This window comes from Pseudophryne corroboree (assembly GCF_028390025.1).
Source record: "Pseudophryne corroboree isolate aPseCor3 chromosome 3 unlocalized genomic scaffold, aPseCor3.hap2 SUPER_3_unloc_3, whole genome shotgun sequence".
In the NCBI taxonomy this organism is placed as follows: Eukaryota; Metazoa; Chordata; class Amphibia; order Anura; family Myobatrachidae; genus Pseudophryne; species Pseudophryne corroboree.
In genome coordinates, this window is record NW_026967519.1 from 1689389 (window position 1) to 1933181 (window position 243793).

The 243793-nt window shown below is 48.0% G+C and overlaps 4 protein-coding genes and 1 pseudogene across 15 annotated transcripts; 3 read left to right on the forward strand and 2 right to left on the reverse strand.

Annotated features, from left to right (window-relative positions):
* Positions 1-22280: 22280 nt before the first annotated feature.
* Positions 22281-229631, reverse strand: LOC134983951 (zinc finger protein 189-like). 5 transcript variants are annotated; one of them, XM_063949580.1, is made up of 13 exons: positions 228843-228930; positions 227755-227915; positions 227207-227398; positions 223160-223283; positions 222955-223043; positions 217183-217285; positions 216596-216714; positions 216005-216116; positions 206698-206795; positions 206113-206224; positions 194613-195486; positions 143708-143713; positions 22281-24095 (listed from the first exon to the last, which is right to left on the reverse strand). In XM_063949580.1, exons 1-13 carry the CDS (start codon positions 228910-228912, stop codon positions 23468-23470), a joined length of 2688 nt encoding a protein of 895 aa, XP_063805650.1. In that variant the 5' UTR covers positions 228913-228930; the 3' UTR covers positions 22281-23467. The 5 variants fall into 5 exon arrangements, with proteins under 5 accessions (XP_063805650.1, XP_063805646.1, XP_063805649.1 ...); XM_063949576.1 differs by lacking the exons at positions 22281-24095; positions 143708-143713; positions 228843-228930 and adding an exon at positions 229333-229631 and having other exon boundaries at positions 194184-195486; XM_063949579.1 differs by lacking the exons at positions 22281-24095; positions 143708-143713; positions 228843-228930 and adding an exon at positions 229298-229333 and having other exon boundaries at positions 194184-195486.
* Positions 48082-48200, reverse strand: LOC134984019 (5S ribosomal RNA; annotated as a pseudogene).
* Positions 96573-118694, forward strand: LOC134983996 (gastrula zinc finger protein XlCGF52.1-like). 2 transcript variants are annotated; one of them, XM_063949655.1, is made up of 6 exons: positions 96573-96692; positions 97501-97671; positions 98439-98517; positions 98622-98716; positions 98833-98932; positions 117455-118694. In XM_063949655.1, the coding sequence occupies exons 2-6, from the start codon at positions 97627-97629 to the stop codon at positions 118459-118461; spliced, it is 1326 nt and encodes a 441-aa protein (XP_063805725.1). In that variant the 5' UTR covers positions 96573-96692; positions 97501-97626; the 3' UTR covers positions 118462-118694. The 2 variants fall into 2 exon arrangements, with proteins under 2 accessions (XP_063805725.1, XP_063805726.1); XM_063949656.1 differs by lacking the exon at positions 97501-97671.
* Positions 127962-168204, forward strand: LOC134983956 (gastrula zinc finger protein XlCGF26.1-like). Of its 3 annotated transcripts, none has more exons than XM_063949591.1 (7): positions 127962-128129; positions 163591-163776; positions 164020-164211; positions 164357-164480; positions 164598-164695; positions 164832-164943; positions 166074-168204. In XM_063949591.1, exons 2-7 carry the CDS (start codon positions 163642-163644, stop codon positions 167396-167398), a joined length of 1986 nt encoding a protein of 661 aa, XP_063805661.1. In that variant the 5' UTR covers positions 127962-128129; positions 163591-163641; the 3' UTR covers positions 167399-168204. The 3 variants fall into 3 exon arrangements, with proteins under 3 accessions (XP_063805661.1, XP_063805659.1, XP_063805660.1); XM_063949589.1 differs by having other exon boundaries at positions 127964-128129; positions 166071-168204; XM_063949590.1 differs by lacking the exon at positions 127962-128129 and adding an exon at positions 128595-128788 and having other exon boundaries at positions 166071-168204.
* Positions 229501-242078, forward strand: LOC134983953 (zinc finger protein 883-like). 5 transcript variants are annotated; one of them, XM_063949584.1, is made up of 3 exons: positions 229501-229592; positions 232231-232697; positions 239462-242078. In XM_063949584.1, exon 3 carries the CDS (start codon positions 239503-239505, stop codon positions 241591-241593), a length of 2091 nt encoding a protein of 696 aa, XP_063805654.1. In that variant the 5' UTR covers positions 229501-229592; positions 232231-232697; positions 239462-239502; the 3' UTR covers positions 241594-242078. The 5 variants fall into 5 exon arrangements, with proteins under 5 accessions (XP_063805654.1, XP_063805653.1, XP_063805651.1 ...); XM_063949583.1 differs by lacking the exon at positions 229501-229592 and adding an exon at positions 230817-230985; XM_063949581.1 differs by lacking the exon at positions 229501-229592 and adding an exon at positions 230817-230974.
* The last annotated feature ends 1715 nt before the right edge of the window (positions 242079-243793 follow it).

Genomic DNA, 243793 nt, shown 5'->3' on the forward strand with positions numbered 1-243793 from the left:
AGTCCCATACCCGAATAACCATGCACATCGCTGAGGGTCCCGTATAAGTCTATTATAATACTGATTCCCTGCCCCCAAATCCCATGTAAGGTTATTGCACGCCAAATCAAAACCGGTTTCAACCTGACCGTTTCAGATTGTAATGACATTTGGTGTATGAATTGATACTTTAAGTGTGAAAATAACGTAAAAATCTGTTATATGCCTTTAATTTTACCTGCAATTATGTAACAAAAAATTTGCTATTAAAAACATTTTTTACATTACATTTGCAGCTCACCTATCATAATTCCATTATATAACTTTGAGGATTTATTAACAACCGTATGAACAATTTTTTTTTTTTTTTTTTATTTAAATTGTATAAAGTTTGATTTTGAAAATGTCTCATTTGTATTTTTTATTGAAACATGCTGCTGTGTTTATATATCATATCAAAGCCCATAAGAAAAAGGTTTAAATGAGACATTGCCAAACTCTGTTTCTCAATTAGGTGAGCTGCAAGTGCAATTAAAAAAAAAAAAGTTAATACCACATTTTTCCTTAACGAAAAATGTATTTGCATTTGCAGCTCGCCTAATTGCTAGAGTTGGGCAATGTCTAATTTTAAACCTCTTATATAATACAGCAGCATGTTTCAATAAAAATGTCAAATGATACATTTTCAAAATCAAACTTTTGATTTTCATAAAAAGCCAAGTTTTTAAAAAGATTACAAAAAAACTCAAAAATTGGTTACATTGTTGTTAATAAATCCACAAACTTGTATCTTGCAATCATGACCAGTGAGCTGCAAATACAATAAAAAAAAAATAGCATCTTTAAAGGCATATAACTTCAAAAGCAGTGTGTATATCAGCCTAAGATTTTGAAATCATCTTCACACCTAATATACCAAGTTTCACTACAATCTTTAACCCTGTGTTGATTTGGTGTGGAATAACCCTTTACACAGAAGACACATTTGCTGATTATATAAATCTGTTGTCAAATCAAACATTGGTTTGAACAAACAAAATTAAGTTTTCCTGTAGTTTAGTCTTTATATATGTGTATATAATAAGAATTTACTCACCGGTAATTCTATTTCTTGTAGTCCGTAGTGGATGCTGGGAACTCCGTAAGAAAGAATTAGGACTACCTGGTGTGCACTGGCTCCTCCCTCTATGCCCCTCCTCCAGACCTCAGTTAGGAAACTGTGCCCGGAAGAGCTGACACAATAAGGAAAGGATTTGAAATCCCGGGTAAGACTCATACCAGCCACACCAATCACACCGTACAACTCGTGATACTATACCCAGTTAACAGTATGAACAACAACTGAGCCTCTCGAACAGATGGCTCAACAATAACCCTTTAGTTAGGCAATAACTATATACAAGTATTGCAGACAATCCGCACTTGGGATGGGCGCCCAGCATCCACTACGGACTACGAGAAATAGAATTACCGGTGAGTAAATTCTTATTTTCTCTGACGTCCTAGTGGATGCTGGGAACTCCGTAAGGACCATGGGGATTATACCAAAGCTCCCAAACGGGCGGGAGAGTGCGGATGACTCTGCAGCACCGAATGAGCAAACTCAAGGTCCTCCTCAGCCAGGGTATCAAACTTGTAGAATTTTGCAAATGTGTTTGAACCCGACCAAGTAGCAGCTCGGCAAAGTTATAAAGCCGAGACCCCTCGGGCAGCCGCCCAAGAAGAACCCACCTTCCTCGCGTAATGGGCTTTTACCGATTTAGGATGCGGCAGTCCAGCCGCAGAATGCGCAAGCTGAATTGTGCTACAGATCCAGCAAGCAATAGTCTGCTTTGAAGCAGGTGCACCCAGCTTGTTGGGTGCATACAGTATAAATAGCGAGTCAGTTTTCCTGACTCTAGCCGTCCTGGAAACATATATTTTCAGGGCCCGGACTACGTCCAGCAACTTGGAATCCTCCAAGTCCCTAGTAGCCGCAGGCACCACAATAGGTTGGTTCAAATGAAAAGCTGATACCACCTTAGGAAGGAATTGGGAACGAGTCCTCAATTCCGCCCTATCCATATGAAAAATCAGATAAGGGCTTTTACATGACAAGGCCGCCAATTCTGATACACGCCTGGCCGACGCCAAGGCCAACAGCATTACCACTTTCCACGTGAGGTACTTTAGCTCCACGGTTTTAAGTGGCTCAAACCAATGCGACTTAAGGAAATCCAACACCACGTTGAGATCCCAAGGTGCCACTGGGGGCACAAAAGGGGGCTGAATATGCAGCACTCCCTTAACAAAAGTCTGAACTTCAGGCAACGAAGCCAGTTCCTTTTGGAAGAAAATTGACAGAGACGAAATCTGGACCTTAATGGAACCCAATTTTAGGCCCATAGTCACCCCTGACTGTAGGAAGTGCAGAAATCGACCTAGCTGAAATTCCTCCGTTGGGGCCTTCCTGGCCTCACACCACGCAACATATTTCCGCCATATGCGGTGTTAATGTTTTGCGGTCACATCTTTCCTAGCTTTAATCAGTGTAGGAATGACTTCCTCCGGAATGCCCTTTTCTTTTAGGATCCGGTGTTCAACCGCCATGCCGTCAAACGTAGTCGCTGTAAGTCTTGGAACAGACAGGGCCCCTGCAGCAGCAGGTCCTGTCTGAGCGGCAGAGGCCATGGGTCCTCTGAGATCATCTCTTGAAGTTCTGGGTACTAGGCTCTTCTTGGCCAATCCGGAACCACGAGTATAGTTCTTACTCCTCTCCTTATTATTCTCAGTACCTTGGGTATGAGAGGTAGAGGAGGGAACACATACACCGACTGGTACACCCATGGTGTCACTAGAGCGTCCACAGCAATCGCCTGAGGGTCCCTTGACCTGGCGCAATATCTTTTCAACTTTTTGTTGAGGCGGGACGCCATCATGTCCACCTGTGGTCTTTCCCAACGGTTTACCAGCATTTTGAAGACTTCTGGAGGAAGTCCCCACTCTCCCGGGTGGAGGTCGTGTCTGCTGAGGAAGTCTGTTTCCCAGTTGTCCACTCCCGGAATGAACACTGCTGCCAGTGCTAACACGTGATTTTCCGCCCATCGGAGAATCCTTGTGGCTTCTGCCATCGCCATCCTTCTTCTTGTGCCGCCCTGTCGGTTTACATGGGCGACCGCCGTGATGTTGTCTAACTGAATCAGTACCGGCTGGTGTTGAAGCAGGGGTCTTGCCTGACTTAGGGAATTGTAAATGGCCCTTAGTTCCAGAATATTTATGTGTAGGGAAGTCTCCTGACTCGACCATAGTCCTTGGAAGTTTCTTCCCTGTGTGACTGCCCCCCAGCCTCGAAGGCTGGCATCCGTGGTCACCAGGACCCAGTCCTGTATGCCGAATCTGCGGCCCTCTAGAAGATGAGCACTCTGCAGCCACCACAGTAGAGACACCCTGGCCCTTGGGGACAGGGTTATCAGCCGATGCATCTGAAGATGCGATCCGGACCACTTGTCCAACAGATCCCACTGAAAGAACCTTGCATGGAATCTGCCGAAGGGAATTGCTTCGTAAGAAGCTACCATCTTTCCCAGGACTCGCGTGCAGTGATGCACCGACACCTGTTTTGGTTTTAGGAGGTCTCTGACTAGAGATGACAACTCCTTGGCTTTCTCCTCCGGGAGAAACACTTTTTTCTGTTCTGTGTCCAGAACCATCCCCAGGAACAGGAGACGCGTCATAGGAACCAGCTGCGACTTTGGAATATTCAGAATCCAGCAGTGCTGTTGTAGCACTTCTCGAGATAGTGCTACTCCGACCAACAACTGCTCCCTGGACCTCGCCTTTATAAGGAGATCGTCCAAGTACGGGATAATTATAACTCCCTTTTTTCGAAGGAGTATCATCATTTCGGCCATTACCTTGGTAAATACCCTCGGTGCCGTGGACAGACCAAACGGCAATTGGTAATGACAGTCCAGTACCACAAATCTGAGGTACTCCTGGTGCGGAGGGTAAATGGGGACATGCAGGTAAGCATCCTTGATGTCCAGTGATACCATGTAATCCCCTTCGTCCAGGCTTGCAATAACCGCCCTGAGCGATTCCATTTTGAACTTGAACCTTCTTATATAAGTGTTCAAGGATTTCAGATTTAAAATGGGTCTCACCAAACCGTCCGGTTTTCGGTACCACAAACATTGTGGAATAGTAACCCCGTCCTTGTTGAAGGAGGGGTACCTTGATTATCACCTGCTGAGAGTACAGCTTGTGAACCGCCTCCCGCACTGCCTCCCTGTCTGAGGGAGTTGTTGGCAAGGCTCATTTGAGGAAACGGCGAGGGGGAGACGTCTCGAATTCCAGCTTGTACCCCTGAGATACCACTTGTAGAATCCAGGGATCCACCTGTGAGCGAGCCCACTGGTCGCTGAAGTTCCGGAGACGGGCCCCTACCGCACCTGGCTCCGCCTGTGGAGCCCCAGCGTTATGCGGTGGACTTAGAGGAAGCGGGAGAGGACTTTTGTTCCTGGGAACTGGCTGTATGGTGCAGCTTTTTCCCTCTACCGCTGCCTCTGGGCAGAAAGGATGCGCCTTTAACCCGCTTGCCTTTCTGGGGCCGAAAGGACTGCACCTGATAATACGGTGCTTTCTTTGGCTGTGAGGGAACATGGGGTAAAAATTTCGACCTCCCAGCTGTTGCTGTGGAAACAAGGTCTGAGAGACCGTCCCCAAACAATTCCTCACCCTTGTAAGGCAAAACCTCCATGTGCCTTTTAGAATCTGCATCACCTGTCCATTGCCGGGTCCACAATACCCTCCTGGCAGAAATGGACATTGCATTTATTCTAGATGCCAGCCGACAAATATCCCTCTGTGCATCTCTCATGTATAAGACTGCGTCTTTAATATGCTCTATGGTTAGCAATATAGTGTCCCTGTCGAGGGTATCAATATTATCAGACAGGGAATCTGACCACGCAGCTGCAGCACTGCACATCCATGCTGAAGCAATAGCCGGTCTCAGTATAATACCTGAGTGTGTATATACAGACTTCAGGATAGCCTCCTGCTTTCTATCTGCAGGCTCCTTTAGGGCGGCTGTATCCGGAGACGGTAGTGCCACCTTTTTTGACAAGCGTGTGAGCGCTTTATCCACCCTAGGGGATGTCTCCCAACGTATCCTGTCCTCTGGTGAGAAAGGGTACGCCATTAGTAATTTTTTTAAAATCACCAGTTTCTTATCAGGGGAAGCCCACGCTTCATCACACACTTCATTCAATTCATCAGATGGGGGAAAAACCACTGGTTGTTTTTTCTCCCCAAACATAATACCCTTTTTTTGTGGTACCTGGGTAAATGTCAGAAATGTGTAACACATTTTTCATAGCCGTAATCATGTAACGGATGTAACAGTAGTCTCATCGTCGTCGACACTGGAGTCAGTATCCGTGTCGACATCTGTGTCTGCCATCTGAGGTAGCGGGCGTTTTTGAGCCCCTGATGGCTTTTGAGACGCCTGGGCAGGCACGGACTGAGAAGCCGGCTGTCCCACATCTGCCATGTCGTCAAACCTTTTATGTAAGGAGTTGACACTGTCGCGTAATTCCTTCCACATATCCATCCACTCCGGTGTCGACCCCGCAGGGGGTGACATCACATTTATCGGCACCTGTTCCGCCTCCACATAAGCCTCCTCATCAAACATGTCAACATAGCCGTACCGACACACCGCACACACACAGGGAATGCTCTGACTGAGGACAGGACCCCACAAAGTCCTTTGGGGAGACAGAGAGAGAGTATGCCAGCACACACCAGAGCGCTATATAATACAGGGATTCACACTACACACAGTGATTTTTCCCCTATAGCTGCTAATATTATACAGTTTGCGCCTAAATTTAGTGCCCCCCTCTCTTTTTTACCCTATGGAGTCTGGAAACTGCAGGGGAGAGCCTGGGGAGCGTCTTTCCAGCGGAGCTGTGAGAGTAAATGGCGCCAGTGTGCTGAGGGAGATAGCCCCGCCCCTTTTTCGGCGGACTTCTCCCGCTTTTGTATGGATCGTTATGGCAGGGGATTTTACACATATATAGTCTTAATGACTATATTATGTGTTAATTTGCCAAGTAAGGTACTCTTATTGCAGCCCAGGGCGCCCCTCCCCCCCCCCCCAGCGCCCTGCACCCATCAGTGACCGGAGTGTGTGGTGTGCATGGGGAGCAATGGCACACAGCTGCAGTGCTGTGCGCTACCTTAATGAAGACCGGAGTCTTCTGCCGCCGATTTCTAGGAACGTTCTTCTTGCTTCTGGCTCTGCAAGGGGGACGGCGGCGCGGCTCCGGGACCGGATGACCGAGGCTGGGCCTGTGTTCGATCCCTCTGGAGCTAATGGTGTCCAGTAGCCTAGAAGCCCAAGCTAGCTGCAAGCAGGCAGGTTCGCTTCTCTCCCCTAAGTCCCTCGTAGCAGTGAGTCTGTTGCCAGCAGATCTCACTGAAAATAAAAAAACAAAATTAAATTTCTGCCTACCCCCCCCCCCCCCCCTCCCCTTCCCCTGTTGCTTGGACAGTGGAGTGATCACGTTATCTAGAGGCTGTGTTAACAGTATGTTGATCCTCCTGAAGCAGCCAAATAACAGCAAAAGAAAACCTGACAAATATTATATTAAATACACACAAGTTAAAAAGCATCCAGCCCCACATCCATATGTAGTATAATACCACAGTCTGTAGTTTTATACAGTATTATAGATAGGCACCAGGGTTGTAACTAGAACTTTGTGGCAGTGACGTGCGGTGACGTCATTGGCTGGGGAGGCACTGAGATTTTATATATATATATATATATATATATATATATATATATATATTATATACATATATACACGCATACATATACAGTGGTCGAAGTGGACATTTTGAAGTGGGGGTTTGGAAAAGTGAAGGTTGCACTCAAATGGGGGCGTGTCCTTCAGTGTAGTAGGACCCCTTGTACTATCTAGAAATTATTATACTATCTAGAAATTCACATTACAGCACACGTTATGATCCAAATTCACATTACAGAACACGGTATGAGCCAAAATTCACATTACAGCACACCGTATGATCCGAAATTCATATTTTACCACACAGTATGAGCCGAAATTCACATTACAGCACACCGTATGATCCGAAATTCATATTTTACCACACAGTATGAGCCGAAATTCACATTACAGCACATGGTATGACCCACAATTCAGGGACAGGGAGAGAAAGTGACAGCAGGGACTGAGAGAGTGACAGCAGGGACATAGGGTAACATTACCTGATATGTGCAGCGGAGGTGCGGAAGGGACTGTGGTTGTCGGTGGCGTATGAGCCCATGGTCTGCGGGAGATGCGGCGGTACTAAGCTGTCCTTCGTCGCTGTGGCGTTGATGTCCCTCTGACCACCGCCAGTTGTGGTCTGCGGTGGTCAGCTTGCAATGGCGGTGCAGCAGTGAGCGCTGGTCAGTGGTGGGCGGCGGGCAGCTGTGATACAAATATATAATTTTTTTTACATTTATTTTATTTATTTTTCCCTGTTCCTGCGTCCAAGTGATCTGAGGGTGAGCTGCAGGTCCCGCCGCTGCCCCCCCGCCGCGCTCCTGAAGTGGCAGGCAGCTCCACTGTAGCGTCGGGTCCCGCCGCAGCTTGACCTCAATGCCTATGGGTGATTGGACAGCGGATCCGCCGTCCAATCACATCTGCCTCGCTGACAGGGGCAGGTTTTCCCTGTCAATGACGCACTGGCATATGTGCCGCTTCCCCCGCAGTTTTTTAATGGGCTTTTACAACCCTGTGCCTGGCCCCGCCCCCCTTTCTCTCCCATTCCAATTGTTAACGGGAGGCACTGCTATCTGTGCCTCCCAAAGTGATTTAAAGATTTAAAATGCTTATCATAATATAAAGAGATTACTTATGACACAGAATATGTGTCATAAGTATCTTCTTTATATTATTTTAATCATTAATGGCAGGGGAGGCACTGCCTCCTACCTCCCCTGCCTCCCAACTACACGTCCCTGCTTTGTGGGCCCCCGTAGTAGAATCTTGAAAGGGCAGCATCGAGGGGATAGGGAGACGCGGAGCTGCAGGGAGGGGATAGGGAGACGCTGGGCGGCAGGGAGGGGATAGGGAGACGCGGGGCGGCAGGGAGGGGATAGGGAGACGCGGGGCTGCAGGGAGGGGATAGGGAGACGTGGGGCTGCAGGGAGGAGATAGGGAGACGCGGGGCTGCAGGGAGGAGATAGGGAGACGCAGGGCTGCAGAGAGTGGATAGGGAGACGCGGGGCTGCAGGAAGGGGATAGGGAGACGCGGGCGGCAGGGTGGGGATAGGGAGACGCGGAGCTGCAGGGAGGGGATAGGGAGACGCGGGCTGCAGGGAGGGGATAGGGAGACGCGGGGCTGCAGGGAGGGGATAGGGAGACGCGGAGCTGTAGGGAGGGGATAGGTAGACGCGGGGCGGCAGGGTGGGGATAGGGAGACGCGGAGCTGCAGGGAGGGGATAGGGAGCTGCGGGGTGGCAGGGAGGGGATAGGGAGACGCGGGGCGGCAGGGAGGAAGGGGATAGGGCGACGCGGGGTAGGAGGGAGGGGATAGGGAGACGCGGGGCGGCAGGGAGGGAGGGGATAGGGAGGCGCGGGACAGTAGGGAGGGAGGGGATAGGGAGACGCGGGGCGGCAGGGATGGAGGGGATAGGGAGGCGCGGGACGGCAGGGAGGGAGGGGATAGGGAGGCGCGGGACGGCAGGGAGTGAGGGGATAGGGAGACACGGGGCGGCAGAGAGGGAGGGGATAGGGAGGCGCGGGACGGCAGGGAGTGAGGGGATAGGGAGACACGGGGCGGCAGAGAGGAAGGGGATAGGGAGGCGTGGGACGGCAGGGAGCGAGGGGATAGGGAGACGCGGGGCGGCAGAGAGGGAGGGGATAGGGAGGCGTGGGGCGGCAGGGAGGGAGGGGATAGGGAGACTTCTCTTGCCTTTCAGATGCAGTAGACATCACCATCCGCAGCGTCTCCCCTCTGCCCATTCTTCCTGGGGCTTCCGGCTGCAGTACTGACGATAATGTTAGGGGGAGGGCTCGTCGATGGCAGTCAGAGGAGAGAACTTGAAGTGCTGTCTAGAGCAGAATCCTTCCCATTGACCGTCGCCTCTGACTCTCCTCCGCATAATGCGACAGCCCTGCCCCTGCTCCTCCTCTCTAAAAATTTAATTTTGCTAGTTAAATGGTAAACAAACGGGGCGGCCGCGGCGAGGGTCTAGCCTGCCACAGCCGTCAGTCACCTCACCAACGCTAGTGTATTGCTTTCCCTGCTCCACGTCTCTAACAGAAATTGACTTTGCTGCGCATATGAGAGAGCAGGTCAGGAGACGGGCGCCGCACAAGCGCACAGCATGTTGGCGCCTGGGACGAGTGTCAGGCTGTCAGTGGGCGGCGCCCGTCTCCTGACCTGCTCTCTCATACGCGCAGCAAAGTCAATTTCTGTTAGAGACGTGGAGCAGGGAAAGCAATACACTAGCGTTGGTGAGGTGACTGACGGCTGTGGCAGGCTAGACCCTCGCCGCGGCCGCCCCTGGTCTGGGCTTACTTAGCAAATGTTTTTGTTTTTTTTGTAAAATAGATTTAAGTGGAGCCTGCCGCCCTCCAGTGGCCGGCGCCCATAGGCAGCTGCCTAAAGCTGCCTAATGGTAGCGCCGGCCCTGGCCGGGCACAAAATTCTGAGGTCTGGAGGAGGGGCATAGAGGGAGGAGCCAGTGCACACCAGGTAGTCCTAATTCTTTCTTAGTTGTGCCCAGTCTCCTGCGGAGCCCGCTATTCCCCATGGTCTTTACGGAGATCCCAGCATCCACTAGGACGTCAGAGAAATATATATATATATATATATATATATATAATTTTATATTTATATATATATATATATATATAACCAGAAAATAAGAGGTGGCACTCGGAGACTTAAAAGTGCAAATCAAAATTGTATTCCCACAAAGAAGAACTAACGTTTCGGGGTCACAATACCCCTTTGTCAAAGTGAACAAGTGTGTATAGAAGCAAAAACGTACCTTAAATACCCAAGAATCCCGCTCAGGTGAGCCGACGCTGTCCGGGCCGCGCTGGCTGTGCGCTTCGTTTCGGGTCCTGCAGAGATGACGTCATTCACATCGCGTCTGGTTACCGAGGTAACTTGAGACGCCAGGCGGCCCGGGTGCAGCGCTGCATAAAAGAAAACAGTGCAACTTACAGTGTCCCACTACTGAAACAATAAGTAATAAAACTAGATGCAGGCATTACTGAGACTTGATGCTGCTAGTGGTGGAGGAAGCAGGCAGGGAGTTAGGGATCACCCGTGAGAAGATCGCCATTTTCGAGACCCTCCATAAACAGGAGTTGCAAAGTGAGACCAATCAGGATTGGATGCAGAAATTACAAGTCCAAGTTGACAAGTACAAGAGCGACTTGATTAAATTCAAGCGTAACAAATTGACCATCGTTAAAGAGGATTACGACACAAACAGAGTCTACAGATGGCTCATGGGTGACAACGCAACGCCTTCTAAACCGTATAATTTCCGGAGTAAACACAGCTGGCGCAAAAGGAGAGAGGTCCAACAGAATATAACAGGGACATCCAACAGCGACAGCGACTTCAGGCCAGTCGATTCGGAGGGACCTCATCAGCAACCAACGGCCCCATTAGGGGCAGCGGCGGCTATACCAGCAGAGAAAGGAAGAAGAGGGCGACCACCCGCAGGGGTGGCCAAAGCTCGAGGAACCAGAGGAGCCTCACTAAGCAAAAAACCCTAGTATATAATTTGTCACAGAGGGTCCTCACAGATGTGGAACAATCTGTGCTTGAGAAAGGACTCTCATTTGTCCCCACTAACCCCTTTAATGATTTCACGTGGAACATTGAGTTGCATCAGTTCTCGCGCAAATGAGATGCCAAGAATTTTTTCAGACTAGTGCTGCAAATACTTCTCCGGTTGATCCGCTTGATAGTAAACATCAAAAATTTTTGAACCAACGTTCCCAGTCCTCCTTTGATCCCACGTCCACGAATGCCTCTATAAAGTCTTTTTCCAGATTGATTGGAGACTCTGTAAAAAAATACAATGCGGCCCCAGACTCAGCGAAGGTACACCGTAACCTTTCTCGGGACAAGTGGTCCGCGCTACAACAGCTGGGGAAATACAAGGACATTGTGATCCGTCCGGCGGACAAAGGGGGTGGAGTGGTGGTTTTAGACTTGGACTATTATATTTCAGAAATTAACAGCCAGTTGAGCAACACGGACACATACGAAGAATTGCAACTGGATCCAACTGTTGAATACCAGAAGGCCTTACTGGTCATTTTAGATAATGCAAAACAGCAAGGCACTTTAACTCCAAAGATGTACAAAGCCTTGAAGCAGGAGCATCCTCTGGTACCTATCCTGTTCAGTGTCCCTAAAATCCATAAGAACCTCCAAGCACCTCCCGGAAGGCCCATAATAGCAGCACGTGATTCTATCTTTCAACCAGTGTCGATATTCTTGGATAACATTTTGCAGCCATTGATCCTTAAACATAAGAACTTTATCAAGGATACCACCTGCTTTATTAATCGACTGATGGAAATCAAGCAAGTCCCGGAAGGCACACTGATTTGTGTCGTGGATGTAGTCAGCTTGTACACAAGTATTCCCCATGAGGCTGGTTTGTCAGCCATGGAAGATTTCCTGAGAAACGAAAGAATGGAGTCCCTTGATCTCCCCCTTTTTCTGTCTCTTTTACGTATTACACTTGAGAAAAACTACTTCCTCTTCAATGGTAAATTGTACCGACAAAGAACGGGGTGTGCGATGGGGAGCAATGTCTCCCCATCATTTGCTAACATCTTTATGTTTCAGGAGGAGTTTGAGGCTTTCTTCAAAGATGAAACCGTAGCTGCCCAGATCCTCCTGTTCACACGGTTTATAGATGACTTGTTCATCCTATGGACAGGAGGTGAGGATCGTTTCAAAGCACTTATGTTGTCCATCAACTCAAGGGTTTCCAGTATTAAATACACATTTCAAACCAGTACAAGCACCCTGAATTATTTGGATGTTCAAATAACCATCACCAATGGGGCTTTGCATACCAGCCTGTACTGTAAACCCACGGATAAAAATACCCTTCTCAAGGCCAGCAGTCACCATCCAAGACCACTGAAGGAAGGCCTCCCACGGTCCCAAATGATCAGGGTTTCCCGCATCATCAATGATCGTAGCACTTTGGAGCAAGAACTGGATAAATTGGTGTTTAAATTTATGGAAAGAGGATACAGCAGACAACTCCTCCTTAAGCATAAGAAGGAAGTGATGAAGATTCCCAGAGAGTTACTTTTAACTTCTAAGCCTAAACAACAGGACTCTGTTATACCATTCCTTACAAAATACAACACCTCGAGTCCAGTAGTACAAAGGGCTACTAGAGCCCTATGGCCTATAGTGGCCTCTGATAAATCACTTTCCTCGTTGAATGGGAAAAGACCAATGATGTGCTATCAAAGGGGTAGGAATCTTAAGGACACAATAGTCCACTCTGATGTCACTGGTTTTCAGGCCGAGCTAGACTGACAGAGACGGCCAGAATCGACATTCTTGGAGAAGACACCAGGCTGCTACAAATGTATTAAATGCACGACATGCGAACACATGATCACTGGCTCGAGCTTTAAGCATCCCCACCGTGACCAAATCTATCACATCAAGCATGTTCTTACATGCACTACCACTCATATCATATACATCATTAAATGTCCATGCAACCTTCATTATGTAGGGAAGTCCATCAGAACGGGCCGGGAGAGGATGGCCCTCCATCGATCAGCTATTAAACAAGCACTGCAAGGTAAGATCTCTGAACAGCCGGTGGCCAGACACTTTGCTACTGCCGGCCACACCATGAAGGATTTGAAACACCCCATCATCGACCATGTCCCCAGACATATTAGAGGTGGTGACAGAGATGGAAGACTACTACGGCTCGAGACCAGATGGATTTTCGAGCTTGGAACTACTAGTCCCCATGGTCTCAATGAAAAATTGAGTCTCAATATCTTTAAATAGTGGCCTGTATTCTCTGGCTTCCTATACCTTTATTTATTGTATGCACGACTCTTTTTCCTCATATGCAGGGGTGACTTTTTCTGCTCCCTCACTGAAACCTCACCCAGATTCACGTTCCAGCACACGCAATAGGAACCATCCTTAATCGGTACCCTATGCATAACCTTAGTAATCACCCTTATTGAATAATGACCCCCGGATATTTTTAATATCCCGGGCTTAGGGAATAGTGCTGTAGCATCCTCAATTAATCTTTAGACGCTCCCAATATAGTGACTTTACTTGTATTATTACAACATCCCTGCGTGAGGTCTCAGTAATGCCTGCATCTAGTTTTATTACTTATTGTTTCAGTAGTGGGACACTGTAAGTTGCACTGTTTTCTTTTATGCAGCGCTGCACCCGGGCCGCCTGGCGTCTCAAGTTACCTCGGCAACCAGACGCGATGTGAATGACGTCATCTCTGCAGGACCCGAAACGAAGCGCAAAGCCAGCGCGGCCCGGACAGCGTCGGCTCACCTGAGCGGGATTCTTGGGTATTTAAGGTACGTTTTTGCTTCTATACACACTTGTTCACTTTGACAAAGGGGTATTGTGACCCCGAAACGTTAGTTCTTCTTTGTGGGAATACAATTTTGATTTGCACTTTTAAGTCTCCGAGTGCCGCCTCTTATTTTCTGGTTGTGGATTTTCCTGGAGGGCACCGGAGCCTGTGTACAGAAAATAGTGGGAGTGCCGGTCCGTTTGGAATGTATATATATATATATATATATATATATATATATATATTTATTTCTGTTGTGTGTATATAACTAGAAATTGTATTTGTCCATATCATGTGACCTTTTAATTGTTAAGCATGGTTTTGTTTCTCACTTGCTCTGATGTTTAGAGCTAGCTGACTTTAGGCTGATCCTGTATTTGTCTCGGTAGTCAGAAAGGGATGGAGGTGTTTTTTTCTTTTCTTTTTTTCTTTTAACCTGTATGCAATAAATATGTGTTCCAATCTTTTGTGAGTACAAGCCTTCCTTGTTAATTTGACAGTGCCTAAATAAGATGTACCCTGATCCCTGTTCTCTAAGGGACAAATTCACAGATGGACGCTAATGTTCAGCCTCGGAGTCTTGTACACTACCCCAGTTTTATCTAATACTGTCCGGCTCCCCCGTTTCCCTCTGTGACCCCATAGATCCATTGCATGCACAGATCTGAAAACATCGGAGAAGTGCGTAAACCATCGGGTTTGTTTACAATTTTAAATCTGGCCTTAAGTGCGAAACTGCAGAAAGATATCCCCTTCATTATATTTGTACCTTGCGTGCTACACTGTAAAAGGAGGACGTTCCCCCATTACCCCTCTAGTGATTGTCACAGAACTTCCTTATGGTGCTCATACACTAGTGCGATTTTTACCCGATTTTATTCGATTCCGACGTTTCAGGCTGATAAATCGGATAAAAACTGGCAAATCGCATGTGTTTTACCTCCAATTCGCGGTCGGAGCCCCAATATCAGAAATACTGCACTGTAGATATATCGCACCGGCAGCCTAGGCTGGGGTCGCATACGATACATCAAAGACTGTATACGATGTATCATATGCGATCCTGCCACCTGGAAGATGCCGGGCGGTTCAAGGGTGATCGTATGCGACTTCTCCCCTCCGAGAAGTCGTAAAAGTGTATGGCCACCCTTAGATACAAGCCTAATGTAAATCCAGGTGTTTGGCAGGAGTCCATATTATAGAGCTGTGACTTCAACACTGAATAAGCAGAGGCCGCAGACACTGAGATCTTACTAGGAGGCAACTGAAAATAGCATGGGATACAGACAAAACCAGAAACAAGCGGTGGCCAACCAGAAACAAGCGGTGGCCACAGTAGCCAGCCCAGGAGCACGTCAAGGCCAATTCAAACAAGAGATAAAACACAAGTAGAGGCTAGAGCAAGGGGCCGAGAAGTTCAGGAATAGGTAGCAACACCCCATCTAATAGATTAGGATTCATTACTAGACCCCAAGATGGTCACGTGGAGTTCTCATCCTGGACCGCATTCAACCATCATCCTCCATATAGACCTGTAAATACCTTAGTTCTTCATGATGACCTTACACAGCTACATCATCTTCCTGGATCCACCTGTGCCGCAAACGGCTATGACCTACGGAGAAGAGCTGGGTGTGTAGGGTTCTGTCCCCTACTAGCTCGGTGATCCTGATCAGTGTTGGGTAGTGTCCCATACCAGCTGTGTATGTGTCACAGATTCTACTGGTGGGAGATGTTGGGCTTCTCCTGGACTGGTGATCCCTTCACGCTTCTGTAGAACATTGCACCTAAGAGGGTTGTCCCTGCATGGGCATACTGTATGTGATTGCTGTGACTGACGTTGGTCAGGACTTGGGGTGTGGGATGCCTCCTCCTCCCCGGTACACTGTGTGGATAAGACTTGGGGGTTTTTCAGGATTGAGCCAGTGACTGCTTAAGTACCATTTAGTGCGCTCTTGGTGTATTGTATTTCTACCTGACCATGGGGGTAATTCAGAGTTGATCACAGCAGCAAATTTGTTAGCAGATGGGAAAAACCATGTGCACGGCAGGTGTGGCAGATGTAACGTGCAGAGAGAGTTTGATTTGGGTAGGTTATATTGTTTCTGTGCAGGGTAAATACTGGCTGCTTTATTTTTACACTGCAATTTAGATTTCAAGTTTGAACACACCCCACCCAAATCTGACTCTCTATGCACGTTACATCTGCCCCACCTGCAGTGCACATGGTTTTGCCCAACTGCTAACAAATTTGCTGCTGTGATCAACTCTGAATTAGGCCCCATATAATATAGGCGCAGTTGTATCTTCCCTTTTGTCTTGCTGATGCGATCCATGAACTATAATAATACGCTGGGTTACCTAGTGTGCTCAGGCTCTATACCCAGGTACATCACATAGACCATCAACACCTACAAGCATCTGGGATTTACGTGCTTAGTAATGCTTAATTCCTGCTCCAAATTCTGGTGATGGTGACTTGTTAGGGTCTCCAAGTTGTTATATATGTGCAGCTGCCTCTTCCTGTCTGCTGCTCTCGTGTGTCTCCTACTGTTCTGGGTTTGCTAGGCCTCCAACTGCCTCCCCCATGCTCCTCTAGCTGTGTCACCCTCTAAGCCTCTACACCACCTACAACTTGCCGCAATTCCAGCCTTTGCACCATTGTGGATCCCTCTCCACCAAGATCCCATCCCCAACAAGACTTGAGTCTTCTTGTAGCTCCTCCATTTAAGCCTAATACCGAAAACCTGCCCTGTTACCGTAAAGGCGACAACGTGAACTGATGCCACCAATCTGTCTTGTTTTCTCCTCATGGACCTTTTTTTGCAAACAGATAACTTTACTCAAAATAGATGTGATTGAGATTCTGGGGTGGGGTGATGGCAGGTATGTCCTATTGTCCTCATTTTACAGGTGCCCACGTAGGTACTATATTCTGGTGCCTGTGTGTGCTGACATTCCTCCGGTAAACCCGTCTTGACAAAGTCCCTTTGGGGCCGAAATGTCGACTTTGATGACTTGATAATAAAGTATTAAGGCATTAATCTTATAACAAGTTGGATTTATTACCAAAACGGATATTACTCACTTTAGCACATTGGTAACTAATGTATTTTCTCTGACGTCCTAGTGGATGCTGGGTACTCCGTAAGGACCATGGGGAATAGACGGGCTCCGCAGGAGACTGGGCACTCTTAAAAGAAAGATTAGGTACTACATCTGGTGTGCACTGGCTCCTCCCTCTATGCCCCTCCTCCTGCAGTTAGAATCTGTGCCCGGCCAGAGCTGGATGCACCCTAGGGGCTCTCCTGAGCTTCCTAGAAAAGAAAGTATTTGTTAGGTTTTTTATTTTCAGTGAGATCTGCTGGCAACAGACTCACTGCTACGAGGGACTGAGGGGAGAGAAGCAAACCTACCTGCTTGCAGCTAGCTTCTGCTTCTAAGGCTACTGGACACCAGTAGCTCCAGAGGGATCTAACACAGGGTCTGACCTCGATCGTCCGTTCCCGGAGCCGCGCCGCCGTCCCCCTTGCAGAGCCAGAAGACGGAAGAAGAGGAGAAAATCGGCGGCTGAAGACTCCGGTCTTCAATAAGGTAGCGCACAGCACTGCAGTTGTGCGCCATTGCTCCCACAGCACACCACACGCTCCGGGCACTGGTGGGTGCAGGGCGCTGGGGGGAGGCGCCCTGGGCTGCAATATCTATACCTTTGGCAAAATTGCACATAATACAGTGTATAACACTGTATATGTGCCTAATCCCCCGCCATTAACATTATTAAAAAAGTGGGAGAAGCCCGCCGTGGAGGGGGCGGGGCTATCTTACTCAGCACACCGGTGCCATTTTCTCTTCACAGCTCGACTGGAAGGACGCTCCCCAGGCTCTCCACTGCAGTATATACTACGAGAAGGGTAAAAAAGAGAGGGGGGGGCACATAAATTTAGGCGCAAATTGTGTATAATAGCAGCTATTGGGAAAAATCACTCAGTACAAAAGTGTTAATCCCTGTGATATATAGCGCTGTGCTGTGTGCTGGCATACTCTCTCTCTGTCTCCCCTAAGGACTTAGTGGGGTCCTGTCCCAGGCTTATGTGGAGGCGGAACAGGTGCCGATAAATGTGATGTCACCCCCTGCGGGGCCGACACCAGAGTGGGTGGATATGTGGAAGGTTTTAACCGACAGTGTCAACTCCTTGCATAAAAGGCTCGATGACGTAACAGCTGTGGGACAGCCGGCTTCTCAGCCCGTGCCTGCCCAGGCGTCTCAAAAGCCATCAGGGGCTCAAAAACGCCCGCTACCTCAGATGGCAGACACAGATGTCGACACGGAGTCTGACTCCAGTGTAGACGAGGATGAGACAAATGTACAATACACAAGGGCCATCCGTTGCATGATTACGGCAATGAAAAATGTGTTGCACATTTCTGACATTAACCGGGGTACCACTAAGAAGGGTATTATGTTTGGGGAGAAAAAGCAGCCAGTGACTTTTCCCCCATTTGATGAGTTGAATGAAGTGTGTGAAGAAGCGTGGGGTTCCCCCGATAAGAAACTAGTGATTTCTAAGAGGTTACTGATGGCGTACCCTTTCCCGCCAGAGGATAGGTTACGTTGGGAGACATCCCCTAGGGTGTACAAGGCGCTCACACGCTTATCAAAAAAGGTGGCACTGCCGTCTCAGGATACGGCCGCCTTAAAGGAGCCTGCGGATAGAAAGCAGGAAGCTATCCTGAGGTCTGTATATACACACTCAGGTACTATACTGAGACCTGCAATTGCCTCAGCATGGATGTGTAGTGCTGCAGCAGCTTGGTCTGATACCCTGTCAGATAATATTGATACTCTCGACAGGCATACTATTTTGCTAACCATAGAGCATATTAAAGACGTCGTCTTATATATGAGGGATGCACAGAGGAATATTTGCCGGCTGGCATCTAGAATTAATGCAATGTCCATTTCTGCCAGGAGAGTGTTATGGACTCGGCAGTGGACAGGTGATGCTGATTCTAAAAGGCACATGGAGGTTCTGCCTTATAAGGGTGAGGAATTGTTTGGGGATGGTCTCTCGGACTTCGTATCCACAGCAACAGCTGGGAAGTCAACATTTTTACCTCAGGTTTCCTCACAGCCTAAGAAAGCACCGTATTATCAGGTACAGTCCTTTCGGCCTCAGACCGGCAAGCGGATCAGAGGCGCTTCCTTCCTGCCCAGAGGCAAGGGGAGAGGGAAAAAGCTGCACCATACAGCCAGTTCCCAGGAACAAAAATCCTCCCCTGCTTCCTCTAAGTCCACCGCATGATGCTGGGGCTCGATGGGCGGAGCCAGGGGCGGTGGGGGCGCGTCTCCGGAACTTCAGCGACCAGTGGGTTCGCTCACAGGTGGATCTTTGGGTTCTGCAAGTGGTATCTCAGGGATACAAGCTGTTACCTCAAATCAGCCTTGCCAGCTGCTCCCAAAGAAAGGCAGGTAGTACTGGCAGCTATTAACAAGCTGTATCTTCGGCAGGTGATAATCAAGGTACCCCCCCTTCAACAGGGGCGGGGTTACTATTCCACAATGTTTGTGGTACCGAAACCAGACGGTTCGTTGAGACCCATCCTAAATTTAAAATCCTTGAACACTTATATAAGGAAGTTCAAGTTCAAGATGGAATCGCTCAGGGCGGTTATTGCAGGCCTGGAGGAGGGGGATTTTATGGTGTTGCTGGACATCAAGGATGCATACCTACATGTCCCCATTTACCCACCTCACCAGGAGTACCTCAGGTTTGTGGTACAGGACTGTCATTACCAATTCCAGACGTTGCCGTTTGGTCTGTCCACGGCACCGAGGGTATTTACCAAGGTAATGGCCGAAATGATGATACTCCTCCGAAAGAAGGGAGTTATAATTATCCCATACTTGGACGATCTCCTGATAAAGGCGAGGTCCAAAGAGCAGTTGCTAGTCAGCGTAGCACTATCTCAGGAAGTGCTGCATCAGCACGGCTGGATTCGGAATATTCCAAAGTCACAGCTGATTCCTGCGACGCGTCTGCTGTTCTTGGGCATGATTCTGGACACAGAACAGAAGAAGGTGTTTCTCCCGGAGGAGAAGGCCCAGGAATTATCATCTCTGGTCAGGGACCTCCTGAAACCAAAACAGGTGTCGGTGCATCACTGCACGTGAGTCCTGGGAAAGATGGTAGCTTCGTACGAAGCAATCCCCTTCGGCAGATTCCATGCAAGGATCTTCCAGTGGGATCTATTGGACAAGTGGTCCGGATCGCATCTTCAGATGCATCGGTTGATCACCCTGTCCCCGAGTGTCTCTGCTGTGGTGGCTGCAGAGTGCTCATCTTCTCGAAGGCCGCAGATTCGGCATACAGGACTGGGTCCTGGTGACCACGGATGCAAGCCTCCGAGGTTGGGGGGCAGTCACTCAGGGAAGAAACTTCCAAGGACAATGGTCGAGTCAGGAAACTTCCCTACACATAAATATTCTGGAACTAAGGGCCATTTACAATGCCCTGACTCAAGCAGAACCCCTGCTTCAAAACCAACCGGTGCTGATTCAGTCAGACAACATCACGGCGGTCGCCCATGTAAACCGACAGGGCGGCACAAGAAGCAGGATGGCGATGGCAGAAGCCACAAGGATTCTTTGATGGGTGGAGAATCACGTCTTAGCACTGTCAGCAGTGTTCATTCCGGGAGTCGACAACTGGGAGGCAGATTTCCTCAGCAGGCACGACCTCCACCAGGGAGAGTGGGGACTTCATCCAGAAGTCTTCAAGCTGATTGTAAACCGTTGGGAACGGCCACAGGTGGACATGATGGCGTCCCGCCTCAACAAAAAGCTAAAAAGATATTGCGCCAGGTCAAGGGACCCTCAGGCGATAGCTGTGGACGCGCTAGTGACACCGTGGGTATACCAGTCGGTTTATGTGTTCCCTCCTCTTCCTCTCATACCCAAGGTACTGAGGATAGTGAGAAAAAGAGGAGTAAGAACTATACTCATCGTTCCGGATTGGCCAAGAAGAACTTGGTAACCAGAACTACGAGAGATGATCTCAGAGGACTCATGGCCTCTGCCGCTCAGACAAGACCTGCTGCAGCAGGGGCCCTGTCTGTTCCAAGACTTACCGCGGCTGCGTTTGACGGCATGGCGGTTGAACGCCGGATCCTAACGGAAAAGGGCATTCCAGATGAAGTCATTCCTACGCTGATGAAGGCTAGGAAGGATGTGACAGCAAAACATTATCACCGCATATGGTGAAAATATGTTGCTTGGTGTGAGGCCAGAATGGCCCCAACGGAGGAATTCCAGCTGGGTCGATTTCTGCACTTCCTACAGTCAGGAGTGACTATGGGCCTAAAATTGGGTTCCATTAAGGTCCAGATTTCGGCCCTGTCTATTTTCTTTCAAAAAGAACTGGCTTCACTGCCTGAAGTTCAGATGTTTGTTAAGGGCGTGCTGCATATTCAGCTCCCTTTTGTGCCTCCAGTGGCACCTTGGGATCTCAACGTGGTGTTGGATTTCCTGAAATCACATTGGTTTGAACCACTTAAGACCGTGGAGTTAAAATTTCTCACGTGGAAGGTGGTCATGCTGTTGGCCTTGGCTTCGGCCAGGCGGGTGTCAGAATTGGCGGCTTTGTCGTGTAAAAGCCCTTATCTGATTTTCCATATGGATAGGGCAGAATTGAGGACTCGTCCCCAGTTTCTCCCTAAGGTGGTATCAGCGTTTCATTTGAACCAACCTATTGTGGTGTCTGCGGCTACTAAGGACTTGGAGGATTCCAAGTTACTGGACGTAGTCAGGGCCTTGAAAATATATGTTTCCAGGACAGCTAGAGTCAGAAAGACTGACTCGCTATTTATCCTGCATGCACCCAACAAGCTGGGTGCTCCTGCTTCAAAGCAGACAATTGCTCGCTGGATCTGTAGCAATATTCAACTTGCGCATTCTGCGGCTGGACTGCCGCATCCTAAATCTGTAAAAGCCCATTCCACAAGGAAGGTGGGCTCTTCTTGGGCGGCTGCCCGAGGGGTCTCGGCTTTACAACTTTGCCGAGCTGCTACTTGGTCGGGTTCAAACACATTTGCGAAATTCTACAAGTTTGATACCCTGGCTGAGGAGGACCTTGAGTTTGCTCATTCGGTGCTGCAGAGTAATCCGCACTCTCCCGCCCGTTTGGGAGCTTTGGTATAATCCCCATGGTCCTTACAGAGTACCCAGCATCCACTAGGACATCAGAGAAAATAAGAATTTACTCACCGGTAATTCTATTTCTCGTAGTCCGTAGTGGATGCTGGGAGCCCGTCCCACGTGCGGACTCTCTGCAATACATGTATATAGTTATTGCTTAACTAAAGGGTTATTGTTATGAGCCATTAGTTGAAAGAGGCTCAGTTATTGTTCATACTGTTAACTGGGTATAGTATCACGAGTTGTACGGTGTGATTGGTGTGGCTGGTATGAGTCTTACCCGGGATTCCAAATCCTTTCCTTATTGTGTCAGCTCTTCCGGGCACAGTTTCCCTAACTGAGGTCTGGAGGAGGGGCATAGAGGGAGGAGCCAGTGCACACCAGATGTAGTACCTAATATTTCTTTTAAGAGTGCCCAGTCTCCTGCGGAGCCCGTCTATTCCCCATGGTCCTTACGGAGTACCCAGCTTCCACTACGGACTACGAGAAATAGAATTACCGGTGGGTAAATTCTTATTTTTGTGGGTTTTAGTTCCAAGCATAAAGCTACAATGCACATAAAAAGTACACACATGCGACACGGTAAAGCACAATAATCAAATACAACATAAACTAAGACTCCAATACTGTATCGTACGAATCTAGGGATAATACTTAACGTGAGGCAGTCTCTGTCGCGCACATTAGGGGGAATGATGCAGGGCTGCCGCCACTGCGCACCAAAATGCAAACCCAGCTGCGGCAATATGCAAATTGGCAACCATACTTGTGCAGTATTGCAACAGTAGCTTATGAGCCCGGTTAACACCAGGCCGTTACAAACCCTTAGGGCATGATTTATTACCAGTTATTTATATAGCGCACACATATTCCGCAGCGCTTTACAGAGAATATTTTGCCCATTCACATCAGTCCCTGCCCCAGTGGAGCTTACAATCTAGATTCCCTATCACATATACACACATTCACTAGGGTTAATTTTGTTGGGAGCCAATTAACCTACCAGTATATTTTTGGATTGTGGAAGGAAACCGGAGAACCCAGAGGAAATCCACAAAAGTATGGGGAGAATATACAAACTCCGCACATTTAGGGCCATGGTGGGAATCGAACCCATGACGTCAGTGCTGCTAACCATTACACCATCCGTACTGCCCTAGAGGTGGACGTTATTGCAGTAGCGGCAAATACGTCTTTATGCTAATGCTGCATCAGATGGCCATCCTAGTGATGCCCCCACAGGCTGTGGCGCTAATCCGCTGCTGTGCACACAAAGACGCATTGTAAGTCGCACCATTGGACAGTGCACCTTGCACCCAGGTTACAGCTGAAACAAGTATACAGATTACACTAAAATATCACCAGTCAGATTTGAGTAGAGCATTTACACACACCTATTCACAAACGGTTCACTAGTGCTGGTGACTTTCAACACCATACACTATTAACCCCTGCAAATAATATAAGTCTTTGTCCTGGTATCCATCTGTTGGCACTGCCCTTACTGCCCACAGTATATGCTCCAACTTTTCTGAGTGTGCGCATAAGGATTTCCCAGAAGATAGGCTATGCCAACTGGCGGTAGATCTTGACGTCAGGCCCTGGGAGCTTAGAAAGAGTCATGGGAGAAAAACACAAGGAACGGGAAAACATTTCCCCACCTAAAACAACATTTTTAGAGGTGTGTGAACTTTCTGATGCGTGACAAGAGTTGATTTCTGCGTAAAGCGCCTCCCACAGTCGGAACAGGCAAACGGCTTCTCGCCTCTGTGAATCCTTTGATGTATAACCAGAGTCGATTTCTGTGTAAAACTCTTCCCACACTCGAAGCAGCAGAAGGGCTTCTCGCCCGTGTGGATTCGCCGGTGCACGACCAGGTCAGACTTCTGCGTAAAACATTTCCCACAGTCGGCGCATGAAAATGGCTTCTCCCCCGTATGACTTCTCTGGTGTATGAGGAGGATTGACCGCTGTATAAAAGACTTCCCGCACTGGAAGCAGGAAAACGGCTTCTCGCTTCTGTGAATCCTCTTGTGTTTCACCAGGTGGGACTTGTAGGCGAAGCACTTCCCGCACTCCGAGCAGGTAAACTGCTTCTCATCCGTTAGCGGCGTCACCTCGTGGATCATCAGATCCGATCTCGGTGTGACCTCAGAACCGGGAAGCGGCTGGTCTCCCACGTGGACCCTCTGGTGCTCCACAAGGGTCGTTTTGCGTGTAAAACACTTCCCACACTCAGAACAGGAAAACGGTTTCTCGCCAGTGTGAATCCGCTGGTGCCTGACCAGACTTGATTTCCGTGTAAAACATTTATCACATTCGGCACATGGAAATATTTTATCACTCTTGTGAGTTCTATTATCTCCGATAATGTCTGAGCTGTCGAGGAACCATTCCCTGTGTATGGAGGCATCAGATGATATATCTGCACTGTGCAGTACTGGATGTATGCGTGAGGCTATGAGATTCTCTTCCGGAGAATCCTGTGTCATGTTGTTATCTTCTGTGCCACAGTCTGTAGATAAGATGAGACGTCCTTCTGAGGTGTTCCGTCTGTTGTGTCCATCTGCTGGGAACAAGAGATATGTCATTAAGTCTTTCAGACACAGTGACCATTCATCCGGAGTTAAAGAAAAATAAGAATTTACTCACCGGTAATTCTATTTCTCGTAGTCCGTAGTGGATGCTGGGGACTCCGTAAGGACCATGGGGAATAGACGGGCTCCACAGGAGACTGGGCACACTATAAGAAAGATTTGGTACTACCTGGTGTGCACTGGCTCCTCCCTCTATGCCCCTCCTCCAGACCTCAGTTAGGATACTGTGCCCGGAAGAGCTGACACAATAAGGAAGGATTTTGAATCCCGGGTAAGACTCATACCAGCCACACCAATCACACCGTATAACTCGTGATATTAAACCCAGTTAACAGTATGAAATATAACTGAGCCTCTCAACAGATGGCTCAACAATAACCCTTTAGTTAGGCAATAACTATATACAAGTATTGCAGACAATCCGCACTTGGGATGGGCGCCCAGCATCCACTACGGACTACGAGAAATAGAATTATCGGTGAGTAAATTCTTATTTTCTCTGACGTCCTAGTGGATGCTGGGGACTCCGTAAGGACCATGGGGATTATACCAAAGCTCCCAAACGGGCGGGAGAGTGCGGATGACTCTGCAGCACCGAATGAGAGAACTCAAGGTCCTCCTCAGCCAGGGTATCAAATTTGTAGAATTTAGCAAACGTGTTTGCCCCTGACCAAGTTGCAGCTCGGCAAAGTTGTAAAGCCGAGACCCCTCGGGCAGCCGCCCAAGATGAGCCCACCTTCCTCGTGGAATGGGCTTTCACTGATTTAGGATGCGGCAATCCAGCCGCAGAATGCGCCAGCTGAATTGTGCTACAAATCCAGCGAGCAATAGTCTGCTTAGAAGCAGGAGCACCTATTTTGTTGGGTGCATACAGGATAAAAAGCGAGTCAGTTTTCCTGACTCCAGCCGTCCTGGAAACATAAATTTTCAAGGCCCTGACTACGTCCAGTAACTTGGAATCCTCCAAGTCTCTAGTAGCCGCAGGCACCACAATAGGTTGGTTCAAGTGAAAAGCTGATACCACCTTAGGGAGAAACTGGGGACGAGTCCTCAATTCTGCCCTATCCATATGGAAAATCAGATAAGGGCTTTTACATGACAAAGCCGCCAATTCTGACACACGCCTGGCCGAAGCCAAGGCCAATAACATGACCACTTTCCACGTGAGATATTTCAGATCCACGGTTTTAAGTGGTTCAAACCAATGTGATTTTAGGAAACTCAACACCACATTGAGATCCCAAGGTGCCACAGGAGGCACAAAAGGGGGCTGAATATGAAGCACTCCCTTTACAAAAGTCTGAACTTCAGGCAGTGAAGCCAGTTCTTTCTGGAAGAAAATCGACAGAGCCGAAATCTGGACCTTAATGGAACCCAATTTTAGGCCCATAGTCACTCCTGACTGTAGGAAGTGCAGAAAACGACCCAGCTGAAATTCCTCTGTAGGGGCCTTCCTGGCCTCACACCACGCAACATATTTCCGCCAAATGCGGTGATAATGGTTTGCGGTTACTTCTTTCCTGGCTTTTATCAGCGTAGGAATGACTTCCTCTGGAATGCCCTTTTCCTTTAGGATCCGGAATTCAACCGCCATGCCGTCAAACGCAGCCGCGGTAAGTCTTGGAACAGACAGGGCCCCTGCTGTAGCAGATCCTGTCTGAGCGGTAGAGGCCATGGGTCCTCTGTTAACATTTCTTGAAGTTCCGGGTACCAAGCTCTTCTTGGCCATTCCGGAAACACGAGTATCGTTCTTACTCCTCGCCTTCTTATTATTCTCAGTACCTTTGGTATGAGAGGCAGAGGAGGGAACACATAAACCGACTGGTACACCCACGGTGTCACTAGAGCGTCCACAGCTATCGCCTGAGGGTCCCTTGACCTGGCGCAATATCTCTTTAGCTTTTTGTTGAGGCGGGACGCCATCATGTCCACCTGTGGCCTTTCCCAACGGTTTACTAACAATAGGAAGACTTCTGGATGAAGTCCCCACTCTCCCGGGTGTAGGTCGTGTCTGCTGAGGAAGTCTGCTTCCCAGTTGTCCACTCCCGGAATGAACACTGCTGACAGTGCTAGTACGTGATTTTCCGCCCATCGGAGAATCCTTGTGGCTTCTGCCATCGCCACCCTGCTTCTTGTGCCGCCCTGTCGGTTTACATGGGCGACTGCCGTGATGTTGTCTGATTGGATCAGAACCGGCTGGTTTTGAAGCAGGGGCCTTGCCTGACTTAGGGCATTGTAAATGGCCCTCAGTTCCAGAATGTTTATGTGTAGGGACGACTCCTGACTTGACCAAAGTCCCTGGAAATTTCTTCCCTGTGTGACTGCGCCCCAGCCCCGAAGGCTGGCATCCGTGGTCACCAGGACCCAGTCCTGTATGCCGAATCTGCGGCCCTCTAGAAGATGAGCACTCTGCAGCCACCACAGTAGAGACACCCTGGTCCTTGGAGACAGGGTTATCAGTTGATGCATCTGAAGATGCGATCCCGACCACTTGTCCAAGAGGTCCCACTGGAAGGTCCTTGCATGGAACCTGCCGAATGGAATTGCTTCGTATGAAGCCACCATTTTTCCCAGGACTCGTGTGCAGTGATGCACCGATACCCGTTTTGGTTTTAGGAGGTCTCTGACTAGAGATGACAGCTCCTTGGCTTTCTCCTGCGGGAGAAACACTTTTTTCTGTTCTGTGTCCAGAATCATCCCCAGGAACAGTAAGCGTGTGGAAGGAACCAGTTGTGACTTTGGAATGTTTAGAATCCAGCCATGCTGTTGTAGCACTTCCCGAGATAGTGCTACTCCGACCAGTAACTGTTCCCTGGACCTCGCCTTTATTAGGAGATCGTCCAAGTATGGGATAATTAAAACTTCCTTTTTTCGAAGGAGTATCATCATTTCTGCCATTACCTTGGTAAACACCCTCGGTGCCGTGGACAGTCCAAATGGTAGTGTCTGGAATTGGTAATGGCAATCCTGTACCACAAATCTGAGGTACTCCTGGTGAGGAAGGTAAATAGGGACATGCAGGTAAGCATCCTTGATGTCCAGTGATACCATGTAATGCCCCTCGTCCAGGCTTGCAATAACCGCCCTGAGCGATTCCATCTTGAACTTGAATCTTTTTATGTATGTGTTCAAGGATTTCAAATTTAAAATGGGTCTCACCGAACCGTCCGGTTTCGGTACCACAAACAGTGTGGAATAGTAACCCCGGCCTTGTTGAAGTAGGGGTACTTTGACTATCACCTGCTGGGAATACAGCTTGTGAATTGCCTCTAGTACAGCCTCCCTGCCCGAGGGAGTTGTCGGTAAGGCCGATTTGAGGAAACGGCGGGGGGGAGGCGCCTCGAATTCCAGCTTGTACCCCTGAGATACTACTTGAAGGATCCAGGGATCCACCCGTGAGCGAACCCACTGATCACTGAAATTTTTGAGGCGGCCCCCCACCGTACCTGGCTCCGCCTGTGGAGCCCCACCGTCATGCGGCGGATTTGGAAGAAGCGGGGGAGGACTTTTGTTCCTGGGAACCTGCTGCATGGTGCAGCCTTTTTCCCCTTCCTCTGCCTCTAGACAGAAAGGACCCGCCTTTTCCCCGCCTGTTTTTCTGGGGTCGAAAGGACTGTACCTGATAATACGGTGCTTTCTTAGGCTGTGAGGGGACATGGGGCAAAAATGCTGACTTCCCAGCTGTTGCTGTGGAAACAAGGTCTGAGAGACCATCCCCGAATAACTCCTCACCCTTATAAGGCAAAACTTCCATGTGCCTTTTAGAATCTGCATCCCCTGTCCACTGCCGAGTCCATAAGCCTCTCCTAGCAGAAATGGACAATGCACTTATTCTAGATGCCAGCCGGCAGATCTCCCTCTGTGCATCTCTCATGTACAAGACTGAGTCTTTTATATGCTCTACGGTTAGCAATATAGTGTCCCTGTCCAGGGTGTCAATATTTTCTGACAGGGAATCTGACCAAGCAGCAGCAGCACTGCACATCCACGCTGAAGCAATAGCTGGTCTCAGTATAACACCAGTGTGTGTATATATAGACTTTAGGATAGCCTCCTGCTTTCTATCAGCAGGTTCCTTTAGGGCGGCCGTATCCGGAGACGGTAGTGCCACCTTTTTAGACAAACGTGTGAGCGCTTTATCCACCCTAGGGGGAGTTTCCCAACGTGACCTATCCTCTGGCGAGAAAGGGAACGCCATTAGTAATTTTTTTGAAATCACCAATTTTTTATCAGGAAAAGCCCACGCTTCTTCACACACTTCATTTAATTCTTCAGATGGGGGAAAAACTATTGGCAGTTTTTTCTCCCCAAACATAATACCCTTTTTTGAGGTACCTGGGTTTATATCAGAAATGTGTAAAACCTCTTTCATTGCCTCAATCATGCAACGAATGGCCCTAGTGGACATTAAATTTGACTCATCGTCGTCGACACTGGTATCAGTATCCGTGTCGACATCTGTGTCTGCCATCTGAGGTAGTGGGCGTTTTAGAGCCCCTGATGGCCTTTGAATTGCCTGGGCAGGCACGAGCTGAGAAGCCGGCTGTCCCGCATTTGGCATGTCGTCAAATTTTTTATGTAAGGAGTCGACACTTGCACGTAATTCCTTCCATAAGTCCATCCACTCAGGTGTCTGCCCGGCAGGGGGTGACATCACATTTATAGGCATCTGCTCCGCCTCCACATAAGTCTCTTCATCAAACATGTCGACACAGCCGTACCAACACACCGCACACACACACAGGGAATGCTCTTAAAGGAGACAGGACCCCACAAAAGCCCTTTGGGGAGACAGAGAGAGAGTATGCCAGCACACACCAGAGCGCTATATAATGCAGGGACTAACTGAATTATGTCCCCTATAGCTGCTATAATATTTACTGCGCCTCAAATTTGTGCCCCCCCCCTCTCTTTTTTACCCTTTTCTGTAGTGTAGACTGCAGGGGAGAGTCAGGGAGCTTCCTTCCAGCGGAACTGTGAGGGAGAAATGGCGCCAGTGTGCTGAGGGAGATGGCTCCGCCCCTTTTTCGGCTGACTTTTCTCCCGCTTTTTTCTGTATTCTGGCAGGGGTAATTACCACATATATAGCCTCTGGGGCTATATATTGTGGTTATTTTGCCAGCCAAGGTGATTTTATTGCTGCTCAGGGCGCCCCCCCCCAGCGCCCTGCACCCTCAGTGACCGGAGTGTGAAGTGTGTATAAGGAGCAATGGCGCACAGCTGCAGTGCTGTGCGCTACCTTGGTGAAGACTGAAGTCTTCTGCCGCCGATTTTCCGGACCATCTTCTTGCTTCTGGCTCTGTAAGGGGGACGGCGGCGCGGCTCCGGGAACGAACACCAAGGACGGGTCCTGCGGTCGATCCCTCTGGAGCTAATGGTGTCCAGTAGCCTAAGAAGCCCAAGCTAGCTGCAAGCAGGTAGGTTCGCTTCTTCTCCCCTTAGTCCCTCGTTGCAGTGAGCCTGTTGCCAGCAGGTCTCACTGTAAAATAAAAAACCTAACATATACTTTCTTTCTAGGAGCTCAGGAGAGCCCCTAGTGTGCATCCAGCTCGGCCGGGCACAGAAATCTAACTGAGGTCTGGAGGAGGGGCATAGAGGGAGGAGCCAGTGCACACCAGGTAGTACCAAATCTTTCTTATAGTGTGCCCAGTCTCCTGCGGAGCCCGTCTATTCCCCATGGTCCTTACGGAGTCCCCAGCATCCACTAGGACGTCAGAGAAATACTTTAACAGGGGTGCAGTTAGGTTACCGACATTCAGAATGGTGACAATGACAAGGAAGACAGCTGTATTAGGAACCCGGCATGCCAACACGGTAGTAATGCCTTGTAAAGCAACGTAACGACATCAGCATGAGAACTTCAAATATCACAATTTATCATCATGTTTAACGTTCTAAGCCGACACGGTTACGATGCTTTACATGGCATTACTACCGCGTCGGCATGCCGGGTTCCACATACTGCCGTCTCCCTAGTGCTTGTGACATTATGAATGTTGATCACTTATCCGCCATTATCGGAGACTGATTGGACCCGGATAATTGAGTACCCAACGGCAGTTTAAAAAGGAACACAGAGAGGGCAACTGGAGGAGGAGGGATCCGTTCAGATCCCTCTTCCGACTCCGGGACTCCTTCCAATAGGAAGGAGCAGGCCAGCGGGAATTAACGGCAGCTGAAGATGGCGTCCGTTCTCGCAAGCCAGCTCTGTGACCTTTTTCATATGTGTAACGGGCTCATAAAGGGTTAATAAACAGGCCCCTAAATAATCAAATGTGGGGAAGCCTAAAAAGGCAATTAGTAAAACTTAGAACAGAAGAGAGAAATGGAGTGAAATAAAAAAGAAAAGGGAGGACTATAAAGAGAGAGAGCGAAAAGGACGATTACCTCATTAAAGATTTAATTAGTGTTTGGGTGGCATTCAGTAAGTGATTATACAGTACATCATTCTATTTATCACTGGGTCAGAGTTCTGCCTCGATTCTGAAAGATTCCAACAACTTTGTATGTTACAGCCCTTTGAGGATGAACTCAACCCAAAAGTGCATGCTATCATCTGGATGCAGTTTCCCGTTAACATATGGGGATCCTATGAAAAATAAAGGGTAGAGAAAAAGAGGATTTGGGGGGTACGGAGTGAAGTTAAAGACGGTGATGGAACTAGTAATGAGAGGGCTAACAGTGTAATAAAAAAAATATGATAATGCACATATAACAATCAAAATGACAAAAAGAAAAACAAATTTTAAATGAAATAGGGAAACCTACTTTCCTCCATACAAAAGCCAGAAGGGATTACTCTCTCCGTAGCCGATCTAACAGTGCTTTATAGGAAAATCTATGGATGGGCTATGGGCAGCAGGCTGTCCCTTCAATCAAGATTAACACATGGGAAATCTCCTAGATGTTATATGTGAGGGGGCAGAATAAGATTTGGAAGGGCAACATACAAAACTACAATCCATTATAAAATAAGATTTTACTTACCGATAAATCTATTTCTCGTAGTCCGTAGTGGATGCTGGGGACTCCGTCAGGACCATGGGGATTAGCGGCTCCGCAGGAGACAGGGCACAAAACTAAAGCTTTAGGATCAGGTGGTGTGTACTGGCTCCTCCCCCTATGACCCTCCTCCAAGCCTCAGTTAGGATACTGTGCCCGGACGAGCGTACACAATAAGGAAGGATATTGAATCCCGGGTAAGACTCATACCAGCCACACCAATCACACCGTATAACTTGTGATCTAAACCCAGTTAACAGTATGACAAACGTAGGAGCCTCTGAACAGACGGCTCACAACAATAACAACCCGATTTTTTTTTTTTTGTAACAATAACTATGTACAAGTATTGCAGACAATCCGCACTTGGGATGGGCGCCCAGCATCCACTACGGACTACGAGAAATAGATTTATCGGTAAGTAAAATCTTATTTTCTCTGACGTCCTAAGTGGATGCTGGGGACTCCGTCAGGACCATGGGGATTATACCAAAGCTCCCAAACGGGCGGGAGAGTGCGGATGACTCTGCAGCACCGAGTGAGAGAACTCCAGGTCCTCCTCAGCCAGGGTGTGCCCCTGACCAAGTAGCAGCTCGGCAAAGTTGTAAAGCCGAGACCCCTCGGGCAGTCGCCCAAGATGAGCCCACCTTCCTTGTGGAATGGGCATTTATATATTTTGGCTGTGGCAGTCCTGCCACAGAATGTGCAAGCTGAATTGTACTACACATTCAACTAGCAATCGTCTGCTTAGAAGCAAGAGCACCCAGTTTTTTGGGTGCATACAGGATAACAGCAAGTCAGTTTTCCTGACTCCAGCCGTCCTGGAAATCTATATTTTCAGGGCCCTGACAACATCTAGCAACTTGGAGTCCTCCAAGTCTCTAGTAGCCGCAGGTACCACAATAAGCTGGTTCAGATGAAACGCTGACACCACCTTAGGGAGAAACTGGGGACGAGTCCGCAGCTCTGCCCTGTCCGAATGGACAATCAGATATGGGCTTTTGTGAGACAAAGCCGCCAATTCTGACACTCGCCTGGCCGAGGCCAGGGCCAACATCATGGTCACTTTCCATGTGAGATATTTCAAATCCACAGATTTGAGCGGTTTAAACCAACGTGATTTGAGGAATCCCAGGACTACGTTGAGATCCCACAGTGCCACTGGAGGCACAAAAGGGGGTTGTATATGCAGTACTCCCTTGTCAAATTTCTGGACTTCAGGAACTGAAGCCAATTCTTTCTGGAAGAAAATCGACAGGGCCGAAATTTGAACCTTAATGGACCCCAATTTGAGGCCCATAGACACTCCTGTTTGCAGCAAATGCAGGAATCGACCGAGTCGAAATTTCTTCGTGGGGCCTTCCTGGCCTCACACCACGCAACATATTTTCGCCACATGTGGTGATAATGTTGTGCGGTCACCTCCTTCCTGGCTTTGACCAGGGTAGGAATGACCTCTTCCGGAATGCCTTTTTTCCTTAGGATCCGGCGTTCAACCGCCATGCCGTCAAACGCAGCCGCGGTAAGTCTTGGAACAGACATGGTACTTGCTGAAGCAAGTCCCTTCTTATCGGCAGAGGCCCTGAGTCCTCTGTGAGCATCTCTTGAAGTTCCGGGTACCAAGTCCTTCTTGGCCCATCCGGAGCCACGAGTATAGTTCTTACTCCTCTACGTCTTATAATTCTCAGTACCTTTGGTATGAGAAGCAGAGGAGGGAACACATACACCGACTGGTACACCCATGGTGTTACCAGAACGTCCACAGCTATTGCCTGAGGGTCTCTTGACCTGGCGCAATACCTGTCCAGTTTTTTGTTCAGGCGGGACGCCATCATGTCCACCTTTGGTCTTTCCCAATGGTGCACAATCATGTGGAAAAAACTTCTCGATGAAGTCCCCACTCTCCCGGGTGGAGGTCGTGCTGAGGAAGTCTGCTTCCCAGTTGTCCACTCCCGGAATGAAAAACTGCTGACAGTGCTATCACATGATTTTCCGCCCAGCGAAGAATCCTTGCAGTTTCTGCCATTGTCCTCCTGCTTCTTGTGCCGCCCTGTCTGTTTACGTGGGCGACTGCCGTGATGTTGTCCCACTGGATCAATACCGGCTGACCTTGAAGCAGAGGTCTTGCTAAGCTTAGAGCATTGTAAATTGCTCTTAGCTCCAGTATATTTATGCGGAGAGAAGTCCCCAGACTTGATCACACTCCCTGGAAATTTTTTCCCTGTGTGACAGCTCCCCAGCCTTTCAAGCTGGAATCCGTGGTCACCAGGACCCAGTCCTGAATGCATAACTGTGGCCCTTTAGTAGATGAGCACTCTGCAGCCACCACAGAAGAGACACCCTTGTCCTTGGAGACAGGGTTATCCGCTGATGCATCTGAAGATGCGATCCGGACCATTTGTCCAGCAGATCCCACTGAAAAGTTCTTGCGTGAAATCTGCCGAATGGAATCGCTTCGTAAGAAGCCACCATTTTTCCCAGGACCCTTGTGCAATGATGCACTGACACTTTTCCTGGTTTTTGGAGGTTCCTGACTAGCTTGGATAACTCCCTGGCTTTCTCCTCCGGGAGAAACACCTTTTTTTTTTTTTTTTGGACTGTGTCCAGAATCATCCCTAGGGACAGCAGACGTGTCGTCGGAGACAGCTGCGATTTTGGAATATTTAGAATCCACCCGTGCTGTCGTAGAACTACTTGAGATAGTGCTACTCAGACCTCCAACTGTTCTCTGGACCTTGCCCTTATCAGGAGATCGTCCAAGTAAGGGATAATTAAGACGCCTTTTCTTTGAAGAAGAATCATCATTTCGGCCATTACCTTGGTAAAGACCCGGGGTGCCGTGGACAATCCAAACGGCAGCGTCTGAAACTGATAGTGACAGTTTTGTACCACGAACCTGAGGTACCCTTTGTGAGAAGGGCAAATTTGGACATGGAGGTAAGCATCCTTGATGTCCAGGGACACCATATAGTCCCCTTCTTCCTGGTTCGCTATCACTGCTCTGAGTGACTCCATTTAGAATAGGTCTCACCTAGCCGTCTGGCTTCAGTACCACAATATAGTGTGGAATAATACCCCTTTACTTGTTGTAGGAGGGGTACTTTGATTATCACCTGCTGGGAATACAGCTTGTGAATTGTTTCCAATACTGCCTCCCTGTCGGAGGTAGACGTTGGTAAAGCAAACTTCAGGAACCTGCGAGGGGGAGACGTCTCGAATTTCCAATCTGTACCCCTGGGATACTACTTGTAGGATCCAGGGGTCCACTTGCGAGTGAGCCCACTGCGTGCTGAAACTCTTGAGACGACCCCCCACCGCACCTGTTTGTACGGCCCCAGCGTCATGCTGAGGACTTGGCAGAAGCGGTGGAAGGCTTCTGTTCCTGGGAATGGGCTGCCTGCTGCAGTCTTCTTCCCTTACCTCTATCCCTGGGCAGATATTATGGGGACGAAAGGACTGAGGCTGAAAAGACTATGTCTTTTTCTGCTGAGATGTGACTTGGGGTAAAAAAGGTGGATTTTCTAGCTGTTGCCGTGGCCACCAGGTCCGATGGACCGACCCCAAATAACTCCTCCCCTTTATACGGCAATACTTCCATGTGCCGTTTGGAATCTGCATCACCTGACCACTGTCGTGTCCATAAACATCGTCTGGCAGATATGGACATCGCACTTACTCTTGATGCCAGAGTTTCACATATATAGAAATGCATCTTTTAAATGCTCTATAGTCAATAAAATACTGTCCCTGTCAAGGGTATCAATATTTCCAGTCAGGGAATCAGACCAAGCCACCCCAGCGCTGCCCATCCAGGCTGAGGCGATCGCTGGTCGCAGTATAACACCAGTATGTGTGTATATACTTTTTAGGATATTTTCCAACCTCCTATCAGTTGGCTCCTTGAGGGCGTCCGTATCTGGAGACGGTAACGCCACTTGTTTTTATAAGCGTGTGAGCGCCTTATCCACCCTAAGGTGTGTTTCCCAACGCGCCATAACTTCTGGCGGGAAAGGGTATACCGCCAATAATTTTCTATCGGGGGAAACCCACGCATCATCACACACTTCATTTAATTTATCTGATTCAGGAAAAACAACATGTAGTTTTTTCACACTCCACATAATACCCTTTTTTTGTGGTACTTGTAGTATCAGAAATATGTAACATCTCCTTCATTGCCCTTAACAAGTAACGTGTGGCCCTAAAGGAAAATACGTTTGTTTCTTCACCGTCGACACTGGAGTCAGTGTCCGTGTGAGGTAAAAGGACATTTTAACGCCCCTGACGGTGTTTTAGACGCCTGGACAGGTACTAATTGGTTTGCCGGCCGTCTCATGTCGTCAACCGACCTTGCAGCGTGTTGACATTATCACGTAATTCCTTAAAGAAGCCATCCATTCCGGTGTCGACTCCCTAGAGAGTGACATCACCATTACCGGCAATTGCTCCGCCTCCTCACCAACATCGTCCTCATACATGTCGACACACAAGTACCGACACACAGCACACACACAGGGAATGCTCTGATAGAGGACAGGACCCCACTAGCCCTTTGGGGAGACAGAGGGAGAGTTTGCCAGCACACACCAAAAACGCTATATTATACAGGGACAACCTTTATATAAGTGTTTTTCCCTTATAGCATTTTAATATATATATACATATCGCCAATTAAGTGCCCCCCCTCTCTGTTTTAACCCTGTTTCTGTAGTGCAGTGCAGGGGAGAGCCTGGGAGCCTTCCCACCAGCATTTCTGTGAGGGAAAATGGCGCTGTGTGCTGAGGAGAATAGGCCCCGCCCCCTTTTCGGCGGGCTTCTTCTCCCGTTTTTCTGAGACCTGGCAGGGGTTAAATACATCCATATAGCCTCCAGGGGCTATATGTGATGTATTTTTAGCCAGAATAAGGTATTATACATTGCTGCCCAGGGCGCCCCCAGCAACGCCCTGCACCCTCCGTGACCGTTGGTGTGAAGTGTGTGACAACAATGGCGCACAGCTGCAGTGCTGTGCGCTACCTTCATGAAGACTGAAAAGCCTTCTGACGCCGGTTTCTGGACCTTCAATTAGAGATGAGCGCCTGAAATTTTTCGGGTTTTGTGTTTTGGTTTTGGGTTCGGTTCCGCGGCCGTGTTTTGGGTTCGACCGCGTTTTGGCAAAACCTCACCGAATTTTTTTTGTCGGATTCGGGTGTGTTTTGGATTCGGGTGTTTTTTTTAAAAAACACTAAAAAACAGCTTAAATCATAGAATTTGGGGGTCATTTTGATCCCATATTATTATTAACCTCAAAAACCATAATTTCCACTCATTTTCAGTCTATTCTGAATACCTCACACCTCACAATATTATTTTTAGTCCTAAAATTTGCACCAAGGTCGCTGGATGACTAAGCTAAGCGACACTAGTGGCCGACACAAACACCTGGCCCATCTAGGAGTGGCACTGCAGTGTCACGCAGGATGTCCCTTCCAAAAAACCCTCCCCAATCAGCACATGACGCAAAGAAAAAAAGAGGCGCAATGAGGTAGCTGACTGTGTGAGTAAGATTAGCGACCCTAGTGGCCGACACAAACACCGGGCCCATTTAGGAGTGGCACTGCAGTGTCACGCAGGATGTCCCTTCCAAAAAACCCTCCCCAATCAGCACATGACGCAAAGAAAAAAAGAGGCGCAATGAGGTAGCTGACTGTGTGAGTAAGATTAGCGACCCTAGTGGCCGAAACAAACACCGGGCCCATTTAGGAGTGGCACTGCAGTGTCACGCAGGATGTCCCTTCCAAAAAACCCTCCCCAATCAGCACATGACGCAAAGAAAAAAAGAGGCGCAATGAGGTAGCTGACTGTGTGAGTAAGATTAGCGACCCTAGTGGCCGACACAAACACCGGGCCCATTTAGGAGTGGCACTGCAGTGTCACGCAGGATGTCCCTTCCAAAAAACCCTCCCCAATCAGCACATGACGCAAAGAAAAAAAGAGGCGCAATGAGGTAGCTGACTGTGTGAGTAAGATTAGCGACCCTAGTGGCCGACACAAACACCGGGCCCATTTAGGAGTGGCACTGCAGTGTCACGCAGGATGTCCCTTCCAAAAAACCCTCCCCAATCAGCACATGACGCAAAGAAAAAAAGAGGCGCAATGAGGTAGCTGACTGTGTGAGTAAGATTAGCGACCCTAGTGGCCGACACAAACACCGGGCCCATTTAGGAGTGGCACTGCAGTGTCACGCAGGATGTCCCTTCCAAAAAACCCTCCCCAAACAGCACATGACGCAAAGAAAAATAAAAGAAAAAAGAGGTGCAAGATGGAATTGTCCTTGGGCCCTCCCACCCACCCTTATGTTGTATAAACAAAACAGGACATGCACACTTTAACCAACCCATCATTTCAGTGACAGGGTCTGCCACACGACTGTGACTGATATGACGGGTTGGTTTGGACCCCCCCCAAAAAAGAAGCAATTAATCTCTCCTTGCACAAACTGGCTCTACAGAGGCAAGATGTCCACCTCATCATCACCCTCCGATATATCACCGTGTACATCCCCCTCCTCACAGATTATCAATTCGTCCCCACTGGAATCCACCATCTCAGCTCCCTGTGTACTTTGTGGCAGCAATTGCTGCTGGTCAATGTCTCCGCGGAGGAATTGATTATAATTCATTTTAATGAACATCATCTTCTCCACATTTTCTGGATGTAACCTCGTACGCCGATTGCTGACAAGGTGAGCGGCGGCACTAAACACTCTTTCGGAGTACACACTTGTGGGAGGGCAACTTAGGTAGAATAAAGCCAGTTTGTGCAATGGCCTCCAAATTGCCTCTTTTTCCTGCCAGTATAAGTATGGACTGTGTGACGTGCCTACTTGGATGCGGTCACTCATATAATCCTCCACCATTCTTTCAATGGTGAGAGAATCATATGCAGTGACAGTAGACGACATGTCCGTAATCGTTGTCAGGTCCTTCAGTCCGGACCAGATGTCAGCATCAGCAGTCGCTCCAGACTGCCCTGCATCACCGCCAGCGGGTGGGCTCGGAATTCTGAGCCTTTTCCTCGCACCCCCAGTTGCGGGAGAATGTGAAGGAGGAGATGTTGACAGGTCGCGTTCCGCTTGACTTGACAATTTTCTCACCAGCAGGTCTTTCAACCCCAGCAGACTTGTGTCTGCCGGAAAGAGAGATCCAAGGTAGGCTTTAAATCTAGGATCGAGCACGGTGGCCAAAATGTAGTGCTCTGATTTCAACAGATTGACCACCCGTGAATCCTTGTTAAGCGAATTAAGGGCTCCATCCACAAGTCCCACATGCCTAGCGGAATCGCTCCGTGTTAGCTCCTCCTTCAATGTCTCCAGCTTCTTCTGCAAAAGCCTGATGAGGGGAATGACCTGACTCAGGCTGGCAGTGTCTGAACTGACTTCACGTGTGGCAAGTTCAAAGGGCATCAGAACCTTGCACAACGTTGAAATCATTCTCCACTGCGCTTGAGACAGGTGCATTCCACCTCCTATATCGTGCTCAATTGTATAGGCTTGAATGGCCTTTTGCTGCTCCTCCAACCTCTGAAGCATATAGAGGGTTGAATTCCACCTCGTTACCACTTCTTGCTTCAGATGATGGCAGGGCAGGTTCAGTAGTTTTTGGTGGTGCTCCAGTCTTCTGTACGTGGTGCCTGTACGCCGAAAGTGTCCCGCAATTTTTCTGGCCACCGACAGCATCTCTTGCACGCCCCTGTCGTTTTTTAAATAATTCTGCACCACCAAATTCAAGGTATGTGCAAAACATGGGACGTGCTGGAATTTGCCCATATTTAATGCACACACAATATTGCTGGCGTTGTCCGATGCCACAAATCCACAGGAGAGTCCAATTGGGGTAAGCCATTCCGCGATGATCTTCCTCAGTTGCCGTAAGAGGTTTTCAGCTGTGTGCGTATTCTGGAAACCGGTGATACAAAGCGTAGCCTGCCTAGGAAAGAGTTGGCGTTTGCGAGATGCTGCTACTGGTGCCGCCGCTGCTGTTCTTGCGGCGGGAGTCCATACATCTACCCAGTGGGCTGTCACAGTCATATAGTCCTGACCCTGCCCTGCTCCACTTGTCCACATGTCCGTGGTTAAGTGGACATTGGGTACAACTGCATTTTTTAGGACACTGGTGAGTCTTTTTCTGACGTCCGTGTACATTCTCGGTATCGCCTGCCTAGAGAAGTGGAACCTAGATGGTATTTGGTAACGGGGGCACACTGCCTCAATAAATTGTCTAGTTCCCTGTGAACTAACGGCGGATACCGGACGCACGTCTAACACCAACATAGTTGTCAAGGCCTCAGTTATCCGCTTTGCAGCAGGATGACTGCTGTGATATTTCATCTTCCTCGCAAAGGACTGTTGAACAGTCAATTGCTTACTGGAAGTAGTACAAGTGGGCTTACGACTTCCCCTCTGGGATGACCATCGACTCCCAGCAGCAACAACAGCAGCGCCAGCAGCAGTAGGCGTTACACGCAAGGATGCATCGGAGGAATCCCAGGCAGGAGAGGACTCGTCAGAATTGCCAGTGACATTGCCTGCAGGACTATTGGCATTCCTGGGGAAGGAGGAAATTGACACTGAGGGAGTTGGTGGGGTGGTTTGCGTGAGCTTGGTTACAAGAGGAAGGGATTTACTGGTCAGTGGACTGCTTCCGCTGTCACCCAAAGTTTTTGAACTTGTCACTGACTTATTATGAATGCGCTGCAGGTGACGTATAAGGGAGGATGTTCCGAGGTGGTTAACGTCCTTACCCCTACTTATTACAGCTTGACAAAGGGAACACACGGCTTGACACCTGTTGTCCGCATTTCTGTTGAAATAGTTCCACACCGAAGAGCTGATTTTTTTGGTATTTTCACCAGGCATGTCAACGGCCATATTCCTCCCACGGACAACAGGTGTCTCCCCGGGTGCCTGACTTAAACAAACCACCTCACCATCAGAATCCTCCTGGTCAATTTCCTCCCCAGCGCCAGCAACACCCATATCCTCCTCATCCTGGTGTACTTCAACACTGACATCTTCAATCTGACTATCAGGAACTGGACTGCGGGTGCTCCTTCCAGCACTTGCAGGGGGCGTGCAAATGGTGGAAGGCGCATGCTCTTCACGTCCAGTGTTGGGAAGGTCAGGCATCGCAACCGACACAATTGGACTCTCCTTGTGGATTTGGGATTTCGAAGAACGCACAGTTCTTTGCGGTGCTACTGCTTTTGCCAGCTTGAGTCTTTTCATTTTTCTAGCGAGAGGCTGAGTGCCTCCATCCTCATGTGAAGCTGAACCACTAGCCATGAACATAGGCCAGGGCCTCAGCCGTTCCTTGCCACTCCGTGTGGTAAATGGCATATTGGCAAGTTTACGCTTCTCCTCCGACAATTTTATTTTTAGGTTTTGGAGTCCTTTTTTTACTGATATTTGGTGTTTTGGATTTGACATGCTCTGTACTATGACATTGGGCATCGGCCTTGGCAGACGACGTTGCTGGCATTTCATCGTCTCGGCCATGACTAGTGGCAGCAGCTTCAGCACGAGATGGAAGTGGATCTTGATCTTTCCCTAATTTTGGAACCTCAACATTTTTGTTCTCCATATTTTAATAGGCACAACTAAAAGGCACCTCAGGTAAACAATGGAGATGGATGGATACTAGTATACAATTATGGACGGACTGCCGAGTGCCGACACAGAGGTAGCTACAGCCGTGAACTACCGTACTGTGTCTGCTGCTAATATAGACTGGTTGATAAAGAGATGTCGTAGTATGTATGTATGAAGAAGAAAGAAAAAAAAACCACGGTTAGGTGGTATACAATTATGGACGGACTGCCGAGTGCCGACACAGAGGTAGCCACAGCCGTGAACTACCGTACTGTACTGTGTCTGCTGCTAATATAGACTGGTTGATAAAGAGATGTCGTAGTATGTATGTATGAAGAAGAAAGAAAAAAAAACCACGGGTAGGTGGTATACAATTATGGACGGAGTGCCGACACAGAGGTAGCCACAGCCGTGAACTACCGTACTGTACTGTGTCTGCTGCTAATATAGACTGGTTGATAAAGAGATGTAGTAGTATGTATGTATAAAGAAGAAAGAAAAAAAAACCACGGGTAGGTGGTATACAATTATGGACGGACTGCCGAGTGCCGACACAGAGGTAGCCACAGCCGTGAACTACCGTACTGTACTGTGTCTGCTGCTAATATAGACTGGTTGATAAAGAGATGTCGTAGTATGTATGTATGAAGAAGAAAGAAAAAAAAACCACGGTTAGGTGGTATACAATTATGGACGGACTGCCGAGTGCCGACACAGAGGTAGCCACAGCCGTGAACTACCGTACTGTACTGTGTCTGCTGCTAATATAGACTGGTTGATAAAGAGATGTAGTAGTATGTATGTATAAAGAAGAAAGAAAAAAAAACCACGGGTAGGTGGTATACAATTATGGATGGACTGCCGAGTGCCGACACAGAGGTAGCTACAGCCGTGAACTACCGTACTGTGTCTGCTGCGACTGGATGATAAATAATGATATAAAAAATATATATATATCACTACTGCAGCCGGACAGGTATATATATTATATAATGACGGACCTGCTGGACACTGTCTGTCAGCAGAATGAGTTTTTTATAGAATAAAAAAAAAAACACCACACAAGTGAAGTCACACGACGAGTGTTTAACTTTTTCAGGCAATCACAATATAGTATACTACTAACTATACTGGTGGTCAGTGTGGTCAGGTCACTGGTCAGTCACACTGGCAGTGGCACTCCTGCAGCAAAAGTGTGCACTGTTTAATTTTAATATAATATGTACTCCTGGCTCCTGCTATAACCTATAACTGGCACTGCAGTGCTCCCCAGTCTCCCCCACAATTATAAGCTGTGTGAGCTGAGCACAGTCAGATATATAATATATACATAGATGATGCAGCACACTGGGCTGAGCAGTGCACACAGATATGGTATGTGACTGTCTTGTACTCCTGGCTCCTGCTATAACCTATAACTGGCACTGCAGTGCTCCCCAGTCTCCCCCACAATTATAAGCTGTGTGAGCTGAGCACAGTCAGATATATAATATATACATAGATGATGCAGGCATGCAGCACACTGGGCTGAGCAGTGCACACAGATATGGTATGTGACTGAGTCACTGTGTGTACCGTTTTTTTCAGGCAGAGAATGGATATATTAAATAAAACAACTGCACTGCTGGTGGTCACTGTGGTCAGTCACTAAACTCTGCACTCTCTTCTACAGTATCAGCCTCAGGTCAATCTCTCTCTCTCTCTCTCCTAATCTAAATGGAGAGGACGCCAGCCACGTCCTCTCCCTATCAATCTCAATGCACGTGTGAAAATGGCGGCGACGCGCGGCTCCTTATATAGAATCCGAGTCTCGCGAGAATCCGACAGCGTCATGATGACGTTCGGGCGCGCTCGGGTTAACCGAGCAAGGCGGGAAGATCCGAGTCGCTCGGACCCGTGAAAAAAAACATGAAGTTCGTGCGGGTTCGGATTCAGAGAAACCGAACCCGCTCATCTCTACCTTCAATCTTCAGCATCTGCAAGGGGGGTCGGCGGCGCGGCTCCGGGACGAACCCCAGGGTGAGACCTGTGTTCCGACTCCCTCTGGAGCTAATGGTGTCCAGTAGCCTAAGAAGCCAATCCATCCTGCACGCAGGTGAGTTGAACTTCTCTCCCCTAAGTCCCTCGATGCAGTGAGCCTGTTGCCAGCAGGACTCACTGAAAATAAGAAACCTAAAAACTTTTTCTAAGCAGCTCCTTAAGAGAGCCACCTAGATTGCACCCTGCTCGGACGGGCACAAAAACCTAACTGAGGCTTGGAGGAGGGTCATAGGGGGAGGAGCCAGTACACACCACCTGATCCTAAAGCTTTAGTTTTGTGCCCTGTCTCCTGCGGAGCCGCTAATCCCCATGGTCCTGACGGAGTCCCCAGCATCCACTTAGGACGTCAGAGAAATTAGGAGCACAAACTGTAAGATCAGGTCCCATGCTCTACATATACAGTAAATCACCATCTAATCTTGTAACACATAGCAGGGTATTTTATGGAGAATACGGTGACATAAAGTATTTAATCTACGATAGACATTATAGGAGGGTGTTCTAGTCTTTGGATCAAGTTCTGATACGCAAGACAAGAGTACTAGATTTAGGCCTAATCTAGCCGTAACCTATATCCCACCAAGTTTACAGTCATTTTCAGGTCTATGTTACGGTCTCTTTATATTTTTATTATTATAGACTTTTTACTGCTTTTGGGTTTTTTTGTACATACATCCCCCTTATGTATCATTTTCTCATCTCTCCCCTCTTATTTAAATAGTAACGTTTACTTATATAGCACAAGCATAGTCCATTGTGCTGTACAATTGCCCTTTTCTGTACTCTATTCCACCCACAACTTAAATATCCCCCATCGGATATAGAGCCTGTAAAATGTCGTAATGAATTAATATAAATTTATATTTATATTATATTCGTAAATCATCAAGAAATTTATATGCGTTTTCCCAACAACTCCCCTTAAAGTCCCCATTAACTCCTCCAAACGGCCACTTCCTTTCAATCACTCTGCGTCAAAGTTCTCAGTGCGAGCGGGATCGCAGCGGCACCCTCGCGCATGTGCCTTGCAATCGCAGTACATGCGCAATTTGCTGACAATCACTCCATTGCGTACAAACATAACTTAAGCCCAATGTACGTCACTAGCTAGTCAATGTGTCTTATATGGCCTACAGGTTTGGGCACCTCCCGGTAAGAAGAAAATACAGAGGGTTCTGGGACCGAAAGCCTATGTAAAAAGGGCATGGAAGGGTTATAATAAAAAAGGGGTTTACAAAAACAGAGTTTGTCTAATAAAGAGAAAAAGTAAACTTTTTGTACAAAGGGCCATACCAGGACAAGGTGACATCGCTTGTGAAAGCTAGCATATGAAAGAGTTATTTACTGTAACGGCAGATAAAATGAGGAACTCTGTGCCTCCATAATGATTTCTACTTTAAAAAAATGTTAGCGTATCAGTCATCACCACCTCATGTGGTATGAATTCCAGTTTAACCGCTCTTACAGTAGAGAACCCTTACAATGCCGACTTAATGCCCCTTTATCAGACACATCCAAGGGGAATTTGTACCTTAAGACTTTAAGTCACTAAGCGAACAATCTAATATTCCTGTTTCTCTCCATTTTGCGTATTTACAAATCAATAGCTTCGTCCGCTCCCTGTGCAAATCAGATAAATTAGAAGCCCCATATCATTTGAACATCGTTGTATTTACAGCCCAAGTTGCAAGGGTCTATTTCTATATTATACTCACTGATTGCTCCCTCACCTCTTGAGGTTAAAGAGAAATTTGAACTATCCTGGGAGCGGGACTTGGGTTTGAACCTGAAGGGCAATGAATGGTCTGATTTGAGGCAGTATGTAAATAAATCCTCCATTAACACTAATTTTCCAGAAAATTCATTTAAAGTGTATTCTCGATGGTATTTGACTCCTGATAAGATCTCCCGTATATTCCATGGTTCTCCAAATTTTTGTTGGAGACTATATGGACACGTTGGTTCGTACTTTCATATCTGGTGGGAGTGTCCCTTGATATCCAGGTTCTGGGATGAAGTATTGTCGCTGGTCTCCAGATTACTTGGCCTATCGATCTCTAAAGATCCGTTACATATACTTCTCTGTAAGCACTATGATTCTTTATTCAAATCTCAAAATAAACTATGCTTCCATTTGTAATGTATATGTGGCTTACTTGTCTTCTTTTGTAACATTGCTATATTTTGTGTCGACTATTTCAATAAATTTTGAGATAAAACAAAATAATTATCTAACATTTATGGGTAAATCAAGATTAAAATTATACATAACATAAATGACAAAACAGGACATTAACATTTTCCATCCTAAGGCAAAGAAGAAGTAATGTTTGCTGTCCAAAAGTACTATTGAAAATAAAACAGAGATAAAAAAATAATGTCTACCAAAATAAGGTAATGTTGAATTGAGACAGACAATATAAATATTTGTACATTCATAGGGTATAATGTACATTGTTCTGTTGTATGAGCAGAATACATCTTTAAAATGCATACACTACATGTGGTGTTCTAATTAGAGTATTACTCCCATCTACAGTCTACATGTAGCGTTCTAACTAGAGTATTACTCCCATCTACAGTCTACATGTGGTGTTCTATCTAGGGTATTACTCCCATCTACAGTCTACATGTGGTGTACTAAATACAGTATTACGCCCATCTACAGTCTACATGTGGCATTCTAACTAGAGTATTACTACCATCTACAGTCTACATGTGGTGTTCTAACTAGAGTATTACTCCCATCTACAGTCTAAATTTCGCATCAACTGGAACCAAAGACCCATAAGAAGATAGTACCTTGATTATATTCTTTTTTATCTCTCTGGTGGATGACAAAGCGATGTGCCCCAGTCTCCTCAATCTGAAGATTTTTCTTGAAGGTGATGCATGAATCAATCTGAGGGCTGCAGATTTGATGGGATTCTCCATGCTGCTTTAAAATTGTTTGGGTTTCAACATTCTTAATCGAAGCTATGCAAACATAATTTTTATATCACTATTAGATCATTTTGTTTTACATAGCCAGTCTTTCTTTATGCTGTTATGTCAGAATCGCAACGTTTACTCACCTGTGCAGATATCTGTAGGGATTTCTTCCTCTTTACACTGCGGAACACTTCTCCCATAGAGATGTTCTTCATCCACAGCCTCTACTTTAACAATAATCATATCATTGGCCTAAGGAAACATCAAAATAATAACAATGCATTGAATGTCTGCCCTAACGAACTGTGATTAAATAAAATATAATTTTCTAACACTGTATTGAGAGATGACCCCTTTGCTCAAGACAAAAAAAAATTGAGCAAACTGCATGGAAACACATGGAAAAGGTTTTATAGATGTTTTCATGCATAGCATTCAACGGGGCTTAAACAGTGCATTAAACTGTCTTAGTGTCCTCAGGTCTCATCCCAGTTGGGGGACCGAGGAGTGAGCTTGCCTCAATGCCAATTCCTGGTCTAGCTAAACTCAAATTGCTTTAGTTAATGGAAGGCCAACACACATGCATAGGGGAGATGTATCAAACCTTGGATAAAGTACCAACCAATCAACTCATGTCATTTTTCAAACATTGCCCGTAACATGACAGAAGCTGATTGGTTGGTACTTTATCTCTCTACAAGTTTTGATAGACCCCATCCGCCATGGTGCCCAACTGAATGGACTTACACTGAGTTAAGTGGCTTTTTTGGGGGGGAGGGGTGAAAAATGAGGACACTGGAAAATTTAGGTAAACAGATGTTTGAGAGTAAGGGTGAAATGTATCAAACCTGTTAAAGATAACAGAAGTTGGCCAAGCAGAGAAGCAACCACCTTCTAGCTAGCATTTTTCAAGTACCTTCTATAAACCGATAGCTAGAAGCTATTGGTTGATATGGGCATCTTCTCTACCTTATAGAAGTTTGGATGCATGTCCCCCTAAGGCTGCCGTCTGGCTGATTGGTGTGAGTAGAATGGGGGACAGCTGAGCATCAGAACCAGGTGGCTGAGTAGACTGACCAAGATTATGGAGATTCTAGGGCCATGTGCAAAACCAATGGGAGAATTAGTCCACTGACCCAATACACTTCTTTTGCTAATTAGATTTCCAGGAGTTGATTAAAAGCCTTGGATATTACTTGGCAGTGGTTTATTTTTAGACATTTTGTTAACTATTTAGTGCCTGCTCCATGCCATCCCCTCTAAACCCAGCATCTAGCAGTGTTCCCCAGATTGGATGGTAGAGGAAATCAATTTGTTTTTCATCAGTCTTGGTGTGAGGTAAGGTTCCTCCCACAAGTTGGTACCCAGTCCCTCTCTTCCCTAATGAGGGGTCAAGTTAAGCCAGGTTATCACTAATACACAAACGAGTGGAAACTATCTGACATTAAGCCTAATGATGAGGGGAGGGAATACCGCACAGGAAATATTGAGTATAGAAAGTTAATTTTCTAGACCAAAATCAGGTAATTGCAAGAAAACGCTGTTTTCTAATTCTGATATTGTTTGGTGGTGCACCCTGAGTCAGTAGGGAAACGTAGACAATGGGAAGAGAAGAAGACTCTTTTGTGGGCGCACTCTTTACTTTACATAAATATAGAAAATAGTCAAAGTAGATAAAAATACAAATTTTAATAATTCAACAAAATAATTTCTACACAATTAAGACAATTAGTGGTTCATCAAGAAGATAATGATGGTCAAATACTTAACAAAATATTCGAAATAGCACCATGTGCTGATATGAAATGAAAAACTGGATTTTGGCTGCCGGAAGGAAATTCTAGACGTTATATATTCAATGGTATATTGTGCTAATAAGCCAATTACTGTTATGCATTCCCCTGTAATATAGTCTGGATACTGGTGGTACTTAAGAGTAGTATAAATGTCACTGTCTTGTCTCCTGCCAAAGAAGATAAGGGTGGAGGGGGCGGAAGGGGGAAAGGCAAAGAGTGGAAGTTGGAGAGCAGTGTGAATCTGCTGTCAGTGTTAGACACTATATGGGCTCAATCAATGAGCTCTACTACACTGAGTATTCCTCAATGGTCACCCACTTGAGTACTAACCCAGCCCAACACTGATTAGCTTCCGAGATCGGACGGTTTCGGGCGTCTCCAGTGTGGTATGATAGTAGAGGAAATGACCAATATTACGAAGCTCTGGAATCACTGATGAGAGTTCACGAATTTACAAAGTTATTCAGGACAGATACCAGACATAGAGGAAATTAGATGGATCTGCTGCCAATGTTAGACAGGGACGCGACCCTGAATCACTGGTGAGAGTCCACGAAAATAAGGATTGAGAGAAAAATAAGTAGATAGTGAAAGGTCTGATGGGGTTTAAATCCAGATACGGCAATAGTAAAATGAACTGGAATAGTTACATTATCATTGGAAAAAGTTGCCTAAATACAGGGTGCCTGAAATGCCAAAGCAGAGACAAAGGAGAAAAAATTAATAACAGAGTACCAGCTATGAGAAAGTATCCAATATGAATTATTGGTACTTAAAAGTAGCAATGAGGTTGTAGCTGAATTGCACCTAGAGTGTAACTGTTACAAAAGTATCCACTGCAGGTTGTCAATACCCCAAAAGGATATACCTAAATAGCAGTGAGGTTGTAACTGAGTTGCAATGATATGTCCAGACTGGGGAGGATCTATCGAGGTTTTTAGATTGGATCACTGCCAATATCATCACACGCAGAAAAATGGAAATGCAACATTATAATACAATACATGAATATTGCAGGTATTTATATAACTGCTAAGGCAGGCAAGTACCTATTAGCACAAAGTCCGTCTAGTATATAAAATGTATGATAGCAGAGTGATAGTGGTAAGTGCTCGCAGGAGCAAATGAGAAAAACATATTAAACTGCTGCGGGCCTGTAACTCCCAATATACACTGTGTCGTAAAATTACTATGGATAAGTGGGAAAAGAGAGTTGATATTACCCGCGCCGAAATGGGGTAGAATCGCCCCTTCTAGGGTCTTGACACCCGTCTCCTCTCAAAAAGGTGCTGTCAGTCTTCTATGCGCCCCGGACATCTCGAATGATGGGGGGAGTTCAGGATCCGCCGGTCCGATGGTGTCCTGTCGGACACAAGCCGCCGTCAGACGTCCGCTGCAGTCAATCGCGATGGGTGATAGGTGAAAGTCAGGGGAGACGGAGGGCACAGGCAGTGATCAAGCCCGGCGGACGGGTGAAACGCGTATTCCGACACAACCACTGTCCTTTTGGCTGACCAGAACCTCGGACGTTATCTGGCCCCTGCCTGTGCCCTCCGTCTCCCCTGACTTTCACCTATCACCCATCGCGAAAGTAGGAGTGCCAGATCTGGTAATAAATGCGAGCTGATGCTGGTTTGCGAGTATGAAGCATAGTCTGAATAACCGCAATGGAAAATTCCTTATCCCTTATGAGGGATGACTCAAGCCACGCCGTCAAAGACAAGCGAGCTAGGTCTGCGTGTAGACAGGGACCTTGTGATAGAAGATCCGGTCGAAGAGGAAGTGGGAAGGGCTCGTTTATGGAGAGACCCTGGAGATCCGTGAAACAGTGGCGTCTGGGCCATGCCGGAGCCACTAAGATGATCGTGCCATCTTCCTCTTTGAGTTTGGGAAGTAGAGATACTGGAGGGAAGAGATAACCCAGATAAAAGGTCCACAGGACTGTTAGTGCATCCAGGAAGCTTGCGTCCGAATCTCGTGTCCTGGCCCCGTACACTGGTACCTTGTGGTTGTGTCTGGAGGCCATGAGGTCAACGTCTGGAGGACCCCATTTGTGTACCAGAAGTTGAAAGACACCTGGGTGTAGAGACCACTCTCAGGCGTGTACGTCCTGTCGACTGAGGAAGTCTGCTTCCCAACTGAGGATACCTGGAATGAAGATCGCGGAGATAGGCGGAAGATGGAGTTCTGTCCAGGTGAAAATCCGTGTTACTTCCTGCATCGCTGCCACGCTGCGAATATCTCCTTGTTGATTGATATAAGCCACTGCCGTGGAGCTGTCTGACTGGACTTTCAAAGGGGAACCTTGAATAAGGTCCTGACCCATTTGAAGGGCCTGGTACATTGATTGGAAGATCTCAATTTGTTAGAGACCAAGGTCCCTGAATGGAGTACTGCCCGTGGCAGCTCCCCACCTCCGGAGGCTGGCATCCATGGTGAAAAGTGTCCAGTGTGGAACCCAGAATGGACAACCCTTCTCCAGGATGGAGGTGTGTAGCCACCACAAGAGGGACGTCCGAACATCCTGAGGCATTACCATTTTTGAGATTTGATCTGCTTGGCTTCTCCGTTCCACCTCGTCAGTATCAGGCGATGTAGAGAGCTGGAGTGGAATTGGGTGTATTCTACAATGTCGAAGGTGGATACCATTGATCCCAGGGTGTGCATTGCTGAGTGGATAGAGACCCGTCGACTGTGAAGTAGATTGCGGATGCGCAATTGTAGTGCTGCAATCTTGTCCTAGGGAAGAAAGACGCGTTGCACGTGAGCATCCAGCAGAGCTCCGAGATGGAGCATCCTCTGAGACGAGATGAGAGAACTTGACTCAGTTGATCAGCCATCCCTGACTCTGAAGGAATGACATTGTCACCTGGAGATGATGGTGTAGGACCTCTTTAGAATGTGTAGGTAGAAGGAGGACATCCAGGTAAGGGAGTATCCGAATCCCCTGCCGTCAAAGATGAGCAGCCATCACCGACATTAGTTTGGTGAATACCCTGGGGACTGTGGAAAGTCAGAAGGGTAGGGCCTGGAACTGGAACTACTGATGGAGGACAGCAAAACGGAGATACTGTTGATGACAGGGTGCTATAGGTACATGGAGGTACGCATCCTGTATATCCAGGGAGACCATAAAATCCCCAGGCCGTTTAGCCAGGACAATGGAACAGAGAGTTTCCATACGGAACCTGGGCATCTTGAAGTATTTGTTCAGTAACTTTAGATTTAGAATGGCACGGTAGGACCCATTGGGTTTCTGAACCAAAGAGTGTAGAATAGAACTCCTTCCCCTGTTGAGACATCGAGACAGGAATAATGACACCCGGGTGTAGTAATGAGTGAATGACAACCTTCAGCGCTTTGACTTTGCTGAGGTTATATACCTGTAACTTTTGGTAAACAGCTAAAATGACAAAAACTATGTCACAGTCCAAATATATTTGGACATAACTGTATATAACACCAACACAGCCTCTCTAAAGATCATATAGTGTAATGTACATTTTGTGCTTTGATATTTGGTGAGATCACCCTCCTTACCCACAATTCCATCTACCTGATAATCCTTTGTGGTATTGTGTTTTTCCTCTTGAGAATAAAGAGGACGGGGACATCTCTCTGGGGTATTTCTGAGACTGGATCCATCTGTAGGAAACACAGTGACTGAAAAGAGTGTTTATCTTTTCTCTCCTTTACATTAATGACAGTCTCCTCTTACCCAATGGTGTGCGGGGCTGGTGTTTCTCCATCATCACGTCCTTGTATTGACCCCTGTGTCCTTCTAAATGATCCCATTCCTGCTTGGAGAAATAGACTGTGACATCCTCATACCTTATAGGAACCTGACACACACAATGATACAGTCATCACCCAGACACATCCCCTAGAGTTACTGTATAATGTCCCATTCCCAGCAGTCACCTCTCCAGTCAGCAGCTGAATGATCTTGTTGGTGAGATCCAGGATCTTCTGGTCATTGTGTCTCTCATGTATCAATGGTTGTGATTTCATGATGGGGTACTGAATCCTGCGCAAACCACCTAATATACGAGGGCTGTTACTGGGTGTCAGGCGCTCGCCAGATGTCTTCTTCACAATTATATAATCCTACATATTGAGAGACAAGAATGAACATCATAGCACTGAAAGTTAAACACAATCACATGACTCTGCCAGGACATAAGTACATCCATATCACTGTGACACTCCCAGACTCCCTCACCTCCCCAGTCAGGTCCCTGTGTTGTTAGTAACAGAGATAAGAATGATGTCACTGTGACACTCCCAGGCTCCCTCACCTCCCCAGTCAGGTCCCTGTGTTGTTAGTAACAGAGATAAGAATGACGTCACTGTGACACTCCCAGACTATCTCACCTCCCCAGTCAAGTCCCTGTGTTAGTAATATGAATATGAGTGATGTCACTGTGACACTCCCAGACTCCCTCACCTTCTCAGTCAGGTCCCTGTGTTATTCCCCTTTCACATCACAAATGCCGGGTCCCACTCGGTAATTGGAAACGGGTCTTTACCGGGTGGGACCCGGCATTTGAACCTAACAACTGGCTCGCTGACCCGGCAATATGCCAGGTCAGGTTGCCATAGCAGTGGAGGCGGAGCCAGCATCGGGGTGGAGGCGGCGCTGGGAGATGAGCTCACCTCCACGCCGCCTCTCCCTATGTAGTGAATGGATCCCGGGTCGCATCGCCTCGGCAACCCGTTCACACTGCCATTGACCCGGTTTTCAACCTAGGAATAACACTGCTTTATTCCCGGGTTGAATTAACGGGTCAGGCAACCCGAGAATTCACTATGGGCCCTTTCACACCACACAGCGACCCGTGTTGACCTGGTAATATACCGAGTTGATACCGGGTTATTTCTGCTGTGTGAAAGGGGTATTAGTAATAGAGATAAAAGTGATGTCACTGTGACACCCCCAGACTCCCTCACCTCCCCAGTCCGGTCCCTGTGTCAGTAATAGAGATAAAAGTGATGTCACTGTGACATTCCCAGACCCTCTCACCTCCCCAGTCAGGTTCCTGTGTTAGTAACAGAGATAAAAGTAATGTCACTGTGATGCTCCCAGACTCCCACACCTTCCCAGTCAGGTTCCTGTGCTAGTAATAGAGACAAGAGTGATGTCACTGTTACACTCCCAGCCCCCCTCACCTCCACAGTCAGGTCTCTGTGTTAGTAATAGAGATAAGAGTGATGTCACTGTGACACTCCCAGACTCCCTCACCTGCCCAGTCAGGTCCCTGTGTTAGTAAGAGACAAGAGTCATGTCACTGTGACACTCCCAGCCCCCTTCACCTCCCCAGTCAGGACTCTGTGTTAGTAATAGAGATAAGAGTGATGTCACTGTGACACTCCCAGACTCCCTCACCTGCCCAGTCAGGTCCCTGTGTTAGTAAGAGACAAGAGTGATGTCACTGTGACACTCCCAGACTCCCTCACCTCTCCAGTCAGGTCCCTGCGTTAGTGACAGAGATAAGAGTGATGTCACTGTGACACTCCCAGACTCCCTCACCTTGCCAGTCAGCTACCTGTGTTAGTAATAGAGATAAGAGTGACATCACTGTGACATTCCCAGACTCCCTCACCTCTCCATTCAGGTCCCTGTGTTAGTAATAGAGATAAGAGTGATGTCACTCCCAGACTCCCTCACCTCCCCAGTCAGCAGGTAGATAATCTCCAGGCTGAGGTTTAATATTCTCTCAGTGTTCTCATTCCTGTCTTTGTCCATCCTTAATGGATCAATTGACGTGTGTACGTATACCTCTTGCAAAAGGGAATGGACATCAAGACACTTCAGCTGATAATATCCCGTAATGTGGAAAAATCAAACTACAAAAAAACAAGTAAATTCTACAGTTGAGTAGTTACACATGGGATGAAGGGAAAGGGGGGGGGGGGGGGGGGGGGGGAAGATTTACAAATGGCAATGGCTTAAAGATAAACAGCCCCCTGCCCTGAAGTAGCAAAATGGTGGAGACCCGGTATCTAACAAGACGAAAGATAAGGGATACTCAGACCACAACCCTACTGACTGATGAATGGCCCGTTCTCCTGCAACAGATGCACATCTTACAATAACAACAAACAGTAAACAGCTAACTAAACACAGTTTGACAGTGATATTTATATTTTATCTATAATGATAAAGAATACAACAAGCGACACCTAAAAACCATGTTCAGTGTTATGATCAGTAGCCAACCGCCAGTAAGTTATGTCCATTATCCAGCCACCGGGATGCAGTCAATTTACCTCCAATCAAAATCCCGACGGTCGAAATCCCGACAGCAATTGACCGACGGTCAAAATCCTGACAAGATCAAAATCCCGACATGGACAAAATACCGACATTTAAAATACCGGCAAGGTCAAAATACCGACATGTAAAATGCAGACAGGTCAAAATGCCGATATGAGTTTTTCATGATTTTTTCATTGAAACCGACTTGTTCATACTTTACCATCCCAGTGGACATGGAGGGGGAATATAATAGTGTGCTGAGCGCAGCGTGGCACCGTGCCCGAAGCATGGCGAGCACAGCGAGCCATGTCAGGGGACGCGGTACACTTATATGATGTCCATGTCGACCTATGTCTACATACACACACAAAAACAATGAAAATAGCATGTCGGTATTTTGACCTGTCGGCATTTTACATGTCGGTATTTTGACCTTGTCGGTATTTTAAATGTCGGTATTTTGACCTTGTCGGGATTTTGACCATTGGTCAATTGCTGTCGGGATTTTGACCGTCGGGATTTTGATTGGAGGTATTTCATACCGATCCCCAGCCACCAGTAACCATAATTACCATTATCCAGCCACCAGTAACCATAATGACCATTATCTAGCCACCAGTAACCATAATGACCATTATCCAGCCACCAGTAACCATAATGACCATTATCTAGCCACCAGTAACCGTAATGACCATTATCCAGCCACCAGTAACCATAATGACCATTATCTAGCCACCAGTAACCATAATGACCATTATCCAGCCACCAGTAACCGTAATGACCATTATCCAGCCACCAGTAACCGTAATGACCATTATCCAGCCACCAGTAACCTTAATGACCATTATCCAGCCACCAGTAACCTTAATGACCATTATCCAGCCACCAGTAACCGTAATGACCATTATCCAGCCACCAGTAACCTTAATGACCATTATCCAGCCACCAGTAACCTTAATGACCATTATCCAGCCACCAGTAACCGTAATGACCATTATCCAGCCACCAGTAACCGTAATGACCATTATCCAGCCACCAGTAACCGTAATGACCATTATCCAGCCACCAGTAACCGTAATGACCATTATCCAGCCACCAGTAACCTTAATGACCATTATCCAGCCACCAGTAACCGTAATGACCATTATCCAGCCACCAGTAACCTTAATGACCATCATCCAGCCACCAGTAACCGTAATGACCATCATCCAGCCACCAGTAACCTTAATGACCATTATCCAGCCACCAGTAACCATAATGACCATTATCCAGCCACCAGTAACCGTAATGACCATTATCCAACCACCAGTAACCGTAATGACCATTATCCAGCCACCAGTAACCGTAATGACCATTATCCAGCCACCAGTAACCTTAATGACCATTATCCAGCCACCAGTAACCGTAATGACCATTATCCAGCCACCAGTAACCTTAATGACCATTATCCAGCCTAATGACCATTATCCAGCCACCAGTAACCTTAATGACCATTATCTAGCCACCAGTAACCGTAATGACCATTATCCAGCCACCAGTAACCGTTATGACCATTATCCAGCCACCAGTAACCGTAATGACCATTATCCAGCCACCAGTAACCGTAATGACCATTATCCAACCACCAGTAACCGTAATGACCATTATCCAGCCACCAGTAACCGTAATGACCATTATCCAGCCACCAGTAACCTTAATGACCATTATCCAGCCACCAGTAACCGTAATGACCATTATCCAGCCACCAGTAACCTTAATGACCATTATCCAGCCTAATGACCATTATCCAGCCACCAGTAACCTTAATGACCATTATCTAGCCACCAGTAACCGTAATGACCATTATCCAGCCACCAGTAACCGTTATGACCATTATCCAGCCACCAGTAACCGTAATGACCATTATCCAGCCACCAGTAACATTAATGACCATTATCCAGCCACCAGTAACCGTAATGACCATTATCCAGCCACCAGTAACCTTAATGACCATTATCCAGCCACCAGTAACCGTAATGACCATTATCCAGCCACCAGTAACCTTAATGACCATTATCCAGCCACCAGTAACCGTAATGACCATTATCCAGCCACCAGTAACCGTAATGACCATTATCCAGCCACCAGTAACCGTAATTACCATTATCCAGCCACCAGTAACCTTAATGACCATTATCCAGCCACCATTAACCGTAATGACCATTATCCAGCCACCAGTAACCGTAATGACCATTATCCAGCCACCAGTAACCGTAATGACCATTATCCAGCCACCAGTAACCTTAATGACCATTATCCAGCCACCAGTAACCTTAATGACCACTATCCAGCCACCAGTAACCATAATGACCATTATCCAGCCACCAGTAACCGTAATGACCATTATCCAGCCACCAGTAACCTTAATGACCATTATCCAGCCACCAGTAACCGTAATGACCATTATCCAGCCACCAGTAACCTTAATGACCATTATCAAGCCACCAGTAACCGTAATGACCATTATCCAGCCACCTGTAACCGTAATGACCAGTATCCAGTCACCAGTAACCGTAATGACCACTAGCCAGCCATCAGTAACCGTAATGACCATTATCCAGCCACCAGTAACCGTAATGACCACTAGGCAGCCACCAGTAACCATAATAACCATTATCCAGCCACCAATAACCATAATGACCATTAGCCAGCCACCAATAACCATAATGACCATTATCCAGCCACCAGTGACTTTAATTACCATTATCCAGCCACCAGTAACCGTGATGACCATTATCCAGCCACAAGTAACCATAATGACCATTATCCAGCCACCTGTAACCGTAATGACCACTAGGCAGCCACCAGTAACCATAATAACCATTATCCAGCCACCAATAACCATAATGACCATTAGCCAGCCACCAGTAACTTTAATTACCATTATCCAGCCACCAGTAACCGTAATGACCATTATCTTGCCACCAGTAACCGTAATGACCATTATCCAGCCACCAGTAACCTTAATGACCATTATCCAGCCACCAGTAACTTTAATTACCATTATCCAGCCACCAGTAACTTTAATTACCATTATCCAGCCACCAGTAACCGTAATGACCATTATCCAGCCACCAGTAACCTTAATGACCATTATCCACCAGTTACAACCTTGTACAGAAATGTTCAGCAAACAACCATCACAAACAGCAATGTCCAGCAACCGGATAAGGACAACCACCAATAATAGTAAAGGCCAGTATCCAGTTACCAGTAACAGTATTAACCGGTAACCATCCACCTCCCTTCTCTTGTCTTTGTACTCCTGTGGGGGTATAAATCTCGTTTTGGAGTTTGAGGTTTAGCTCTCAGTGAGGCGTATAGGAAATGGGGATGATATTGAAGGTGCCATAGAAGATTCTGTCACATGATATTCATTAACTAAGAGATTTAGAAATGACACATATGGAAGACAATGGGAAGAGACAATAAAGTGACATGGCGGATATGTATTAATGTACATTTGCTTGTGTCATCATCGTGGAAACAAGGGGGGTCATTCCGAGTTGTTCGCTCGGTACAAATCTTCGCATTGCAGCGATTTTCCGCTTAATGCGCATGCGCAATGTCCGCACTGCGACAAGTAAATTTGCTATGCAGTTAGGATTTTTACTCACGGCTTTTTCATCGTTCTGGCGATCGTAATGTGATTGACAGGAAATGGGTGTTACTGGGCGGAAACAGGCCGTTTTATGGGCGTGTGGGAAAAAAACGCTACCGTTTCCGGAAAAAACGCAGGAGTGGCTGGAGAAACGGAGGAGTGTGTGGGCGAACGCTGGGTGTGTTTGTGACGTCAAACCAGGAACGACAAGCAGTGAAATGATCGCAGATGCCGAGTAAGTCTGGAGCTACTCAGAAACTGCTACGAGGTGTGTAATCGCAATATTGCGAATACATCGTTCGCAATTTTAAGATGCTAAGATTCACTCCCAGTAGGCGGCGGCTTAGCATGAGCAAATCTGCTAAAATCCGCTTGCGAGCGAACAACTCGGAATGACCCCCAAGATGCAGATGAATTGAGCAAGATTTCTATAGAAGTTGTACAAACCAAGTAGCAATGCAAGGGCAGCAAATACATGAACTATGGGGTTAATTCCAAGTTGATCGCAGCAGGAAATTTTGTAGCAGTTGGGCAAAACCATGTGCACTGCAGGGGGGGCAGATGTAACATGTGCAGAGAGAGTTAGATTTGGGTGGGGTGTGTTCAATCTGCAATCTAAATTGCAGTGTAAAAATAAAGCAGCCAGTATTTACCCTGCACAGAAACAAAATAACCCACCCAAATCTAACTCTCTCTGCACATGTTATATCTGCCCCCCCTGCAGTGCACATGGGCCCTCATTCCGAGTTGATCGGTCGCAAGGCGAATTTAGCAGAGTTACACACGCTAAGCCGCCGCCTACTGGGAGTGTATCTTAGCATCTTAAAATTGCGACCGATGTATTCGCAATATTGCGATTACAAACTACTTAGCAGTTTTAGAGTAGCTCCACACTTACTCTGCCTGTGCGATCAGTTCAGTGCTTGTCGTTCCTGGTTTGACGTCACAAACACACCCAGCGTTCGCCCAGACACTCCCCCGTTTCTCCGGCCACTCCTGCGTTTTTTCCGGAAACGGTAGCGTTTTCAGCCACACGCCCATAAAACGCCGTGTTTCCGCCCAGTAACACCCATTTCCTGTCAATCACATTACGATCGCCGGAGCGAGGAAAAAGCCGTGAGTAAAAATACTATCTTCATTGTTAAATTACTTGGCGCAGTCGCAGTGCGAATATTGCGCATGCGTACTAAGCGGATTTTCATTGCGATGCGATGAAAAATACCGAGCGAACAACTCGGAATGAGGGCCATGGTTTTGCCCAACTGCTAAAAAAATTCCTGCTGCGATCAACTTGGAATTACCCCCTATGTTTGTGTGCAGGGTAAACATTGGCTGCTTTTGCATGTAGCCCACAAATGCAACTTTATACTTACACTGCAATATAGAGCTGAGTTAGGACAAACCCCTCCCATATCGCTCTCTCTCTATATATATACATTATTATTATTATTATTACTTTTTTTTTTATATAGGGCGCCACAAGTGTTTCGCAGCACCGTACACAGGCCAGTACAGGGAGATAAAACTTAACATTACAGTAAATAAATAACAGAAATGGAGTACAGGTAACAAGGAGCACCACAATTCTCAAGACATAATACAGCTTAGATGTAAGTAGCGAGTGAGTGATCAGCGTACTACTAGGAGCTGGTGGGCATTATATCTGCAGCAAGCTTTTGCCAAGGAGTAAAGATACTCCTTTCTTTTGTGGTGTTCTTTTTTGTTGCTTTGTTATCTAACTAACATATAATAATACATAGGGAGAGTTAAATGCAACGCGAAGGACGCAATGCGCCATTCCATAATGACACATCATGTCCGCCAGCATCGCGACTTGCAACACTATTGGAAATGGACAATGGGGGTGTGGCCGGAGAGGCTCCAGCCATGAGGAAAATGGCCGCCGCGGCACTGAAGGGGTTGACCCCTAGTGCCCGGCGCCATTATCCCGGACAATGGGCGCTTGGCGCCATATTCAACATAGTGTGGGCGCTAGGCGCCGTGTTTATAAAATATGTAAAAATTTAATTTTTATGATGTGCCGTGGTCCCGGACCTCTCCGGAGACCACGGCAGTGAGGACAGCCCCCCGGCGTGCTGAGCAGTGTGTGCGCGCCGAGGGAGAGGGGAGCCGCTGACCGCCGGGGTCCGGGAGCTCCGCTCCCGGCAGCGGTCAGTGCAGCCCCGGGCGCACCAACTGTGTGCGCGCCGGGGAGAAGGGAGAGCTGCCGCTGGGGGCCGGGAGCTCTGCTCCCGGCGCCTCAGCCCATCACAGGTGGCCAGCCGCGGCAGCCGGGACGGACGTCCCGGGCTGCTGGCTGGCAAGGGGGGGGGGTGCGCCGCAGCCCGGCTCCCCGCCGGACGCTGCGGCGAGACACCGATCTCAGCGCCGCATACAGGGGACCGGGCTAGCCGCCCCCCTGCGCGGCGAGGCCACCGCAGTGCGCCGCTCATGGGGGACCGGGCTAGCCGGTTCCCTAGCGGCGGGGGGTGAGCAGGATGGTGATCACTGGGGTCCGGGAGCTATGCTCCCGGCACCTCACCGCTGCAAAGGAGCCAGAGCCACAGCGGCCGGGACAAGTGTCCCGGGCCGCTGGGCTTCGGAACAGGGGGGTGCGCCGCTGCGTGCGGTGAGGCCACAAAGTGAGTGCCCCACTGGGGGGACAGGGAGCGCCAGCTCCCTGGACCCCAGAGGCAGGCAGGCTGGAGGATGGGGGAAGCCAGCCCCATACCTCCAGCACTGAGAGAGCCCTAGCAGCCAGGCTGCAGGGCTAGGGAAGCCCAGCGCTGGTCGCTGGGCACAGTAGTTAAAAAAAAAACAAGACATTGTGTTAAAAAAATAATAAAAAGTACAGTGTGTTGTAAGGCACTGCAGTGCCTGAGTATGTAGAGTCTGTGCAGGGCACAGGCTCAGTGTATATTTAAAGGTAAATGTACAGTGTGTTTTAAATGTGATGTATTTAAAGGTAAATGCACTTACTTGGTTGTGTGTCCCAGGAGGGGGGAATCCCTGGCTGTGCAGGCTGATGGATTCTCCCAGACCTTTTCCCCAAAAATGGAATGTTTTCCCATCCAGCCTCACACTTCAAAGGGGCACTGGGAGAAAGAGAAGCAGCTCAGCTATGAAACAAGCTGAGTGGTTTCTTGGAGCTCCATGGAGATCACCCGTAGTGGCCTAGAAACCTGGACCGGGGAGCCAGGCTGCCCAGCTCTGGAGCCCAAATCCAGGCTGCAGGCAGTGGGCTGGGTCCCGGGCAGGTTTCTGGAAGTCAGTTTTAGGAGGGAAACCTTCCCCCAGCCTAGACTGAACGGCACCGGGGCGTATCCTGATCCTCCAAGATGGGATAGTCAAAGGAGACCGACCACTCCCCACTGTCCATAGGAAACAATGTTAGCTGTGCATGTGACCAAGGCATGCATAGCTCATGGGTAAACATTGATTGGTTGTACACCACAGGGCGGGCTTACCCCCTGTGGTAATGGGTCTTGGAGAGGGATAAAAGGAGGGCAGTTGGCCCATAGGATTGTGTATTGTACCATCTTATTCTGCTGAAACATCTGATTGTATGCTGTTGCCCCTAGCAATAGGGAGGAGCCTTTTTAAAGGTTATTATCATTGAGCAAATAAACATCATTGCCTCAAGAAGACTGCTTCATCTTGTGACCAACAGGGTTAGGCCAAACCTAGCCCCGTCCTCCGGCTGTCCAGGGAAGCACCTAACGTCTCCAAGCTCCGCCTTCCACCAGCTACCGGTAGAGGCCTAGCAAGTGGCTAGTGGGGATTCGTCAACACCACACAGGTGTGGTAAGGCAGTGCGTCGGCACATACAGAGCAGAACCGTGGTTCCAAACGCCACGGCAGGTTAGGAGTTTGGTGGTGGCAGCAAAACCCGCCCACAACGCAGTGGGTGGAGTCAGTAACAGGCGGTTACTGACGGTAAGCGGGAATCCCCTATGTGGTCAGGTCTCGTGTGACTTAACCTTCCATTCTGTGCGCAGCCGACGGGACGCGAAAGCGGCGAGTGCTTTCGTACGGGACCGTCCTGTCACAGAAATTGTTGGCATAGCGGTGGGATATTCCCAGGCGGCTTTTCATCACCTGATTGGAGAAGCCGAGTTACTCAGGAGAGGAGTAACTGCAGCGCAGGAGAACGCACAAGATGGCGGAATTCAGCGGAATGTCCAAGGATGATCTGGAGATCGTGTGCCAGGAGAAGGGTGTGGATATCCCTTCCAACGCGTCCAGAAGCGTCATGAAGGCGGCGCTCAGGAGCTGGGAGGAGTCTCATCGGGCGGAGGTGGAAAGCACTGACGGCGTCAGCATCGCAGAGGACGGCCCACCAGTGGACCTTCGTACAGAACCGGTGAGATCCACAAGCCCTGCCCTCTCTCACAGCAGCCATGTTTCCCAGCCATCCCTAGCAGGGCCAGGATCCCAACGTCCCAGGGGGGGCGGCCCGGATACCCTAGCAGATCGGCTAGCGGAATTGGGGGAAAGGGCAACGGAGCAAGAACGCATGCTTGTCATTCGGATGTGGCATGCGGACCGGGCATCACAGGCCGTGGTACCCCGGGAGCCGTTGCCAGCTGTTGTACACAGATCAGGACGTATTCAGTTTGCCAAGTTTGCAGACAGTGATGGGGACATTGATGGACATTTGCAAGTTTTTGAAAGGACTTGTAAACTACACGATCTACCCGAGTCAGAGTGGGTGAGACACCTTGTGCCCACTCTGCATGGAGAGGCCTTGGAGGCCTATCGAGGAGTGGCCACGGAGGACTGTGGGAACTACGACAAAGTCGCGAAGGCCCTCCTCCAGCGATTCTTCATCACTCCAGAGTCTTACAGGAAGAAGTTCAGAGACTTGCCCAAGAATCCTAGCAGCACCCATGAGCAGTTCGCCACCCAGCTGCGGCAGTACGTGGTGAAGTGGGTGAAGGATTCTAAAGCCACTACATGGGACGCACTGATCGACCTGATCTGCAGGGAGCAGTTCTACTGCAGGTGCGCCCAAGAAGTGAAGGAGTGGGTGCTAGATCGGGAGCCACCCAGTTTAAAGATGGCTGCCCAGTTAGCAGACAAGTATGTGGCAATTCGGCCACAGGGGCAGAAGCGCCCAGCCAGCAGCCAGCTCCAAAAGACTGCACCACCAAGGGGACCCCCCTCTTCAGCTCATCACCCCCAAAGACAAGCATCTTCCAACCCGGGTGCTCTTGGCTAGCAACCGCACCGCAGCGTCCCTGCAACTGATCAGAGATCATCGGTGCCACGACTGGAGAAGAAGTGCTACGACTGTGGGAAAATCGGACATCTGAGGATGAACTGTCCTGCATCCCAAGCACCCCAGACTCGTGCCCCAAATCCGAGTGCTGGAACCCGGCTCGCTTGTTTGACGAGAGGAGATGAGCCTACAGAGACTGTCCCCCCTCCAGTCAGTCCGATGGAGTGTGGCGAGAGACAGGTGCCCTCTGCGGAGAGAGTCACCTGCATGGCCAAACAGCCCCTACACAACATGTGGAGGCACCTGCAGCCAGTCCACATGGGACCCCTGCAGGGAGAAGGCCTAAGGGACTCTGGGGCCTCAATCACTGTGGTGAGCCCCCACCTCATAGATCCTGCTGCAGTATTGCAGGGTCGCACTGCCACGGTCACCCTGGCAGATGGAACAGAGAAAGAGGTTCCCATGGCAAGAGTCTACCTGGACTGGGGAGCTGGACCAGAGTTGCGAGAAGTTGCCGTCATGGATGGTCTCCCAACTGATGTGGTCCTAGGAAATGATCTGGGTGGTGGGATCGTCACCACGTTTGCTGGCGCCATTTCCTGGAGTCAAGTTCCACAACCACCGTTGACATCAGCTGCTCCAGCACAGCCCAGCCCAGAGGAAAAGACTACAGCTGCTAGACAACTGCCAGCACAGCCAACCACAGCATCAACCAGCCCAGAGGAAAATATTACAGCGGCTAGATCGGCACATCGACCCCGCATGCCTTTTGCCTCTGGTATGCCTACGTCCACTAGCAACGCAGAGGATGTCGGCTCCAGCTCGTTTGATCCTGTGGGGGTGCCCAATGATGCTCCTGACCCAAGTGGTTTGCCAACTCCAGCGGTGAGTATGAGAAACCACACTGACTTTTCCATGACTGACCCCTACCAGACTGACCCTAGTAGTCCCCACCTAGATCCCCCTGTAGAGTATCCCAATTTAGGAGAGATTGAGGGCCACAGGCAGGAGTTTAGGGAGGCTCAACTCTCTGACCCATCCCCGAAAGGCATGAGGCGCCACTCTGGCAGCGGCCTTGACAGGGTTGGGGCAGGAAGTTTGACCTGGCGGGAAGGGTTAAGGTACAGGGTAGACAGGAAAGTGGGAGGGGATAGACCAGATAGGGAATGTGTCCAACTGGTCCCCTCAGGGAACGTTCCTGCGCAACCAGTGCCGGTTGCCAGCGAAACCCCTTTGGACAGTAACCCGGAGACAGACCGTACCCTGAAGTGCCTGACACAGTGCTTACCCTGGTCTGGAATGTCGGATGACGCCCAGACCAACTGTAAGGCTGGTGCCATGCGTTGGCAGCCGGGGCACTCCAGCGGTTGTGTTGTCTCTGGGCCTCTGCCCATAGGAGAACCCTTGCAGCAAGTTGCTGTGGACATAGCAGGTCCCCTGCCTCTGCGCAGTAGATCGGGGAAGACACGCAGCCTCCCTGTAGTGGATGCCACACAGGATCCAGAGGCTGGTGGTCTGGCCGCCATCACTGTGGCACAGGTAGCGGACGAGGAGGGGAAAGTAGGCCTAGGTGACAGGGTAGGTTTCCCGAGTCATAGGTCGACAGAAGAGGATTGGAGGGCAGGTCTGACGGTTAGGGCAGACAGTTGCCAGATAGGTATGACGGAGGTGCAGTGCCTGGGGCACCATGTGGGAGGAAACAGGGGTAGGCCCAAACCAGAGGGGGTGGAGGCAACCAGAGGCTGTCCCCGACCCACATCACCCAGACCGGTACTGACCTTAGAACCTGTAAGGCCCTACGGACATGTTGTCATTGACTTTAGTCCTGTAGTGAACCCCTTGACAGAGATGGCTAGGAAGGGCATTCCCAAGTCAGTGGACTTTGCACCCGCTTGCAAGTTGGCATTCCAGTCATTGAAGGAGGCTCGGGTACCCGCTCCAGTGCTGATGGCGCACATTCTTGACCAGGACTGTGCGTTACGAACTATTGCGCCACTGCACAGACTGGGAGCAGTACCGAGCCAGAATGGGCAGGAGCACCCTGTGGCCTGGTTGAGCAGTATACTGCTATTGTGGGAGGTGGGGTATGCCAAAATTGGGACACCTTGGGTGGCACTTGTTTGGAACCGGCCCCCCACCGTGGTGACTTACCACCTACCTGTTAGGTGGCTGCAACCTACCTTGGGGAAATTTGACAGACTTTTGTGGTGGAGCCTTGAACTTGGACTTCAGGTGGACTATTTGAACATTGTGCACCCACGAAGAGAGGCCCACTACACTATGGATGAACTGTCTAGGCCAGAGCCTACACCCCCCAGGTAGCGTCCCCTTCACCCCAACGGACTGCGGGACCAGGACCCAAATCGTTGGGACATGGGTCCCTGGTTGACCCGCTTGATTGGGGGGGGAGGAGTGTGGCCGGAGAGGCTCCAGCCACGAGGAAAATGGCCGCCGCGGAACTGAAGGGGTTAACCCCTAGTGCCCGGCGCCATTATGCCGGACAATGGGCGCTTGGCGCCATATTCAACATAGTGTGGGCGCTAGGCGCCGTGTTTATAAAATATGTAAAAATTTTATTTTTATGATGTGCCGTGGTCCCGGACCTCTCCGGAGACCACGGCAGTGAGGACAGCCCCCCGGCGTGCTGAGCAGTGTGTGCGCGCCGGGGGAGAGGGGAGCCGCTGACCGCCGGGGTCCGGGAGCTCCGCTCCCGGCAGCGGTCAGTGCAGCCCCGGGCGCACCAACTGTGTGCGCGCCGGGGAAAAGGGAGAGCTGCCGCTGGGGGCCGGGAGCTCTGCTCCCGGCGCCTCAGCCCATCACAGGCGACCAGCCGCGGCAGCCGGGACGGACGTCCCGGGCTGCTGGCTGGCAAGGGGGGGTGCGCCGCAGCCCGGCTCCCCGCCGGACGCTGCGGCGAGACACCGATCTCAGCGCCGCATACAGCGCAGCTAGCCGCCCCCCTGCGCGGCGAGGCCACCACAGTGCGCCGCTCATGGGGGACCGGGCTAGCCTGTTCCCTAGCGGCGGGGGGTGAGCAGGATGGTGATCACTGGGGTCCGGGAGCTATGCTCCCGGCACCTCACCGCTGCAAAGGAGCCAGAGCCACAGCGGCCGGGACAAGTGTTCCGGGCCGCTGGGCTTCGGAACAGGGGGTGCGCCGCTGCGTGCGGCGAGGCCACAAAGTGAGTGCCCCACTGGGGGGACAGGGAGCGCCAGCTCCCTGGACCCCAGAGGCAGGTAGGCTGGAGGATGGGGGAAGCCAGCCCCATACCTCCAGCACTGAGAGAGCCCTAGCAGCCAGGCTGCAGGGCTAGGGAAGCCCAGCGCTGAGCGCTGGGCACAGTAGTTAACAAAAAAAACAAGACATTGTGTTAAAAAAATAATAAAAAGTACAGTGTGTTGTAAGGCACTGCAGTGCCTGAGTATGTAGAGTCTGTGCAGGGCACAGGCTCAGTGTATATTTAAAGGTAAATGTACAGTGTGTTTTAAATGTGATGTATTTAAAGGTAAATGCACTTACTTGGTTGTGTGTCCCAGGAGGGGGGAATCCCTGGCTGTGCAGGCTGATGGATTCTCCCAGACCTTTTCCCCAAAAACGGAATGTTTTCCCATCCAGCCTCACACTTCAAAGGGGCACTGGGAGAAAGAGAAGCAGCTCAGCTATGAAACAAGCTGAGTGGTTTCTTGGAGCTCCATGGAGATCACCCGTAGTGGCCTAGAAACCTGGACCGGGGAGCCAGGCTGCCCAGCTCTGGAGCCCAAATCCAGGCTGCAGGCAGTGGGCTGGGTCCCGGGCAGGTTTCTGGAAGTCAGTTTTAGGAGGGAAACCTTCCCCCAGCCTAGACTGAATGGCACCGGGGCGTATCCTGATCCTCCAAGATGGGATAGTCAAAGAAGACCGACCACTCCCCACTGTCCATAGGAAACAATGTTAGCTGTGCATGTGACCAAGGCATGCACAGCTCATGGGTAAACATTGATTGGTTGTACACCACAGGGCGGGCTTACCCCCTGTGGTAATGGGTCTTGGAGAGGGATAAAAGGAGGGCAGTTGGCTCATAGGATTGTGTATTGTACCATCTTATTCTGCTGAAACATCTGATTGTATGCTGTTGCCCCTAGCAATAGGGAGGAGCCTTTTTAAAGGTTATTATCATTGAGCAAATAAACATCATTGCCTCAAGAAGACTGCTTCATCTTGTGACCAACAGGGTTAGGCCAAACCTAGCCATGTCCTCCGGCTGTCCAGGGAAGCACCTAACGTCTCCAAGCTCCGCCTTCCGCCAGCTACCGGTAGAGGCCTAGCAAGTGGCTAGTGGGGATTCGTCAACACCACACAGGTGTGGTAAGGCAGTGCGTCGGCACATACAGAGCAGAACCGTGGTTCCAAACGCCACGGCAGGTTAGGAGTTTGGTGGTGGCAGCAAAACCCGCCCACAACGCAGTGGGTGGAGTCAGTAACAGGCGGTTACTGACGGTAAGCGGGAATCCCCTATGTGGTCAGGTCTCGTGTGACTTAACCTTCCATTCTGTGCGCAGCCGACGGGACGCGAAAGCGGCGAGTGCTTTCGTACGGGACCGTCCTGTCACAGGGGGTCCTTCCTAGTTGATCGTAGCTGTGCTAAATTTAGCACAGCTACGATCAGGCACTCAGACATGCATGGGGACGCCCAGCGTAGGGCTAGTCCCCGCCCCACATGTCAGTGTCGATTCCCCCCCCCGCCCGCAGAAGTGCAAAAGTATTGCACAGCGGCGATGCTTATGCATTTCAGGAGTAACTCCCGGCCAGTGCTCTAAACTGAATCTGCCCCGTAGAAGTAGACAGTGATTATGCATATTGATTATAAAAAATGTTTACTTCTCCACTGAACCGAAACATATATCTATATATATACAGGTTGAGTATCCCTTATCTAAAATGCTTGGGACCAAAGGTATTTTGGATATCAGACTTTTCCGTATTTTGGAATAATTGCATCCCATAATGAGATATCATGGCGATGGGACCCAAGTCTAAGCTCATGTCTCATATACACCTTATACACACAGCCTGAATGTAATTTAATACAATATTATTAATAACTTTGTGTATTAAACAAAGTTTGTGTACATTGAGCCATCAGAAAACAAAGGTTTCACTATCTCACTCGCACTCAAAACATTCGTATTTTGGAATATTTGGATATGGGATACTCAACCTGTATATATGTATATACAGCTTAGCTGCGCCCGCAGGAGGCCCGCTGCCATGTTTCCGATCGCGGCAGCTGCGTGTGACATCATGCAGCCGCCATTATCACACACCTGCCACGCCCCCATTCGCGCCGCCCCTGTTTGTCAGCCTCAGCCCCTGCAATGCTCCATCTCTACCCTGGAAACGGAGCGTTTCCGCCCCTCCCGCGACCGCCTCTGCCCGATTGACCGCTCTGCAGAAAATGTGGGCGCATGAGCAGGATTATAATTTTGGCGGTATGATCACACGTTGCCATCCAACCTGAATTAGCCCCTACCTCTGCAATTCAATTCCAAACTCACACTGATTTTTCAGAGGACATTTGGCCCCCAGTGACTAATTAGACATTTGTAAATTTTCAGTAAGCTTAATTGGGCCAATAATTACATGTCATTATTGGGGTTAAAAAAATAATAATAATAATGGCCTCTAATTATTCCAAAATCAACTGTTTTGTTTATTTATGCACCCCAGATTCAATTAAAGTACTTATTTCTATATAACAAAAAACATATAACCAAACTCATACATAATGAAAAATTATTGTTTTCATCATTTTATAAAAACTTTTTTTTCCATTTAAATTATCGTAAAATCACTTTTTTCTATTTTTTTTTGCATTTTTCGTTTAAGTTGTTTGTAATAAAACCAAATTTGTTTACTTTTTATAATTTTTTTTTCTTTATCATCATTCTTTGCCCAACTTCATGATTATCACTATCATTTTTTTCATACATTTGGGTAAAAGCAAATTTTGACCCTATATTATTTATATACAAATAAACGTCAGTATTTTTCATACTACATATTATTCCGTGGTTCTTTCACTTATACTGACAATTTATTTTGCAAGTAGGCGCAGTTGTGTAAATCCTGTTTTAGCCAGAATAAGGTATTATACATTGCTGCCCAGGGCGCCCCCAGCAACGCCCTGCACCCTCCGTGACCGTTGGTGTGAAGTGTGTGACAACAATGGCGCACAGCTGCAGTGCTGTGCGCTACCTTCATGAAGACTGAAAAGCCTTCTGCCGCCGGTTTCTGGACCTTCAATCTTCAGCATCTGCAAGGGGGGTCGGCGGCGCGGCTCCGGGACGAACCCCAGTGTGAGACCTGTGTTCCGACTCCCTCTGGAGCTAATGGTGTCCAGTAGCCTAAGAAGCCAATCCATCCTGCACGCAGGTGAGTTGAACTTCTCTCCCCTAAGTCCCTCGATGCAGTGAGCCTGTTGCCAGCAGGACTCACTGAAAATAAGAAACCTAAAAACTTTTTCTAAGCAGCTCCTTAAGAGAGCCACCTAGATTGCACCCTGCTCGGACGGGCACAAAAACCTAACTGAGGCTTGGAGGAGGGTCATAGGGGGAGGAGCCAGTACACACCACCTGATCCTAAAGCTTTAGTTTTGTGCCCTGTCTCCTGCGGAGCCGCTAATCCCCATGGTCCTGACGGAGTCCCCAGCATCCACTTAGGACGTCAGAGAAAATGGTTTGCGTTCACTTCTTTCCTAGCTGTAAATAGCGTAGGGATAACTTCCTCCGGAATTCCCTTTTCCTTCAGGATCCGGCGTTCAACCGCCATGCCGTCAACGCAGCCGCGGTACGTCTTGGAAAAGACAGGCCCCCTGCTGCAGCAGGTCCTGTCTGAGCGGCAGAGGCCATGGGTCCTCTGAGATCATTTCTTGGAGTTCTGGTTACCAAGCTCTTCTTGGCCAACCCGGAACAATGAGTATAGTTCTTACTCCTCTCCTTCTTATTATTCTCATTACCCTGGGTAAGAGAGGCAGAGAAGGGAACACATACACCGACTGGTACACCCACGGTGTTACCAGAGTGTCCACAGCTATCGCCTGAGGGTCCTTGACCTGGCGCAATATCTTTGCAACTTTTACTTGAGGCGGGACGCCATCATGTCCACCTGTGGCCTTTCCCAACGGTGTACAATCATTTGGAAGACTTCTGGATGAAGTCCCCACTCTCCCGGGTGGAGGTCGTGTCTTCTGAGAAAGTCTGCTTCTCAGTTGTCCACTCCGGGAATGAACACTGCTGACAGTGCTAACACATGATTTTCCGCCCATCGGAGAATCCTTGTGGCTTCTGCCATCGTAATCCTGCTTCTTGTGCCGCCCTGTCGGTTTACATGAGCGACCGCCGTGATGTTGTCTGACTGGATCAGCACCGGCCGGTGTTGAAGCAGGGGTCTATGTAGGGAAGTCTCCTGACTTTTCCATAGCCTTGGAAGTTCCTTCCCTGTGTGACTGCCCCCCAGCCTCGAAGGCTGGCATCCGTGGTCACCAGGACCCAGTCCTGTATGCCGAATCTGCGGCCCCCTAGAAGATGAGCACTCTGCAGCCACCACAACAGCGACACCCTGACCTTTGGAGACAGGGTTAACCGCCGATGCATCTGAAGATGCGACCCGGACCACTTGTCCAACAGATCCCACTGGAAAATCCTTGCATGGGACCTGGCGAATGGAATTTCTTCGTAAGAAGCTACCATCTTTCCCAGGGCTCGCGTGCATTGATGCACCGACACCTGTATACGTATTAGGAGGTCTCTGTCTAGAGACAACAACTCCTTGGACTTCTCCTCCGGGGGAAACCCTTTTTATCCTGTTCTGTGTCCAGAACCATACCCAGGAACAGTAGACGCGTCGTAGGAACCAGCTGCGACTTTGGAATATTCAGAATCCAGCCGTGCTGTTATAGCACCTCCCGAGATAGTGCTACTCCGACGAACAACTGCTCCCTGGACCTCGCCTTTATAAGGAGATCGTCCAAGTACGGGATAATTATTTCGGCCATTACCTTGGTAAATACCTCGGTGCCGGGGACAGAGCAACGGCAACGTCTGGAATTGGTAATGACAATCCTGTACCACAATATTGAGGTACTCCTGGTGAAGAGGGTAAATAGGGACATGCAGGTAATCATCCTTGATGTCCAGTGATACCATGAAATTCTCCAGGCTTGCAATAATCGCCCTGAGCGATTCCATTTTGAACTTGAACCTTCGTATATAAGTGTTCAAGGCTTTCAATTTTAGAATGGGTCTCACCGAACCGTCTGGTTTCGGTACCACAACATTTTGGAATAGTAACCCCGGCCTTGTTGAAGGAGGGGTACCTTGATTTCACCTGCTGGAAGTACAGCTTGTGAATTGCCGCCAGTACTACCTTTCTCCGAGGGCAGCAGGCAAGGCTGATGTGAGGTAACGGCGAGGGGGAGTCGCCTCGAACTCCAGCCTGTATCCCTGTGATACCATTTGCAGAACCTAGGGATCCACCTGTGGGCAAGCCCACTGGTCCCTGAAGTTCCCGAGACGCGTCCCTACCGCACCTGTCTCCACCTGTGGAGCCCCAGTGTCATGCTGTGGACTCAGAGGAAGCGGGGGAAGATTTTTGATCCTGGGAACTGGCTGCTGGTGCAGCTTTTTCCTTCTTCCCTTGTCTCTGTGCAGAAAGGAAGCGCCTTTGACCCGCTTGCTTTTCTGAAGCCGAAAGGACTGTACCTGAAAATACGGTGCTTTCTTAGGCTGTGAGGAAACCTGAGGTAAAAAAAATTCTTCCCAGCTGTTGCTGTGGATACGAGGTCCCAGAGACCATCCCCAAACAATTCCTCACCCTCATAAGGCAGAATCTCCATGTGCCTTTTACAGGCAGCATCACCTGTCCACTGCCGGGTTTCTAATACCCTCCTGGCAGAATGGACATTGCATTAATTCTGGATGCCAGCCGGCAAATATCCCTCTGTGCATCCTTTATATATAAGACGACGTCTTTAATATGCTCTATGTTAGCAAAATATTATCCCTGTCTTAGAGTATTAATATTATCTGACAGGGTATCAGACCACGCTGCAGCAGCACTATTTATGCTGAGGCAATTGCAGGTCTCAGTATATAACCTGAGTGTGTATATACAGACTTCAGGATAGCCTCCTGCTTTTTATCAGCAGGTTCCTTCAAGGTGGCCGTATCCTAAGATGGCAGTGCCACCTTTTTTGACAAACGTGTGAGCGCCTTATCCACCCTAAGGGATATCTCCCAACGTGCCCTATCCTCTGGCGGGAAAGGGTACGCCATCAGTAACTTTTTAGAAATTACCAGTTTCTTATCGGGGGAACCCACGCTTCTTTACACACTTCATTCATTCATCTGATGGGGGAACAAAACACTGGCTGCTTTTTCTCCCCAAAAATAAAACCCCTTTTATGTGGTACTTGGGTTCATGTCAGAAAATGCGTAACACATTTTTCATTGCCGAGATCATGTAACGGATGTTCCTAGTGGATTGTGTATATGTTTCAACCTCGTCGACAATGGAGTCAGACTCCGTGTCGACATCTGTCTGCCATCTGAGGTAACGGGCGTTTTTTGAGCCCCTGATGGCCTTTGAGACGCCTGGGCAGGCGCGGGCTGAGAAGCCGGCTGTCCCACAGCTGTTACGTCATCCAGCCTTTTATGTAAGGAGTTGACACTGTCGATTAATACCTTCCACCTATCCATCCACTCTGGTGTCGGCCCCACAGGGGGCGACATCCCATTTATCGGCCTCTGCTCCGCCTCCACGTAACCTTCCTCATCCAACATGTCGACACAGCCGTACCGACACACCGCACACACACAGGGAATGCTCTGACTGAGGACAGGACCCCACAAAGTCCTTTGGGGAGACAGAGAGAGAGTATGCCAGCACACACCAGAGCGCTATATAATGCAGGGATTAACACTATAACTGAGTGATTTTTCCCCCAATAGCTGCTTGTATACATATATTGCGCCTAAATTTAGTGCCCCCCCTCTCTTTTTAACCCTTTGAGCCTGAAAACTACAGGGGAGAGCCTGGGGAGCTGTCTTCCAGCTGCACTGCGAAGAAAAAATGGCGCCAGTGTGCTGAGGGAGAAGCCCCGCCCCTTTTCCGGCTGACTTTCTCCCGCTTTTTCTGGAATACTGGCAGGGGTAATTTTACATCTATATAGCCTCTAGGACTATATATGATGTAGATTTGCCAGCCAAGGTGTCATATATTGCCCTCAGGGCGCCCCCCCCCAGCGCCCTGCACCCATCAGTGACCGGAGTGTGAGGTGTACATGAGGAGCAATGGCGCACAGCTGCAGTGCTGTGCGCTACCTTGGTGAAGACCGAAGTCTTCTGCCGCCGATTTTCCGGACTCTTCATGCTTCTGGCTCTGTAAGGGGGACGGCGGCGCGGCTCCGGGAACGAACACCAAGGTCGGGTCCTGCGGTCGATCCCTCTGGAGCTAATGGTGTCCAGTAGCTTAAGAAGCCCAAACTACCACCTGTTAGGTAGGTTCGCTTCTTCTCCCCTTAGTCCCTCGCTGCAGTGAGTCTGTTGCCAGCAGATCTCACTGTAAAATAAAAAACCTAAATATACTTTCTTTCTAGGAGCTCAGGAGAGCCCCTAGTGTGCATCCAGCTCAGCCGGGCACAAGAATCTAACTGAGGTCTGGAGGAGGGTCTTAGTGGGAGGAGCCAGTGCACACCAGGTAGTCCTAAAGCTTTCTTTAGTTGTGCCCAGTCTCCTGCGGAGCCGCTAATCCCCATGGTCCTTACGGAGTCCCAGCATCCACTTAGGACGTCAGAGAAATATTATTCGTCACATTTCATTTATTATTACCTCCATACAAATGTTTGATTTCTTTTATTTGTTATCTTGTGCCTGAGACACATTTTTATGTTTTAATTACAGTTCCTTGTTTGATTGTCTTGCCTTGTTTTTTTCCCCTGTATCTGGGCAGATATCGGGTCTTATTCATTGCTGCGACAAAGTCTGTTTTTGCAGGTGGATCTTGTGATTCTTAGGCCCTGCGCATGCCGGATCCGAGCACACTCATCGAGAGGCGATTCGGAGTCAGGCGCATCTCAGCTGGTGCAACTACGGCCGACTCACATGCGACTTTGAATCAGGTCTATCCCGTTCACTCTTCCATGCCGGAGTACAGCCTACATACGCCGACACCGGTTGCCTCTGCATTATCTTTTGCTTTGGAGCATGTGGACCCTCGCGTCCTGTGCCGTGCATTAATGCTCCTGCCATGCAATTATATTTTAAATTGTGTATTTAGGTATTGGCGGCAAACGCCGCAAGCCTTCGCAGTCTACAGCAAACCGTGCAATAAGACCGGGCATCAACAGACGGCATCAATAAGAGGGCCCCCGCTCATACACCGCTGACAGTCCACACCGCCATATACAAATGCACCGAGGTTGTAACTGCTATGGGGTGCCCAATTATTCCTCAATGGGAGTCAGCTGCAAATATATATATATATATATATATATATATATATATATATATACAGCATTCTGCTACCCCCCAGCAGTCACTAAGGGGTTAATCACAGAGATGTCACATGCACATCACAGCCCTAGGGATGCCAGGCTCCTCCACGGTCCTCCCCATAGGCTGCAGCATATACAATAATCATTGTATTACAGGATGGTTATATTACCTCTTGCAGGACACAGCTCCAGCAGATATATATATATATCCCCTGCACAACGGGAAATAGCTAAAAGGGATGAGAAACAGAGCACAGGGGGAGCTTCTGGGAGCTGTAGTTCTTTGCAGGTAGAGCACGGAATTGTGGGAGTTGTAGTCATGAGAATGGATAATGCGGGATAACAGCGCTGGACCTATGGAAAATGGCTGTTGCTCTCCGGCAATGAGGACAGCCTCCTCCGTAAGATGTAACACACTTTGTATCCCCCTAGCGTCACGTCACGTTATTGTTAGACTAATTCGGGTTTAAAAAAAATCACACAGATCAGTCTGAACGAGGGGGCGTGGCTAGCTCTTCACTGAAGTGTTCGGCCGCTGTAGCAGCCACGGATTGGTTGCAGGCGCTTGGAGCTCATTAATATTAATAAGCGAAATAATAATGAATAAATTATAGAGATGGGACTGTGAGCGGCCTGCTGGAGCTGGCTGTGTCCCTGCTCTACTTATTCACCTAATAACCAGCTGTCCCAGTGTGTGACCACTGTGGCCTGTGTTCTCATTATACTCTGACCACTGTCTGTGTATCTCCATTCTTCTGGTCGACCATGTTATGGTAGACAGTCATTAGGTCGACCACTATTGGTCGACATATGGACAACTGGTCGACACATGAAAATTGTCGCCGCATGAAAGGTCGATGCATGGACCTCGCTGCACTCGCTTCGCTCGCCATGCTTCGGGCAAGGTGCCTCGCTGCGCTCAGCACAGATTACCGTTCCCAATCGTAGTCCACGTGGATCGTAAAGTATGGAAAAGTTCTCCAAAAGAAAAAAATTGTGAAAAACTCATGTCGACCTTTGCATGTGTCGACCTTTCATCTGTCAACCATTTTCATATGTCCATGTCGACCAATAGTGGTCGACCTAATGACTGTCGACCATAACATGGTCGACCATCCAAACGGATACCGAAGCAGTGATAAGAGTGGAGAAGTTGCCCATGGAAACCAATCAGCATTGAAGTAACGTTTATAATTTGCATATTATAAAATTATACAGAGCAGCTCCACTGGCTCACTTCTCCACTTTTATCACTGCTTCATACATTTACCCGAATGTCTCCATTGCGCGATACATGGATTTTTTTTAATGCCACATTTCATCGTGGCCATGCGCGCCACCCACCCCCTGTTTCACCACGCCCCGTGGCCAATGATGGTTGCAACCTATGCAATGGATGACCATTGATGGTTTCACCAACTGATGGTCATCCCTTTTCTTTCGCTGACTGGCCCGTGGGCCAAGAGGAACCTGGGGGCAGGCGGGGCTTAGATGGTGCCAGGGGCGGAGCTATGCTCCGTGTCCTGACACCTTGTAAAATAAAATAAAAGAACCTTTGGGTGGTTCTGTACCATCATTGGTGGGAAACCATCTGGTTCTCCCCCATAGATGGCTAAAGTATTCACCATCAGCCATAAACCATCAATAATTTGGAATCATCGATGGTCGATGGCCATCCTTACTGATCATGTCTCTGTGACGTGACGCAATGCTCCCTTCTGACTTTGCCCAACAAAATAAGTCAGGCGAAGCTCTCTTGCATGAGGTGATCACAAAAGAGAGAGTATCGCCATCACAGGATGGTTTTGCTGTAAGAGGGAGGATCTCTGGAGTGGTACAGTAATGTAGGAGAGAGGATCTCTGGCAGGGGACTGTCATGAAGGAGACAGGATCTCCAGTGCTGGTCAGTCTTTCAGAATGTAGGACCTTCCCGCATGGGACGGTGACATAGGCAGTGGCGTAACTAGAAATTTTTCTCCCCCAAGCCAAAAAAATCTCTGCCCCCCCCCCCCCCCCCATACAGCAAAAAGGAGTGTGCCCTTACTGAAATGGGCGTGGCTTTGCATAAAGGGGCGTGGCATTGCCGGAAAAGACTACCTTATACCCCAGTTTTGCAACCTGCACGCCCAGACATTGGCCACCACAGGAAAAAAAAATAATCCTGATTCATGTCCCTTACATTATTTGTCATTTTTCCTCCGTATAGTAATAATGCCCAGTATACATTATGCCACATACTGCAATGGCCGTTAGACATTATGCCACACACAATAATGCCCATGACACAATATGCCACACACCATAATACCCCCGACACATTATGCCACACACCGTAAGGCCTGTGACACATTATGACACACATTGCAATGCCCGTTATACATTATGCTACACACTGCAATGCGCCTGATACATTATAGCACACACAATGCCTGTGACACATTATGACACACACCGCAATGACCCTGAGACATTATACCACATACCACAATGCCTGGGATATAGTATACCACACACCGTAATGCCTGACACATTATGACACACACCGCAATGTCCGTGATACATTATGCCACACACTGCAATGTCCGTGATACATTACAGCACATACCACAATGCCCGTGATATAGTATACCACACACCGTAATGCCTGTGACTCATACCGCAATGCCCGTTATACCCAATGCCACACACCGCAATTCCCGTTATACATTATGCCACACTGCAATGCCCCTGATACATTATACCACATACCACAATGCCCGTGATATAGTATACCACACACCTTAAAGCCTGTGACACATTATGACACACCCTGCAATGTCCGAGATACATTATGCCACACACCGCAATGCCCATTACACATTAAGTCCTACAGTAAGGCTTCTAATTACTTTTAAATTACCTGCTTGTTGCCAGGGGTTTCATGTGGTAGGTGTTATGCTTGTTGCCAGAGGTATCATGTGCTGGGTTTCAAACTTGTTGCCAGGTGGTAATATTCGTTGCCAGGGGTTTCATGCACTGGGTATCATGCTCGTTGCTAGGGGGTAATGCTTGTTGCCAGGGATTTCATGATCTGGGTGTTGTGCTTGTAACCAGGGGGTAATGCTTGTTGCTAGGGCTGTGCTCCCAGTGCCAGATATTCCCCCACAGTGCCAGGTACACATATGCCCCCAGTGCCATTTATTCCTCCCCCCCCCCCCCAGTACCAGGTACACATATACCCCCAGTGCCAAATATGCCTCCCCAGTGCCAAATATGCTCCCCCCCCCCCCCCCACCCAGTGCCAAATATGCTCCCCCAGTGCCAGGTAAATATCTCCGGTGTGGGATGGTCGTGCAGGAGAAAAGTTCTTGTGTGCAAGAAAGATCTTAGCAGAGAGGTTCTCCAGCATAGGACAGTCGTACAGGAGAGAAGGTCTCTGGCACAAGACGATCCCTTAGCAAAGAGGTTCTCCAGCATAGGACAGTCATATAGGAGCGAAGGTCTCTGGCACAAGATGATCCCTTAGCAGAGAGGTTCTCCAGCATAGGAGAGTCATATAGGAGAGAAGGTCTCTGGCACAAGACGATCCCTTAGCAGAGAGGTTCTCCAGCATAGGACAGTCATACAGGAGAGATGGTCTCTGGCACAAGACGATCACTTAGGAGAGAGGGTGTCTGACAGTCATATGGGAAAGAACATCTCCGGTGGCGTGGGAAAGTCACATAGCAGAGAGGATCTCACGTCTGGGATGGTCATGTAGGAGAAAAGTTCTAGTGTGCAAGAAAGATCTTAGCAGAGAGGTTCTCCAGCATAGGACAGTCGTACAGGAGAGAAGGTCTCTGGCACAAGACGATCCCTTAGCAGAGAGGTTCTCCAGCATAGGACAGTCATATAGGAGCGAAGGTCTCTGGCACAAGATGATCCCTTAGCAGAGAGGTTCTCCAGCATAGGAGAGTCATATAGGAGAGAAGGTCTCTGGCACAAGACGATCCCTTAGCAGAGAGGTTCTCCAGCATAGGACAGTCATACAGGAGAGATGGTCTCTGGCACAAGACGATCACTTAGGAGAGAGGGTATCTGACAGTCATGTGGGAAAGAACATCTCCAGTGCAGGACTGCCATGCAGGAGAGAGGAGCTCAGGCATGCAGCGTCATGTAGGACAAAGGATATCCAACACAAGATGGTCATGTACCAGAGAATAACAAAGGTAGATAGACCAAGCGCTACCTGTTGAAATACAGGAAACCTGTCAGTCTTTTGGTTTGCTGATGAAAATGAGACACCAGATGGGTTGGGTATGGGTTACCGGCGGCCGGGATCCTGACGATCAGCATCCCGACGCTGGGATCCCCGCCGCGGAATGTCGTCTGGGGGATGAGCGCAATTAGTGACCTTGCAAGCTTGCTACAGGTTCTATTCCCACTCTGTGGGTGTCGTAGACACCCATGAGTGGAAATAGTCCCTGTTGGTCGGTATGCCGTCTGTCGGGATTAGAGGGTGGCCGGGATGTGACCGGTAGTCTCCTGACCACCGGTCACATAACTACATCCCCACCAGATACCACACTGAATATAAAATAAATTTATTTCGACCAATGCATTATCACAGCGACATCCTAACACGCAATGGGGGTCATTCCGAGTTGATCGCTCGCTGGCAATTTTTGCAGAGCAGCGATCAGGTAAAAAAATGGCAAAACTGCGCATGCGTATGCGCCGCAATGCGCACGCGTGTCGTACGGGCACAAAGGGCATCGCTGCTGTGCACTGGATCTAGCGAAGATTCCATTCGCACAGCCGATCACAAGGAGATTGAAAGGAAGAGGGCGTTTATGGGTGTCAACTGACCGTTTTCTGGGAGTGTTTGGAAAAACGCAGGCGTGGCCGGGCGTCTGCTGGGCAGGTATCTGACGTCATTATCGTGTCATTTGTCGCAGCAATCATCGCACAGAATAAGTAACTACAGGGCTGGTCTTGTTTTGCACAAAATGTGTTTGCTGCCGCGCGGCTGCACAGGCGTTCGCACTCCTGCAAAGCGAAAATGTACTCACCCGTGGGCGGCGACTATGCGTTTGCACGGCTGCTAAAAGTAGATAGCGAGTGATCAACTCGGGATGAGCCCCAGTGTTTCTTAAATCACTATTTTAATCTTTTGACACTTCTTTACCATTTTTTATATTTCACAGTTTTGAATTATTAAATCTTTATAATGTGCACCACATTAAACTAACTCTATCCATGTTTCTATGTATATACATCTGTTTGTGGTTGATAGCACCCCCTAAGGGTTTAGTATGAAACACCTACAATCAAGATACCGACAACCATTGACCGACGGTCAAAATTCCGACAAGGTCAAAATACCAAATAGGTCAAAATACCGACATTTAAAATGTCGACAGGTCAAAAGGTCAGCATGAGTTTTTCATTATTATTTTTTTGGTGTGTAGGCCGAAATGGACACCGTATGTGTACTGCGTCCCCTCGTTGCGCTCGGCACACTATTATATTCCCCCTCCAGGTCCACTGGGATGGTATTTTGACCATCGGGATTTTCATTGTAGGAAAATTGACCACATCCCCCCCTAACTATGGGGCAAATTCAGTCTGAATCGCAAGTAGCGATTCGTACGGAATTTTTGCAGAGGGGCCGCGGGCGCATGCGCAGCAGGCCTTACTGCGCATGCACCCAGATTTTCTGCGGGGGGCTGCAGAAAATACGATCGCCTCTGCCTGTCGATCAGACAGAGGCAGTCGCGGGGCGGGAGGGGGGGCGGCAACGCTCCGTTTTCTGGGTGGAAACGGAGCGTTGTGAGGGCGTGCCAGCCCAAACAGTGGACTGGTAAGCACGAACGGGGGCGTGTCGGGGGTGCGGTCACAGCGGCTGCGTGACATCACACGCAGCCGCTGCGACAGCAAAAATGGCTGATTTACAGAATTTGCAGAATTTGCTAACCTTACTGAATTGGCCCTTATATGCGTTAACATTTTAACAATAGGGAAACTATACTTCATCATCATATACAGGTACTTGATACTATTGTCCTGTACAGTAGGTCCTCCTTTTTTTGTTAACAGCTGCCCACACACTGAACCCGCATACCATCTATTAAGGATGTCCGCTACAGAGTGTATCACATATGATACTGTTATGATTCTGCTGTGCTGTCTCTGGTTTTTCCACAGGCCGGTGTTTCGGGTGACTTCCCTGCTGAGGATCTCTGCTACGGGCTGTTCCTGCATCTCTGATATCTAACTAAAAAAGCAAGCAACTGGGCAAAGTCGTGCTGCACTGCAGGAGGGGCAGATATAACATGTGCAGAGAGAGTTAGATTTGGGTGGGTTATTTTGTTTCTGTGCAGGGTAAATACTGGCTGCTTTATCTTTACACTGCAATTTAGATTTCAGTTTGAACACACCCCACCCAAATCTAACTCTCTCTGCACATGTTACTTCCCCCCCCCCCCTCCCCCTCCCCTGCAGTGCAGCCTGGTTTTGCTCATTTGCTTCCTTTTTTACTTTGCTAACAAACCTAAATAAGGCCTAGAGTCTAGGTTCAGTACTAGGCTGCTCTGCAGGGGTGTTTAAAGAGAGGAGGAGGCCCGTGTTCAGCCTCCTCCGTTGGGCCCCCTCCTCTCTGCCCGCAGCGCTGTAGAGTCCGAGCACTAGAGGCCATTTTCCCTGAGATTTCTCTACTGCGCATGCGCAGAACTCCTTGAAAATGCCATTTTCACGGTGTTCTAACAGCGCTGCAGATGCTGGCGCTGGACTTCGGAGGGGTGAGTATCTTACAAATGGGTGCAGTGTGTGCTGTGTGGGCCCCCTCTGGACTCAGGTTCCCGTGTGCACCGCACACACTGCACCCATTATAGAAATGCCAATGCTGCTCTGCGTTACTCACGCAGTCTACCCAACACCTTCCAGGTTAGGGTCATAGGCGTGCGCAGGGGGGGTGCCTGGTGCACACAGGCACCCCCTAATGTCCAGCACCCCCCACATGCCTGCACATTAGGGCAGTGCAGCACAGCGATCCCCGCAGAGCCTGCTGCTCAGTCCTGTGCTATTCCTCGCTGCCAGTAGTGCATTAACCGGTATGCTCGCTGACTTCCTGGGGCGGGCAGCTGGAGAAGCTCAGGCAGTCTGGGCAGCGGGCTCCTCTCTAACAGTGTACTGCATCAGCTGCCGCCGCAGCGTCTCTGCTTATCCCCCTCCCTCCCATGCCCCTCTCGCTCTGCATGCCTCTATCTCCTTGTGCCCCCCCCCCTCCATGCCTCTCTCTCTCCATTTTATATATATATATATATATATATATATAAAGCTCATACTATGTGGCATAATGTAAACTTGGGTTCAGTATGGTATGCCGGCGGTCGGACTCCCGGCGACCAGCATAATGGCACCGGGAGCCCGACCGCCGGCTTACCGACAGTGTGGCGAGCGCAAATGAGCCCCTTGCAGGCTCGCTGCGCTCGCCACGCTACGGGCACGGTGGCGCGCTACGCGCACCACGCTATTTTATTCTCCCTCCAGGGGGGTCATGGACCCCCACGAGGGAGAATAAGTGTCGGTATGCCGGCTGTCGGGATTCCGGCATCGGTATACTGTGCGCCGGGATCCCGTCAGTCGGCATACTGAAGACCACCCTGTAAACTTCGGCTCATGCTGTGTGGGGTAATGTGATTAAGCCATGTGATTTTACTGAGAGAATGTAAAAGGGTGGTAGACATGTCCCTGGGTGGTGCTAGACATGCCCAAAAGGCGGTGCTAGACACTCCTCTCTGGCGGTGCACCCCCTAATATAAATAGCTGCGCACGCCTATGGTTAGGGTATTCCCTGCCGGGATTCCAGTCCTGTGTCTTGGTATTGATTCTGTGCTTGGTTGTCATTCGGCATTGCCAGGATTGCCCCTGACTTCCAATTACCTATTACACTCTGGGGGTCATTCAGACCTGAGCGCTCGCTAGCTGTATTTTGCAGTCCTGCGTTCGCATAGTCGCCGCCCACAGGCGGAGTGTATTTTAGCTGTGCAAGTGTGCGATCGCATGTGCAGCCGAGTGGTACAAAAAGATTTTGTGTAGTTTCTGAGTTGCCCAGAACTTACTCAGCCGCTGCGATCACTTCAGCCTGTCCGGGACCGGAATTGACGTCAGACACCCGCCCTGCAAACGCCTGGACACGCCTGCGTTTTTTCCAACCACTCCCAGAAAACGGTCAGTTGCCACCCACAAACGCCCTCTTCCTGTCAATCTCCTTGCGATCGGCCGCGCGAATGGATTCTTCGCACAAACCCATCTCTGAGCGGCGATCCGCTTTGTACACGTGCGATGTGCCTGCGCATTGCGGTGCATACGCATGCGCAGTTCTGACCTGATCGCAGAGCTGCAAAAAACGCTAGCGAGTGATCAGGTCTGAATTACCCCCTCTATCTATTCACTCCACGAGCAGACCTATTTTAAGACCTTCCAGCTTTAATCACAAGTACCCTTCAACTGCGCCCAAGGGTCCCGACATGTATCTCAAACATCATTATTCTGTTATAGCTGATACAAGAAATTGAATTAGCTTATTCTGCACTTGAACTATTGAGACATAGGCCCTCATTCCGAGTTGATCGCTAGCTGCTGTTTTTCGCAGCATAGCGATCAGGCAAAAAATCGGCTGTTCTGCGCATGCGTATGGGTCGCAGTGCACACACGCCAAGTAATTTCACACAAAACTATGCAATTTTACACAGGTCCGAGCGACCCTTTTCAGTCGTTCTGCTGATCGGTGATTGATTGACAGGAAGTGGGTGTTTCTGGGTGGTAACTGAGCGTTTTCCGGGAGTGTGCTAAAAAACGCAGGCGTGTCAGGCTAAAACGCAGGAGTGGCTTGAGAAATGGGGGAGTGGCTGGCCGAACGCAGGGCGTGTTTGTGACGTCAAACCAGGAACTAAACGGACTGAGGTGATCGTAATCTAGGAGTAGGTCTGGAGCTACTCAGAAACTGCAGGAAAAGATTTTTCGAGCAATTCTGCTAATCTTTCGTTCGCACTTCTGCTAAGCTAAGATACACTCCCAGAGGGCGGCGGCTTAGCGTGTGCAATGCTGCTAAAAGCAGCTAGCGAGCGAACAACTCGGAATGAGGGCCTTAGACTATTGCTGTTGTATTCTGTTTCCGGATGTAGCCATAAGTCAGGTTGCCTATATTTCAATAGGGTATGCTTGGTCTATCAAGCTCTTCTATCACTAATTATCAGTTCTTTGGTGACACTATTCAGGCTATACCTGTTTATTGCCCAATTGAGACACTTTTTATTTAATATGTACTGTCAGGATTTATCACATACCTGTTCCGCAGGTTAGGTTTTCGTGTTGTGGAGTTGATGCATTGACATCGCCATGTTAGATCTTGTCAGCTCACCGTATCTCCTCCAGGGTGTTCCTTTTCTCAGGTAACTCTGGCAGCCAATCTGTGACCTGCAGCTCCTATGTAAACCTTTCTTGTTCATGAACTCACTGCTAGAGCTATAAGTCACATTGCTGAAATCTTGGCTCCTGTTTAACAGCAAGTCTGCAATTCCTAGTGATAGATATGTGCCTCAATATTGCTGGGTTCCCACTCTGCAAGTATCAACACTGTTGCAGTATTCCAAGCCACAGAATTCTCCTGTGTTCGCCAGTGCATCTAATAAGCTAAGCTTCAGTATTCCAAGCTACTGATATTACCTGTTATGTCTGTCTCTGAAGCCAGTATTGCTTTTTAGCTGCACTTCACTAATTACAAGTTTCTCCTGGGTTTTCAAGTAAAAGCTCTACTGGTATCAACTTCTGAATTCAACAGCCTAGTTTATATTTCAGGTTTCCCAAACAATGGAGATAGTACAACTCTCCTCCAAGTTGGAGGGTAACCCGCACCAAGATATGATTGTCCAAGTAATTTATATGCTTGGGATACCTTTACAGTAATTGATACCACTATCACTTTTGAGTGAATAAATCATGGAAAATTATCAAGGTCATTATAGGTGCTACCAACTGATTTGAGTCAAGGTATGAGGTCAGATCCCCAAAGAGAGGGGAAAGAAAAAGAGAAATCAGTTATTTGTGCGGTGCACACAACCCAATATACACTGTATTAAAATTAAATTCTTTATTGAAAATTCGTTAAAATCCCTATATTGTTCTCACATGTAGGCAAAATGCCACATTTAATGTTTAATAATTATATATATAATTGAAATAGTTTTTCAGACTTGTATTGTCCTTTATTTAGAATCAAGCGAAGTAATAAAAGATAGTAAGGAAAGTGAAGAAGAATGAAAATAAGTGAATAAAGATTAAAAACAAAGCTGGTGTGTCGAATGCATTTTGTATTTGTATTATTAGATAATCCTAATATGTGTAGACCGTACTGGCTCTCACTGTATTGTACTGAAATTAAATGTTCTTACTGAGAGATCTGTGGGTAATTGAATCCAGTGAGATTCTTAATAGGACATATCCCAAAAGTACAGTATAATATGTTCATAGATATAATGCTGAATATATATCACTTTATAGATAGCTTCAACAGAAGACAAATACTGTATTTCAATAATTATTGGGGATTCCACAAGATCCTACCCATGGGATATTGCATATTACGCCTGCATTATTAAATTACTGAAAATAATTATTTTTATTGAAATACAGTATTTGTCTTCTGTTGAAGCTATCTATAAAGTGATATATATTCATCATTATATCTATGAACATATTATACTGTACTTTTGGGATATGTCCTATTAAGAATCTCACTGGATTCAATTACCCACAGATCTCTCAGTAAGAACATTTAATTTCAGTACAATACAGTGAGAGCCAGTACGGTCTACACATATTAGGATTATCTAATAATACAAATACAAAATGCATTCGACACACCAGCTTTGTTTTTAATCTTTATTCACTTATTTTCATTCTTCTTCACTTTCCTTACTATCTTTTATTACTTCGCTTGATTCTAAATAAAGGACAATACAAGTCTGAAAAACTATTTCAATTATATATATAATTATTAAACATTAAATGTGGCATTTTGCCTACATGTGAGAACAATATAGGGATTTTAACGAATTTTCAATAAAGAATTTAATTTTAATACAGTGTATATTGGGTTGTGTGCACCGCACAAATAACTGATTTCTCTTTTTCTTTCCCCTCTCTTTGGGGATCCAGCCTAGTTTATATGTCTGCATCTTAATTCTGATGTGACTCTCTCACTAGATTATATATTGGATTATACATATATATGTCTAATAAAGTTTCCTGTTCTGATCTGCTTTGTAGCATCACTGCTTCCAGCATTACCTGTCCCAGCCCGGTCAGAGGCATCACCAATCCCAGCCCGGTCAGAGGCATTACAGGTCCCAGCCCAGTCTTTAGCATCTACTAGACCCAGCCTCGTCTACAGTGTCCACCGGTCCCAGTCCTGTTTCCAGCACAGCCGGTCCCAGCACAGCCAGTCCCAGCCTGGTCTTAAGCATCAATCATTCCAGCCCGGTCTCAAGCATCACTGGTTTCAGCCCGGTCTCACGTATCACTGTCTACAGTCCAGTCTCAAACATCATCAGTTAAGGCCTGATGCCCAGATTATGCAACGTTGGTCCCAGCCCAGTGTCCAGTCCCAACGGTTCCAGTCCGGTGTCCAGCTCTTGTCCACTGGTCCCAGCCCTGTGTTCAGTTCCACCGGTTTCAGTCTGGTGTTCAGTAATCCAGCGATGCCTCACAGTCTATTCCAGCAAGTAGCATCATTGGTGTCTCAGCTATTCTCATTTTAGCTTCATCTATAGTCCAGCAGTGCTAGGTCCTATGCCCACAGAGAAATACATAACCCAACGGAGCCAGACAGGATAGATCCTGACATGTACCAGAGAATTCGCCATTGGACCGTTGTGTAGGAGAGTGGATGTTTGGTGCAGAACATTTACATACCAGAGAGGACCTCTGGTGCGGGATAGATATGTAGAAGATAGTATCTCAAGCACATAATGATCAGGTTTGAAAGTTTCACCAGTGATGGATGGTCTTATAGGAGAAAGAATGTCTGGAGTTGAATGGTGACATAGAAGAGTGTTTCTCCAGAGTGGGACGAACATGTGTGAAACAGGGTTTTCACTGGACTGCCATGTGGAAGGGAGCATTTTAGGTGTAGGATGATCACATAGAACAAATGATATCAGACAATAGATCATCATGTATGAGAGAGTATCTTCATCCAGGATGGTGACTCATGTAGAAGAAAGTGCCTATTCCGTGGTAAAGTTGCATAGGAGAGGAGACATTCAGAGCGAATCAGTAATGTACAAGAGGGGATCTCAGGTGCAGGACAGTCATGTAGGAGAAAGTCATTCAGCATGGAACAGCAATGTAGGAGAGTTGACCTGCTGTGCTGGACAGCCAAGTATGAGATAGGATCTCCAGCGTGTGATGGTCACGTACAATAAAATCTCAGGTACGGGACAGTCACGTTGGAAATAGAATGTCCGGAGTGGAACAATCATATATGAGAATGTATATCCAGCATGGGACGGATCTGTAGGAGACAGGATCTCCGGCATGGGATGGTGACATACGATAGACAATCTCTGTTGTGTGATGGGCACATCAGAGAGAGATCTCTGGCACGTGATGGTCATGTATAAGAGTGGCTCTCTGGCGCAGGATGATTGCCTATGAGAGAGAATTTCTGATGTAGGATGGTTGCATAAGAGAGAGGATCACCGTTGTGGTCCAGCCGCATAAGAGAAGGGAAGTCCTGCACAGGACGGTCGTATAGGAGAGAGGATCTCAGGAGCAGGCTGGTCGTGTAACAGAGTGTCTCTGGTGTAGAACCGTAACGTAGGACGGTGCTTCCATCTGTGATTGGAGAGGCCTAGGTACACAGCCTGAGTTGCCTGTTGGCACCTGGGAACACAATGCATATTTGTTAAAGAAAAGCCTATAGAGTACAATGCAAACACATCTGGTGGGGGAATATGGCTGTCATTTATCCTGTGCAGCACATGGCTTGTGTGTCAGTGGATCTGACAAAGCTTCTCAGTTGCCAATGGATATTTCACAGACTTTACATTCATGTTTCGTTTCTGAAATGTTGCCAGGTGAATTATCAAACACTTTACACACACCTCCCGAGTCCCAACCATGACAATTTTGACTGGACAGCCCTGCTCTTCTGGCACTGTCCCACTGTCACACCCATGGGCTGCAGTGTCCAGTGGTGGGTGGGGGGGTTGGGAGGTCCGTGTGCATGCCACACGCATAGGGATGGCCATCAGTGGGTTATCCATTGACGGTCGCCATCAATTGTAGCATTGATGGCTAACATTGATGGTATAAAACCATCCACTAGGGAATCATAGATGGTTTCACCCCCCGATGGTCATACCTGTCTTACGATGGAGTGGGCTGTAGGCCAATCAGTGACTGGGGGTGGGGCTTTGTGGGTGTCGGGGCAAAGCTATGCTCAGTGATCCAACACATTGTAAAGGATAAAAAAAATGTATCTTGTTGTTCTTTACCATTGATGATGGGAAACCATCTGGTTCTCCCCCATCGATGGCTAAAGTGTTCAACATCAGCTATAGACCATCGATGATATTGAATAATCTATGATCGATGGCCATCCCTAGTGTGGAATCCACAGGGGGGGCTTGGTGCAGCCCAGCAACATGTCCGGAGCCTATGCTTCATAAAAGTTGGGAGGTACACTATGTTTTACAGGAAGTCCACGTCCTCTGTCTCCATCAGAGGCCAAAAGCTCTGAATAGCTGGAGGCTCTGAATGCTTACAAGGAGTTAAGTAGAGATGGAACCTGTCATTATCATAGATTCCCCTCTTCAGTAACAATTTCTGAGTTCCATTGTTCTATCCAGGTAACATTACGGCACTCACACCACACTGCCTACTCTCCCGAAGCCTGCAGGAGGCTCACCATTTCTCAGATAGTCCCCCGCACCCTGAAAGAGTGGGTACTTTTCCTGCATCCCGCCCACTTCCTAGTGAAATGGTCAGAATGGGGAGAATGCCATGAATCTGTGGTCCGTGAGGAGGGTGCAGGACCTAGTTGTTAGGCGCCGAGGGTTCGCCCGTCAGTGCGGCCCGGCGCCTAGCAACTAGGGACGCCGCATGCGGACAGCCGCCGGCTCCCTAGCAACGCTAGACGCCGGGCGCACGGAGCCGCTCAGACCCTAGCAACGGGGACGCCACTGTCGGACCGCGTTCCCCGTTGCTGGGTCTAGATTAATCACCTCATTGGTATCCTGGCCGTGCAGCATGCAGCTGCACGGCATGATTGTTAATTACCCTGTCTGGCTCCTGATTGGAGAGCTCCCAGTTAAAAGCACTCTCTGGACTTCTCACAGACGCCGGTAATAGCTTCCTGTTTGCTGTGTCTGTTGCAGAGAGTTTTCCAGTCCTGTCTATCCGGTCGTTCCTGTCCTCAGTGGTCCAATACTCGGAAGTTGTCATCTTTTCCTGGAGTCCTGACCGAGCACCTTTAACATCCTGTGGTGTTCGTGAGTCGCGGCGTAGCCGTGTGTTGCGGCTTGACCGCTTACTATTTATTATTTGGTTACATTGTGTTTCGGAGCTTTTGCGGAGGATTCCGCTCCCACAAATCCACTCTGGTATCCAGCGGTGCTGGATAGGAGTAACGGATTCGTGGATTTTTGGTTGTCCTTTTCCCTGGCGGTTTGTCCGCACATACTTCTGGTTTAAGTTAGTTAGCTTGTAGCCCCTGGCCTGGTTGCTTAGTCAGAGGGCCCCTTGTTATCACCCTGTCTCGGATTTCCCTTTGTCTCCCATTAAGACCTGAGGGGGCATCGGAGTTGGGCAGACATAATCCGCCCTTCAAACGCGGCTGCCATGGGCTCAAGCAACCATAGTCTCGCAGGGGATTTCTGATAACACGGGCGAGACAACGGAGTTAGGGCGCCAGGGGTTACTAGGCTTTCCTGCTCCCGTAACCAGCATTCCATTCCAGTACTCTGACCTCCGTCATAAGATCACCTCTGGTCAGACGTACTGGTATCATAACATTATTACCGGCCAGACTAAAATTTAAAATTAAACAGGGTTTGATTTTTTCCCTTATTTCAGTTTGGAAGATTTGTCGGCCTCATGAATCCCACTGGTGTAGGGCCAAATCCTGGCCAGCTTCTAGTTAGTCAGATTCAAGAACTTACTCAGATGGTTCAGGATCTGTCCCTTCGGGTGAGGTCACAGGAAGATCTGTTACGGACTTCCCCGAGGGTCGTTCCTGAACCAAAAATGCATTTGCCTGACCGTTTTTCTGGGGATAGAAAGCAGTTTTTTAATTTTAAAGAGTCTTGTAAACTTTATTTTCGTTTAAGACCAGTCTCCTCAGGTACGGAATCTCAGCGGGTCGGAATTATTATTTCTTTACTTCAGGAAGATCCCCAGACCTGGGCTTTTGGTTTAAGAACTGACGATCCGGCATTGTTGTCTGTAGACGCCTTTCTGGGGTCTTTAGGGCTATTGTATGATGACCCTGATAGAGAGGCATCCGCCGAGAGTCATTTGCGTGCTCTCAGACAGGGTAAGAATCCCGCAGAGATTTATTGTACGGAGTTTCGCCGTTGGTCGAACGACTGTGGATGGAATGACCCAGCCCTGCGCAGTCAGTTTCGCCTCGGCTTATCTGAGTCTATAAAAGACAGTCTCCTTCAGTATCCCGCTCCTGAGACTCTTGATAAACTCATGGAGCTTTCTATTAAGATTGATCGTCGTCTCAGAGAGCGGAGGGCTGAAAAAGGAGCATCTGTCGGGTCTACTCCTGGTGTTTTTTCCATTCCTGTGGACATAGAGGAGCCCATGCAGATAGGTCTCTCCAAGCTGTCTCCTGAAGAAAGAACCAGAAGGCAAAATTCTGGTCTTTGTTTGTACTGTGGGAGTAAGGGACATTTTGCCCGTAATTGTCCGAACAAGTCGGGAAACGCCTCGACCAAGTGAATTGTGAGGGGGTTCACTTTGGTCTGCAGCTTATCTCCTCAAATAATTCACTGTTAGTCCCAGCTAAAGTTTCCTTTGGCAGCCTCTGTTCCTCGGTGTCGGCTTTTGTTGACAGTGGAGCTGCTGGGAACTTTATGGACTTAACGTGGGCCAAGGCCTTAGGTATTCCTCAGTTAGCCTTGGGTAGGTGTATCACCATGCATGGTTTAGATGGGAGTCCCTTGTCCAATGGGGTTATTTCTCTCTGTACACCTCCTGTACTATTTTCGGTAGGAGCTCTTCATTCCGAAAAAATTGAATTTTTCCTTACCCATTGCCCAGCAGTTCCAGTGGTTCTGGGTCACCCTTGGCTGGCCTTTCATAATCCCATCATTGATTGGCAGTCGGGGGAGATCTCACAGTGGGGTACCATCTGTAATAAGGAATGTATTACGCTTCCCATCAGAATAGCTGCTGTCATTCCCGCACCCATTCCTGTGGAATACCAGGATTTTGTTGATGTATTTTCCAAGGGCAATGCGGACATTCTGCCTCCCCATTGGCCTTATGATTGTGCTATTGAGCTAATTCCTGGTGCCACTTTGCCTAAGGGAAGGTTATATGCATTGTCCGGACCAGAAACTGTGGCCATGAATGAATATGTTAAAGAAAGCCTAGGGAAAGGATTTATCAGGCCGTCTAAATCCCCTTTAAGTGCAGGCTTCTTCTTTGTGGAGAAGAAGGATGGATCACTCAGACCTTGCATTGACTTTAGAGCCTTGAATAAAATCTCAGTAAAAAATACTTACCCTTTGCCGCTGATTTCTGTCCTCTTTGATCAGCTACGTTCGGCTGTGATTTTTTCTAAGATTGACCTGAGAGGAGCATATAACCTCATCCGAATCAAGTCAGGGGATGAGTGGAAAACGGCATTCAGTACTCAGTCGGGTCACTATGAGTATCTGGTTATGCCATTCGGCCTGTCTAACGCTCCGGCAGTTTTCCAGGATCTCATTAACGATGTGCTCCGTGATTTTCTTGGAAGATTCGTAGTAGTCTATTTAGACGATATCTTGATATATTCTGACTCTATTGAACAACACGTTACCCAGGTGCGTCAGGTTCTAAAAAAATTACGTGAAAATCACCTATATGCCAAGCTGGAGAAGTGTGAATTTCATGTCACGGAGGTATCCTTTTTAGGGTACATTATTTCCCCTCGGGGATTCTGTATGGAACCAAAGAAGCTCCAAGCCATCCTTAGTTGGGCGCAACCCACCAACTTAAAAGCAATTCAGCGCTTTTTAGGGTTTGCGAATTATTATAGAAGATTTATTCACTCTTTCTCCGACCTAGTTGCTCCCATTGTGGCACTGACTAAGAAGGGAGCGGATCCAACCAACTGGTCACGTGAAGCTGAGTTATCTTTTCAGGCCTTGAAACAAGCCTTTGTCTCAGCCCCGGTCCTCAGACATCCCAACCCAGAATTGCCTTTCATTGTTGAGGTTGATGCCTCGGAGGTTGGAGTAGGGGCTATCCTATCTCAGAAGGATCCGGATTCTCTGGAATTACATCCTTGTGCCTTTATGTCCAGGAAATTCTCATCTGCTGAATCCAACTACGATGTTGGTAACCGGGAATTACTGGCTATTAAATGGGCTTTCGAGGAGTGGAGGCATTGGCTTGAGGGAGCAACACATACCATTTCAGTTTTGACTGATCACAAAAATCTTCAGTACATTGAATCAGCTAAACGGCTGAATGCCTGGCAAGCTCGTTGGGCTTTATTTTTTACTCGTTTCAAGTTTATTATCACCTTCAGGCCAGGTTCCAAGAATGCCAAGGCGGATGCCCTGTCACGCAGTTTTCTTCCAGTTCATGATAACAGTCCTGTTACTCCCATACTTCCGTCTTCAGTCATTCGGGCAGGCCTCACACAAGATTTATTTACCCAGTTAAAGCAGCTTCAACATCAAGCTCCTGGAAATACTCCTGCTGGTCGTCTTTATGTCCCTGAGTTTTTGAGAGCAACCGTTTTGACGGAGTTTCATGATAGCAAAGTTGCCGGGCATCCGGGGATCGCTAAGACTTTGGAATTAGTCTCCCGCTCAGTATGGTGGCCTGGTCTTTCCAAAGACATTAAGGAGTTTGTTTTTTCGTGTCAGGTCTGTGCACAGCATAAAGTTCCCCGTTCCTTGCCTATCGGTCAACTTATGCCCTTGAATGTTCCTCTCAGGCCATGGTCTCATATTTCCATGGATTTTGTGGTGGACCTCCCTCTGTCAGCCGGATGCCGAGTCATATGGGTGGTAGTTGACCGTTTTAGCAAGATGGCCCATTTCATTGCTCTTCCCCGATTACCATCTGCCCAGGGATTGGCAGTTTTGTTCCTCCGCCATGTTTTCAGACTCCATGGGTTACCCACTGATATTGTTTCTGATCGGGGTCCACAATTCATTGCACAATTTTGGAAGTCTTTTTGTGCCTCTTTAAAGATGAAATTGTCTTTAACGTCTGGCTACCATCCCCAATCCAACGGGCAGACTGAGCGAGTTAATCAATCATTAAAACAATATTTGCGTTTGTACTCGGCCAAACTCCAAAATGACTGGTCCGAGTTTCTTCCGTTGGCGGAGTTTGCTTACAACAATGCCTGTCATTCCTCCACCAATGTGTCTCCATTTTTTACAGTTTTTGGTTTTCACCCCAGAGCTAATTCCTTTTTTCAACATTCCTCTGTCTCCTCACTGACCTTGACCGCTCATCTCAGACTCATTTGGAGAAAAGTGCACCTTGCTCTCAGAAAAGCGGCATTTCGGGAGAAAAAATTTTCTGACAGGCTCCGGCGGCCGTGCACTTTTAAAGTTGGAGATAGGGTGTGGTTGTCGACTCGCAACATTAGACTTCGACAAACCTCAGCCAGATTGGGCCCTAAATTTATTGGACCATTTCATATTATAAAAAAAATCAATCCAGTTGCTTTCCGGTTACGTTTACCAAGAACTCTCCGGATCGGAAATACTTTCCATTGCTCCCTGTTGAAACCATACGTTTCTTCCAGTAGATTTCCTCGGAAGATCTCTTAGGGGAAATCACCAATAGATGTACAGGGTCAGCAGGAGTTCTTGGTGGAGAAGGTTCTCGATTCCAAGTTGTCCCGGGGTCGGCTTTATTTTTTGGTACATTGGAGAGGTTATGGTCCAGAAGAAAGGTCTTGGGTCCTGGATGAGGATCTCCATGCCCCGAGGCTCAAAAAGGCATTTTTTCGAGAATTTCCTCAGAAACCTGGCCTTAGGGGTTCCTTGACCCCTCCTCAAGGGGGGGGTACTGTTAGGCGCCGAGGGTTCGCCCGTCAGTGCGGCCCGGCGCCTAGCAACTAGGGACGCCGCATGCGGACAGCCGCCGGCTCCCTAGCAACGCTAGACGCCGGGCGCACGGAGCCGCTCAGACCCTAGCAACGGGGACGCCACTGTCGGACCGCGTTCCCCGTTGCTGGGTCTAGATTAATCACCTCATTGGTATCCTGGCCGTGCAGCATGCAGCTGCACGGCATGATTGTTAATTACCCTGTCTGGCTCCTGATTGGAGAGCTCCCAGTTAAAAGCACTCTCTGGACTTCTCACAGACGCCGGTAATAGCTTCCTGTTTGCTGTGTCTGTTGCAGAGAGTTTTCCAGTCCTGTCTATCCGGTCATTCCTGTCCTCAGTGGTCCAATACTCGGAAGTTGTCATCTTTTCCTGGAGTCCTGACCGAGCACCTTTAACATCCTGTGGTGTTCGTGAGTCGCGGCGTAGCCGTGTGTTGCGGCTTGACCGCTTACTATTTATTATTTGGTTACATTGTGTTTCGGAGCTTTTGCGGAGGATTCCGCTCCCACAAATCCACTCTGGTATCCAGCGGTGCTGGATAGGAGTAACGGATTCGTGGATTTTTGGTTGTCCTTTTCCCTGGCGGTTTGTCCGCACATACTTCTGGTTTAAGTTAGTTAGCTTGTAGCCCCTGGCCTGGTTGCTTAGTCAGAGGGCCCCTTGTTATCACCCTGTCTCGGATTTCCCTTTGTCTCCCATTAAGACCTGAGGGGGCATCGGAGTTGGGCAGACATAATCCGCCCTTCAAACGCGGCTGCCATGGGCTCAAGCAACCATAGTCTCGCAGGGGATTTCTGATAACACGGGCGAGACAACGGAGTTAGGGCGCCAGGGGTTACTAGGCTTTCCTGCTCCCGTAACCAGCATTCCATTCCAGTACTCTGACCTCCGTCATAAGATCACCTCTGGTCAGACGTACTGGTATCATAACACTAGTGACACGATTCCATAGTAATCACGTAGGTTTGACCCAGCCCGCTATTCATATATGCGTGATTCGCAACATTTTGATTGCAAAGGGGTGGGGCCTAATGTCACAAAGAGTCCAGTCCCATCCGCATCATCACCCACCTGCAACTCCACTCCGGGCTTCTCCAAGTATGACTCACTACACATGGAAAGAGGCAGTACACATGGGGATTATACTTGAGCATCACATCCAGCCCTTCCCCAGGGATTCCCGGTACCACGGGACATACTAATGAGTTACCTGCACTGCCAACATCTTGGGAATTGAGGTGTTTTAAAAAGTCAGGACAGTAGGGGGTGCTGGGAGGTTAGAGCTGTGTAACATTCTCTGGGGTGTGGGGTTTAGGCTCCAGCCAGGAGATACTGGATAGTGGAGTTTATCCCATGTGATAAGAAGGATGGCTGAAATGTTCTTGTTAAAGGTAACCCCCAGGAAAGGGCACCCTTTGCTTAACCAAGTTCAAGCACGCATTCAGTCAGTCAGCATCAGATTCATACACGGCTGCAGCCAGTGACCAGTCAACAAAGTGACCTTTGTAATAACTAGCCACACATGTATAAAGTGGAAAGTAATAGAGCAGAGAGAGAGCTTTATTTCCTACAAGCAGTACATTATAAAGGATACAAATTAACATATGGTGTCGTCGATTCCTGACACGAAGCTTAATCCTATTGGCTAATAAAACTCCTATCTTATACGTAATATATTTGCCAACGTCTTTTTTTTTATACTGTATGTTTTTTTTAAATGGGTTAGTTAGGGGAATTTTGCTAACTGTGAGACATGCTATGTCTAGTTATGTTTTCACACCTTCCATACCGCAAACTACTGCACACCTGTGAAGCCTATATGTCTAGCTGCTGACATTTATATTTTACTCAGAAAAGTAATAAAAATAGATCATAAGAAGGTTTCAATATAGTTCACTCAAAGTGCAACGCCTTGCAGTTCTTCCCAATATCAACTCTGATCTGATAAAAATTATAAACAGCTTAGCAATATGGAGTCTATGAACAAAGATGGTTTCCATCTTTATAATTCTCATTATCTGATCGGTTGCTTCTTTTTCACCGGCACTTTCTAATGGGCCCATTCACACTGGGGTTGCCCTAAAGTGACAGAGCCTGGGACTCTGTGCCATTTGGCTCAATGTGTGTGTGTGTCACTTTCTTCGTGAAGTCTTCCCACTGTCACCTGCCTTCTGGAGTTCCACTGCGAGCAAACCAGTTCCACTGCACGGATTTCTCCATCACTGCATTCCATTGCTCTTCAGTGGGTCCAATGGCACATTAATTTGGATACATATCGCTACTACCTGGCATAACTGCACTGCTTAAATATAACCCCCACCCCGGGACCATCAGCTGTGGCTAGCTGATACAGTCCCAGAATTATCCTTATTCCTTCACCAATATGCCACCTTTTCACCTGGGACCACCTTTGAACTGCCTTATATATGTCTTATTATTTTAATTGTTTCCATATACAAACTGTGAGTGAGGCTCAGGAGCTCCCTCTAGTGGACTATCGTGATAATGCAATACCTTTTATGGCAGCTTATCGCTTGCTAGATCTCCCTCCAGTGGTGAATTGCAGTATCGCCCGACCGACAGGACAGCGATACTACGGTATATGCGAGCGTTGTGGTGTGCCGGCTACAGGCCGCCAATTCCGGGTGTATATAAAAATAATAACAAGAGGATAGGGGAAACATCGGGACCTACAACGCAGCTGGAACGCAGAACCAGGAAGTCAGCTGGAACGCAGAACCCGGAAGTTAGCTGGAACGCACAAGCCGGCAGTGACAGGAAAAGGAATTTAGGAGGAAATAGCATCACATTCTGGGCGACCCCCCCAGCTGTGACTCGCGTAGAAGTCGCTGCGGGTCAGCGCTGGGCTATTCTACCGGATTATGTGTGTAATAAGAGGGAGAAGGATCATATAATCAGCAGGTATGGTCCTGTGATGGTTTATATCACATTATTATCCTCCTGCATGTGCCCCTCCCCCGATTTCCTGCTGCCCAAGCACCCGGGCCCCCACCTCCTCCTGCCCAGTGCCCTTGCCCTCCTCCTCCTCCAATATTTCCACCCACTGCCTCCTGCCCCCCTCATTACCTACCTTCTCATTGTGTGTATGGGGGAGGGGGCAGGGTAAACAATCCAGTGTACCCCCTTTTTCACCAGGTGTGTATTTTGACACATCTACGTACCCGCGCTCCTTCACCACGTAACAGGTTAATTCTTCTTACTCAAAAAATGATCAGAATTTTTTTTATTTATTCATATTGAATTTAGTTTATTTTTTATTTTTTTTGTGATGGATATAAATATTTAAATGAATGGTGTGGGTGGTGGTGGTGGGGTGTCTCGCATCCCTCCCATCTCCGGAGGACGTTGTACGTGTACCTCCCTATACCAAGTGTACCGCCAGTGACACTATATTGTGGCATTACCCCCCCATACTCCCAGTTGTACTAAAGCCCCAGTGGCATTTTTCCCCCACACAACAAAGTCCAAAGACACATACAACAGAATATAACCAGGAACCAGCGCTGTTATAGTGAAGGTGACAAACTCCTATGAGTGAGAAGATATCCTGCTTTGTCTCTCTCTTAAGAATAACACTTACAGGACATTTCAGTCTCACATATCCATAAAGGTATCTTTACACAGCAAACGGGCTTTTAATTTTCATCTAAACAGACCCCTTGAGATAATGGACACTTACATATACTTTCTTTCTCGCGTTCCCATAAAGGTATCTTTATCTTTCTCAATGGTACGCTTCCAAGTAAGGAGATTTCAGCAAACTCGTATCCAAAAAGGGATTTTTTAATACATAAAAAGGTTAAAAAAAACACACTTCACAGGACAAAGAATCCCGATGGCTGATAGAGCAAAAGCACGTGACACAACCGGCTGCAGTCAGGTAAGGGTCAAGTATCCGAGCATTCGAATCACTGTTACTCCAAGTCCTGGCATCAAAGTGAAGGACGGCTTCAACGCGTTTCAGGGAGTTCACTCCCCTTTGTCAAGAAGTACCGTCCTCTTCCTGCAGAGCACAGCGGAGTGTGGACCATCGGTCCCCGGTGCTGCAGCTGATCTCTGCACAGACCTCAGCCAAATAGTCTCTAGGGGGAGGTGACCAAAGTTACCGGGGCTAACGACCCAGAGTGCTGTACACACTTCATTCTGGGGGGGCCATTTTGGCAGTGATATCGGTGGACACAGACCACAACATCACTGCCAAGGGACCGGAGCAGGAGGTGGAATATGACAGTTCTGCACATGTGCAGAGGTAATTAGTTCCTGCTACCCACCCACTCTGCTCCCCCTCGGCGCAACTGGTAAAACCAGGGGATGTGTCTGGAGAGGTGACTGCTGGGAATGGGACGTTATACAGTAACACCAGGGGATGTGTCTGGGTGATGACTGGAGAGGTGACTGCTGGGAATGGGACATTATACAGTAACACCAGGGGATGTGTCTGGGTGATGACTGGAGAGGTGACTGCTGGGAATGGGACATTATACAGTAACACCAGGGGATGTGTCTGGGTGATGACTGGAGAGGTGACTGCTGGGAATGGGACATTATACAGTAACACCAGGGGATGTGTCTGAGGGATGACTATATCATTGTGTGTGTCAGGTTCCTATAAGGTGTGAGGATGTCGCTGTCTGTTTCTCCATGCAGGTGTTGGTGTGTTTAGAAGGACACAGGGGTCTGTACAAGGAGCGGATCATGGAGAAACATCGGCCTCACACATCGCTGGGTAAGATATTAGTGAAGGTAGCATCTATGCGGCTACCTATATACACATCGTCTAATAATCCCATATACACACCAATGTACTCAGTCACTGTATGTTTCCTACAGATGGGGCCAGTAACAGGAACACCCCAGAGAGATGTCCCCGTCTTTCTTCAGAGGATGATATGGAGGAAAATCCCGGTGTCCCAGAGGATTATAAGGTAGATGGGATTCAGGGTCTCACCATATACCTATATAGGGATCTTATACAGTAATATTCTTCTAATTAATTTCATCCTACTTAATTCATTGTTATTTCTTTGTATAATCTGTTTAGGATCTAGATCTGATTGTTATCAAAGTAGAAGATGTAGAGGAGGAAGAGCTGTATGACCAGCAGTGTAAGGAGGAGGAAATCCCTATAAATATTGTTACAGGTGAGTAATAGTAAATGCAGAGACCAGTCACATTGGGGTAAATGTAATAGTCTGCGACTTACAGGCATCGAAAAGTTCCTGGCGGTCTGCCCAATCTTATGTTTTTTCCTCCACAACACCAAAACATATTGGCAATAAGACTTGAACACTACGTGAAAATAAATAATTTGGAGAACTATATTTCTCTATCGTCCTAGTGGATGCTGGGGTTCCTGAAAGGACCATGGGGAATAGCGGCTCCGCAGGAGACAGGGCACAAAAAGTAAAGCTTTAGGATCAGGTGGTGTGCACTGGCTCCTCCCCCTATGACCCTCCTCCAAGCCTCAGTTAGATTTTTGTGCCCGGCCGAGAAGGGTGCAATCTAGGTGGCTCTCCTAAAGAGCTGCTTAGAAAAGTTTAGCTTAGGTTTTTTATTTTACAGTGAGTCCTGCTGGCAACAGGATCACTGCAACGAGGGACTTAGGGGAGAAGAAGTGAACTCACCTGCGTGCAGGATGGATTGGCTTCTTGGCTACTGGACATTAGCTCCAGAGGGACGATCACAGGTACAGCCTGGATGGTCACCGGAGCCTCGCCGCCGGCCCCCTTGCAGATGCTGAAACGAGAAGAGGTCCAGAATCGGCGGCAGAAGACTCCTCAGTCTTCTTAAGGTAGCGCACAGCACTGCAGCTGTGCGCCATTTTCCTCTCAGCACACTTCACACGGCAGTCACTGAGGGTGCAGGGCGCTGGGAGGGGGGCGCCCTGGGAGGCAAATGAAAACCTTTTTTGGCTAAAAATACCTCACATATAGCCTCCGGGGGCTATATGGAGATATTTAACCCCTGCCAGAATCCGTTAAGAGCGGGAGACGAGGCCGCCGTAAAAGGGGCGGGGCCTATCTCCTCAGCACACAGCGCCATTTTCCCTCACAGAAAGGCTGGAGGGAAGGCTCCCAGGCTCTCCTCTGCACTGCACTACAGAAACAGGGTTAAAACAGAGAGGGGGGGCACTAATTTGGCGTTAGAAATATATAAAAAAGATGCTATAAGGGAAAACACTTATATAAGGTTGTCCCTATATAATTATAGCGTTTTTGGTGTGTGCTGGCAAACTCTCCCTCTGTCTCTCCAAAGGGCTAGTGGGTCCTGTCCTCTATCAGAGCATTCCCTGTATGTGTGCTGTGTGTCGGTACGTGTGTGTCGACATGTATGAGGACGATGTTGGTGAGGAGGCGGAGCAATTGCCTGTAATGGTGATGTCACTCTCTAGGGAGTCGACACCGGAATGGATGGCTTATTTAGGGAATTACGTGATAATGTCAACACGCGCCAAGGTCGGTTGACGACATGAGACGGCCGACAAACAATTAGTACCGGTCCAGACGTCTCAAAAACACCGTCAGGGGTTTTAAAACGCCCGTTTACTTTAGTCGGTCGACACAGACACAGACAGGGACACTGAATCCAGTGTCGACGGTGAATAAACAAACGTATTCCTTATTAGGGCCACACGTTAAGGGCAATGAAGGAGGTGTTACATATTTCTGATACTACAAGTACCACAAAAGAGGGTATTATGTGGGATGTGAAAAAACTACCGTAGTTTTTCCTGAATCAGATAAATTAAATGAAGTGTGTGATGATGCGTGGGTTCCCCCCGATAGAAAATATGGGCGGTATACCCTTTCCCGCCAGAAGTTAGGGCGCGTTGGGAAACACCCCTTAGGGTGGATAAGGCGCTCACACGCTTATCAGAACAAGTGGCGGTACCGTCTATAGATAGGGCCGTCCTCAAGGAGCCAGCTGACAGGAGGCTGGAAAAATATCATAAAAAGTATATACACACATACTGGTGTTATACTGCGACCAGCGATCGCCTCAGCCTGGATGTGCAGAGCTGGGGTGGCTTGGTCGGATTCCCTGACTAAAAATATTGATACCCTTGACAGGGACAGTATTTTATTGACTATAGAGCATTTAAAGGATGTATTTCTATATATGCGAGATGCACAGAGGGATATTTGCACTCTGGCATCAAGAGTAAGTGCGATGTCCATATCTGCCAGAAGATGTTTATGGACACGACAGTGGTCAGGTGATGCAGATTCCAAACGGCACAAAGGTGTATTGCCGTATAAAGGAAGAGGAGTTATTTGGGGTCGGTCCATCGGACCTGGTGGCCACGGCAACTGCTGGAAAATCCACCGTTTTTACCCTAAGTCACATCTCTGCAGAAAAAGACACCGTCTTTTCAGCTTCAGTCCTTTCGTCCCTATAAGAGTCATATCTGCCCAGGGATAGAGGAAAGGGAAGAAGACTGCAGCAGGCAGCCCATTCCCAGGAACAGAAGCGTTCCACCGCTTCTGACAAGCTCTCAGCATGACGCTGAGACCGTACAGGACCCCTGGATCCTACAAGTAGTATCCCAGGGGTACAGTTTGGAATGTCGAGACGTTTCCCCTGCGCAGGCTCCTGAAGTCTGCTTTACCAAGGTCTCCCTCCGACAAGGAGGCAGTATGGGAAAAAATTCACGAGCTGTATTCCCAGCAGGTGATAATTAAATTACCCCTCCTACAACAAGAAAAGGGGGTATTATTCCACACTATATTGTGGTACTGAAGCCAGAAGGCTAGGTGAGACCTATTCTAAATCTAAAAAATTTGAACACTTACAAAGGTTCAAATCAAGATGGAGTCACTCAGAGCAGTGATAACGAACCGGGAAGAAGGGGACTATCTGGTGTCCCGAGACATCAGGGATGCTTACCTCCATGTCCCAAATTTGCCCTTATCACTAAGGGTACCTCAGGTTCGTGGTACAGAACTGTCACTATCAGTTTCAGACGCTGCCGTTTGGATTGTCTACGGCACCCCGGGTCTTTACCAAGGTAAAGGCCGAAATGATGGTTCTTCTTCGAAGAAAAGGCGTCTTAATTATCCCTTACTTGGATGATCTCCTGATAAGGGCAAAGTCCAGGGAACAGTTGGAGGTCGGAGTAGCACTATCTCGGATACTGTTACAACAGCAGGGGTGGATTCTAAAGATTCCAAAATCGCAGCTGATCCCGACAACAAGTCTCCTGTGCTTAGGGATGATTCTGGACACAGTCCAGAAAAAGGTGTTTCTCCCGGAAGAGAAAGCCAGGGAGTTATCCGAGCTAGTCAGGAACCTCCTAAAATCAGTGCATCATTGCACAAGGGCCATGGTAAAAAAATGGTGACTTCCTTCGAAGCAATTCCAGTCGGCAGATTTCATGCAAGAACTTTTCAGTGGGATCTGCTGGACAAATGGTCCGGATCGCATCTTCAGATGCATCAGCGGATAACCCTATATCCAAGGACAAGGGTGTCTCTCCTGTGGTGGTTACAGAGTGCTCATCTTCTAGAGGGCCGCAGATTCGGCATTCAGTTTTGGATGTTGGTGACCACGGAGGCCAGCCCGAGAGGCTGGGGAGCAGTCACACAAGGAAAAAATTTCCAGGGAGTGTGATCAAGTCTGGAGATTTTTCTCCACATAAATATAGCTAAGGGTAAATTTATAATGCTCTAAGCTTAGCAAGACCTCTGCTTCAAGGTCAGCCGGTATTGATCCAGTGGGATAAAACATCACGGCAGTCGCCCACGTAAATAGACAGGGCGGCACAAGAAGCAGGAGGGCAGTGGCAAAAACTGCAAGGACTTTTCGCTGGGCGGAAAATCATGTGATAGCACTGTCAGCAGTGTTTCATTCCGGGAATGGAAACTGGGAAGCAGACTTCCTCAGTAGGCACGACCTCCACCCGGCAGAGTGGGAACTTCATGGGGAAGTTTTCCACATAATTGTAAACCGTTGGGAATTACCAAAGGTGGACATGATGGCGTCCCGTCTAAAAAAAAAAAAAAAAAAAAAAAAAAAACGGGACAGGTATTGCGCCAGGTTAAGAGACCCTCAGGCAATAGCTGTGGACGTTCTGGTAACACCGTGGGTGTACCAGTCGGTGTATGTGTTCCATCCTCTGCTTTTCATACCTAAGGTACTGAGAATTATAAGACGTAGAGGAGTAAGAACTATACTCATGGCTCCGGATTGGCCAAGAAGGACTTGGTACCCGGAACTTCAAGAGATGCTCACAGAGGACTTATGGCCTCTGCCGCTAAGAAGGGACTTGTTTCAGCAAGTACCATGTCTGTTCCAAGACTTAACGCAGCTGCGTTTGACAGCATGGCGGTGGAACGCCGGATCCTAAGGGAAAAGGCATTCAGGAAGAGGTCATTCCTACCCTGGTCAAAGCCAGAAAGGAGGTGACCGCACAACATTATCACCACATGTGGCGAAAATATGTTGCGTGGTGTGAGGCCAGGAAGGCCCCACGAAGAAATTTCAACTCGGTCGATTCCTGCATTTCTTGCAAACAGGAGTGTCTATGGGCCTCAAATTGGGGTCCATTAAGGTTCAAATTTCGGCCCTGTCGATTTTTCTTCCAGAAAGAATTGGCTTCAGTTCCTGAAGTCCAGAAGTTTGTCAAGGGAGTATTGCATATACAACCCCCTTTTGTGCCTCCAGTGGCACTGTGGGATCTCAACGTAGTTCTGGGATTCCTCAAAACACATTGGTTTAAAACCAGTCAAATCTGTGGATTTGAAGCATCTCACATGAAAAGTGAACATGCTCTTGGACCTGGCCTGGACCAGGCGAGTGTCAAATTGGTGGGTTTTTTTTCTCAAAAAAGCCCATATCTGTTTGTCCATTCGGACAGGGCAGAGCTGCGGACTCGTCCCCAGTTCTCTCCCTAAGGTGGTGTCAGTGTTTCACCTGAACCAGCTTATTGTGGTGTCTTGCGCCTACTAGGGACTTGGAGGACTCCAAGTTGCTAGATGTGGTCAGGGCCCTGAAAATATAGGTTCCAGGACGGCTGGAGTCAGGAAAACTGACTTGCTGTTATCCTGTATGCACCCAACAAACTGGGTGCTCTTGCTTTTAAGCAGACTTTTGCTAGTTGGATGTGTAATACAATTCAGCTTGCACATTCTGTGGCAGGCCTGCCACAGCCAAAATATGTAAATGCCCATTCCACAAGGAAGGTGGGCTCATCTTGGGCGGCTGCCCGAGGGGTCTCGGCTTTACAACTTTGCCGAGCGGCTATTTAGTCAGGGGCAAACACGTTTGTAAAATCCTACAAATTTGATACCCTGGCTAAGGAGGACCTGGAGTTCTCTCATTCGGTGCTGCAGAGTCATCCGCACTCTCCCGCCCGTTTGGGAGCTTTGGTATAATCCCCATGGTCCTTTCAGGAACCCCAGCATCCACTAGGACGATAGAGAAAATAAGAATTTACTTACCGATAATTCTATTTCTCGGAGTCCGTAGTGGATGCTGGGCGCCCATCCCAAGTGCGGATTATCTGCATTACTTGTACATAGTTACAAAAATCGGGTTATTGCTGTAGTGAGACATCTTTTCAGAGGCTCCGCTGTTATCATACTGTTAACTGGGTTCAGATCACAGGTTGTACAGTGTGATTGGTGTGGCTGGTATGAGTCTTACCCGGGATTCATAAATCCTTCCTTATTGTGTACGCTCGTCCGGGCACAGTACCTAACTGAGGCTTGGAGGAGGGTCATAGGGGGAGGAGCCAGTGCACACCACCTGATCCTAAAGCTTTACTTTTTGTGCCCTGTCTCCTGCGGAGCCGCTATTCCCCATGGTCCTTTCAGGAACCCCAGCATCCACTACGGACTCCGAGAAATAGAATTATCGGTAAGTAAATTCTTATTATTTGCAAAGATATGGTACAGGCAACGGGCATTGGCAATGCTTCTCTGATACTGGCGGTCCCTAACGCTACATGATAATATCACCCACTTATGTGACCCAGAGTGGGCGCTATTATGATGTAGTATTTGAGTCTTATTGCTGTTACATGTTGGTGTGCTGGGGGAAAATGTTTTCTCTTTTTCTTGTTTAGAATGACCCCTCCCTTTCAGGCACCTGAAAAGTGTCCCTAAATTGATTGAGCAGCTACCATTTGATATTGCTGGCCTGCCTGATGTTGTAAGGGGACAATCGTTTAAAAGGGAAAACCAACCTAGTTTTGCTTTTTAAATGATTGACCCTTTAAAACATCGGCCAGGCTCGCCATGAACTTGTCAATGCCTGCAAGCTTCAGGCTGTTTACATTTTACCCAGAGTCTTTGTGACGATTAACTAAAACAATCTTATTATACCCTTCAGTACAAACTGCGGATAAAAATTTGACCCAATAGGAGTATCAGGAGTCATCAGCCCATATCCGACACTAGATAATGGGCTCTCTATGGTACTCTGGGTAAACACCAGGTAGCGGGCACTCTATGTTACTCCAGGCAGTGCACTCTCTATGGTACCCTGGGCACCAGGCAGTGTGCGTTTTGTGACCATATAATTCTTCAGTCTATTTGCAGATTGTAATAGACTTTTTTTATTTGCACAGGTAGCTTGTATGGTCTCACTTCTAAGGGTACTTTTTTTTTTTTTTTTTTGTATAGCCGCTGCCCCCCCCCCCCCCCTCCCTCTTGGCTTGATAGAGATAACTGGTACCTATACATCCTTTTGTTATGTATATGTCAACCTGATCGGCTGTTACATCTTCATCGTATGCTCCCAGAACGCCCCCCCCCCCCCCCAACCCCGGTGGCTCCCCCTGACCAATGAGTGACTGGTATATGAGCAAGCCCAGTAAAGGTGCTCCTTTCTCCCGTGCAGCGGTCCAGGCAGACTGTATTCCTTGTACTGGCTTCTCCTCTCCTCCGACCAGACTGACCTCTAGCCTGGCATGGCGATGGCGGTAGTCGTGGTGACAGGTCGGAGAGTGTATCTGTTGCTAGGGGCAGAAGTGGGTGGTGGTGTTGATATTGGAGTGTAGCAGTGGCAGGATGACACTCTGCGGGGGTAGATATAGCATCCAGGCATTCTAGGGTAGTGGTATGAACCAGCCCCCTCCTGGAAGTGCATGATAGCGTAGGGAAGTGTCTCTGGAAGACCTTTACACCCAGGATCCAGACTCGCTTAGGCAACGCCAGCCTGGTGCTGTTGTCACCATTGTGGACTAGGCCCACCCCATATCCCAGCGGTACAGCCAGTCATAGAAAAGGCAGAGATAGACAGGGATAAGGAGAGACGGGGAAAGGTAGGGTATGGCGATAACGGAATGGAGTAGAAAGGAGCGACGGGGGGGGGGGGGGAGGTGAGGTGAGATGGGGGAAAGGAAGGGTTTAGAGAGACGGGTAAGGTGTGGGTAGGGAAAAGGAGGAGTAAAGAGCTATGGGGGTTAAAGAGAGAAGGGGGGAAGATTTGGAGAGATGGTAAGGAGAGATGGTGGGAAAGGAGGGTAGAGAGAGATGGTGGAAGAAATGACCGGGGAAAGAGGGGTAAGAAGATATGGGGAAGGAGTAAAGAAAAACAGAGGAAATAATGAGATATAGGAGATAGGATGGGAATAAAAAAATACATAAAATAGCTAGCGTCCAGCAAAGGATGGGTCAAAAATACCAGTATATTAAATCTGAAATCTGATGTAATGTGGTAGGACTAGTTCTGTTATTGGACAGCTGGACCCTGCCTCTCCTTCCAATGAGATTTCTGCAATGATAAATGAACATAAATTTGTTAATCAGTTACATTTAAAAAACATTTTTTTTTTTTTTTTTGAACCATGGAGGCAATATACACTGTTCAAAAAAATAAAGGGAATACTAAAATAACACATCCTAGATCTGAATGAATGAAATATTCTTATTAAATACTTTGTTCTTTACATAGTTGAATGTGCTGACAACAAAATCACACAAAAATGATCAATGGAAATCAAATTTATTAACCCATCGAGGTCTGGATTTGGAGTCACACTACAGGCTGATCCAACTTTGATGTAATGTCCTTAAAATAAGTCAAAATGAGGCTCAGTAGTGTGTGTGGCCTCCACGTGCCTGTATGACCTCCTTACAACCCACACAAGTGGCTCAGGTAGTGCAGCTCATCCAGGATGGCACATCAATGCGAGCTGTGGCAAGAAGGTTTGCTGTGTCTGTCAGTGTAGTGTCCAGAGCATGGAGGCGCTACCAGGAGACAGGCCAGTACATCAGGAGACGTGGAGGAGGCCGTAGGAGGGCAACAACCCAGCAGCAGGACCGCTACTTCCACCTTTGTGCAAGGAGGAACAGAAGGAGCACTGCCAGAGCCCTGCAAAATGACCTCCAGCAAGCCACAAATGTGCATGTGTCTACTCAAACGATCAGAAACAGACTCCATGAGGGGTGTATGAGGGCCCGACGTCCACAGGTGGGGGTTGTGCTTACAGCCCAACACCAAGCAGGACGTTTGGCATTTGCCAGAGAACACCAAGATTGGCAAATTCGCCACTGGCGCCCTGTGCTCTTCACAGGTTCTCACTGAGCACATGTGACAGAGTCTGGAGATGCCAAGGAGGACGTTCTGCTGCCTGCAACATCCTCCAGCATGACCGGTTTGGCAGTGGGTGGACGTCGAGCCCGCATGCTGGTTTGTTGGCCTCCTCCACGTCTCCTGATGTACTGGCCTGTCTCCTGGTAGCGCCTCCATGCTCTGGACACTACGCTGACAGACACAGCAAACCTTCTTGCTACAGCTCGCATTGATGTGCCATCCGGGATGAGCTGCACTACCTGAGCCACTTGTGGGGGTTGTAGGGAGGTCATACAGGCACGTGGAGGCCACACACACTACTGAGCCTCATTTTGACTTGTTTTAAGGACATTACATCAAGTTGGATCAGCCTGTAGTGTGTTTTTCCACTTTAATTTTGAGGGTGACTCCAAATCCAGACCTCCATGGGTTAATAAATTTGATCTCCATTGATAATTTTTGTGTGATTTTGTTGTCAGCACATTCAACTATGTAAAGAACAAAGTATTTAATAAGAACATTTCATTCATTCAGATCTAGGATGTGTTATTTTAGTGTTCCCTTTATTTTTTTGAGCAGTGTATGTTGGCCCTCATTCAGATCTGGTCGCTGGCAGGCGATTTTTGCACAGCTGCGACCAGGTAATTGGCGCCTACAGGGGGAGGGGGTAATCGGTGTGCAGGGGTGCGAACGGATATGCAGAGAGCTGCACAAACAAAAGTTTGTGCAGTCCCTGCACAGCACAGGACGTACTCAGCCGCTGCGACGATCCGGGCCGATGCTGACGTCAGAAACCCTCCGTCTAAACGGCTGGGCACGCCTGCGTTCTCTCGGACACTCCCTGGAAACGGGGAGTTGCCACCCACAAATGGCCTCTTCCTGTCAATCTTCTTGTGATCGCTTTCGTCGTAAAATCCGTTGCTGTCCGGCGATCGTCGGCGGGCGGCACGCCTGCGCATTGCGGTGCATGCGCAATTCAGACCCAATCGCACCGCTGCAAAAAAAGCTAGCGTGTGATCAGGTCTGAATGATACCCATTGTTCATTGTTATCCTGATCTTCGAGAGCAGTGCTAATTCGTAACAGTGTTATTTCCCATATTCAGTAAGGATGGCTGCAGCTACCCGCATACCCAATGTGAGAAGATCCAGGTAGGGGTACCCTCTCATGGGGAGATTGGCACTTCCAAACACACAGCAGCCAGGAAAACAGCACACCAGTCCAGGGTTTATGTACAATCTAGCCGTGGCTAGTTTTATTGTGCAGTACTTAAAACAAAACATAAAAATAAATCCTAGCCCGTCTGGGCACTAAGCAAACATAATAGATTTCCTCTCTCAGGGAGGTAGGACCTAATGCCCCCTACCATAAACACAGGCATATGCAACAGTCAATAAATCAGTGTCTCATCACAGGTCTGCTGCCTGTTTCTCCAGGTAGTCACATACTGAGCCAAGCCCTGGCACAGCTTTTATATACTGTCTATGGGGCCTTAGAATTCTATCCATCATCCTTTGAAAGGTGGCGGGTGCCCCATGTAACCCAAATGGCAACATCTTGTATTACAACAACTCTGGTGCAGAAAAAGCTGTTTATTTGTCATTCTCTGTTAATTACACTTTCCAATAACCTTTGGTTAAGTCTAGAGTGGTCAAGTCCATTGCTGATCCTAATCTCTCAATAAGTTTATCCACCCGAGGCATTGGGTAGGCATCAAACATCAACACATTATTCAAGTTACGGAAATCATTGCAGAAGCGCAAACTCCCATCTGGCTTCGGAATAAGCACAATGAGACTTGACCACTCATTATGTGACTTTTTAATTACCCCCAACGTCAACAATTTTTTTACATTTCTTTAGACAATGATTCCTAGTGGGCTTCTGGCTTTAGGTTAACCTTGACCCCTCAGTCAGTGATTATGTCATGTAAGGTAAGCGAACAGTTATCAGCAATATGGCCCAAACCAGCACATTGAAAACATTAGATCATATTATTAAGTCTTTTAAGGGACTGGTACTGCTGGCCCACTTTCAGGATTCAAACCCATAGTCTTAGATTATTTCCACCGTCCAGCACCCTTTTTCCCTGGAACAGTCTTACCAGTGGTCACTGGAGATCATTGCTGCGGGAGTAGAGCCCAGTGGGGTTCACTCAGTAATTCCTCAGCCACCCCATACCTCTCAACCATTTAAATCAATTGGTCTGCTGTTTTAGGGTCTGCATTGGCTCACCCACTTGCACAGAGTTGTAGGTAGAGACAAGGGGTATCGATCCATAATGACCCTTTCCACGATCTGTGGTCCTGTTAGAGACTTTGGCTATAGCCAGTTTGTGGTAAGATTAACAAGATCATGCATCTGAGAGAGGGGAGGCTTTTCTGTTTGGTATTCCCAGCGGTTAACTGTGACTTCAAATTGAGTTAGGCTTTCTTGTTTAATTTATGAGTGTCTTTGGCATCAGGCACAAGTCGCAATATTCTTTTTGTGGTTCTTCAGACAGGAAAGGTGCAACAAGAAAGGTACTCCTGGGGAGATGGGCACCTCTAAAAACACAGCAGCCAGGAAAACAGCACACCAATCCAGGGTTTTTGTGCAATCTAGCTGTGGCTAGTTTTATTGCGAAGTACATAAAACAAAATCTAAAAATAAATTCTAGCCCATCTGGGCACTAACTAAACATAGTAGATTCCCTCTCTAAGGGTGGTAGGACCTAATGCCTCTACCACAAACACAGGCATGTGCACATTACTTCCAGTCGGTAAATCACATCTCATCATAGGCATACTGCCTGTTTCCCCAGGTAGTCAGACCCTGAGCCAAGCCCTGACACAGCTTTTATCAGCCTCTTACAGGTGCAGGCACAAAATTAGCTTGCTCTCAGGCTGAAGGCCTAAAGACCCAAAATAGGCCTTTTGGATGGAGCCCTCCATTCTCTCTCACATCCACACCCCCAGGACCCATTTCTGGCCTTTACTGAAAGGCCAAGCTCTAATCAAGTCTGTTTAACAAAACAGACATTTTCCTGGGGGTTTAAAATACATAGGCCAGAAACCAGGGACAAACGTATGTCCTGTTTATAACATTACCAGTGCTTCTATCACAAGTACAACACATCTCCAGTATGGGCTGCTGCAGCTCCCCTCGTACCAGAGTACAATGTCTAACATGTTCCATCTCCAGTATGGATGGCTGTAGCTCCCCCCCCCCCCCCCCCCCCATACCCAAGTAATGAAGGTCTAACACAAAAAAGTAATGTTATGGCACTGCAAACGAAACAAACTGTAGCCTGATCATAAAAAAGGATGCCACGTTCCCTATAAGTACACATAATGTATTGTGTTCTATGGTGCTGATTGTGTATGATTTATACTGGAGGTTTAAATATTTATTGAGTACAAAGATGCTACATGAATCAAAATGTCTCTTTCGCGCGTCTAAGATGCTACCAGTAATAAATCCAAATCTAAATATTTAGTAAAAAAAAAAAAAAGATGCTATAGGGAATGAATGAGTCCCTTTCCCATGTGACTAATGCACCACAGCAGACAAAATGTGGAAAAAGGAACTTCATTCCTATAACATTTTTTTTACAAATATTTATATTCAGATTTATAACTGGTAGCGTCTTAGACTCACCAAAGAGACATTTGTATCGTATCTCAGCGGTGCCGCTTTCCCATAGATTGTAATCTCTCATGGGCGGCTCCCTCCCTGCCATCTGTTTTCGCGTCTGCATTGATTTTTGTCTCTGTGTCCCTATATCCTGTTTGCTTGCTTCTCCCTACTGTCCATCGGAGGGGAGCGTTCTGAAGGCCCACAGCTCAACGACATTAATGAAAAATAATCAAACATACTTTAATTTATAGTGATATTCATTTATGCAGGATTTTTGCAAAACCCCTATACTTATGTCACACCTTGACAAATGTCTCTGAAAGCCATAATCCAGGGCCACATTTCAGATGCCACTGACAAGATATAATCCAGTTCACAGCCCTAATGACCAGTAGCCTATGCCTGAAACCTATAATGATTACGATGCTACGTCCTAGTCATACGACTGGATTATCTTTCATGTTACTGATAGGTACCTGTAGCCACTGCTGAGACTTATCAAATCTGGGTCTCGGGTTGGATGGAGAGTCAACTCTTTGTCAAGCTGATATCCTGTAACTCACTCTTGCCCTGTCACTCAGTGTTTCTCTATCGTCCTAAGTGGATGCTGGGGTTCCTGAAAGGACCATGGGGAATAGCGGCTCCGCAGGAGACAGGGCACAAAAAAGTAAAGCTTTTACCAGATCAGGTGGTGTGCACTGGCTCCTCCCCCTATGACCCTCCTCCAGACTCCAGTTAGATTTTGTGCCCGAACGAGAAGGGTGCAATCTAGGTGGCTCTCCTAAAGAGCTGCTTAGAGAAAGTTTAGCTTAGGTTTTTTACTTTACAGTGAGTCCTGCTGGCAACAGGATCACTGCAACGAGGGACTTAGGGGAGAAGTAGTGAACTCACCTGCGTGCAGAGTGGATTTGCTGCTTGGCTACTGGACACTAGCTCCAGAGGGACGATCACAGGTACAGCCTGGATGGTCACCGGAGCCGCGCCGCCGGCCCCCTTGCAGACGCTGAAGAGAGAAGAGGTCCAAAATCGGCGGCTGAAGACTCCTGAGTCTTCATAAAGGTAGCGCACAGCACTGCAGCTGTGCGCCATTTTCCTCTCAGCACACTTCACACAACAGTCACTGAGGGTGCAGAGCGCTGGGGGGGGCGCTCTGAGAGGCAAATAAAAACCTTATTAGAGGCAAAAAATACCTCACATATAGCCCACAGAGGCTATATGGAGATATTTAACCCCTGCCTAACTTCAAAAATAGCGGGAGACGAGGCCGCCGAAAAAGGGGCGGGGCCTATCTCCTCAGCACACAGCGCCATTTTCTCTCACAGAAAAGCTGGAGAGAAGGCTCCCAGGCTCTCCCCTGCACTGCACTACAGAAACAGGGTTAAAACAGAGAGGGGGGGCACTGATTTTGGCGATATTGTATATATATAAAAGATGCTATAAGGGAGAAACACTTATATAAGGTTGTCCCTATATAATTATAGCGTTTTTGGTGTGTGCTGGCAGACTCTCCCTCTGTCTCCCCAAAGGGCTAGTGGGTCCTGTCCTCTGTCAGAGCATTCCCGGTGTGTGTGCTGTGTGTCGGTACGTGTGTGTCGACATGTATGAGGACGATGTTGGTGAGGAGGCGGAGAAATTGCCTGTAATGGTGATGTCACTCTCTAGGGAGTCGACACCGGAATGGATGGCTTATTTAGAGAATTACGTGAGAATGTCAACACGCTGCAAGGTCGGTTGACGACATGAGACGGCCGACAATCTATTAGGACCGGTCCAGGCGTCTCAGAAACACCGTCAGGGGTTTTAAAAACGCCCATTTACCTCAGTCGGTCGACACAGACACAGACACGGACACTGAATACAGTGTCGACGGTGAATAAACAAACGTATTTCTCATTAGGGCCACACGTTAAGGGCAATGAAGGAGGTGTTACGTGTTTCTGATACTACAAGTACCACAAGAAAGGGTATTATGTGGGAGTGAAAAAACTACCTGTAGTTTTTCCTGAATCAGATAAAATAAAATGAAGTGTGTGATGATGCGTAGGGTTACCCCGATAGCAAATATTGGCGTTATACCCTTTCCCGCCAGAAATTAGGGTACGTTGGGAAACACCCCTTAGGGTGATAAGGCGCTCACACGCTTATCAAGTGGCGTTACCGTCTCCAGATACGGCCGCCCTCAAGGAGCCAGCTGATAGGAAGCTGGAAAAATATCCTAAAAAGTATATACACACATACGGTGGTTATACTGCGACCAGCGATCGCCATCAGCCTGGAGATGCAGTGCTGGGTTGGCTTGGTCGGATTCCCTGACTGAAAATATTTTATTCATGTAGAGCATTTAATAGGATGCATTCTATATATATGTATGTGAGATGCACAGAGGGATATTTGCTCTCTGGCATCAAGATAAGTGCGTTGTCCATATCTCCCAGAAGATGTCAGGGACACGACAGTGGTCAGGTGATACAGATCCCATACGGCAGATGGAAGTATTGCTGTATAAAGGGAAGGAGTTATTTGGGGGTCGGTCCATCGGACCTGGGGACCACAGCAACAGCTGGGAAATCCAACCTTTTTTACCCCAAGTTACATCTCAGCTAAAAAAGACACCGTCTTTTCAGCCTCAATCTTTCCTTTCCCATGAGGGCATGCAGGCAAAAGGCCAGTCATATCTGCCCAGACATAGAGGTAAGGGAAGTAGACTGCAGCAGGCAGCCCTTTCCCAGGAAAAGAAGCCCTCCACCGCGTCTGCCAAGTCCTCAGCATGACGCTGGGGCCGTGCAAGCGGACTCAAGGTGGGGGGGTAGTCTCAAGAGTCTCAGGGCGCAGTGGGATCACTCGCAAGTTGACCCCTAGATCGTACGAGTATTATCCCAGGGGTAAAGATTGGAGAGTCGAGACATCTTCTCCTCGCAGCTTCCTGAAGTCTGCTTTACCAACGGCTCCCTCCGACAGGGAGGCAGCATTGGAAACAATTCACAAGCTGTATATCCAGCAGGTGATAATCAAAGTACCCCTCCTACGACAAGGAAAAGGGTATTATTTTTTCCACACTATATTGTGGTACTGAAGCCAGACGGCTTGGTGACACATAGTCTAAATCTAAAATGTTTTGAACACTTACATAAAAGGTTCAAATCGAGATAAAGTCACTCAGAGCAGTGATAGCGAACCGGAAAAAAGGGGACTATATGGTGTCCCTGGACATCAAGGATTACCTCCATGTCCAAAATTTGTCCTTCTCATCAAGGGTACCTCTGGTTCGTGGTACAGAACTGTCAATATCAGTTTCAGACGATGCCGTTTGAATTATCCACGGCACCCCGGGCCTTTTTACCAAGGTAATGGCCGAAAAGATGTTTCTTCAAAGAAAAAAGGCATCTAAATTATCCCTTACTTGCACGACCTAAAAAGGGCAAGTTCCAGAGAACAGTTGGAGGTCGGAAGAGCACTATCTACAGTAGTTCTTCGACGGCACGACTGGATTCTAAATATTCCAAGAATCGCAGCTGTTTTCCGACGATACGTCTGCTGTTCCTAGGGATGATTCTGGACACGGTTCAGAAAAAGGTTTTTCTTCCCGAGGAAAAAGCCAAGGCGTTATCCGACCTGTCAGGAACCTCCTAAAACCAGGAAAGGTGTCTGTACATCAATGCACAAGAGTCCTGGGAAAAATGGTGGCTTTTTACGAAGCAATTCCATTCGGCAGATTCCATGCAAGAATTTTCCAAAGGGATCTGTTGGACAAATGGTCAGGGTCGCATCCTCAGATGCACCTGCGAATAACCCTGTCGCCAAGGACAAGGGTATATCTTCTGTGGTGGTTGCAAAAGGCTCATCTATTGGAGGGCCGCAGATTCGGCATACAGGATTTGATCCTGGTGACCACGGACGCCAGCCTGAGAGGTTGGGGAGCAGTCACACAAGGAAGAAACTTCCAGGGGGTATGGACGAACCTGGAAAAGTCTATTCACATAAACATTCTGGTACTAAGAGCAATCTAAAATGCTCTAAGCCAGGCGGAACCACTCCTGCAAGGAAAACCGGTGTTGATTCAGTCGGACAACATCACGGCGGTCGCCCATGTAAACAGACAGGGCGGCACAAGAAGCAGGAGTGCAATGGCAGAAGCTGCCAAGATTCTTCGCTGGGCGGAGAATCACGTAATAGCACTGTCAGCAGTGTTCTTCCCGGGCGTGGACAACTGGGAAGCAGACTTCCTCAGCAGACACGATATACACCCGGGAGAGGGGGGTCTTCATCCAGAAGTCTTCCACATGCTAATAAACTGTTGGGAAAGACCAATGGTAGACATGATGGCGTCTCGCCTCAACAAGAAACTGGACAAGTATTGCGCCAGGTCAAGAGATCCACAGGCAATAGCTGTGGACGCACTGGTAACACCTTGGGTGTACAAATCAGTATATGTGTTTCCTCCTCTGCCTCTCATACCAAAGGTATTGAAGATTATACGGTGAGGAGGAGTAAGAAATACTAGTGGCTCCGGATTGGCCAAGAAGGACTTGGTACCCGGAACTTCAAGAGTTGGTCACGGACGACCCGTGCCCTCTACTTCTGAGAAGGGACCTGCTACAACAGGGTCCCTGTCTCTTTCAAGACTTACCGCGGCTGCGTTTGACGGCATGGCGTTTGAACGCCAGATCCTAAAAGGGAAAGGCATTCCAGAAGAAGTCATTCCTACCTTGATTAAGGCAAGGAAGGAAGTCACCGCGAAACATTATCACCGCATTTGGCGAAAATATGTCGTGTGGTGCGAGGATCGGAGTGTTCCGACGGAGGAATTTCAACTGGGTCGTTTCCTACATTTCCTACAATCAGGATTGTCTAGGGGTCTCAAATTGAGATCTATTAAGGTTCAAATTTCGGCCCTGTCAATATTCTTCCAAAAAGAATTGGCCTCAGTTCCTGAGGTACAGACTTTTGTTAAAGGAGTACTGCATATACAGCCTCCTGTGGTGCCTCCGGTGGCACCGTGGGATCTAAATGTAGTTTTAGATTTCCTCAAATCCCATTGGTTTGAACCATTGAAAAAGGTGGATTTTAAATATCTCACATGGAAAGTGACTATGTTACTGGCCCTGGCTTCAGCCAGGAGAGTATCTGAATTGGCGGCTTTATCTTATAAAAGCCCTTATCTAATCTTCCATTCGGATAGGGCAGAACTGAGGACTCGTCCGCATTTTCTCCCTAAGGTGGTATCAGCGTTTCACCTGAACCAACCTATTGTGGTGCCTGCGGCCACTGGCGACTTGGAGGACTCCAAGTTGTTGGACGTTGTCAGAGCCTTAAAAATATACATTTCAAGGACGGCTGAAGTCAGAAAATCTGACTCGCTGTTGATACTATATGCACCCAACAAGTTGGGTGCCCCTGCTTCTAAGCAGACGATTGCTCGTTGGATTTGTAACACAATTCAACTTGCTCATTCTGTGGCAGGCCTGCCACAGCCTAAATCTGTTAAGGCCCATTCCACAAGGAAGGTGGGCTCATCTTGGGCGGCTGCCCGAGGGGTCTCGGCATTACAATTCTGCCGAGCAGCTACGTGGTCGGGGGAAAACACGTTTGTAAAATTCTACAAATTTGATACCCTGGCAAAAGAGGACTTGGAATTCTCTCATTCGGTGCTGCAGAGTCATCCGCACTCTACCGCCCGTTTGGGAGCTTTGGTATAATCCCCATGGTCCTTTCAGGAACCCCAGCATCCACTTAGGACGATAGAGAAAATAAGAATTTACTTACCGATAATTCTATTTCTCGGAGTCCGTAGTGGATGCTGGGCGCCCATCCCAAGTGCGGATTATCTGCAATACTGTACATAGTTATTGTTAACAAATTCGGGTTATATTGTTAAGGAGCCATCTTTAAGAGGCTCTTTCTGTTATCATACTGTTAACTGGGTTTAGATCACAAGTTGTACGGTGTGATTGGTGTGGCTGGTATGAGTCTTACCCGGGATTCAAATTGCCTCCCTTATTGTGTACGCTCGTCCGGGCACAGTACCTAACTGGAGTCTGGAGGAGGGTCATAGGGGGAGGAGCCAGTGCACACCACCTGATCTGGTAAAAGCTTTACTTTTTTGTGCCCTGTCTCCTGCGGAGCCGCTATTCCCCATGGTCCTTTCAGGAACCCCAGCATCCACTACGGACTCCGAGAAATAGAATTATCGGTAAGTAAATTCTTATTTTCTCATGTTTCAGCAATGGCCGCGAGAGACTGCCTTGGGGTACATGATGGCACTACTGCATGTCTGCACCAATGGGTGGCTTTGCCCTCTTTCCACAGACTCTGCCCTCCAGGATGTAATGGTTAGTCACCATGGCGACCTCAAGAGGCCCAGATTTAACTATAAGGATGATGTTAATTATTTTTGAAAGTTAGTTCTCCAGTGGGTGCAGAAGCAGAATAACAAAACACCCGCACTGTTCTATGCAGTAAGGTGAACCGTTCTCCTGTACTACAGAGAGTGATACTTTAATCAATGTAATACATTTATTTTATTTGCAGTCGATGGATGCTACAACGGGAATACTTCCAGGAACAATAAAGACATGACACAAGACTCTCCAGGAGAAAACCCTCTTACCCCAAATACAAATCCAGAACGTCTGACTTCTCACAACCACTTGGACACTGTTCGCCCCAGTACGGCTCAAGCAAACAGTAAAACATTTCCCTGCCCTGACTGTGATAAAAGCTTTGCCCGTAAAAGCTGCCTTCTTCAGCATCAGAAAACCCACAGAGGCAATAAACCATTTCCATGTTCTGAGTGCGGGAAATCGTTTACACATAAATCCTACCTCGTTGAACATCTGAGGACACATACGGGTGAGAAGCCATTTTCGTGCACCGAGTGCGGGAAGTGTTTTGCGCAGAAGTCCATTCTTGTTAATCACCAGGTTATCCACAGCTCCGAGAGGCCATTTGTGTGCTCCATCTGCGGCAAGTGCTTTGCGCACAAGTCCTATCTCATGATTCACGTGAGGACTCACACAGGCGAGAAGCCTTTTCCCTGTTTTGAGTGCGACAAACGTTTTTCGCAGAAGTCGGCGCTGCGCAAGCACCAGAGAACCCACACGGGGGAGAAACCGTTCTCCTGTACAGAGTGCGGGAAGAGCTTCATGCAGAAGATCATCCTCATTAATCACCAGAGAATCCACACCGGCGAGAAGCCATATTCCTGCTCCAAGTGCGAGAAACGCTTTTCCTACAAGTCCAATCTGATTGACCACGAGCGCGTTCACACCGGCGAGAAGCCCTTTTCCTGTTCTGACTGTGGGAAACGTTTTACCCAGAAATCCACGGCGGTCAAGCACCAGAAAACTCACGACGGAGTCAAAGCCTTTTCGTGCTCTGTCTGCGGCAAATGTTTCTCTCAGAAAACGCATCTCCTTAAACATGACCGGACCCACGTAGAGAAGAAGCCGTTCCTGTGCTTCGAATGTGGAGATTGTTTTCCCAATAAAGGAAGTCTTGCACAACATCGGAAAACCCACGTACCTTTATGCAAGTAACGGAAAAAGCGACTTTTGATCCAAAGAGAAAAAGCTCAGGAATCATATAGTAATATCTCCTCCTCTGACACATGGACAGAGCTACTTTCTTTATATATCATGTAAGAGATTTTCTTTGGAGCCCGGTTTGCTATTATTATACTCCTTTAAGTTTTATTACTTTATGTGTTGTTGTTTATATACGACTTGCATGCTGAGTTTTCCTGGTCATTAAATATGTATCTTCTAAAATACTGGTTGATTTCGGTAGACAAGTCTGATCTTTTACCCGAAACCATGATCCGGGAACTTGAGTGTTTGGGACACACCTTGACATAATATTGCCCATATAGGAGGAGAGAGGGGCGGAGTTCAATGCACAATCCAATCTTGTGTGTTCAGCAAAGAATTAACAACTATTTAATTCAGAGATTTAGCAAATCCCAGCGGCTGCATCCAAAGACGCAGCAGTCACAGAATAACACAAGTAAATAACTGCCACTAATACATGATAATGTTATATAAATATGCACATAAATGGTCAGAGAAATAATAGGAGGAATCTATGGTTAATGTGCTCCTCACAGTGAATGTAGGAAAGGACTGGTCTGGATAATGGTAAACCCCCCCCCCCCCCCAATTGCATATATTTAGCAGTATACAGAGTTGTCCGCAAGCATTCCAGATAATAGATCCCGCATTTGTTTATAGTTCTGCTAGCTTGTCACTGAGTGCGGCGTTTCTTACATACTCTAGTGGATAACAGCATTACATGTTTGTCCTATTTTTGTATGGGAACTAGTGGAAGGATGATTTCAGCTGCAAGCCCCATTTGGGCAATCACTGCGCATGCACCAGAACCCAGGCATGAATAGAGCAGGGGGCTGCAAAAGAGGGTCAGATTGTCCCCAAGTTTTCATATGGTGCCCGGATAAGGCAGCGCTGTAACCATGGTGCCCGGATAAGGCTGCACTGTAACCATGGTTCCCGGATAAGGCAGCGCTGTAACCATGGTGCCCCGATAAGGCAGCGCTGTAACCATGGTGCCCGGATAAGGCAGCGCTGTAACCATGGTGCCCGGATAAGGCAGCGCTGTAACCATGGTGCCTGGATAAGGCAGCGCTGTAACCATGGTGCCCGGATAAGGCAGCGCTGTAACCATGGTGCCCCGATAAGGCAGCGCTGTAACCATGATTCCCCGGATAAGGCAGCGCTGTAACCATGGTTCCCCGGATAAGGTTGTGCTGTACCCATGGTTCCCCGGATAAGGGCGTGCTGTACCATGGTTTCCCGGATAAGATTGTGCTGTACCATGGTTCCCCGGGTAAGGTCGTGCTGTACCCATGGGGGTAACTTTTGTAAAAAAACAAAACAAAAAAAACCTTTTACATACAAAGAAAAACTGGAAAAAATATATAGACCGTGACCTATTAACACCCTGTAAACACTCTTGCCACCGAAAGGCTAATACTACAAATATTCTGTATAATTTATAATTGACATCACAAAAGTAATACTTAATGTAAGCTCTTCTCTTAAATTCTAGGCCAGGAAAGGAATGGTCTGTTTATACTAATTAAAACCCAAAGGACTGCACCCCTAGTATACAGCTGAAGCTACCACATTCCGATTGATATTTTCAGACTAGTAAGTATTGGTAATATTGTAGGAGCCGGAGCATGTCTGGGATGTGCTGTAGTATCACACCTACTGTCATATTCCAAGTAGGGAACTCTAGGGAAACGGGCAAAGTACGAACAGTAATATTGCTGTATTTAAACTTCCAGGAGCAGAGTAATATGTTGAAACTCAAACTTAGGGGGTAATTCAGACCTGATCATAGCAGCAAGCAGTTGGGCAATACCATGTGCACTGCAGGTGGGGCAGGTATAACATGTGCAGAGAGAGTTCGATTTGGGTGGGTTATATTGTTTCTGTGCAGGGTAAATACTGGCTGCTTTATTTTTACACTGCAATTTAGATTTCAGTTTGAACACACCCCACCTAAATCTAACTCTCTCTGCACATGTTACATCTGCCACACCTGCACTGAACATGGTTTTGCCCGACTGCTAACAAATTTGCTGCTACAATCAGGTCTGAATTACCCCAACAATTGTGAGTTATAAGGCATCTGTCTGTACACCACTTCTAGTCATTCTTTTGACAAGTGAACACCAAACGTGTACAATAATATGGCATTCCTAAACCACTTCTGGTATATGGGGCTATTCAGACCTGGGCGCAGCTGCGTGTTCGCACGCAGTGGCCACATCCAAGTCTGCGCATACAAAAACTGGGCATAGTGCGCATGCGCAAACCTTCACCATGTGGCCGCATCCTGCCGCAATGAGATTGACAGCGGCATCCGTCGGGGAGGGAGTGGGTTGGGGGGGGCCTCGTCGTGGCATTCTGTGGGCGCGGTCCGGACAATGCGGTGTGTCCAGATTGTTTTCTGGGCTGCTGCATGATGACACCTGCAGCCGCTCCAAGAAAAAAAATGTCGCAGAGCCACCTGCCACCGCAGGCAGTGGTCAACCTCTAATGCGTTTGCAATTAAATTGCGAACGCTTCACGGGGGCGGTGCCACACACATGCTGGACGGCTTTGGCCTGTGCTGGGCGGACCCCAGCATATGAGTTGATGGACGCAGAGCTTGCAGCAAAAGCATGATCTGTTACCATCTCTGAATAACTCCCATGGTGTATTGAGGCTACCCACTGTAATCTGGAACCAAAAGATCTAAAAAAAAAAAAAAAAAAATACAAATGCGTTTCATCTAGAATCATAAGGGATGTGGTCTCCAAGGACATGGGACACTTTATACATAGCGACACTTGTGCACATATGGCCTGACCAAACTCTACAATCAGAAAAAAATTGGTATTAATGGAAGCTGGGAGTGTGTGTGTGTGTGTGGTACAAAGATACCATCTGACAATATTGCCCTAATTACCATATAGGAGGAGAGAGGGGCGGTGGCCACAGTATTTAATGTGCGAGCTGGGATGAATAGCTATATCAGTAATACTGCTTGTAACAGAATAAAATAATACAAATATAACCCCATTTGAATCACTCTGTTAGCCATAAAAAAACAATACAATTTGCAGCGCTGCTGATTGAAGGTAAACACTTAAAAACCAATCATATAATAATTGAAAACACATTTATTGTACAGTACAATACACTCGGCCGGTGTGATTACACAAACATATAAAATGTTAAAATAATTCCACAAATGCGCTCCTAAGAAGTTGTAATGAGCTAATATTTGTTACTAATGAAACCAAATGATCGTGTGTTTCTTGTAAATGCCAACAATGAATCCACAGGCGAAAGAACTCTGCATTCAACTGAGACACCTCCTTTATTAGGGGTACATTTACTAAGCAGTGATAAGAGTGGAGAAGTGAGCCAGTGGAGATATTTCCCCATCAACCAATCAGCACTGAAGTAACATCTATAATTTGCATACTATAAAATGATACAGAGCTGCTGATTGGTTGATGGGGAAATGTATCCACTGGCTCACTTCTCCACTCTTATCACTGCTTAGTAAATGTCCCCCTTAGTTGATATTGAGGGTGTCTAGATATTAATATAGTCCCGCTTATATGATGTAGAAATGTCTCGAGCCGTTTAATTGCCTTAAATGTACTTTTTGGATCAGACCTCCTGGCCTCACCTTTAATTGCAGAAGCAACCGCAAGCCACGGTCAGTCCATTAACTCAACAAGGCTCAGTCTATATTGTGACCTGATTCCATTATATGGGACTGCAAATAGCGTGTCTCAAGCGGGTGCTACAAATAATATGGGTTTTATGACAGGCAGACTCCGGTTATTCCTCACCATATATATATATAACAGATCAGCTTGGTGATGGGTCTCCTTTCCCCAGTAAATAGCAGCAGAACCGGATTAACGGCGGAGCGGAAGGGGCGGTCGTCCCGGGGCCCCCACACACTGTCCTCACAACTGCAAAAAAAGGAGTACAGCATTTACCTGTCTCCTCTCCGTCCTCCTCGGCAGCTGAGACGTTCCATTACAGCTGCGGCTGCCGAGCAGCTTCTCTCACTGCAGTGTGAAGTCGCGAGACTGATGTGAGTGAAGCTCCTCGGCGGCTGCAGCTATAATGGGATGTCTCAGCTGCCGAGGAGGACGGAGAGGAGACAGGTAAATGCTGTACTCCTACTCCCATGTTTGTTTGTTTTTTGCAGTTGTGAGGACAGTGTGTGGTGGCCCCACAAATTTGTTCCCAGGGGCCCCCACAGACCTTAATCCGGCCCTGAATAGGGGCCTCTCCACAAAAGCAGCCTCTCCTCGGCAGGTTCTCTCACTGCAATGTGATGTCTCGCGAGATTTGACATTATCTCGCGAGACTGATGTGAGTGAAGCTCCTCGGCGGCTGCAGCTATAATGGAACGTCTCAGCTGCCGAGGAGGACGGAGAGGAGACAGGTAAATGCTGTACTCCTACTCCCATGTTTGTTTGTTTTTTGCAGTTGTGAGGACAGTGTGTGGTGGCCCCACAAATTTGTTCCCAGGGGCCCCCACAGACCTTAATCCGGCCCTGAATAGGGGCCTCTCCACAAAAGCAGCCTCTCCTCGGCAGGTTCTCTCACTGCAATGTGATGTCTCGCGAGATTTGACATTATCTCGCGAGACTGATGTGAGTGAAGCTCCTCGGCGGCTGCAGCTATAATGGAACGTCTCAGCTGCCGAGGAGGACGGAGAGGAGACAGGTAAATGCTGTACTCCTACTCCCATGTTTGTTTGTTTTTTGCAGTTGTGAGGACAGTGTGTGGTGGCCCCACAAATTTGTTCCCAGGGGCCCCCACAGACCTTAATCCGGCCCTGAATAGGGGCCTCTCCACAAAAGCAGCCTCTCCTCGGCAGGTTCTCTCACTGCAATGTGATGTCTCGCGAGATTTGACATTATCTCGCGAGACTGATGTGAGTGAAGCTCCTCGGCGGCTGCAGCTATAATGGAACGTCTCAGCTGCCGAGGAGGACGGAGAGGAGACAGGTAAATGCTGTACTCCTACTCCCATGTTTGTTTGTTTTTTGCAGTTGTGAGGACAGTGTGTGGTGGCCCCACAAATTTGTTCCCAGGGGCCCCCACAGACCTTAATCCGGCCCTGAATAGGGGCCTCTCCACAAAAGCAGCCTCTCCTCGGCAGGTTCTCTCACTGCAATGTGATGTCTCGCGAGATTTGACATTATCTCGCGAGACTGATGTGAGTGAAGCTCCTCGGCGGCTGCAGCTATAATGGAACGTCTCAGCTGCCGAGGAGGACGGAGAGGAGACAGGTAAATGCTGTACTCCTACTCCCATGTTTGTTTGTTTTTTGCAGTTGTGAGGACAGTGTGTGGTGGCCCCACAAATTTGTTCCCAAGGGCCCCCACAGACCTCAATCCGGCCCTGAATAGCGGCCTCTCCACAAAAGCAGCCTCGGCAGCTGAGACGTTCCATTACAGCTGCGACCGCCGAGGAGCTTCACTCACTGCAGTGTGAAGTCTCGCGTCGTCGGGACCAACTGATTCTGTCAAGTTCAGGAGCTAACCCTGTTGAAGAACTGTCAGGGAGAGTGCAACGTTTTGCACAAACTGGTTCCTTGAACTCGCCGTTATCAGGGGACCGTCCCAGTACGGGATAACTGTGACTCCTTACTAGCGACGGAGAAGCATCATTACCACCATCACCCTGGTGAAAATCCTTGGAGCCGTGGACAGACCCACGGCAACGTCTGAAATTGGTAATAACACCCCTGAATTGCAAACCTCAGGCAAGCCTAATGCGGAGGTTCTTTATGGAAAATCTTTTTTTTTTTTTTAGATTGGAGATCACTGCCCTGAGAGATTCCATCTTGGATTTGAATTTCTTTCAGTAGAAATTGAGGGATTTCAGATTTAGGAATGGTCTGACCGAGCCGTCTGGTTTCGGGACCACGAAGAGGCTTGAATAAAAACCTTCTCCCTGTTGTGACAGGGGAAAACCAGGTCAATGACCTGATCCTAATACAACCTTAGTATTGTGTCGCATACTACCTCCCCGTCCGGAGGAGAATCTCTAATTTGAAAAATTGGTGAGGGGAAACGTCTGGAAACTCCAGTATGTACCCTTGGGACACTGTTCGTAAAACCCACGGGTCCAGGTCCGTTCCGGGACTGACTGAAGAGTTTTTAGACGTGACCCCACCGGTGTGGACTCCCGCAAGAGAGTCCCAGCGTCATGCGGTGGAGGTGGCAGAACAGAGGATGATGTCTGCTCCTGTGATCTTGAAGAGGTTGCGGACCTCTTCCCTTTTCTCCCTCCTCTATCTGCAAAGAAAAAAGGGAATCTATCTATTGGGCTGAGATGACTGCATCCGAAAATGATGCGTCATCATCCGTTGTGAGGGAACATAGGGCAAGAAGGTAGACCTACCAGCGGCAGCTGGCGAGATCAAATTAACTAGGCCGTCACCAAACCAGGCTTCACCTTCATAGGGCAGAGACTCTATTTCTTCTCGGAGTCAGCATTAGCAATACATTGGTGAATCCACAACGCCCTCCTAACCGAGACCGCCATGGAATTGGCCTGTGAACCCAATAGTCCTATATCCCTTGCAGTCGCATGAAAGTATGCTGCAGTGTTCTTGATATGACCCAACATAAGGAGAATATCTATATTGGATGACAAGGCATCCGACCAATTTTTGAATACTACTACTCCCCCATGCGCATGTAATGGCATATCTATCCAACGTACGCGTGGACACATAACCAGAAAATAACGTATCTTCCTGCATACGATCCGCTGTTTGTGACAGGGCCCCATGCAGAACAGGGGGTGACTCCCACTTTATTCTGTCCGCGGCGGGAAAAGAATAAACAATTGGAATGCACTTGAGGATTTGAAACCATCTTGTCGGGGCTGACCTAGACTTTCTCTCGCAGAACGCTCAGTACATGAGAAGGAGGAATGTTACCTCAGCTTTCATTATAAATTAATATATCTATATATATACCCACATATAAACCCTTTTGTCAGTAACAGCAGGGTCCTCAGTGACGTTAATACGTCCTTAATTTGCACTAATCATATACTGAATGCTTTTGTGGATCTAATCACGGAAACATTATGGTCGACATAGGAAACAGTATCCGTGTCGATATCAGGGAGTAATAACTGGGCAAAATAATATTTTTTGCCAATTTTTACCCAGTCAGATATTAGTGGTGCCGACAGGGCCACCCCCACACGACTGTGTCCCTACTATATTTTCCTCTTGGGAAAAAACATTCAGTCACCGACATGTTGACACACATGTACCAAGCCCCATCAGGAGTCGGCGGTGCCGACAGGGTCACTCCCACAGCCGTTTGTGGGAAGATCACTCAGCCTCAGACATGCCGACACACGTGTACCAAACCACCCACCCACACACCGGGCATATAGGGGACAGACCCACAGTAAAGTCTGTCAGGGAGACACAGATGTAGTTTGCCAGCTCACAACCCAGCGCTCAATCTCAGTTCTGAAAACCTTTATATAATGCCTCAGACCTGTAGTGCTTTTATATCTAACTTATATTGCACCAAATCAACTGTGCCCCCCCCCCCCCCCCGCCCTGTTTTTCACTCTGTTATGTGTGAGGAAGGACTAGCATCTCTACAACTCTGTGGAGAGAAAATGGCACTGATGAGAGCTATGAGGGCTAAGCCACACTCCCTTAATGGCACGCTTCAGCCCCGCTATTTTTCATTATATTTATACTGACGGGGGTCAGGATTTAGTGCCCAGGCATACCACTTTTTTCCAGTCACATATGAGGATTTATATATGCTGCCCTGGGCGCCCCCCCCCCCCCCCCCCGCGCCCTGCACCCTACAGTGCCGCTGTGTGTGGGAGCATGGCGCGCAGCGCGATCGCTGTGCGGTACCTCATAATGCCGTCACTGAAGTCTTCTTTGCTTCTTCTACTCACCTGACTTCTGGCTCTGCAAGGGGGGTGACGGCGGGCTCTGGGAATGAACCCCTAGGCGTACCTAGTGTTCCAAACCCTCAGGAGCTAATGGTGTCCTATAGCCAAAGAAGCAGAGCCATTAAACTCACTAGAAGTAGGTCTGACTTCTCTCCCCTAAGTTCCACGAAACAGGGAGACTGTTGCCAGCAGGTCTCTCTGAAAATAAAAAAATCTAACAATAAAGTATTTTCAGAGAAACTCAGTAGAGCTCCTCAGTGTGCATCCAGTCTGCCTGGGCACAGATCTAAACTGGAGTCTGGAGGAGGGGCATAGAGGGAGGAGCCAGGTCACACCATTTGAAAGTCTTAAAGTGCCCATGTCTCCTGCGGATCCCGTCTGTACCCCATGGTTCTTGAAGTGACCCCAGCACCCTCTAGGACAGGGGTGGCCAACCAGTCAGAGACAAAGAGCTAAGAAATCTTGTTAGGTACATCAAAGAGCCGACTTCGAGCCAAAGGCGCACTTGCAAAAATGGGGTGTGACCTTGTGCCTGCTAGGCCACGCCCATGGTATAAAATACATTGAAAAAGCCAGATCCAACATAAAATATAATGAAAAAGCCACTTCTACATCAGTTAATTGAAAAAGCCAGATCCACATAAAATATATTGAAAAGCCAGATTCACATAATACACTTCAGTTCCCCCATGTGTCACTCCAGCCAGCACCCGCCTGTGTCACTCCAGCCAGCACCCGCCTGTGTCACTCCAGCCAGCACCCGCCTGTGTCACTCCAGCCAGCACCCGCCTGTGTCACTCCAGCCAGCACCCGTCTGTGTCACTCCAGCCAGCACCCTCCTGTGTCACTCCAGCCAGCTCCCCCATATGTATTTGGCTCCCTCAGTTCTCAGTCTACGTAATGCTGCTGCATGTCTGTCTGGAGTGCAGCAGTTTACAGATCTCTCGTGGTCACATGACTTTGAGTGTTGGGAGCCACATTTGAATAAAGAAAGAGCCGCATGTGGCTCAAGAGCCACGCGTTGGCCACCGCTGCTCTAGGACGTATGATAAAATTTGCTTTACTTGCAAACATGAATCAGGTCAATAGTTCTACACCTGCCAGTACCATGGTTGCCAGGGCTTGCTGGGACCGATAGTGTCACACCAACATACATTTCTTATATTATTAGGCTACAGTGGGACCAGCCCAGAATGACATAGCCTGATTCTGGTTGTGGGTTATTATGTGGGTATACTGTAACATTCCCCACTGCATGCTGTAACCAGATATACAATATAGCACCAGTGTAAGGATCAGGAGCTCCCCCTGGTGGACAATATAATCATACCGGTGACGTCATGCCCGTACAGTCACATGATTACGAGCGCCCTCAGACGGTAAATTGCGGTATCGCTCCTCCTCCGACGTGACAGGGCCGCGGCTCAAGGGCGATGTGTCATGTGACCGGTACAGGCCGCGCATTCTGGGTGTATATATAATGACAGCAATAAGAGACCAGAGCACAGCTGGAACTCAGATCCCGGAAGTCAGCTGGAACGCATAACAAGGTCGTCGGCTGGAACGCAAAACCCGGAATGGAACGCAGAACCCAGAAGTCGGCTGGAACGCAAAACCCGGAAGCCACAGCCTGGCAGTGACAGGAAAGGGAATGGATTACGGAAAATAAATTACTTCCTTCGGTGACCCCTGCCTGTGACTGGTGTAGAACGGCTGCAGGTCAGTACTGGATTGTCTCAATGTACTATGTGCTATAGGAAGGTGCACAGCAATCAGCAGGGGCGGTCAGATGGTGGCTCTGGTGACATCTATAGCCTCCTACATGGAACCCAGTGTGCACACTCTTACTTCCTCCTGCCTGAGTACCTGTGTCCCCACTCTCTGTAGTCCCCCCAGTTCCTCCTGTGCCAACCTACTTTCTCTGACGTCCTAGTGGATGCTGGGTACTCCGTAAGGACCATGGGGAATAGACGGGCTCCGCAGGAGACTGGGCACTCTTTAAAGAAAGATTAGGTACTACATCTGGTGTGCACTGGCTCCTCCCTCTATGCCCCTCCTCCAGACCTCAGTTAGAATCTGTGCCCGGCCAGAGCTGGATGCACTTAGTGGGCTCTCCTGAGTTCACTATAAAGAAAGTATTTGTTAGGGTTTTTTTTTATTTTCAGTGAGATCTGCTGGCAACAGACTCACTGCTACGTGGGACTTAGGGGAGAGAAGCGAACCTACCTGCTTGCAGCTAGCTTGGGCTTCTAAGGCTACTGGACACCATTAGCTCCAGAGGGATCGAACACAGGGCCCGACCTCGATCGTCCGTTCAGAGCCAGAAGACGGAAGATACCGGAGAAAATCGGCGGCTGAAGACTCCGGTCTTCAATAAGGTAGTGCACAGCACTGCAGCTGGGGGGGGGCGCCCTGGGCTGCAATTAGTATACCTTAAGTGGCAAACTGCACATAATACAGTTCTAAACTGTATATGTGCCTAATCCCCCGCCATAATTTTCATTAAAAAAGCGGGAGAAGCCCGCCGCTGAAGGGGCGGGGCTATCTTCCTCAGCACAGCCAGCGCCATTTTCTCTTCACAGCTCCGCTGGAAGGACGTTCCCCAGGCTCTCCCCTGCAGTATACACTACAGAAAGGGTAAAAAAGAGGGGGGGGGGGGCACATAAATTTAGGCGCAGCTATTGGGGGAAAATTCACTTTGTGTATAGTGTATATCCCTCTGTTATATAGTGCTCTGGTGTGTGCTGGCATACTCTCTCTCTGTCTCACCAAAGGACTTTGTGGGGTCCTGTCCTCAGTCAGAGCATTCCCTGTGTGAGTGTGGTGTGTCGGTACGTCTGTGTCGACATGTTTGATGAGGACGCTTACGTGGAGGCGGAGCAGGTGCCGATAAGTGTGATGTCGTCCCCTGCGGGGCCGACACCTGAGTGGATGGATATGTGGAAGGTATTAACAGACAGTGTCAACTCCTTGCATAAAAGGTTCGATGACGCAGCTTTGGGACAGCCGGCATCTCAGCCCACGCCTGCCCAGGCATCTCAGAGGCCATCAGGGGCTCAAAAAGCCCGCTACCTCAGATGGCAGACACAGATGTCGACACGGAGTCTGACTCCAGTGTCGACGAGGATGAGACAAATGTACAATCCACAAGGGCCATCCGATGCATGATTAAGGCAATGAAAAATGTGTTGCACATTTCTGACATTAACCCGGTTACCACAAAAAAGGGTATTATGTTTGGGGAGAAAAAGCAGCCAGTGACTTTTCCCCCATCTGATGAGTTAAATGAATTGTGTGAAGAAGCGTGGGGTTCCCCAGATAAGAAACTAGTGATTTCTAAGCGGTTACTAATGGCGTACCCTTTCCCGCCAACGGATAGGTTACGCTGGGAGACATCCCCTAAGGTGGACAAGGCGCTCACACGCTTATCAAAAAAGGTGGCACTGCCTTCTCAGGATACGGCCGCCTTAAAGGAGCCTGCAGATAGAAAGCAGGAGGCTATCCTGAAGTCTGTGTATACACACTCAGGTACTATACTAAGACCTGCTATTGCTTCAGCATGGATGTATAGTGCTGCAGCCGCATGGTCTGATTCCCTGTCTGATAACATTGATTCCCTTGACAGGGACACTATTTTGCTAACCATAGAGCATATTAAAGACGTAGTCTTATATATGAGGGATGCACAGAGGGACATTTGCCGGCTGGCATCTAGAATTAATGCAATGTCCATTTCTGCCAGGAGAGTATTATGGACTCGGCAGTGGACAGGTGATGCTGATTCTTAAAGGCACATGGAAGTTTTGCCTTATAAGGGTGAGGAATTGTTTGGGGACGGTCTCTCGGACCTCGTATCCACAGCAACAGCTGGGAAGTCGACTTTTTTACCTCAGGTTCCCTCACAGCCTAAGAAAGCACCGTATTATCAAGTACAGTCCTTTCGGCCTCAGAAAGGCAAGCGGGTTAGAGGCGCGTCCTTTCTGCCCAGAGGCAGGGGTAGAGGGAAAAAGCTGCACCAGACAGCCAGTTCCCAGGAACAAAAATCCTCCCCTGCTTCCACTAAGTCCACCGCATGACGCTGGGGCTCCACAGGTGGAGCCAGGTGCGGTGGGGGCCCGTCTCCGGAACTTCAGCGACCAGTGGGTTCGCTCACAGGTGGATCTCTGGGTTCTACAAGTGGTATCTCAGGGATACAAGCTGGAGTTCGAGACGTCTCCCCCTCGCCGTTACCTCAAATCAGCCTTGCCAGCTACTCCCCAGGACAGGGAGGTAGTACTGGCGGCAATTCACAAGCTGTACCTCCAGCAGGTGATAATCAAAGTTCCCCTCCTTCAACAGGGACGGGGTTACTATTCCACAATGTTTGTGGTACCGAAACCAGACGGTTCGGTGAGACCCATTCTAAATTTGAAATCCTTGAACACTTATATAAGAAAGTTCAAGTTCAAAATGGAATCGCTCAGGGCGGTTATTGCAAGCCTGGAAGAGGGGGATTATATGGTATCACTGGACATCAAGGATGCTTACCTACATGTCCCCATTTACCCACCTCACCAGGAATAACTCCGTTTTGTGGTACAGGACTGCCATTACCAATTCCAGACGTTGCCGTTTGGTCTGTCCATGGCACCGAGGGTATTTACCAAGGTAATGGCCGAAATGATGATACTCCTTCGAAAGAAGGGAGTTATAATTATCCCGTACTTGGACGATCTCCTTATAAAGGCGAGGTCCATGGAGCAGTTGTTGGTCGGAGTAGCACTATCTCAGGAAGTGCTACAACAGCACGGCTGGATTCTGAATATCCCAAAGTCGCAGCTGGTTCCTACGACGCGTCCGCTGTTCTTGGGTATGATTCTGGACACAGAACAGAAGAAGGTGTTTCTCCCGGAGGAGAAGGCCAAGGAGTTGTCATCTCTGGTCAGAGACCTCCTGAAACCAAAACAGGTGTCGGTGCATCACTGCACGCGAGTCCTGGGAAAGATGGTAGCTTCTTACGAAGCGATTCCCTTCGGCAGGTTCCATGCAAGGATCTTTCAGTGGGATCTGTTAGACAAGTGGTCCGGATCGCATCTTCAGATGCATCGGCTGATCACCCTGTCCCCGAGGGCCAGGGTGTCTCTGCTGTGGTGGCTGCAGAGTGCTCATCTTCTCGAGGGCCGCAGATTCGGCATACAGGACTGGGTCCTGGTGACCACGGATGCAAGCCTCCGAGGTTGGGGGGCAGTCACTCAGGGAAGAAACTTCCAAGGACAATGGTCGAGTCAGGAGGCTTCCCTACACATAAATATTCTGGAACTAAGGGCCATTTACAATGCCCTAAGTCAAGCAAAACCCCTGCTTCAAAACCAGCCGGTGCTGATTCAGTCAGACAACATCACGGCGGTCGCCCATGTAAACCGACAGGGCGGCACAAGAAGCAGGATGGCGATGGCAGAACCCACAAGGATTCTCTGATGGGCGGAAAATCACGTGATAGCGCTGTCAGCAGTGTTCATTCCTGGAGTGGACAACTGGGAAGCAGACTTCCTCAGCAGGCACGACCTCCACCCGGGAGAGTGGGGACTTCATCCAGAAGTCTTCCAGCTGATTGTAAATCGTTGGGAAAGGCCACAGGTGGACATGATGGCGTCCCGCCTCAACAAAAAGCTAAAAAGATATTGCGCCAGGTCAAGGGACCCTCAGGCGATAGCTGTGGACGCTCTAGTGACACCGTGGGTGTACCAGTCGGTTTATGTGTTCCCTCCTCTTCCTCTCATACCAAAGGTACTGAGGATAATAAGAAAGAGAGGAGTAAGAACTATACTCATCGTTCCGGATTGGCCAAGAAGGACTTGGTACCCGGAACTACAAGAAATGATCTCAGAGGACCCTTGGCCTCTGCCGCTCCGACAGGACCTGCTACAGCAGGGGCCCTGTCTGTTCCAAGACTTACCGCGGCTGCGTTTGACGGCATGGCGGTTGAACGCCGGATCCTGATGGAAAAGGGCATTCCGGTTGAAGTCATTCCTATGCTGATAAAAGCTAGGAAGGATGTGACAGCAAAACATTATCACCGCATATGGCGAAAATATGTTGCTTGGTGTGAGGCTATGAAGGCCCCAACAGAGGAATTTCAGCTGGGTCGATTTCTGCACTTCCTACAGTCAGGAGTGACTATGGGCCTAAAATTGGGATCCATTAAAGTCCAGATTTCGGCCCTGTCTATTTTCTTTCAAAAAGAACTGGCTTCACTGCCTGAAGTTCAGACGTTTGTTAAAGGAGTGCTGCATATTCAGCCCCCTTTTGTGCCTCCAGTGGCACCTTGGGATCTCAACGTTGTGTTGGATTTCCTAAAATCACATTGGTTTGAGCCACTTCAGACCGTGGAGTTGAAATATCTCACGTGGAAAGTGGTCATGCTTTTGGCCTTGGCTTCGGCTAGGCGTGTGTCAGAATTGGCGGCTTTGTCATGTAAAAGCCCCTATCTGATCTTCCATATGGACAGGGCAGAATTGAGGACTCGTCCCCAATTTCTCCCTAAGGTGGTATCAGCGTTTCATTTGAACCAACCTATTGTGGTGCCTGCGGCTACTCGGGACTTGGAGGCTTCCAAGTTGCTGGATGTAGTCCTGGCCCTGAAAATCTATGTTTCCAGGACGGCTAGAGTCAGAAAAACTGACTCGCTGTTTATCCTGCATGCACCCAACAAGCTGGGTGCTCCTGCTTCTAAGCAGACTATTGCTCGCTGGATCTGTAGCACGATTCAACTTGCACATTCTGCGGCTGGACTGCCGCATCCTAAATCAGTAAAAGCCCATTCCACGAGGAAGGTGGGCTCTTGGGCGGCTGCCCGAGGGGTCTCGGCTTTACAACTTTGCCGAGCTGCTACCTGGTCGGGATCAAACACGTTTGCAAAATTCTACAAGTTTGATACCCTGGCTAAGGAGGACTTTGAGTTTGCTCATTCGGTGCTGCAGAGTCATCCGCACTCTCCCGCCCGTTTGGGAGCTGTGGTATAATCCCCATGGTCCTTACGGAGTACCCAGCATCCACTAGGACGTCAGAGAAAATAAGAATTTACTCACCGGTAATTCTATTTCTTGTAGTCCGTAGTGGATGCTGGGAGCCCGTCCCAAGTGCGGACTTCTGCAATACTTGTATATAGTTATTGCTTAACTATAGGGTTTTTGTTCTGAGCCATCTGTTTAATGAGGCTCAGCTGTTGTTCATACTGTTAACTGGGTATAGTTATCACGAGTTGTACGGTGTGGCTGGTATGAGTCTTACCCTGGATTCCAAATCCTTTCCTAGTAATGTCAGCTCTTCCGGGCACAGTTTCCCTAACTGAGGTCTGGAGGAGGGGCATAGAGGGAGGAGCCAGTGCACACCAGATGTAGTACCTAATCTTTCTTTTAAGAGTGCCCAGTCTCCTGCGGAGCCCGTCACGGAGTACCCAGCATCCACTACGGACTACGAGAAATAGAATTACCGGTGAGTAAATTCTTATTTTCTGCCTTTCCCTCTCCACATCCTGTATTTCCTTTCCCCCTGCCGCATTGGGGGGAAGCATTATACCTGTGCACCTGCTACATCCTGACTGTGGGTAATATACCGGTTAGTTCTAAATCCAAGTTGGGTAAGGGACCGCTGATGTCACCAGGGGAAGGAGCCACGCCCGAACAGGGTACCCAAAATGTACGCTCGCCACACTTCGGGCTCGGTGGCTTAATCCGCTTCGCTCGCCACCGGGTTATTAAAGGTAGCAGTTGGTGGCGTGGATAGTAGAAGTACTATCCCGCTGGCCTAGCTTCTCCCCCTGACATCATAGGTCCTTTAGGCCACTTGAATCTAGCATCTACCGTAATATAACTACGTACGCCCATGTCACAAGGTGTGTGTGTGTGTGTGGGGGGGGGGCTGGGCCTATGTACCCCACTTTGCGAATTTCCTCTTGCCTAGTGTATGGGGATTAAGGGATGGACGTTGGTGGGTTAACCATCGATGGTATAAAACCATCAACAGGGGAACCATGTACGGTGTCACCCACCGATGGTCATCCCAGTTCTATTACTCAATGGGCCAGTCAGAGGTGGCGGTGATATGTTGCGGGTTGTATGTGGGGGGAGGGGGTGGGGCTAGGCTATGTGTCTCTGTGCCAAGGAGAAAGAAAACAAAAACATGCGGTGGGGGTGCTCAATGCCATCGACGGCAGAGAATAATTATATTTCTCTAACGTCCTAGTGGATGCTGGGGACTCCGTAAGGACCATGGGGAATAGCGGGCTCCGCAGGAGACTGGGCACTCTAAAGAAAGATTTAGTACTATCTGGTGTGCACTGGCTCCTCCCTCTATGCCCCTCCTCCAGACCTCAGTTAGAATCTGTGCCCGGCCAGAGCCGGGTGCTCCTAGTGGGCTCTCCTGAGCTTGCTAGAAAAGAAAGTATTTTGTTAGGTTTTTTATTTTCAGAGAGCTTCTGCTGGCAACAGACTCTCTGCTACGAGGGACTGAGGGGAGAGAAGCAAACCTACTCACGGCAGCTAGGTAGCGCTTCTTAGGCTACTGGACACCATTAGCTCCAGAGGGATCGAACACAGGTACCTAACCTTGATCGTCCGTTCCCGGAGCCGCGCCGCCGTCCCCCTCGCAGAGCCAGAAGAACAGAAGCAGCAGAAGCATGAAGACATCGAAATCGGCGGCTGAAGACTCCTGTCTTCACTTAAGGTAGCGCACAGCACTGCAGCTGTGCGCCATTGCTCCCACAGCACACCACACACTCCGGTCACTGTAGGGTGCAGGGCGCAGGGGGGGGCGCCCTGGGCAGCAATTAAGATACCTTTTGGCAAAATTATACATATATACAGTCAGGCACTGTATATATGTACGAGCCCCCGCCATTATTTTTACACAGAAACGGGACAGAAGCCCGCCGCTGGGGGGGGCGGGGCCTTCTTCCTCAGCACTCACCAGCGCCATTTTCTCTCCACAGATCCGCTGAGAGAAGCTCCCCAGGCTCTCCCCTGCAATAGAAGAGGGTAAAAAGAGAGGGGGGGCATATAACAATTTGGTGCAAAAACAATATATACAGCAGCTACTGGGTTAACACTAAATTACTGTGTGATTCCTGGGACATATAGCGCTGGGGTGTGTGCTGGCATACTCTCTCACTGTCTCTCCAAAGGGCCTTGTGGGGGAACTGTCTTCAAATAGAGCATCCCCTGTGTGTGTGGTGTGTCGGTACGTGTGTGTCGACATGTCTGAGGTAAAAGGCTCCCCTAAGGAGGAGATAGGGCAAATATGTGTGTGAGAGGGTGTCTCCGTCGACAACGCCGACACCTGTTTGGATATGTGTAAGTGCTGAGGTGAATTTATTGCACAAAAGATTAGAGAACAGACAGGAAATCTACCCATGTCTGTCCCTATGTCACAGAGACCTTCAGAGTCTCACAATGCTCACTATCCAAAATAATAGACACTGATATCGACACAGAGTTTGACTCCAGTGTCGACTACGATAATGCAAAGTTACAGCCAAAATGGCTGAAAGGTATTCAATATATGATTATTGTAGTAATAAAAGAGGATTTGCATATCACTGATGACTCATTTGTCCCTGACACAAGGGTACACATGTGAAGGGGAAGAAAGCTGAGGTAAATTTCCCTCCTCTCATGAGGAAAAAGAGCGGGAATCTCCAGACAAGAGACTGCAGCTTCCCACAAAAGATTCTCAAGCAGTATCCTTTCCCCACTAGGGCCAGGATGTGATGGGAATCTTCCCCTAGGGTGTCCCGTTTGCACAGAAGGTAGCACTAGCTATTCTCAGGGATCCTGCAGATAGCGTGCACATTCTAGTATACTACTCAGACCGGCGATTGTGTCGGCATGGGTTTATAGCGCTGTGGCAGCGTGGACAGGTACCTTATCAGCAGAGATTGAGACCCTAGTATGCATATAGATATATATATATAGATATATATATATATATATATATATATATATAATCTCTATATGCATACTAGGGTCTCAATCTCTGCTGATAAGGTACCTGTCCACGCTGCCACAGCGCTATAAATATATATATATTAAAGATGGTGTCTTAAGTGATATATATATATATATATATATATATATATATATTAAACATGCCCAAAGAGACATGAGTATACTGGGTCCTAGAGTCAAAGTTATATCGATTTCTGCTTGACGTGTCCTGTAGAATATGCAATGGACAGATGATGCCGACTTAAGAGGCATTTGGAAGGCTGAGGATTGTGTGGAGAAGGGTTCTCGGGCCTGGTCTCCACAGCTATCACTGGTAATTCTGGTATTTTGCCTTATATTCATGCACAGCCTAGGAAAGCACGACATTATCAAATGCAGCCTTTCGAATCAAGAAACAAGAAAGTCCGAGGTGCGTCTTTTCTTGCCGGAGGCGGGGGCAGAGGAAAGAAGCTGCACAACACGGCTAGTTCCCAGGTACAGAAGTCCTCCCCGGCCTCTACAAAAATCCACCGCATGTCGCTGGGGCTCCACAGGCGGAGCTAGGCCCGGTGGGGGCACGCCTTCGTAAGTTCAGCCACAAGTGGGTTCACTCCGTGTTAGATCCCTGGGCAATAGATATTGTGTCTCAGGGATACAAGCTGGACTTTGAGAAGATGCCCCCTCACCGACGGCCCTGCCAGCTTCCCCTCACGAGAGGGAAACAGTGTTAACTGCAATTCATAAATTGTGTCTTCAACAGGTGGTGGTCAAGGTTCCCCTCCTTCAACAAGGAGGGGGTTATTATTCAACCATGTTGTAGTCCCGAAACCAGACGGTTCGGTCGGACCCATATTGAATTTAAAATCCCTGAACATATACCTGAAAGGGTTCAACTTGGAATCGCTAAGAGCGGTGATTGCAAGCCTGAAAGGGGGAGATTTTATGGTGACACGGGACATAAAGGATGCATTCCTTCATGTCCGCATTTCTCCACCTCATCAGGCGAACCTCAGAATTGCGGTACGGGATGGTCATTACCAATTTCAAACGTTGCCGTTTGGTCTCTCCACGGCCTTGAGTATATTCACCAAGGTAATGGCGGAAATGATGGTGCTCCTGCGGAAGCAAGGTGTCACTATTATCACGTACTTGGACGATCTCCTCATAAAAGCGAGATCAAGAGAGCAGTTGCTGAACAGCGTATCACTTTCTCTGGAAGTGAAACGGCAACACGGCTGGATTCTATATATTCCAAAGTCGCAGTTGGTTCCTACAGCTCATCTGCCTCTCCTAGGCATGATCCTAGACACAGACCAGAAAAATGTTTATCTCCCGATAGAGAGAGCTCAGGAGCTCGCGACACTGGTCAGGAATCTATTAAAACTAAAACAGGTGTCAGTGCATCACTGCACTCGAGTCCTGGGAAGGAGGGTGGCATCATACGAGGCCATTCCCTTCGGCAGGTTCCATAACTTCCAATGGGACTTACTGTACAAGTGGTCCGGATCACATCTTCGAAAGCATCGGTTAATCACCCTATCCCCCAGAGCAAGGGTGTCTCTCCTGTGGTGACTGCAGAGTGCTCACCTTCTCGAACGTCGCAGATTCGGCATTCAGGACTGGGTCCTGGTGACCACGGATGCAAGCCTCCGAGGGTGGGGGGCAGTCACACAGGGAAGAAATTTCCAAGGGCTGTGGTCAAGGCAGGAGACTTGCCTTCACATCAATATCCTGGAACTAAGGGCCATATACAACGCCCTAAGTCAAGCGGAGACCCTGCTTCGCGACCAACCGGTTCTGATCCAGTCAGACAATCTCACCGCAGTGGCTCATGTAAACCGCCAAGGCGGCACAAGGAGCAGGGTGGCGATGGTAGAAGCCACCAGAGTTCTTCGCTGGGCGGAGAATCACGTAAGCACACTATCAGCAGTGTTCATTCCGGGAGGGGACAACTGGGAAGCAGACTTCCTCAGCAGGCACGACCTCCACCCGGGAGAGTGGGGACTTCACCAAGAAGTCTTCACGCAGATTGCAAATCGACGGGAACTGCCACAGGTGGACATGATGGCGTCCCGCCTCGACAAAAAGCTAAAATGGTATTGCGCCAGGTCAAGGGACCCTCAGGCGATAGCTGTGGACGCACTAGTAACACCGTGGGTGTTCCAGTCGGTCTATGTGTTTCCTCCTCTTCCTCTCATACCAAAGGTGCTGAGAATTGTAAGAAAAAGAGGAGTGAGAACAATACTCATTGTTCCGGATTGGCCATGAAGGACTTGGTACCCGGAACTGCAAGAAATGCTCACAGAGGACCCATGGCCTCTGCCTCTCAGGCAGGACCTGTTGCAACAAGGGCCCTGTCTATTCCAAGACTTAACGCGGCTGCGTTTGACGGCATGGCGGTTGAACACAGGATCCTAGCGGACAAAGGCATTCCGGATGCAGTTATTCCTACGCTGAAAGGCTAGGAAGGACGTGACAGCAAAGCATTATCACCGTATATGGCGAAAATATGTGCTTGGTGTGAGGCCAGGAAGGCCTACAGAAGAATTCCAGCTGGGTCGATTCCTGCACTTCCTACAGTCAGTGACTATGGGCCTAAAATTAGGGTCCATACAGGTCCAGATTTCGGCCCTATCCATTTTCTTTCACAGAGAACTGGCTTCACTGCCTGAGGTTCAGACGTTTGTTAAGGGAGTGCTGCATATTCAGCGCCCTTTTGTGCCACCAGTGGTACTTTGGGATCTTAACGTGGTGTTGGGTTTCCTGAAATCCCACTGGTTTGAGCCATTTGAGACTGTGGAGCTAAAGTATCTCACGTGGAAAGTGGTCATGCTGTTGGCCTTATCTCCGGCTAGGCATGTGTCAGAATTGGCGGCTTTGTCATGTAAAAGCCCCTATCTGGTTTTCCAGATGGACAGGGCAGAATGGCGGACTCGTCCGCAATTTCTGCAAAAGGTGGTGTCATCTTTTCATTTGAACCAACCTATTGTGGTGCCTGCGGCTACTTGTGACTTGGAAGATTCCAAGTTGCTTGACGTAGTCCGGGCTTTGAAGAATTATGTAACCAGAACGGCTGGGGTCAGGAAGACTGACTCGCTGTTTATCCTGTATGCATCCAACAAAGTGGGTGCTCCTGCTTCAAAGCAAGCTATTGCTCGCTGGATCTGTAACACGATTCAGCAGGCTCATTCTGCGGCTGGATTGCCGCATCCAAAATCAGTGAAAGCCCATTCCACAAGGAAGGTGGGCTCTTCTTGGGCGGCTGCCCGAGGGGTCTCGGCATTACAGCTTTGCCGAGCTGCTACTTGGTCGGGTTCAAACACATTTGCAAAATTCTACATGTTTGATACCCTGGCTGAGGAGGACCTTGTGTTTGCCCATTCGGTGCTGCAGAGTCATCCGCACTCTCCCGCCCGTTTGGGAGCTTTGGTATAATCCCCATGGTCCTTACGGAGTCCCCAGCATCCACTAGGACGTTAGAGAAAATAAGATTTTACTTACCGGTAAATCTATTTCTCGTAGTCCGTAGTGGATGCTGGGCGCCCGTCCCAAGTGCGGACTTTTTCTGCAATGCTTGTATATAGTTATTGCTTAACTAAAGGGTTATGTTATAGTTGCATCAGGGTTTATCTGATGCTCTGTTATTGTTCTTACTGTTAACTGGGTAAGTTTATCACGAGTTATACGGTGTGATTGGTGTGGCTGGTATGAGTCTTACCCTGGATTCCAAAATCCTTTCCTTGTAATGTCAGCTCTTCCGGGCACAGTTTCCTTAACTGAGGTCTGGAGGAGGGGCATAGAGGGAGGAGCCAGTGCACACCAGATAGTACTAAATCTTTCTTTAGAGTGCCCAGTCTCCTGCGGAGCCCGCTATTCCCCATGGTCCTTACGGAGTCCCCAGCATCCACTACGGACTACGAGAAATAGATTTACCGGTAAGTAAAATCTTATTATCAACCATCGATGTAAAAAAAATCTATAATCGGTGGTAAATCTATTATCGATTTTCTAATGGTTTTGTTGCGACATTGAAAACACTAATTTATTTTAAGGGCAATACATGTTATTTGTATTCCTCTAACATCCACAAGGGATATTGGGGACTTAGAACAATGGGGTATAGATGGGGTCCAAAGGAGGCGGAGCACTTTAAATTTCTTGAATTGGGTGTGCTGGCTCCTCCCCTCTATGCCCCTTCCTACAGCCAGTTTAAAAAAATGTGCCCTCAGGAGAGGATGCACACTCTGCAGCTCCAGAGGATTTTTTCTTCAGTTTATTTTAAACTTTATTATTTTCGGTATACAGTTTGGGCAATAGTTGGGGGGGGGGGGGGGACAGTAACCGGTCTCTTAAGGCGTCAGAGCCACTTCTCCGCTGCAGGACCACCGCCCTGGGCGGTTGTTGGTACCGCAGGGCATTGCACCTTAGCAAACGCAATCGCAGTTTGCCGCACACCACTAACAATGTCTGAAGATGAGAAGAGTGGTGAGTATAAACAGACTGCCCCGGTTCTCGGTGCGGCGCTATCACAGGGGCGTTATACGGACGCTCCACGGAAGGATCCGCTATAGCCCCCCTGTATACACTGGCCAGCAGTGGTGAAAACAGGCATTCATGTTACATTTCTCTTACGTCCTAGAGGATGCTGGGGACTCCAAAAGGACAATGGGGTATAGACGGGATCCGCAGGAGCTTGGGCACACTAAAAAGACTTTGACTGGGTTTGAACTGGCTCCTCCCTCTATGCCCCTCCTCCAGACCTCAGTTAGACTTTGTGCCCAGGAGTGACTGGACACACACTAGGGGAGCTCTACTGAGTTTCTCTAGAAAGACTTTTGTTACGTTTTTTATTTTCAGGGAGACTTGCTGGCTACAGGCTCCCTGCATCGTGGGAGTTAGGGGAGAGAAGTCAGACCTACTTCTTCTTAGTTCAAGGGCTCTGCTTCTTAGGCTACTAGACACCATTAGCTCCAGAGGGTTCGATCACTTGGTTCGCTTAGTTGCTTGTTCCCGGAGCCGCGCCGTCACCCCCCTCACAGAAGCCGGGTGAGTATTAGAAGAACCGAAGACTTCAGACGGCAGAAGACTTCAGTAACGGAGGTACAGCGCAGCGGTAGCGCTGCGCTCCATGCTTCCACACACATCACCAATGGCACTTACAGGGTTCAGGGCGCAGGGGGGGAGCGCCCTGGGCAGCAGTTACTGAGGTCATTGGGGCTGGCTAAAGGCATATTCGGTGGGCACCGTATACATACCCCCGCCAGTATAAATAATTCAAATTTGAGCGGGACTACAGCACGCCGGGAAGGGGCGGGGCTTAGCCGCACAGCTCACCAGCGCCATTTTCTTCTCTCCACAGCCGCTGCAGAGAACGCTGGCCCGGACCTCCAAGCTCCTCACAAGTAAAAGGGAGCAAAACGGGGGGGTGGGGGGGTGGGGCGGTACAGATAATTTGGTGCTTTTCTTATTATTACAGTGCTACTGACATATATTATAGTGGTGTAGTATATGGGCGCTGGGGTGTGAGCTGGCATACTCCCTCTGTGTTTCTCTCTCCAGGCTTCCCTGTAGGCTGTCCCCTTTAATTGGCCAGTGGGGGTGTCGGTACTTCGTGTCGGCATGTCTGAAGCTGAATGTTCCTCCCCCGGAGGAAGTTACTGGGGACGCAGAAAAGGAGCTGGAAATGGCTGTCGGCACAGCCGACTGCTGATTGGGTTGCTATGTAGAGTACTCTTAATGCTAATGTGGCTTTGTTGTCTAAGAGGCTTGATAAATCTTATTCTCAGACGCAAACATGGAGGAAATCCATGGAGGATGCTTTGGCTCAGGTGCAGACCCCCTCAGGGTCACAAAAACATTCATTTACCCAGATGGTAGATACAGATGCCGACACGGACTCTGATTCCGATGTCGATTTTAATGAGGCTACTTTACACCCAAGGGTAGTTTAGAGTATTCAGTACATGATTGTGGCTATTAAAGATGTTTTACGTATCTCTGACGAACCTGCTGTTCAGGAAACAAGGATTTGCCTATTTAAAGGGAAAAAACCTGAGTGAAGTTTCCCCCCTCTCATGAAATGAATGCTCTTTGTGAAAAAGCTTGGGAGTCGCCGGACAAGAGGTGGCAGATTCCCAAGAGAATTTTTATGGCGTATCTTTTCCCCTCTGATGACAGGGAAAAATGGGAGTCGTCTCCGAATGTCGACAAGGCTTTATCCCGTTTGTCCAAGAAGGTGGCACTTCCGTCCCCTGACACGGCTGCTTTCAAGGATCCGGCGGATCGTAAGCTGGAGACGTCTTTGAAGGCCATTTTCGTTAATACTGGTGCATTGCTCAGACCTGCTGTGGTGTCGGAATGGGTAAGTAGTGCTATTGCTAAATGGGCTGATAATTTAGCTTCTGATATGGATACCCTTGATAAAGATAATATTCTTTTGACTCTTGGTTATATCAAGGACGCTGCAGATTACCTAAAGGATGCGGCGAGAGATGTTGGCCTCTTGGGATCAAGAGCCAATGCCATAGCGGTCTCGGCCAGGAGGGTGCTGTGGATCCATCAATGGAATGCTGATGCCGACTCCAAGAAAAATATGGAAGCTCTCCCCTTTAAAGGTAGTGTCTTGTTTGGTGACGGCCTTGCTGACCTGGTGTCTACCGCTACTGCGGGTAAGTCATCTTTTCTTCCTTATGTTCCCACTCAACAGAAGAAGGGGCCCCATCAACAGATGCAGTCCTTTCGGCCTAATAAATACAGAAGAGGTAAGGGCTCGTCCTTCCTCGCTTCAAAGGGTAGAGGAAGGGGAAAGAAGTCGCCTGCAGGATCAGGCACCCAGGACCAAAAGTCCTCCCCCGCCTCTACCAAGTCCACCGCATGACGCTGGGGCTCCCCTGCGGGAGTCCGTGCCGGTGGGGCCATCTCCGAATCTTCAGTCAGGTCTGGTGTCAATCAGCCCTGGATCCTTGGGTCTTAGACATAGTGTCCCAAGGGTACAAGCTGGAGTTTCAGGAGATAATCCCCCCCCCCCCCCCCCGCTTTTTCAAATCGGCCTTGCCAGTTTCTCTTCCAGAAAGAGAAGTAGTAATTGCTGCGTTTCAAAAGTTGTGTCAATAGAGGGTCATTGTCCCCGTTCCCCCGTCCCAACGGTGGGAAGTGTTCTATTCGAGCCTCTTTGTCGTACCGAAGCCGGACGGTTCGGTCAGACCGATTCTGAACCTAAAATCCCTCAATCCATACTTGAAAACTTTCAAGTTCAAGATGGAATCTCTTCGAGCTGTGATCTCCAGCCTAGAAGGGGGGGATTTTATGGCGTCAGTCGACAGAAAGGATGCCTACTTACACGTCCCGATATATCCTCCGCATCAGGCCTTCCTGAGATTTGCGGTGCAGGATTGTCATTACCAATTTCAGACGTTGCCGTTTGGACTTTCCACGGCCCCGAGGGTTTTCACCAAGGTTATGGCAGAAATGATGGTACTCCTTCGCAAGCGAGGGGTCACAATTATCCCGTACTTGGACGATCTCCTGATAAAGGCGAGGTCAAAGGAACAATTGTCAAAGAATGTGGAACTCTCCCTGACGGTTCTGCAACATCACGGTTGGATTTTGAATTTGCCAAAGTCTCAGTTGATTCCGACAACTCGGCTGCCCTTCCTGGGCATGATCCTGGACACGAAGCTTCAGAGAGTGTCTCTTCCGGAGGACAAAGCTCTAGAAATACAGACCAAGGTCAAGGAGCTTTTGAGACCGACAAGAGTGTCGATTCATCAATGCACTCAAGTTCTAGGGTAGATGGTGGCGGCTTACGAAGCCATTCCGTTTGGCAAGTTTCATGCCAGGGTGTTTCAGTGGGACCTGCTGGACAAATGGTCCGGGTTTCACCTACACATGCACCGGAAAATAAGTCTATCTTCCAGGGCCAGGATCTCTCTCCTGTGGTGGCTACAAGGCTCTCACCTTCTAGAGGGACGCCGTTTCGGAATCCAGGACTGGGTCCTGCTGACCACAGATGCAAGTCTCCGAGGCTGGGCCGCAGTCGCGCAGGGAAGAAGCTTCCAGGGAAAATGGTCAAGCCAGGAGTCTTCTCTCCACATAAATGTTCTCGAGTTAAGAGCCATTTACAATGGCCTCCTGCAAGCGAAGAGTTTACTTCAGGGTCTCCCTGTCCTGATCCAGTCGGACAACATCACGGCGGTGGCGTACGTAAACCGTCAAGGCGGAACAAGGAGCAGGGCGGCAATGGCGGAAGCCACAAGAATTCTCCGCTGGGTGGAACAGCACGTGAGCGCTCTGTCAGCAGTCTTCCTCCCGGGCGTGGACAACTGGGAAGCAGACTTCCTCAGCAGACACGATCTCCATCCAGGAGAGTGGGCTCTTCATCAAGAGGTATTTGCAGAAGTGACAAGGCGTTGGGGAATTCCTCAGATAGACATGATGGCGTCTCGCCTCAACAAGAAGCTTCCAAAGTATTGTTCCAGGTCAAGGGACCCCCAAGCCTGTGCAGTGGACGCCCTGGTAACTCCGTGGGTGTTTCAGTCGGTGTATGTGTTCCCTCCGCTTCCTCTCATTCCAAAGGTGTTGAGGATCATAAGACGAACAAGGGTTCAGGCAATACTCATTGTTCCAGATTGGCCGCGGAGGTCCTGGTATCCGGATCTTCAGGAATTATTAGTGGAAGATCCCTGGCCGCTTCCTCTAAGAGAGGACCTGTTACTGCAGGGGCCCTGCCTGTTTCCGGACTTACCGCGGCTGCATTTGACGGCGTGGAAGTTGAACGCCAGATTTTAGCTCAGAAGGGTATTCCCGGTGAAGTCATCCTCACTCTCCTTAAGGCTAGGAAGGAGGTCACGGCGAAACATTATCACCGTATTTGGAGGAAATATGTGTCGTGGTGTGAAACCAAAGCCGCTCCTGCGGAGGAATTTCACTTGGGTTGTTTCCTCCATTTTTTGCAGGCAGGTGTGGATGCAGGCCTGAAATTGGGTTCCATCAAAGTGCATATTTCGGCCTTATCTATTTTCTTTCAAAAGGAATTGGCCGTCCTTCCTGAGGTTCAGACTTTCGTGAAGGGAGTGCTGCATATCCATCCTCAATTTGTGCCGCCCGTGGTGTTGCAGTTTCTTTTGTCTCATTGGTTTGAACCTTTGCGTAAGGTTGAGTTAAAGTTTCTCATTTGGAAAGTGGTCATGCTTTTGGCTCTGGCGTCTGCCAGGCGAGTGTCCGAGTTGGCAGTCTTGTCTCACGAGCCCATGTTTGATCTTCCATTCGGATAGAGCGGAATTGAGGACTCGTCAACAATTTCTGCCGAAGGTGGTTTCTTCGTTTCATATTAACCAACCTATTGTGGTACCTGTGGCTATAGATGCTGTAGCGGTCCCAAAATCTCTTGATGTTGTAAGAGCTTTGAAAATTTACGTCGCCAGAACGGCTCTTACTAGGAAGACAGAGGCTCTCTTTGTCCTGTATGCTTCCATCAAGATTGGTCATCCTGCTTCCAAGCAACCTATTGCACGTTGGATTTGTAATACGATTCAGCAAGCTCATTCTTCAGCTGGGCTGCCGTTGCCGAAGTCAGTAAAGGCCCATTCTACCAGGAAAGTGGGCTCATCTTGGGCGGCTGCCCGAGGGGTCTCGGCACTTCAACTTTGCCGAGCAGCTACGTGGTCGGGTTCAAACACTTTTGCTAAGTTCTACAAGTTTGATACCCTGGCTGATGAGGACCTCATGTTTGCTCAATCGGTGCTGCAGAGTCATCCGCACTCTCCCGCCCGGTCTGGAGCTTTGGTATAGACCCCATGGTCCTTTTGGAGTCCCCAGCATCCTCTAGGACGTAAGAGAAAATAGGATTTTAATACCTACCGGTAAATCCTTTTCTCCTAGTCCATAGAGGATGCCGGACGCCCGTCCCAGTGTGGACTGTTCCTTGCAGTTGAGTTGTTACTGATTATTTTCGGTTACACGTGGTGTGTATCAGTTATGTTCAGGTTGTTGCATTTGTTAGTTCATACTGTTATCTGGTTCTTGCTACTCCAGTTGTACGGTATGTTTGTGGTGTGGGCTGGTATGTTTCTCGCCCTTAGTTTAACAAAAATCCTTTCCTCGAAATGTCCGTCTCTCCTGGGCACAGTTCCTATAACTGATGTCTGGGGGAGGGGCATAGAGGGAGGAGCCAGTTCACACCCAGTCAGTCTTTTTAGTGTGCCCAAGCTCCTGTAGATCCCGTCTACACCCCATGGTCCTTTTGGAGTCCCCAGTATCCTCTACGGACTAGGAGAAAAGGTTTTACCGGTAGGTATTAAAATCCTATTTCTCTTACGTCCTAGAGGATGCTGGGGACTCCGTAAGGACCATGGGGTATAGATGGGCTCCGCAGGAGACATGGGCACCATAAAGAACTTTTAGTATGGGTGTGCACTGGCTACTCCCTTTATGCCCCTCCCCTAGACCTCAGTTAGATTCTGTGCCCAGAGGAGAATGGGTGCACTACAGGGGAGCTCTACTGAGTTTCTCTGATAAAAGAATTTTCTTAGGTTTTTTATTTTCAGGGAGCACTGCTGGCAACAGGCTCCCTGCATTGTGGGACTGAGGAGAGAGAAGCAGACCTATTTAAGTGATAGGCTCTGCTTCTTAGGCTACTGGACACCATTAGATCCAGAGGGAGTCGGAACGCAGGTCTCCCCCCGCCGTTTGTTCCAGAGCCGCGCTGACGTCCTCCTCGCAGAGCCGGAAGATAGAAGCCGGGTGAGTATAAGAAGAAAGAAGACTTCAAAGGCAGCAGAAGACTTCAGATCTTCCCTGAGGTAAGCGTGCAGCGGTAACGCTGCGCGCCATTGCTCTCACACACTACACACACTAACAGGCACTGATGGGTGCAGGGCGCAGGGGGGGCGCCCTGGGCAGCAATATAAACCTCTGGACTGGCATTTTTAGTATATGGGCTGCGGAGGCAGTAAATATATACATCCCCCGCCATTTTTTGTACTTTTGAGTGGCACCGAAGCCCGCCGCTGGAGGGGGCGGAACTTGGTCTCACAGCACTAACCAACGCCATTTTCTCCACAGTGATCTGCAAAGGAGCTGGCTCCCCGGACTCTCCCCTGCTGAACGGTGATACAGGGCTGAAAAAGAGGGGGGGGGGGGGGGCACATGTAGGCGCAGTGAGTGTATTACACAATTAATATATATAAAAGCGCTTTATCTCGGAATTGTTTCCAGTGTCATTTGGGCGCTGGGTGTGTGCTGGTATACTCTCTCTCTGTCTCTCCAAAGGGCCTTGTTGGGGAACTGTCCCCTTATAGATATATCCCTGTGTGTGTGGGGGGGTGTCGGTACGCGTGTGTCGGCATGACTAAAGCGGAAGGCTCATCCAAGGAGGAGGTGGAGCAGATGATTGTGGTGTCTCCGTCGGCAACGCCGACTCATGATTGGTTGGACATGTGGAATATTTTAAATGCAAATGTGACCTTATTACATAAGAGAATGGACAAGGCTGAGTCCAGGGAAACAGCAGGGAGTAAATCCACGGATTTGACTGGGTGACAGGGCCCTTCAGGGTCTCAAAAACGTCCCTTATCCCAAATAGCAGACACTGATACCGACACGGATTCTGACTCCAGTGTCGACTATGATGAGGCAAGGCTACACCCAAAGGTGGCCAAAAGTATTCATTATATGATTATGGCAATAAAAGATGTTTTGCATATCACAGATGACCCCTCTGTCCCTGACACGAGGGTGCGCATGTATAAGGAAAAGAGACCGGAGGTAACTTTTCCTCCATCTCATGAACTGAATGAATTATTTGAAAAAGCTTGGGAAACTCCAGACAAAAAACTGCAGATTCCCAAGAGGATCCTTATGGCGTATCCTTTCCCTGCAAAGGACAGGGTACGGTGGGAATCCTCGCCCAGGGTGGACAAGGCTTTAACGCGTCTGTCCAAGAAGGTGGCGCTACCGTCTCCAGACACGGCAACCCTCAAGGATCCTGCTGATCGTAGACAGGAAACTACCTTAAAATCTATTTATACGCATACGGGTGCTTGGCTCAGGCCGGCAATAGCATCGGCATGGGTTTGTAGCGCAGTTGCAGCGTGGACAGATACCTTATTAGCTGACATTGATACCCTGGACAGGGATACCATTTTACTGACTTTAGGTCACATTAAAGACGCAGTCTTATATATGAGAGACGCTCACAGAGACGTTGGGCTGCTTGGTTCCAGAGCCAACGCCATGGCGGTTTCTGCGAGACGAGCTCTGTGGACCCGCCAATGGTCGGGTGATGCCGACTCAAAAAATCATATGGAGGTTTTACCTTACAAGGGTGAAGTTTTGTTTGGGGATGGTCTCGCGGACCTGGTTTCCACAGCTACCGCGGGTTAATCTACCTTTTTGCCTTTTGTTCCCCCACAGCAAAAGAAAACTCCACAATATCAGATGCAGTCCTTTCGGTCGCATAAGTCCAGAAGAGGTCGGGGCTCCTCTTTCCTCGCCAGAGTTAAGGGCAGAGGTAAGAGAACACCTGCTTTGGCTAGTTCCCAGGAGCAGAACTCCTCCCCGGCTTCTGCTAAATCTACCGCATGACGCTGGGGCTCCACGGGGGGAGTCCGCACCGGTGGGGGCACGTGTTCGACTTTCAGACGTGGATCCTTGGGTGATGGAAATTGTATCCCATGGTTACAAACTGGAGTTCGAAGAGGTGCCCCCTCGCCGTTTTTTCAAGTCGGCCTTGCCAGCTTCTCCCCAGGAGAGGAAAGTAGTATTAGCTGCAATTCAAAAGCTGTGTCAGCAGCAAGTGATTGTCAAGGTTCCCCTGGTCCAACAGGGGAAAGGGTACTATTCAACCCTGTTCGTGGTCCCGAAGCCGGATGGTTCGGTCAGACCCATTTTAAATCTAAAATCCCAAAACCTGTACTTGAAAAAGTGCAAATTCAAGATGGAATCACTCCGGGCTGTGATATCCAGTCTGGAAGGAGGGGATTTTATGGTGTCACTGGACGTGAAGGATGCCTACCTTCATGTCCCCATATTTCCTCCTCATCAGGAGTACCTGAGATTCGCGGTACAGGACTGTGATTACCAGTTTCAGACGTTGCCGTTTGGGCTTTCCACGGCCCCGAGGATTTTCACCAAGGTGATGGCGGAAATGATGGTGCTCCTGCGCAGGCAGGGAGTCACAATTATCCCGTACTTGGGCGATCTCCATATGAAGGCGAGATCGAGAGATCAATTGCTGAAAAGCGTGTCGCTCTCCCTGAGAGTGTTACAACAACACGGTTGGATTCTCATTCTGCCAAAGTCACAGTTGATTCCAACGACTCGACTATCATTCCTAGGCATGATTCTGGACACGGGACGGTCAGGGTCCCATCTGCAAATACATCAAAAGATAAGCCTGGCCCCCAGGGCCAGGGTGTCTCTCCTGTGGTGGCTGCAAAGTGCTCACCTTCTAGAGGGTTGCAGGTTCGGCATTCAAGACTGGGTTCTGGTGACCACGGACGCGAGCCTCCGAGGATGGGGAGCAGTCACACAAGGAAGAAATTTTCAGGGACTATGGTCAAGCCAGGAGGCTTTTCTACACATCAACATGCTGGAATTGAGGGCCATATACAACGGCCTACGACAAGCGGAGAATCTTCTTCGTGACCTACCGGTCCTGATTCAATCAGACAACGTCACAGCCGTGGCTCATGTAAACCGCCAAGGCGCAAGGAGCAGAGTGGCAATGGCGGAAGCCACCAGGATTCTGCGCTGGGCGGAAAATCATGTAAGCGTTCTGTCAGCAGTCTTCATACCGGGAGTGGACAACTGGGAAGCAGACTTCCTCAGCAGACACGATCTCCATCCAGAAGAGTGGGGACTTCATCAAGAGGTCTTTGCAGTAATAACAAGTCTTTGGGGAATTCCTCAAATAGACATGATGGCGTCACACCTCAACAAAAAGTTTCGGAGGTATTGTGCCAGGTCAAGGGACACTCAGGCGGTAGTGGTAGACACCCTAGTGACATCATGGGTGTTTCAGTCAGTCTATGTGTTCTCTCCTCTGCCTCTCATCTCAAAAGTGTTGAGAATCATAAGACGAAAAAGAGTACAGACAATACTCGTTCTTCCAGATTGGCCTCGAAGGGCCTGGTATTCGGATCTTCAGGAGATGCTCACAGAAGATCTGTGGCCTCTTCCTCTCAGGGAGGACCTGTTGCAGCAGGGGCCCTGCATGTTCCCAGACTTACCGCGGTTGCGTTTGACGGCATGGCGGTTGAACACCGAATCCTAGCTGAGAAAGGTATTCCGGAAGAAGTCATCCCTACTCTGATAAAGGCTAGGAAGGAGGTAACGGCGAAGCATTATCACCGTATCTGGAGGAAGTATGTATCTTGGTGTGAAGCCAAGAATGCTCCTACGGAAGATTTCCATCTGGGCCGTTTTCTCCACTTCCTACAGTCAGGAGTGGATATGGGCCTGAAGTTGGGCTCCATTAAGGTACAGATTTCGGCCCTATCTATATTCTTTCAGAAGGATTTGGCTTCTATCCCAGAAGTCCAGTCTTTTGTAAAGGGAGTGCTGCACATCCAACCTCCTTTTGTGCCCCCAGTGGCACCATGGGACCTTAACGTGGTGTTACAGTTCCTTAAATCACACTGGTTTGAACCCTTCAAACGGTTCAATTAAAATTCCTCACTTGGAAAGTGGTCATGTTATTGGCCTTGGCATCTGCAAGGCGGGTGTCAGAGTTGGCGGCCTTGTCTTACAAGAGCCCCTATCTGATTTTTCATGTGGATAGAGCAGAGTTGAGAACTCGTCCTCAATTTTTACCTAAGGTGGTTTCTTCATTTCATATGAACCAACCTATCGTGGTACCTGTGGCTACGGGTGACTTGGAGGACTCCAAGTCCCAGGATGTAGTCAGGGCCTTAAAATGTATGTAGCCAGGACGGCTAGGGTTAGGAAAACAGAGGCTCTGTTTGTCCTGTATGCAGCCAACAAGGTTGGCGCGCCTGCTTCTAAGCAGACTATTGCTCGCTGGATCTGTAACACGATTCAGCAGGCTCATTCTATGGCTGGATTGCCGTTACCAAATTCGGTAAAGGCCCATTCCACTAGGAAGGTGGGCTCTTCTTGGGCGGCTGCACGAGGCGTCTCGGCATTACAGTTGTGCCGAGCAGCTACTTGGTCGGGTTCAAACACTTTTGCAACATTCTACACGTTTGATATCCTGGCTGATGAGGACCTCGCGTTTGCTCAATCGGTGCTGCAGAGTCATCCGCACTCTCCCGCCCGGTTTGGAGCTTTGGTATAAACCCCATGGTCCTTACGGAGTCCCCAGCATCCTCTAGGACGTAAGAGAAAATAAGATTTTAAACCTACCGGTAAATCTTTTTCTCTTAGTCCATAGAGGATGCTGGGCGCCCGTCCCAGTGCGGACTAAATCTGCAGGCCTTGTATATAGTTGTTGCTTACATAAGGGTTATGTTACAGTTGCGATCGGTCTTTGACTGATGCTGTTATTTGTTCATACTGTTAACTGGTTGCGTATATTCCAGGTTATACGGTGTGGTTGGTGTGGGCTGGTATGAATCTTGCCCTTAGATTAACAAAATCCTTTCCTCATATTGTCCATCTCCTCTGGGCACAGTTTCTCTAACTGAGGTCTGGGGGAGGGGCATAAAGGGAGGAGCCAGTGCACACCCATACTAAAAGTTCTTTATGGTGCCCATGTCTCCTGCGGAGCCCGTCTATACCCCATGGTCCTTTCGGAGTCCCCAGCATCCTCTACGGACTAGGAGAAAAAGATTTACCGGTAGGTTTAAAATCTTATTTTTTACATCTGTTAGGAGACATTGCCAGTATAAATAACTGTATAGCTCTGGCACCATTACAGGGGGCGGAGCTACCTCAGAGCGGGACCAGCTGCGTTTTGGCGCCTTCCTCTGCTTACACCTGCAGCAGCAAGGACACACAGCTCCTCCAGACACTCGGGATACACAGGAAACTGGTACAGGGGTGTAAATAAGGGGGAGAGCCGCTATTATACACACTTTAGTGTCCTGAAAAGGACAAAACTCCAGTGCTACACCATGATAGAAACAGCCTGCAGTCTTACTGAGTCTGCCAGGCTTGGGTGTGCTGTTCCCCTCTCTGTGTCTCCTCACATACAGTCTGGGCAGGCTTGCTATTGAATATACTTGTCCGTGTGTGAGTGTTTGTCTACTGTAAACATGGTAAAACACTACTTATGCAGTGTATGTCACACCAGATTCTCTCCCTCTATGGCTGGTTCCCTCTCATGTGAACAATGCAGCCAGTCCTCCCAAGTTAGTGAGGAGACTGGGGGGGAGGGTCAGGAGCCATCCTGGCTCAGTGCCATAAAATCCATGATGGCGGACATGTCATCTCACCTCACGGCTAATAATCAAAAGACACAACAACTGCCGAAGGCTCTAGCAGACCTAGCTACAAAGGCAGATGAAAAACAGCCCCCACCCACCCTCCCAAGTTCAGGGCCACATAAGTGTGGGCAGCCTGACTTACTCTCAGAATCTGAGGAAGAGGTAGAGGAGGAGGGGGAGGAATTAGATCCTATTACAGAGGATTTACCATCTGCACAGGGTATTGAGCCCCTCATATTGGCTATCGGAGATGTGTTAAAAGTCCCTTTGGAAGACGCTGCAGTACAGCAGTCATTTTTCTTAGCACAGAAAAAAAAATAGTGGCACTTTTACCCTGATTCTAAGGAACTAGATGACATGTTTAGGTTACCCTGGAAAAATCCAGATAAAAAATACCAGGTGACAAAAAGTTTTATGCACACTTTCCCATTTGCTCCAGAAGGTAGGAAAAACTGGGAAGAACCTCCGGCCATAGACGTATCAGTCTCTCGCCTATCAATAAAGTAGTATTACCAACTTCGGGCTCGTGTACATTAAAGGATCCTGGGGATAGGAAGATAGAGACTACACTAAAATCTATTTACACAGCAGCTGGTGTATCACAAAGACCTGTGATAGCGGGTTGCTGGATGATACATGCCATTCACACATGGGCGAAATTCAAGAGGGCAGTGCGGGAGATATATCCCTGGTAACTACGTTGACTCTCATAAAACACATATCGGGATACTGCACCTGTCCTGTTTGACTCTCTCAAGGAGATAGGCGCTAGTAATGCTAGGACTACTGCAATGGCAGTGTTGGCACGCAGGGCTTTGTGGCTGCGTCAGTGGATAGGGGATTCCAAGCGCAGATTCCAAGTGCAGTGTGAAGTCTCTTCCTTTCTCAGGGGAGTGGCTATTCGGGGTTGAGTTGGATACATGGATTTCTAAGGTTACTGCAGGGAAATCCATGTTTCTCCCCTCTGGGGCCCCTCCAGCTAGGCGTTCCTACCCGGGGCCATCTACCCAGTCCTTTTGGACTGCCAGGTTCAGTTCAAGGGCCAGCGGCGCCTCAAATAAGGCGAGAGGCACCAGAGGTAAGACAAGAAAACCAGCCACCGCAGGTTCTCAGGAACAAAGCACCAGTTCAGCTTCCACTAAGGCCTCAGCATGATGGTGCCCCCCCCCCCCCCCCCCCCCCGAGGGGATCTCGAAGTGGGAGCTCGACTGCGTCACTTCAGCTGCATCTGGGAAAGCTCCTGCCTGGATGCGTGGGTAAGGGACCTAATTTCTCAGGGCTACAAGCAGGAGTTCGACAGCGCTCCTCCCCAACGATTTTTCAAATCAAGCTTACCAGTTTTGGAGGATACACGAGTTACGCTAACACAGGCCGTCCTGAAGTTGGTCCAACCCAAGTCATTGTTCCAGTGCCACTACAACAACAGGGAAAGGGTTACTGCTCCAACCTGTTTGCAGTACCAAAACTGGACGGTTCAGTAAGGCCTATTTTGAATCTAAAATCCTTGAACCCCTACCTAAAGGTTTTCAAGTTCAAGATGGAATCCTTGCAAGCAGTGATTGTGGGTCTGGAAGAACAGGAGTTCATGGTTTCGTTGGATATAAAGGATGCTTACTTCCATATCCTGATTTGGCCACCTCACCAGGCTTACCTCCGGTTTGCCCTGCTGAATGATCAGTTCCAGGTGCTACCCTTCGGCCTGGAAATATTCCTCCCAGAGGACAAGACAAGGACGCTCCAGTAGATGGCCCGAGCGTTTCTACGGCCGAATTGGATCTCCATCCATCTTTGCATAAGATAGTTGGGAAAGCCTCATACGATGCGATCCAGTACGGAAGGTTCCATGCCAGAACATTTCAGTTGGATCTCCTGAGCAAGGGGTCCAGATCACATCTTCAGATGCACCGAATAATACACCTCTCCTCTCAGGCCAAGATTTCCCTCCTGTGGTGGCTGCAGTCCTCAAACCTACTGGTAGGTCGAAGTTTCGGGATTCAGGATTGGATCTTTCTCACGACAGATGCAAGCCTGAGGGGATGGGTAGCTGTCACCCAAGGGGCTTAGTTCCAGGGCAGGTGGTCAGCCCACGAAGCCCTACTTCCGATCAGCATTCTGGAACTCCAGGCAATCTACAACACTCTGCTTCATGTCTCCCCTCTGCTCCGGGATTGAGCTGTTCAAGTTCAGTCGGAAAACGCCACGGCTGTGGCTTACATCAATTGACAAGGAGGGACAAAAAACATAGCCTGCATACGAGAAGTGTCAAGGATACTCCTCTGGGCAGAAAGAAATGCAAGAGCAATGTCGGCCATCTTCATTCCGGGAGTGGACAACTGGGAAGCTGACTTTCTGAGTCGTCACGATCTCCACCCTGGAGAGTGGGGCCTCCACCAATAGGTGTTTCGGCAGATCATCAACCTGTGGGGCTGCCCGCAAATAGACATGATGGCATCTCGACTCAACAAGAAGCTTCGCTGGTATTGTCCAATCACCAGGGACCCTCAGGCGAGGGCAGTAGATGCACTAACGGCGCCTTGGCCTTACCGGCTGGTCTACCTGTTTCCTCCGATTCCATTGCTCACGAGGGTGCTAAAGCGAATCAGGAATCAGAGTCCAGGCAATTCTGATTGCCCCGGATTGGCCTCAGAGGGCGTGGTACGCGGATCTTCTGGATATGTCCATTGAAGACCCTTGACCTATGCCAATGAGAAGAGATCTTCAACAAGGACCGTTCGTCTACCTGGACTTACGGCAACTTCGTTTGATGGCATGGAGGTTGAGTGAACATCCTATCTCACAAAGGCCTTTCCAAGAAGGTTATTGTAACCATGGTTCAGGCCAGAAAGCCTGTGACGTCAAAACACTATCATTGTATCTGGAGAAGATATGTCTCTTGGTGCGAGTTCCACTCGGGACGTTTCTTACGTTTCCCGCAGGCTGGTGTGGATATGGGCTTATGTCTGGGTTCCCTTAAGGTCTAGATTTCAGCGCTCTCAATTTTCTTTCAGAAGAAGTTGACAGTGTTGCCAGAGGTTCAGACCTTCTTACAAGGTGTACTTCGCATACAACCTTCGTTTGTGCTGCCCACGGCACCTTGGGATTTGAATGTTGTGTTGTAATTTCTACTGTCCTCCTGGCATGAACCTCTGATAACGGTAGAAGACAAGTACCTCACGTAGAAGACAGTGATGTTACTGGCCCTGGCTTCTACTAGGCGCGTTTCAGAATTGGGGGCTCTATCATGTAAAAGGCCATACTTGGTCTTTTTTACGAGGACAGAGCAGAGCTCAGGACTAGACAACGGTTCCTGCCGTAGGTTGTCTCTGCGTTCCAGTTGAATCAGTCGATTGTAGTCCCGTCAAGTTCTGGCACTTCAGCTCCTCCGGAGTCTTGGATGCTGTGCGAGCCTTGAAGATTTATATCAAAAGGACGGCTCGGATAAGAAGGACTGATTCCTTGTTTGTGCTCTATGATGCGCAGAAAAAGGGTTGCCCTGCTTCTAAGCAGTCCATTGCTCGTTGGCTTAGGCTTACTATCCAACAGGACTATGTGTCGGCAGCCTTACCTGTTCCACAGTCTCAGAAGGCCCACTCTACAAGATCGGATGGATCTTCCTGGGCGGCTGCCCGTGGAGTCTCCGGCCTTACAACTATGCCGAGCTGCTACCTGGTCGGGGTTGAACACTTTTGTGAAGTTCTACAAGTTTGATACCCTGGCCAAAGAGGATACCCAGTTTGGGCAGGCGGTGCTGCAGACGTCTCCGCACGTTCCCACCCGTTCTGGAAGCTTTGGGATGTCCCCATCTTACTAAGTCCCTAATATCCCTTATGGATGTTAGAGAAAATTGGATTTTAATTAGCTGCCGGTAAATCCTTTACTTGTAGTCCATAAGGGATACTGGGCGCCCGCCTCAGTGCGTCGACTTTTCTGCAGGTTTTCTCATATATAGTTACCTGTTCAGCTGTTGCTGGTCGTTTTATGTTATTGGTGTGTGAATCTCGCCACTCGTTGTTGTTATGTTCCTTCTCTCAAGTATGTCCATTCTCCTTTGGGCACGGTTTTACCTATACTGGCTGTGGGAGGGGGCATAGAGGGGAGGAGCCAGCACACCCCGTTGAAGAAATGTAAAATGCACCGGCTCCTTTGGACCCCATCTATACCCCATCGTACTAAGTCCCCAATATCCCTTATCTTATTTTTGTTTTGTTTTAAAAAAAATTGTCGCTTTAAAGTAACAAAATCTCTGAAAAATCACCATAAATCATCGGTTTGTAACAGCGCCTTGTGGAAAATTATGCCCCAAGGTCCTATCCAGGGCCTGAATCATAGATATTCTGGTTGGCGGAAGATGATTGATGTCATGTAATAAGGCGATCTCTTATATCTGGGCAACGTTATGTCGCACTTTTTTTTATTTTTTTTATTCAATACGTTTTTATTGATTTTTCCAGACAAACATACAAACCATAACATTAAATAAAAAAAAATAAAAATAAAAAAAGGTATGCACTATGTGTTCACAGATAAAAATCAACAAATGTTGTATGCATCAACAGAACAACATAGATAGGGTTGCAAACAGCTACAAGTTATATAAAGCGAGTGTCGTGCTTTCTTTACATTTGTTCATACAATGGTGATACATGAAGTGACCAGATATCAATGCGAGGCAGAAGCACGGGTACATTGGTACAGTGGAGACGATAACCACCTATCCCATATCTTGTAAAATTTATCCGGGGCTTTCCTAGAAATATTAACAAACTTTTCATGGGACACAACCGAGTTCACTAGCGGGATCCATTTATTAATATCAGGGCCCGCAGTCGCCATCCATGAGCGTGCTATCAGTACTTTGGCCAAAGCGCATAAATTAAGAATATATCTTCTAGAATGAGCATCCAATATCTCCTTATCTATGACCCCAAGGATACACACAAGGGGGGTAAACACGTCAAAGGGGATTCCCATAGAAGCTATTATCCGTATCACCGCCTGCCAAAAGTCCTGCACCACCGGACAGGCCCACAATAGATGCCAGAAGGTACCGTCAGGAGAGGCACACTTCGGGCACCTAGAGTCACTCCGTCCCCCTATGTTGACAAGACCTGTGGGAGTGATGTAGACTTGATGTAATATAAACAAGTGTATCTGTTGAAAACGAGCCGAGGTGGTAGCGGTACGTGAAGTCCCCAAGGCCTCCTCCCATACCTCTAGGGAAATCGGTCCCAAATCTACCTCCCATTTAGCTTTAAGGTGCGAGAGACTGTCCGAATGATGGGCACCGAGCAGAGCGGAGTAGAGAGCAGAAACAGACCCTGACCCTAGAGTATCAGTCAGGAGCAGGTGAACCGGTGACTTCGAAGGAGAGGTGGAGCAGCACTAAACTGAGACGTGCACGCGTGGCGAAGCTGAATATATCTATAATAATAGGATGCAGGTATATTAAACTCAGTCTGCATTTGTCCAAAATAAATAAATGTGCATGAGGAGTACAATTGATTGAGGGAACAAACTCCCCAGCGTCCCCACACCGGTCCCATTTGTAGGGACGTGAAATGAGTGAGAGCACGAGTGTGCATCAATGGGGTGTCAGGATCCCATCCCTCCCCCCCCCCAACATAGAATGTATCTGCCTCCAAACCATGATCGCTTGTTTAACCAACGGCATCTTAAGTAGTGCAACATTATCACTAAGTAGGAGCTGGAGGGGTGACAAATTGATTTTAGATGCTAGTAATACATTAGAGATTAATAAATCCCCAGACTAGTCGGAGACCCAAGGAATTAGATGGAATAGTTGAGCCGCTAAGTAATAGAATCTAAGTTTAGGGAGAGCCAGACCACCTGAGTCCCGAGGCCTAGTTAGAGTATCTAGTTTAATCCGAGCTCTACAGTTGGACCACACCAGTGAGGACAAGATACCATCTATGATACCAAATAATCTCTGGGGGAGATTGACAGGGGAATGTTGGAGGACATGCAGCTTTTTAGGTAATACAACTATTTTAATTAGGTTTATCCTACCCGTAACAGTAAGTGGCAGTTTACTCCAGACCCTGACACGAGACCGTAGATAGTCTATTTGTGGACGTATATTCAGATCAATAAATTGTGAGGACCGGTTAGTAACCCATACCCCCAGGTATTTAAAAGAGTCCACCCAGCGTAGTGGCAGGTCCCCGGGAGGGCAGACAGGACAGAGGCCTCTAAGCGGAAGGACACAGGACTTGTCCCAGTTAATGGACAAACCAGAGAATCCCCCAAAAGTGTCAATTACTTCCAAGATATGAGGCATAGTGGCAAAGTAATCAGATACAAACAACAGAATATCGTCTGCATAAGCAATTTTGTCTGTCCTGCCACCCAACCGGAGGCCCGCCACCCGCGAGGAGGATCTAACAATACAGGCCAAAGGCTCTATGGTCAGAGCAAATAAGATCGGGGACAACGGACAACCCTGTCTGGCTGTTAACAGAAAACCCTAGCCTGGGGTGCAGAATAAAGCAGCTGGACCCACTTTTTAAAAATAGGTCCAATACCAAGTCGGTCCAATGTCCCCCACAAGAAGCCCCACTCCACAGAATCAAACGCCTTAGCAGCATCCAGGGAAACTATAGCTGAGGAGCAGGACCCCTCGTGAGGGGCCCGGAGATGCGTATAGAGCCTACGTAGATTAGGTAAAGTGGACCGGCCCGGCATGAACCCTGATTGGTCCTCGTGTATCAATTGTAGAATCACAGCGCTAAGCCTTGTCGCTAGTATTTTAGCTAAAATCTTAACGTCAGTTGTTAACAAGGAAATCGGACGATAAGATTCGACCCGTGTTGGGTCTTTATGCGGCTTAAGGAGGACTATAATTAGGGCTTCAGCCATAGAGTCAGATAACCTACCCTGCGCAAATAAATTATTATATATATATCAAGGAGTTTAGGGCCATAAAAAGGTAAGTGCTTTTTATAAAGTTCCAGGGGGATTCCATCAAGACCCGGGGTCTTCCTTCCAGGAAACGAATTAACAGCGGATTCCACCTCAGTCAGTGTTGAGGGGGAGTCCAAAAACGTTATAGCGTCCTGGGACAGCGTGGGTAATGGAATATCAGCTAAGTACACCTCTATTTCCATCCCAGTGTGAGTAAGCCTAGAACTTTACAGCCGTCTATAGTAATCTACAAAGTCCCCCACAATATCGGGAGTATTAAAATGGGTCACAGTATCATTGGTACAAATTGCAGGCACAGTATTAGATGCCCTGTCCGCACCCGCCAATGTTGCCATAAAGCTACCAGGCCTGTCACCCATTGCATAGTATGTGTGTTGAGCATAAAGTAGACGGTATTTAGCCTTATCAGCCAAGCAATCACGCCATTCAGCCTGCGCAAGCAACCACCTCTCCCTCGTAGTGTCAAGACCATCGGCCATATACTGCAGCTCCAGCCTCCTACATCCTGCCTCAAAGTCACGCTCACCCTGGGCATAACCAAATTTCAAGACAGCCACTGTTTTGATCAGGGTGCCACGGACATATGCCTTAAAGGCATCCCATAATACTGTGTCAGACACCGAGCCCTGATTTTCCAGCAAAAAGGCCTCCCACATTTCCACCAACTCCGCACTGGTGCCCATCTGAGTCAGCCAAAAGGAATTAAACCTCCAAAACCATGCCCCCCTAACATCTCCCATGTCTAAACAGGGAATTACTGGGGAATGATCTGATAAGCCCCTAGTAGCATACTGAACATCAACCACCCGCGGCAGCAAGCCTTTAGAGGTGAGGGCCAAATCTATTCTAGAGAAGGATAAGTAGGTAGGAGAAAAGCATGTATACTGTCGTATGCCAGGATGACGGACCCTCCACGCATCGACCAAGCCCAGACTGTCCACCAGCAGCGCAAAGTCCCTCCTGCGCACCACAGGAGCATCAGGGGACCGTCTAGTACTATCTAAAGCATGGTCGATGACGTTAGTAAAGTCACCAAGGCAAACTATAGCAACATTTGGATATAGCGTAATAAACTCGGCTGCCTTTCTGAGAACCTCCGGGGAATAAGGGGGCGGTATATAAACAGCCAGGATAAGCAAAGACATAGAATAAACTTGACATTTTAGAAAAACATATCTGCCCCACTGGTCCAATTGGACCTGATCAAGGACAAACGGGACCGACCTTCGAACTAGAATGGACACACCCCGCGACGTATGGGTGGAGTGGTAAGCCGAGCCCACCCATGGTTTCTTAAGAGCCAGGACCTTTGCCCCCACTAGATGGGTCTCCATAAGGCGAATAATATCTGCACCATATTGTTTAAAGTGACGAAGCACTAATGAACGTTTGACTTTGTCGTTCAGCCCCCGGACATTCCAGGATAGAAATTTAAGTTGATTAGAGGCCATAAGTCAAGACAAAACAAAATATATGATCGGTCCCGCGTATCCCCGCCAGGCCATCAACACCAAGACTAGATGCTGTTGAAAAAATCAATGAACCCATAGCTTCTGCAACACATACAAGAAAAGAAAAAAAGAAAACAAACAACAAAATACAATCCCTCCCATCCTGCCCCCCCCCTCCCTGTATACCCACCCGAACTGAGACATACCTTATCCCAATAAACTGTTCCCCTTTAACAAAGAAAAAACAAACTATACCAACATAAAAGGGCAATGAATAAAATGACCCAAAGGCGTAGGCCCCCCTCCCTCACCTAAGAAAAGTGAGGAGACCCCACCCCGAGCCCTGGATATAAACATCAGTGAAGTGAAAAAATAAACATTAGCAGAGGCAACGTAGTATTATCCAGGTAACATACTGCGACACGGATATCAGCAAGAAATACCAGCCTAAACATAATGATATATCAGACATTAATGATCAGCCGCAAGCGCCCCCCTGGCCGGGGCCCAGCGATCCAGCCACAGGGCAGCGTCCCGAGGTGTAGCAAAGAATTTTGTTTCTCCGTCAGCCACCACCCTTAGCCTAGAAGGAAAAAGCATTGCATACTGTAGATTAAGTTCCTTGAGACGTCTTTTAATCGGAACAAATTGTGCACGGTCCTTTTGCACCTCCAGCGCAAAGTCCGGAAACACGGATATTTTAGAACCGTTCCACAACAGGGGACCCTTGGTGTGCGCCAGAGATAGAACAGCGTCCCGATCTCGGTAGTGGAGAAATTTCGCTATGAGTGTGCGCGGTGGCGCACCCGGCGGCAGCGGCCTGAAAGGGATTCTGTGAGCCCGTTCAACCGTGAAGAAAGGCGTAAAAGAGTCAGCCCGAAAATAATTTTTCAGCCAAGATTCAACTAACTGTTCCGGGGCGTTTCTCCGGGAGCCCCACAAAGCGGACATTGTTCCTCCTCAGTCTGCCTTCCATATCTAGCATCTTGCCTTTTATATCGGACAGCTGACCATCAATGGCAGTAACACGGGAGCTAAGCGGAGAGATCTTATCCTCCAGCGTAGATGTTCGTGTCTCGACTTCCCCGACCCGTTCTCTAACCTTTTGGATATCGTGATGGATTATGGTCAGGTCAGCCTGTACCTGGCCTATCCTGTCTGAGAGACGGGATTCGCTAGCCGCCAGGGCTTCCAACACTTTTTGCAGCACATCATCAGAAGCCTCACCAGAGGAGGATGAGTGACTGGGGGACCCGGGTGGAGGGGTATCCCCACCCCCATTCGGCGCCGCCGCGCGCCCTCTAGGGGTATGAGAGTATTGTGCAAGCCTGGCCGCAGCAGATTTATGGTGATTCTTCACCATTTTGTAGATATCTTAGAGTAATTCAGGATCAGTAGCTCAAAGAATATCAAACAACAGCACAGAGGTTGTATAGCTCAGAGTAATAGTAGTGTGTGCACACACTGGAAGCAGCAGGATATAGTCACAGCACCACAGATAACTATATATGGCAGTTCAGTGCAGTTCCACAGGAGCGTACAGGAGGGACCAAGGAAGAAGGAGCACGACCCCTATTTCATGCAGGCCTCCCTGGTAGCCCCAGGCCTTATAACACCCAGACAGCACAGGGTAGGAGAGGGGGGGTTGCGGGTGCCTCAGCTCACAGCAGCGCTGGGGGAAGCGAGGAGAGTGGTGTGCAGGTACAAGCAGGCCAACACTGTATTCCCCCGTGAGAGGGGGGTGTCGCGGGTGTCACAGCGCACCGCAGCGTCGGGCAAACACAGGAGGATGATCCGCAGGCTCCGGCAGGCTTATTCAGCAGTCCCCTGTGTGAGCGGCTCCCGCACAGCGCACACTATGAGGCCGCGCCAGAGAGCCGGGACCGGAAGTCACGGCGCCATCTTAGGAGAGGAGAGAGGCCAGGGGAGATAGGAGACTCGGCGTCCGGATTCTCCTCAGTCTGCACCCGTCCGGCGGCCCGCAATGGCTCCACGGCGGCTTGGTTCCTTCCCCCACCAGTTGAGGTAAATTGGGCTCGGGGGGACCCCTCAGGATATGTAGAACGGAGATATGGGAGTTGAGAGCACTCGCACCGAGCTGCTACTCCATGTCCCGCTAGGCCACGCCCCCCGTTATGTCGCACTTTAAAGGTCATTTAAAATATATGTACTTCAGTTTGTTCAGTTGTCACCCGGTGATTCTAATGCGACTCTGATCATTTCTGCAGCATTTGAATAAAATGTCCTGTGACAGAGCGTGAGACCACTGATTGCATCGCCTTATTCTCCATATATACACATTGTCAGAGGCATCACACATTGCATGACTGGATAGAGTACTTTAAATTCTAAATTTAACAGTAATACTGGATTTTACTTTTATCAGAGTTGGCACATGGATATTAATAATGACGTATTATTTTACATGTTTATCCCGCAGGTACAGGGGCATTAAGTGTCAACTTCGTTGGATGTCAGCTGAAGGACTAATATGTCTACAAAGACCAGAGTTTTGAATAGTATAGGTCATCTACCTGATCCACTGAGGCTGGACAAGGACAGGAGTCCTGTGACTGATAGGATGTTACATCTTACCCTGGAGATCATCTACCTGCTGACTGGGGAGGTGAGGGAGTCTGGGAGTGTCACAGTGGTGTCTCTCTTATCTCTATTACTAACACAGGGACCTGACTGGGGAGGTGAGGGAGTCTGGGAACATCACAGTGGTGTCTCTCTTATCTCTATTACTAACACAGGGACCTGACTGGGGATGTGAGGGTTTTTTGGGTGTCACGCTCCCATTTTTTTAGAAAATTAGGACAAGACCTGACCAGTATCATGCTTTCTATAATTGTTTCTCAATATATAGGATTACACAGTAGTGAAGAAGATACCAGGAGAGGATGACACATTCAGCAGCTGCCCCCATGTATCAGGAGGACTGAGCAGAGCCCAGAGCCCCATCACAGTGCCTCCACCTCACTCACTGATACATGAGAGGCACAATGACCAGAAGATCCTGGAACTCACCAACAAGATCATTCAGCTGCTGACTGGAGAGGTGACTGCTGGGAATGGGGCATTATACAGTAACGCCAGGGGATGTGTCTGGGTGATGACTGGAGAGGTGACTGCTGGGAATGGGACATTATACAGTAACACCAGGGGATGTGTCTGGGTGATGACTGTATCATTGTGTGTGTCAGGTTCCTATAAGGTGTGAGGATGTCACCGTCTATTTCTCCATGGAGGAGTGGGAGTATATAGAGGAACACAGGGGTCTGTACAAGGACGTGATGATGGAGAATCACCGGCCCCTCACATCACTGGGTAAGAGGAGACTGTCATGTAGTGTAATGGAGAGAGCAGCTATGGGGGCCACCTAGATACACATCATCTGATAATCACATATATACAATGTACTCAGTCACTGTGTGTCTTCTACAGATGGGGCCAGTAACAGGAATACCCCAGAGAGATGTCCCCGTCCTCTTTATTCCCAGGATCACACAGAGGAGAATCACAGTGTCCCACCGGGGGGTCAGGTAGGTGGGATTCAGAGTCTAACGAAATACCAAAGTGATTTTATACTATATGATCTGTAGAGAATCTTATACACTTATGTGTTTTAATGTGAACTCATTTGATTAAAATATTTTATTTTTATGTTATGGTGTTTAGGATGGTGACCTGAATGACTTTAAGGTGGAAGATTTAACGATGGAAGAAGAGACGTTAGTGAGGAGTGATCAGCAGTGTAAGGAGGAGGAAATCCCTACAGGTATCAGCAGAGGTGAGTAATAATCACTAAATACAGAGTTGCATACTGTATTCTCCTTGTACATTAACTACAGAAATCTCTTATCCTACACCCTCTTATGTCAGTACAGACTAATGAGGGACATGTATGTGCCCAGTGGGAGAATCATGAGCCATCAGCCCCTATTATACTCCTGCTCTCCCCCTCACATCATGTCACTGTGTGTTACCAGCCCATAGATCTGACCAGTCTCCTCCCCACACTCTTTGGTGTATCTCATACATCAGGAGCCATCAGCCTCTATTATACTCCTGCTCTCCCCCTCACATCATGTCACTGTGTGTTACCAGCCCAGAGATCTGACCAGTCTCCTCCTCACACTCTCTGGTGTATCTCATACATCAGGAGCCATCAGCCTCTATTATACTCCTGCTCTCCCCCTCACATCATGTCACTGTGTGTTACCAACCCAGAGATCTGACCAGTCTCCTCCCCATACTCTCTGGTGTATCTCATACATCGGCAGCCATCAAGCCCCTATTATACTCCTGCTCTCCGCCTCACATCATGTCACTGTGTGTTACCAGCCCAGAGATCTGACCAGTCTCCTCCCCACACTCTCTAGTGTATATCATACATCAGGAGCCATCAGCCCCTATTATACTCCTGCTCTCCCCCTCACATCATGTCACTGTGTGTTACCTGCCCAGAGATCTGACCAGTCTGCTCCCCACACTCTCTGGTGTATCTCATACATCAGGAGCCATCAGCCCCTATTATACTCCTGCTCTCCCCCTCACATCTTGTCACTGTGTGTTACCAGCCCAGAGATCTGACCAGTCTCCTTCCCACACTCTCTGGTGTATCTCATACATCAGGAGCCATCAGCCCCTATTATACTCCTGCTCTCCCCTCACATCATGTCACTGTGTGTTACCAGCCCAGAGATCTGACCAGTCTCCTCCCCACACTCTCTGGTGTATCTCATACATCAGGAGCCATCAGCCCCTATTATACTCCTGCTCTCCCCCTCACATCATGTCACTGTGTGTTACCAACCCAGAGGTCTGACCAGTCTCCTCCCCACACTCTATGATGTATCTCATACGTACAGTATGTATTTACTACTAACATTCGTATTTCCATACATGTATTCCCAGCAGATGGACATGGCAGCAGGAAAGCCTCAGGGGGACATCTCATTTCATCTCCAAAGTGTGAAACAGAAGATAACGTCATCACAGAGGATTCTCCAGGAGACAACTGCATTACCCCTACTATATGTCCAGTACTGAATAGTGCAGATACATCATTTGGTGCCTCTCATCATGAGCAGTGTTCTGATCATTCTGATATTATGTCATACAGTGCAGCTCTCGATGACTGTAAAATGTTTCCCTGCCCAGAATGTGACAAGTGTTTTACTCGCAAATCCTATCTTGGTCAGCATCAGCGAATTCACACACACGAGAAGAAGTTTCCCTGTCCTGAGTGTGGGAAACAATTTACATTTAAATCGGATGTTTCTAAACATCAGAGTACTCACAGCGGTGAGAAAACATTTCCGTGTTCCGAGTGTCAGAAAAGTTTCTCCCAAACATCACATCTCTCTAAACATTACCGGTCCCATGCGCCTGAGATGCTCTTACCGTGCTCAGACTGTGGGAAACGCTTTCCACAAAATTCTGATCTCATTGAGCATCAGAAAACTCACACCGGCGAGAAGCCATTTCCATGCTCTGAGTGTGGAATAGTTTTCACGTGTCAGTCGGTTCTAGATGAACATTCGAATATCCACCAAGGAGCGAAACCATTTCCATGTGCCGAATGCGGGAAATGTTTTGCCCAAAAATCATTCGTTGCTAAACATCAGATCATTCACACTGGTCAGAAGCCTTTTGCCTGTTCGGAATGTGGGAAATCGTTTACTCATAAAGCCAATCTGTTCGAGCACCAGAGAATTCACACCGGCGAGAGGCCATTTTTGTGCACCGGGTGTGGGAAAAGTTTTCGGCAAAAATCTAATCTTCTTAATCATGAGAAAATTCACGCGCACAAAAAGCCATTTCTGTGCTCAGAGTGTGGTAAAAGTTTTGCGCATAAATCAAATCTCATTGACCATCAAAGAACTCACACTGGTGAGAGGCCGTATTTTTGCTCTGACTGTGGGAAACGTTTTGCGCAGAAGTCAACCCTTGTAGAACACCAGAGGACCCACACGGGCGAGAAGCCGTTTTGTTGCTCTGACTGTGGAAAATGCTTTGCAGATAAATCGACCCTTGTTAAACATCAGAGAACTCACACGGGGGAGAAGCCTTACTCGTGCACAGAGTGTGGGAAATGTTTTGCGCAGAAGTCGTTTCTGGTTAAACATTTAAGAACTCACACGGGTGAAAAACCATTTCCCTGTCCCGAGTGTGGGAAATGTTTTACTCAGAAATCAACTCTTGTAAAGCATCAAAAAATTCACAAAAATTTACAAAGGTGAAACGTGGTGTGCTACGTTTCAAAGGTGAAACGTTCTGTGCCACCTTTCAGTTAAATGCACTGCAACCAAAAAAGAGCCCTTAACTAGGCATTCCTAAAGTATTTTTCCAACACTGACCTAGACACTGGCTAGATCTCTCTTCCTCATTATTGGGCTGATACAGAGGTGAATTCAAGTTGGTTTTGTGGGTGGATCTTTGGTGTTCAGGCATTGCGTGTTTTCTGGGGCCGAACACGTGCATCTCTGGCCTTAGGCAGCTCACTCTAATCTCCACTTTCACCTGATAAAGCGTAATTAGATTGCAACTTGGCGTTTGCAGGTAGGCTGAGTTCAGATAGGGTATATAATTGGAATTGCGGGCAACACAGAGTTGATGATATCATTGTTTATATGCGATTTGCAAGTTAATACTGTTTCTTGGTCATTGACATGATTGTTGCAAGATATAATTTAGAAAATATTGGAAGTCTGTTATTAGTACCTCGTACCTGGAAGCCAGCTTTCTATGAAGTTACAAACCCTGAATGATCATGTGAAAATCTGCCACTGCTTGATGAGAATTTTATTTTCATGAAGATCAACAATAATCATTTTTATATATTGTCAAGCGCCGCTAAGCAATTTCATAAGGAAATCAATTAGAAGATCAGTGTGGGGGATGTGTAATTTTTGAAGTTTAATATAGAAATTTTTCCAAATTGAATATATTCTACATTATATCCAGGAATCAATGTTTGTTTATTGCTCGGATGACATGTAAATTAAAATCTCACATTGTAATAATTGCATTAAAGGTTTGCATCCTATTTTTGTTTTGTACCTATTATTATAAAAGGCTTGCCACAAAGGAATCATGGAACAAAAATTGGTTTATCGCAAATGTCACAAGAGCTGAATCAGAAATAAATATAGATATATATGTGTATCCAGTGGAGCTAGGATCTTTTGATTATCAAGGTATTAATATTTGCACATAAGAGTCAACACACCAAAAAACACAATATAACACAGTTTTATTACAAAGGGATATACGTAGCTTCGGGAATGGTCTAAGCCAGGGGTGGGGAACTTGCGGCCCTCCAGCTGTTGTTGAACTACACATCTCAGCATGCCCTGCAACAGTGTTAGCATGGCGAAATAGCAAAACTATATAGTTGCAGAGCATGCTGGTATGTGTAGTTCAACAACAGCTGGCGGGCCAAAGGTTCCACACCCTGTCTAAGCAGTTAATCAATGGTTACATGCCAGGGAGCCCCTCTGTCTTCTACCCAAATCTAACTCTCTCTGCACATGTTACATCTGCCCCACATGCAGTGCAGCACGGATCTGCCCACTAGTGTGTTGTTTTTTTTTGTTTGCTAACAAAACTGAATAGGGCCCAAAATACAAATGTACGGGGATCTTCTTTCAATATGATTGCTAATCCTTTCCACCAAGTGGAGGGGAACCTGAGTGCTTTTTTAGAACTGTAGGGATGGAGCCTCCCTCATCGTTGCAGGTTCTCTGCCTAAATGGAGTATTTGTCGCGCCTTAGCTATAGATCAGGTTGTTGAGGTGTTGTGTGGTAAGGCGCGTTGAGGTGCGACAACATACACAGCATGCAATACACATCTTCACCACTGGGTGGCTAAGGCGCCACTAATCCAGTACTGTAGAGCGAATAGCGGCAGATGGATATACAGTACAGTAATCGTACTGTAATAGTGTACTCTTAGCAAGCCCTGGCAAATGGCCAGTGACAACTGTAATGTTATACACACAAACCAGTGGTCAGATGGAGAGAGTCAATCAGGAACTTGAAGTGTATAACGTACTATATATAAAGGAGGCATATTTTTACGCAGTGGGTTCACAATGCCTGGACTGTCATTTTGGCAGCGATGTGCGGGTGTCACAGATGCATTTATACCATGAACGCTGGGCTTTATTAGTAAATCATGCATCAAGTCATGCTAAACAGCCCTTGAAGTCGCACCATGCCGCGGAAGGACTCGGTAGTGGTGATCGTCTTTTTTTGCATTTTAGACGCAAATGTAACACTCGTAATTTGAAAAGCAACACTTGTATATTTGTGTAATAAGTAGCACCTACTCTGACAAAGGAAACCCAGAAATGATTTCCAAAAGAAAAAAGTTCCTTTGTGGAGCACTCTTTTGTGTATATAATTAGTTAATAATTTTAATAATTTTAATAAAACATAACTTTTATTCACTCTTATTCATAAAAACTTTCTAGACATAATCATACAATACAAATGTAACAAACATATATATAAAAATTATACTGGGCTCACCAAAATAATAATGGTAGTGGTGGTATTTTGGAGCATCAAATGATTAAATACATGTAACACATCAATACACCAATAGTTAATTAAGAGCTTTGAATGCTATTTCATGGTCATCTCCAGCTAAAGGTACCCTTGAAAATAATCTTAATGATTTTTCATATAATTCCTTCCTATGCTAGCTGTTAATACTAACATGCATGAAATTCTGGGCAATAAACCGCAAATACTGCTTTTGAACATGCTATCATAATTTGATAATTGACATGTAAACTACCCAGAAAGTAAATAATCTACATAGATAGTTATTTCTCGTAACAGTTAATGTCATAGCATGACCAATTGTCCTGCCCTGTACCCTCTCCCTTATTAGGTATCAAGTGCAAGTTGCAATGCACACACATTGGATAGAGAGGAACAGCGTGAAGGTATGCCACCCCTTCTGCTGCCGCCGTCTTCCGTGAGCAGACGGGGGTGAGAGCGGGACCGGCAAGCGCTGTTCACGATGGAGAGATGCAGTGATACGCCCTAACTCCCCCGTTTGTGGTGTTAGATGGTCCTGGTTACACTGGGCATTGCAGGAGCCAAATTCGCCACCGGGAGGAGGGCAGACACCGAAAATTGATAGGACAGAGACATAGATCACATATCAATTGCTTTGCTAATTGCTATGTCTAATGCTGGTTATATCAAATGATTTGATTCCTGACAGATCACACTGAAAGTGTCTAAAATGTATCCCAAAAGTAATAATGTAATACTGGGTATCAACATAAATGGAAATTAACTGTTATGCCTTTGATTGATTAGCGAAATAGGTAACAAAATGTCCCTAGCATAATAATTTTCGGATACATAATAGGTAAATAGAAAATTAGGGACAGCGTGAGAGTCTGCAGCCCTTTCTACTGCCTCCGTCTTCAGTGAGCGGATGGAGGTGAGAGCGGAGCTTGCAGGCACGCTGGCCGGAGAGAAAGATACGGTGTACAACCCTGCTCCCGTGTGCGGTGTTAGGTGGCCCTGGTTACATGCTGCATAGCAGGGACCAAATGCGCCGCCGGGAGAAGAGAAGACACCTGAAAGGAAAAAGACAGGGTACCTGACTCTTTAGCTGGAGGGTGTAGATGTGTGCAAGCTATACCCCTGCAGCGGGGAATCAGCAAACGGCCAGAACGCGTTTCACCACGGAGGGCTTAATCACCTGTGAGGCTCACAGGTGATTAAGCCCGTGGTGAAACGGGACCAAATGCGCCGCCGGGAGAAGAGAAGACACCTGAAAGGAAAAAGACAGGGTACCTGACTCTTTAGCTGGAGGGTGTAGATGTGTGCAAGCTATACCCCTGCAGCGGGGAATCCGCAAACGGCCAGAACGCGTTTCACCACGGAGGGCTTAATCACCTGTGAGGCTTACAGGTGATTAAGCCACAATTCCGGATTCACAAAACCCAGTCCCCGTGACAGTTTGCACTGGCCCTATGGATCCGGAGGGTGCTCATGGTTCCGGTACGGATCTTCTGCAGGGCATAGCAGCTCGTCTGGAGAGTCTAGAGGAATCCCAGCGCCAATTAGCTCAATTTATTCAAGGGATGGCTACCCGCCAGGATTCCATGCAAGCCGACATTGCTCATGTCGCCACTGGTCGACGCCCAGAGACTTAGCAAGTGCCGACCGCCCCAGTTCCTATGGTAGCTTCCCCTTCATCCCTGCGACTACCAACGCCCACCAAATTCGACGGGAACCCGAAGATGTGCCGCGGGTTCTTAAACTAGTGTGAGATTCATTTCTCTTTACAGCCCTTTAACTTCCCATCACAGAAGGCAAAGGTAGCATATATCGTCTCCCTCCTGGCCGGTCCAGCCCTGGATTGGGTGTCACCCCTGTGGGAGAGAGCCGATTCTCTACTTGATAAATATGATGAATTCATCGCTACCTTCCAAAAAACTTTCGATGAGCCCGGAAGAACCACGTCGGCATCAATCGAGATAATGCGCCTCCGGCAGGGAGACCGGTCTGTGGGACAGTATGTAGTACAATTCCAGACCTATGCTTCAGAATTACGGTGGAAAGAGGAGGCACTAGTATCGGCCTTCTGGAAAGGTCTGTCTGACAAAATCAAGGACGAGTTGGCTACCCGGGACCATCCGCCCAAATTAGACGACTTGATTTCCCTTTGTACCAAGATTGACGTTCGTTTTAGAGAGCGCCAGTTAGAGAAGAATCGTGGGGAGCGCCCAAGGTTCCGTCCTCCTCCGCCTTCTTCCTCGAGTGTGTCAGCTGAAGCGTCCCAGGATGAGTCTATGCAGATCAAAAGGGCTTGTCTCTCGCCAGAGGAGCGTCAGAGAAGGCGCAGGTAGAACTTGTGCCTATACTGCGGAGGTCCAGGACATTTGGTAGCCTCTTGCACCCAGCGTCTGGAACTAGCGCTCCTAACCAGAAGAGGAGACATTAGGTTAGGAGTGGTGACATCGTCTCCATCTCGTTCTGAGCCTGTCCTAGAGGTTTCTTTGGGTCTGCCACAGGGTTTTAAAGGGTTTTTCTCTCTCCTAGATTCGGGAGCTGCTGAAAACGTTATCACGGCAGATGTGGTACAGCGACTACAGATTCCTACAGTTGAGCTTTCCCGACCAATTGCCCTTTCCGCTGTAGATGGAAGTCGAATCTGCAGTGGAGTAGTTACCCACCAGACTCTTCCCCTTCAGCTATGTGTAGGAGCTCTCCATAAGGAGTTACTTAATTTCTTAGTCATTCCAATAGCTACTCATGAAATTGTTTTGGGACTTCCTTGGCTCCAGAAGCACAACCCAAGAATCGATTGGGTGAATATGCAAATTTTGGCCTGGGGAAAGTCGTGTGCTCAAACTTGTCTTACCAGTGTTAAACATGTGAATAAGAGCCAACTGGAGATTCTACCACAAATTCCGTCTTAGTATTCCTCCTTTTCTGATGTCTTCAGCAAACAGGCAGCAGAAGTCTTACCACCCCACAGACCCTGGAACTGCCCTATTGACCTGATTCCGGGAAAGATTCCTCCTAGAGGGCGAATATATCCTCTATCGGCCCCTGAGACTGACTCCATGTCGCAATACATCAAGGAAAATCTAGCTAGAGGATTTATTCGGCTTTCTACCTCTCCAGCCGGTGCGGGGTTCTTTTTCGGCCCAAAAAAAGGATGGTGGTCTTCGTCCCTGCATCGACTACCGTGGTCTGAACGACATAACAATAAAAAATCGTTACCGTTGCCCTTGATCTCAGAGCTATTTGACCGGGTTAAGGGTGCCTCTGTCTTCACCAAGTTGGACCTCAGGGGAGCATACAACCTGATCCGGATCAGTGCGGGTGACGAATGCTAAACGGCGTTCAACACTCGTGATGGGCACTTTGAGTATTTAGTCATGCCCTTCGGGCTTAGCAACGCACCAGCAGTTTTCCAAAATTTTGTAAATGAAATTTTCAGTGATTTACTCTATTGTTCTGTAGTAGTCTATTTAGATGACATACTAATTTTCTCGACCAACCTGAAAGATCACCGTTCTCAAGTCCAAGAGGTGCTGCGGAGGCTTCGCCAACATCATTTGTACTGCAAATTGGAAAAATTTCTTTTCGAACAATCCTCCATGCCCTTCCTGGTCTACATAATATCTGGTTCAGGATTAGAGATGGATCCAGCCAAGGTACAAGCGGTTCTAAATTGGTCCAAACCCACCACCATTAAAGCAATCCAACGCTTTTGGGGTTTTGCGAATTTCTACCTGAGATTTATCAAAGGATTTTCCTCTATAGTGGCACCTATCACCGCTCTCACTCGAAAGGAGGCTAATCCCAGAGAATGGTCAACATCTACAGATGAAGATTTCCAACGATTAAAACAGGCTTTTACTACAGCTTCAGTGTTGAGGCAACCCGATGTCAATAAAGCCTTTGTTTTAGAAGTAGATGCTTCAGCCGATGCTATGGGAGCAGTTCTCTCCCAACGTCTGAATGACAACAAACTTCATCCTTGCGGGTTCTTTTCCAAGAAGTTCTTACTAGCAGAAAGGAACTATACGATAGGAGAGCAAGAACTACTAGCTGTTAAGTTAGCATTGGAAGAGTGGCAGTATCTCTTGGAGGGGGCTAAGTTTCCTATCACTATTTTCACTGATCACAAGAATTTAATCTTTCTCAGGAATATTCAGTGTTTGAATCCTCGTCTAGCCCGATGGGCAATGTTCTTCTCAAGATTTAATTTCTCCCTAACCTTTCGACCTGGTTCTCAAAACCAGAAGGCAGATGCTCTCTCCCGATCCTACTCCTCTGAGGATTCCAACGACTCTCCTTCTCCTCAGCCTGTATTGGAGTCTCGGAACTTCGCCTCCACTAAACTACAGCCTCCATTGGGAAAAGTGTTCGTACCTCCTCACCTTCGGAAGAAATTACTGACCTGGGCCCATACCTCTCGTTTTTCCGGTCATGCTGGAGTCCATAAGACAACCGACCTTATCAAACGCTCGTATTGGTGGCCTGCACTGAAGTCTGATGTTTCCTCTTATATCGCCTCCTGCACCAAGTGTGCACAGCATAAGATCCCTCATCTTCGGCCAGCGGGAGAGCTAATGCCCCTAACTATTCCTAAGATGCCATGGACCCACCTTTCTATGGACTTCATCACGGATTTACCCTCTTGTAAAGGATTTACTACTATTTGGGTAATCATAGACCGCTTCTCTAAGATGGCTCGTTTCGTACCTCTTAAGGGTCTTCCCACCGCACCCGAGTTAGCTCAGCTTTTCATTGCAGAGATCTTTAAGTCCCACGGTCTTCCGACCGAAATTGTTTCTGACCGGGGAGTCCAGTTCGTGGCTAGATTCTGGAGGGCTCTCTGTGCCGCCCTACGGGTACAGTTAAAATTCTCAACGGCATATCATCCTCAAATCAATGGAAGTACAGAGAGAGTCAATCAAGACTTGGAGATGTTCCTCATAATTCATGTCTCTTCTTCTCAAGACGACTGGCTAGAACTACTACCATGGGCTGAGTTTGCTCACAACAACTCCTACCACTCTTCTACAGGTCATACCCCTTTCTATACCGTATATGGCTTCCATCCTCGAGTTCCTCAGTTCCTAGCTTTACCAGCTCAAGATCTTCCTGCGGTTCAGGAATCTCTCGAGACTTTCCGGAGTTTGGCGAAAAGTTCACCAAAATCTACAAAAAGCCTCTGCTCGCTATAAGTTCTGGGCTGATAAGAAGAGAAGGGTGGTACCTAAATTGGCAATTGGAGATCAGGTCTGGCTCTCTACGCGCAATTTTTAAGGTTACGTGTTCCATCTATGAAGTTCGCTCCTCGCTACATTGGGCCTTTCCCAGTTGAACAAATCATCAATTCCGTAACTTATAGGCTTGAGTTACCCCCGTACCTGAAAGTCTTCCCAGCCTTTCATGTTTCTCTTTTGAAGCCTTTAGTGTTAAACAAGTTTTGTAAGATCCTTCCTCGCTCTCCAAAGGTTGTCACGGATCGTGGTATTGAATTCGAGATCAAGAAGATCCTTGACTCCCGAGTAAGACATGGACGTCTACAATATCTTCTGGATTGGAAGGGCTACGATCCTGAGGAGCGTTCCTGGGAGGATTCTTTGGATGTTCATGCTCCCGCTTTACTTCACAAGTTCCATGAAGAAAATCCCAGCAAACCTGGTGGCTGTCCAGTGGCCATCCCTAAAAGGGGGGGTAATGTCACGGTCCGGCGGATCGAGTTCCGGGACCAGCGGTACTTACCTGTCTGGATGCTCTGGCGTGGTCCCTCCGGTGGGGGTGCGGACTGCTGACGAGGGGCACAACTTGCAGGCATGTCTGGGAGGAGAGGGCTCAGAGGCAGCAGCAAACATTTGTGCAGCTTCCAGCTGCAGAGGTCCGGGATGGGCGTCGCCGCCTTGGAAGGGTCAGCTAATCTAAAACACTCAGTCACCTGCAAGGTTTGCAAAACCAATGGGAAACAGTCTGCAGGTATAAATCTAGGGATTTCTGGGTAAGCAAATTGCCAGTGCAACGTCTCTCACACAGCCTTGTGTGTGCTAGTTCCCTGTGCTCCACAGCATTGCTTCTAAAGCATCCTGTTCCCTGAGTTCTCACCTGGATTGCTGGATCTACACCCGGTTATTTCTCCTCGTATGCTGACCTCTCCGAGTCACCATCCCTCTCAGCGAGTCTCAGTTACCCCAGTCTACAGTCTTCCTATCCGGGTTTCCGCCAGACGTTCGTCCACAGACGTACAGGTCCTGCCGACGCAACCGTTCTAACAAGTAAACAGCTAGGGCACCTGTGGAACCTCCTTTTAAAGCTCTATGAAAAGACTTTCATTCAACTTGCTCGGCTAATCCTGCCTAAAGTCACCGATACCAAACCGCACGCCACAATTTCCGGATTCACAAAACCCAGTCCCCGTGACACATTGGAGATTTATTGTCAAGGAATTGTTATCATAATTAATACTATAGGTTATAACTACTGTACAAATAGGCGGAGTGTGCCAACAGTGAAGTACAGTACAATATTCACCACGCTATCTATAACAGATTAGTGAATTTTGCGGACAGCGCTGACGGCAAAGATTGAGAGCGTTTGCCAGTAATATAATTATCATAATTCTCATGGATGCAGGGTTGGTCTGGCCCACAGGTGTACAGTGGAAACCACCGGTGGGCCCTACTGCCTGGGGGGGGCCACCACTTCCTCTAGGCATCCGGTTCCAGACTGTGCTGTTATTAATCTAGTACATTATCATGCATGCACTACAGTACTTACTGTATATATTTATCAAGGGGACCAACACTTGCAAAATGGTTAAGCAAACCAATGTGGTGGCTGGGCGACCCCCCCCCCCCCCCATTCCCCCCTAGAGACTGGCCACACCCCTAAACATGGGCCCCTACCACTGTATTCCCCCCGGTGGGCCCTACATGCCCCAGTCCGACACTGGATGGATGCATAGGGTGATACTCATTTTATGGTGAGTTAGTGGGAGTATTCTATTTGCCGAAATACATCAGCAGGTTCTTGGAACTACTCTATTATCCATGTACTTTCCTACAACACAATAAGTGGGTGTGTTTGAGAGGGGAACACCAGCCAGCAGTTTAACAACAATTACAACGTCACTGAATTTCACAGGAAAGATTAAATAGAAATGCTTAATACATATTTGGAATTATTCTGGAATTGTTACACTCCATACCATATTTATAGAGCTTGGTTTGAATTAAATTGATATAACAAGAGAACATACTGCAAGACAAACAATAATATACCGGTAAGTCTTTATTTGCAACAATAAACAAATTGACAGTACACATCATATTATCAGAGGTCATAGTACCCAGTTATTAATTATACGAACTGTGCACGACACATTGAGTACAGTGTGTGTTTTTAACAATATATGTTACACCTTGTCTTGTTATTTGTTGTTGGTTTTAACATTACTATATTAAAAGTTATATTTTATGTATCCATTTATTGGCTTTCTTCTGTGAAAAAGATAATTTTAATCGGCAGAAGCTGCTTGTGAATCCTATTACATCGTCTAACACGCATTTTCGCGGGGAAAAAAACAAAAACGCACAATCAGCGCTACCAAATCCCCCCGCGACATGGTGAAACTTCAAAGGCTGTTTAGTGTGACTGCAGCAAGGATGTAAGGGGACACATCTGTAAGATGCATTTACAGCAAGAAAAGACACTCGATATTAGCAGAGCTGCCCAACAAATGACAGATTACCCAGAAGCCACATTCATTTGTAAATCACGTTAGCATTGTGCTTGCACCTAGCGATCGAGAGATGCCTGGCGTGAGTGAGCTGCTATTTGCTGGGCAGCTCTGCTAACCTCATGCACGCGCAATGGTGATTTTCAAAAGCGACACCTGGTGGATGATCACTGGTATTACACTCACTGGTAACGCCATACGCCTAGCTAAGCTCTATGAGCCACCCTGCTACAAAACGCGCTGCCTTGCGACCAGGCACACTGCGACTCCGTGATCGGGACCAACCAACGCCATAGACGGTATAGATGAGTGAAGCTCCATCTGTAGGATCTTTTGGTTATCAAGGTATTATTATTTGAACATAAGAGTCAACACACCAAAAAACACGATATACCAGTTTTATTAAAAAGGGATATACTTGCAGATGTATTTCTCTCATTCTATAGAGGTATATCTAAATCTCGCCTAACATATACCCTACCGGAAATACAATTGTTCCTATCTACGATTGATCTACCCAAATTGACTGTAGATGCTATAGCCCTCGTGGAAGCCCCCCTAACATTAGATGAAGTGGACACAGCAATCCGATCCTTTCCAGGTGGTAAAGCCCCGGGGACGGATGGCATACCAATTGAATTATACAAGAAACACTCTGCAGCATTTGTCCCCAGTCTACTAAAACTCTTTAACGACCTCCTGGAGGCTGGCACTTTTCCGGCTTCTATGTCCGAGGCAATTATAGTTGTATTACCGAAAACCCGGAAAGGATCTACGGTTCCCCGATTCCTATAGACCAATCTCCCTGATCCCCACGGATGCTAAGATACTAGCAAGGGTATTGGCCATACGTCTTAATAATGTGATCACTTCCGTAATTCATCTGGATCAAACCGGTTTAATGCCAGGAATGTCCACCTCTACCAATTTAAGGCGGCTCTTTACTCACCTCCAGGTCGAGCATGCAGGGGAATCTAGCTCTGCTATAGTCTCTTTAGATGCCACTAAGACGTTTGCCTGGGTTTGAGTGGCTAGATTTATGGGAAGTCATGCGCTGCATGGGCGTCGGTCCCATCTTCATCAAATGGGTTCCGCTCCTCTATCACCAACCGAAAGACAGGATCTCTGTCAATGGCTACGTTTCTACATCTTTTCCCTTGTCTAGGGACAATTTGCCATTGCCATTGAACCGTTGGCTTGCATTATACGATCCAACCCAAATATACTGAGGTTTCACCTACATAATAGGAGGGTTGACACAGTAGCTTTATATGCCGATGACCTTTCATTATTTTTACATGACCACAGGTCTGCTATGCCGGCTGTTCTAGATGTTATTGAAGTTTTTGGTGGATATTCTGGTTGAACTATCAATTGGACTAAATCTTCTATAATGCCCCTGCAAGGTCCTTCCCCGCCTGACCCTGAGGTGCCCTTACCATTGCATTGGGTTGATCAATTCAAATATTTGGGGATAATAGTCACCAACGACTCTGTTGATTTTATACCCAATAATTTACTACCGTCACTTGATTACTTAAGGTAAAAATCTAAAGCGTGGTGTAAGCTTCCTCTTACGGTAACCGGAAGAATAAATCTTATCAAAATGATAGTGCAACCCAAAATTTTATATGTATTACAGCAATCTCCAGCTTCCATTCCAGCCTCCTTTTTTACAAAGCTGAACAATATCCTCTCGTCTCGTTTGGGCTAATAAACGACCCAGGATTGGCATTAATACACTTACTACCGTGTTTCCCCGATAATAAGACACTGTCTTATTTTTTTTTTTCCAACGAAAAACACCATAGGGCTTATTTTCGGGGTAGGGCTTATTTTAATTAACATTGACAGCAAATTTAAAAAAACAGGTGCCACCATGCCCCCAGTCCTGCTTTTACAGCCCCCAGTCCTCCTTTTACAGCCACCATTCCCCCAGTCCTGCTTTTACAGCACCCAGTCCTCCTTTTACAGCCACCATGCCCCCAGTCCTGCTTTCACAGCCCCCAGTCCTCCTTTTACAGCCACCATTCCCCCAGTCCTGCTTTTACAGCACCCAGTCCTCCTTTTACAGCCACCATTCCCCCAGTCCTGCTTTTACAGCCCCCAGTCCTCCTTTTACAGCCACCATGCCCCCAGTCCTGCTTTCACAGCCCCCAGTCCTCCTTTTACAGCCACCATTCCCCCAGTCCTGCTTTTACAGCCCCCAGTCCTCCTTTTACAGCCACCATGCCCCCAGTCCTGCTTTTACAGCCCCCAGTCCTCCTTTTACAGCCACCATGCCCCCAGTCCTGCTTTTACAGCCCCCAGTCCTCCTTTTACAGCCACCATTCCCCCAGTCCTGCTTTCACAGCCCCCAGTCCTCCTTTTACAGCCACCATGCCCCCAGTCCTGCTTTCACAGCCCCCAGTCCTCCTTTTACAGCCACCATGCCCCCAGTCCTGCTCCTCACCTACTGCACTTTACAGTTCCAGTTCTTCTTCTTGCTTTCTGCCAGCGCCACTGCTACTCCGCTCCCGCCGTGTACAGAAGCCGTGTGATGTGCGCGGTGACATCATGCGCAGGGCGCAATGCATCCCTGGGACTTGGAGATGGAGTCTTCAGTACTGTACAGCATCCCTCAAGCAGGGCGGCGGTGAAGGGTGTTAGCGGGGGTGGAGCTGGGGGCATTGAATTTAGTGCATGGACTCGGGTAATGGGAATTTTGATAGGGCTTATTTTCGGGGTAGGGCTTATTTTGGACCAGTTTCCAAAAGCAAGGGTAGGGCTTATTATCGGGGAAACACGGTAGGTCTAAAATAGACGGTGGTTTAGCACTCCCCCATTTTAAGTTCTACTATTTTGCCTCTCAGCTAGCTCACATGGGTTTATGGATTCGGGATGGTGACCCGGTCTCCTTGTCTGCTGCTTTGCTACGGAGGGTGGCCCCGGGTTATACTCCTTTACAAACATTTCTCCATGCACCTCCCATATTCTCTCAAGCTATCTAGATTTGGCGAGAGGTTGGGGCTCTATTTAAGTCTGATAACCTCGATCCTGATACTCCCCTCTGGAATTCTCGCCGGTTATCTGAATTGGGTTCTCTGTCTGGCCGTCAGGTGTGGGGGGACTAGGGGGATAGTTGCAATTGGTCAATTATACTGCAACGGGGCCCTTAAATCTTTCCAACAACTGAAAGATGAATTAGATTTACCCCACACCCTTTTCTATCGATATCTACAGCTAAGGCATGCTCTACAGGTCCTGTTTAAAGATAACTCACCCGTCCTTACTCCCTCTCCTGCGAAGACTTTTATTGGTGACTTGGGTCGAGCTAAATCTATTTCTATGGCTTACTCATTTTTGATGACTAATCACTATAGAGATAGCCTCCCAAGGTTATGAGAACGCTGGGAAGAAAACCTTGGTCCATTCAGTGATGAAGAGTGGGATGCAGCCAGAGCATGCCCATGTAAGGTCATTGCCTCTATAAGATACCAACAGATACAACAGTTTATTCTACATAGAACCTACCTGACCCATTAGGTTAGTCAAATTTGGCAGACGGTCCTCTGACACCTGTCCTAAATGTAAAACTGATAAAGGCTCCTTTTGGCATCTACTGTGGCAGTGCCCGATAGTCTGTAGTTTCTGGTCCCAGGTTAAAGCTGCAATAATAACCACTGGTATCCCTGCTGAGGTACTTACGTCCAAAGCATGTGTACTGGGGGCTGGGGTAGAGGAAGTTCTTAGTGGACCTGATGTACAATACCTTAAAAGCCTGTGCACCCTTGCAAAGGTTTATATAGCCCGCTTGTGGCTTGCGTAGGCAGGCCCTGTTTTCTGGGCATTGATAGCTCTGGTTAACGAATCTATGGAGCATGAATGATTTACGTATATGTCCCGTGGAGCTATTGAGAAGTTTAAAAATATTTGGGCCAGGTGGATGGATTCCTCTTATGTATCCCGGGACTAAGGGGGACATTTACTAAGCAGTGATAAAAGTGGAGAAGTAAGCCAGTGGAGAAGCTGCCCATGGCAACCAATCAGCTGCTCTGTATACTTTTATAGTATGCAAATTCTAAATGTTACGTCAATGCTGATTGGTTGCCATGGGCTACTTTTCCACTGGCTCACTCCTCCACTTTTATCACTGCTTAGTAAATGTCCCCCTTACTCTACTAAGCCCTAACTTTTTTATTTTTTTGCCTTGTCAAGTGTTTGCTGGCATTTCTGTCTGAGCTCAATATTTGTGCTTTCCCTGATCACAAAAATCAAGCACAGATCTGTCTGTCATTATGTGATCTGTGGTTGAGACTATTCCTGCTCTTTTGTATTAGTTTCTCTTACGTCATAGAGGATGCTGGGGACTCCGTAAGACCATGGGGTATAGACGGGCTCCTCAGGAGACATGGGCACTATAAAGAACTTTAGAATGGGTGTGCACTGGCTCCTCCCTCTATGCCCCTCCTCCAGACCTCAGTTAAATCCTGTGCCCAGAGGAGATTGGGTGCATTACAGGGAGCTCTACTGAGTTTCTCTGAAAAAGACTTTTGTTAGGTTTTTTATTTTCAGGGAGCACTGCTGGCAACAGGCTCCCTGCATCGTGGGACTGAGGGGAGAGAAGCAGACCTACTTAAGTGATAGGCTCTGCTTCTTAGGCTACTGGACACCATTAGCTCCAGAGGGAGTCGGAACGCAGGTCTCCCCTCGCCGTTCGTCCCGGAGCCGCTCCGCCGTCCGCCTCACAGAGCCGGAAGACACAAGCCGGGTGAGTATAAGAAGAAAGAAGACTTCAAAGGCGGCAGAAGACTTCAAATCTTCCCTGAGGTAAGCACGCAGCGGTGACGCTGCGCACCATTGCTCCCATACACAACACACACTGCAGGCACTGATGGGTGCAGGGCGCAGGGGGGGCGCCCTGGGCAGCAATATAAACCTCTAGGACTGGCAAATACATATATATAGGCTGCGGAGGCAGTAGATATAAAAATCCCCCGCCAGTATTACAAAATTGAGCGGGACAGAAACCCGCCGCTGGAGGGGGCGGAGCTTGATCCCACAGCACTAACCAGCGCCATTTTCTCCACAGAGCACTGCAGAGAAGCTGGCTCCCCGGACTCTCCCCTGCTGAACACGGTGACACAGGGCAGAAAAGAAGGGGGGGGGGGGCAATTGTAAGGCGCAGTGAGTGTATTATACAGATAATTATATATGAAAGCGCTATATTATCTGGGCATTTGTTTCCAGTGTTAGTTGGCGCTGGGTGTGTGCTGGCATACTCTCTGTCTCTCCAAAGGGCCTTATTGGCGAACTGTCTCCATATAAATATATCCCTGTGTGTGTGGAGGGGTCGGTATGAGTGTGTCGGTATGTCTGAAGCGGAAGGCTCATCTAAAGAGGAGGTGGAGCAGATGATTGTGGTGTCTCCGTCGGCAACGCCGACACCTGATTGGTTGGACATGTGGAATGTTTTAAATGCAAATGTGACCTTATTACATAAGAGGATGGACAAAGCAGAGTCCAGGGAAAAAGCAGGGAGTCAATCCATGGCTTTGACTGTGTCACAGGGCCGTTCAGGGTCTCAAAAATGTTCTCTATCCCAAATAGCAGACACTGATACCGACACGGATTCTGACTCCAGTGTCGACTACGATGATGCAAGGTTACACCCAAGGGTGGCTAAAAGTATTCATAACCTTTCCCCCATCTCATGAGCTGAACGAGTTATTTGAAAAAGCTTGGGAAACTCCAGACAAAAAACTGCAGATTCCCAGGAGGATTCTTATGGCGTATCCTTTCCCTGCGCAGGACAGGTTACGGTGGGAATCCTCACCCAAGGTGGACAAAGCTTTAACGCGCTTGTCCAAGAAGGTGGCGCTACCGTCTCCAGACACGGCAGCCCTCAAGGATCCTGCTGATCGCAGACAGGAAACTACCTTAAAATCTATTTATACGCATACGGGTGCTTTACTCAGACCGGCAATAGCATCGGCGTGGGTATGTAGCGCAGTTGCAGCTTGGACAGATACCTTGTCAGCTGACATTGATACCCTAGATAGGGATACCATTTTATTGACCTTAGGTCACATTAAAGACGCAGTCTTATATATGAGAGACGCTCAAAGGGACGTTGGGCTGCTAGGTTCTAGAGCCAACACCATGGCGGTTTCTGCTAGGCGAGCCCTGTGGACCCGCCAATGGACGAGTGATGCCGACTCAAAGAGGCATATGGAGGTTTTACCTTACAAGGGTGAAGTTTTATTTGGGGACGGTCTCGCGGACCTGGTTTCCACAGCTACCGCGGGTAAATCTACTTTTTTGCCTTTTGTTCCTCCACAGCAAAAGAAAACTCCACAAGATCAGACGCAGTCCTTTCGGTCGCATAAGTCCAGAAGAGGTCAGGGCTCATCCTTCCTCGCCAGAGGTAAGGGTAAAGGGAAAAGAACGCCTGCTTCGGCTAGAACAGAAGTCCTCCCCGGCTTCTACTAAATCCACCGCATGACGCTGGGACTCCACTGAGGGAGTCCGCACCAGTGGGGGCACGTCTTCGACTCTTCAGCCAGGTCTGGGTTATGTCAGACGTGGATCCTTGGGCAATGGAAATTGTATCCCAAGGCTACAAACTGGAATTCGAAGAGGTGCCCCCTCGCCGATTTTTCAAGTCGGCCTTGCCAGCTTCTCCCCCAGAGAGGGAAGTACTGTTAGCTGCAATTCAAAAGCTGTGTCAACAGCAAGTGATTATCAAGGTTCCCCTAATCCAACAGGAGAAAGGGTACTATTCAACCCTGTTCGTGTTCCCGAAGCCGGATGGCTCGGTCAGACTATTTTAAATCTAAAATCCCTAAACCTGTACTTGAAAAAGTTCAAATTCAAGATGGAATCTCTCCGGGCAGTGATCTCCAGTCTGAAAGGGGGGGATTTTATGGTGTCACTAGACATAAAGGATGCATACCTTCATGTCCCCATATATCCTCCTCATCAGGAGTACATGAGATTCGCTGTAAAGGACTGTCATTACCAGTTTCAGACGTTGCCGTTTGGGCTTTCCACAGCCCAGAGGATTTTCACCAAGGTGATGGCGGAGATGATGGTGCTCCTGCGTAGGCAGGGAGTCACAATTATCCTGTACTTGGACGATCTCCTGATAAAAGCAAGATCAAGAGATCAATTGCTGAAAAGCGTGTCGCTCTCCCTGAGAGTGCTACAACAGCACGATTGGATTCTAAATCTGCCAAAGTCACAATTGATTCCAATGACTCGACTATCATCCCTAGGCATGATTCTGGACACGGAACAAATGAGGGTTCTTCTCCCAATGGAAAAAGCCCAGGACCTCCAGAACATGGTCAGAGACCTGCTAAAACCAAAAAGAGTGTCTGTTCATCAATGCACTCGAGTTCTGGGGAAAATGGTGGCAGCCTACGAGGCTATCCCCTTCGGCAGGTTTCATGCGAGGACATTTCAGTGGGACCTTCTGGACAAGTGGTCCGGGTCCCATCTACAAATACATCAAAAGATAAGCCTGTCCCCCAGGGCCAGGGTGTCTCTCCTGTGGTGGCTGCAGAGTACTCACCTTCTAGAGGGTCGCAGGTTCGGCATTCAAGACTGGGTTCTGACAACCACAGACGCGAGCCTCCGAGGGTGGGGAGCAGTCACACAGGGAAGAAATTTTCAGGGACTATGGTCAAGCCAGGAGGCTTGTCTAAACATCAATGTACTGGAATTGAGGGCCATATACAACAGCCTACGACAAGTGGAGAATCTTCTTCGCGACCTACCGGTTCTGGTTCAATCAGACAACGTCACAGCAGTGGCTCATGTAAACCGCCAAGGCGGGACAAGGAGCAGAGTGGCAATGGCGGAAGCCACCAGGATTCTTCGCTGGGCGGAAAATCACGTAAGCGCTCTGTCAGCAGTCTTCATTCCGGGAGTGGACAACTGGGAAGCAGACTTCCTCAGCAGGCACGATCTCCATCCAGGAGAGTGGGGACTTCATCAAGAAGTTTTTGCAGAGGTAACAAGTCTTTGGGGAATTCCTCAAATAGACATGATGGCGTCACGCCTCAACAAGAAGCTTCGGAGGTATTGTACCAGGTCAAGGGACCCTCAGGCAGTAGCGGTAGACGCCCTGGTGACACCATGGGTGTTTCAGTCGGTCTATGTGTTCCCTCCTCTTCCTCTCATCTCAAAAATATTGAGAATCATAAGACGAAAAAGAGTGCAGACAATACTCATTGTTCCAAATTGGCCTCAAAGGGCCTGGTACTCAGATCTTCAGGAAATGCTCACAGAAGATCCGTGGCCTCTTCCTCTCAGGGAGGACCTGTTAAAGCAGGGGCCCTGCGTGTTCCAAGACTTACCGCGGTTACGTTTGACAGCATGGCGGTTGAACACCGAATCCTAGCTGGGAAAGGTATTCCGGAAGAAGTCATCCCTACGCTGATAAAGGCTAGGAAGGAGGTGACGGCGAAACATTATCACTGTATCTGGAGGAAGTATGTATCTTGGTGCGAAGCCAAGAATGCTCCTACGGAGGATTTCCATCTGGGCCGTTTTCTCCACTTTCTACAGACAGGAGTGGATATGGGCCTGAAGTTAGGCTCCATTAAGGTACAGATTTCGGCCCTATCTATATTATTTCAGAAGGAATTGGCTTCTCTCCCAGAAGTCCAGACTTTTGTAAAGGGAGTGCTGCACATCCAGCCTCCTTTTGTGCCCCCATGGGACCTTAACGTGGTGTTACAGTTCCTAAAATCTCACTGGTTTGAACCTCTTCAAAAGGTTGAATTAAAATTTCTCACTTGGAAGGTGGTCATGTTATTGGCCCTGGCATCTGCAAGGCGGGTGTCCGAATTGGCGGCCTTGTCTCACAAGAGCCCCTATCTGATTTTCCATGTGGATAGAGCGGAGTTGAGGACTCGTCCTCAATTTTTGCCCAAGTTGATTTCATAATTTCATATGAACCAACCTATTGTGGTGCCTGTGGCTATGGGTGACTTGGAGGACTCCAAATCCCTGGATGTAGTCAGGGCCTTAAAAGTGTATGTAGCCAGGACGGCTCGGGTTAGGAAAACAGAAGCACTGTTTGTCCTGTATGCAGCCAACGAAGTTGGCGCTCCTGCTTCGAAGCAGACTATTGCTCGCTGGATCTGTAACACGATTCAGCAGGCTCATTCTACGGCTGGATTGCAGTTACCGGTAAATTCGGTAAAGGCCCATTCCACTAGGAAGGTGGGCACTTCTTGGGCGGCTGCCCGAGGCGTCTCGGCTTTACAGCTTTGCTGAGCAGCTACTTGGTCGGGTTCAAACACTTTTGCAAAATTCTACAAGTTTGATACCCTGGCTGATGAGGACCTCATGTTTGCTCAATCGGTGCTGCAGAGTCATCCGCACTCTCCCGCCCGGTCTGGAGCTTTGGTATAAACCCCATGGTCCTTACGGAGTCCCCAGCATCCTCTAGGAAGTAAGAGAAAATAAGATTTTAAACCAACCAGTAAATCTTTTTCTCCTAGTCCGTAGAGAATGCTGGGCGCCCGTCCCAAGTGCGGACTACTTCTGCAATACTTGTATATAGTTATTGCTTAAATAAGGGTTATGTTATAGTTGCATCGGTTCTGCACTGATGCTATGTTATTGTTTCATACTGTTAACTGGGTAGTTTATCACAAGTTATACGGTGTGATTGGTGTGGCTGGTATGAATCTTGCCCTAGACTACTTTCTGCAAGGCTTGTATATAGTTATTGCTTACATAAGGGTTATGTTACAGTTGAAATCAGTCTTTGCCCGATACTGTTTTTTGTTCATACTGTTAACTGGTTGCGTATATTCCATGTTATACGATGTGGATGGTGTGGGCTGGTATGAATCTTGCCCTTGGATTAACAAAAATCCTTTCCTCGTACTGTCCGTCTCCTCTGGGCACAGTTCTCTAGTTGAGGTCTGGAGGAGGGGTATAGAGGGAGGAGCCAGTGCACACCCATTCTAAAGTTCTTTATAGTGCCCATGTCTCCTGCAGAGCCCGTCTATACCCCATGGTCCTTACGGAGTCCCCAGCATCCTCTACGGACTAGGAGAAAAAGATTTACCGGTAGCTTTAAAATCTTATTTTTTGTACATTACTTATTATCAGCTTTTTCATGCTTTTTTTCAAAAAATTTTTTTTACCTGGGGAAGTTTGGTTATTTAGTTACTCCTTTATTGGAATATAACAGGAATGTTTGTATTTATATTGCGCAGAACTATGAAAATGACGACACCCACTGTATGGTAATATTGTACGGCAGTTCTTTATTTATTCAATTTCGAGCATCATATACAGTTACCAGGTCTTTCAGAAATATTTAATAACATACTTATACATGTAATGTTGTGCAGATACTCATTTTATCTGGCCATCCTTCTATAGGATTGTCCTGTCATTTCATGGTTCTGTATTTTCTCTTGTATGGTCAATAAAAAAAACTTTATTGAAAAAAAAAAGGGTTATACTTGGCTTCGAGAATGGTCTAAGCCAGGGGTGGGGAACTTGCGGACCTCCAGCTGTTGTTGAACTACACATCCCAGCATGCCCTGCAACAGTTTTAGCATGGCCAAATATCAAAACTCTGGCAGGGCATGCTGGTATGTGTAGTTCAACAACAGCTGGCGGGCCAAAGGTTCCCTACACCCTGTCTAAGCAGTTATTCAATGGTTACATGCCAGGAAGCTCCTCTGTCTTCTACCCAAATCTAACTCTCTCTGCACATGTTACATCTGCCCCACCTGCAGTGCAGCATGGTTTTGCCCATTAGTGTGTTTTTTTGGTTTGCTAACAAAACTGACTAAGGCCCAAAATACACATGTACGGGGATATTCTTTCAATATGATTACTAATGCTTTCCATCAGGTGGAGGGGAACCTGCGTGCTTTTTAGAACTGTAGGGATAAGAGACACAGGTGTAGGCGCTAATAAATTACATGGAAATGAAGAAATACAGCAATAATTAAACCGCACATTCCTGATCTGAAGATGCTGATGTTGTATGTTATCTTGTTCCCATAATACCAGAGTCCACTTTTGTCATTAAATCCTTGACTTCAAAAAGATGGACGCATGTCAAGACGGTTTTAGCGGGAGCCTTTAGGCCATACAGAATGGTTTAAGATGGTGTACCCAACTCACCACATTACAAACTGTGTAAAGGTTTCTTTATCTTTTATTCACTTGCAGCCCTCAACCAGAAAATAGAAGAGTAGCGTACCCAAACTCACTCACAGATGTGTAAAGGTTTCTTTTTGGTACATAAATAGAGGTGTAATCACTCAATGCTGGTGTACCACGCTCTCGATTCAAGATGTATATGGAATCCTATCTGGGCTTCTTTTAGTCACACATAGGGTTGGTAACTACTATTAGCAATCTCTGTATTGGTACATAGGAATCAAGCCAAAAATAATGACTGTAATCCAAGATATTTAAAAGACGTGTTTTATTTCACATGAAGTCCCCCGTAGTTGGGGTTTCAAGGACATACGTACAAATTAGTTGTAGTAAAAAACAGAAAAAATTAAGCAATGATCCACCCACTTTCCAAACAATGAAACTTGGACCGTCTAAGTTGAGTGGATGGAAGATTACCTCAGAAGTTTCAGTAAGCCAGAGTCTCATGGTGCCTCAGATGCTACCAACCGATTTCGGCTCAACAGGAGCCATTGTCAGGACATGTGGACACTGTGACTATATAGGGGTCTATTTACTAAGCCTCGGATGGAGATAAAGTGGACGGAGACGAAGTACCAGCCAATCAGCTTCTAAATGCCATGTCACAGACTGGGTTTGAAAAATGACAGGAGCTGGTTGGCTGGAACTTTATCTCTGTCCAAGGCTTAGTAAATAGACCCTAACTATGAAGCATCCAATAAGTACAGTAAGTGACAGGAAATGATGTCATTGTCACACCAACAACAACAACAACGTATAAATCGCAAAACATTGAGGATGGGACATTTCACATTCAATATTTGTCAATGTAAACTCTGGGGTCTATTTACTAAGCATTGGATGAAGATAAAGCACTAGCCAATCAGCTCCTGTCATTTTTCAAACAGCCTGTAACATGGTAGTTAGAAGCTGATTGGTTGATACTTTGGGGTCTATTCATGAAGCAGTGATAAAAGTGGATAAGTGAGCCAGTGGAGAAGTTGCCCATGGCGACCAATCAGTGTTGAGGTAACATTTATAAAATGTATTCTATAAAATTATACGTCCCAGCTGATTGGTTGCCATGGGTAATGTCTCCACTGGCTTATTTCAGTACACTTTTCACTGCTTCATGAATATACCCCTTTATCCCCGTTGACTTTATCTCCACCCAAGGCTTAGTAAATAAACACCTATATGCTACTGGTAAACATAAAAGTCCCTGGGTACCGGAAGTTATATACGCGTTTCATGGCATAATTAAGGTAGACCTCTCACTGTCTAAGAGTGGCGCCAAAGCTTTAGCTTTTTCCAAATTTAGGAGAGCAGTGGACAATCACTTCCCCGTCTCCCGCACGCGGTACATATATAATACATCACCGCAGTAGAAAAACCAGCGGTGAGAAGAAGTTGCATTATACAGGTAATATGCGTTCCACCGACATCGCAATGGAGGATGATGGGACCCACGATCAGATGTGAGGTATGTGCGTCACTTGTGGTTCACGGAGACCTCCATCCACGCAGGGATAGGTAATATAGGTAACAGTTAATCCAATAACGAATGGATAAAATGAAGCAGGGTCTCAGTCCTCGCAATAGGCTGCATAATCCTTTATTTCTGGATGGGCAAAGAATCCAAAATCATATAATATAATCTACAATGGGCTGGAGAGGACTACCAGGATCAATATATGACAGGAGTCAAATAGAGCATACATAGGGGTATATGCAATTGCGGTCGAATTCCCGAAATTGTCGAATTTCGGGTCATTTTCGCCCCAAAAAAAAATTCGCCTATGCAATTCAGTGCTTTCCGACCAAAAAACGGACTTTCAAAATTCGACTTTTTGAAATTCGAATTTTTGCAAATTCGACTTTTCTGCAATGATACAAGTGCTGCAATTCGACCAAAGCATATTCAATTCAAGTTTGGAAATTCGACAGCAGTGCTTTTAGACAGCAAATTCGTCATTTTCAATCCACCACACTTTGGAGGGTGAAAACAATAAAAACAATTTTAAACATGTTTTTTTTGGTGTTTTTTTTTTTAGGAATAGCATATCTATTTATATTAGAAGGGATTAGGTACTTTTTTTTTTTTTTTTTTTGGAGGCACAAATATTATTTATATATTTTTTAAAATATTATTTTTTTTTTATTGCTGGAACGGTAAAATCCTTTAAAAAAATGGCGTGGGGTCCCCCCTCCAAAGCATAACCAGCCTCGGGCTCTTCGAGCTGGTCCTGGTTCTAAAAATGCGGGGAAAAAATTGACAGGGGATCCCCCGTATTTTTAAAACCAGCACCGGGCTCTGCGCCTGGTGCTGGTGCCAAAAATACGGGGGACAAAACGAGCAGGGGTCCCCCGTATTTTTCACACCAGCATCGGGCTCCACTAGCTGGACAGATAATGCCACAGCCGGGGGTCACTTTTATGCCGTGCCCTACGGCCGTGACATTAAATATCCAACTAGTCACCCCTGGCCGGGGTACCCTGGGGGAGTGGGGACCCCTTCAATCAAGGGGTCCCCCCCCCCCAGCCACCCAAGGGCCAGGGGTGAAGCCCGAGGCTGTCCCCCCCCATCCAATGGGCTGCGGATGGGGGGGCTGATAGCCTTTTGTGATAATGAAAAGAATATTGTTTTTTCCAGCAGTACTACAAGTCCTAGCAAGCCTCCCCCACAAGCTGGTACTTGGAGAACCACAAGTACCAGCATGCGGGAGAAAAACGGGCCCGCTGGTACCTGTAGTACTACTGGGAAAAAAATACCCAAATAAAAACAGGACACACACACCGTGACAGTAAAACTTTATTTCATACGTCGACACACACATACTTACCTATGTTCACACGCCGACATCGGTCCTCTTCTCCATGTAGAATCCACGGATACCTGAAAATAAAAGATCAATATTCTCACCTCAGCCATGGTCCAGAGATACATCCACGTACTTGGCAAAAGAAGAAAACGAACACACGGGCCACCGGACTGAAAGGGGTCCCATGCTGACACATGAGACCCCTTTCCACGAATGAGACCTGTCAGTGACAGCTGTCACACAAAGGTCTCTAAAGCCAATCAGGAAGCGCAACTTCGTTGCGCTCACCTGATTGGCTGTGCGCTGTCTGAACTCAGACAGCGCATCGCACAGCCCCGTCCATTTTATTCAATGGTGGGAACTTAGCGGCTAGCGGTGAGGTCACCCGCCGGTCAGCGGCTGACCGCGGGTAACCCCACCGCTAGCCGCTAAGTTCCCACCATTGAAACTAATGGAGCGGCTTTGCGATGCGCTGTCACAGCACAGACAGCGCACAGCCAATCAGGTGAGCGCCACGGAAGTAGCGCTTCCTGATTGGCTGAAGGGACTTCAGTGACAGGAGTCACGTGATGTCCCGGCATTCGGGAGAAAGGGGTCTGATGTGAAAGCATGGGACCCCTTTTAGTCCGGTATGGAGCGGGTGTTCGGTTTGTTTTTTTTAACAAGTACGTGGATTTATATCTGGACGTGGATGTACCTCTGGACGCTGGAAGGTGAGTATAATTTTTTCACAGGTACCCTCGGATCGTCTGAGACCGTGGCAGTCGGCGTGTCAACATAGGTAAGTATGTGTGTGTCGGTAGTGTGTAATAAAGTTTTACTATCAAGGTGTCTGTGTACTGTTTTTATTTGGGTATTTTTTTTCCAGTAACACTACAGGTACCAGCGGGCCCGTTTTTCTCCCGCATGCTGGTACTTGTGGTTCTCCAAGTACCAGCTTGCGGGGGAGGCTTGCTGGGACTTGTAGTACTACTGGAAAAAACAATATCTTTTTATTATCACAAAAGGCTATCAGCCCCCCCATCCGCAGCCCATTGGATGGGGGGGGACAGCCTCGGGCTTCACCCCTGGCCCTTGGGTGGCTGGGGGGGGGACACCTTGATTGTAGGGGTCCCCACTCCCCCAGGGTACCCCGGCCAGGGGTGACTAGTTGGATATTTAATGCCACGGCCGCAGGGCACGGCATAAAAGTGACCCCCGGCTGTGGCATTATCTGTCCAGCTAGTGGAGCCCGATGCTGGTGTGAAAAATACGGGGGACCCCTGCTCGTTTTGTCCCCCGTATTTTTGGCACCAGCACCAGGCGCAGAGCCCGGTGCTGGTTTTAAAAATACGGGGGATCCCCTGTCAATTTTTCCCCCGCATTTTTAGAACCAGGACCAGCTCGAAGAGCCCGAGGCTGGTTATGCTTTGGAGGGGGGACCCCACGCCATTTTTTTTTCCGGGGTTTTCCCGTTTTTTCCCGTTTTTTAAAATCGCGGCAAAATCCGCCAAATCGGCCGATTTTCGCCCGCGGGTCTGTCGAATCCGTTTTGCATTGAATATGGTGAATTCCAGCAGCCACCTGCCGGAATTCACCTGTCGAATTGTGTCGAATTTAAAAACGGCGATAATTTGCCGCGATTCGCCGTGAATTGCATATACCCCATAATGTGCATAACACACATAAAAATTACACATAAAAAAAAAAAAAAATCACATAAAAATACATCTCTCTGACATGTGGAAAAAAACAAAACAGTCCAGAGGTTCTCAAACGTGGTCCTCAAGGCACACCCCAAAAGTCCAGGTTTTAGGTATGTCCATGGCTCAGCACAGATGGTTAAATCAAAATTGACTGAGACGCTAATTAAGTCACACGTGGCCAAACATGGATATACTTTAAACCTGGACCGTTGGGGTACCTTGAGGACCACGTTTGAGAACCTCTAGAGTAGTATATAAAACTAAAACTACCATTTGTTAGGTTCCTAAGATACTCACCTAAGCAATTCTAAGGGGTTTCGAAGTTCTCTAAATATAGAATTTTTTGCAAGTGCATTGAGTCACATATATAACATTTTTGAGTGACGTATCATTAATTACTATCTTATCTATTTTTTATTTTAACCCTTTATACATGTTTTCGCAGGCTAAACAGCTCCCACATCTGTGAAAACCTTGGTTTGTTATCATTGTGGTGTTTGGATGCTGTTTCTAGTGTCCTAGAGACTAATTTAGATCATAAGTTTGGCTACCGATTTCCACAGCTGCAGGTTTTATTGCCCCATTCACAGCCACTGTCTGTGGCTACTGTGGCTTCCGGGCTGGACGGGACATCTCACAATGGTTGCAACATCTTGCACATGCCCAGTGCGCTGGGTGGGAGGTAATCCACAGTGCATAGCGTGGCGTTTCAACAGAGGAGGGGGCCCGTGTGCACCTCCGGGTGGGCCCCCACCTCTGTATGGCGCTGCACACTCCGGCATTGTGTCGGAGTCTACTGCACATGTGCAGGTCTCCGGAAACATGGCGCCCGCCATGACCGGAGACCAATTTGGCTATCGTGCATGCGCGGCGTCCATTTTAGTGGTGATTACCGCCGCGATCGCAGCGCCCGACGCTGGACTTCGGCAAGGTAAGTATTAAAATGGGTGCAATGTGTGTGGTGTGGCCCCCCCCCTGGACCCACACACCGCACACATTGCACCCATGCAAGGTTGGCGCTTAATACCTTACAGATGTATTCACTCCACCTTTATATTTTACATAGAGATGGAGGGCATATGAATGCTAATTTCAACAAGTTTATTCACCTGTAAAACAGGAGATATATCACATAAAACAAATTACAACACAAGGGGCGGGATGTAATGGCGGCCGTGCGGGATGCATGCCAAACTCTGAAGTTTTTTAAAGGGGCAATCCCTTACAAGGAATGGTTTTAGAGTAAAAAGTCTTTGATGGTGAGGCAGTGCCAAATAACTATATGATCCTTGAGCACTTTCTCCATTATTTGTGTAAGGGTACGTGGGGTTTCCGATGTTCTGCAAGAGTTGCTTTATTGGAAAAGCAATTCCCACCTTCCAATCACAGTAACTAATCTGCGTGGGTCTGGCCGTGTTTAAGGAGATGTGATTTCTGCGCAAAAGATTTGCCGCAGACAGAGCACGAAAAGGCTTTGACACGGTCGTGAATTTTCTGGTGCTTCACCGCCGTGGATTTCTGGGAAAAACATTTCCCGCAGTCAGAACAGGAAAAGGGCTTCTCGCCGGTGTGAACGCGCTCATGGTCAATCAGATTGGACTTGTTGGAAAAGCGTTTCTCGCACTGTGAGCAGGAAAACGGCTTCTCACCAGTATGGATTCTCTGGTGATTAATGAGGGTGATCTTCTGCATGAAGCTCTTCCCACACTCTGTACAGGAGAACCGTTTCTCCCCCGTGTGGGTTCTCTGGTGCTTGCGCAGCCCCGACTTCTGCAAAAAACATTTGTCACACTCAGAACAGGGAAAAGGCTTCTCGCCTGTGTGCGTCCTCACGTGAATCATGAGATAGGACTTGTGCGCAAAGCACTTGCTGCAGATGGAGCACACAAACGGCCTCTCGGAGCTGTGGACAACCTGGTGATTAACAAGAATGGACTTCTGCGAAAAACACTTCCCACACTCGGGGCACGAAAATGGCTTCTCACCCGTGTGTGTCCTCTGGTGTTCAACGAGGTAGGATTTATGTGTAAACGATTTCCTGCACTTGGTACATGAAAATGGCTTCTCGCCCTTGTGTGTCCTCTGGTGTTCAACGAGGTAGGATTTATGTGTAAACGATTTCCTGCACTTGGTACATGAAAATGGCTCATCACCCGTGTGGGTCCTCTGATGCTGAAGGAGGCAGATTTTTCGGGCAAAGCTTTTATCACAGTCAGGGCAGGGAAACGTTTTACCACTTGGCTGAGCCGTACTGGGGCTTACCGTATCGGAGCGGTCGGGAGAAGGGTGACGTACTGGATTTGTATTTGGTGTAAGAGGGTTTTCTCCTGGAGAGTCTTGTGTCATCTCTTTACGGTTCCTAGAAGTGTTCCCGTTGAAGCATCCATCGACTGCAAATAAAATAAATGTATTAGTATTACTGTTTGTAGTACAGGAGAACGGTTTACCGTACTGCATAGAAGAATGCGGATGCTTTATTATTCAGCCTTTGAACTGGTGATCTAGCTTTCAGAAATGATTAATGTCTTCCTTAGACAAACAGCACTCTTCCACAGTGACCAACTAGCACACCTTGCTGGCCAAACTCCGTGGCACGAGGGCAAAGCCGCCCATTGGTGCAGACATACAGCAGTGCCTTAAGGTACCTGGGGCATCCCGTCGCAGCCATTGCTGGAACATGAGAAAAGTTAATTGACATAGGGGGTAATTCAGACCTGCTGCGAACACATAGTCGCCGCCTACAGGGGGGAGTGTATTTTAGCTGTGCAAGTGTGTGAACGCATGTGCTGCCGAGCTGTACAAACCGATTTTGTGTAGTCTCTGCGCAGCCCAGAACTTACTCAGCCGCTGCGATCACTTCAGCCTGTTCAGGATCAGAATTGACGTCAGACGCCCGCCCTGCAAACGCTTGGACACGCCTGCGTTTTTCCAACCACTCCCACAAAACGGTCAGTTGTCACCCACAAACGCCTTCTTCCTGTCAATCTCCTTGCGTTCGCCCGTGCAAATGGATTCATCGCACAAACCCATCGCTGAGCGCCAATCCTCTTCGTACCCATGCGACGCACCTGCGCATTGCGGTGCATACGCAGTTCAGACTTGATCGCAGGCTGTATGAAAACACAGCCTAGTGATCAGGTCTGAATTACCCCCATTGGCCAGCAGATGTCATCATACAACTCGCTTTTATAGAGTTGACTTTCTCCATCCAACTGGACGCCCAGATTTGATAATTCTCAGCAGTGGCTACAGGTACCCACCGGTTACGTGAAAGATAATCCGGTCATATGAATACCACATAGCTTCATACAGTAATCATTTGGCAAATGGGGGTACTGGTGTTTTTATACCATAAGGCACAGGCTACTGGATATACTGGTCACTAGGACTGTAAACTGGATTATACCTGTTGTCAGGGTCACCTGACGTTTGGCCCTGGCTTCTAGTTTCGGAGACACTTGTCACGGTGTGACAAAAGAATAAGCGATCTGCAATAGCCCTGCATAACTGAATATCACTATAAATTAGTTAACGTTAAGCATATTCATTTATCATCATTACTGTCCTTGAGCTGTGGGGCACCAGAACGCTCTTCTCCGTTGGACAGTTGGGAAAAGCACAAATACAGGAAACAGGGACTAAGGGGTCTGTTTACTAAGCCCTCAGTGGAGATAAAGTGGACGGAGATAAAGTACCAGCCAATCAGCTTCTAACTGTCATTTTTAAAACACAGCCTGTAACATGGCAGTTAGGAGCTGATTGGCTGGTACTATATCATCAGAGCTTGCAATCTATGGGAAAGCGGCACCGCTGAGATACGAGGAGTGAGTGGAGGATGGGTCATAGCGAGTGTGTACCGGTGCAAACGGTATAGGTGGACGCTGGGCAGACTCTAGTAGAAAGGTCAGCTTTCCAAAAACATTTAAAGATTTAAAGACCAGGAAGAGTTCCTAGTACACAGGGCACTAGAAAATTGGCAAAGCAGGGTAAACCGGGCAGAAGGAAATGGGCACAGCATGGTATACAAGTCACAAAACAATGGACACTGCATGGTACACAAGGCACTAGGAAATGGGTACTTCATGGTACACAGGGCACTAGGAAATGGGTACTGCAGGGTACAAAGAAATGGGCACTGCATGGTACATGGGGCACAAAGCAATGGGCTCTATGATGGCTACGACTTAAACTTCACGTAAGTATAATTCCCATTATGATACTGCCCTTTACCTGTGACAAATGGAAGAAAGAAAGAAAAAGAAAGAAAGAAAGAAAGAAAGAAAGAAAGAAAGAAAAGAAAAGAAAAGAAAAGAAAAGAAAAGAAAGAAAGAAAGAAAGAAAGAAAGAAAGAAAGAAAGAAAGAAAGAAAGAAAGAAAGAAAGAAAGAAAGAAAGAAAGAAAGAGAACAGAACCTGACGGGTCATATACAGTCCATAGTACTTAGCTGCAGCAATTACGTGACTGTGAAGTGATGACAGGCTGCGCTTTGGGATGACTAGGGCAACTAGGAGGAGCTGCAGGATGTGAGCTACACAGAAGCTGCATCAAGCACTAGTAATACTCTCAGGCCGGAGCGTCTTACCTGACCAAGTAATCTGCTTGTGGACAGACCCGTGACACATCTGCAGACAGACAATGGGGGTCATTCTGACCCGATCGCACGCGCAGTTTTTCGCAGCGGTGCGATCGGGTCAGAAATGCGTGTGCGCCGGCGCATGGCCTCACGTCGCTGCACTACGATCGCCTCTGCCTGATTGACAGGCAGAGGTGGTCGATGGGCGCGAGGGGCAAAACGGTGGTGTTTGGTTCGCCGTTTCGTGGGCGCGGTCCGGCCAACGCAGGCGTGGCTGGCCCGTGCGGGGAGTGGCCCACAGTGGCTGCGTGATGTCACACACAGCCACTGCGGGCTGAGGAGCGAAGAGTAGGTCCCGGCCAACACGCTAAAGCTGCGCTGGTCGGGAGCTACTCTTGAAATGCAAAGGCATCGCCGCTGTGCGATGCCTTTGCACTTCTGCGGGGGGTAGGCAGCACTGACATGCGGGGCGGAATAGCCCTGTGTTGGGCGTCCCCCCGCATGTCCGAGTTCATGATCGTAGCTGTGCTAAATTTAGCACAGCTATGATCAACTCGGAATGACCCCCCATTGAACTAAGTAATAATAATGTATTGTGTTCTGTGGTGCTGACTGCGTATGATTAATAGGATTTTAATTACCTACCGGTATATCCTTTTCTCGTAGTCCACAGAGGATGCTGGGTTCCATTTAGTACCATGGGATATAGACGGGTCCTTTGGGAACCACTGGCACTTTAAGAGTTTAATAGTGTGGGCTGGCTCCTCCCTCCTACCAGACTCAGTCTAGAAGCTGTGCCCGAGGAGACGGACATACTTCAAGAGAAGGAAATTACAGAGATAGTGGTGAGATTCACACCAGCTCTCACACATAGCACAAGGAAAGCCAAGCTAACCAACTTGAAACCATTCAGCAAACAGCTGAACAACAGTACTTAACAAAGTAACAATGCAGGAAACCGAAGCGCTGGGCGGGTGCCCAGCATCCTCTACGGACTACGAGAAAAGGATTTAACGGTAGGTAATTAAAATCCTAATTTCTCTTACGTCCTAGAGCAGTGATTTTCAACCTTTTTTTAGTCACGGCACACCGAACAATATTTTAAAATTCCCAGGGCACACCATCAGTTCCCCACAGAAAAAAAACAAAAAACACACTTTGGCCCTCACAGTAAAGAAAAATCCACACATACATTGGCCTACACAGTTGCTCCCCACATAAATCATGTTGCTCACACATAAATCAATCACATTTCTCCCCACATAAATCGTATTGCTCCCCACATTAATTATTCACATTGTTCCCCCCATAAATCCATATAAATCCTTATTCTCCCCACATAAATCTTATTGTTCCCCACAGGAGAAATAAAATAACAAATATTAGCCCCTACCGGTCAGCTGTCCTCCTCCCTGTCCCTCGGTTGCGGGCGTTCATAGTGGAGTGCTGCAAATACTGAGCAGGGGGCGGTTGGGCAGGTGTGGATGTGGGTTGGCAAGGAAAGCTGTGTATGCAGGCGGGAACTGGAAGATGTGTAAGCAGGCAAGTGGGCTGGCTGGGTGGTAGACGCAGCAGCAGTGACCTATGATATCACACCGCCGCGTCTTCAAGTCATAGGTCACGGCCGGAGCATGACTGATCCTCTAAAAAGAGCCCGGGCCAACAGTTCACTCTGAAGGTGCAGGACACTGCTCTGGGTCCGCGGCACACCTTGCAACTGGTCGCGGCACACTAGTGTGCCACGGCACACTAGTGTGCCACGGCACACTGGTTGGAAAAGCCTGTCCTAGAGGATGCTGGGGTTCCATTTAGTACCATGGGGATGTACCAAAGCTCCCAGTACGGGAGGGAGAGCGCGGAGGCTCCTGCAGAACAGATTGACCAAACTTTAGGTTCTCAGATGCCAAGGTATCGAACTTGTAGAACCTAGCAAATGTGTTCGACCCTGACCAAGTAGCTGCCCGGCAATGCCGAGACACCCCGGGCAGCTGCCTGGGAAGAACCCACCTTACGTGTAGAGTGGGCCTTAACAGAATACGGACACGGCAGGCCAGCCATAGAATAAGCATACTGGATAGTAAACCTGATCCAGCGAGAAATCGTCTGCTTAAAAGCAGGATACCCAACCTTGTTGGGAGCATACAGGACAAACAGAGAATATGATTTCCTGTGACAAGAAGTTCTCTTCACGTAAATATTTAAAGCCCTCACAACATCCAAGGACTTTGAGGTAATTGAGGAGTCAGTAGCCACTGGCACCACAATAGGTTGGTTGATATGAAAAGCTAACACAACCTTTGAAAGAAATTGCTGACGCGTTCTGAGCTCAGCCCTATCTTCATCGAAAATCAAGTAGGGGCTTATGTAGGACAAGGCCCCCAATTCTGACACACGCCTAGCAGATGTCAATGCCGACAGTGTGACAGTCTTCCAAGTAAGAAACTGGACTTCCACCTCCTGTAAAGCCTCGAACCAATCTGATTGCAGGAACTGCAGCACCACATTAAGATCCCACAGCACCGTAGGCGACACGAACGGTGGTTGGATGTGCAGAACCCCTTTAAAGAAAGTCTGAACCTCAGGGAGACCAGCCAATTGTTTCTGGAAGAAAATGGACAAGGCCAAAAATCTGGACCTTTATGGAGCCCAAGCGTAGGCCCACATCCACACCTGCTTGCAGAAAGAGGAGAAACCATCCCAGTTGAAACTCCACCGTAGGAAACTTCTTGGATTCACACCAAGACACATACTTTTTCTAAATCCGATGGTAATGTTTAGACGTTATAGGCTAGGAAGGGAGTATCAGGGTAGGAATGACTTTTTTCGGAATGCCCTTCCAAGCTAAAATCAGGCGTTCAACCTCCATGCCGTCAAACGTAGCCGCGGTAAGTCTTGATAAGCAAACGGCCCCTGTTGTAGAAGGTCCTCGCGAAGAGGAAGAGGCCTGGGATCCTCCAGCAATAAATCCAGAAGATCCGCGTACCAAGTCCTTCTTGGCCAGTTCGGAGCAATGAGTATCGAATGAACCCTTGTTCTTTTTATTAGTTTGAGAACCCTTGGGATGAGCGGAAGTGGAGGGAACACATACATTGACTGAAACACCCACGGAGTCACCAGGGCGTCCACTGCCACTGCTTGTGGGTCTATCGACCTGGAACAGTACCTCCGAAGCTTCCTGTTGAGGCGGGAGGCCATCATGTCGATTTGGGGCACACCCCAATGACTTGTTATCTCTTCGAAACCTCTTGGTGGAGGCCCCATTCCCCTGGGTGGAGATCGTGTATGCTGAGGAAGTCCGCTTCACAGTTGTCCACTCCCGGAATGAAGATTGCTGACAGCGCCACCACGTGTTTTTCAGCCCAGAGGAGGATTCTTGTTACCTCTGACATGGCGGCTCTGCTCTTCGTTCCGCCCTGTCGGTTTATGTAGGACACAGTCATTACATTGCCCGACCGAACCTGAATGGCTTGATCTCGCAGAAGATGTGCTGCTTGTAGAAGGCCGTTGTACACGCCCCTTAGTTCCAGAATGTTTATCGGAAGGATGGATTCTAGACTTGACCACTTTCCTTGAAAGTTTTCCTCTTGTGTGACTGCTCCCCAACCTCTAAGGCTTGCATCCGTGGTTAGAAGAATCCAATTCTGAATCCCGAACCTTCGGCCCTCAAGAAGGTGAGGTATTTGCAGCCACCAGAGGAGAGAAATTCTGGCTTTCGGCGACAAGCGTATCCACTGGTGCATGTGAAGATGCGATTCCGACCACTTGTCCTGGAGATCCAGTTGGAAGGATCGTGCATGAAATCTTCCGTACTGTAGAGCCTTGTAGGAGGCTACTATCTTCCCCAGAAGGCGAATGCACTGATGAACCGATACCCAGGCTGGCTTCAGGACATCCCGGACCATTGATTGGATCACCAACGTTTTCTCCACTTGTAGAAACACCCTCTGCACTTCCGTGTCGAGTATCATTCCCAGGAAGGGTAGTCTCCTTGTCGGCTCCAAATGTGACTTTGGAAGGTTCCAGTTCCACCCATGATCCTGGAGTAGTCGAGTGGAGAGATCAATGCTCTGTAACAGCTTCTCCCTGGAAGACTCCTTTATCAGTAGATCGTCCTCATATGGAATAATGTTCACTCCCTGCTTGCGGAGGAGTAGCATCAGCTCTGCCATGACCTTGGGGAACACCCTCGGTGCTGTGGGAAGGCCAAACGGCAGTGCCTGGAACTGATAATGACAGTCTAGTAGTGCAAATCTTAGATAAGCCTGGTGAGGCGGCCAGATCGGAACGTGGAGGTACGCATCCTTGATATCCAGGGATACCAGAAATTCCCCCTCCTCCAAACCCGAGATCACCGCTTTCAGAGACTCCATTTTGAATTTTAATTCCCTCAAGTAGGGATTCAAGGATTTTAGGCTCAAAATCGGCCTCACTGAACCATCCGGTTTCGGGACCACAAACAGGTTTTAGTATTAACCCTTTGTCAGTAGATGAGGTGGAACTGGAACAATGACATTTGTCTGTACCAATTTTTGAATGGATTCCTGGAGGATAGCACTGTCTGTCAGCAAAGCTGGTAAGCCTGATTTGAAGAATCTTTGAGGTGGGAGTTCTTGAAACTCCAGTTTGTATCCCTGGACAATATCTGTTACCCAGGGGTCTAGGCATGATGACGCCCAGAGGTGACTGAAATCTTTTAGTCTCGCTCCCACCTGCCTGATCTCCAGGCTGGGAGGTCCACCGTCATGCAGAAGATTTTGAGGGAGCAGAACCTAGTTTCTGTTCCTGAGATCCTGTTAGTGCAGGTTTTCTGGAGGGGGGGTTTGGATTTTTTACATTTCGCGGTCCGAAAGGACTGCAGTGTAGACGTAGGATAAGATTTCCTCAGCCGGCGGTGTTGCTGAGGGAAGAAAGGCTGACTTACCCGCAGTTGCCGCGGAAATCCACGCATCCAATGCTTCCCCAAATAGAGCCTGACCTGTTAAGGGTAGGTTCTCCACACTTTTCTTGGATTCTGTATCCGCAGACCATTGGCGCAGCCAGAGTCCTCTCTGCGCTGAGACAGCCATGGAAGAAGCTCTTGCATTAAGGTTGCCAAGGTCCTTCATGGCCTCCAACATGAATCCTGCAGAGTCCTCTATGTGACGCAAAAATAATTCAATGTCACTTCTATCTAGAGAATCAAAGTCCTCTATCACTGTGCCTGCCCATTTTACTATGGCTTTAGAAATCCACGTACAAGCAATAGTGGGCCGTAAGGCCACCCCTGTAGCAGTGTAAATTGATTTGACAGTAGTCTCAATTTTGCGGTCAGCTCTTTTAAAGCGGTTGAACCAGTAACAGGTAAAACTATCTTTTTTGACAATCGAGACACAGAAACATCTACTATAGGGGGATTTTCCCACTTTTTCCTGTCCTCCTCAGGGAAGGGAAAAGCTACAAGAACCCTTTTGGGGATCTGGAATTTTTTTCTCCGGGTTTTCACAGGATTTATCAAACAAGGAGTTCCGCTCCTTAGAAGCGGGGAATGTAAGGGAGGGTTTTTTAGTATCAGTAAAGTAAGCCTCCTCAACCTGCCCAGATACCTTCTCAGTAATGTGCAAAATGTCCCTAATGGCCTCAATCATGAGTTGCACCCCCTTAGCAAGGGATGCATCACCCCCCCGCCCGCAAATCTCCATCACCGTCCCATGTATCAGAGTCGGTATCCGTGTCGACATGATCTGGGCAAGAGCCCGCTTTTTAGGGTGTGCAGGAGAGACAGATGTGGCTGGAGCTGAATATTTCATAACCTCCATAGACTGTTGCAAAACCTGTGTAACGGTTTCAGTATGGGACACCCTAGATGACATCTGGGATATCATATCCCTTATAGAATTCACCCAAGGGGGTTCTACCAGAGAAGGTACATGGCAATCCTGAGCGCAAGGGATAGATTCTTCCGGAGAAGATACACACAGGATACAGAATCCCTAGACATGGTAATGTGAGATATACAGTCTCACACACACACAAACAGGAAAATGTCAGACAGTTTCCCCCAGAGTACCTTCAGAGAAGCACAGAGTATAAGGAGCCAGTCACACAGCGCCCCTGTAGGCAGACTATTATGATAAACTGCTGGCGCTGACCGAGTAACCTTAATAGGATAAACAGTTAATAATATACACTCCCCCCCTGTCTATAACACCCTGGTACCGCAGAGGATAGCTGGAGTTATCTGGAGGGCAGCGCTCCCCGTCAGCATTCTGTGAAGCTGTGATCTGTAGGGAGAAAATGGCGCTGGCGAGTGCTGGATCCGCTCTGAGGGGAAGCCCCGCCCCCATGCAATGCCGCGTCTTCCCGCACTTATTTTATTATACTGGCCTGAGGTCGTTTTCAGCTAGCCATAGGATCAGTCCCTGGATAGCTTCCGTGACCAGTCTAGGGTATAGGCTCTAGCTCAGGACGCCCCTCACAGCGCCATAAACAGCATGCCGCTGAGCCCTCCAGAGCGCAGCCTTGTCAGAGCTGTGCTCCCACCCTTGTGCCGCCTTCTCGCCGGGGACCCGCTTACCAGGACTCCGGTGTCAAATTCACCACTCTTCTTTCTTCTGGCTCTATTAGGGGGTGGCAGCCGTGCTGCGGGAGTGAGCGGTCGCCAAGTGCGCTTGCGATCAGCACCCTCAGGAGCTCAGTGTCCTGTCAGCGGAGATAGGGGCCATTAACCTCAAGGGTTGGAACCTACTCTTCCCCCCCCCCACCCCCCTAAGTCCCACGAAGCAGGGAGGCTGTTGCCAGCAGCCTGCCTGTAAAATAACAAACTAAGAAAACGCCTAGGATCTCCCCTAGCTGTGACCGGCTCCTCCGGGCACATTTTCTAAATTGAGTCTAGTAGGAGGGGCATAGAGGGAGGAGCCAGCCCACACTATTAAACTCTTAAAGTGCCAGTGGTTCCCAAAGGACCTGTCTATACCTCATGGTACTAAATGGAACCCCAACATCCTCTAGGACGTAAGAGGAAAAAAAAGGTCTCATGTGTGTCTAAGATTCTACTAGGAATAAGTCCAAATATAAATACAGGTTGTGTATTCCTTATCCAAAATTCAAAATCCAAAATTTGTGAGTCCCCTACTGAGATAATAACTGTATTTAGTAAAAACAGACGCAATAGAAAATAACAAGCCCCTCTCCCATATGATTAAGATGCAACAATGAGATACACCAGAGAGTGTGGGGCGGAGACTGATCAGATCTCTGGGCTGGTAACACACAGTAATATGATGTGAGGGGGAGAGCAGGAGTATAATAGGGGCTGATGGATACTGATGTATGAGATACACCAGGGAGTGTGGGGAAGGAGACTGGTCAGATCTCTGGGCTTGTAACACACAGTGACATGATGTGAGGGGGGAGAGCAGGAGTATAATAGGTGCTGATGGCTCCTGATGTATGAGATACACCAGAGTGTGTGGGGAGGAGACTGGTCAGATCTCTGGGCTGGTAACACACAGTGACATGATGTGAGGGGGAGAACAGGAGTATAATAGGGGCTGATGGCTCCTGATGTATGAGATACACCAGAGAGTGTGGGGAGGAGACTGGTCAGATCTCTGGGCTGGTAACACACAGTGACATGATGTGAGGGGGAGAGCAGGAGCATAATAAGGGCTGATGGCTCCTGATGTATGAGATACACCAGAGAGTGTGGGGAGGAGACTGGTCAGATCTCTGGGCTGGTAACACACAGTGACATGATGTGAGGGGGAGAGCAGGATTATAATAGGGGCTGATGGCTGCTGATGTATGAGATACACCAGAGAATCTGGGGAGGAGACTGGTCAGATCTCTGGGCTGGTAACACACAGTGACATGATGTGAGGGGGAGAACAGGAGTATAATAGGGGCTGATGGCTCCTGACTCCCCCACTGAGCAGATACTTTCCCTCATTAGTCCATAGTGACAGAGGAGAGATAAGAAACTGTAATAGTGACAGGAGAATATCTGACTCTGGGCCTAATTCATGCGTTAGCAAGTACAATTCCCTAAGCTACAGAATGGCTAATGTTAGCAAGTGAAGCTGCCATCCAGAAATGAAACGAGTCGCCCACCGGAGCAATCACAAACACATTCGCAGCCTAGAACGAGGAACATCGTCTGCTAGGGCTACGGCTACGCAGACTGGAGACATCATTATCAACGCAGTCACCATGTTTTTGTATGTAGGATTTGCAGCCGATGGCACATACACGCCCCGATAACTGCCATGACAGGCCTGCAATTTTGCTACCACTCCCTGTTAGCACCCCCAAACGGTCACTTCCGGTCAATCACTTGCAATGAATTCCTCATTGCGAGCAGGATTATATCGGAAACTTCACATATGCGCACTGTCTAGTCTGCAGATAATCGGCCATTGCCTGCACAGGTGATCCCTCTGTTCTGTACTTAGTGATTATTACTCACCTGTGCTGATGATATCTGTAGGGATTTCCTCCTCCTTACACTGGTGATAATCCATCACATACATCTCCTCTCCCTGTGTATCTTCTACATTAAAGTCATTCGGGTCATCATCCTTAAAACCATAACATAAAGAATTTTTTTTTAATCACATTAGTTCACATTAAACAGATATAAGTGAATAAGATTCTCTACAGATCATATACAGGTCGAGTATCCCATATCCAAATATTCCGAAATACGGAATATTCCGAAATACGGATATTTTGAGTGAGAGTGAAATAGTGAAACCTTTGTTTTCTGATGGCTCAATGTACACAAACTTTGTTTAATACACAAAGTTATTAATAATATTGTATTAAATGACCTTCAGGCTGTGTGTATAAGGTGTATATGAAACATAAATGCATTCTGTGCTTAGACTTGGGTCCCATCACCATGATATCTCATTATGGTATGCAATTATTCCAAAATACAGAAAAATCCAATATCCAAAATACTTCTGGTCCCAAGCATTTTGGATAAGGGATACTCAACCTGTAGTATAAAATCACTTTGGTATTCGGTGAGACTCTGAATTCCACCTACCTGATCCTCCTGTGGGACACGGTGATTCTCCTCTGTATGATCCTGGGAATACAGAGGACGGGGACATCTCTCTGGGGTATTCCCGTTACTGGCCACATCTGTAGGAGACACACAGTAACCTGATGTATGAGATACACCAGAGAGTGTGGGGCGGAGACTGGTCAGATCTCTGGGCTGGTAACACACAGTGACATGATGTGAGGGCGAGAGCAGGAGTATAAACAGGATTTGAATACCTACCGGTAAATCCTTTTCTCCTAGTCCGTAGAGGATGCTGGGGTCCACTTCATGACCATGGGGTATAGACGGTTCTGCAGGAGCCATGGGCACTTTAAGACTTTTCAAGGGTGTGAACTGGCTCCTCCCTCTATGCCCCTCCTCCAGACCTCAGTTATAGGAACTGTGCCCAGGGAGACGGACATTTCGAGGAAAGGATTTACTTTTATACCAATTGTGAGATTCATACCAGCTCACACCTCAACCATGCCGCACAACATGGCATTCAACATAACACACGCCAACAGGCATGAACCATTTACAGCAACATGCTAAAAACAAATGTAACAACTTGTGTAACTATACTGAACAAAACTGCAGGTAAAGTACGCACTGGGTCGGGCGCCCAGCATTCTCTACGGACTAGGAGAAAAGCATTTACCGGTAGGTATTAAAATCCTGTTTTCTCATACGTCCTAGAGGATGCTGGGGTCCACTTCATGACCATGGGGTTTATACCAAAGCTCCAGTACGGGCGGGAGAGTGCGGATGACCCTGCAGCACCGATTGACCAAACTTGAGGTCCTCATCGGCCAAAGTGTCAAACTTATAAAATTTAGCAAAAGTGTTTGACCCTGACCAAATAGCTGCTCGGCAAAGTTGTAATGCCGAGACACCCCCGGGCAGCCGCCCAGGATGAGCCCACGTTCCTAGTAGAATGGGCCTTCACCGACGTCGGTAACGGCAATCCAGCCATAGAATGAGCGTGCTGAATCGTACCTCTGATCCAGCGCGCAATATTCTGCTTGGAAGCAGGACACCCAATCCTGTTGGGAGCATACAGGACAAACAGAGCCTCTGTTTTCCGTATCCGAGCTGTTCTAGTGACATAAATCTTCAAAGCCCTAACCACCTCTAGAGACTTTGACTCAGTGAACGTGTCAGTAGCCACTGGCACCACAATAGGTTGGTTTATGTGGAAAGACGAAACCACCTTTGGAAGAAAATGTTGGCGAGTTCTCAAGTCCGCCCTATTTTCATGGAAGATCAGGTAAGGGCTCTTGTGAGACAAGGCCCCCAACTCAGACACCCGCCTTGCGGATGCCAATGCCAAAAGCATCACCACTTTCCAAGTGAGAAACTTCAACTCTATCTCCTGTAGAGGTTCAAACCAATCCGATTGAAGGAACTGCAACACCACATTAAGGTCCCATGGTGCCACTGGAGGCACAAATGGAGGCTGGATGTGCAGAACCCCTTTCACAAAGGTCTGAACTTCAGGAAGAGAGGCCAATAGAAAACCGATAAGGCCGAAATCTGGACCTCGACTGACCCCAATCTAAGGCCCGCATCCACACCAGCCTGCAGAAAATGGAGAAAACGTCCCAACTCAAACTCTTCCGTAGGAGCCTTCTTGGATTCACACCAAGACGCATATTATCTCCAAATACGGTGGTAATGTTTAGACGTTACTCCTTTCCTGGCCTGAATAAGAGTGGGGATGACTTCCTTGGGAATACCCTTTCGGGCTAGGATCCGGCGCTCGCCGTCAAACATAGCCCCGGTAAGTCTTGATACACTTACGGCCCCTGCTGTAGCAGGTCCTCGCGAGGAGGAAGAGGCCGAGGATCTTCTACGAGCAACTCCCGAAGATCTGGGTACCAAGCCCTCCTTGGCCAGTCCGGGGCAATGAAGATTGCTCGAACTCTTGTTCTTCTTATTCTTTTGAGAACTTTTGTAAACAGTGGAAGTGGAGGGAAAACATATACCGACCGAAACACCCACTGGGTCACCAGTGCATCCACTGCTATCACTTGAGGTCTCTTGACCTGGAATAATATCTCTGAAGCTTCTTGTTTAGACGAGATGCCATCATGTCTACTTGAGGAACTCCCCAAAACTTGTCACCTCTGCGAAGACTTCTTGGTGTAGGCCCCACTCTCCTGGATGGAGATCATGTCTGCTGAGGTAGTCTACTTCACAGTTGTCCACTCCCGGAATGAAAATTGCCAACAGAGCTCTGACATGCCTTTCCGCTCAGAGGAGAATCCTTGTCACCTCTGCCACTGCCGCTCTGCTTTTCGTTCCGCCTTACCTATTTATGTACGCGACTGGTGTTACATTGTCCCACTGGATCTTCACGGAATGATCTTGGAGAAGATGTACCGCTTGTAGAAGGCCGTTGTAAATGGCTCTCAATTCCAGAACGTTTATGTGAAGGCAGGCTTCTTGACTTGACCATTTTCCTTGGAAGCTTTCCCCCTGTGTGACAGCTCCCCAGCCTCGGAGACTTGTATCCGTGGTTACCAGGACCCAGTCCTGAATCCCAGACCTGCGTCCCTCTGGTAGGTGAGAACTGTGTAGCCACCACAGGAGTGAAATCCTGGCCTTGGATGACAGGATTATCTTCCGGTGCATGTGTAGGTGGGATCCGGATCACTTGTCCAACTGGTCCTACTGGAATACTCTGGCATGAAATCGGCCAAACTGTAAGGCCTCGTAGGCCGCTACCAGTTTCCCCAACAACTGAATACATTGATGGATCGACACGCTTGTTGGTTTCAATATTTGTTTGACCATTTTCTGGATTTCCAGAGCCTTTTCCACTTTGGAAGAAAAAATAAGAATTTACTTACCGATAATTCTATTTCTCATAGTCCGTAGTGGATGCTGGGAACTCCGAAAGGACCATGGGGAACAGCGGCTCCGCAGTAGACTGGGCACAAAAGTAAAAGCTTTAAGACTAGCTGGTGTGCACTGGCTCCTCCCCCTATGACCCTCCTCCAAGCCTCAGTTAGGATACTGTGCCCGGACGAGCGTACACAATAAGGAAGGATTTTGAATCCCGGGTAAGACTCATACCAGCCACACCAATCACACCGTACAACCTGTGACCTGAACCCAATTAACAGCATGATAACAGAGGAGCCTCTGAAAAGATGGCTCACAACGATAATAACCCGATTTTTGTAACTATGTACAAGTATTGCAGACAATCCGCACTTGGGATGGGCGCCCAGCATCCACTACGGACTATGAGAAATAGAATTATCGGTAAGTAAATTCTTATTTTCTCTGACGTCCTAGTGGATGCTGGGAACTCCGAAAGGACCATGGGGATTATACCAAAGCTCCCAAACGGGCGGGAGAGTGCGGATGACTCTGCAGCACCAAATGAGAGAACTCCAGGTCCTCCTCAGCCAGGGTATCAATTTTGTAGAATTTTACAAACGTATTTGCTCCTGACCAAGTAGCTGCTCGGCAAAGTTGTAAAGCCGAGACCCCTCGGGCAGCCGCCCAAGATGAGCCCATCTTCCTTGTGGAGTGGGCATTTACAGATTTTTGGCTGTGGCAGGCCTGCCACAGAATGTGCAAGCTGAATTGTACTACAATTCCAACGAGCAATAGTCTGCTTAGAAGCAGGAGCACCCAGCTTGTTGGGTGCATACAGGATAAACAGCGAGTCAGATTTTCTGACTCCAGCCGTCCTGGAAACATATATTTTCAGGGCCCTGACAACGTCTAGCAACTTGGAGTCCTCCAAGTCCCTAGTAGCCGCAGGCACCACAATAGGTTGGTTCAGGTGAAACGCTGAAACCACCTTAGGGAGAAACTGAGGACGAGTCCTCAATTCCGCCCTGTCCGAATGGAAAATCAGATAAGGGCTTTTACAGGATAAAGCCGCCAATTCTGACACGCGCCTGGCCTAGGCCAGGGCCAACAGCATGACCACTTTCCATGTGAGATATTTTAACTCCACAGATTTAAGTGGTTCAAACCAATGTGACTTTTTGGAACCCAAAAACTACATTGAGATCCCAAGGTGCCACTGGAGGCACAAAAGGAGGCTGTATATGCAGTACCCCTTTTACAACGTCTGAACTTCAGGGACTGAAGCTAGTTCTTTATGGAAGAAAATTGACAGGGCCGAAATTTGAACCTTAATGGACCCCAATTTCAGGCCCATAGACACTCCTGTTTGCAGGAAATGTAGGAATCGACCCAGTTGAATTTCCTCCGTCGGGCCTTACTGGCCTCGCACCACGCAACATATTTTTGCCAAATGCGGTGATAATGTTTTGCGGTTACATCCTTCCTGGCTTTGATCAGGATAGGGATGACCTCATCCGGAATGCCTTTTTTCCTTCAGGATCCGGCGTTCAACCGCCATGCCGTCAAATGCAGTCGCGGTAAGTCTTGGAACAGACAGGGTCCTTGCTGAAGCAGGTCCCTTCTTAGAGGTAGAGGCCACGGATCCTCCGTGAGCATCTTTTGAAGTTCCGGTTACCAAGTCCTTCTTGGCCAATCCGGAGCCACGAATATAGTGCTTACTCCTCTCCATCTTATCAATCTCAGTACCTTGGGTATGAGAGGCAGATGAGGGAACACATACACTGACTGGTACACCCACGGTGTTACCAGAGCGTCTACAGCTATTGCCTGAGGGTCCCTTGACCTGGCGCAATACCTGTCGAGTTTTTCCCAACGGTTTATAATCATGTGGAAGATTTCTGGGTGAAGTCCCCACTCTCCCGGGTGGAGGTCGTGTCTGCTGAGGAAGTCTGCTTCCCAGTTGTCCACTCCCGGAATTGCTGACAGTGCTATCACATGATTTTCCGCCCAGCGAAGAATCCTTGCAGCTTCTGCCATTGCCCTCCTGCTTCTTGTGCCACCCTGTCTGTTTACGTGGGTGACTGCCGTGATGTTGTCCGACTGGATCAACACCGGCTGACCTTGAAGCAGAGGTCTTGCTAAGCTTAGAGCATTGTAAATGGCCCTTAGCTTCAGGATATTTATGTGAAGTGATGTCTCCAGGCTTGACCATAAGCCCTGGAAATTCCTTCCCTGTGTGACTTTAAACTTTTACTCTAAGCAGCTCAGGAGAGCCAACTAGATTGCACCCTTCTCGTTCGGGCACAAAAATCTAACTGAGGCTTGGAGGAGGGTCATAGGGGGAGGAGCCAGTGCACACCAGCTAGTCTTAAAACTTTTACTTTTGTGCCCAGTCTCCTGCGGAGCCGCTGTTCCCCATGGTCCTTTCGGAGTTCCCAGCATCCACTAGGACGTCAGAGAAACTCTCTTTACTTCTGTGTCCAGAATCATCCCTAAAAAGGACAATCTTGTCGCTGGTTCCATCTGCAACTTTGGAAAATTCATGATCAAACCGTGTTGCTTGAGCATTGACAGGGAGAGTGCGATGTTCTGCACCAACTGTTCCCTGGATCTCGCTTTTATCAGGAGATCGTCCAGATAAGGAATTATATTGACTCCTTTTTGAGGAAGGAGGACCCCCTGGAACTGGTAATGGCAATCCTGTACTGCAAATCTCAGATAAGCTTGGTGAGGAGGATAAATGGGAACATGCAAGTAAGCATCCTTTATGTCTACTGACACCATGAAGTCCCCCTCCTCCAGACTGGAAATCACCGCCCTCAGGGATTCCATCTTGAACTTGAACCTTTCCAGGTAGAGATTCAGATTTTCCAGGTTTAAGATCGGTCTGACCGAGTCGTCCGGCTTCGGAACTGCAAAGAGGCTTGAATAAAAACCTTCTCCTTGCTGTGACAAGGGTACCAGGACAATGACCTGATCCTGACATAATTGTTACCGCCTCTCTTTCTGGAAGATAAGCTAGCAAGGTCAATTTGAAAAATTGGCATGGGGGGAGCTTCTTGAAACTCCAGTTTATATGAATGGGACACTATTTGTAAGACCCATGAGTCCAGGCCAGATTAAATCTAGATTTGACTGAAAAGTTTCAGACGTGCTCCCACCCGAGCTCACTCCCGCAAGGGAGCCCCAGCGCCATGATGTAGATTTGGCAGAAGTAGGGGTTGACTTCTGCTCCTGGGATCCTGGAGATGCTGCGGGTTTCTTTCCTTTTCCTCTTCCCCTACCTGCAAAGAAGGGGGAACCTTCCGCCTTTCTGTATTTGTTGGGCCGAAAAGACTGGATTTGAGAGTGATGTGTCTTTTTTACCAGTGCAGGAGCATAAGGCAAGAATGTCGACTTACCTGCGGTAGCCGCCGAGACTAACGCATCCAGCCCATCACCAAATAAGGCCTCACCTTTATACGGGAGAGCCTCCATATTTCTTTTGGAATCTGTATCAGCATTCCACTGGCGAATACACAACGCCCTCAGAGCCGATACTGCCATGGTAGCGGCTGTTGAACCCAAGAGTCCAATATCCTTCATAGCTTCTAGTATGTATGCAGCAGCATCTTTGATATGACCTAACTTAGGAGTATTTTCGATAGCACGACTCCCCCACGCGCAAGCAATGGTGAGTCTGGGCAGCGTACCATTGGCTACATAAATACATTTTAAAGTAGTCTCCATTTTGCGGTCTGCCGGCTCCTTTACTGAAGCCGTCCCAGGTGCAGGGAGAATCACTTTATTTTATTTTTTAACCTTGACAGAGCACTGTCTAACACGTTTTCCTGTCCTCTAACGGGAAAGGATAAGCAACCTGAATCCTTTAGGGAATATGAAATTTCTTTTCAGGATTCACCCAAACTCCCTCAAAAAGAGTATTTAGCTCGAGGGAAGGAGGGAAAGTTACCTTACATTTCTTTTTCTTATAGAAATAAGCCGTCTCCTGAGGTACAGTAGGGGCTTCTGTAACTTATAAGACCTCCTTTATAATAACAATCATATATTGTACACTTTTTGCCAATTTGGGATCTACCCCCCCTGGAATCACTATCATCGACACAGGAATCAGAGTCCGTGTCGGTATCAGTATGTACAATGTTTGCAAACGGTCTCTTATGTGACCCAGAGGTGTCGCCTGCAGATGAAAGGGCAGAACTATGAAAAATCACATCTTCCACTGATTTTCTCCAGCTTTCTGCATGAGACTCAGACTTATCTAATCTCCTACTGATATGATTCACACTATCACGTAATTCTTTCACCCATTCAGGCTCGTGATGTGAAGGCAGCACCACCACATTACAACTCTGTGTCCGTAAAATGGCTCCTCCAGAGGGAGGACTCCCTGTCTCAGACATGTCACACACGTGCACAAACACACCACAGACACTCCGAGATTTATAGGGGACAGACCCACAGTAAAATCTGTCAGAAGGACACAGATAGGAGCAGCTAGTTCACAAACCCCGCGCCAGTAACACAATGCCTGTGAAACATAAAATGCCCACTGACATGCAGCGCTTTTTTATAATGTCAATACACAATATAAAGCACCAATTTCACTGTGCCCCTTCCTGTTTTGCACCCTGATATTTGTATTCAGTAGTGTAGGAGGACCAGCGTTTTCTCTGTAGCCAGAGGAGAGAGAGAGAGAAAATGGCGCTGAGCAGTGTGCTGGCTGACTGAGGAGGAAGCTCCGTCCCCGTAATGGCGCGTTTCTCCTCAGCATTTCTGAGGTAAATTTTTATACTGGCGGGGGTATGACTGTGCCTTGGCATCTTCTGCCCCTTTTCAGCCAGTTTTATAAGGTATCATGCTGCCCAGGTTGCCATCCCCCCGCGAGCGCCCTGCACCCTGCAGTGTCTGTATATGTGTGGGCAACATGGTGCGCTGCGCTCCCACCAGCCGCGTGGTACCTTTAGCAGTCACCTTGATTGAAGATCTCTCTTCTAAACACCCACCTGTCTTCTGACTTCTGGCTCTGTGAGGGGGTTGACGGCGTGCTGTGGGAGTGAGCATCTAGACACGGCTAGCTTTCAGTTCCCTTCAGGAGCTAATGGTGTACTGTCAGCCAGAAGCAGAGCCATGAAACTATTCAGGAAGTTGGTTCCTACTTCTGCCCCCTCAGTCCCACGTAGCAGGGAGACTGTTGCCAGCATTCCTCCCTGAAAATAAAAAACCTAACATAAGTCTTTTCAGAAAAACTCAGTAGAGCTCCCCTGGAGCGCATCCAGTCTGCTTGGGCACATTTCTAAAACTGAGGTCTGGAGGAGGGGCATAGAGGGAGGAGCCAGTTCACACCCTTGAAAAGTCTTAAAGTGTCCATGGCTCCTGCGGAACCGTCTATACCCCATGGTCATGAAGTGGCCCCAGCATCCTCTAAGACGTATGAGAAATAGGGGCTGATGGCTCCTGATGTATGAGATACACCAGAGAGCACGGGGAGGAGACTGGTCAGATCTCTGGGCTGGTAACACACAGTGACATGATGTGAGGGGAGAGCAGTAGTATAATAGGGGCTGATGGCTCCTGATATATGAGATACACCAGAGAGTGTGCGGAGGAGACTGGTCAGATCTCTGGGCTGGTAACACACAGTACATGATGTGAGGGGGAGAACAGGAGTATAATAGGGGCTGATGGCTCCTGATGTATGAGATACACCAGAGAGTGTGGGGAGGAGACTGGTCAGATCTCTGGGCTGGTAACACACAGTGACATGATGTGAGGGGGAGAGCAGGATTATAATAGGGGCTGATGGCTGCTGATGTATGAGATACACCAGAGAATCTGGGGAGGAGACTGGTCAGATCTCTGGGCTGGTAACACACAGTGACATGATGTGAGGGGGAGAACAGGAGTATAATAGGGGCTGATGGCTCCTGACTCCCCCACTGAGCAGATACTTTCCCTCATTAGTCCATAGTGACAGAGGAGAGATAAGAAACTGTAATAGTGACAGGAGAATATCTGACTCTGGGCCTAATTCATGCGTTAGCAAGTACAATTCCCTAAGCTACAGAATGGCTAATGTTAGCAAGTGAAGCTGCCATCCAGAAATGAAACGAGTCGCCCACCGGAGCAATCACAAACACATTCGCAGCCTAGAACGAGGAACATCGTCTGCTAGGGCTACGGCTACGCAGACTGGAGACATCATTATCAACGCAGTCACCATGTTTTTGTATGTAGGATTTGCAGCCGATGGCACATACACGCCCCGATAACTGCCATGACAGGCCTGCAATTTTGCTACCACTCCCTGTTAGCACCCCCAAACGGTCACTTCCGGTCAATCACTTTGCAATGAATTCCTCATTGCGAGCAGGATTATATCGGAAACTTCACATATGCGCACTGTCTAGTCTGCAGATAATCGGCCATTGCCTGCACAGGTGATCCCTCTGTTCTGTACTTAGTGATTATTACTCACCTGTGCTGATGATATCTGTAGGGATTTCCTCCTCCTTACACTGGTGATAATCCATCACATACATCTCCTCTCCCTGTGTATCTTCTACATTAAAGTCATTCGGGTCATCATCCTTAAAACCATAACATAAAGAAATTTTTTTTAATTACATTAGTTCACATTAAACAGATATAAGTGAATAAGATTCTCTACAGATCGAGTATCCCATATCCAAATATTCAGAAATACGGAATATTCAGAAATACGGAATATTTTGAAATACGGATATTTTGAGTGAGAGTGAAATAGTGAAACCTTTGTTTTCTGATGGCTCAATGTACACAAACTTTGTTTAATACACAAAGTTATTAATAATATTGTATTAAATGACCTTCAGGCTGTGTGTATAAGGTGTATATGAAACATAAATGCATTCTGTGCTTAGACTTAGGTCCTATCACCATATTATCTCATTATGGTATGCAGTTATTCCAAAACACGGAAAAATCAAATATCCAAAATACTTCTGGTCCCAAGCATTTTGGATAACGGATACTCAACATGTAGTGTAAAATCACTTTGGTATTCGGTGAGACTCTGAATTCCACCTACCTGATCCTCCTGTGGGACACGGTGATTCTCCTCTGTATGATCCTGGGAATACAGAGGACGGGGACATCTCTCTGGGGTATTCCTGTTACTGGTCCCATCTGTAGGAGACACACAGTGACCTGATGTATGAGATACACCAGAGAGTGGGACTGATCAGATCTCTGAGCTGGTAGCACACAGTGACATGATGTGAGGGAGAGAGCAGGAGTATAATAGGGGCTGAAGGCCCTGATGTATGAGATACACCAGAGAGTGTGGGGAGGAGACTGGTCAGATCTCTGGGCTGGTAACACACAGTGACATGATGTGAGGGGGAGAGCAGGAGTATAATAGGGGCTGATGGCTGCTGATGTATGAGATACACCAGAGAGTGTGAGAGGAGGAGACTGGTCAGATCTCTGGGCTGGTAACATGATGTGAGGGGAAGAGCAGGAGTATAATAGGGGCTGATGACTCCTGACTCTCCCACTGGGTAGGTACATTTCCCTCATTAGTCTGTAGTGACAGAGGACGGTGTAGGATAATATATTGTTGTAGTGACTTAACACTGAGAATAAGTGACTCTGTACTTAGTGATTATTACTCACCTGTGCCGATATCTGTAGGGATTTCTTCCTCCTTACACTGCTGATCTCCCCTCACATACGTCTCCTCTTCTCCCACTGCTTTAATATTAGTCAGATCTTCACTCTAAATAAACCCCCAAAGATGAAAAAAATAAGATTTTACTCACCGGTAAATCTATTTCTCGTAGTCCGTAGTGGATGCTGGGGACTCCGTAAGGACCATGGGGAATAGACGGGCTCCGCAGGAGACTGGGCACTCTAAAGAAAGATTTAGGACTATCTGGTGTGCACTGGCTCCTCCCCCTATGACCCTCCTCCAAGCCTCAGTTAGGAACTGTGCCCGGACGAGCTGACACAATAAGGAAGGATTTTGAATCCCGGGTAAGACTCATACCAGCCACACCAATCACACCATATAACACGTGATAGGAACCCCGGTTAACAGTATGATAACAATTGGAGCCTCTGAAGAGATGGCTCACAACAAAACCCGATTTTTGTAACACTAACTATGTACAAGTATTGCAGACAATCCGCACTTGGGATGGGCGCCCAGCATCCACTACGGACTACGAGAAATAGATTTACCGGTGAGTAAAATCTTATTTTCTCTGACGTCCTAGTGGATGCTGGGGACTCCGTAAGGACCATGGGGATTATACCAAAGCTCCCAAACGGGCGGGAGAGTGCGAATGACTCTGCAGCACCGAATGAGAGAACTCCAGGTCCTCCTCAGCCAGGGAATCAAATTTGTAGAATTTAGCAAACATGTTTTCCCCTGACCAAGTAGCTGCTCGGCAAAGTTGTAAAGCCGAGACCCCTCGGACAGCCGCCCAAGATGAGCCCACCTTCCTTGTGGAATGGGCTTTTATTGATTTAGGCTGCGGTAATCCTACCGCAGAATGCGCCAGCTGAATAGTGCTACAAATCCAGCGCGCAATAGACTGCTTAGAAGCAGGAGCACCCAGCTTGTTGGGTGCATACAGGATAAACAGCGAGTCAGTTTTTCTGACTCCAGCCGTCCTGGAAACATAAATTTTCAGGGCCCTGACTACGTCCAGCAACTTGGAATCCTCCAAGTCCCTAGTAGCCGCAGGCACCACAATAGGTTGGTTCAAGTGAAAAGCTGAGACCACCTTCGGGAGAAACTGAGGACGAGTCCTCAATTCTGCCCTATCCATCTGGAAAATCAGATAAGGGCTTTTACAAGACAAAGCCGCCAATTCTGAAACCCGCCTGGCCGAAGCCAGGGCCAACAGTATGACCACTTTCCACGTGAGATATTTTAATTCCACAGTCTTAAGTGGTTCGAACCAATGTGATTTCAGGAATGCCAAAACCACATTGAGATCTCAAGGTGCCACTGGGGGCACAAAAGGAGGCTGAATATGCAGAACTCCTTTGACAAAAGTCTGAACTTCAGGCAGTGAAGCCAGTTCTTTCTGGAAGAAAATCGACAGAGCCGAAATCTGGACCTTGATGGACCCCAATTTGAGGCCCAACGTCACCCCTGCTTGCAGGAAGTGTAGGAATCGACCCAGTTGAAATTCCTCCTTCGGGGCCTTCATGGCCTCACACCAAGCAACATATTTCCGCCAAATGCGGTAATAATGTCTTGCGGTGACATCCTTCCTGGCTTTCATCAGGGTAGGGATGACTTCCTCCGGAATACCCTTTTCCTTTAGGATCCGGTGTTCAACCGCCATGCCGTCAAACGCAGCCGCGGTAAGTCTTGGAACAGACAGGGTCCCTGCTGCAGCAGGTCTTGTCTGAGCAGCAGAGGCCAAGGGTCCTCTGCCAGCATCTCTTGAAGTTCCGGGTACCAAGCTCTTCTTGGCCAATCTGGAACCACGAGTATGGTTTTCACTCCTCGCATTCTTATTATTCTCAGTACCTTGGGTATGAGAGGTAGAGGAGGAAACACATAAACCGACTGGTACACCCACGGTGTCACTAGAGCGTCCACAGCGATCGCCTGAGGGTCCCTTGACCTGGCGCAATATCTTTTCAACTTTTTGTTGAGGCGGGATGCCATCATGTCCACCCGTGGTCATTCCCAACGGTTTACCCGCATTTGGAAAACTTCTGGAAGAAGTCCCCATTCTCCCGGGTGTAGGTCGCCCATCGGAGAATCCTTGTGGCTTCTGCCATCGCCATCCTGCTTCTTGTGCCGCCTTGTCTGTTTACATGGGCGACCGCCGTGATGTTGTCTGATTGGATCAGTACCGGCTGGTTCTGAAGCAGGGGCCTTGCTTGGCTTAGGGCATTGTAAATGGCCCTTAGCTCCAGAATATTTAAGTGAAGCGAAATCTCCTTGGAAATTTCTTCCCTGTGTGACTGCACCCCAGCCCCGAAGGCTGGCCTCCGTGGTCACCAGGACCCAGTCCTGTATTCCGAATCTGCGGCCCTCTAGTAGATGAGCCCTCTACAGCCACCACAGCAGCGACACCCTGTTTCTTGCCGACAGGGTTATCCGCTGTTGTATCTGTAGATGGGACCCGGACCATTTGTCCCACAGGTCCCACTGGAACGTCCTTGCGTGGAACCTTCCGAATGGAATTATGCTTCGTACGAAGCTACCATTTTTTCCAGGACTCGTGTGCTTCCACTGGAAGAAACACTCTTTTCTGGTCTGTGTCCAGAATCATTCCCAGGAACAGAAGACGTGTCGTCGGGACCAGCTGTGACTTTGGAATATTGAGAATCCAGTCGTGCTGTTGTAGCACTTCCCGAGAGAGTGCTACCCCCACTACCAACTGTTCTTTGGACCTCGCCTTTATCAGGAGATCGTCCAAGTACGGGATAATAAAAACTTCCTTCTTGCGAAGGAGTATCATCATTTCGGCCATTACCATGGTAAAGACCTTCGGTGCCGTGGACAACTCCAACGGCAGCGTCTGGAACTGATAGTGACAGTCCTGTACCACACATCTGAGGTACTCCTGGTGAGGAGGGTAAATGGGGACCTGCAGGTACGCATCCTTGATGTCCAGGGAGACCCTGTAATCCCCCTCGTCCAGGCTCGTAATAACCGCCCTGAGCGATTCCATCTTGAACTTGAATCTTCTGATATAAAAGTTCAAGTATTTTAATTTTAAGATGGGTCTCACCGAACCGTTCTGTTTATTCGGTACCACAACCATTGTGGAATAGTAACCCCTTCCTTGCTGAAGGAGGGGCACCTTGACAATCACTTGTTGTGATTATAGTGTTGAATAGCCACCAACACCGCCTCCCTGGCAGAGGGAGGTGCCGGTAAGGCAGATTTTAGGAAACGGCGAGGGGAAGAACGTCTCGAACTCCAGCCTGTACCCCTGAGATACTACTTGAAGGACCCAGGGATCCATGTGAGAGAGCCCACTGGGCGCTGAAATTTCTGAGACGGGCCCCCACCGTACCCGGGTCCGCCTGAGCAGCCCCAGCGTCATGCTGTGGACTTACCGGACGCAGGGAGGACTTCTGCTCTTGGGAACTAGCTGTGTGCTGCAGCTTTTTCCTCTACCTTTGCCTCTCGGCAGAAAGGATGAGCCTCTAGCCCTCTTGTTTTTCTGGGGCCGAAAGGACTGTACTTGATAATACGGTGCTTTCTTTTGTTGTGGGGTAGCCTGTGGCAAAAAAGTCGATTTCCCAGCAGTAGCTGTGGAAACGAGGTCTGAAAGACCATCCCAAACAGTTTTACCCCCTTATAGGGCAAAACTTCCATGTGCCGATTCGAGTCGGCATCGCCTGACCATTGCCGAGTCCATAACCCCCGTCTGGCGGCAATGGACCTAGCGCTTATTTTTGATGCCAGCCGGCAAATATCCCTCTGTGCATCACGCATGTATAAGACCACGTCTTTTATATGCTCTATTGTCAGCAAAATATTGTCCCTATCCATAGTTATTTTCCGACAGGGAATCTGACCATGCAGCGGGAGCACTGCACATCCATGCCGAAGCAATGGCTGGTCGCAATATAATGCCCGAGTGTGTGACTATATCTTTCAGGGTAACCCCCTGCTTTTTATCAACAGGTTCCTTCAGGGCGGCCGTATCCGGAGACGGTAGTGCCACCTTTTCTGTTAAGCGTGTAAGCGCTGTATCTACCCTATGGGGTGTTTCCCAACGTGACCTATCCTCTGGCGGGAAAGGGTACGCTGCCAATAACCGTTTAGAAATTATCAATTTCTTACCGGGGGAAGACCACGCTTCCTCACACCCTCATTTAATTTCTCAGATGCAGGAAAAACTACTGGTAGTTTTCTCTCACCAAACATAATACCCTTTTATGTGGTACCTGGGGTATTATCATAAATGTGTAATACATTTTTCATTGCCTCAATCATGTAACGGGTGGACCTATTTGGAGGGTACACTAGTCTCAACGTCGTCGACACTGGAGTCGGTATCCGTGTCGACATCTGTTTCTGCCATCTGAGGTAGCGGGCGTTTTTAGAGCCCCCCATGACATTTGAGACGCTGGAACAGGCACAAGCTGAGTAGCCGGCTGTTCTGTGTCGTTGACCTTTTGTGTAAGGAGTTGACACTTTCACGTAATCCTTCCATAAGTCCAACCACACCGGTGTCGATCCCGCAGGGGGTGACATCACATTTACAGGCATTCGCTGCGCCTCCACATCATTATCCTCCTCATACATGTCGACACAGCCGTACCGACACACAGCACACACACAGGGAATGCTCTGACAGAGGACAGGACCCCACAAAGCCCTTTGGGGAGACAGAGGGAGAGTATGCCAGCACACACCAGGGCGCTATATATCACAGGGATATCACCTATAAAGAGTGTTTTCCCTTATAGCTGCCTATATATATTGTATACTGCGCCTAAATTGTGCCCCCCCTCTCTTTTTAACCCTTTCTGTAGTGTATTGATTGCAGGGGAGAGCCAGGGAGCTTCCCTCCAACGGAGCTGTGAGGGAAAAATGGCGCCAGTGTGCTGAAGGAGATAGCTCCGCCCCTTTTTCGCTGACTTTCTCCCGCATTTTTATGGATTCTGGCAGGGGTTAAAAAGCACCTATATAGCCTCTGGGGCTATATATGGTGCCAGTTTGCCAGCCAAGGTGTCAGTATTGCTGCTCAGGGCGCCCCCCCCCCAGCGCCCTGCACCCATCAGCGACCGCAGTGTGTGGTGTGCATGAGGAGCAATGGCGCACAGCTGCAGTGCTGTGCGCTACCTTGGAGAAGACAGAAGTCTTCAGCCGCCGATTTTCCGGACCACCTTCTTGCTTCTGGCTCTGTAAGGGGGACGGCGGCGCGGCTCCGGGAACGGACGACGAGGTCGGGTCCTGTGTTCGATCCCTCTGGAGCTAATGGTGTCCAGTAGCCTAAGAAGCCCAAGCTACCACCACTTAGGTAGGTTCGCTTCTTCTCCCCTTAGTCCCTCGATGCAGTGAGCCTGTTGCCAGCAGGTCTCGCTGAAAATAAAAAACCTAACAAACACTTTCTTCCTAGGAGCTCAGGAGAGCCCCTAGTGTGCATCCAGCTCGGCCGGGCACAGAAATCTAACTGAGGCTTGGAGGAGGGTCATAGGGGGAGGAGCCAGTGCACACCAGATAGTCCTAAATCTTTCTTTAGAGTGCCCAGTCTCCTGCGGAGCCCGTCTATTCCCCATGGTCCTTACGGAGTCCCCAGCATCCACTAGGACGTCAGAGAAACACACATTTATTAATGTCCGATTTAATTAAATTAAATTACAAGAATATAAGTGTACAAAATCCAAAGAGTTTCTCCACCAAATACAAAAAAGTAGGGTCACTTTTGTATTTGCCGAGATCCTGAATAGTATTACCTTACACTCCTGTGGGACACTGTGATTCTCCTCCTGGGAATAAAGAGGACGGGGACATCTCTCTGGGGTATTCCTGTTACTGGCCCCATCTGTAGGAGACACACAGTGACTGAGTACATTGTATATATGTGATTATCAGGTGATGTGTATCTAGGTGGCCTCATAGCTGCTCTCTCCATTACACTACATGACAGTCTCCTCTTACCCAGTGATGTAAGGGGCCGGTAATTCTCCATCATCACGTCCTTGTAAAGACCCCTGTGTTCCTCTATATACTCCCACTCCTCCATGGAGAAATAGACAGTGACATCCTCACACCTTATAGGAACCTGACACACACAATGATACAGTCATCACCCAGACACATTCCCCGGTGTTACTGTATAATGTCCCATTCCCAGCAGTCACCTCTCCAGTCATCACCCAGACACATCCCCTGGTGTTACTGTATAATGCCCCATTCCCAGCAGTCACCTCTCCAGTCATCACCCAGACACATCCCCCGGTGTTACTGTATAATGCCCCATTCCCAGCAGTCACCTCTCCAGTCATCACCCAGACACATCCCCTGGTGCTACTGTATAATGTCCCATTCCCAGCAGTCACCTCTCCAGTCATCACCCGGACACATTCCCTGGTGTTACTGTATAATTCCCCATTCCCAGCAGTCACCTCTCCAGTCATCACCCAGACACATCCCCTGGTGTTACTGTATAATGTCCCATTCCCAGCAGTCACCTCTCCAGTCATAACCCAGACACATCCCCTGGTGTTACTGTATACTGTCCCATTCCCAGCAGTCACCTCTCCAGTCATCACCCAGACACATCCCCTGGTGTTACTGTATACTGTCCCATTCCCAGCAGTCACCTCTCCAGTCATCACCAAGACACATTCCCTGATGTTACTGTATAATGTCCCATTCCCAGCAGTCACCTCTCCAGTCATCACCCAGACACATCCCCTGGTGTTACTGTATAATGTCCCATTCCCAGCAGTCACCTCTCCAGTCATCACCAAGACACATTCCCTGGTGTTACTGTATAATGTCCCATTCCCAGCAGTCACCTCTCCAGTCATCACCCAGACACATCCCCTGATGTTACTGTATAATGTCCCATTCCCAGCAGTCACCTCTCCAGTCATCACCCAGACACATCCACTGGTGTTACTGTATAATGTCCCATTCCCAGCAGTCATCTCTCCAGTCATCACCCAGACACATACCCTGGTGTTACTGTATAATGTCCCATTCCCAGCAGTCATCTCTCCAGTCATCACCCAGACACATACCCTGGTGTTACTGTATAATGTCCCATTCCCAGCAGTAACCTCTCCAGTCATCACCAAGACACATTCCCTGGTGTTACTGTATAATGTCCCATTCCCAGTATTCACCTCTCCAGTCATCACCCAGACACATCCCCTGGTGTTACTGTATAATGTCCCATTCCCAGCAGTCACCTCTCCAGTCACATCCCCTGGTGTTACTGTATAATGTCCCATTCCCAGCATTCACCTCTCCAGTCATCACCCAGACACATCCCCTGGTGTTACTGTATAATGTCCCATTCCCAGCATTCACCTCTCCAGTCACCACCCAGACACATCCCCTGGTGTTACTGTATAATGTCCCATTCCCAGCAGTCACGTCTCCAGTCATCACCAAGACACATTCCCTGGTGTTACTGTATACTGTCCCATTCCCAGCAGTCACCTCTCCAGTCATCACCCAGACACATCCCCTGATGTTACTGTATAATGTCCCATTCCCAGCATTCACCTCTCCAGTCATCGCCCATCCCCTAGTGTCACTGTATAATGTCCCATTCCCAGCAGTCATCTCTCCAGTCATCACCCAGACACATCCCCTGGTGTTACTGTATAATGTCCCATTCCTAGCAGTCACCTCTCCAGTCATCACCTGGACACATTCCCTGGTGTTACTGTATAATGCCCCATTCCCAGCAGTCACCTCTCCAGTCATCACCCAGACACATCCCCTGGTGTTACTGTATAATGTCCCATTCCCAGCAGTCACCTCTCCAGTCATCACCCAGACACATCCCCTGATGTTACTGTATAATGTCCCATTCCCAGCAGTCACCTCTCCAGTCATCACCCAGACACATCCCCTGGTGTTACTGTATAATGTCCCATTCCCAGCAGTCATCACCCAGACACATCCCCTGGTGTTACTGTATAATGTCCCATTCCCAGCAGTCACCTCTCCAGCAACATTCCCTGGTGTTACTGTATACTGTCCCATTCCCAGCAGTCACCTCTCCAGTCATCACCCAGACACATCCCCTGATGTTACTGTATAATGTCCCATTCCCAGCATTCACCTCTCCAGTCATCACCCAGACACATCCCCTGGTGTTACTGTATAATGTCCCATTCCCAGCAGTCACCTCTCCAGTCATCACCCAGACACATCCCCTGGTGTTACTGTATACTGTCCCATTCCCAGCAGTCACCTCTCCAGTCATCACCCAGACACATCCCCTGGTGTTACTGTATACTGTCCCATTCCCAGCAGTCACCTCTCCAGTCATCACCCAGACACATCCCCTGATGTTACTGTATAATGTCCCATTCCCAGCAGTCACCTCTCCAGTCATCACCCAGACACATCCCCTGGTGTTACTGTATAATGTCCCATTCCCAGCAGTCACCTCTCCAGTCATCACCCAGACACATCCCCTGATGTTACTGTATAATGTCCCATTCCCAGCAGTCACCTCTCCAGCAACATTCCCTGGTGTTACTGGATACTGTCCCATTCCCAGCAGTCACCTCTCCAGTCATCACCCAGACACATCCCCTGATGTTACTGTATAGTGTCCCATTCCCAGCATTCACCTCTCCAGTCATCACCCAGACACATCCCCTGGTGTTACTGTATAATGTCCCATTCCCAGCAGTCACCTCTCCAGTCACATCCCCTGGTGTTACTGTATAAATGTCCCATTCCCAGCATTCACCTCTCCAGTCATCACCCAGACACATCCCCTGATGTTACTGTATAATGTCCCATTCCCAGCATTCACCTCTCCAGTCATCACCCAAACACATCCCCTGGTGTTACTGAATAATGTCCCATTCCCAGCAGTCACCTCTCCAGTCACATCCCCTGGTGTTACTGTATAATGTCCCATTCCCAGCATTCACCTCTCCAGTCATCACCCAGACACATCCCCTGGTGTTACTGTATAATGTCCCATTACCAGCATTCACCTCTCCAGTCATCACCCACACACATCCCCCGGTGTTACTGTATAATGTCCCATTCCCAGCAGTCACCTCTCCAGTCACATCCCCTGGTGTTACTGTATAATGTCCCATTCCCAGCATTCACCTCTCCAGTCATCACCCAGACACATCCCCTGGTGTTACTGTATAATGTCCCATTCCCAGCATTCACCTCTCCAGTCACCACCCAGACACATCCCCTGGTGTCACTGTATAATGTCCCATTCCCAGCAGTCACCTTTCCAGTCATCACCCAGACACATCCCCTGGTGTTACTGTATAATGTCCCATTCCCAGCATTCACCTCTCCAGTCATCACCCAGACACATCCCCTGGTGTTTCTGTATAATGTCCCATTCCCAGTAGTCACCTCTCCAGTCACATCCCCTGGTGTTACTGTATAATGTCCCATTCCCAGCAGTCACCTCTCCAGTCACATCCCCTGGTGTTACTGTATAATGTCCCATTCCCAGCATTCACCTCTCCAGTCATCACCCAGACACATCCCCTGGTGTTACTGTATAATGTCCCATTCCCAGCATTCACCTCTCCAGTCACCACCCAGACACATCCCCTGGTGTCACTGTATAATGTCCCATTCCCAGCAGTCACCTTTCCAGTCATCACCCAGACACATCCCCTGGTGTTACTGTATAATGTCCCATTCCCAGCATTCACCTCTCCAGTCATCACCCAGACACATCCCCTGGTGTTTCTGTATAATGTCCCATTCCCAGTAGTCACCTCTCCAGTCACATCCCCTGGTGTTACTGTATAATGTCCCATTCCCAGCATTCACCTCTCCAATCATCACCCAGACACATCCCCTGGTGTTACTGTATAATGTCCCATTCCCAGCAGTCACCGCTCCAGTCATCACCCAGACACATCCCCTGGTGTTACTGTATAATGTCCCATTCCCAGCAGTCACCTCTCCAGTCATCACCCAGACACATCCCCTGGTGTTACTGTATAATGCCCCATTCCCAGCAGTCACCTCTCCAGTCAGCAGCTGAATGATCTTGTTGGTGAGTTCCAGGATCTTCTGGTCATTGTGTCTCTTATGTATCAGTGAGTGAGGTGGAGGCACCGGGATGGGGCTCTGGGCACTGTTCAGTCCACCTGACTCATAGAGGCAGCTGCTGGGTGTCACACCCTCTCCTGAGGTCTTCTTCATTACTGTGTTATCCTATATGTTGAGAAAAAAATTATAGAAAGCATGGTCTTGTCTGGTCCTTAATTTTCTAATTTTTCTCCTAAGTCAGGTCCCTGTGTTAGTAATAGAAATAAGAGTGATGTCACAGTGACACTCCCAGACTCCTTCACCTCCCCAGTCAGGTCCCTGCATCAGTAATAGAGATATGAGTGACATCACTGTGACGTTCCCAGACCCACTTGCCTTCCCAGTCAGGTCCCTGTGTCAGTACTAGAGATCAAAGTAATGGCACTGTGACGCTCCCAGACTCCCTCATCTCCCCAGTCAGGTCCCTGTGTCAGTACTAGAGATAAAAGTAATGCCACGGTGAAGCTCCCAGACTCCCTCACCTCTCCAGTCAGCAGGTAGATAATCTCCAGAGTGATATGTAATATGCTCTCGGTAACAGGACTTCTGTCCATATCCATCCTCAGTGGATCAGTTAGATGATCTATGCAAACTCTGGTCTTCAGCTGACATCCAACGAAGTTGTCACTTAATGCCCCTGTACCTGCATGATAGACATGTCAAATAGAACATCATGACTGATACGTGCTAACTCTGATCAAAGTAAAATCCAGTATTACTGATAAATCCACATTTCATAGTACGCCATGCAGTTATACAATGTGTGATTACTGTACATAACAATGTGTATAATATATGTGGATTAAGGCAATGGAATCGTAGATTGCAATTTCTGTCACAAGATTTTAATCCATATGAGGCAGAAATCAACGGAATTACAGTGTGAGGATTAAACCAACTGAAGTACAGGTAAAGTGCGACATAACATTGCCCAGATATAAGAGATCGCCCTATTACATGACATCAATCATCTTTCCGCCAACCAGAATATCTATGATTCAGGCCCTGGATATGATCTTGGGGGATTATTTAACACACGGCGCTATGACAAACTGAAGTTTTTTTTATGGTCTTGCAGAGGTTTTGTTACTTTAAAGCACCATTTTTTTAATATATTTTTTCTTACAAAGGCAAATACATGCCATATATCACCCTTTAAATATATTGCCGCTTTAAATTCCGCAGTAGGACCACAGAAGATTGGCAGTTTGTAAATGCACCAATTAGTAAATAAACCCTCAGGTATCTGATTGGCAGCCGAGAAGTCAGGAGGTACAAGCACAACACCAATAGACTCTACACAATGGCCGACATCACTGCACGATATGAACGATCTCGTTCATTAATGAACGAGATAACGTTCATATCGTGCAGTGTGGAGGCACCAGCGATGAACGATGCGCGGCCCCTCGCTTGTTCATCGCTGGTGCCCCGTCGGCTGTGCATGCAGGCCAATAGGAACGATCTCATCCATATTTGCCTGCAGTTCTATGGAGCCGTGTGACGGAAGGAGTGAAGTAACTTAACTCCCCCCGTCACTGCCCCCCCGCCGCCAGGTTATGGGCCCTACACATTGGCCGATCCACCGCCGAGCTGCCCGACGGCCCACAAAGCACCACCGCCACCTCTGACTGGCCCATTGAGTAATAGAACAGGGATGACCATCGGTGGGTGACACCATCAATGGTTCCCCTGTTGATGGTTTTATACCATCTATAGTTAACCATCAATGGTACCATCGATGGTTAACCCACTGACGTCATAATTGCCTACCTGACCCTCTCCATGAGGGAGAAAATGCTCTGTTCCTGGACTTTCCTGGTAATGTATGATTGCCATCACCTGTGGTGAAACACCTTTCTTATCAATTAACTAGCTCACCACAGGTGATGGGAATCATACATTACCAGGAAAGCCCAGGAACAGAGCATTTTCTCCCTCATGGAGAGGGTAAGGTAGGAAAGTATGCTCTACATAGATGTCTACAGAGCCACCATCTGACTACCCCTGCTGATTGCTGTGCACCTTCTCATAGCACATTGGGATAATCCAGTACTGACCTGCAGCCGTTCTACACCAGTCACATGCAGTCATTTCTTTCCTGAAATCCATTCCCTTTCCTGTTACTGCCAGACTAACTTCCGGGTTCTGCGTTCCAGCTTATTTCCGGATTCTGCGTACAAACTGACTTCCGTATCTTGCGTTCCAGCTGACTTCCGGGTTCTACTTTCCAGCTGATTTTTGCAACGGACTTTACATTCATGGCATCACCGGTGTGATTATATTGTCCACTAGGGGGAGCTCCTGAGCCTAACACTGGGTATATATATAGAGAATAACAGCATAATTAGGGTAATAATATTAAATACTGCGTAAAATAAAAAGGTGAAATGTAAAGAATGAAATCCTTCTACGCTGTCCGCATATTGTTTTAAGATAAAACACTACGAGGTGATCATTAGCTGTGTACGTTATATGGATATTACAAGTCACCGAGTGCTCGGAACATGCCTGGGACCTGGAGGCCAGAGACTCTGTACAGCTCCCTGATCACTTAGGTGACTTATAGCATGGGTAATAAATGGCAGCTCCTTATTCGCCATGCTTGCTGTTGGAAGGCCAAGGACTGAACTCAGGAACTATGTGTATTAAGAATGCAGAAGGGACATATTATTTTATTCCTTGATTTTATTACTACCATTCTAATATTCTACATTTGAGCACCTATATGAATTATACTCATTTGTGCATTATACTGTGGTCATATTATTGCACTGAGGGGGTAATTCCAAGTTGATCGCAGCAGGAAATTTTTTAGCAGTTGTGCAAAACCATGTGCACTGCAGGGAGGCAGATATAACGTGCAGAAAGAATTAGATTTGGGTGGGTTATTTTGTTTCTGTGCAGGGTAAATACTGGCTGCTTTATTTTTACACTGCAAATTAGATTGCAGATTGAACACACCCCACCCAAATCTAACTCTCTCTGCACATGTTACACCTGCCTCCCCTGCAGTGCACATGGTTTTGCCCAACTGCTAAAAAAATTTCCTGCTGCGATCAACTTGGAATTACCCCCTGAGTGCGTGAAATGCTCCATTTGTAATTCAGATCTGGTCCGATATCAGGGATAAAATGTACCCAAGCCCTGAGCCCGGCGAACGCTTTGTGATCTAGGACGCTTTGTCTGGACACGTGAAATCTCACAAGTAGAAACCTTTGTTGTACTTTTGACATTTCGCATTGTAATGCCACAGGTCCCTTTGTCATGTATTGGTGAGGTAATGCCCCAATCTATCTATATGCCGTGTGGCCGTGCAGAGCACCAGGAGGCTGTGCTGCTCGGCCATCCTCGCTCAGTGTCAGTAGTTTAAATTAGGTATATGCGGTACGGAATAAAAAATTATATCTGATAAAAACAAGAGGCGGAACGGATGCGATCCACCCGACTTCCTGGTTGTGCGTTCCACCCGACTTCAGGGTTGTGCGTTCCACCTGACATCCGGGTTGTGCGTTCCAACGACAGGATTGTGCTTTGTTTATTTTCCCCCTTATTTTTCACTCTTGGTTCCACCCTCCCGCTCCTGCTACATTGTTAGACGTTGCTGTGTTCGACGGGGAATGTCGGGCGGGTGTTGCAGAAAGAGCGTTCCATACCATACAGACCCACTGCCCGGGCCGGGTGATGAGTGAGTCTCTGCTGGTGAGAGAAATGTCTGTACCCTCCTATCATCACCCCACCATCTTGTTGTTGTCTCTCTGTCCCCATTGTCCTTATTAAATGCTCATTATCCTTATTATATTCTAAGCGCAGGCCTTGCCCCTATATACTGTGTCATATATCCCTCTATATAATCCTATCCTATTAAAACTATCCCTGCTGCATCTACTATACCTATTATAGGGTGTCATGATTTATCATTTACCGGCATTCGGGATGCCGGCGGTCAGGAGACCAACCTCAGCATCCCGATGCAGAGAATTCCGACAGGGGCTTGATAAATATAATCCTAACCCCTCCCTCTCCTGCAGCCGAACCCTAATCCTCCCTTCACCGCACCCTAACCATCCCCGGGGGTGCCTAAACCTAACCTATCACTTCCCCGCAGCCTAACCCTAACCCCCCTCTTTCCGCTGCCTAACCCTAACCCCCTCTCCCCGCTGCCTAACCCCCTCTCCCCGCTGCCTTAACCCTAATCTTTCCTTCCCCGCTGCCTAACCCTCCCTTCCCCGCTGCCTAACCCTCCCTCCCCGCTGCCTAACATCCCCCCCCCTCCCTGCAGCCTAACCCTCCCTTCCCCGCTGGCTAACCCTAACCCTCCCTTCCCCGCTGGCTAAACCTAACCCCTCTCTCCCCCTCAGCCTAACCCTAACCCTCCTTTCCGCGCAGCCTAACCGTCCCCAGGGGGGGGGGGGGGGGGGGGTGCCTAAACCTAACCTCTCCCCCTTCCCGTTGGCTAGCACTTAGCACTGACAGTCCCCGTGTACTTATGATGGGGATGCTGAGTGACTGCCGGCATCCTGACCGTATACCCTGTTACACCGACCCTACACCTCCTGTGTTACCCTATGCCTCCTGTGTTACCCTGTTACACCGATGCTACACCTCCTGTGTTACCCTATTACACCGTCCTCACACCTCCTGTGTTACCCTATTACACCGTCCCTACATCTTTTATGTTATACTATTATTATAGGATGTGACCACCTATTGCATAAACTGCTATTGCTGACTTGTAAAGCTCACCCTTTACTGCCCCCCCCTCATCTAGAATGTGACAGCTATTTTTGTCCCCAAAACCCCTGCACTACATTTTATGTTATCACAAAAGGGTAGAGGAGCTGTCTAAGGTTACAATGACGTTACATCTTGCTGAGATTATAATCATCATTGTATCTGTGGAAGGCCAACTTGAGAACATGTAATGACCTTATAATTTAATTTCATATATTTGGCAGGGTTAGTCCTGAGAAGACCTCTGACTTATATAAGTGATCCTGCTGGGGAAAATGAAAAGTTCATTCATAGAAGACAAAGCATCTCCATTAGTACAGGGAAATTAAGACTTTAGAGTCGGTCATTGTGAAATCACTGTTGTGTCTGTCAACGCAGCAGTGCCCCGGCTGCCGACACACAGGATCACACAGTAGTATGGAAGACATCTGGTGAGAGTAAGACGCCCAGCGTCCACCCCAGTGTGTCAGGAGGACTGAGCAGGACCCAGAGCCCCATCACGGTGCCTCCACCTCACTCACTGATACATGAGAGGCACAATGACCAGAAGATCCTGGAACTCACCAACAAGATCATTCAGCTGCTGAGAATGGCACATTAATTTTTGTCCATGTTTGGGAGTATTTAGAAGGACACAAGGATCTCTACAAGGATATGATTATGGATAGTCACTAATCCCACATATCACTGGGTAGGTTTAATTATTGCCTTACTTTTGTACATACACCATATATATAGATTGATACAGATTTAGACACACTGATCAGCCATAATGTTTAATCCACCTGGCTAATATTGTGTAGCTCCCCCTCTTGCCGTCAGAACAGCTCTGACCCATCGAGACATGGACTCCACAAGACTTCTGAAGGTGTCCTGTGGCATCTGGCACCGAGACACTATCAGCAGATCCTTTGAGTCCTGTAAGGTGTGAGGTGCGGCCTCCAAGGCTTGGACTTGTTTCTCCAGTACATCCCATAGATGCTGGACCAGATTGAGATCTGGGTAATTTGGAGGCCAATCAACAACTTGACCTCTTTGTCATGTTCCTCACACCATTCCTGAACAAGTGCTGCAGTGTGGCCGGGCTCATTATCCTGCTGACTAGAGGCCACTGCCATCAGGGAATACTGTTGCCATGAAGGGGTGCACTTGGTCTGCAATAACGTACACATGAATGCCAGGGTCCAAGATTTCCCTGCATTGCCCAGAACATCACACTGCCTCCCTCGGCTTGCCTTCTTCCCATAGTGGATCCTGCTACCATCTCTTCCCCAGGTAAACAATGCACACACCTGGCCATCTACATGATGTTAAAGAAAACATGATTCATCAGACCAGGCCACCTTCTTCTATTGCTCCATCCATGGTCCAGTTCTGAGGCTCATGAACTCATTGTAGACGGTTTTGGTGGTGGAAAGGGGTCAGCCTGGGCACTTGTGTGTTCTGACACCTTTCTGTTATAGCTAGCATAAATATTTTCAGCAATTTGTGCTACAGTAGCTCTTCTGCGGGATAAGAGCAGATGGGCGAGCCGTAGGCTTCCATGACCCTGTTGTAACGAGATAATCAATGTTAATCACCTGTCAGTGGTTTTAATGTTATGGCTAATCGGTGGATATATTTATACAGACACATATGTTCATACAGATATATTATATACATATAGATTTAGATTTTTGATTTTTACACACACAAATATATGTATATATATATATATATATATATATATATATATATATATATATATATATATATAGGGGATTTTGTCAGTACCTGTAAAGTCCTTTTTTTCTGTGCCCTTGGGGGACACTGGTAACCCGTGGGTATAGAGTGGAGCTCGGGGGCCAGCGCCATAGATTTAACTTCTTTTTGGATTCAGCTCCTCCTCCCATATACCCCACCCCCAGCCCAGGGAAGCGAGTTTTTTTTCTTTGGTGCCCAAGGATCTGGACATGTTTTTTAGGGGGCTTTCTAAAGCAGCCTGGTTTTAAATTCCTTGCTTTTAACTTTTATTTTGAAACTTTTTACTTTCTCTTTGGGCAGTCAGTGTTAAGCGTTATACATGTTCCCGCTGTCTGCTCCATCTCCCTGTTCTTGCCACTGGTGCACTGGTGACTGGGTCAGTATCTCCGCACGGTGGTAAGGGCCTCTCAGTAATTTGGTTACACAAGACTATTTATTCATTTATTTGTAGTTCTATCATTCAGTGCTCTGGACCCATACTACCACTTAGTTCATTTACTGTGGGACTGTGTGTTCAATTATATTTCAGTAAAATTATGTCTTCCAAGGGAACCTCATCAAAAGCTTCCCAGGAGAGGGGTGCTTCTGTGCTGCAGGCTTTCACTTGCAGATCCTATAAGGAAAACTTTTCCTGTTTGGTGCAGGACCACACTGGCCTGTGTCATCGATGCTCTGAGGAGGTTCCCTCACAGGAGCTCGAGTGGGCGACCTCCTTGTCATTTGTCATGCGGGAGCTGTAATCTCAGTTGGCAGCATCTTCTCCTCCTCCATAATTGGCCACGGGGGAATGCCAGCCTATTAATGCCCGGACCACTATAGTGGACCCTCAACCTCCTCTCTCAGAACCAGACGGGGTTCACGGCTTATCTCAATCCTTCAGGGTCTGGTTCAATTCTCTAACTCTCTACAGAGCATGCTAGAGCCTTCCTCCAGACAAAGGTCCTCCAGGGATATCTCCCCTTCTCTCCATTCGGACTACAATTTTTAGTCTGACCTAGTTGGACCTAGAGGATGAGGTATCACAAACATTTGAGGTGGACTGTGCCTCAGCTCCAGATGATCGCTTAGCCCAGGCCGATGTGGATGTCCTAGTCAAAGCATTCTGCTCAGCTTTACACGTCAAAGATTCAGAGATCTCACCCACCTCTGAGGTGACCCTCTTCAAATGGAAGTAATAAGAGCCAACAGTGTTCCCTTCCTCGGCTCAGTTGGAGGTTCTCCTGGCGTAGGCCTGGTCTCACCCAAATAAACATTTCTACTGTCTAAACGACTCTTGTCCTCTTATCCACTCACACAAGTAGACAAAGAAAAAGTGGGAGTCTCCCCCTCCAGTGAAAGCCCACATTGTGTGCTTTAAGTCGACCATACTTCCCTTTCCTATTGCGGCCTTCTTCAGGGTTACCACAGACAGCAAATTAGAGAATGGATTTTAGTAAGTCTTCACTAATTCAGGAGCAGCCCTGTGCCCTGCATTGGCATCAGCTTGTGTAGCTAAAGCCATATGCAAATTGACTGACTCCTTGGACGATGGGCTTGGCTCAGACATTTGCAGATCCAGTCTCTTTTCCGAAGTCAACCATATTTAAGAAGCAGGAGCTCACTTGGGCGACACCGCTATTGACTCTGGTGTCCTCTCCTCCAAGGTTCTGCTTTGGCAGTAGCAGCCAGATGAGCACTCTAGCTTTGCACCTGGCTCGCTTATAACAAATCCAAAAAAAACCTAGAGAATCTACCCTTCTCAGGTGAGATCCTCTTTGGACAGGAGCTAGACCAGAGGTTCCCAAACTGTGTGCCGTGGCTCCCTGGGGTGACTCGGGACACTTGCAGGGGTGCCCTGGGTTGGTGGTCCAGGACCAATTCAAATTATTCATGGTCAATATAGTAGGCAAAACCAGTGCTGGTGGCTGCCAGTCATAAAATATGTGGCCAAACAGAAGCAAATCTTGTCCCTCACCACACAACTGACCCTAAGGATGACATATAAGCGTGATCTACTTAATGTAATATTTCTTCTAAATTTCTCAATAAGAAATTTTTGGCCTAGGGGTGCCGTGAAAAAAATTCTGATATTCTAGGGCGCCGTGATTCAAAAAAGTTTGGAGACCACTGAGCTAGACAAAAAAAACCGCTGTCATGGTCGCAGCTTCTAAGACAGTGAGGGTAAAACCATGTGCACTGCAGGGGGGCAGATATAACATGTGCAGAGAGAGTTAGATTTGGTGCGGTGTGTTCAAACTGAAATCTAAATTGCAGTGTAAGAATAAAACAGACAGTATTTACCCTGCACAGAACAAAATAACTCACCCAAATCTAACTCTCTCTGCAAATGTTATATCTGCCGCACCTGCAGTGCACATGGGCCCTCATTCCGAGTTGTTCGCTCGCAAGGCGATTTTAGCAGAGTTGCACACGCTAAGCCGCCGCCTACTGGGAGTGAATCTTAGCATCTTAAAATTGCGATCGAAGTATTCGCAATATTGCGATTACACACCTCGTAGCAGTTTCTGAGTAGCTTCAGACTTACTCGGCATCTGCGATCAGTTCAGTGCTTGTCGTTCCTGGTTTGACGTCACAAACACTCCCAGCGTTCGCCCAGACACTCCTCCGTTTCTCCGGCCACTCCTGCGTTTTTTCCGGAAACGGTAGCGTTTTTTCCCACACGCCCATAAAACGGCCTGTTTCCGCCCAGTAACACCCATTTCCTGTCAATCACATTACGATCGCCAGAACGATGAAAAAGCCGTGAGTAAAATTACTAAGTGCATAGCAAATTTACTTGGCGCAGTCGCAGTGCGGACATTGCGCATGCGCATTAAGCGGAAAATCGCTGCGATGCGAAGATTTTTACCGAGCGAACAACTCGGAATGAGGGCCATGGTTTTGCCCAACTGCTAACAAATTTGCTGCTGCAATCGACTCTGAATTAGGCCCAGTGTTCCTACCATCTGTAGCTCCACAGAGCAAGGGATTCATCTTTTGATCCTCTCATCCACATGGAAAAGTAAGAGGTCAACCTTACTTAAGATCTCAGGGCTCCATCTCCAAAACCCCAAAGTCCTCAGGACGCCAGGCTTGGTCAAGTCGCTGCCATGCACCCAAACCAGCGGCATGATGGGACCAGTCACTCCTGGGAACTTCCGGGGTGGGCGGCTGTGCATTTCACCGATGCTTGGCTGGAACCTTCTCCAGATGCCTGGATATGAGGCATTGTGTCCCCGGGGTGTTCTCTATCCTTTTGGGAATGCCCTCCAACTCACTCACTTCTTTTTCACTGGTCTTCCAGCTGACGTTGACAAAGCAGGCGCTCTCAGGGCCTCCATCTCAAGCCTTCTGTCCTCCAATGCTATAGTTCAAGTTCCCAGACCCCAGAAGGGAACAGGGTTCTATTCAACATATTATTTGTTGAAAAACTAGATTGATCCTACCATCCCATACTCAATCAGAAAACTCTCAACCTGTACCACAGGGTTCCTAGTTTCAAAATGGAATCAATACGCTCTATCATGCAAACCATGGAATGGGGCAATTTTATGGCTTCTTTGGACATCCAGGACGCCTGTTTGCATGTTCCCATTAGAGAGGCTTATCAAAGGTTCCTTCAGTTTGCAGTACAGAGGGAGCACTTCCAATTTCAAATGTTGCCCTTTGGACTCTCTCCGGCACATCGTGTTCACGAAGGTCTTGGCTCTGATGGCGGCTGACCTTCGCCGCAGGGAGATCCAAATTATGCCTCACTTGGACAACCTTCTGCTGGCTCAGTCTGCGGAGACAATATGGGAACATCTGCATCTCACCATGGACTTGCTGCAGACACACAGATAATAGATTGGCGCAAGTCCAGCCTTGCTCAGTCTCAAGAATGCTCCACCTAGGGGCTCTTCTGAACTCCAAAACTCAGAGTCTTTCTTCGCAGGGACAAGCAGGACTCCCTCCAGTCCCTAATTCAATCGTCTCGATTTACTTCTGTATGCCGGTTCTGGGAAAGCTAGTCTCCACCTTCGGCATAGTGGAATATATTCAATTCCATTCCCGAACCCTGCAGCTAGAGCTCCTGGATTGGTCTCAAATCTCAGATTTTGTCCTGTCACATGAGGCACATCTATCTCTCCTTTGGTGGCTCCAGTCCTCTCACCTCATCAAAGGTTGCCTCTTCCTGATCCTGGATTGGGTTCTCTTCAAAATGGACGCCAGTTTCCAGGCCTGGGGAGCAGTAACTGGAAGTCACACCTTCCAAGGAAGGTGGTCAGATCGAGAAGCACTCCTGCCCATCAACAAGTTGGAACTTCGGGTTGTCTACTGCACACTTCGTCAGGCTCAGTATCTCTTTCAAAACAAACCAGTAAGAGTACAGTCGGACAACACGACCATAGTCTCCTACATCAACTATTGTGAAGGTACCAAAAGCCGGAGAGCCATGCAGGAGGTCAGCCGAATCCTTCAGTGGGTGGAATGCTTCCTTCCTGCCCTGTTTATGGTTTACATTTCAGGAGTCCAGAACTGGGAGGGGGACTTCTTCAGCAGACAAGACATACACTCAGGAGAGTGGTCCCTTCATTCAGATGTGTTCCAGATGCTAGTTCACTGTTGGGGCCGTCTGAAAATCATCTTGATTGCCTCCAGACACAGCCACAAGATTCTCAGCTATGGTTCTTGCACCAGGGATCTGGGAGCCTTCTTGATAGACGCTCTTGCAGTTCCGTGGAGTTTTCACCTAGTGTACCTTTTTCCCCCAAATCATCATTTTCCGTGGGTCCCTCACAAGCTGTAGTTGGAAGGGGTCACCGCCATTCTGGTAGTGGCACCAGACTGACCATGGATGGTATGTCCATTCTATCCCCTGCCGTCTCCGGTGATGGCTACCTCTTGGGCCAGATCTACTCTCACAGGGCCCTAGTCTTCACCCCGACCCTATATTTTTACAGATATTTAGATTTCTACAGATAGATAGATAGATATATATATAGATATATATATATATATTTCTAAATATACGTATTTCTGCAGATTTATATTTAGCTTTGTACAGCTTTAGTTTTATATAGACTTCTATCTATAGATTTCTGGATTTTTTTTCTATTTCCAGATTTCTAATTTTGTTTCTAGCTTTCTATTTTTTCTTCTAATTCTAGATTTCTATTTTTTTCTTCGATTTCTGGATTTCTTTCTCTCGTTTTCTGACTCTCTCTATGTTTTTATTGGATTTATGGATATCTGTTTTTTTTTATTTATGGATTTCTATTTTATTTTTTTCTGGATTATTTAATTATTATTATTATTATTATTATTATTATTATTATTATATTTTTCGATTTCTTTTTTTCTAGATATACACCACCTACTGTAAATTTTTAAGCTGGTTACTTTGAAATTTTGTGATTAATAAAAAAAAAAAAAAAAAAAAATGTGAAAACTTTACATGAGTACAGAATTTAGTGACCTGTAATACAAGCTCGGTTTACCGTATCCAAAATGCTTGGTACCAGAATATTTTGTTTTCAGATTTTGCCATCATCATATCTCTGTCTTTTATAGTAAAACATAATTAGTAAATACATTTTTGTGAATTTGCTAATGGAAAAATTGTTACGGTATATATTTTGAAACACACACGTTAACGATCTTTTTGAGAGGCCACTTCATGGTGTGGCCTCAGAACTACTCAGGGTAAAATAATCAAAATATGACTGTTTTTTTTTTTTTTCTTTTGAACAGATTTCCCCAAAAATTCTGCAACTCTTCATACAACAGCTTATATGGAGGAGGAATCGGTCTCATGTGGTGAAGGCAGTTGCACAGACAATGACCTTTATACCCCGAAAGATCGTTCATTGTATACAGCTACTCATATTAAGGAAGTATCGGCCTCATGTGAAGAAGGAAGTCTGAACAATACTGACATTTATTCTCCAACAGATAATACACATCATATAGCTGTTATAATAAAGGAGGAATCAGACTCATGTGATGGAGACCTCACAGACACTGATGCCTATACACCCACATGTCATACACCGTATACACCTACTGATATTAAGGCGGGATCGGTCTTATGTGATGGAGAAGACCTCACAGACACTGACATTTATACACCCATAGGTCATACACAGTGTACATCTATTTATATTAAGGAGGAACCAGTCTCATATGATGAAGGAGACCCGTCAGACGCTGATGTCCTAACCACATCAGATCATACACCATATACATCTACTCATAATAAGGAGGAACCAGTCTTATGGGATGAAATAAAGCTCACACACACTGATATTTATCCTTCCGCAGATCAGACACCTTATATATCTGCACATATTAAGGAGGAATCTACCTCAGTTGACTCCACGGGAAACATATCTGAGTATGGGAGATATATATCTGAAGAAACTCAGCCAGCTGTTCACCATCCGACCACGGCAGGAGATAAACCATATTGTTGCTCTGAGTGTGGGAAAGGTTTTATCAATAACTCGCATCTTGTCATACATCAGCGAATTCACACGGGGGAGAAGCCCTACTCCTGTGCCGACTGCGGGAAATGTTTTTGCAGTAACTCCAGTCTTATTAGACACCAGAGAACTCACACGGGGGAGAAACCTTTCTCCTGCTCAGAGTGCGAGAAGTGCTTTATGAGAAAATCGCATCTTGCCCAGCATCAGGAAACCCACACCGGCGACAAGCCGCACTGTTGCCTCGAGTGTGGTAAATGCTTCGCCCACAACGCCCATCTTGTTAAACATCGGAAGAACCATACAGCGGATAAGCCCTATGTTTGCTCCGACTGCGGGAAATGTTTTGTCAGGAAGTCGCATCTTCTTGAACATCAGAAAATCCACACAGGAGAAAAACCATATTCCTGCACGAGTTGCGGGAAACGTTTCACCAGCAATGCCCACCTCGTCCAGCATCGGAGAGTCCACACCGGAGAGAAACCGTACTGTTGCACCAATTGTGGGAAATGTTTCATCAGCAACGCAAATCTGGTGGTGCACCAGAGAATTCACACGGGGGAGAGACCTTATTTCTGCCCGGACTGCAGGAAGTGTTTCGCCAGCAGCTCGCAACTTGTCGAGCATCAAAGAATCCACACGGGGGAGAAACCATACTCTTGCACCGATTGCGGGAAATGTTTCGCGTTTCGCTCGAGTTTGGTGAAACATCAGAGAAGTCACACAGGGGAGAAACCATACTCTTGCCCTGACTGCGGTAAGTGCTTCATACAGAACTCTCATCTGGCCATACACCAGAAAACCCACACAGGAGAGAAGCCCTACTCGTGCTCGGAGTGTGGCAAGTGTTTCATCACTAATGCGAGCCTAGCGATACATCAACGAAATCACACTGGAGAGAAACCCTATTCCTGCTCTGCCTGCGGGAAGTGTTTCGTCAGCAACTCAAGTCTTGTTATCCACCACAGAACTCACACAGGGGAGAAGCCCTATTCTTGCACTGACTGCAGGAAATGTTTTATCAGCAACTCGGAATTAGTCAAACACCAGAAGATCCACACAGGAAAGAAGCCCTACGGCTGCTCCGAGTGTGGGAAATGTTTCATCCGCAACTCTGATCTGGCCGTGCACAACAGAAGTCACACGGGGGAGAGGCCGTACTCTTGCCCCGAATGTGGGAAGCGTTTCGCCAACAGCTCCGTCTTCGCTGTGCACCAGAGAAGTCACTCGGGAGAGAAACCCTACCCCTGCACTGACTGCGGGAAAGGCTTCATCAGGAACTCCGATCTGGTGGTGCACAGACGGAGGCACACGGGAGAGAAGCCCTATTCCTGTCTGCAATGCGGCTGGAGTTTTGTTAGCAAAGGGGCTCTGTCGGCGCACGTTAAAACTCACAAGTAGGAAAACCTTTTAGGTTGTTGGCGGGCACACACCTTGAAGCCAGGTGTTTCAGTCCTTAAATGTGCAATAACGATCGACATGTAAGTCTGTATGACTTTACCTGGTTTGGCTTCCTTGTTAATATACATACAGAACCACTTCAGAAAAATGTCAAGTCGTTGGACTTACTGTATATATTATGTACAGACCTTGATTATCTGTCCTAATAAGCTTCATGCCCGTGTTATAACTTCTGTTTGATCCTCCTGGTTCTTGCATTGTATTGAGTAAAACAGAGTCAGGAAAGGATCTGTTCCTATACAGATGTGAATCGTTGAATCGGGTGTCACCGAATTCCGTATCGGCTCCTTACCATCCTCCCTGAGATTGTTCCTGGTTTCCATAAGGAAAGGCCGCCATTGTGTTGCCATGGTGTTGTGTGTGTTTGTTTATTCTCGTTCCCAACAGGGTTAAGACTGAAGCAATAAATTGTTATTTTACTGCAATACACATGAAATATTGTATAACGTAGTCATCCTAAATAGTTTCAGCCACTTTTGGCGCCTGGGAGTGGTTAAGGTTCATAGGTCGACAGGGTAAAAAGATCGACATGACAAAAATGGTCAACGCAAATTGTTGGGTTTTTAGGCCAAATCTTGTATATTCCACGTTATATGACCACAATTAGTACAAACGTGGACCCTCATGGGCTTGCTTGGCTCGTTTTGCTTGCCACAGGTTACTATTCCCAATAGATGTCCAGGTGGCTAGTAAATCAAGTAAATTGGGGTAATATGTGCCACCCCCCAAAAAAACCAATGTGTCAACAATTGTACTTGTCGACCTTAAGCACTGTCATCTGCTGACCTTTTGTACATGTTGGCCTATTGACTATCTACCTGGACATTGTTGATCTACCATTAGGATAGCCTGGGACTGTTCGCATAATACATTTTATTGGAACAGAAATGGATGAAACATATTAATATTACAATATATGCGTTCACGACTAAACCAGTTTGGCGTCAAACACAGTTTTAATTGCAATGTTTCTATTCAAAAACCCTTCAGGGCATATAAAGTGTTATATATTCGGTACGCTAGGTAACAGGCACTGCTATTGCAGCTGATGTTGCAGATTGTCAATGATATGTATTGCATCCACTCGGACACAGGTTCTCAAACTCGGTCCTCGGGACCCAACACGGTTCATGTTTTTCAGGTCACCTGTACATTTTTAAAATGTGGCAGTTGGTGATACACAGTGCAGCTGCTGGGTGCCATGGAAAACGTGAACCGTGTGGGGTCCTGAGGACCGAGTTTGAGAACCACTGCACTAGAATAAGTGATCAAGGGGGAGTTGCATCAAACTTTGGAGGGAGATTAAGAACCTACCAATCTTCTCCTAACTGCCATGTTACAGGCTGTGTTTGAAAAATGTCAGAAGCTGATTGTTTGGTATTTTCTCTCTATCCAGGGTTTGATAGATCTCCCCCCCAGACAAGTAAAAGACACAAATGCCAGCTAGATAACAATGACACATAAGCACTATATTGCGCAGTAATGTTACAAAAACTAAAGGCAGATCTGTAAAATCAATGTTAATGTATTAACATGGAAGGGTGAGACTGACAAGGTAGCTACACAGAAATGGGCAAGGAAATTAACTAAGTTTAGGAGCCAGTTTCTCTGCCCTGGTCTACCCGTGTGCGCAAAATCACCAAAAAAATGGTGGTTTGCCAAATGTTTCCTTAATGTGAAAAACAGAACAAGCTACAATTGCGAATCAGAAATACGCTTTCTCCCCTTTATCTGTGGCCTCCTTTTTCTTTCCCTTCCCTTTCTCCCTCCCTGGCTTTTTATTCCCTCCTATAATTAATAATAATTCAAAAACTTACTGTATACTTTTTCCATGCGCCTATGTTCGTTTGTTCATGTTTGGGACTGTGTTCCCTTTCTCTCTCTTACGTCCTAGAGGATACTGAGGTCCACATTAGTACCATGGGGTATAGACGGGTCCACTAGGAGCCTTGGGCACTTTAAGAAATTATTAGTGTGCGCTGGCTCCTCCCTCTATGCCCCTCCTACCAGACTCAGATTAGGAAATGTGCCCGGAGGAGCCGGTCACGATTAGGGAAGCTCCTGAAGAGTTTTCTGCATTTATTTTCTGTTTGTTGTTTTCAGGCAGGTCTGGTTGGCACCAGCCTGCCTGCTTCGTGGG

Coding starts and splice junctions, on each gene's coding strand:
- LOC134983996 (XM_063949655.1), top strand. CDS start 97,627: ATGGCTGATAGAGCAAAAGCACGTGACACAACCGGCTGCAGTCAG. Junction 97,672..98,438: donor ACACAACCGGCTGCAGTCAG/GTAAGGGTCAAG, acceptor TTCTCCATGCAG/GTGTTGGTGTGTTTAGAAGG. Junction 98,933..117,454: donor CCCTATAAATATTGTTACAG/GTGAGTAATAGT, acceptor TTTTATTTGCAG/TCGATGGATGCTACAACGGG.
- LOC134983956 (XM_063949589.1), top strand. CDS start 163,642: ATGTCTACAAAGACCAGAGTTTTGAATAGTATAGGTCATCTACCTGAT. Junction 164,212..164,356: donor TTCAGCTGCTGACTGGAGAG/GTGACTGCTGGG, acceptor TGTGTGTGTCAG/GTTCCTATAAGGTGTGAGGA. Junction 164,696..164,831: donor GTGTCCCACCGGGGGGTCAG/GTAGGTGGGATT, acceptor TATGGTGTTTAG/GATGGTGACCTGAATGACTT.
- LOC134983951 (XM_063949580.1), bottom strand. CDS start 228,912: ATGGGCCAGTCAGAGGTGGCGGTGGTGCTTTGTGGGCCGTCGGGCAGC. Junction 223,044..223,159: donor CCGGCCCCTTACATCACTGG/GTAAGAGGAGAC, acceptor TGTCTCCTACAG/ATGGGGCCAGTAACAGGAAT. Junction 217,286..222,954: donor GTGTCCCACAGGAGTGTAAG/GTAATACTATTC, acceptor GGGTTTATTTAG/AGTGAAGATCTGACTAATAT.
- LOC134983953 (XM_063949584.1), top strand. CDS start 239,503: ATGGAGGAGGAATCGGTCTCATGTGGTGAAGGCAGTTGCACAGACAAT.